At 39.3% G+C, this 288,358-nt stretch overlaps 1 protein-coding gene across 3 annotated transcripts; it reads left to right on the top strand.

Moving 5' to 3' along the window:
* The first annotated feature begins 46,227 nt into the window (after positions 1 to 46,227).
* Positions 46,228 to 249,439, top strand: LOC149237299 (DNA polymerase delta small subunit-like). Of its 3 annotated transcripts, none has more exons than XM_089372619.1 (16): positions 46,228 to 46,381; positions 46,500 to 46,614; positions 106,344 to 106,482; positions 106,566 to 106,695; positions 246,039 to 246,145; positions 246,271 to 246,397; positions 246,612 to 246,725; positions 247,023 to 247,135; positions 247,244 to 247,327; positions 247,464 to 247,532; positions 247,766 to 247,837; positions 248,002 to 248,093; positions 248,200 to 248,327; positions 248,577 to 248,678; positions 248,774 to 248,841; positions 249,156 to 249,439. In XM_089372619.1, exons 3-16 carry the CDS (start codon positions 106,414 to 106,416, stop codon positions 249,216 to 249,218), a joined length of 1,338 nt encoding a protein of 445 aa, XP_089228745.1. In that variant the 5' UTR covers positions 46,228 to 46,381; positions 46,500 to 46,614; positions 106,344 to 106,413; the 3' UTR covers positions 249,219 to 249,439. The 3 variants fall into 3 exon arrangements, with proteins under 3 accessions (XP_089228745.1, XP_089228744.1, XP_089228746.1); XM_089372618.1 differs by having other exon boundaries at positions 247,020 to 247,135; XM_089372620.1 differs by lacking the exons at positions 106,344 to 106,482; positions 106,566 to 106,695 and having other exon boundaries at positions 247,020 to 247,135.
* The last annotated feature ends 38,919 nt before the right edge of the window (positions 249,440 to 288,358 follow it).

The raw sequence follows: 288,358 nt of genomic DNA, 5'->3' as shown, positions 1-288,358 counted from the left end.
ATGAAGTGGCAAAGTTCAAATGAGTGATGAAAAACTTGTTCTAAGCAGGATTTAAGAAAAACCATTTTCTTAAATTGAAAATTTTTAACATTATGCATTTCCACCTTTGACAGTCATCATGCACTCCTGCAGTTTCGTTTTCCTTCAAAGGGACCACCCCACACAACAACATGGACAATGTTTGCGATTTAATATCCCATTCCTCATTTGTATAGGGAGTCACGTTTAGCGCTGACAACACTAAATAAGGACCACACAATTTTTCCATCAAACCACATGAAGAGGTATCTTTTTATTAGTAAATATTATTTTTATATAATTGGTTTATTTTTAAATACGTGAATTGTTTAAATTATATATATATAAAGAGGTTAAATGGTAAATTTCCAAGTAATATCAAGTTTCATGTATAAAATTAAGATTAGATAGCACCTGAAAACAAATGAACTCACTAATGATAACTTTGAGGATGATCATAAGCAAAAACAATTTTCTAAGGTATACTATTTAAATTAAAACCATATTTTAATCCTAAAAATAAGATTAAAAATGATTTTTTATTGGTGAATTTTCTTTTTTTTTAATATAAGGACACATGTTAGTGTTTCGCAGCTTAGAGTATCTTACAAGAGTCGAAATCTTTCCTGTTATTACTCACCAATGGGTCATTTTAAGTGGTGTGGTTTTTCTTGCATAACAAGGATGAATCAACCCATATCTGTGAATAGTAGCTAGATAGGTTTTGGCATCTTTGAAAGCAAAAGATTATGTATGATAATCATTACTTTGTGACAATAATAATGTTAAATATAACTTTTGTTGAAAGTTGTAGTTAGTTCTATTTAATTCATTGGATCTTTGAGGATGTCATTTTGTCTTTAATAACTTAGACCATTTAAAAAAGTATCCAAACCATTAAAATTTCAGATAATTATGTAACAGCCCTAGTGAAAAGTCCATGTTATAAAACTTAAAACAATAACCACGGTTGAATGGGACACTTATTCCAAGCTGAATTTTGAGAAAGACATCTTAGGGGGTGTTCATTTGGTTGTTTATGGCTAAGGAAATTGGTAGAGGCAATGGCTAAGGCTTTGGAAAGGCAAAATGGAATTTTTGGCACAATTATTTATGAAAATAATGGAAATTAGGAGAAAAATGAGGGGAAAGGTCATAGGTTGCATGTGAGGAGGAAAATGAAGAAAATAGAGGCCTCATTCATAAAAAGGCTTTTGAGGATCAGTTGGTAACCTTTTGTCAGTTTAGTTTTGGAGCACTTTCAGTATTCGCTCTCTCTCTCATACTCTTGGACACTTAGAGTTTTCTTGGAGCACTTTAGAATTAGAGCAAGAAAGGCATAGGAGGAAAGAGGAAGCAAAGATAAAGTGGGGAAAGGTAGGATCAAGTAGCTACAACAGGCTCCATTGCAGGTATCGACTTGCATGTGTATTTTCCTTACTAGATTTGCAATGCATGGCATTGCATGCGTTCTTTTCTATCATGGTATGGGTTTTTCCAAGTGTAATAGTGTTTTTCAGCCTAGCCTTTCCATTTCCGGATAGGCATGGTGTGATAGGGTTCTCATGTTTGGTTGAGTTGTATTTCCAGATGGATTCGAATCTGAGTGAGGTGGATCTCCGAAATGATAGGGCACATGGCCTAGTAACCCCTGAACCGGATTGTGGGTTGTCGTAAATCCGAATTTTGTGTTGCCTTGAATGGCCTAGGAATCCTTGTTGGTGAATGGAAAGGTATACGGTAAATCTTAGAGGTGGTTTTCTCTCCGTTGGAACTAATAATCCCGGGTTTGGTATATGCGGTAAAGACTGGAGAGAGGGTCTCGGTTTAGGGCCTAGTGATCTGGGTTTGGGATATGCAGTAAAGACTAGAGAGAGGGTCTCGGTTTAGGGCTAGTGATCCGGGTTTGGATTGCAGTAAATCCTGAGAGACTAGGAGATAAGAAAATTCCTCACAGTGTAGGTGGAGAAATCCGGTGGAATCCATGTCTGTTTGGCCTAGTGATCGAGTGGAGATCATGGTAAAGCCTGTTATGTTGTGTTCATTGTGTTGGCTTAGTGATCCAGGATGAATTACGATAAAGCCTGGTTTTTATTGACGAGGGTGAGGTGGTTTAGCCTTGATATGCCCTGGTTGAGTTCTTTTGATTTGAGTCCCACATTCATGCTTGGAATATGGCACGAGGGTGAATGGTTGAAGAGAGATTTGGATCAACCATCTATGGTCGAGTGGAACATGGTAGTCCCATCTCCGGTTGGTTCGTTGCATTGATTAATGAGAAATTCATTCTGTTGATTTTCATGTGAAAATGTACTGATGTACATATGGATTCTAATGGATGATATGTTTATGGTATTTTTGTTCCTAATATGTTGGTTATATGTACATTTTGTGATAGCAACTATGTATGACTCTCAACATGTTTTTACTTGTAATTGAATGGATATGGTATCTACTACCTAATAAGTGATAAGGAAGCAAATGGCATGAGGGAACAATGGTTCTGTAACGATCCTGGTGAAAAATTCATGTAATAAAAGTTAAAAACAATAACCACAGATGAATGGGACGCGTATTCCAAGCTGAATGTTGGGCAAGGCATCCTAGGGGTGTTCATTTGGTTGTATATGGCTGAGGAAATTGGCAAAGGCAATGGCTAAGGCTTTGGAAAGGAAAATTGGCATTTTTGGCACAATTATTTTTAAAATAATGGAAATTAGGAGAAAAAGGAGTTGAAAGGTCACAAGTTGCATGTGAGGAGGAAAATGAAGGAAAATAATGGAAAATGAAGAAAATAGAGGCCTCATTCATAAAAAGGCTTCCTAGGATCAGTTGGTAACCTTTTGTCAGATCAACCTTTTGTCAATTTAGTGTTGGAATTCTTTCATTATTCTCTCTCTCTCATACTCTTGGACACTTAGAGTTTTCTTGGAGCACTTTGGCATTGGAGAAAGAAATGAAAAGAAGGCAAGAGGAAGCAAAGATCAAGCAAGGAAAGGCATGATCAAGCAGCTACAACAGTCTTCATTGCAGGTATCGACTTGCACGTGTATTTTCCTTCCTAGATTTGGCATGCATGGGATTACATGTGTTTCTTTTCTACTATGGCATGGGTTTTGCTAGGTGTGAAAGTGTTTTCAACCTAGCCTTTCCATTTCTTGATAGCTTTGATGATATGGGTTCTCTCATATGGTTTGTGTGGGATGGCTGAATTGGATTCGAAGTCAAGTGGGATGGATCTCTGAATTGATAAACACATGGTGGTAGTGGTCCCTGAACCAGACTGAGGATGCACGAAGTCGTTGGCCTAGTGGCCCTTGAATTAGACTGTGGGTTGCAGCAAAGCCAGATTGTATGCCTCAGTGGGCCTAGGAATCCTTGCCGGTGAATGGTGAGATATATGGTAAATCCAAGAGGTGAATTTTCTCTCGGTTGGGCCTAGTGATTCCAGGATGGAATGCACGGTAAATCCTAGAGAGTATGTTTCAGTGTAGGGCCTAGTGATCCCTGGATCGGTTTGCGGATGCACGGTAAAGCCCAAGAGAATAGGAGGCACTCAAATTCCTCACGGTGTAGGCAGAGAACTTCGGTGGCATCCACATTAATTAGCAATTTTGATGTGTTCTGTGAGTCCTACATTCGTGCTTGGAATATGGCACGAGGGTGATTAGCTGAAGAGATACTTGCCTCAGCCAATCTATGGTCGGGTGGAACATGGTAGCACCATCTCCAGTTGGTTCATTGCATTGATTAATGATAAATTCATTGCTTTGATTTTCATGTGTAAATGTACTAGTGTATATTTGGATTATGATGGCTGATATGTTTATTGTATTTATGTTCCTATTATTCTGGTTATATGTACATTTTATGGTAGCAACTATGTTTGGGTCTCATCATGTTTTTACTTGTATTTGAATGGATATTGTATCTATGACCTAATAAGTGATAAGGCAGCAAAAGACATAAGGAAACAATGGTTCATGGTGATTCTCAAATAAGTATGAGATCCATACACTTAATTCTGTTGTTTACACCTCTAGGTTACATGTCTATGATATGTTTGATGAAATGCCTGTCATGGCTAGTAGGGGTCTGGTTAAGGTCTTGATCAACTATTTACTTTGACAGCATTGTTTCCCTATACTTTACTTGATTATGAGTTTTCATCCCATTCTGGGCAATGGCCTGGGCTCTGGACCTGAAAAAGTGGCTTAAATCCTGTGGTCGCTAGCATAGAACTAGCAAGTTTGGTCCACATTCGCTAGCATGTAAGCCTATGAGAGCGACTATGGCCTAAGAGGTCCAAAACAACAGTGGGACCCAGGGACAGGTTGTCTGAGTGGCTGACTTATCTGCTGAGGGTTATGTTGATGATGTTGGATGATTATGAGTGATGTTATGTCGATTCCACTTCCTTAAGTTCACCTAGGAGGTCGAACCTGATCATAGTAGCCTCTCGTCTCATGCTTACCCCGGTTGGCATGGTTACTTGGGTGGATGTGGGAGGAGGGTGTTACAAAGTGGTATCAGAGCATGGTTCAACTCTCAAACTGGATGGGTTGAATGTGTTAGTCATGCATGCATGTCAGTTGCATGTGTGTCTCTTACGCTTACATACTTATTACATTTGATTGATGTTGGATTAGGGTTGTAGTATGGTTATCATGGAGAATTTGATGTTGATTTCATGAAGAGTATTTGACATGAGTATGTGACTGACTGTATATGGTTATTTTTCACTTACATGTTGATTTATGGAGCCTACTTACATCCTTGTATATTTGGTTACATTCTTGAATATTTGGATTACATGTATCAGTCTTGTAGGTTGATTGCAAGAACTATTCGATTATGTTTGACTACATGCGTTTATACGTATTTGTATTTGGCTAGGCATTGCTTATGCATATTGTTGATTGCATGTAGAAATGTGTATAATGGAGTAATGGTTGTTGTCATGCATGAGGTCATAGCATGCATTACTGATATGGCCTTGCATTCATGACTAGACCCTAGTTAGAGTGATGTTTATATGTTGATACATTTACTTGTGTGTGTCGATATGATGTTATGATTATGTTATACATGTATCACATTGATTTGGTGATCTTGCAAACAAGGTATCCTCTCGGAGCTATACTGAGGTATGTTGGTTCATTGTGATTTGGTTTATTTGACATATTATGCATTGCATAAAGAAAGAGATCAAATGGCTAGCAAAGTGGTAGACTACGTAGAATCTCCCTATGCATCGGTGAGCAACGTGGTGTGGGGCATACTTTTGATTTGGTCAATACATTGATAAGTTCGAAGGAAGAGATAAGTAGTTGTAAGGCAGATAATGATCAGATCATACAGGCACAAGAGAAGCAAGCAGAGGTCAATGTTATACTCCTTTAGAGTTTGTCAAAACTGCAGCTACAAGGGTCTCTTAGAATCATCCATGCACATGAGGATGGGACTAATGGAGCATATGGAAGTAGATCTCCTGGTAGACATGGGTCGGATAGATATGACATAGTGAGAGATGGCAGGTTGTTGGACACTCTAGAAAGGAGGGGCGATGAGTACAGGTATTATTCTAGTTCTAGTTATGATAGACATAATAATCGTCATCACTATCATGCTTACAGGAGGAATGATGGGGGGTACTTACCAGATGAATTCAAGAAAGAAAAACCACCTACTTTTGATGGAGATGTGAAGAAGACAGAAGATGTAGAGGCTTGGGTACTTGGTATGAACAAATTATTTGAGGTGCATGAGTACACAGATAACATGAAGGTCCCAATAGCTATCTTCATCTTGAAAGGTAAAGCAGACATCTGGTGGGAAGATGTTAAGTGGGTTAGATTCATCAAGACAAATGACTTTAGTTGGCAGAATTCAAGAGGCTTTTCAGGAAGAAGTACTTGTTAGAAAGGTACTATGATAGTAAGGCAAAAGAATTCTATGAGTTAAAGATGGGATCAATGATAGACGAAGAGTATACGACCAAGTTTCTGGAGCTATTGAGGTATGTACCATATATTTCTGATGAGAAGGCTAAAGTTCAGAGATTTGTTAGTGGTTTTCCATTATCATTTAGAGATCAGATTGAGTATGATGAGCCTCGGTCACTTGAGGAAGTTATTGGGAAACTGAAACATGGGTATGAGCAATCAAAGCGTATGAATGAATCTCAGCATGGATGGAAGGGAAAAGATAAAGGTCGAGGTAAATCGCAGCTTAAGAGGATAAGGCCTCAACATGTAGAGGGGAAAGAAAATGTGGCACCACAAAATATATTTAATGTGACTAGATAGGGACATGGGTCACAGCAACAACGACATAGAGGTGAGGGCACTGGTCAGTTGGAGTGTTGGACATGTGGTGAAGAACACCTTAGGAGAGATTGTCCGCAGTATGAGGGTGGAAGGCCTAAGATATACAGTGCATAGGAGGCATAGACTGTTGGGGATGTTGGTCAAAGTATTCCACATATCTATGTAGAAGTGGACAACGGGTAAACAAAACACTAGGCATCTATCATTTAGATGGACAGTAAGCTTTTTGATCAAGTTATTTCTATTTTGATTAACCCTGGATCTAATTATAGCTGTGTTAGTCCTGACTTAGTGGATAAGTGTGGTTTGAATAAGGAGTTTCATGTAGAGTCTTGGTTAGTGCATTTGGCTACAGGTACAAAGAAACGAGTGCATCATTGGGTAAGAGCTTGCACATTTGATTTAAATGGTATTCCTACAACAACACATTTGAATTTGTTACCATTGGGATCATACAATATGTTGTTGGGAATGGATTGGTTGTATCTACATAGAATTAAGATTGACTGCTATGTGTTGGGATGGGGACCCCCAGGTCTACTTTTTGTCTAAGTTTTGAGTCAATTTTGATATAATATTGTAAAGTCTCCGTATGAGGATCGGAGTGCATAGAACATTAAGAGTCAAAGGGGATTTTGGGAAGGTCAAAGCCCCTTATTTTGTAAAGGGATCGGATGTTTTGATTTCCGCCCATGGTTTGCGGACCATGGTAATGTAATGTCAAAGCTATAAAAGGAAGTCATCTAGGAGTCATTAGTAAGTTCTTATGAAGTGTCTGAATAAGATTTTGAGTATGTAATTTTGTATTCTGGCGAAGGGGAAGGCTCCTGCAGCTAAGTGCGTGGAGACCTTGGCAAGTTCGCAGCTAAGTGTGCGGGCCCCTGCAGTTGTGTGCGCAGGGTCAGAAGAAGTGAAATTATTGAAAATTTGAAGTAATAAAGCATATTTGAAGCAAATATGTGAATTCTCTATATATTTATATATTTTTGTGTTTTATGCTCGGTTATGATTCAACTCTCTGTAATATTGTCTTAAGTGCATCGCCAAGGTTCAGATCTACTTTTGCATGTTAACTTATGCATGTTAGAACACTTAGGTGAAGCTCATAGATCTAATTAAGTAGAAATTGCTTTAAGCCTGTGATTCTGAAGATAAGGGTTCACGAAGGTCGAATTGGGCACTAGATTAAGGAAATGCCTCGCTGCTACATCACATAACCTCCCGGATGCGGAAACCTAGTCATAGCATCCCCCAATACTGCCTCAGGTGAGATTGCAGTCTGTTCTAAGTGAACTGTTGCCGAAAGGGTCGGTAGTGTAGGGTTTTATTGGTTAGCATAGCTAACTTTGAACCTGGGTCTAAGCCCCCTCAAGCCAACAAATGGTTTTGTTGCCGGGACTAGGATTTATCTAAGGGATGTGTGATGTGGCATCCGTGGATACCAACTACGAAAGAAATTGAGAAGTGGATAGATCAGAAGTTACACAAGTTTGCAGCTCAGGAAAATCAGAATCCGTGTTGGTCAAAAGAGAGGTGGTTACAGAGATATCTCTATACAAAAGAGCATGAAATCTTTTTTCGCATAATTTGCTAAAGAATTGCACGAGTGGCTTTCAAAGTTAGCAAACAACAAACCTACTTGGAAACACAATGATCCTATTGTGTGGACTCCTGAACTGATCAAGCATCTTGAAGAGTCTAATTATAAGGTTACAAGGGTTGTCGACTATTGGATCGATAGTATTTTGGGCGGTTTCATCATTGAATTTGCAATTGACACATATGTATCTTATAGCAAAGTTGAATGCCGATTCTTTAAGGGTCTGAGAGGTAAGTACCTGAGATTGCTAAAAACTTGGATTAAAATGTTGTTGTGCGAAAAGGGTGTTATGCCTTTGAATTAATGTTTAAAAGAGGTCATAACAGATCTACACGAAATGGAAAAATATTTAGAGCTCATTGTGACAAATATACTAAGGGCGTGTACAACCCATTACAAGTGTTGTTCTTGATGGCAACTCACTCACAGGTCAATTCAGTTTTGGTAAAAGGCAACTCACAGTACAGCAGGTATATTCAGAGGTAACAGGGCAGTCGTACAGAAGAACAAGAAGATGGAACTAAGGTCTACTGATCAGAATAAAGAAGGTAAAGGAAAAGGTTGATGTAAAGCAGTCTAAGAAGTATACGCAGGTCCACTTAATCAAAACAACGTTGGTCCACAGGACAAAAAGAGCATATACGTATACACGCACTCCCACTGGAAGAAAAGTGCGTACATGTTGGAAAACCAAGGTTTTTGGTCTGAGGTATTTGGTCCAAGGTATTGACCCTAGGTATTTGGTCCAAGGCATTGGTCCTAAGTGGTTTTGGTCCGAGGTATTGATAAAGGATCTAAGTATATAAGGAGGAGAAGATCAAAGGGCTAAGGGGAGAAGGAATGAATATCTTATGAAGTGTTAGATAAAAGAAAATGTACAAATGTATGGGTTTCTAAGGAATTCTTCTATCTAAAGTATATTTTATGTTTCAGGGGCTATGTTTGTGATTTGATCTGAAATACTTTGTGCACCTTGAATTCAATACTGGATCAAGATCATGAGACCTGAAATGACTTATTATTGAATTATCTCATATTGGTTGGGCTAGATCTGATTATGTACACCTATTTTATTCCTTAAATATCGTGATCTGGGTTTGTCTGAAGTCCGGAAGTGTAGCGAAGTTATGAAGTAAGCATTTGCATATCTGTACGCTGGTTCACTTTGGTGAAGGTGTGTATACACGTTGGTTCAACTCTTCTAAGTAGCGTATGCAAAAGAAAAGCTTGATGTTCAAGGATGACTGATCTATCGGATCAGTGCTGTTATTTTACTATTGTCTGTAAATGAGGTCTTCTTAGATCTAAATGTAAAACTGAATGAATAAGGAGTTTGATATTTGATTGACTGATTGTATAAGTGAGAAGGGTGATCTCTGTTGCTTCCTATGTAAAGCTCTGTAAATAGACAGTAGATGGTCAGTATATTGCTGGTTGGCATAAACTTGATTCAAAAGTTTAATGTTTCAGTAGTTTTGAAGGTATACGCAGTTTTGATTATAGGAAGTAGTGTATACACGCAGGTTGGGTTCAGTAAAGTAGCGTGTACATTTTGATGCATGATTTCTGAGGTTGCAGCTGATTCCTGGGTTTAGCACAGTGTTCTGGTCGAATTGATCCGAGTATACACGCAGGTTGGGTTCAGTAAAGTAGCGTGTACATTTTGATGCATGATTTCTGAGGTTGCAGCTGATTCCTGGGTTTAGCACAGTGTTCTGGTCGAATTGATCTGGTTGTTGGTTGATTCAGTTTGAGTTTCAAAGTTTCTGATGGGTCCAGTATGAAAATTTGATGAAATGAGGCCTTCATGTGTATTTTTTTGTACCAGGAGCATCCACTCTGAAAATTTATGAAACGTGGTCCCTGGAGGAAGAGAGAAGGACGTAGCCTTCTATAGGCCGGCGCCTACGTACTAGTAATCACATTGGCTAGTACAAGAGCTAGGGGGTTGCAGCTCCCTTCTAGTAGAAGCTGGAAATGAGAGAAGGTTGTAGCCTTCTGCAGGTGGGTGCCTACGTACTGGTATGAGTCTGCACCAGTACAAGATTGTAAATAAAATTTATTATTATTAAAAAGAAGACAGAGACAACAGCAGCAGGTGATTTTCACCCACATTGGGTTTCAACCTTAAAGCTTGGTGTTCATGTATGTTGCTTATGTGTGATGTTTTATTTTGTTTTACTGCACTGTTTAATAAGTTATTGTTGTACTGGTTAAAGATCAACACATGATAAATTGTCTAAATCACAAGTTCTCTGGGTATACGCTGGTTTCTCTAATCACAGTTGCGTGTACATGCTAGTTCACTTCACAGAAGTAGCGTATATAAATCAGTTTTGGAAATAAAATTATTGATCTGATAATACTGATTCACCCCCCTCTTAGTATTATTTCCAACAATTGGAATCAGAGTAGGTCCTTCAGAAGAAGCTTGATCGCTTGAAGGTAGATCTTTCAAGATGAATAATCATGAAGGCATGGGATCCATGAGACCACCAATCTTCAATGGGAGCAACTTAGTATATTGGAAAATAAGAACCAAAGCCTATCTACAATCGCTTGGAGCAAATGTTTTGGAAATTGTGGAAGGAGGATATCAATTCCCAACAACAATTCCTAGAGACTCTCCAAGTAAGAAGCTATACAAAACTAATGCCAAAGCAGTCAACACATTATTGGGAAGTCTGTCAGAATCAGAATTTGTCAAATTCATGCAGCTCAAGATAGCCAAAGAGATATGGGACAAAATCATGCAGAGCTACGAAGGAGACTCTCAGGTAAAACGTGCTAAGCTTCAAACTCTCAGAATTCAGTATGAAACTCTTAAGATGCATAGTGATGAGAGTATTGCTAGTTATTTTTTATGCATAGATGAGATTGTTAATAGTATGAAGAATCTGGGTGAAGAGATAAAGGAAGTTACTTTAGTTGAGAAAATTTTGAGATCCTTGTCTTCTAAATTTGAGTCAAAAGTGTCTGCCATAGAAGAAAAACAGGATCTTCAGACTATCATTGTGACTCAACTTCATGGAATCCTAACTGCCTTTGAAATGAGAAAAGGAGGTCCATCAGATATGAGAGAAGCCACATTTAAAGCATCAACAAAAGGAAAATAAAAGGAAGAGCACCATGAATCAGGACACATTTTAGAAGAAGAAGATGAGGTAAATTTTGTCAAGAAGCTTCAACAGGGTTCCGGAAGATTCAGAGGTAAGCTACCTTTCAAATGCTTTGCTTGTGGTAGAGTTGGTCACTATGCTGCCAAATGTCCTCATAAAGATAAATATGAAAAAGGGAAGGAATATGCAAAAGGCAATAGAAAATAGGTTGTGAATAGAAGGAGTTACTATACGCATGAAGATAGTGATGGTTTATCTAATAGTGATGAAGATGAAACTGAACAAGATTATAGACTTCTCATGGCCTATGACAATGATGACTTTTTGGATGCATTAGAAGAGGAAGATTTTCTTGAAGAAATCACTAAACTCAAAATCTGTCTAGAAGAAAAGAATATGATCATAGATACTTTGACACACCAACTTGCTGAAAGGGAAAAACACAATGAAAATCTAGAATGTGAAATTGTGGGTCTAAGAAAAGATCTTGAGAAGACAAAATCTCTCAATCTTAGATTTGCTAAAGGATCAAAAACTTTAAATGAAATTATCAAAGTTCAACGTTCTCCTCTGATAAAGACAGGTCTTAGATATACTAAAGAATCATCTCAACCACAAAAGTTGTCAATCTCCACCAGAAGTTATCTTGATGCAGCAAATACGAGTGAACAGTATGTCAATCGTCAGCAAAGGCCTAAAACTACTCATTAGGTAAATCATACTCAATTTACTCCAAGGATAAATATCAGTAGAAGCCACAACCAACAGGTAAACAATGTCAAAAGATTCTATGATCGCAAAAACTTCTTTAATGGGCAATGTTTTTCATGTCATAACTTTGGACACAAGGTTGCTTAATGTGTTGCTTACAAAACTATCATGACTAGAGAAGCACAAAATCAAAAAAGTACAACAGGAATCAAGAAAAGTTCCTATAATAACTTTTCTCCTCTTGAAAATGAAATAGAATGCTCGATTTGTAACAACTTTGGTCAGGAAGAATCTGAATGTAGGAGCAAATTTCGGCCAACATATGGAGAAGGAAAGAATCTCAATTAGAAATATGTGGTATAGCTTTGTATGCAGAAGGACAAGAAAATAAGTGGTACATAGACAGTGGATGCTCCAAACACAAGATAGGTGATAAAGAGAAACTTCATTCATATAACGCTTTAGAAAAGGAAAAGAATGTCTCATTTGGAAATGACACTCCAGCTGTCCTTAAAGGTAAAGGTTTTGTTTTCTTGAAAGAAAAGGTTAAAGGTGGAAATGTCATGTATGTAGATGGTTTATAGCATACCCTATTAAGTGTCAGTTAAATGTGTGATCAAGGAAATGAAGTGGTGTTTCGATCAAACAGATGTGTCGTTCGTGAACTTGATACAGGAAAGACTGTGATCAAAAGTACAAGAACTCCAAACAACTTATACATACTCAAATGAGGACAACAACAATGCTATCTAAGAAAAACAGATGAAAACTGGCTGTGGCATAGAAGATTGGGACATCTAAGCTTTTCTCAAATAAGAAAAGCATGCAGGCTCAAGGCAGTTCGTGATCTTCCAGATATCAACATCCCAGAAAATACCATATGCAAACCATGTCAAATCGGTAAGCAAACCAGAGTTCACTTCATTGAAAAGGAAGGGTCGGAAAGTAAGCCTCTTAAACTCATCCATACTGATTTATGTGGACCAACAAGGAAAAAGTCACCTCGTGGAGAAGAATACTTTATTTTGTTTATTGATGATTTTTCCAAGATGTGTTGGATAGGTCTTCTAAAACATAAAGATGAAGCATTTGAAAAGTTTAAAACCTTCAAAGCTTTAGTTGAAAATGAATCAGATTGAAAAATCAAATGTCTCAGATCTGATCGAGGGGAAGAATTCATATCAGATGAATTATTTGACTTTTGTGAACAACACGGAATAAAAAGGTAATTCTCCCCCGCAAGAACTCCTCAACAAAATGGTGTGGTAGAAAGGATGAATAGAACAGTTCAACAAATGGCTCGAGCTATGCTAGATGAATCTGGAACTCCTGCAACATTCTGGGGTGAAGCTACATTTGTTGTTGTGACTATTCTCAATAAAGAAAATGTTCGGGTAGATAGCAATTAAACTCCACATGAACTTTGGTATGGTAAGCCTCCTATTGTAAAACACTTCAGAGTTTTTGGAAGCAAATGTTTTATCAAAAGGATTGATGAAAAACTTGGAAAGTTTGAATCTAGAGCAAACGAAGGCATTCTTCTTGGTTATTCTTCCAGAGGTAAAGGATACAAATGTTATAATAAAAGACTTCGAAAAATTGTTGAAAGCATTGATGATGTAGTTGATGAAGCATGCAGAAATCCGGAACATATGAAATCAACTGAGGAACATGACAATGAGGAAGATGGTGAATGCTTTCCTGTATCAAATCAAAATGATATTGAAGAAGAAACCAATGAAGCATCAGAAGAAGATACAACAGACAGGGAAAATACTCCATCCAAGTATGTTCAGAAGAATCATCCAGAATCTCAAATTCTAGGAGAAAAAGGGTCTGGAGTACAGACAAGAAGAACTCTTACAGGGACCTCAAGTTATCTCGCATTACTCTCCTCCATAGAACCTAAGAATGTACATGAAGCATGCAAAGATGAATGTTGGGTAAAGGCCATGGATGAAGAACTTGAGCAAATTGAAAATAATGATACTTGGGAATTAGTTCCTAGACATCATGATAAAATTATTATAGGAACAAAATGGATATTTCAGAACAAGCTTAATGCAAATGGAGAAGTTACTAGAAACAAGGCCAGACTTGTTTGTAAAGGGTATGCTCAACAAGAAGGTATAGATTTTGAAGAAACTTTTGCACCTGTTGCCAGACTTGAAAGCATAAGGATGTTTCTTACTCTTTCTAGTTTTCAGAAATTCAAAGTATATCAAATGGATATAAAATCAGCCTTCCGTAATGGAGATTTAGAAGAAGAAGTTTATATTGAACAACTAGAAGGATTCATTCTTGGAAATGATGCAAAATTCATATGCAAGCTCAAAAAGTCTCCCTACGGTTTGAAACAGGCTCCAAGGGCTTGGTATTATTGCCTTGACAAATATCTACAACAACAAGGCTTTACAAAAGGTTCTATAGATAGCAATTTATACACAAAGATTGAAAATGATAAATTGCTAATTATTGTTGTTTATGTTGATGATATCATTTTTGGTAGCAATGAAGAATCCATGAGTCAGAATTTTGCTTCAGTAGTGTAGCAAGAATTTGAAATGTCCTTACTTGGTGAACTTACTTATTTTCTTGGTCTACAAGTTAAGCAAACAAAAGATGGTATCTTTATTTCACAAACCAAATATCTCAAGCAGATCTTGAAGAAGCACAAAATGGAAGATTCTAAACCAGTATGTACTCCAATGGTAACAGGATGCAGTCTTAGATCTAATGATGAATCACTAGCAGTAAACCAACCAACTTACAGATCTATGATTGGAAGTATGTTTTATCTAACAGGTACCAGACTTGACATCATGCACGCAGTAGGAATTGTTGGAAGGTTCCAAGCAAATCCAAAGTAATCACATCTCCAGGTAGTCAAAAGAATTTTCAAATATCTTCAAGGAACTCAAGACTTTGGACTATGGTATTCTAAAGATATAAACCTTACTCTTCATGCATATACAGATGCAGATTGGGCAGGAAGTGTTGATGATTGAAAGAGCACTAGTGGAGGTGCATTCTATATGGGTTCTCGATTAGTGTCTTGGTTCAGCAAGAAACAAAGTTCAATTTCTTTATCTATAGTTGAAGCAGAATATGTGGTTGCTGCATCTTGCTACACACAACTACTTTGGATGATGCAAACTTTGCAAGACATTTAGATCACATGTACTCCACCCATCTCCATTATATGTGATAATACAAGTGCCATTAGTGTTTCAAAAAATGCAGTCATGCACTCCAAGACCAAGCACATACCCATCAAGTACCATTTTTTACAAGAACAAGTGTTTGAACAAAAGGTCAAATTGGAGTATGTTCCCTCCAAAGAACAGGTTGCTGATATATTCATTAAACCACTTCCCATAGAAACATTTGAATATCTCAGACAAAAGCTGGGAGTAGTTGCTGCATCATCCTGCTGTTAAATCCAGTTTGTTAGAGGAAGGTTATTATATGTGGATTTCATGAAGTATAGTAGCGTATACACTCAAGTTTCTGTGGCTAAAGGAGCGTATATGTTTTTTCTAACAGAAAAATAGTGGGTCAAACTCTGATATGGGTGCTCTGTCTGATGTTGATGGTTACAGTCTGATGATATGCTTTCTTCATTGATTTTTATCTGACTGACAAAGATACCTTGATGAATGACTTGTTGAAAATGCACAGGTAGCATAGGTTCAGGGGGAGCGTTAGCCTTCACAAGCATTCTACATTGTTGACATTATGGTTGCTGAGTCCAGCTATGGCTTCAGATATTTATACCATTTGTTGTTTAAGTCATGTAAAGGTCTAGGATGTGATATGACTTCTCATATATTTGAATGAGTTCTATTGGACAAATGATGTAATTTGTATCCCCACTTAGCATGGGATGGATGATGTAATATTTATTGTATTTCTGTCATGTATAAACAATTGGTATATCCCCACTTGGTTGGGTGATTGATGCATATATGAGTCATTGGTCATAAGGAGGTCATACTCACTTAGTTGAGTTATATAGTCATGTTATTCTTTTGAATTATATCTCTGTAGACTCGACATGTACTTAGGGGGAGCATGGACAGCATAATGTACATCAAAGGAGGAAAGTTGTTTGGTCCGACCTTTTCCCTTGATGTCAAAGGGGGAGAGTATTTTTGTGTTGCATGTTATCTCTAACAGTTTCTACAACTTGCAGTAATCAACACCATCATGGTTGCCATCAAGTCCAAAGGGGGAGATTGTTGGCATTATGATACAAGTGTTGTTCTTGATGGAAACTCACTCACAGGTCAATTTAGTTTTGGTAAAAGGCAACTCACAGTATAACATGTATATTCAGAGGTAACAAGGCAGTGGTACAGAAGAACAGGAAGATGGAACTAAGGTCTACTAATCAGAATAAAGAAGGTAAATGAAAAGGTTGATGTAAAGCAATTTAAGAAGTATATGCAGGTCCACTTAGTCAAAACAACGTATACATGCTGGTCCACAGAACAAAAAGAGCGTATATGTATACACGCACTCCCACAGGAGGAAAAGTGTGTACATGTTGGAAAACCAAGGTTTTTGGTCCGAGGTATTTGGTCTGAGGTATTTGGTCCAAGGTAATTGGTCCAAGGTATTTGGTCCGAGGTATTGAACCTAGGTATTTGGTCCAAGGTATTGGTCCTAAGTGGTTTTGGTCCGAGGTATTGATAAAGGATCTAAATATATAAGGAGGAGAAGATCAAAGGGCTAAGGGGATAAGGAATGAATATCTTATGAAGTGTTAGATAAAAGAAATGTGCAAGTGTATGGGTTTTTAAGGAATACTTCTATCTGAAGTATATTTTATGTTTCAGGGTTTTGTTTGTGATTTGATTTGAAATACTTTGTGCACCTTGAATTCAATATTAGATCAGGATCATGAGACCTGAAATGACTTATTATTGAATGATCTCATATTAGTTGGGCTAGATCTAATTATGTACACCTGTTTTATTCCTTAAATATCGTGATCTGGGTTTGTCTGAAGTCCGGAAGTGCAATGAATTTATGAAGTAAGTATTTGCAAATCTGTACGCTGGTTCACTTTGGTGAAGGTGCGTATACACGCTGGTTTGGCTCTTCCAAGTAGTGTATGCAAAAGAAAAGCCTGATGTTCAAGGATGACTGATCTATCAGCTCAGTGCTGTTGTTTTACTGTTGTCTGTCAATGAGGTCTTCTTAGATCTGAATGTAAAACTGAATGAATAAGGAGTTGATATCTGATCGACTTATTGTATAAGTGAGAAAGGTGATCTCTTCTGCTGTCTGTGTAAATCTCTGTAAATAGACAGTAGATGGTTAGTATATTGTTGGTTGGCACAGACTTGATTCTGAAGTTTACTATTTCGGTAGTTTTGAAGGTATACGCAGGTTTTATTACAGGAAGTAGCTTATACACGCAGGTTGGGTTTAGTAAAGTAGCGTGTGTTAGACTCCGTCTTGTCTAGTCAAATGTGAGATTGATTCTTCTTCAAAACCCTGTTTTGAAGAAGAAATCATTAATATGTAATTTGTCATGATGTTCCAAAGCTCTACAGTTCTTCAAATGACAGCGTTTCCCGCATTTCTAGCTCCACTCAACAATCGGCTTCAAATTCATTTATGTTTTGATAATATAACAGTTTGAAGAAAAAAAACATGGTATCTTACAAGTGGCTCAGTCGAAATTTCTCAGTTTCCTCCAATGTAGCTAAAAGGTTGCTTCAGGAATTTTTGGAAAGACATGGGGATGGTCTTGAAATTATATATACCATTTATGGGTGATCAAAAGTGGAACTTGGGTGTTACTCCGTACAGCTTGTCCCAAAAGCTAAACTTGAAGAAGCAAAGGCCGACATTAGAGATTCTTCAATGCGTATCTACAGTGTGCAATCTGGCCTTCCTATGGATCCTGCACATCTATGGAGTGCAGAGTTTGTCCAGGCAGAAGAGCTCTTTAACCAGCCTTCAGGGGATAACAATTGTCTCAGGGATAATCGCTTTAGTGCAGTATCATATTCCTTGATGAAACGCAACATAAATGGAACAAATGCACGCATTGGTCTTCCTGCCCCTGGAACACATCAAATATCAGCTTTAGGAGTCAAAGTAAATGGACTTACTAAATAGGAGACTTTGACTCAGCAAGTAAATATATCATCTATTTCACAAAAGTCAGTTTCACAAATAAGAAGAATTCAGTCAAAGGGTGGCAAAGGTGATGGGTCAGATGACAATGGAGAAGTTATAGCAACTTTAGACTCACGAATGGGATTAGAATCTCCATTGCTGTGGTTGCGGGCAGATTCGGAGATGGAGTACTTGGCACAGATATAAATCCATCAACCTGTGCAGATGTGGACAAGTCAATTGGAAAAGGACAAGGATGTTGTTGCACAACTACAAGCAATTGCAACGTTGTGTAGTTTTCCACGATTGTCATGTTCAATTGTTAATGTTTTGAACAACTGCCTTATTGTTTCAAAGGTGTTTTGGAGAGTGAGGATTGAGTCAGCATTTGCTTTAGCAAAAACAGCTACAGAGGAAACTGACTGGGCTGGCCTCATGCATTTAATTAAGTTCTACAAAAGTCAGCGCTTTGATCCAGATATTGAACTTCCAAGGCCAAACGACTATCATGATTTTTCTGAGTACTTTGTTCTTGAGGTAATGATGTAAGGCAGTTCCAAGTGCAATTGCTATTGTGAGGGGCAGAGATGGAAAAAGTCCACCAGAAGCAATTGATTTTATTTTGCAGTTGTTAAAGTATAACGACAATAGTGGAAATTCATACTCAGATGTATATTGGCTGGCAGCACTTGTGGACTCGATAGGCAAGATCGAATTTGGGCAACAGAGTATTCAAGCGTTACTGCCACTCTTAAAGCGAATAAACTCTCTCTTGCAATTTGACAGATTGATGCCAAGCCACAATGGAGTCTTAACCATCAGTTGCATTCGTACTTTGACACAAATTGCATTGAAATTGTCGCACTTTGTACCCATGGGACGCTTAGAAGAACTTATAAAACCATTCCAAGACGTTCAAAGCACGCCATGGCAAATTCGTTTGGAAACAATTAAGACCCTTGCAGGCCGATCTGCGACTCTTTTTGGTGTCGCAAAGCCGAAGATGCTTATCATCTCATAAAAAGCCATGATGTTGAAATGCTCGAGGAACAGAAGGCAAAGTCGGGTTCAACGAAGATACAGTTTTCAAGGTGTCAAGAAGCTAATGTTGACCAAGTTCGTGTGAGTTCTGAGGCATTAAATTCTTTAGAGGCTGTAAAGGAAATGGATACTACAGTAAGTGGCAGCTTGACCCATATTTTAGCAATTTCCGTAAAGTGGCAAAACGTATCTCCAGGAATTTGGGGAGCAGTTGCAAAGTGGCATACAAGATTCAATTGCCTATATATTCAGTAAATGGGATTGACACCTGTAATGCCACCTCCTCATCAGATTCAGCAGATTCGAGTAGAAGGAGCGCTATTCTATCTTTAGAAGCACTGATTGTTTTTTTTTAGTTTTATTTATTAATAATGATAAAAACAAATTCCTGGTCTTGGGGTCGATTTGTTTTCCCCCAGCGGAGTTTATTTGACATATTAAAAAAAAAGCAAAGTGAGGGAGAGAGGGGAGAGATCTGAGCGCTGGTGGAGGTGTGTGTGTAACAGAGCTTTCTTGTACAGTCCTCGACAGAGTTTTTAATGAAATTACACAGCTCTGGCTTCTGAGATTCCTGTGGTGTGAAAGTTAGCATAAGTTTTTCTTCTGTTTCATATGTAACCTGTTATGTTTCATTTCACTTCATGATCATTTCCAATTGAACAAATGAAGAGTTTAGGTAGAATTCATAATGTTTTATGCTCTGCCTATAAGTTTGTTAATATTCAATGTTTTCCTCTGTTTGACAAGGATTCATCCTCTATGCCCTTGTCAGCTCCTCAGCAGTCTTGCCATTCCATTTAATCTCAATTTGATGTTAAATTTCTTGCCTACCTTGCTTCAGGAGATAATCTGTGCTTTTTATTATTTTTCTCTGTTCACGTTGTTTTCTTTGCCCCATGCAGCCCAGAAAAACCCCATCATTTGATTAAAAACCCCTTTTTATCAATTTACTAGCCTAAAATCAGTGTTTCCTTATTGGTTATCTCGCCCGTTGAAGATCTTTACCGAGATAGACCGGAGAGAGCCCTCTCCTGCCCCGTAGGGCTAGCTACGAGGCTAAGTGGTTTGATGTTGCCTTGAAGTTTACCTTTCTCAGCCTGAGGTGAAATTTCAAGCGCTAACATATTGGCGACCATACTGGGGAGAACATTCGACTTGTTGATTGTCTTGTCCCAGTACATGAAATCAAATTGCAGATCTGATGCTGATGGTGGACAGCAGTCAGATACATATGCAGGCTGAACCATTCACCTGGCGACTTCAATTCGATCCAGACATTCCAGTGCTTGCTGATCCCTTCATGCAATGGTAGGGTATGTGGCAAACCTTACCCTGTGTGAAGCTGTAGAAGGAATAAGAAAGGAGTTAGCAGATACTGAATTTGATGAAGATGTTTTCAGTGCCTTGCTTCATTTGTTGAAATCTCCAAAGTTCCCTTGGTTCAAAACTAAATTTTGTGAGTTAATTGTTGAAAGAATCGAAAAGGAGATTCAAGATTTAGATGAGCAAATCCAGTCATATGATTTCCAAGACCCTAAAAAGTTCTTGGAAATCCTTCCTCCTTCGCAACAAGAAATAACAGACTTGCCTACAGATGTTTACATTGACAGTGTGCAGCTGGAAGTATGTATTGCAGAGTTGGGGCAGCCAACAGAGTCTGGCTTCCGTGATCCTATTGCGGCATACATGGACATGTTTTTCAGTTTGATTGACAGATCGGGCTGTCTTGTACGTGACCAGGCTCAATACGTGCATGAAGGGCTGCCAGCAATTACATCGGTGTCCTGGTGGAAGCATTCTCAAGCGGCGACATCATTCTCAGGTTTACTTGAATGGTTAATCTGGCATTTCAGTATTACCTGATCTATTGTTTGTACAGTAGAGTAGGGTAGATTTTGTAAATAAATAAGCAGCCAAAAGGGCAGTATTTTGAGTTTTATTACAGTTTAATGTGAAGTTTGTCGAGTCAGTGTTTCAATCAATTCAATCAGTTTCCAGTTAATAAGTTGAGTCTTCAGTTGTGTTGATTTGTTGAAATGATGACTCCATTGCCCAATGCATGGAGGCACTGTCTGCTCTCCCAAAGTTTTGCGGTTCTTGGCACCTCCACGAAGCGGCAGCTGCCATCCCAAGTGGAGCCAATGTTAGACTCCGTCTTGTCTAGTCAAATGTGAGATTGATTCTTCTTCAAAACCCTGTTTTGAAGAAGAAATCATTAATATGTAATTTGTCATGATGTTCCAAAGCTCTACAGTTCTTCAAATGACAGTGTTTCCCGCATTTCTAGCTCCACTCAACAATCGGCTTCAAATTCATTTATGTTTTGATAATATAACAGTTTGAAGAAAACAAACATGGTATCTTACAAGTGGCTCAGTCGAAATTTCTCAGTTTCCTCCAATGTAGCTAAAAGGTTGCTTCAGGAATTTGTGGAAAGACATGGGGATGGTCTTGAAATTATATATACCATTTCTGGGTGATCAAAAGTGGAACTTGGGTGTTACTCTGTACAGCTTGTCCCAAAAGCTAAGCTTGAAGAAGCAAAGGCCGACATTAGAGATTCTTCAATGCGTATCTACAGTGTGCAATCTGGCCTTCCTATGGATCCTGCACATCTATGGAGTGCAGAGTTTGTCCAGGCAGAAGAGCTCTTTAACCAGCCTTCATGGAATAACAATTGTCTCAGGGATAATCGCTTTAGTGCAGTATCATATTCCTTAATGAAACGCAACATAAATGGAACAAATGCACGCATTGGTCTTCCTGCCCCTGGAACACATCAAGTATCAGCTTTAGGAGTCAAAGTAAATGGACTTACTAAACAAGAGACTTTGACTCAGCAAGTAAATATATCATCTATTTCACAAAAGTCAGTTTCACAAATAAGAAGAATTCAGTCAAAGGGTGGCAAAGGTGACGGGTCAGATGACAATGGAGAAGTTATAGCAACTTTAGACTCACGAATGGGATTAGAATCTCCATTGCTGTGGTTGCGGGCAGATCCGGAGATGGAGTACTTGGCACAGATACAAATCCATCAACCTGTGCAGATGTGGATAAGTCAATTGGAAAAGGACAAGGATGTTGTTGCACAACTACAAGCAATTGCAACGTTGTGTAGTTTTCCACGATTGTCATGTTCAATTGTTAATGTTTTGAACAACTGCCTTATTGTTTCAAAGGTGTTTTGGAGAGTGAGGATTGAGTCAGCATTTGCTTTAGCAAAAACAGCTACAGAGGAAACTGACTGGGCTGGCCTCATGCATTTAATTAAGTTCTACAAAAGTCGGCGCTTTGATCCAGATATTGAACTTCCAAGGCCAAACGACTATCATGATTTTTCTGAGTACTTTGTTCTTGAGGTAATGATGTAAGGCAGTTCCAAGTGCAATTGCTATTGTGAGGGGCAGAGATGGAAAAAGTCCACCAGAAGCAATTGATTTTATTTTGCAGTTGTTAAAGTATAACGACAATAGTGGAAATTCATACTCAGATGTATATTGGCTGGCAGCACTTGTGGACTCGATAGGCAAGATCGAATTTGGGCAACAGAGTATTCAAGCGTTACTGCCACTCTTAAAGCGAATAAACTCTCTCTTGCAATTTGACAGATTGATGCCAAGCCACAATGGAGTCTTAACCATCAGTTGCATTCGTACTTTGACATAAATTGCGTTGAAATTGTCGCACTTTGTACCCATGGGACGCTTAGAAGAACTTATAAAACCATTCCAAGACGTTCAAAGCACGCCATGGCAAATTTGTTTGGAAACAATTAAGACCCTTGCAGGCCGATCTGCGACTCTTTTTGGTGTCGCAAAGCCGAAGATGCTTATCATCTCAGAAAAAGCCATGATGTTGAAATGCTCGAGGAACAGAAGGCAAAGTCGGGTTCAACGAAGATACGGTTTTCAAGGTGTCAAGAAGCTAATGCTGACCAAGTTCGTGTGAGTTCTGAGGCATTAAATTCTTTAGAGGCTGTAAAGGAAATGGATACTACAGTAAGTGGCAGTTTGACCCATATTTTAGCAATTTCCGTAAAGTGGCAAAACGTATCTCCAGGAATTTGGGGAGCAGTTGCAAAGTGGCATACAAGATTCGATTTCCTATATCTTCAGTAAATGGGATTGACACCTGTAATGCCACCTCCTCATCAGATTCAGCAGATTCGAGTAGAAGGAGCGCTATTCTATCTTTAGAAGCGCTGATTGTTTTTTTTAGTTTTATTTATTAATAATGATAAAAACAAATTCCTGGTCTTGGGGTCGATTTGTTTTCCCCCAGCGGAGTTTATTTGACATATTAAAAAAAAGCAAAGTGAGGGAGAGAGGGGAGAGATCTGAGCGCTGGTGGAGGTGTGTGTGTAACAGAGCTTTCTTGTACAGTCCTCGACATAGTTTTTAATGAAATTACACAGCTCTGGCTTCTGAGATTCCTGTGGTGTGAAAGTTAGCATAAGTTTTTCTTCTGTTTCATATGTAACCTGTTATGTTTCATTTCACTTCATGATCATTTCCAATTGAACAAATGAAGAGTTTAGGTAGAATTCATAATGTTTTATGCTCTGCCTGTAAGTTTGTTAATATTCAATGTTTTCCTCTGTTTGACAAGGATTCATCCTCTATGCCCTTGTCAGCTCCTCAGCAGTCTTTCCATTCCATTTAATCTCAATTTGATGTTAAATTTCTTGCCTACCTTGCCTCAGGAGATAATCTGTGTTTTTTATTATTTTTCTCTGTTCAAGCTGTTTTCTTTGCCCCATGCAGCCCAGAAAAACCCCATCATTTGATTAAAAACCCCTTTTTATCAATTTACTAGCCTAAAATCAGTGTTTCCTTATTGGTTATCTCACCCGTTGAAGATCTTTACCGAGATAGACCGGAGAGAGCCCTCTCCTGCCCCGTAGGGCTAGCTACGAGGCTAAGTGGTTTGATGTTGCCTTGAAGTTTACCTTTCTCAGCCTGAGGTGAAATTTCAAGCGCTAACAGCGTGTACATTCTGATGCATGATTTTTGAGGTTGCAGCTGATTCCTAGGTTCAACATAGTGTTCTGGTGGCATCGATCTGATTGTTCAGATTAACTAATTGTTGGTTGATGCAGTTTGAGTTTCAAAGTTTTTGATGGGTCTAATATGAAAATTTGATGAAACGAGACCTTCATGTGTATTGTTGTGTACTAGAAGCATCCAGTCTAAAAATTTATGAAACATGGTCCCTGGAGGAAGAGATAAAGTTGTAGCCTTCTGTAGGCCGGCGCCTACGTACTAGTAATCACATTGGCTAGTACAAGAGCTAGGGGTTGCAGCTCCCTTCCAGTAGAAGCTGGAAAAGGAGAGAAGGTTGTAGCCTTCTGCAGGGGGGTGCCTACGTACTAGTATGTGTCTGCACTAGTACAAGATTGTAAACATAATTTCTTATTATTAAAAAGAAGACAGAGATGACTTTAGCACGTGGTTTTCACCCACATGGGGTTTCCACCTTAAATCTTGGTGTTCATGTATGTTGCTAACGTGTGATGCTTTATTTTGTTTTACTTGCACTTTTTAATAAGTTATTGATGCACTGGTTAAAGATCAACACGTGATAAATTGTCTAAATCACAGTTCTCTGGATATCGTTGATTTCTCTAATCACAGTTGCATGTACATGCTAGTTCACTTCACAGAAGTAGCGTATATAAATCAGTTTTGAAATAAAATTATTGATCTGATAATACTGATTCACCCCCCTCTTAGTATTATTTCCAACAAAAGGAAGTGCAAGACTATAAACTACTCTATCGAGAAATGGTTTTGTCGAAGAAGGAGGGATGCATGATGTTTAGGGAGATGGTGCAAGTCAAGAAAGTTGCGACAATGTAGCTGCACAATAAGGGAGGATCCAGCATACCCTGCCCAAAATGTGACCGTTGGAAAAGCTACAGTTGATTTGGCCACAATTTTGCTATTAAAGGGAGCAGGGAAATGCATTTAAGGAGCATATATATGAAAATATGTTGCCAAATTTGCCTTTATGAGGAGGATCTGAAGGCATTTGAATTTGAATTTGGCTATAAATATGGCATTCCGCCCTACATTCGGACACTTTGCCTCTTGAAGAAATCTTGTGAGCTTTTGTCCCTAAGTCTGAGTTGAGAGAAGTGTTGCATGTCTGGTGAGGATTAGCATGATGTCAACTGGGAATTTATTGAACGAGATTTAATAAACATCATGATTGCTAACCCTCCTACACACACCACAAATCCTATATTGCCAGGACTGAAGCCCACAACTGCAAGAGCGACAACAGCAGCGGTATAACAGCATAAGCAACAATAGTGAAGAAGCAGAAGAAACCGCAAAAGCCACCGATAAGGCAGTCGCCTAAGAAGGTGACTGCTAAGAAGTGGAGCAAGGAAAAGATGGACAAAGAGAAAAAGAAGAAACCAATGGAACTGGTTGACTTAGAGGAGGAAGAACTTAAGACAAGAGTTGAGGATGTAAGTGTCGATGAGGTTGAACTAATTTCATGGTTACCTCCATGTTTGTCACCGATAAAACTGACTGCTAACATGACCAAAGACCCCGATGCAGTAAAATTTTCCATTTGCACACATTTGCTACTCGAAGATGTGCCCTTTGAAGGAGCGTTGTTGGCGCATGTACCACAACTACGCATGGAAGATTGTGATTTGGCGGACAGGGCCAAATTCCCTCATTTTGATCCGAGTAAATACCTAAAGATGGTATACTATGAGGGGTCCAGGGTAACGCGAGTAGAACCAATGACGTGGGTGGATGGGATTCAGCGCGTCAGTTTACCAAACATGTTGATTATGCCTCATTTTGGGCACAACAACATCAATACGATATGTGCGCACCAGTTGCTGGCTTTGGTGCACGACAGAGCCTTATGGCTCAGGGAGAGGATCCCAATTAACGGTATGTTGATCAGGAGGATCACCGCACTGCCATGTGTAGGAGAAGACCCTGCCAATGCTTTTGTTGGAAAGTCTCAAGAAAAGAATCTCGCATACCAAATGAAAAAATATTTCAATGTCGTCAAGAAGTCGTGAGGGTACGATGTTAGCTCGATTTCGGATAAGGCTATCCCCTTCACCGCGTCCATTATGGCCGATAAAATTATGAGGAAGTGTAAGGCAGACGAGGTGCCAACCCCAGTAATTCAGTTAGCTGCGCAGTGCAGCCAAGGTGTGCAGTTTAATTGGGCATGAAACCTCTGCCAGGAGTTTCTGGATGATTGTGGTGAGGCCCAGGAAGATGGGAAACTCTTCCATTATGCATGGATATTGTTGTTGATTGCTTTGACAGCCTAGAGAACCCTCGACGAGTTGCAGTTCCCTAATGTAGACCCAGACTTGTGTGAAGCTACGAGGTATGCTTCGTTGTGGGTGTTGAAGGATCCAAGTCAGGTGGTAGAGAATAAATTATTTTGGCTGTTGTTTGAGATGGAATTGCGCACTGTGGTCAGCTAGAAGCCATGACTATCACCAATGTTATTTACCCAATATCACGGAGTTGCAAACTTAAAATCATATTTCCACAATGTATACATACATACGAAGAAAGATGCAGAGGGCATATGGTATGAGTTGCCCTATTTGCTCACAGAGCAGGATATTTTTTTCTGCAATCTCTAACTGGTCAGGCATGTGGCTGGACCCCAACAAGAAAGCAAAAGGAGACCAAGCAGGTACCAGCAAAATAAAAGGTACGCCGACGGAAGACCCCAAGAAGGTGGCTCAAAAGGTCACTGTGTACCTTGCGAAGAATACCGCGTAGGAGCTAGAGCGCATAGATGAAGAGGAATTGAACACGGAGCAACCAGGGCAGGGTGGAGCAAATCCTTTTAAGGAGACATAAGATATTGAGTGTCCTTTCATCCTAAGGAAGAGGAAGAAACCCACCATTGGAGGTGCACGCAAGATGCAGAAGTATAACAAGACCTCCAACATTGAATTGATGGTCCTCACTATGGGGGACATCGATAAGATTGGTGACACTATGTGCTCTGTCACTGAGGACATGTGGAGACACATAGAGGATTAGTACAAGTCAATACTGACACTGGTCCAATAGAGCCTCAAAGAGCTACAAGAGCAAGTGAGCGCGATTCAAGCGAGCGTGGTTCAGGCGAGCGAGAATCAAGTGAGAGTGGGAACGAAAAGTGTGAGACCAGCATTACCTTCAACGTTGGTGGTAGCCACAGAGGTTTGCACAGTGCCCATTCCAAGAGGGTCATTACGCTTTATTACTGCAGTGGATCATGCAGCAACACCATATGGGGGGAACTCAGAGGTGAACTTAGCGGCTCTGCCCATTCAAGAATTACATGAACTCCACCAAGGAGTATCAACTGAATTGAAATTCCGAGAAGAGCATACGCTCTTCGTGATCAAAGACATCAAGAGCCACAATGAGAAGTTAGCTGATGACGCTGCCAGGGCCATCCTGGATAGGGACGTAGCTGCTGCGTCCAGGCAGGAGCTAGAGGATGCCATGACCCAGACTTGCATTGAGTTGCCATAGCATATAGACTAAAGCAAATTTTAAAGAGAGCCTCCATAAGCTGGCACTCGTGGTGAAGGAGTCTAAAGCAGATGTTGAAAGGGTCAAGTTTGAGATGCAAATGCAAGTTGCAGAGCTGCACATGAAGCTACAACCAACAACACCTCCAAAAGTTCAAGAGTAGCGCGAGGCTGCTATTAAGGCCGACATGGAAGTATTAGAAGCAATCCTTTTTTATAACACCATGGAGATGTGGGCCTCGCTTCAGGAGGACCCACATATACGAAAGATTAAAGATGGCATTAGGGACAAACAACTGCATTTCGATGAAATAGGGCAACAACGTAGACCTTAGCACATGTGCAACAGTCTACCAGACTCTAGGAAGGGAGGACTATTTAGACTTAGATAGATGAGTTGCGATGCAAGGCATCCATCATTTAAGCAAGAACACAACCTTGGGCGAAAAAGGCTAATCAAATCTCTCATTCTATCGAGAGTAAACTAAAAGGAATGCAACAAACGTAGAGGACCATTGGATTAGCAGTAAATGGGCCAACTACTGAGAAGTTGGTCGAGGAGGTTCAACAAGCCGTCGTGCAGTGCACAACAGAGCTTCAAGCATTGAAGGCAAACTTCAATGGCCTTCAAGCGTGCATCAAGGACGTACCAGCAGAGTGACTTGGGACGAGTCACATCTTTGTGTTGGGGGCTTGTTGGGATGGGGACCCCCAGGTCTAATTTTTGTCTAAGTTTTGAGTCAATTTTGATGTAAGATTGTAAAGTCTCCACATGAGGAGTAGAGTGCGCAGAATGTTAAGAGTCAAAGGGGCTTTTAGGAAGGTCAAAGCCCCTTATTTTGTAAAGGGATGGGATGTTTTGATTTCTTCCGATGGTTCGCAGACCATGGTAATGTAATGTAAAAGCTATAAAATGAATTCATCTTGGAAGCATTAGTAAGCTTTTATGAAGTGTTTGAATAAGATTTTGAGTCTGTAATTCTATATTCTGGCGATGGGGAAGGCTCCTGCAACTGAGTGCGTGAATACCTTGGCAAGTCCACAACTGAGTGTGCGGGCCCCTGTAGTTGTGTGCACATGGTCAGAAGAAGTGTATTTATTGAAGATATGAAGTAATAAAGCATATTTGAAGAAAATTTGTGCGTTCTCTGTATATTTATATGTTTTTGTGTTTTATGCTCAGTTATGATTTGACTCCCTATAATATTTTCTCAAGTGCATCGCCAAGATTCAAATCTATTTTTGTACGTTAACTTACGCATGTTAGAACACTTGGGCGAAGCTCATAGATCTAATTAAGTAGAAATCACTTTAAGCCTGTGATTCTTAATATAAGGGTTTGCGAAGGTCGAAATGGGCCCTAGATTAAGGAAATGCCTCACTGCTACATCACATAACCTCCTAGATGTAGAAACCTCGTTCTAGCATCTCCCAATACTACCTCGGGTGAGACTGCATTCTGCGCTAAGTGGACTGTTGCCGAAAGGGTCGGTAGTATAGGGGTTTTTTGGTTAGCGTAGCTAACTCTGAACTTGGGTCCAAGCCCCCTCAAGCCAACACTATGACAAAGTTATTGAGTGTGTTGATGACAATGGACAACTAAGAGTCTTGTAAGGCAAGAAGAAAGCCACATCATTTAGGATGGTGACAACTATGCAAACAAAGCGTAGCCATAGAAAAGGGTGCATGCTGTTTGTAGTACATATTTATAGTGATAAGTGTAAGGAGGTTGAGGATGCAAATGTGTTGAGTAGATACCCAGTGTTGCAGCAGTTTCAAGATGTATTCCCTTAGGGCATTATAGAGTTTCCACCTCAGAGGGAGCTAGACTTTTCTAGTGAGTTAGTGCCAAGGATAGCTCTAACATCAAAAGCACCTTACAGGATGAGCACACCTGAGTTGGTTAAGTTAAAATTGTAGCTGAAGGAAATGTTGGACAAGGGATACATTAGGCCAAGTGTATCATCTTGGGGTGCGCCGATATTGTTTGAGAGGAAGAAAGATGGTACTCTCAGACTATGCATTGACTATAAGCAATTGAGCAAAGTGACTATCAAGAACAGGTACCCTTTGACTTATTCAATCAGCTAAAGGGAGCAACAATGTTCTCAAAGATTGACTTGAGATCTGGATACCATCAGGTAAGCATCAAAGAGGAGGACATGTACAAGACTATGTTGAGGACCAGATACGAGCATTATGAGTCTGTTGTTGTTACATTTGGCTTAACTAATGCTCCAGCTACATTCATGTGTTTGATGAATAGTGTGTTGCGTCCATATTTGGATAAATTTGTTATTGTGTTCATTGATGATATACTGGTATATTCTCAAAAAGAGGAAGAGCATGTTGAGCATTTAATAGCAGTGTTGAGGTTGTTAAGGGAGCATCAGTTGTATGCTAAGCTCAACAAGTGTAGTTTCTTTCAAACTAAGGTGCACTACTTGGGACATGTTGTCTCCAAGGAAGGCATTGTAGTAGATCTAGAGAAGATAAGGGCCATCATGGAGTGGTTAGCTCCTAAGAATGTGGACGAGGTGAGATCTTTCGTGGGTTTGGACAGATATTACAGGAGGTTCATCAGGAACTTCTCACAAATTTCTTATCCCATTACATCATTGCAAAGGAAAGGTAAGAAGTTCGAATGGACAGAGGAGTGTGAGGCTAGCTTTGAGTAGCTTAAACAGTTGTTGACACATGCACCAATATTACAGAGGGCTTGGTGGAGTCCTTATGCAGGATGGACAGGTGGTATGTTACGAGTCCCAAAAACTAAACAAGCATGAGCAAAACTACCTGACACATGATCTTGAGTTAGCAGCGATCATACATGCATTGAAGATGTGGAGGCACTATCTTCTTGGCAGGCGATTTGTGCTTATGAGTGATCACATTAGGTTGAGGTATTTGTTTGACCAACCAAATCTGAATGCTAGGCAAGCTAGATGGTTGGCCACGATCAACGAGTTTGATTTCGAGATCAAGTACATCAAAGGTAAAGAGAACATGGTGGCAGATGCTCTTAGTAGATGGGTACAGGTACATCACTTGGTAGCTATGAGCTCCTATGGGACAGACTTACAGGATAGGATCTTGCAGGCAAGACAATAGGATGTTAGGTATATGGAGATTGTGCACAGGTTGCAGCAGGGTGATGGTACAGGTACAGGTACATGTGCATGTACATGTACATGTAGTGGTACAGGTACAAGTGCAGGTGCACAGGACATGTACTATTGTCTTACAATAGATGGATTGGTCAGGTTTCGAGATAAGATATATGTACTAGATAACAGTGAGCTCAAGAAGGTGATCTTGAGGGAGTTTCATGCGAAACCATATTTAGGTCACCCAGGTTATCAGAAGACATTGACTACAGTGAAGAGATATTATTATTGGCCAAACTTGAAGAGGGATGTAGCAGAGTTTGTGGCTAGATGTTTTGACTTTCAACGAGTGAAAGCAGAGTGTAAACATCCAGGTGGACTGCCACATCTGATTGCGATTCCATGATGGAAATGGGAGGTCATTTCCATGGACTTCATCATAGGGTTGTCGAAGATAGTAAAGCAACATGATTCCATCATGGTCATTATGGACAGGTTAACAAAGGTTGCACACTTCATTCCAATGAAGTCTATGTTCTCAGCTAGTGATGTGGCATATGTGTTCATCAGAGATGTGGTTAGACTACATGGTGTTCCAAAGAATATTGTGTCAGACAGGGATGTGAATTTCACTTCCAGGTTTGGGAAGCAGTTATTTGCGGGTTTGGGCATAGAGATTGCCTTCAACACAACTTATCATCCGCAGACAGATGGATAGACATAGAGGGTCAACAAGACATTAGAGGACATGTTGAGGATGTATGTGTTGCATCAGCAGAGGAAGTGGGAAGAGTATCTCCCTTTGGTAGAGTTCCAATACAAAAAGAGTTATCAGGAGTCATTGAGGATGAGTCCTTTTAAGGCATTGTATGGGCGGAGTTGTATCACTCCCATTAGTTAGAGTGATACAATTAGCAGAGTATTGATTGGACCATATATGTTGGCAGACATATAACAGGAGATGCAGGTGATCAAGAAGAATATAAAGGCAACACAGGATAAGCATAAGAGTTATGTAGATAGGAATAGGTTCTTCAAGGAGTTCCAAGTTGGGGAACCAGTGTACTTGCGCATCAAACTGAAGAAGAGCTCCTTGCAGATTGGATCATGTGCCAAGATGGCACCATGGTTTTATGGACCCTTTAGTATCATTAATAGGATTAGGCTAGTAGCCTATCGATTATCACTACCTCTGACAGTGAAATTCCATGATGTTTTCCATGTATCATTGCTTAAGAAGTATGTGTAAGGATATTGATCATGTGATTCATTGGTCTGTATTGCAGGTGGAACCAGATGGAGAATTCCAGTCGGAGCCTCAGTGTATATTGTAGAAAAAGGTGCTCATGCTCCGAAACTGAGTAATCAAGCAAGTCAAAGTGCAATGGAAGCACTTTAGGCCCGATGAAGCTACATGGGAGATGGTGGATCAGATGCAGGCTATGTATCCTTCCTTGTTTATCGGTTGAGGCAAAGCAACTTGATATGGTGGTTTGGTACTTGCTTATGGTGGTTTGGTATTTGCTCATGGTGGTTTGGTATTTGCTTTATGATGGCTTCGTATTTTCTTTATGATGGTTTGATATATGCTATATGATGTTTTGATATATGCTTAGACATGGTGTTTAGTATATGTTTTGATATATGTTTTGGTATATGATCTGGCACATGTTTTGGTATCTAAATTTATGGTGATGTTTCTATATGTACCCATGTGTATGGATGTAAATACCGTAATGAGCTATGTTATAAGTAGAATTTCCTGTAGATTCATAAACTCATGCAATTTACTAAAGCACAGGACAATAATATACTTCTACTTTCAACCAGCGGAAGGCAATAGATCGATGAAAACAATATGAACAAGAAGAAGATAAATCAATGGCACATAACACAATAGGTATCCGAGGAAAGCCTCAGTTGAAAACCCCCACTATCTCTATTGCATTAAATCAGAAATCCAAGATTAATATACAATGTTTGTTCTCACAACAACAATCCCAGCACTCAGTATGATCAATCTCCCTACTCACAAGCAAGAACAAGCCAATCTCTAGCCTCTTCTGTTGCTCTCCAAGCCTTGATTCCTTGCGATGTTCCTTTGCGAATTAACCCATATTTAATGTGGGAAATCCTTCCTCAAAACTATGCAATCCATTAGGTCCTCTTCCTAATTGCATGCATGATATTTACAACTCAGTAAATCATACAACTGATAGTACATTGTCACTGCACTCTAGTCTCATCTGGGTCTTTCTCTGAACTGACATGCATGAGTTTCTCATGAGGGAATATTTAGTTAACTGGAGTGACACTTGTGGATGCACCTATGCACCAACTAACTATTAATCCTCTATTAGTTCTATAAACAATTTGGAACTAATTTAACTAAACATGACTCAGTAAACTGAGTTATCTAATTACAACTCATAATTAAACTCATCTTGGGCCCCTAATACTTAGGGAGAACATATACATGACTTCCAAAAGACTTCCAACTCGAAATTCGTAAGTTAACTAAGTCAATTTAACTTAGTTAACTATTACAAGTTGCTATGTGAAAAGAATTACAATTTTAATTCACAATTTAATTCGAGGGCAAATCAAACTGGAATTTATGGATTCTATTTTTAACATTTCTTGTTGCTATTTTCAACGCTCCCTCTCAACAAGAAAGGAATTCAACTCGATCCCGATCTTGAACCTTTGGAATGTTCTGCATGCAACACTTCTCTTTAGTGTTGTTGCTCCAACAACTCCAGCAAAAAAAAAGAAGAAAAAAAAGACATCCAACTTGAATCAGTATGATGCATCTCTCATCAAAGTCTCTAACTACTATTGCCTTTGTCGACTGAAAACTCTGCGTTTTTGCTGACTCTGCCTTTTTGCATTGTTGTCAACCCTTCTCTGCACTCTTCAGTATCTGATTGCTCTAGCCTCTGTCACTCTAATCTATGAATGCATCAATCACAACTGATTCCTCCAGCTACTATTTACTTTGGGTTCCCGTAGCAAGGTACGATCCATGAGATAAAACCTCTCAATGGACCCTTCCCAATTGCGGCTCTCTTGGGACTATCAATTCACATCACCCCACCTCACACCTGGGTGTATGGCTGCATGTGCTCCCTCTGCCCACTTGGCTCAAAATTCCCCTCTTGGAGGTCTCTACATGAGTGGATGCCTCCACTCGGTCTCCTCTCAGCTTCTCTAATTGTGGCTACTCCACAATTTTATGAGACTGCTTCTTCTCTACTTGAGTGGAATTCTCCACTTGGTCTCCTCTCAGCAGCTCTAGTTGTGGTTGCTCCACAACTTCCTGAAGCTGCTTCAGAGGCTTCTTTTGGGGTTGCATGTTGAGAGGTAATTTACTCTCCCTCTCAACCACTAAGTCTCTAACATTTTCCTTGATCCTCAAGGCCTTGCATGCATATTGTACCTCAAGAGCACACAAGTTCATGACCCGTGCACTGATCTGTTTCACCTGTCCCGTGGCGATGTGTCTAAGGAAAACCTTTCCCTTACTAAAAACCACATCATAGCCACGATCTTCCAATACTGCGATTGAAACTTGATTCTTCTTTTGTCGTGGAACATACATCACAAATGTGATCCTGAGAGGGGAGCCAAAATCCCTCTAAAAGGTAACCGTATCGATCCCGGTAGCTCTATACCTCTTGTCATCTCCATACTTTATGCTCTACTTGAGGTCTTTCTCCTAAAAATCACTAAAGAGATCTTTGTTCCTCGTCATATGGAACGAGGCACCACTATCAAGATACCACACACCTCTCATGACAGTGTTGGCCACACATGCAATGAGAGTGAAATCAAGTTCGAATTATGAAGCTAGAGCTTCACCTACTGCAGGCTCCTTCTTGCTTGCTTTCTTCTGTGGGAAATTCATAGCATAGTGCCCATGCTCCCGACAATGAGAACACTTGACTTTCGACAAGTCAATCTTCTTGATGCTCGCCTCACCTTGGGACTTATTTCCCTTGGCCTTCTTTGCCTTACTCGCTAAGGAAAAATCCTCTTCCACTTCCTTGGAAGATGTCCCAACCCTGGTGTTTCATCAAAACTCCTCTTGTACCAAATCCAACCATAGTCGTTCCCAATCTGTCAACTTCTCCCTCCCATTAACAGAGTCTTGATAACTATGCCAACTCTTGGGAAGTCCTAGAATATCTAGGCTCACCATATCATCCTCGACAATAATGATTCCAACACTTCCAAGTTCATCCCAACAATGAGTGAACTTGGTCAAGTAATTTGGAATTGAGTCGCCCGCCTCCATCTTGATTTTTCGAAGTTTATCTTTCAGTGCCAACTTCCTATGGTCACTACTGTTTTGGAAAAGGTCTGTCAATGCTTTCCACATAGCATACGGAGTCTCCTTCCCATGAATAACCGAGGCAATGTGGTCTTGAACTCCCTCAAGGATTATCCGCCTCGCGCTCGCCACACACTTCTTCCATTCAACCAGATCTTTTACATCCGATGCTGGTGGCTTAGGAATGTCTTGATCAATGAATTCCTTCAAGCCATTATCCTTCAACACGACCTCCATCCTGTCCTTCTAGGCTATGTAATTTGAGTTTCTGTTCAAGGCATACTCGAGCCGTAAACCGTAGAATGCCATCTGTCGATCCTGAAGTATGTATTACAAATTCAAATTTCACCTGTATCCCTGAACTCAAAAACTTCGAAATCTCTTCTACTGTATTATAATCAGCTCCGATACCATGTAGAATTTCCTGTAGATTCACAAGCTCATGTAATTTACTAAAGCACAGGACAAGAATATACTTCTACTTTCAACCAACGAAAGCCAATAGATCAATGAAAACAATATGAATAAGAAGAAGATAAATCAATGGCGCATAACACAATAAGTATTAGGGGAAAGCCTCAATTGAAAACCCCCACTATCTGTATTGCATTAAATATGAAATCCAAGATGATAATACAATGCTTATTTCAAAAGAACAATCCCAACACTCAGTATGATTAATCTCCCTGCTCATAAGCAAGCTCAAGCCAATCTCTAGCCTCTTCTGCTGCTCTCCAAGCCCCTCATTCCTTGCGTTGTTACTTTGATAATTAACCCATATTTAATGTGGGAAATCCTTCCTCAAAACTGTGCAATCCATTAGGTCCTCTTCTTGATTTCATGCATGATATTTACAACTCAGTAAATCATACAACTGATAGTACACTGTCCCTGCACTCTAGTCTCAACTAGGTCTTTCTCTAAACTGACATGCATGAGTTTCTCACGAGGGAATCGAGTTAACTGGAGTGGCACTTGTGGATGCACCAATGCACCAACTGATTGCTAATCCTCATATTAGTTCTACAAACAATTTGGAACTAATTTAATTGAACATAACTCGGTAAACTAGGTTATCTAATTACAACTCATAATTAAACTCATCCTGGACCCCTAAGACTTAGGGAGAACATATACATGACTTCCAAAAGACTTCGAACTCGAAATTCCTAAATTAACTAAGTCAACTTAACTTAGTTAACTTTTACAAGTTGCTATGACAAAAAAATTACAATTTTAATTGACAGTTTAATTCAAGGACAAATTAAATTGGAATTTATAGATTCTATTTTTAACATTCCCTCTTGCTATTTTCAACATTATAAAGCTCCACTATGAGGTATGGGTGTCATGTTATTATGCTATCATGTGGTTATGTTATCATGATGTTATGATGTTATATGAGTGTGCACTCAACAGGATGATCATTGTAAATACCGTAATGCGCTGTATTATAAAGCTCCACTATGTGGTATGTTATCATGTTGTCATGATGTTTTGTTTTGAGTAGATTTTTCATTGTAAATACTACATTGAGCTATGTTATAAAGCTCCATGAGCAGTATGTCTTCTTTCAATGAGTTGCTGAGGTATATGTGTGATTGAACACCGAGGACAGTGTCCCCAAGGGGGATGGTTCTGTAACAACCCTGGTGAAAATCCCATGTAATAAAAGTTAAAAACAATAACCATGGATGAATGGGACACTTATTCCAAGATGAATGTTGGGTAAAACATCCTGGGGGGTGTTCATTTGGTTGTTTATGGCTAAGGAAATTGGCAAAGGTGATGGCTAAGGCTTTGGAACAACAAAATGGCATTTTTGGCACAATTATTTACGAAAACAATGGAAATTAGGAGAAAAAAGAGGTGAAAGGTCACAAGTTGCATGTGAGGAGGAAAATGAAGGAAAATAATGGAAAATTAAGAAAATAGAGGCCTCATTCATAAAAAGGATTCTAAGGATCAATTGGTAACCACTTTCATTATTCTCTCTCTCTCTCTCATACTCTTGGACACTTAGAGTTTTCATGGAGCACTTTGACCTTGGAGCAAGAAAGGGAAAGAAGGCAAGAGGAAGCAAAGATCAAGCAGGGAAAGGCAGGATCAAGCAACTACAACAAGCTTCATTGCAGGTATTGAATTTCATGTGTATTTTCCTTGCTATATTTTGCATGCATGGCATTGCATGTCGTTCTCTTCTATCATGGCATGGGTTTTACCAGGTGTAATAATGTTTTTCAACCTAGCCTTGCCATTTTCGGATAACCATGGTGTGATGGGGTTCTCATGTTTGGTTGAGCTGGATTGCTAGATGGATTCAAAGATGAGTGAGATGGATCTTCGAAATGATAGAGCACATGGCCTAGTCACCCTTGAACTGGACTGTGGGTTGCAGTAAAGCCAGATTTTGTGTTGCCTGAGATGGCCTAGGAAGCCTTATTGGTGAATGGCATGATATACGATGAAGCTTATAGGTGGTTTGCTCTCTGTTGGGCCCAGTAATCCCGGGTTTGGGATATGTGATAAAGCCTGGAGAGTGGGTCTTGGTTTAGGGCCCAGTGGTCTGGGTTTGGATTGCGGTAAAGCTTGAGAGACTAGGAGACATGAAAATTCCTCACGGTGTAGTTGGAGAAATCTAGTGGCATCCATGCTTGTTTGGCCTAGTGATCAGGTGGAGATCACGGTAAAGCCTATTATGATGTGTTCATTGTGTTGGCCTAGTGATCTACGATGGATTATGGTAAAGCCTGTTTTCTACTAATGAGGATGAGGTGGTTTAGCTTGGGTATGCCCTGGTTGAGTTCTTTTGATTTAAGTCCCACATTCATGCTTGGAATATGGCACAGGGGTGAATGGTTGAAGAGAGATTTGGCTCAGCTATTCTATGGTCAGGTGGAACGTGGTAGTCCCATCTCTGGTTGGTTCATTGCATTGATTAATGAGAAATTCATTCCCTTAATTTTCATGTGAAAATGTATTGATGTATATATGGATTCTGATGACTGATATGTTTATGGTATTTATGTTCCTATTATGCTAGTTGTATGTACATTTTGTGACAACAACTATGTATGGCTCTCAGCATGTTTTTACTTGTAATTGAATTGATATGGTATCTATGACCTGATAAGCGATGTAGACACCTGTAGGCTACTAGTTGACAATATGTTTGATGAAATGCCTGTCATGGCTAGGAGGGGTCTGGTTAAAGTCTTGATCAACTTGTCACTTTTGCATCATTGTTTCCATGTACTTTACTTGATTATGAGCTTTCATTCCATTCTAGGTAGTGGCCTGGGCTCTGGGCCTGAAAAAGTGGCTTAAATCCTAGGGTTGCTGGCACAGAACTGGCAACTTTAGTCCACAGTCACTTGCAGGCAGGCCTATGAGAGTGACTTTAGGTCTCTGGTCACTCCCTTGCCCATAGCATGAGAGCGACTATGGCCTAAGAGGTCCAGAACAACAATGGGACCCAGGGACAAGCTGTCTGAGTGGCTGACTTGTCTTCTAAGGGTTATGTTGATGATGTTGGATGACTGTGTGTGATGTTCCGTCGATTCCACTTCCTTAAGGTCACCTAGGAGGTCGAATCTGATCATAGTAGCCTCTCGTCTCATGTTTATACCGATTGACATGGTTACTTGGGTGGATGTGGGAGGAGGGTGTTACAAATTAAATATATAAAAACAAGAAATTAATATATATATATATATATATATATATATATATATATATATATATATATATATATATATATTATATATATATATATATATATATATAGGGTCCATGATCCCCAAAGATAGGCTACATACACAAAATATTGTTCCAAAAGATCCACCTAAAAAAATCACATTCTGTTGACTCAAACGCAAAACTTAATTATGATAATATCGAGAGAATTCGAACCTATAACTTTTCATTAACATAAACACTTAACTAATATATACTGTCAATACAAAAAATTAATATAACACTGTGTTTTAATTTTTAATATATATATATATATATATATATATATATATATATATATATAAACTATTAATAACTTTAATTTTTATTTTTTAATAAAAATTAAAATTCATCACAATGCAAATTCCATGTCTAACCTAACTTACTACTTTTTTAATAAGAATATAAAAATCATTTCTCTTAGTCACTTGATTATTTTTTCCCATTGATAAAAATAAATGTGACTAATATTATAAATAAATTAAATAAATTTATTAATTATTATATTTAGATATGTTATTTAAAATATAATATCAATAATAAACCTAATTTTAAATTATTTTTTTCTTAATAACAATTATAATTCTATAAATTTAATTATGTTAAGGGATTTTCAAAGTTTTATAAATCGTACCTAATATAATAGTTGCAACCAATATTTTAAAGTTATTAATATTTCATAAATTTTGGCTTTGGTTTAAAAAAATCTTATTAATTTTTTTATTTTTATTTTTTTTGTTTCAGTTAAAAAATAAAATCTATATAAAAATGGAAATTTGTTTATAATTTTTTAATATTTAAATGCTATAAGCTTATATTTGGCTCCAATTTAAACTCTAAACCCTGACTTATATGCTGCCTTATACACGTACAAGACTATATATATATATATATACATAAACTTCAAATATAGACCCCAAATTTCAACTATTAATTATGATATATTTTAAATAAATTTTATAATAATATTTATTGATTTATAACTTATAGATTTTAACATTTTATTTGTAAAACAACTTCATTTACACTTACAATAATAATTTTATGCATATAATTAATACAAAAATAATTTATTTCTCATTGCATTTAACATAACAAATAAAAAAAAAAAATTAATACTCAATATCATAATCTACTCATAAAAATATATTAAAAAATTTAATAGTAATAATATTTATTTTTTTACGATGAGATGAAAATTAGCTTATGCTAAAACTAAGTTCAAAGTCCTTTTTTCACTGCCCTCCGCCTCCCCGAGCTTTGCAAGCTGTTCGTGCTCTCACGAGCTGGTTGGCCATGCTAGGGATGCGCCCCTCTGCGCCCCTCTGGCATGGATGAGTTGGGCTCGTCCCAGGCTCCCCTATCAGTCTTTCGTCCTCCCCCAAAGCTGAAGATGTCGCATTCAAGACTCTTCTGGCTTCGCTGCCAGCCAAGAAGAAACCGAATGCTTCGAAGTTTGTTAAAAAACTGGAAAACATTCCGGAGGTCTCCCTTCCTCCGGAAGGGCCGATCAAGGTTGCTCTGTTGCTCGCTGAAAGGGCCCTGGTAGGTCAGTTCACTGGCCTTTGGCCTTCTCCCAAAGCCACAGAAGCCTGGGTCTGCAGAAACTGGAGACCATTAATCAAGAAAAGTGTCACCTCGTATTTTCTAGGGCGAGGTTATTTCCTGTTCGAGTTTATCTCAAAAGAAGACAAGGATCTAATCTTCAGGAACGGGCCCTATTTTATGGGTCCTCAAGGTCTCTATTTTAATAGATGGAATCCCAATTTTGATCCAGCTGAAGATGTTCCGTCAGCGATTCCAGTGTGGGTAAGTCTTCTGAATCTTCTTGTGCATTGCTGGAATTGGGACTCCCTTCAACATAGAGGCAATGCGTTGGGCAAATTCATAGATCGCACAAACACTAAGGATCAATATGACTACGCTCGGATCTGTGTCGAAGTAGATCTAGAAGTGGGACTGCTGGAGGCTATAAAGATAAATGTAGGAAGCTGGACTCACATGCAAAAACTTGACTATGAGCAGCTTCCTTTCAAGTGCCGCAAGTGCCAGGAATACAGACATTTTGCCAAGAACTGCACAAAAAATGAAGAGGCGGTGCAAGGAAAGGAAGAAGGATGGAAGTAGGTCAAAAGGTCAAGGGCTAACCCTAAACTCTCAAACCCTCCTGGAGCTACAAAAGGAAAAGGGCTGCAACCTTCTTCTAGTGGCCAACCAAAGGCACAAGAGAATGCGTTCACCCCTCTTTCCTCTACCTCAATCGAAATGCATGAAACAGAATAGCAGCAGAAGGAGGCAAATGAGAAAGAGATCCTTGAAAATTCCAGGCAAGGTGAGAGCACAACAATAAGCCCTAAGGAAAAGGCTACAGATATGGAAGAGGAAGACCTAGATTCGGAAGAATTTGAGGAGGAAGGAGAAATAGAAGACTCCCAAATATTGTCCCACAGATTGACAAGAGGAAGGAAAACTGATCGAGAAAAAAGAGAGTGAGAAACATATAAAGACAAACTCCAAGGCAGCCAACGAACATTGGAGAAGCTACTAGCAAAGACACCGAAGATTACAAGAAGTCATGGACAAGGGCCCAAAGGGGCCACCCATTCTCAGAAAGGTAAATAATGAATATTGTCTCCTGGAATTGCAGGGGGTTGGGGAGCAAGCAAAAAGAAGAAGCAATGAGAAGTTTGATTAGAATAGAAACCCCAGATATCCTTCTGATCCAGGAGACTAAGTTGGAGGAGAAGAGCTTCCTCCAAGTAAGCAGGAACCTATGGAGAAAAAGTGGAGGGCAGGTTGTCTCAGCTCGAGGTGCATCGGGAGGGCTGGGAGCTCTCTGGAATGAAGACAAGTTGGAATTGGTCAATGGAAAGCAGAATACACACTGGCAGCTTATGCAACTCATAAGCCGAGAAACAAGGGAGGCCTTTAGCCTCTTTAATGTGTATGTGCCGGTAAACGCAGGGGAAAAGAAGTAGTGTTGGGACTCAATCAAACTCATGGCTGAGGAAGAAACATTGAGAAATATTATTATCGCAGGGGATCTGAATATAACCCTAAGCTCCTCTGAGAAGAGAGGTGGCAGCATAGTAAGAGACCCAGCGAGGGAATGGGTGGAGGATATCATGCAAGATTGGGATCTGCTCGACATCAAACCTCTGAAAGGTAAGTATACTTGGTCAAATAAAAGAATTGGCCCTGGCCATATTGCTGCGAGATTAGATAGATTTCTTATTCAAAGTTCCTATCTACTCCTTGGTTTAGAAGCTAGGATGCTCATCTTGCCATGCAGTATTTCGAATCATAAACCCATAAAGCTGGAACTCTCAGCACATAGAAATTTTGGGCCCTTTCCTTTTCGATTCAGTGCTCTATGGATAAGGTATCCATACTTTATGGATAAGGTTAAAGAGAGTTGGAATCGGCCTGTCACAGGGTCCCCTTTCTTTGTTTGGGAAGAAAAATTAAGAAGAGTAAAGGCTGCATTGAAAAGCTGGGCTAAAACTCTTCCAAATCTAGCTGATGAAAGGAGGATGGCCCATGCCTCCCTCAAGAAGCACCAACTGCAAATGGAAGAGGAGGAACCCACGGAGGAATCGACAATCATAGAAGGAAATCTGCAACAAAAATTCCACAAAGTTTGTCTGCAAGAGGAAGAATATTGGAGGCAGAAAGCCCGTAGCCTGTGGTTGAAAGCGGGAGACATGAATACCTCCTTCTTCCACAAACAGGCCTAAGCTAGAAGGTCCTTCAACACAATTTCTAAAATAAAAGAAGATCGAGTTACCCATAAGGACTTTACAAGCATCAAAGGGGTTGCCTTCTCCCACTTTGAGAACCTATATAGTGAAGTCGAGGGAATGAGCCAGGACACTATGTTCTTGGATGTTGTCCCCTCCAAGATCTCTTCAAATATGAATCAACAACTGGAAGCTAAAGTCACCAGAAAAGAGATAAAGGTTGCGCTCTATGAAATGGAGCTGGACAAAGCCCGGGTCTGGATGGCTTCACTGCCATATTCATTCAAGTTTGTTGGCAAATAGTGAAGAAGGATCTGCACATAATGGTATCCAAATCTCAGTGCTGCCAGAAAATTGGAGGAAGCACGAATTCTGCCTTTCTCGCCCTCATTCCAAAGGAGAAGGGAGCCAACACCTTTAACAGGTTTCGTCCGATTTCGTTATGCAATATTGGCTACAAGCTCATAACAAAAGTGATTGCCAATAGATTGAAGGTCCTCTTGCCCTCCATCATTCCTAAAAACCAAGGGGGGTTCATTCAGGGCCGGCAAATCGTGGACAACATAATCCTTGTGCAAGAGGCGATTCATTCTAGCCTGCAGCGGAAAGAAAAAGGTATGGTGATCAAGCTGGACCTTGCTAATGCGTTTGACCGAGTTTGTCACAAGTTTCTCTTTGGCGTGATGCACAAGTTTGGGTTTGGTCAGGAGTTTATCAGATGGGTCTGGGCTTGCATCTCTGAGCCCTGGATTGCCCCTCTGGTGAATGGAAGAGCAATGAAGTTCTTTAAAGCCTCTAGAGGGTTGCACCAGGGCTGTCCTCTTTCTCCTCTTCTTTTTGTTTTGCAAGCTTCAGTTCTGAGTTTTTATTTAGAAAAGTGCCAGATAGACTAAGAAATTATGGGTCTTAGGATCGCTCGAGGTGTCAAGGATATCAACCATTCATTGTTTGCTGATGATTCTCTTTTGTTGGGTGCTGCCTCCATATACTCTGCCTCCATATTCAAAAAAGTGTTGGAATATTTATGTGGGACTTCGTGTAGCGAACTAAATGAAGGAAAATGCTATTTTTATGGCTGGAATATCTCCAACATCGAGCTCTCCTCAATTTCCAGATGTATGGGTTTCGCTGGCTCTGCCTCTTAGAACCCCTTCATCTATTTGGGCCTTCCTATCTTCCAAAAGGGGCACTCCAGTAAAGATTGGCTTCCAATGGTCGAGAAATTAAAAAAAAAAATCAGTCTTGGGGCTTCTCATGGTTGAACCTTGTAGGGAAAATGGTGCTTATTAAGTCTGTCCTATCTAGCCTGCCCATCTTCTAATTCTTGGCCATGGTGGCTCCCTATAGCATCCTCAAGAAGATGGAGGAATGGATTTGAAGGTTCTTCTGGAAAGGAGGCAAGCAAAATGACAAAAAGATCCCTCTTGTCAGTTGGAACAAAGCTGCCAAACCTCTGCTAGAAGGAGGTTTGAATTTCAAGGACTTGAGGACTCAAAATATTGCTATGGGGGCTAAGATTTTGTGGAGACAAATAGCTCCGAAACCGGGCTGGGCCCAAAAGGCGTTATGGAAGAAATATTTCAGGGGTCAAAGGCTATGAAGCTTGGATGACCTCACCCACACCAGCAAAGGCTCTCAAATTCACAGATTTTGCATGCAGGCCTTACCACTGATACAAAAGCATTCCTATTGGATCCCGGGCAATGGCAAGCTCATTAATATTTGGACTGATAAAATCATGAGCGAAGAACCTTTGGGTGAAGTCCAAGAGCTCTCTAAGCTTCGAAGCTCGACATTAAACATTGGCATCAAAACTTTGTGGGATATTTCTAGCTGGAAGGATAATTCGTGGGTAGGCTGGAAGAAGCCTTAAACGCCAGATGCTCTAGATTAGGTGTGGTCATTCCTGCTGACTAAGCTGAAAGGAATGAGCCCGATGAGCATCAAGAAACATGACAAGAGAGGTTGGGGCTCTCTAACTGGTTCTTTTACTGTTGCACAAGGCTATGCACAACTCAGGAGAATTCCCCACATCCCTTACTGCCCAGCGACTTGGCGAGGACTCTAAAGGCAGAAATGTGTGCCATAAATCGATCTTTTTCAACTGGCTGTTGTGCCACAACAACATTTTAACTGAGGATAGATTGAAAAATAAAGGCTTCCTGGGCCCTTCCAGATGTAATTTTTGTCTGGAAAATGAGGAAAATGCCACTCATTTATTGATTGAATGCAGGTTTGCCAAGAGCATTTAGGCTGATGCATTTTCCTCATGGGGATCCTCTGTTCGTCTGCCAAACTCGATTGCTGGATACTTTGCTGATTGGGCTCATCTCTATCCCGGAAAAGTACCCAATAACAACTGGTTCAAGGCAGCTTGGATGGTTTATCCAAAATTCATTTTCTGGCAAATATGGATTGAGCACAACCACAAAATTTTTGAAGAAAAAGCGCAGAAGGGTAACCTTGTTTTGTCAAAAGCCAACAACCTACTCAAGGAATTTCTCGGTGAGAAATTTGAGAAGCTGGGAAAAAATAACTTAAATCCTCAAGAACTGGTGTGGGGGAGCAAGCTCGGCCTTCAGTTTTATGAGGAGGAGAGACTTCCAATCTATGAAAAACTGGCAGATCAGGCTTGCTGAGGGCGACTTCCGCATTTGGCTCCATAATTGTGACAGTTCTTCCTTGTTTTTTGATGGGGCCGCCAAAGGCAATCCGGGAATTGCTGGGGCTGGGGGTGTCATTAGGAATGTGAATGGCTGCATAGAGAACAGGTATGCCTGGGGCCTGGGCCACAGTACAAACATGCAAGTTGAGGCCATGGCTTTATTGTAGGGTCTTAAGCATTTACAGGTTCTTGGTATTGAGAAAGCCAATATTCTTGGTGACTCCCAATCCTTGATTCGAATTCTTGTGGATAACACGTCCCCGAGGGACTTTCGGCTAGCAAGAGTGGTTGCTAGAATAAGGAAGCTAGTTGGTTCCTTTCTTCAGGTGAATTTTTTCCACATTCTTCGGCAGAATAATAAGGAAGCGGATGCGGAAGCCAACAAAGCAGTCCTCCTTCCTGCAGGCACCCAGATAAGAGACGGGGTTGAAGATTGGGATCCAATCCCTTAATTCTGTTTCTCATGTATTACTGTCTTTTACTTCAGCAGTTTGTCTGTATTCACAAGCATGGGGAAATTAGGGAAATAGGCTTGACTAACGGAGCTAAGAAGAATCAAAATATTAAGGTTAGGAAGTCAGTTTTTCTACATGTTGAGGATAGCCGGTTCATGGGCTTCCTAAATGTAACCGGCCAGCTTTAGACTTCTTTTAATACAAACTATATCCGTTTTTGTTAAAAAAAAATATTTTTTTTATGATAACTTTTGCTAAGTTTTTAGATAGAAACAAACACTTATTTATTTATAATTATTTTTACAACCTACATATATCTGGACATTATAATATTACTTGAAAACAATGTATCAAAGTTTCACAAAACCATTTAATATTTTTTACAAAGAATCAATGTTTGGTTTTTTTTTATAAGTATACAATGTGAATGAGTTTATTCCATAATTATATAAAATCTTTCCCTTTAATTTAATAAATTAATAAATTTATTTTTTAACATTAAATTTCAAATACTTCCGTAAATTAAAAATAAAATAACATTATTAAATTAAATATTTTGTTAGTATCAAAAACTAAAATACCCACACTAGCAATTACTCATTGCAACACTGGTGTTGGCGCATATTTCGAAATATTGTGTTTTTTATTTTTATTATTTCAATATTAAATAAAATTACAACTTTAAAGTTACACAAACATTCGTCAAGTCTGTCGGAGCTTTGGCGGGACGGTTTTATTTGTAACCTGGCCTACCATTTCCATTTTACCTCTCGCGAAGGCGTTTGAAATATTCGGTCTCAGGGTTTTGACAGCCAATTTTATGTGTAATGTTCCGAATCTGTTGTAACCAACCATTCATCGCTTAGGTAAGGCACTGCTCCCAGCCTGTCATTTTCATTCCAGGCCATGAACTGTAAACTGCACTGAATCAATAGCAGTTCATTTGTGCCCTTTTGGGGGATTTACCTCTCTTTATGTTTCTAGATATTTGCAGTGGGGAGGGGATTAAAGATTTTGTTCAAGCTTGCAAGCTTTTTTTCTTATCAACGTTGGCACTATTACTTTCTTCCTTCTGAAGGCTTTGCAAAAGAATTTGGAGGTAAGCTACCATTTTCGCCTATTTTACCGCATATCGCGATTAGTAACAAACATGGAAGCAAAGATCAGAACATCGATAACATGTTACGCAAGAAACTACGATTAAGATGCACTCGAGTTAGACAGTAGTGCTGTAAAACCCATCAATTTGTACTAATTTAAGAAAACGAATTTATTGAGAATGTGGAATTGTTTATTTTCAAAATCAATAATTTGACGATGTTGGAATTATTTAGTGGACTGGTAATAGTAACTTAGCTCTATGTCCACAACGAGTGAGAGAAGATGAAAAGAACCAAAATAAGAGTAACTTACATAATCTGTGAATGATGGAAAAGAACGATAGCCTTATGTAGTGAATGATATGTGCAAAAGTGGACAAAGATGGGAAATGCTCAACAAAACTCCAAGAATGTTCAGACATGGGAAATTGAGTCCTTTAAATAGAGAATGATCGTCTTTCGTTTACCACATTACAATTCTAAGCTGACTTCATATCACATCCGAAGAGATATATTATCATAGAATCACATATTCTTTAGATGGAATAATTACTATAGGCTGTAGCATGGGGTCTGTCTCTGCCCTTGGGGATGTGTCCCTTGTGTTTCACCGTCCTCTAGGATTGCTTGGCTGGGGAGGATAGTTAGACTATCTTGGACACACAATCACTTGGTTGAGAGAATATCTCAATCACATACCAATCTAGGAACATTTAGATATAACAATCGTAAGGAATAGGTACAGACTCTTGTAGATAGAATGAATCACAACCGAGACAAGTAGGAATTACAATTTCAATGTCACCCCCTTAATGACTACTTGTCTCGATCTCAATTTGCAAAGTCTAGTTGTGGTCGAACATAACAAATTATATGTCGACATCCATATAAAGGAGCAACCATCCACCAGAATGCATGGGTGCCAACCGTTGCAACTGCCAGTCTACTAGGATGCCCTTCGCATACATGGTTTTGTCAACCATTATAACTGCATACATGTACCTGTACCTGCAAATCCCCCTCCATCATCATCATGGGTTTTATTGGATTACCCATAACCATGCTCTGGGTTTTATTGGATTACCCTCAACCATGCCAACAAGGGCTCTTAGCCACCAAGGCTCAACTCAGCCACCAAGGCTCAACACAACCACCAAGGCTCAACTTTGCCACCAAGGCACTCAATTCAGCCACGAAGGCTCAACACAGCCATGGAGGCTCAACTCTGCCACCAAGGCACTCAATTCAGCCATGAAGGCTCAACACAGACCCAACTTAACCTGGCCCAGGGTTTTCTCGGCTGACCCTAAACCATGCCTACAAGAATCCCTGTCCACTTCACTCTCACACGTGGTTTCTGGCTTACCACAAACCAACACTGCAAAGTGGTTTCCAACTTACCACAAACCTGCAATTACAAAGTGGTTTTAAGATTACCACAAACTTTATGGGGGTACACATGCCTCATCAGGCTTACATTACACACTCCAACTCTTGGAGTTACCAGGTACATACTTTACAAAGACCACTACAAAACATCCTAGACTTGCTTATTAATAAATGTATGTGACACATAATACACCATGATCATGAGTCTATTCCACAAACTCACACAAACTTTAACTTAGTTGTCCATCATCCTTTAATCGCTAAGTTGCTCCTTTCCCTCATCTTTTGAAATTGTTCACATCTTGGGCATCTTTGTCTTTGTCAATTAAATCTTGGAACTCCATGCTTAACCTGTCATTTGTTAGAGTTGCGAATTCTAACAAAATAACTTTACCTAAATTGAGTTAGCTAGGCTCAATAATTTTATCCATGATTCCAAGACATAAAAAATAAACTTTCAGATTAACAAAACATTAAATTTCTCTATCTCTGCCCACAGATGACTTTAAACCACTATTTGAAAAACAATTACACCACTGATCCAAAACATTGGAAAGATTGTGCCACACGACAAACAATCGCCTCTTATTTTCTCTCTAGGATTACCATCATAAAACATGTCTAGAAAAAAACGCCTTTTCCTGTGGTGAGAAGACTGCAGACATAAGTTGTTGGAACACCATGGGAGTCCATCGCTTCACTGCACAACAATTCTCGAATGCTGCTGCTCAATTGAATAAACAACAGAATTTAGAAATAGAGTTACTGTACCATGTGCCTCCCAACTCGAAGGTGCGGCAAGAAAATCCTTGACCTATGGATCCAGAGGCTTCCTAATCTTTCTCAGCTTCTCAACATCGACGATATTGCGACCATCGAATACGAAGGTGGGTAAGACTGTAAACCTCGTCATTCTCCTCCTCAACATCCAAAGCCCAAGGAGACAATGAATCCTAATCGTGTTGGACAAGAAAGACAAAAGGATGAGCGGAAGTATAAATGTGCATCATGTTCACCAGAGATGAGCAAGTGAACCGCACTGCGAGCTGAAGCTCACCCATTTTCTTCACACCAGACGGATGCAAAACCAACAAAGGATAAGCATGAGTATAAACTCGATCAGTTTCAAGAGTCGAGAACCAAATACGTACCTTGCCAATCTTGGCATCCTTGAAATCCTTGTCATTACTGCGCCTGCCATGCAGATGACAATTATCGAAAACTCCAACTGTGATCATAGTGCATGGATCGAAAACCTCCCCTATATACTGTGCTTTCCATTTAGGAATAAAGCTATTGATAATGGTCTTGGTCCTAACCCACTTCTGCCCATTACATTATTAACCGAATTGACCACGTTCTTGAATCTTGAAGAAGGGACCTTGAGCACTCTTCGGCCACGAACGACTGTTACTGCTACCCTCCCGTTTTCAAACTCATCGGTACAAACAACGCAGTGTGACTCAATACACAGATGCTTCTCTGTAATCTTCACCGTCGGCATCGTGTCAACGACGCTCCTAAAGGCAGGCGGAGGCTTGCACCTGCCACCGTTAGGAAATTGCTGACTCAGGTGCTCCATAACTTCATCCAGCTTATACACACAGTTCCGCGGATGAAAAACTCAATGCCACCATCCACAGGTCTACGCAACGAAAGCATATGATTGGACGAGGGCATCAGAGGCAGCGAGATTAGCTCGCGGCGCTACTGTATCCTCCCGTGGGATGATTCCGTATCACACGGCATGTGCAGATGGCTCATCAAGGCTTGCACAACTTCCACCATCTGTCAAGTGCAGCCGAGATTCGACAAACAAGAAGATGGACAGACAAAAACTAAAAACAATAGCCAAGGCCCCAGGTCCTTACGGGCTTTGATACCAACTTAAAATTCAATAATGCACACTAAATTGTATATTCATATCAAATAAGGTTACATATAAATACATTTAGTATTATCTCAAGATAGGTAGACTATCTTGGACACATAATCACTTGGTTGAGAGAATATCTCAACCACACACCAATCTAGGAACATCTAGATATAACAACCCTAAGGAATAGGAACAAACTCTTGTGGATAGAATGAATCACAACTAAGACAAGTAGGAAATACAATTTCCAAGTGTTCTTAGGGACATCCCCTGCAAATTTAGGGCATCTTTGCGTGGCAAGGACATCTAAACGTTGCTTGATGGATGTGGGGATGTTTGGACACACCCTGACTCAATTGGTGCTAGGTGGCACCATAAAAAATAAACACACTTAGTGATTTGACATTTGGACTATGACATATATTATCTAGGTAGTTGGTGCTAGAAAACCATGTGGTATGCTTGATAATTGCTGAAAATGGCATCAACAATTTTGACTCTTGGAATTGTTATTTTTATTTTTATATTTCTATCTCAAGCAACTAGAAGATTTAGAAAAATATGTTTTTTCATCACTATATTAAAAGTTACATAATTTAAGCCCTAGTTATAACTTTCAGGCAGATTAAACCAAAGTAAAATTACAGAAGTCATCTTAGAATTTTTAATGCAATCTTAACTTTTTTACTTTTCTTTGATCATTTGGCGACTGGAATATTTCCTTCTAAATGTTGTCAAACAAAACTCCTTTGATCTTAACTCTTTAAATTTTTAACTTAATTTGTTAGATAGAAGCTTTCCTTCCCAACATTGTCAAATAAAACTCCTTTATTCATTGTGTTGCTCATTGACTCCATTAACGCTGGAATTAATTGGCCTCAATGAGGGTGACAACCCTCCAAACCTAGGGGGTCTTTAGGTTGGAGTGCCCTCTTTTTCTTTACGCTTTTTCTCATTGTTGAGAAATCTATAGGGCAATGATTAGAGTGATATCTCTTTTCTTGATAACTGCTTGTGATCTCTTTTTACTTTTTTCTTACTTATTAGCTTCTTTACTTATTATTATGTTTGTATATCATCAAATAGCTACCAAAACAAGAAGAACAATAGTACACAAGAACACAGAATGTAGGCTGCAAGCCAGGGCCAAAACCTCTCCACTTGAGAGGAAAACCCACAAATCTCTTCTCTTCTTATAGATTCTTCAATTGACGAATTCCATGACCTCTAGACTAAGATCAATACCCTCCAAGACCAAGTCCAACCCTTTCGGATGATGTGCTTCCTTTGTCCAAGTCAAACCCAGTCAAATCTCTTCCAGCAACACAACTTCGACCCCCAGCTTCAGAATTTCGGCCTCTATTGCAAGTCTGAAATTTTCGGCCCTCCCAGCAGCAGCTACTGCCACACGTGTGAGCTTATTCTGGTTTCCCAAGGCTTCTTCAGAGCTTTGCTTGGCTTTCTTCTTCTTCTGGTGCTTGAGGATGGCCTAATGTGACCTTCGCTGACCTTCTTTCTCTTCCTTCTTCAAGATTGAACCTGCAGCAGAAAAAGCCTAGACCAGCAACAAAAACCCTAGCCTTCCTTTGCACGTGTGAGAGAGAAATAGCCTAGAAACAAGTCTTCTTTGTCCTCTTCCTTCTTTGTTGCCTTCTTCCTCTTCTTCCTTCGCTTGAATGAGTGAGTGATGAATGAATTCCAAGGAGGTCGAGTTCCCTCCTTTATATCAGCTTCTCAAGGTGGACGTGGCTCCTCAATTTAGGCAGATTTTCCAACTGCCTGGCCGACTTGGACTTGAAGGGTATTTTGACACTTTTAATGACAAAAAATAATTTTCTTTACAAGTTACAATGTGCCCGATGGGGTCTTCAACTTATGACAATGACTCTTTTGGCTTCAGACCTAGGACAAACCCTAGAAGCACTCAATGGGTGCTTGACCTCTAAAATAAAAGATCTTGAGCATGAAACCCATGCTCCAAAAATAATAATAATAATTTTTCTTTCATTTTACAATATACAAGAATCAAAAGTACATTTCATATTTATGAAGACCGAACCTAGTTACACATTTTTCAACACTCCCTCTTAACTAGGGAGGTATTCATAAATGGTACATGGACATTCTCAATCTGAAGAGATCTCATAAGAAGAGTCAGATTGGTAACCCATCTGTTTAGCATCATACCAACCAACATTGTCATATAGCAAGGCCTTGACTAACAACTCTATCTCTCCACAAGATCAAAGCACAATGCTGGCGAGACCAATTATTGATAGACACCATCATCATTGTACCTCTCGGAACATACCTCACCCGGGTTCTCTCAGAGTATGTTTGTTAATTTTAGTTAACAATGGTATGTTCTATGCTTAGCACAATTTACTTCTATTTTCCTTAGTAGCCCAATAACAATTTCGAATTTCCAATAACAATCACAATAATCACATTGACAGTAAAAGCAAATAGAACATGAAACAAAATACAGAAGACAAGCCAAGACAAGAGGACACCAGATTTGGCGGATGCCAGGGAAAAACCCCAATGTGGGGAAAACCCTTTGATCAATTCTTCTTCTTATTAAATCGAAAGTTCAACAAAGAGAGTACAAAAGTCAAATTGATTTGCCCAATACAAAGTCAAAACAATCTTGTAAATTTTTGCAGTCAAACTTTAGCCCTAACCAGAAAGTCAACGTTGGTCAAAACAACAACAAATCGTCCCCAAAGCAACTCGGTCTTCCTCAGTCAAACTCGACCTGATCAGGAGGATGAATTCAACCCAAAACAGCTTGGTCAAACTTAGTCAAAGGAGAGAGAAAACTGTTGTATTTTTTTGCGGTTAAACAACAGCCAACCCTGAAGTCAACACAGGTCAAACAACCCATATTTTTTTGGTTTTTGTGCCCAGCAATGTGGTCTAGAAAAATCGAACCTTTGACCCTCAAAACATAGTCAAACTTGGTCAGCAACCCCTCGGTCAACGCTAGTCAAACCTGTCTCTGAAGTTTGAAATTTCGCGCTGTAATTCTACCCAGAAAATCTGTCCTCCTTGTCACACGTGTGAGAGAGAGAGGCCGCCCAATAACTGTACGAACCAATTTGATGAAGAGAGAGAAGAATGTGTGAGTGATGAATGTTCCAAATGAGGTGTGAGGTCTCTTGTATTTACATAATTCGTTGTGGGTGAAGAGACAACCATTGGGCTTCTTGAACCTACATGATGATGAGGTCGACCTGAACAATTTGCACATGTGTGGGCATAAATTCAAAATCACACTTTTGCTTGTCCGAATGAGATGATCTTTATATCAGTCTTTGACCTCTCGAAAAGAGGAATCCAATGCAACCATCATCTCCATCAAATGTGCTGTCTCAAGGTGGAATTTGGCCATAGTTTCCAATTTTAACACTCCCCCTCAACTAGGGAGAATTCCACTTGCCAATCCATCTGTCATCATCATGCCATCCTGTCGTCATGCGCCATCTCTGTCATCTCATCTCTGCTTTGCTGAACCCTGAGGTAATAATGAAGAAGAATCGATTTAGAGTGAGTCACAAGACCTTACCACTCTCTACTGACAAAAGTTAGTCTCGAGGTAAAACCTCAAATGATCCTAGATCAAGTTGTTGAACACCATGCATCCTAAACATAGGGAGTACGTTAGTACATGATGCGTCCATCGGTAGTGATATGGTCCCTATCCACATTTCTTAACTCATTGGCCAGATGAGAGGTACTTCCCATGAGTCCCAAACTACATGGGTAGGATGTATGTTGGGGCATCAACAGGAGAAGGTGAACCACTCATCCTGCTCATATGCCATAGGAGAAGGTGAACCACTCATCCTATGCATATGTCAATCGTAGGGGAAGGTGAACCACTCACCCTACACACGTGTCTAGTAGGGGAAGGTGAACCACTCACCCTACACACGTCACCATGGGGTATCACAGGGGAAGGTGAACCACTTACCCTGTACACAACGCATCACATAGGGGAAGGTGAACCACTCACCCTACAGTCGCTCATAGCTCCAAAAAGTACCCCAAGCCCCCAGGAGCTCCCAAAGCTCAGTGTCCAACTCAAGCGAGACCCTCATGGGAGGGTCTTTCCACGACTCCAAGTCTCTCTCGGAAGGTTACGATTTGACCTTCCCCAAAGGCTTCGTGTGGATATTTGCGACCTGCTCATCAGTCCTGATGTGTTGGAGCCTTATTGCTCCTCGTTGTACCATATCCCAGATAAAGTGGCACCTGATATCAATATGCTTGGAGCGGTTGCGGAACACGGGATTCTTTGAAAGGCGAACGCCACTTTGGTTGTCGCAGAAGATCACGATGGTATTCAACACGTGCTCAAATAGCTCATTGAAGAGTTTCCTCAACCAAACAACTTCACAACAGGGCATACTAGCTGCAATGTATTCGGCCTCGACGATGCTTAGTGCAACCGATTTCTGCTTCCTGCTTGTCCATGAAATTGAAGCCGACCCCAATGAGAAGCAACATCCATACGTGCTCTTATGATCCACCACACTGCCAGCCCAGTCAGCATATGAATATCCATGCAGCCTCAAATTCTCGGCAATGTATCTCAGTCCATAATAGATTGTGACCCAGATATATCTCAAGATATTCTTAGCAACAATCCAATGTATGTGATGAGGCTCAACCATAAATTGACTCAAGGTGTTCACAACGAAGCATATGTTGGGATGCGAGTTTACCAAGAACATCAGGGCCCACAAGTTGCCTATATTCAGAAGGATTTGCCAATTTGGGCCCAACAACACTTCCACATAACTTCTTGAAGTTGAGTTCCATTGGAGTAGACACGGTCTTGCAATCCACCATCCCACATCTCTCAAACAACTTCACAATGTATTTTCCTTGAGAAAGGAAAGCCTCACCTGAATTTTGCTAGGCCTACGGGCCTAAGAAGTAGTGCATCAGTCCTAGGTTCTTCATCTCGAACTTGGAAGCCAACTCTCTTACATTGATAAATGAGAGGGTCTGCACCTGTCAGAAAGAGATCATCCCCATAAAGGACTAGAATGAGAGGCCTATTATTTCAACCTTGAAATATAGGTTAGGGTTAACATCGCTTCTTGTAAATCCCAGCTTCATAAGATAGTTATCAATCCTCTCATACCAAGCCCTGGGGGCTTGCTTCAACCCATAGAGGGCTTTCTTCAATCTGCATACGTGTGTCATTTGATCCTGTACTTCGAACCCCTCCGATTGTTCCAAGTAGACTTCCTCCTTAATCGAGCCATGCAAGAAAGCAGTCTTAACATCCATTTGGTGTAGGCTCCATCCTTGAGAGGCAACAAGAGCAATAATCGAACAGATAGTGGTATATCAGGCAATTGGTGCAAATATCTTATCATAGTCCACCCCTTCCTTTTGAGAAAAGCCTCGAACAACGAACTTGGCCTTGTATTTTTCAACACTCCCATCAACTCCATGTTTGATTTTGTAAAGCCATTTAGAAGTGACCACAGACTTGTCCTTGGGTCTAGGAACCACATCCCAGACATCATTCTTCATGATGGATTCGTACTCCTCATTCATCGCATCCTTCCATACTTGGTGTTTCACGGCTTCTTCGAATGTACAAGGCTCAGATTGAACAATAGTACTCATAGCAACAAGGTACCCTTGATACTTGGTGGACTTATTACTTTCACGAAATGTCCCTCTTGGAGCAATATGATTTTCAGCATCTTCGAGAGTGTCTTTGAGCCACAACGGTCTTTTCCTTGAGGTAGAGGGATCACTAGGAGGTGGATCAATGGGATCCATCAGACCTTCAACATCGGGCATAGGCTCATCGGATGAAGGTTCTTCCTGCTTTCATGTAGCACCATCATTTTATTTTCTTGGAAGGGGGAGATCTTTGGCTTTCCCAAGAGCAGTGTCTTCATCAAATGTGACATCATGGCTTACTTCCACATCTCGTTGACCAGGCACATAGATTCTATATGCCTTTGAGTTTTCACTATAGCCCACAAAAGTTCCTTTCTTCCTGCATGCTCCCAACTTGTTTCTCTTCTCTTTAGGCACATGAAAATACACGGGACAACCAAATATCATAAAATGAGAAACATCAGGATTCTTACCAGTGAAAACTTCTTCGGGTGTCTTAAAATTCAATGCTTGATGTGGACACATGTTTTGAACATATACGACAGTATTTGCAGCTTCTCCGCATACGAATTTTAGTAGACCTAGATAATGAAGCATGGCACGGGTGGCTTCCATGATCGTTCGATTCTTTCTTTTAACAACTCCATTTTGCTCAGGAGTGTATGCAACGATTGTCTCCCTCTTAATCCCAAGTTCTCTACAATAGTCACTGAATTCATTTGATTCATATTCGGTCCCATTGTTGGTCCTCAATATTTTGATATTCTTCCCTGTTTGATTTGCCACCAAGGCCTTGAAAGCACATAACCATTTGAATACTTCATCCTTCTTCAAGAAATAGATCCATGTTTGGCGAGAGAAGTCATTCACAAAGATAGCATAATATAAGTATCCTCCTAATGATGTTACGGGCAACATACCAAATAGGTTAGAATGGACTAGTTGAAGAATATCAGAAGTTTGACTTTCACTTGAGGGGAATGGTCCCCTTGTAAGTTTCCCAGTTGCACAACCCTGACAAACACCTTCATGATTCATGTTGAAATCGGGCATACCCGCAGCCATCTTCCTTACACCAGGTAAGGCTTTGTAATGAAGGTGGGCAAATCTCTAGTGCCATAATTTGGATTGAAGATTAGTGTCGCAAGACATGGCTCCCAAAGGACTTCGTTCAACTTGATAAAGACCATCAACCCTAAAGCCAAGAGTAAATGCATCTTTAGGCTTTTTTGCCAAAGACATACCTTTCCATCAATGAATGCTACCTTGAAGCCTTTATCTTCCATCGTAGAAAGAGATACCAGGTTCTTCTTCAAATCGGGCACATACAATACTTCTTGTAGATGAATGGTTTGACCTTGATTCAAGTGAAGAGTACCCCCTTGATTCAAGTGAAGAGTGACGGTACTTATTCCTTTCATGGGATGGGTGGCATTATCTCCAAGTATGATTTACAAGTTAGTCTTCTTTTCAAGCAAATTTGAGAGTTTGTACCCAGTGAAGTGCCTTGAGGCTCCACTATCAATCAACCAATGATCCAATGTATCCGGAGGAGAAGCAGTAGATAAAGCGGAAATAAGATAAAATTCATTTTGTTTTTTCTACAACATTACTTTACTCATACTTGTAATTTCTTGATCTTTTGGGAGGACGACCATTTCCATATCGAGCAGCAAGAGCATTCCTCTTTTTTTTATTGTTGAACTTGTTGTTCCTTTGATTGCCATTGCCTTTGTAGTTGTTGTGGTTGTTGTTGTCATCATCCCTTGGTGTATCCTTCTTGTGAGGACACTCTCTAGCATAGTGGCCAAACCTGTTGCAATTGTAGCATCTTCCTTTTCTTCCTTCTTTGAATCCCGACTTAGACTCTTGACGTTGTCTCCTTGGACCAACATTGTTCTTCCTTTTAGCATGAGTGGAGAAACCAGTAGGATCATTTCCATTTGAAGGCTTATCTCTCTCCATCATCCTTATTTCTTCTTGAGTGCATCTAGTCAATAATTCATCAAAACCCGTAATCCTATCATTGTTGGGGATGGTGGTGTTAAACACATCCCATGCTCTTGTAAGACCTCCAAGTGAAATAAGAGTGAGCTCCTTGTCACCAACAACTTCTCCAATAGATAGAAGATCATTCTTGATTTCAGTAATCCTCATGAAGTAGGATTGAGTAGACTCGCCTCTATCCGTCTTGATGTCTTTCAACTTGTTCTTGAGAAAGAGGACTTGATTTGCATTGTTTACTTTGAACATCTAAACCAGCTTATTATACATCTCATTAGATGTTTCCAAATCAGAAATATAGGCAACCGAATGCTTTTGAATAGAGTCTACAATAATTTTCTTAGCTTTGACCTCATCTTGATTGTACTTTGTTTTGCAGCAGCAGGTGCATTTGAAGGAGGCTCCACCACTCTTCCCTTTACATAGTCCATAGCATCATTATCTCCCAAAGTCAAATCCAAAGTCATCTTCCATGCATGATAGTCGGATTTGTTCTTGAGCTTGTCCTTGGATTTGAAGTATGATGTAGTTGTCATTGAAGCTAGACCAATATTCTTGTCCAACAATTTTCCTTAGTGATTGCTTTTCTCACTCTCGCTTGGGCTTTGTCTTCACTTGGCCTCTGATACCATGCTAATTTTAGTTAACAATGGTATGTTTTATGCTTAGCACAATTTACTTCAATGTTCCTTAGTAGCTGAATAACAATTTCAAATTTCCAATAGCAATCACAACAATCACATTGACAGTAAAATCAGATAGAACATGAAACAAAATGCAAAAGACAAGCCAAGACAAGAGGACACCAGATTTGGCAGATGCCAAGGAAAAGCCTCAATGTGGGGAAAACCCTTTGATCAATTCTTCTTATTATTAAATCGAAAGTTCAACAGAGGGAGAGTACAAAAGTCAAATTGACTTGCCCAATACAAAGTCAAAACAATCCTATAAATTTTTGTAGTAAAACTTCAGCACTAACCAGAAAGTCAACGCTGGTCAAAATAACAACAAATCATCCCCAGAGCAACTCGGTCTTCCTCAGTGAAACTCGGCTTGATCAGGAGGATGAATTTAGCCCAAAACAACTTGGTCAAACTCAGTCAAAGGAGAGAGAAAATTGTTGTAATTTTCTGCGGTCAAACAACAATCAACCCTGAAGTCAACGCAGGTCAAACAACCCAGAATTTCTCGGTTTTTGTGCCCAACAATGCGGCATAGAAAAATTGAACCTCTGACCCTCAAAAACGCTGTAAAACTTGGTCAACAACCCCTCGGTCAATGCTGGTCATTTGAAGTCTGGAATTTCGGCCTTTAATTCTGCCTAGAAAATTTGTCCTCCTTGCCACACGTGTGAGAGAGAGGCGTTGCCCAATAGCTGTACGACCCAATTTGATGAAAAGAGAGAAGAATGTGTGAGTGATGAATGTGCCAAATGAGGTGTGAGGTCTCTTGTATTTATATAATTCGTTGTGGGTGAAGAGACACAACCATTGGGCTTCTTGAGCCTGTTACCGCTCAAACTAGCAGGAGACCTAAAGGGGATCCCTAAAGGGCAAATACTAGACCAAGGGCAACAAATGGAGACTCAGACCACTGTTGCTGACTGTCGCCTCAACGAAGGCTCCCTTCTTTTTACAGACTTTCACTGATGGGAGGAGACCCGGTATATTATGGAGTCACCAATGAAGGATAAATCAATGAGTGGATGTGGAGTGACCCAAATGGTACCTTTCTAGAAGAGGTTGAATGATGGAGCTTGCTTGCCTTTTAAGCAAGGTACAATGCCTTCTAGGAGAGGAATGGGAGGATTTGAGGGCTAGGTTTACCGTTTAAGGGATATGATTTGTGAAAGAGTTTCCCAATCCTTAAAATCCTTATTGAAATTGGTATCCCAGATGGTTCTTGAAAAATTGTCTTTTCAAAGGAACAGGGCCATACGGGACCACACGGGACCAAGTGAATCCAACCTAGGTTAGGAGGTAAAATTCTAGCAACCAATGATGTTATTAACCTAGACAAGGTGGGAGAAAGGATCAAAGAAAGAATACTCACTCAGATGCGTTGAATTGGTCCTACGAGGCACTAGCCTTGGGGATACAAGGGCAAAGTTTGATCTTGGAGCTAGGGCTTGGCTTTTCTCACAACTCCATCGCCGGAATGGCTTCAAAATTGGAGGAGGTCTTGAGGAGACACCAACGCAGGAGTAGCTAGGAGATCAAACTTTTTGGAGGGCTACATTATTGGGAAAATGATGCCCTAGGTGACCCAACTTGGCTAGACCTAGGGAAAGATGAAAAGAGTTGATTTTAGGTGACCACCTCTTGGTAGATCAATGCCTTAGTCTTGGGAGAATGGAGTATATGATAAATATGAATGAGGACTTCTGATTCTTAGTCAAGGAGGCCTTAAGACTACTTCGCTAACCTTCTAGGTCAAAGAGAAACAATCTTGCAACTTTTATACTTCGATGTGCAAAAGGTGATGACTTATCAAGTTGAATTCGTTGATAGAATTATCCTTAGGAGATTTCATTCAAATTACATGGCCCATACGTTGAGAGATGCTATATAGAGACAAAATTCCACAATTTAAGTAGTAAATGCATGCAACAATTAGCCCTAAAAATAGTGAAAATCCTAGTCCAATGGATATGAAAAAGTAAAACAAGAGTAGCATTAAAAGCACGTACTTACATGTAATAGAATATATCCAACCATCCACAATTTGACAATAGAGAAGCTCCAAGATAAGATAAACCAAATCCACATATCAAAATTCATCCATAAAGCTCCAATTCATCTTCCAAGAAAAAGTGTGAAATTCTCAAGAGAGAGAAGAGATCCAATCCAAAGTAATGATGAGAAAATGAACTCATCTCACTTGTATTTGTACACTAATGAGGAGTTCAAATTAGTTTCCTTGGCCTACATAAGCCTCAAAAATAAAATAATGTGCTAATATTCTAACTTTTGGTGACAAGCCCACCAAACTAGCTCACAAATTAAAGAATATGCCTCTTAAGTGGTCAATTGATGAATAATACATGTTGTAGAGCCCTCTAAGAGGCTTGATGAGGTCCATGGGTGTCATAATGAAGAGTAGGACCCTCAAAAGTGATGGACAAGGGGTTGGCCCCTTATTCTCCAAACAATAAACTTGTGGTGCTCCCACTGGGTGTGGGGGCACAATAATAACCTCATGGGTCTCCAAATGAGTCTAAGATGCTTGTAGATTGTCTACAAGGGCTGTGATGATGGTGTATGGAATGCCATATCATCCTACAAGTCCTGGGTCGGCTGCCAAGTGCATGGTACATCTATGGGGCTGGCTGGGCAAAGGTGAACCAGGTGCATCTTCCTCGTCCAATGGGAGTATCTCGATCATATCTGACCATCCTCGGGGATCCATGGAGTGTTGTCTATTGCTGTGGAGGCCCATGGCCCTCAACACACACCCTACATGTGCCAATGTAGCCCTCTAGAGGATTAGGATTCCGTATAGGGAGATCAAACCCAAGATGGAGACCATCTGTAATCTTGCATAAGATCCAATGCATCACCTAGCCTTTCAGTACAACAAGTCATTAGAGAAATCTAGTAAATAAGCTTACCAACCATGGAGTACAAGTGGAGACTTCATAATGGCCCCCCCTTCCATAATGGGCTTTGGGATGTGCCGTTGTATCCTAACTCCAAAAGGGTTAATGTTGGCTTATTGGGGCCTGATCCAGGTTCAGAGTTAAGTTAGCCAAACAAATCCCAGTACTACTTGGCCCTTTCGGCAACAGTGCGCGGACTGAGGTCTCACCCGAAGTAGTATGGGAGAGTGCTAGAACCAAGTTTCTGCACCCTGGAGATGTCTAATGAGTTCAAGTGGTCCGCGGTTTGACCCTGCGCGTAAGTCTCTTCGCGCACTTTCCCGTACCTCACAGCCTGAGATGCTGCCTTTGCGTAGCCCTACTCAGGGGCTGATCGCTGCGCTTTTGCGTTATTACCCAAGACTTTACTAGTATTCCAATGTTAGTTGATTATCTTAGCCTACTTGCATGCTTTAAGTTATACTTAACAACATAAACCATTCATCCAGGAGCTCGCAGTAAATAAACAGTATAATTGCAAATCAAACATGCATTAACCCAAGAACAGATACATAGAATTATGATAAAACTTCTCTTTATTAATTCCTTCCTCGGTTATAGACTCGACTCCGCCTTGTGCACTCAACTGCAGGGGTCCACGCACTCAGCTGCAGGGGTCCGTGCACTCAGCTACAGGGGTCCGCGCACTCAGTTGCGGACTACTAGGTCTCTGCGCACTCAGCTGCAGAGCCTTCTCCTACACTACGACCCAAGGACACACTTTACACTTACGACTCAATCACTTAGACTTCTTATTCCTCTCTACCGTTCATTATTGTCTTTTACACTTAGACCCTCACTCTATTTATACAATCCCATGTTCCATGGACCATGGGTAGGTCGACATTACATTACAAAACTAGGGCGGACAACCCTGTGACTCTATCATACTTTCGCGCCCCGCACCCGCAATTCGCGGAGCTTTACAACAAAATTCGGTCAAAACTTGGGCTTTGAGCCCCAAAACATGCCTTGGGGGGATTCCATGCCCAACAGGCCCCCAACACAAACATCGTGACTCGCCCTCGAGTCACTCTGTTGGCGCGACGATCTTTGCGCGGAGTCCCTCCAACTGTTCTCGAACTGCATGGAGGTTAGCAGCGCACTGAGCTGCTGCTTGCTGGATTTGTTGCATACGCTGTTCCAAGACCTTTGTGTCTGGGGTGCTTCTTTGCATCAATGTGTGCATCCCCTGTATGTTCGCGAGCTTGCCTTCGATGTCTGCCGTGATGGTGAAGGCCTCGTCGATCCAAGGCTGGACGCGCGCTTTGAGAATTACCTCCTTGTGTCGCGCCGCGTCCACCTACTCCTTGAGTGCTTTAGCCTGCTGCATCTGTGCAAGCCTCTGGGTGAGAACCATTGTCTGCACAGTTCCTCGGACACTGTCATACTATTGTTGGAGTTCTCGCGCCTCTGTCTCTAAGCGCTGGATGTTGGGGTCCTCCTACAGAGTTGTGAGGACCTCAAGTGATTCTTCCAACATGCTGGTGCAGTCTCGCACTGCACCTCTGATTTCCTCCAATCCTGCTGTGATAGCGCTAGCATGCTGTTCCCTGACTTCCGGGGGAGTGGATGGCTGCGCAGTAACTGCAGCTCGGCGATCTGAAGATTCAGCTCCAGCTGAAACTTTGTCGTTTCTTCCCTGGCCTCGCGGACTCCAACTGCTAACCTGGTTCTTAATCAACAAATTCAGGGGCTTAATCAACGCTCGGCTCACAATACTTAGGGCTCGGCTCACAATACTTAGGGCTCTGCTCAATCGCTCAATTCACAAATGACCAAATGTTGTTTGTTGGGCAGCCCTTTGTTTTTTATAGTGTTTTTGAATTCGAATTCGATCGTTCCCCCCAATTCCGATTCATTAATGCTTTTTTGGCGGTAGATTTTCCCAAATCTTGCCCATAGATCGCGTCTTAAATGCGTGCCGCCTGCTCCATTTGGCCTCAAGTCGAGCATCCCATCGTGAATAGTGACTTCAACGGTCACTTTCTAGCCAACCCGCGCAGCAGTGCAGCCCCCCGTGCGCGGTCGCGGACCTTGTGACTCTCTGCTTCTACGCGCATCTCCAATATCGCGCAACTCCCGGGCAGAATAGTTTATAGTCCCACGCTCCCTTCCAACTGCCTGGAGCGCTAAGATTGTCCTTCCTTGGGCTAGTCTGGTGGTCTCACTACTCGTGTAGAGTTCCATCTTGTCCTTCGTCATGGTTCCTGGAGAATCCTCACCTTTTATTGTTATGGTCAGCATCACGCACTTCACCATTTGTAAAGTGCTACCCTGGTCACTATACTTAGCAATATGCGGTCCAAGCCAAGGCATCAGACTAATCAATTCACGATGATAGTTTTCAAACTTGTCAGTATGATCGTACGCACCTTGCCTTACCATCCTAGTTTTTTCGGCGAGAAACTCTTCCTTTATCTTGTCCTCCAGCTTTTTGACTTCCGTGTCCACCAGCGCGCTTTTCTTTCATAACCGTATCTTGTCTTCTTCAGGGTCTTGGAGTCTAAGGTTTCCCTGTTGGATTTCTTCCTCAAGTCGCATGCGTTCTGTTTCTTGCGGCTGTGTGATTCCTTCTTTCCGGGCTTCGCAAACCATCGTATCTACAGGTGCTACTATTCATGGACTAGGCTTCGCATGCTCCATAGGGACTACAACATCTGTTTCATACTTCAGCTTTGGAAGTGCCCGCGCAGTTAGGGTTTCGCACATGGTCCTATAAGCCCATAGAACTACTGGTACGCGCAGGTCCCAGTCAGTTCGCTTCACACGGTGGATCGCGTTCAGTACTTCGCACACTTTGTCAAAGGCTTCCACGCGGATAATCTTCGGTGCGCTTGGCCTTATCATACTTCTTGGTCGTCTTTCGCGCCATCGGCTTGCTCGCTCCTGCTTGTTGGTCGTGCTTCCTATCGCGAGGACGGTGTGCGTTCGTGCAAGTTGCGCACCATACGCCTGTACCCATCTGGAAAGGTGGGCGTGTGGGCTGCTTCGTCTGTATTGCTCGGCCTTTATCCGCATCTGAGGCTTCCGAAATCGTAGGCGCATCATCCTTCTGCATTCCCACCGGTCCTCAAAATTCTACTGGTGCGTACCCCACCACCTTGCGGACGTAGTGCGCAGTGCCCATTTCAGAGCGTCGAAACGCTGTTGTTTCGATACTTCTCTTTCAAATTTGTTCAGGAAATCATCCACCTCTGTCAACCCGTCATACATAGGCAGATCTCTTGCCTCTGTTGTCATGCAGCGCAACGACCTTGTCATCATGGTGTAGTTGAGCGTGGTTACCTCATGTAACCGGTTCTGCCATCGTTCTATCTCTTCATTCGAATTTGAGGTGCAGGAGCTTTCGCGCTCCCACGAAATCCTGCCACCCATTGTTGGATTCACCTAGTTCTGCTCTTGCATGGTTATCTTGTAGATACAGTCTAGATCGTCGCCGCTCCCGTAGTCACGCACTGGCTCTATGTAGCGCGATCCTTTCGCAGGGTCTAAAGGTACCACTACACGTAATGACTTTTTCTCAAAAATCATCTTACACTTTATATTTATCACTCCATTCATGTCAGTGGCCTAATCTATTCCCAGTAGCGCGGGATAGGGATTTGCTGTCATCGACAATCTCTATCACTTCGAAATCTGCAAGCGCGCTAGCACCTTTGATATCTACCGTTATTCCCTGCAATCTCCCCACAGGTAGGATCTTTTACTGGTTCGCCATTCACAATTGAATAGGAGACCATTGCAACGCGGGCCTGCCCATGTGCTCCCATGTCTGCTTTGGCAGGACGTTCGCGTCCGATCCTAGATCCAAAATCACTTGATCCATTTCATATTCCCCGATCTGCGCGGTCAATTTCATCTTTCTTTCTGTTCGCATTGTGTGCTTCCCGAGCTTTTGGACTACGCGCGGTTCTCCTGGCGCGGTCCCAACACATCTAATGATGAGTTCTTGTAGCCCCTTCATAGCCTTGCTGTCGTGCAATAGCTTCATGCATGTCTCCAGAAAGGTAGTGAGCATTGATGGGTCCATTTCTGGTTCCAGTTTGTCTTTACTACCTAAAGTGGAGGCCTTCGCGAAGCTCTTCTTAGCTTCCATGAATGTCTCCTTAGCGTGCTCCAAATCAAATTTTGGTTCCTTTGTTGGAGCTTTGCGAACCCAGGCACTCTCTTCGGGCTACTTGCCCTTGTCATCCCCCGTTGTAATGCTGCTTCGGAGCACAATATTTACATTCGGGTCTTCCTCGTGCGGCTCAGACCTCATCATTTGCAGGTTTTGAGTCAGGGAAGGTTGGAGTGTTCCTTTATCGCGCAACCTCACTATCAGCGTGGGACAGTCCTCTGTTTCATGATCAAACTGGGTACAATATAAGCATGATGGTCTCATCGGATTTGTACAATCGCGGGCATAATGCCCTGGCCCTCCACAATTGTAACAAATCAGCTGTCCACGACCTCTTCTTGGTCCCATTCCACCTCGACCTCATCTGTGCCCCTGAAATCCAGTGCGCGCCATCCCTGCATTTTGATCGAGGGCTCGCGTTTCAGTCTGAACTCTGTAGGTGGGAGTCCGATCCATCATTAGTTCGTAATTTCTACAAGTACACTCATTGTGGCCTACTGACCTATTGAAATTATAGAACAATTGCTAGGAACTCTGCGTATACTTCTGTAATAGATGGCAGTTATCTGTAGCATGCTTCCCTCCTATTTGACAAATCGCGCACCATAATGCAGGTGCCGTGCTTGGTCCTGCTTGTGCCTCTGGTCTCAATGGCATTGGCCCTCCTCTTGCCAGGTAGTTCACAAAGATTGGACAATGGTCCTTGTCATGTCCCTGGCCTTTGCACTTTACGCACCATACCTCCTCGCGCGCTTTTGGGCGAGTTGTCCTGTCTTGTTTCAAACTCTGCATCTCAAGACACAAGTTTTTCAACTGCGCGTGGATCTGTTGGACTCCCAGGTTAGGATCTTGTATCGGGGTCTTGTGCAGTCTCATTGCGATTTCCAAGGCCTCGGCCTGAGTGGATAGCTTCTGCTGTGACAACGCGTTTTTTAGATGCGGCGTTAGCGATGCTACAAACCATGCGCGGTGTTGCCCATTCGTCAAGGTCATGTTGGTTTCACGAATCATACCTTCAGTCTCTGATCCTGCTCCCAGGGGGTCTCGCCTGGAAGCATAACGATTTTCTTAAATCCAATAATCGATTGAGTCTCTGATTTTGGCCTGCTAAATTCCCTGTTTAGCGCAGCTTGGACATCCGCAATCCCTGCTTTTGGATTGTCATTGGAATGCTTAATGTACCACGTCATTGCGTGATCTTGCAAAGCGCTGACCAGCGTTGCTTTCTTTATGTTGTCATCCGTGACTCCCTGCGCTTCCCATACAACCTTTACCACGAACCAAAACTCGTATGGATCCTCATTCCCTACTCCTTTGAACACCGGCAATTTTATTGCGCTTGCCATATTGAATTGTGGTTGCAGCGGCGGTGGTGTGGGCGAAGACGGGGGTGAAGATGGTGAGACTAGCAGTGGTGTAGGTGGAAGTAGTATGTGTGGAATTCGCTGCCTTATCAAACTGATCGCACTCCTTGGTGAGACCTTCGCGAGCTCTTCCTCGCTTTCTCGCGGAGGTGAAATCAAGGGGCTAGTTTCTAGTTCTGCGCTACCTTCATTTCTGTAGATCCTCCCACTTCGCGTAGCCCCAAACATCAATTTATTCGCATAACCCGCTTTTCACACAGTAGTATCTTAATCCAAGTGTTCAAAGATTTTACGTACTTACCTCGTGGTCTTTTGAGGAAGCGTTGTTCTGCCTCGCTATAGCTGACTGAAGTATCTACCGCGAACTCGGTGATAAATGCTCCGATGATTCGATCGAGCTAGTGATCCACATCGCGCGCGATCTTATCTTCTGATGCTTCTAGTCTGTGCACCAACTCTGGAGTCCACACAATAGGTTTGTCGAGCCTACACCTTCCCTGACTGTCTGCTAGCTTCGCGATTCACTCGTACAACTCAGAGGGGAAGGACGGAAATAAAATTCGTGGATTTTCGTATATAAGTAGCAATCTAACCACTCTTCCTTAGATAATCACGGATTCCTGTTTTCTTGCGCTGCGAACTCGTGAATCTTCCTGTCCAACCACTCTTCAATTCATTTCTTTGTCAGATTCCAACGATACGACATTAGACATCTTTTATGTAGATCCCGGTCTCGACAACAGAACCATTTGTTGGCTTATTGGGGCCTGACCCAGGTTTAGAGTTAAGTTAGCCAAACAAATACCGGTACTACTGGCCCTTTTGGCAACAGTCCGCGGAGCACGAACTGATGTCTCCCCCGACGTAGTATGGGGGGTGCTAGAACCAGGTTTCCGCACCCTGGAGATGTCTGATGAGTTCAAGTGGTCCGCGGTTCTACCCTGCACGTAAGTCGCTTCGCGCACTTTCCCGTACTTCGCAACTTGAGATGCTGCCTTCACGCAACCCTACTCAGGGGCTGATCGCTGTGCTTCTGCGTTATTACCCAAGACTTTATTGGTATTCCAATGTTAGTTGATTATCTTAGCCTAGTTGCATGCTTTAAGTTATACTTAACAACATAAACCATTCATCCAGGAGCATGCAATAAATAAACAATATAATTGCAAATTATATCAAACATGCATTAACCCAAGAACAAATACACAGAATTATGATAAAACTTCTCTTTATTAATTCCTTCCTTAGTTACAGACTCGAATCTGCCCTGCGCACTCAGCTGCAGGGGTCCTTGCGCTCAGCTGCGGACTACTAGGCCTCTGTGCACTCAGCTGCAGAGCCTTCTCCTACACTACGACCCAAGGACACACTTCACACTTACGACTCAATCACTTAGACTTCTTATTCCTCTCTACCATTCATTATTGTCTTTTACACTTAGAGCCTTGCTCTATTTATACAATCCCATGGTTCGCGGACCATGGGTAGGCCGACATTACATTACAAAACTAGGGCGGACAACCCTGTGACTCTATCATACTTTCGTGCCCTGCGCCCGCAATTCACGGAGCTTTACAACAAAATTTGGTCAAAACTTGGGCTCTGAGCCCCAAAACATGCCTTGGGGGAATTCCATGCCCAACAGTTAACCAAGTATCCTATTAGGTGGTTTCTACTTCTAAAGGGGATATTATGTTCAAGGTACATCTTTCAAAAGGTGGTGGCATGTCATAGATAAGTGAATGAAGTAGGGGATGAGAAGGGGTAGCCCTGGGCCACATGCTGGGGTACAAGGGTAGCTAATAAAAGGGAAACCCATACTTGGGTTTATAATGTATAGGAAGGAGCAATCATGGTACATGAGGTGCCCCGACCTTGATTTTTTTCACCATTTTTTATATGCCTTTTGCCTTTTTATGATTTTCTTTGATTAATTGCTCGAGGCTCAAGGGGTAAGAGCATGATGCATAAGATATAGCAGTGAATACCCCCTTTCAAGGTAGGGTGGTTCATTGCTCACCAGGGGTTGGGACAATCATGGGTTCCTATATGATGAAGGAGGCTAATAGAACCTGTAGGAACTAGGGTGATGGCCATGATGATGGGGCAGAGCTCATGTATTGGCTTTTGCCCATGTGCTAAATGTGTTTGTCTCTACCATTTTTTGCATTTTGTGGTACATTTTCTTGTTGAATGTGGCCAAATATGCTTTTATCTTTTTCTTTAGCTGCATCAACTTTCGGGCATCATTCTAGGCTTGACCCAAAGTGTGGGCAAGGGAAAGGGTCAAGCTAACCATATGTGGACCCAATGGAGGAATGTGGACCTAGGTGGGAGAAATGATGAATGGGGTAATAATGAGTGGAAAGAGGGTAATATAAGTGGATAAGGGAGTGGGACCACACAACTAAAATCGAGGTTTCCCTTGAAATATGATCCCTAAAGCCAAATGGTCAGTATAAGAGTTCCCACGGGACTAGAATGCAAGGTTGATATCCAAAAGGGGTCTAAGGGACAAGGGCATAGACCTAACCCACTCTTTTCGCCAAATCCCCCCATTAATCCATGCCTAGAAGTGTACATGATATACAAACTACAATACTCAATTACCAAATGACAAGGCATACCTTTAGGTTTAGGAGGCCCACCTTCAAACATACGATCATGGCAGATGGGCGAGGGACCACATGGCTGGCTTAGGTGGCGGAGAAAGGCACAATGAGGTAGTTGGTGGCTGTCGGCTGAGAACTATCTTGGACAATTTTTTTCTCCTAGGGATATCACCCACAAAATAGTGGGTAACATCTGACTCCAACTGGGACGTGATCTCTCTCGAGGTGGGCGAAGCTACTCGAATGGGAGGTCACGAGAACTCCAACAATCTCTTGGTTACTATAGACTTGTCACCTGCACATATAATAAATGGAAAAACACAGGGCAACATGCTTTCGCGACGTCTCATGATCGCACATGCTATATGTTAGGCCATAAATTCAACATAAAATAAAATATGCAAATATACATCTATCTACCATGAGAAATATCATATGACGCTAGTTCTAATGCGGAAATCATCATGTAATGCGTTTTACTCTACCATGCATATAATACAATGTCAAGTCTTTGGGAAGGAGGTGATACGACTTAATTTGACTGGCTCAGGCCAAAGTTCATTGTTAAGTTTGGCAATGTAGTAATCATCATCCCCAACCTTTCCATGAATCTTGACAGGTATGGGATCTTTATCAACCAAGACTAGATCCCCAACCTTATATTATTTCTTAGGCTTCCACTTTTTGCTTGTTTGAGAGGTTGGCCGCTTGAGGATACAGACTTCTTCAGTAGGGAGAAAAGGGGAAGGTTTCTCGATCTCTCATGTCTCATAGTATGGTCTAGGCTTGATCACATGAGGTAAGTAAGTAGGCTCCCTATAAAGGATAAAAGGGGTGCCATCGGATTGCGGGATGGTTGTGTATGATAGGTCCATTTGAACATGCCCCCCTACGGTAGCTCTCCATTTCCTAGATAATAGCATCCCCCACACGTCAGGACTATCAATAACAATAACATCCATGAGGAGGGATATATCGGGATTCCTAGCTAAAAAAACCTTAAGATCTTTGATGATACCTTCCACTTCCACAGGTTTGGAATTATAACCACACACCTTCTTGTATGGTCGAGTGATGCTGAGACCCAATTGCCTCATAACAATCAAAGGCATGATATTCGCGGAAGCCCCTGACTCTAACGTACAATTGTGTAAGATGAGGTCATTGATAGCCAAAGTAAGCAAGAAAGGTTCATGCCTAGGGTTTTGGTCAGGAATATGAATGTTTTGCAATTCTTTAGGTAATTTTTCCTCTTGAATCCCTAGGGACTTCTTCAGTTGTTGTTGTTGCTCAGGAAGCTTAACAATCTCCTTTAGAGGAACATGTATAGTCATCTTTCCTACGACAACCCCTATGTCGGTGTCAAGTTTAATTTCTTTCCCCTTTTCCTTCTTCTTGATGTATTCTTTCCTTGGAGGATCCTTTTTCGGATTGGCCTTCCTTTGTTGGGGATCCTTCTTGGGAGGAATTTTGGGGATGGATTCTTTGAGAGGGGCTTGCTTAGGTGATGGATCTTCCTTAGGTGGTTCCTTAGGAGGTGAGGGGTCTTTGCCCTTTTCCTTTCGGGAATATTGGACCCCTTTGAATCTTCCCTGGCTATTAGAGTTAAGAATGGATTCTTCCTTTTCTTCTTTAAGGGTGACCTCACTAATGGGAGGATGTGTGTATGATCCCCCCAGCAAAATGTTGAAGATGTCAGATTCCACAAGGTTGGCTTGCTCATCAGTTTGTTCATCCTCACTTTCCTCATCCTTAGATGAAGTCTGGCTCAACGACATTAGTTGGTGTTAAGTTATGGTATGTTCTATGCTTATAAGTTATAACAGTTTACTTCTTTTTCTTATTATATTCCACCGATTAGCAATCACATGTACATAAAGTAAAGTGCAGATAGAACATTAAACGATCAACAGAAAACAAGCTAAGACAAGAGACACAAGATGTGGCGGCTAGCCAGGGACAAACCCCACAATGTGTGGGGAAACCCTTTGATCAAATCTTTTTTTATCTTCAATAATTCAGTGGAGAGAAATAGTACAATAAATCTGATTCATATCAACAGTAGCAAACCCTAGATCAGCAGCATCAACATTAACGGCTTCATTATCAAACTAGGGCAGACGATATCTCACAAACTGACTGTCGGATTGACTTCATTCCACCACCAAAAGTTTCGGCTTCTAGAGGAGGTTCAGATGAACCTACAACGCAGTTCAGATGAGGAGATCTTCTAGGCCACGCAAGTCAATCTTTACTTCTGCAGTTGCAGCTTCAGTTTCAGTAGTTTCCGGCTTCAAACTAGGGCAGTCGATATCTTGCAAACCGTTCGTCGGATTGACTTCATTCCACCACCAAAAGTTGCGGCTTTCAAAGGAGATTCAAATGAACCTACAGCACAGTTCCAAAGAGGAGATCTTCTAGGCCACGCAAGTCAATCTTTACTTCTGCAGTTGCAGCTTCAGTTTCAGCAGTTTCCGGCTTCAAACGAGGGCAGTCGATATCTTGCAAACCGTTCGTCGGATTGACTTCATTCCACCACCAAAAGTTGCGGCTTTCAAAGGAGATTCAGATGAACCTACAGCGCAGTTCCAAAGAGGAGATCTTCTAGGCCACGCAAGTCAATCTTTACTTCTGCAGTTGCAGCTTCAGTTTCAGCAGTTTCCGGCTTCAAATGTGTGAGGGAGAGAGACCCATTTCAGCGCAGTAGAGAAGAGACTCATGTCTGCGCAGTAGAGAGAGAGAGATGTGATGAGAGTGAGTGAGTCTAAATGAGAAAAAGTCCTCTTATATTTATACACAACGTTGGTGGGTGAATAGATGCGACTGTTGGGCTTCTGAGCCTACATGAGTTGTAGGTCGGCTTGATAATAATTCCATAATCAAAATAAATTCATATCTCCATGAATACTTATCGGAATTGGATGATATTTATATCAATCCTACACCTCTCGACGAGAGGAATCTAATAAAAATATTATCAGCCATGAATAAGATGACCCACATGAAGTTTTGCCTTGGTTGCCAATTTTAACACTCCCTCTCAACCATGGAGAACTTCATCTGCAATCTGTCTATCGGTCGTTACTATTCATCCATCAAATGCACTGCCCTGTATAGCCTGACCCTTGCCCTGCTCTGCTCTATTCTGCCTGTTCTGCTTTGTCTTGTTCTGCCTGCACTGATCTGTATTGTTTTGCTCTGTTCTGCTCTGCTCTTGCATTGTTCTGTTCTGCTCTGCTTTTGTCCGAATTATGAAGAATAAGAAATGATCGAAGATGTATCATACTGACTCAAAGTCAGTCTCAGAGTATGTACCACTGGTCCCAGACCAGTCTCAACCAACCCAAAGTCAGCGTCATAGTGAGTACAACTCCAATGGTCCCAGACCAATATCATCCTCCACTGACTCAAAGTCAGTCTCAGAGTATGTACCACTGATCCCAGACCAGTCTCAACCGACCCGAAGTCAGCGTCATAGTATGGTACAACTCCTACCACTGGTCCCAGACCAGTATCATTGATCCCAGATCAATGGAGGTCATCCTAGCGTAGGGAGTACGGTAGTTATAATGATGTGTCCATCGGTACTACTATGGTCCCTAACTTCATTTCCCTGCTCATTGATCAGATGAGAGGTACTTCCCATGAGTCCCAGACTGCATGGGTAGGATGCCTCGACAGGAGAACTAATCAATCCTGTCCTCACAGGAGAACACATCAATCTTGCTACAATCACCATGGAGAACACATCAATCCAGGCCGCCATGGAGAACACATCAATCCAGGCCTCACAGGAGAACACATCAATCCTGATACAATCGCCATGGAGAACACATCAATCCAAGCCTCACAGGAGAACTAATCATCCTGCTACACAGGAGAGCGAATCATCCTGTTCCACAAGAGAGCGAATCATCTTGTCCCACAAGAGAGCGAATCATCTTGTTCCAGTGCGCACCACCAGGGGAGGGTGAGTCACCCCGTGGTCGTATGTTGCTCCAGTAAGAACCACAAGCCCTCAGAGCTCCCAGAGCTCAATGTATGCAACATGCAGGACCCTTGTACAAGGGTTTCTTGATGACTCCAAGTCGTTTGGGAAAATCACAAATTAGATCTTTCCTCAGGGCTTTGACAAGGTGTATCAACCTGTACATCATCTTAATGCGATGGAGCCTCCTTGCTCATCAACTTACCATATCCCAGATGATGTCTATCTGCTGGAGCAATCGACGAATACGAGATTCCTCAATAATCGAATCCCACCTCTGGCTGTTATAGAGAATCACAATGGTATCCAATGTAAGTCCAAACAGCTCACTGAAGAGCTTTCGCAACCAGACTACCTCACACGAGGTTATGCTAGCAACAATATATCCTGCTTCGGCGGTGCTCAAAGCCACCGACTTCTGCTTCCTGCTCATCCAGGATATCGAAGCAGATCCTAAGGTGAAACAGTACCCGGAAGTGCTCTTATTGCCCACCACACTGCCTGCCCAATCAACATCAGTATATCCAAGTAGTCTCACATCTCTGGCAGTGTATCTTAATCCATGAGAGATTGTGTCCTGAAGACATCTCAGAAGATTCCTGGCATCAATCCAGTGAGGCTCAACCAAATATGAGCTCACAATGCTAACTGCAAAACATATGTTCGGACGGAGGTTCACCAAGAACATCAATGCGAATGAGTTTTTGAAACTCAGAGGCATTTCCCAAGTCTGGTCCGACATCACTACCATATAACTTCTAAAAGTTAAGATCCTCGAGGTAGTCACAGGCTTGCAGTCCATCATACCGAATCTTTCCAATATCTTCACCACATATTTTCCTTGAGATAAAGAAGTTTCTCCTGGCTTCTGCCGCACTTCAAGTCCTAGGAAGTAGTGCATCAGTCCTAGGTCCTTCATTTCAAATTCAGAAGTCAGCTCCCTCTTACATTTGTGAATGAGAGGGTCTGCACCTGTTAGAAGGAGGTCATCCACATACAACACCAGTATGAGAGGCTTGTCATCTTCAACCTTAAAGTAAAGGTTAGAATCGGCTTCACTCCTAATGAATCCCAACTTCATCAAGTAGCTATCGATCCTCTCATACCATGCTCGGGGTGCTTCCTTCAGCCCATAGAGAGCCTTCTTCAACTTGCATACATGAGATTTTCGATCATAAATCTCAAATCCTTCGGGTTGCTCCACGTAGACCTCTTCTTTGATCGAGCCATGCAAGAACGCAGTCTTGACATCCATCTGATGTAGGTTCCATCCTTGTGAAGCCACAAGGGCTATGATCAAGCGAATGGTCGTATATCTGGCAACAGGTGCAAATATCATAGTCTATACCTTCCTTCTGGGATAAACCACGAGCAACAAAATGAACCTTATACTTTTCCATACTTCCATTTGCTGCATGCTTTATCTTGTAAAGCCATTTTGAAGTAACAATTGTCTTGTCCAGGGTCTGGGAACTACTTCCCATACATCATTCTCCATAATAGACTCATATTCTATGATCATAGCATCCTTCCATAGTTAATGCTTGACAACATCTGAGAATGATGAAGGCTCATTTTGTATGATCGTGCTCATGATGGTCAGGTATCCCTGATACTTGTTAAGTTTCTTACTTTGATGGAAGGTTCCTCAGGGTGCAGCATGTCCTTCAGCATCATCAAGTATCCCCCTAAGCCATGAAGGCCTCTTCCTAGAAGAGGAAGGCTCATGTGGATGAGGATCAATCGGATCCATGGGTTCTTCTACATCAGGCATTGATTCATCATCCTTTTCTTTCGGTTCCCTGGTGTCGGCTTCTTGAGAGCTCCTCAAAGTCGGAAGATTGTTCACCTTGCTGAGAGCCATATCTTCGTCAAAGGTGACATCATGACTAATTACGACTTCCCTTTGACCGGCTACATAGATTCTATAGCCTTTAGCATTTTCACCATAGCCCATGAAAATTCCCTTCTTTCCAGATGCACCCAATTTATTTCTTTTCTCTTTCGGCACATGAAAATATACAGGGCTTCCAAAAATTTTAAAATGAGAAACATCAGGTTTCTTACCGGTGAATTTTTCTTCAGGAGTCTTGGAACCCAATGCTTGATGAGGGCATCGATTTTTGTACATATACGGCAGTGTTTGTAGTTTTAGCCCATAGAAACTTCGGAAGTCTTTAATCATGTAGCATGGCCTGGACAACTTCCACAATTGTGCGGTTCTTCCTTCCCACCACTCCATTCTACTTAGGGGTATGTGGTGTAGTAGTCTCCCTCTTAATGCCAACCTCAGGTATGCCTGAGTGAACCAACTGTAATATATCAGAGGTCTTGCTTTGGCTTGAGGGGAATGGTCCCCTTTTGAGATTTCCTTCGGCACATCCCGGACATACACCTTCTTTCTCTACTTGGAATTCGGGCATCCCTGTTACCATCTTTCTTACATCAGGTAGAGCTTTGTAATGAAGGTGGGCAAACCTCCGATGCCAAAGTTCGGACTGAAGAGTTATGTCACAAGACATGACACCTAGCGGACTTCCATCGACCTGATATAATGAATCAACACTAAACCCAAGAGTAAAGGCATCTTTAACATTATTTTTCCATATACATACCTTGCCATTGCTAAAGGTTACCTTGTAGCCTCTGTCTTCCATTGCCAAGATGGACACTAGGTTCTTTTTGAGGTCAGGTGCATTTAATACATCCTAGAATTTCTAGCCTTGTTGAATGCTTGTCCTCTTCCTTGATTCCCAGCTCTCCTCTTACCTTTGCTGTTGAATTTGTCATTCCTTTGATTGCCATCAGAGGGATTTCGAGTTGCACCACTGCATACTGTACCATGCTTCTCTAATCATGATTATCATCATGCTGCCCATGTCCATGATTTTATCCATCATAATGCTGCTCAAACTAGTGTGCATCATCATCATGCTATCCTATATGTCCATGATCTCATGTTGCCCTTTATGTCCATGATCTCATTCATCATGATGCTTATGATCTCATACATAGTGACTTGCTTTATCGCAGATGTAACATCGTCCTTTTCTTCCACCCTTAAATCTAGCCTTTCTTTTCGATTTAGACCCAGAATTATTTCTTTTCTTAGCATGAGAAGAAAAAGCAGCAGGAGGACCTTTAGGCAAGGGCATTTCCTGCTCTTCTACCCTTGTTTGTTCTTGAATGCATCTAGCCATTAATTCCTCGAAACTAGGAATTACATTATTGTTCAGAAGAGTAGTCCTGAACACATACCATTCAGATGGTAATCCTCCGAGAGTTGTGAGTGCCATTTCTCTATCAGTAATGGTTTCCCCAATAGATAGGAGATCGTTCTTGATCTCGGTGATTCTTAAGAAGTATGCTTGCATACTTTCATCTTTACCCTTCTTGATTTCCCTCAACTTATTTCTAAGAAACAAAACTTGATTTGCATCATTAACTTTAAATAAACTCACCAGTCTGTCGTAGATTTCCTTGGAGGTGTCTAGATCGGAGATGTAGGCCACCAAGCGCTTGTCGATAAAGTCCCGGATGATCTTCTTTGATTTGACTTCTCCATTTTTCCATTTGTTCCAGGCAGCAGCAGATGCATTTGATGAAGGCTCAACAATATTGCCTCTTACTTGGTCCAGCACTCCTTGATCTTCAAGGGTTAGATCGATAGACATCTTCCATCCGTGATAGTCAGCTTTCTCACGGAGCTTGTCTTCGGTAGGAAAGAGTGTTGAGGACCCCATAGTTCTTTTATGATAGCCTTGCCAATCTTCTCTTCAATGATTGCTCTTGCTCTTGCTCGAGCTTTGTCTTCACCTCAGCTTTGATACCATGTTAAGTTATGGTATGTTCTATGCTTATAACAGTTTACTTCTTTTTCTTATTATATTCCACCGATTAGCAATCACATGTACATAAAGTAAAGTGCAGATAGAACATTAAAGGATCGACAGAAAACAAGCCAAGACAAGAGACACAAGATGTGGCGGCTAGCCAGGGACAAACCCCACAATGTGTGGGGAAACCCTTTGATCAAATCTTCTTTTATCTTCAATAATTCAGCAGAGAGAAATAGTACAATAAATCTGATTCATATCAGCAGTAGCAAACCCTAGATCAGCAGCATCAGCATTAGCGGCTTCATTATCAAACTAGGGCAGACGATATCTCACAAACTGACCGTCGGATTGACTTCATTACACCACCAAAAGTTTCGGCTTCTAGAGGAGGTTCAGATGAACCTACACCACAGTTCAGATGAGGAGATCTTCTAGGCCACGCAAGTCAATCTTTACTTCTGCAGTTGCAGCTTCAGTTTCAGTAGTTTCCGGCTTCAAACTAGGGCAGTCGATATCTTGCAAACCGTTCGTCGGATTGACTTCATTCCACCACCAAAAGTTGCGGCTTTCAAAGGAGATTCAAATGAACCTACAACGCAGTTCCAAAGAGGAGATCTTCTAGGCCACGCAAGTCAATCTTTACTTCTGCAGTTGCAGCTTCAGTTTCAGCAGTTTCCGGCTTCAAACGAGGGCAGTCGATATCTTGCAAACCGTTCGTCGGATTGACTTCATTCCACCACCAAAAGTTGCGGCTTTCAAAGGAGATTCAGATGAACCTACAGCGCAGTTCCAAAGAGGAGATCTTCTAGGCCACGCAAGTCAATCTTTACTTCTGCAGTTGCAGCTTCAGTTTCAACAGTTTCCGGCTTCAAATGTGTGAGAGAGAGAGAGACCCATTTCAGTGCAGTAGAGAAGAGACTCATATCTGCGCAGTAGAGAGAGAGAGATGTGATGAGAGTGAGTGAGTCTAAACGAGGAAATGTCCTCTTATATTTATACACAACGTTGGTGGGTGAATAGATGCGACTGTTGGGCTTCTGACCCTACATGAGTTGTAGGTCGGCTTGATAATAATTCCATAATCAAAATAAATTCATATCTCCATGAATACTTATCGGAATTGGATGATATTTATATCAATCCTACACCTCTCGACGAGAGGAATCTAATAAAAATATTATCAGCCATGAATAAGATGACCCACATGAAGTTTTGCCTTGGTTGCCAATTTTAACAGTTGGAGCCAAAGTGTTTGGGATTTGAGAAGAGCTTGGCCTATCTTCTTCACTTTGCTTTTTGGGAAAAGGCTTTCCTTTAGGGATATAACTTGATTTTTGGGCCCTTTCTAAGGTGGTGATTTTGTTCATGATAACCCTGTCACGTGCATTGGCTTCTTCACTGAACTTTTCCATCCTTTTGAGAATGGCAAGGAGGGTTTCCTCATGTTGATCTTTGGACTTCTCCTTCTTGATTTCAACTTTAGCTCTAGGGTGGTCATTGATGTCAACCTTTGAGATTCACATGTTTTCTTCAACTTCCATTGCCATTTCTTTAGCCTCAGCCAAAGTGGAAGGTTTCTTATCCCTTAACACATAGGTGAGGTGGCCACCCACCGCCTTTATGAATTTATCAAGGATGTTGTCTTTAGATGGCTTCAAATGATCAGGTATATCTTTGACTACTCTATCAAACTTTTGAATGAACTCCCGCACATCCTCACTTCCCTTGGTTATTTGGTAGACTTTTTCAATGTGGAAGGTTCCTTGGGCATTACATGACCACCTCTTCATGAATAGGTCTTCAAATTCATCAGAGTCTTGTATGCATGCATGGGGAAGGCTAATGTACCAATCTCTAGCTTGTCCCTCAAGTGATAAGGCAAAGAGCATCATGACCCTATCTTCATCAAAGATCATTCGGGGGGGACATTTGCTAATAGAATTCTTCAATAAAACCATGGGCAATCCAAGTAGCATCCCCTTTGAATTTGGGTAACCATTGGTTATATTTTTCAGGTAGTGGCTTGGGATCATTACTCAATTTCAAAGGGGCAAAGACACTAACCAAGTGTCTTTCACTCTTGGTCATCTTGGGTTGATCTTTTTTGGGGTCAATGTTTGAACTAGATGGCATCTTTGGAGATGGATCACTGGCCTTCTCAAATTCAGGGGAAAAAGTGGTTCCAACAGGTGATGGAGTTCGCTCTCCCCTTTTTGCAGTAGCCCTAGTTAAAGGAGGAATGTTGTTGCCTTCAAGTAAACTAGGGGATGGGACAATGAGTGGAGTTGCCATAGGAATGTTTTATAAATGTTGTCAATGAATCAATTCCTCAATGATTCACTAGGGAGGTAGACTTGCTTCCTCCCCGACAACGGCGCGAAAATGTTACCGCTCAAACTAGCAGGGGACCTAAAGGGGATCCCTAAAGGGCAAATGCTAGACCAAGGGCAACAAATGGAGACTTAGCTTATTGTCACCTTAGTTAAGGCTTCCTACTATTTACGGACTTTCACTGATGGGAGGAGACCCGGTATATTATGGAGTCACTAATGAAGGATAAAACGATGAGTGGATGTGGAGTGACCCAATTGATTCCTTTCTAGAAGAGGTTGAAGGATGGGGCTTGCTTGCCTTTTAAGTAAGGTACAATGCCTTCTAGGAGAGGAATGGGAGGATTTGAGGGTTAGGTTTAGGGGATATGATTTGTGAAAGAGTTTCCCAATCCCCAAAATCCTTATTGAAATTGGTATCCCGGATGGTTCTTGAAAAATTGTCTTTTCAAAGGAACATGACCACACAGGACCAAGTGGACCCAACCTAGGTTAGGAGGTAAGAGTTTAGCAACCAATGATGTTCTTAACCTAGACAAGGTGGGAGAAAGGATCAAAGAAAGAATACTCCAGTCCAGATAGAATTCAAGACACACTCTAATGAATTTTGCACCAAGCCCTAGAGAGGCCTCCTTATCCTTAAAGGGATGAAGAAAAAGAGGGGAGAAAAAGTGAAAAGAAAGATGATTTGTTGAGTTGAGAGTGATCACCAAGGATTTAGGACCATTGCCTAGTTATTGGGAGAATTAAAGTCAAAATGATATTGGTTTGGGAACTTCACTCTTCAAGGAGACCTAGAAGCAACTTCACTAGCCCTAATGGAGGCAACTACACAGCTGGTCTAGATATTTATACTTCGATGGCAAAATTTAATGGAGCTCCAAGGGTGCAAGATACAATATAACCTCTAAGAACATTCATTCATTCATTATCCATGAGTAACACATACAAAATTTCCAATAGCTTCAATGTTCTAACAAAATTTCATTAATTAGGGCACATTAAAGACCATAAGACAATATTGCGTGCATTAGACATTCATTAGAGTAGAAATATAACATTAAATAACACTTATGAGACAATGAAGAATATATTTATCCATCAAAATGCCAACAAGAAGCTCCAAGAGAGAGCGTGAAATTTTTCCAAATGTCAAAATGCATTTAATCCATCCAAATCTCTCCACAAATTGTAGGCCGAAAATCTCTAATGAGCTAGCCGAAATCCAAGTGATATCATTTTCAAATGAGAGAAATGCTCTTTTATTTACACAAGACTAATGAGTTTGAATTTCTAAAGAAGAAGCCCCGTAGTTTCAAATGAGGTAACAAACCCTTGGTCTCAAGCCAACCAAAATAGCTTTAACATTAATATTATTTTATTTCTCCTTTAGCCCATGCGAAGTGCTCTCCAATGCTAGCGTTAAGGTGTTATGTGCTTAGGATGAGGGTGAGGGTCTCAAACGTGATGAATAAGGGGGGGATACCCTCCAAATGCTACAAAACATCTCCAAACCCTTGTTTGGGCTCTATGGGCTTCAAATGGGTTTCCACATGGCTCAAGGTCAAGTCGATGCTCCATCAACAAGGGCTAGAAGATGACACATGCCCTCCCATGTCTCCCTGGGAAAGACAAGACCTCCTCTGGGCCCCAGATCTACTGTTGTGTAGCCGGCTGGGCAATGTGGTCCAAGTGCATCATCATTTCTGTATAATTGGAGCACGAACAAGCAATGTGGTGGTGCTGAAGAAGCCCATGGTGTGGCAATCAATGCTCTGCATGGCAGGAAGCCTATAGCTCTCAACACTAACCCTACAAGTGCCATTATGACCTTCTTGGGGGCTTGGATCCCATATATGGAGATCAAGTCCAAGAAGAAAACCTGTCTGCAATCCTGTATAAGATCTGATGCGTCTCCTCACCTTCTTGTACAATAATTCATTAGTGAAATTGAGTAAATAAGCTTGCTAGTCAAGGGCAAAAGTGGACATTTCATAGTGGCATGCCCTTCCAAATGAGCTTTAAACATGTACCATTGTTTCCTTCCTTGAGAAGAAAGGTTAACGAAGGACCCTATTAGGTGGTTTCAACCTCCAAGGGAATAACAAGGCCATGGTACATCCATCAAATGGCAGGTGTCATGTGAAATAATGATGGGATGGAGTAGGGGCAAGAGGGAGGCTCCGAGCCACATGCCATGGTACAAGGGTAGCTATGATGAAGGAGGCCCACACCTTGGGTGTATGAATATAGGAGGGAACAATCGTGTTATATAAGTTACCCCAACCTTTGTTTTTCCACCCTTCTTCATATGCCTTTTGCTTTTTATTGATTTTTCTTTATTTTACTGCTTGGGGCTCGAGGGGATGAGAGCATGATGTGTAAGATGTAGTATTGATTACTCTTTTAAGTTGGGTCAGTTTATTGCCCACCAGGGGTTGGGACAATCATAGGTTTCTTAATGATGCAAGGGGCACTTATAGGGGCCCCAGGAACCAAGGTGATGGCCATAATGATAGGGGTTAGAGCTCATGTTTGGATTTTGCTCACGCACTAAATTTAATTGTCCCAGCCATATTTTGCATTTTGTGGTACATTTCTTGTTGTATGTGGCCATGCTATGCTTTTATCTTTCTTTTTATTAGCTGCATCAACCTCTGGGGCATCATTCCAGGGGCAACACAAGGTGTGGGCAAGGGGAAGGGGTGGCTAACACCTTGTGGACCCAATGGAAAAATGTGGACCAAGATGGGAAAAATGTGAAAAAAGCTTGTAATGAGCGGAGGGGAGTGAAATATATGGTATTGGGAAGCATGACCACGAAACCAAAATCATGGTTTCACATGTGGTTCCATTCCTAAAGCCAATAGCCAGTAAAGGAGATCCCACGGGACTAGGATACAAGATTAACCCCAAGGTTAGGTCAGTTAAAAGAGTATAGTCAAAGTCTATTCTTTTTGTCGAATTCCCCACCAATCCATAGCCAAATGTGCCCAAGAAAAGCAAGCATAGACACCCAATTACATAATGAAATATCATACCTTCGGAGTTGGATGGCCCACCTTCAAACATACGATCATATAGATGACCGAGGGCACACAATGGCTGGCTTAGGTGACAAAGAATGATAGCACATCGAGCTATCTCGTGGCTGCAATGGGCTGCTGGCTGTCAGCTGAAGACAAATCTAGGAGAAAATTTCTCCTATAGGGGTCACCCATTAGTGTTGGCTAGTAGTCCCTTCACAACAAAACCTTTTGGCCGAGACATGAAGACATTTTCTTTCAAGTCTTCATTCAAGAAAGTTGTCTTCACATCCATTTGATGAACTTTCCATCCATTCTGAGTTGCCAAGGAAAAGAGAGTTTGGATGTCGGCCCTTTTTGCTGTGGGGGCAAAAGTCTCTTCATAATCAACACGTTTTTTTTGTGCAATTCCTTTTGCCTTGAACCTTTCTTTGTGGTTGTCAAGTGAACCATCTGATTTGTATTTTTTCTTGTAGACCCACTTGCAATGAATTAGTTTGCTTCCAAATGGAGGGTCCACCAACTTCCATGTTCCATTCTTTATGAGAGCATCATACTCCTTCTGCATTGCTTCTTTCCATTCATCATGATAAGAAACTTCTTTAAAGGAAGTTGGTTCAAATTTAGTAGATAAATTCAATTCACAATCATATGAAACATCCATATCATCAATTGATTCAGAGTTATCTACATCCCTTCCCTCTTGTCTAGTGGAACTTCTGGTTCTTGTCTTTCCGACATCATTAGGATGAACACATTCAAGTGCTTTGGTGAGGTATTTTGGGGGATCTTTCTGAGATGGTCCATGTTGCTTTGCTGATTGAGATGGGGCTGCATCAAGATTTAGTCTTCCAATCCTCTCAATCACATCGCTAAAAGGGTCTTCTTGATATGAATAAGTGTCGAAACTTCATGAGGGGGAGACAATGCTTCAGAAGGAGATTCCATAGTTGATCCAAGATAGGGATCCCCCCTTCAAGATGTGGAATCTCATATCAAATTCGTGATAAGTTTTGGCATGATTGAATGAGAATCTATCTAAAGTTGTTTCTCAACAATGTTTTTACTCTTGGAAGATTCAAGGAAAATCACATCTCTAGACAAAACAAATTTCTTATTTCAAAAACCCTAGCTCAACAAGGTCACATGCCGACCTTGTAGCTCCCATAAAACATAAATATCTCCACACATGTAAGCTGAAGTGATGTAATCGCTGATGTCATGCTAGCGGATTGTCCTTATAGGGCTTGTGTTGGGGGCCTTGAATGACATGACAAGTGTAAAGGCCCTCTAAAATTATGCTTTAAGGGTTGGCCCTTAGATCTCCAACAAAATCTCTTGTAGGCCCTAGTTTTGGATGGGGTCCAAAAATGGGTGTCATGGGTCTCTTGGTGGTGTGAATGCTTGATTTTGCTCCAACGTTGAGGGCATTGAAGATGGTGCTAGCCCTCCCATGTCTCAAGGCATGAAACAAACTTCATTTGGGCCCTGGATCAACTTCCCGACCTGTAGTACTTCTAAGACGGCTGGGGGTATGTCGGTCCAGGTGCATCGTCTTATAAATGATATAGGGCAAAGTGCAGGATCTCTGTGGGTGCTTAAGGTTCCCATGGATGTGAATGATGCTCTACAATTGTCTGGAGTCCCATTGCTCTCAATGTATCACCTGTGGGTGTCAATATGTCCCTTTTGAGGACCTGGACCCCAGTTAAGTTGCTTAAACCTATAGATGGAACCACCTTCCATATACACACAATATTAAGTCCTACAACTTTCACCATTAGGTACATTAAGCATTATTGCATCTAAGTGAATCGAGCTTGAAAGAAATGGGCACATTAGCACTTCATATAAGGCTTCTCTTCCAAAATTGGGGCTTGTTGTCACTCAGATTGTACAAGCATCGTGACAACGACTCTGGGTGGGGGTTGTCACTCTAATCCCCACCCACTACATTCTAGCTGTCTCCCAACAACAGGCTATGGTGGGTAGTCCCTATGGAAATGTGAAGGTGAAGGCAAGTTGGCAACCAACTAGCCCGGGAGACACAGTTGAGTGGCTTAGCTACTTGGTTAAATTTAGCAAGATCTTAAGGATTAGATTAAATTTAAATATGAGACTAGTGCCTTATGGAGTCAAAACTCTTGCTTATTATTAAATTAAGACCAAGTAACTAGATGGACAATTGTTGCTTAAATGTTTCACTAACCTATATGAGATGCAAGTCCTAAGATCTAAGTGTAATGCAAGGATCTTGGTTACTTTTAAGTTATATGCCTAGTCTAAATGGAACCTTCCTCTTAACTATTTTGAGACCAGTCTTTAGAGTAGGTTGTGGGATGGAAGCCAACGGGAAGCAAGCAGAGGCTTTGTTAATGATACCTTCCCTTGTGTTCCAACCACCCAGTGCTTCTGGTGCTGCAGAGACTGTGGCTCTGACGACTGCAAGGTCATTGTGTTAACCACTAAAAATGTGTTGAATCCCTCAATCTAGGTGAGAAAGGGTGGCCCTAGAAGTCTATCAACCAAACTTATGCTTGGAGGTAAATTATTAATGCAACTAGGCCTAGAATGCTTATGCAAAAGTTATGAGTGAATTCTTGGTTTAAGATTGGTTTAATGTTAAAGCCCCTAAAGTTGTGATTAACCTTCAATGACAAGAGTACTTATCAAATAAATGTAAAGACAATCTTATTACCAAGAGTGTGCCAATTATTAAGTGCCAATGTCAAATCCATAAGATTAACAATTTGCTAATGATTAAGATGCTAATTACTCAAGATACTTCAATGATGATTATAAACAATCAATTATAATGCCAAGATTATTCTCTCTAGACAATGCCAATATTGAAATATGCTCAAGAATAAAACTTAAGATGCCAATTGCTTAAGATAGACAGTAAGATTACCAAAGTTTCTTAAGATTGTGAGAGAGCACAAGATTATGAGCTTAACTTAGAGCAATTATCCAACAAATTTCTCAATAATGCTTCAACCAAAATGCCAATTAGATCTTAATGCCCAAAGCTAAGAGATGCTCAATTAATTCTCAATATGCCAATGCTTAAGATAGACAACACAATGTGTTTAGCAATTATCAATGATTCCTTAGCAATGTTCAATTAGATGCTTAAGCCAATTAGATAAATGGAACTTCAATGCTCAAAGTAGCTTAAGCAATTCAACAAGATTAGAGCTTGAAGTGTGAGTCGTTACTTAGTGCAAAATTAACGATTCCTTGGAGACTATGGATGAGCTTACAAGTAAACAAACAAACGTTAGCCTTCAAAAAACCAATGCTAAGAAAATCTTCTTCTCAATGGCACTTAGCAACATTAATGGGATGAGCACTAATTAGATTTTAGGACAACAACAAATAAACCAAGAAATTACCAAGCATATGAAACTGGGTATGACCAATAAGTTGCCTAATGGCTTACCAATTGATAAAATAACTTTGCCAATGTAAAGTAATGAACTTTTAGCCCTCTTAAGATGTGTTATTCAGAAAATATCAGATCTGATTATACTAGTTATGCAGAGATATTCCAGCAAGCTAACAAGTAGATCTAAGCTCAAAATTCAATGCACAAGTAGCCAAAACACTAACACAATTTTACTATGAAATTATTAGTGTGTTTAGACCTAAGTTGCATGATACGGGGAAATGGGTACGAGTTTCCAAAATGGGTACAGGTACGAAATGCGACCCCCCCAAATTTTGGAAACGAGGAAACGCAATATATATATATATATATATATATATTTTAGGACATTTAAGAAATATTTGCAATTATAAAGCATACATGATACATTCTAATTTATTACATTATGATTAAATTGTCCAATGTCAATGCATAAACTATAAGTCTCTAAATTTACATCACATTTACTCATGAATGATCACATAATGAAAATAGCAATATCCAAAATCAGCCATGAGAAATTTCTAATTTTTTGTCTTGTGCTTGATTGGGAGTCTCCTCCTGCATAGTTGAATGACCTTAGTGCTCTTGATTAAATACAAGTTCTACACCCTAGTACCCTTGGTGCTCTTGATTATTGGGAGTCTCCCCTGCATAGAGGGCTTGGTCCTCTTGATTAAATACAAGTTCCATATCCTAATACATGACAAAATCCAATGGAAACATTGTAATCCCCCCAATCTCGAAATCCTGAAAAACAGACAAGTCTGCTGGATTTTGAGTGTGATCTGAGATTCTACTTTCTCCATATGAAATCCAATGAGGGCAAAACCATTCTCAAACATCCTAAGTTATTTCATGGTAATGTTAAAAATTTAAGTAAAATGATGAAAATGAAAGATAGAGGAGAATGTCACTTTTACTTTAAGAATTTAACATTACCATGAATTGCATATCAACACTAGGGCCATAGGCTTGAACATTAGGCTGCCCCACTAAAAAAAATTCGTTTCCAATCTTCAATAGCTCCCTCTATCACTCTTGAATTGGCAAGGAGTGAAAATAAAAAATTAAAAACGAAAAATCTAAAAAAAAACTGGAAAAAAAGTCACTTTATCGTTGAAACATGGCTATACGACCTGGAAACACGTTTTAGGCCGTACTGGTCCACGTTTCCCCACATGAAACATGGCAGTACGACCTGAAACACGTTTCTAGGTCGTACCAAACGTGTTTTCGCGTTTCCGTCTTGTTTCAGCCCAGAAACGCCCTTAGGGACCAATGTTTCCTGCAACATAGGTTTAGACTATTTAGAGGTGATTTTTAAGGCATTTAATCATGAATTTCACTACTGTTATGAATGATTAAGAGAGTTGTAGCAAAACAGTGACAAAGTAAGGGTTTAGAGAGCAAACCCTAGGCCCAAGGCCTTGAAGCACACTTGCCCAAGTTTCCAAAAATTTCTTCAAAGCACTTGGCATTTGAAAACACCAACTTTGAGCAAATTTCTTCTTGCAAAACCCACCAATCCTCAGTCCAAAAATTTTAGAAATGGGAAGAGGGCAAATGAGGGCAAGGAAGAAGGCCAAAAGGGAAGGAAATGAGGGGAAAGAGGCCTTAGAGGCCTAGTGACTTAAGGTATGAGCCCTAAAGGGATGCCGTGAACCCCACAAGGGCCATGGCCTAGGATGAGAAGGAGGCCAAGGGCCAGGGAGAGACCCTAAGGGCCTATGACCTAGGGTTCTAAGGCCAAGAAGGTGTGCTGCAAGCCATCAGAGGGTTGCGGCTAGGGAGAAGAGGGGAAAGGGAGGAGAGAGAGGGCCGAAGAGGAGAGGAGGGAGAGCGGAAGGAGGAGGAGAGGCTGCGGAGGAGGGCCGAGGAGGGGAGGCCGAGAGGGAAGGAGGGCTGAGGAGGCAAGCCAAGACACTCTAAGGGTTAGACAACTGCCTTAGAGGAGGCTGCAGCCCTTGAGGGAGCTACGACTAGCCTTGAGAAGACCCCAAGTGTTGATGCTGAGGCTGAAAGGGGCCACGCTAGGCCTAGGAGGCCTGAAGATACCAAAACCCTTGCGAGAAAAATTATTTGCTTCAAATCTTCAATAGTGCTCAATTTCACTACAAAATCTTCAATGTCTAGCCCTGCAAAAAATGTTAGAAGCTAGATCTTACCCTCAAGGGTCTAGATCCAGTGCTAATCCAACTCTTGTCACTTGATCTCACCTGCACAGATGAAAGTAAAAATACTCAAAATCCCAATATATATATACAAAAATTCAAAATTAATTCAAACCGCAGAAAAACCAACTGCAAAACCAAGATTAGAAAAATAAAATAAATTACGAGTTTATTATACAAATTATATTTTAAAATATACATGTAAAATGCTTGATTTTTTTTGGGATTTTATAAATATTTAGCAGTGGCTAATGTATTTTGAAATATAAATAATAAATCACAGCCTTAGCGAAGTTAGAACACCATAAAAATAATCAGAGTCCAAACATTGTTAACTTCTATCCAAAGTTAGTGAACTTGGAGTCCAAGGGTCGGGGAACCTGCAAACACTATATATTTTTGAAGAACAAATCGTTAGAACACTCAGTGAATTAGATCACATAAGATAAGCCCACAACCTACCAATATAATGTTCCTATCACCTACAATGAAATAATGATTAAAATATTTATAAAGCACAATATAGGAATGCCCGTACCCAATACGTACCACAAATCATCAAATTAAAGACACCATGAACTGCACCCCAAAGTCTTTATTATGATTATTGCAATGTTCCTAGCGGGACAATAATTTACATCGGCTTTTCAGAGTTACATAAGCCAAAACTAGATGGCTTGAGACACAAATGACTCTCAATTTATAGATAAACCTTTCAAGTGGAAAATAACGGCTAGTTGGCTTGATCCCCGTCAAAATAATATCAGCCGCCGAAAAATATTTGATCATTTTTTAATCTCCACCATTGAAAATATTTAATTTTGAGGAATTTTTGAATTTATCATTTAACCCATTTTTTATTAGCGCAAAATTAATTATTTGAGCTAATTTTCTCAAAAAAGTTAATTTTGACTTGACCAACAAGGCCCAAGGGTCCAATTTTTCTTGAAATTTCCAATATTCTATTGGTGGAGGACCTCCAAAATTAATTTCTTTGATACCTACGAATTTTTCCACTTGGAGAATTTAATTTCTCTAAGATTCTAAATTTGGCTCTAATTAATTACTTTTCTGGCTTAGGATTAATTTAATTTTGGCCAGAAAAATTAATTAGTTGACACTTGAGGGGATTAAATATTGTTTCCACCCTCTAATAATTTAGACATGGTGTCTAAGTATGAGGGACCATGCACTAAAATATTTTTTACATAAGATTTACAATTTCAACCCTCAAAAGGGGAACACTCGTTCGGTATAGACCCTCAAATTACACACCAAATTTCGCGACACAACATGATCTAGTAGACCAAGCGACTTGTAATAAAATAATTTAGTCAATTAACTTAATTTTTTCCCAAATATCTTTTACATAAGACTCGACTAGAAAACTATGACTCACCTAAGACTTTGACGACAAATTTCACCTAGATTTGGGGTGAGGTTGGAGGGAAAAACTCTGCCGACCATTCGTGTTTAGAAACACAGATGAATTAGTGAGATGAAAAACCTCATAGGATGAAATTTTCACCAAAATAATAGGGTTACCTAGGTTGTTACATACATACATGGTCTTACTAGCATCATTTACATTATAAATTTGTAGAATGGGTTTACAATGACACAATATGTTGATGGCTGATGATCTTGATCCTTTGAAAAAATTGGTACATCTGCTTCCTCGAAACTTTGACAAAATGAGTGCAACAAGGCCTTAGTCACGTAATGGTGTTACCTCACTAGGTAGAAGTGGTTAACAAACAATCCTATTAGGTGTTCTCAACCCCCAAGGGGATGCGACATGTCCTTGGTCCACCCTTCATTGATAGGTGCCATGTGAATAATGTTGGAATAGAGGGGAAAAGATTATGGCCAAGTTCCAAGGTCAAAGGGACCAATTGTGATGGAGTACCTCATCTTGGGTGTATAGATGTGAGGAGGGAGAAATTATGGATGCATGAGTTACCTCAACCTTTACTTCTCCACCTATTTAAATGCCTTTTGCTTTTTCTTGATTTTTCTTTGTATTATTATTTGTAGCTCAAGGAATGAGAGCTTACTTTGTATGATGTATAATAGTTATTACCCCCATAAGAATGGGGCACTTCATTGCCCATCAAGGGTTGGGACATGCAAGGGTTCCTTGTCTTCTATGAGATAGGGAAACATTGGCTAAGGAGTTGGGTGATGGCCATATGAAGGAGGTAAAGCTCACGCTTGGCTTTTGCCCACGTACTAATTTGTAAGTCCCGACCATCTTTTGCATTTTGATTTTTCTTTTGTTTTTCTTGTGGCCATATGAGCCATCATATGCTCTTTCTGTTTCTTTTAGTTGCATTAACCTCCCAGGGTACATTTCCAGGCCTTAGCTAAGTATGAGGACATGTGGGTGCCAAATCCTATAGAACCAATGGTCAGTTGAACTTGAAGAAGGGAGGTGGAATTTGAGCTCATATTGTAAGATGGAAGTGGTAAGTATGGAATAGGGAGAGATGGGGTTACGCTATCTCAATCATGGCTTCCCAAGTAGTGCCCCTTCCTAAAGCCATGGGCCGTTAGGGGAGGTCCCACTGGACTAGGATTGAATACTAACCTCTATTTAAGGTGAGGGAACAAGACGATGGCCAAGACTCTTCTTTTTCCCAAGTTACCCATAATCCATGTCAAAATGCCCAAATACAAACACGCATAAGCATTCCAATGCAAAATGAATAAAGTAACATTTGATCAAAAGCCCACCCTCCAACATGTGCTCTTGAAAATGGGCGAGGAGACATATGGTTGATGCATGTGGCAAAGATATGAATTACATGTCACATTGGCTACAAGGTGTTTATTAGGTGTTGTTGGTTGTTGGCTAGAAGAGATGAATAGGAGAAAAAATTCTCCTAGGGGTCACCCACTTTTGGTGGGTTACAGGCATCATGAAGTGTTGCGCTCGCTCTTGTGCTTGGGTTTCTCTCTCTCTGTCTCACTTGCTGTTGTAGCATTTTTTGGTTTTGATAAGATAGAATATTTGAAAAAATGTTAAGTTAGGATATGGACATAACAATAGTAAATAAAATGTTTTTGAAAAGAAAATATCTTGATGATGATGTCCATATCAAAGAAAATGCTAGGTTAAATGTCCTAAAAAATCAAGACAGAAAGAAAATGTTAGGTTAGAGAAAAAGAAAACAAATAAATTCTGAAAGTGAGCAAGTCTAAATGCCACTACTATGTTTTTGCAAAATAATGGTTGTGTGCAGCTTGTCTTAAATGCCACAACCCATGACAGTCAAAAAGTTTAATCTTGACTGCTTCATGTTTTAAATTTGATAGATCTGGCCAAACTGTTTAATCGTGGTAGATCAGTAGTTAGGTAGAGAATAATAAGGTGCTCATCAGTTTAATTTGAGCCCTTGGAGGTTATAAGGGTAGATTTAGATAGCTTGCTTTTGTAAAATAAAAAGAAAGGAAAAATGTTTGCTAGCTTAAATGCACCCATTAAGTGAAGAAAAAATGATAGGATAAACAAAGGGTAAGTAGAAGAAAGGTTGCAGAAATTTGATTATTCATTGGACAAAATGTACATTTATGATGTTTTACTATATGTTTCTATGTCCACGAGGCAATTACACAAAGCAAATGAAGGTCTACAAGATCAATTAATTAACTTCCATCATTCCATTTCATCTCTATATTTACTAATTTTCCCTTCCTACCTTCATACATTCATATTCATTCATTTTCCATAAAAATCCCTTTTCCTAAGGTCAAAACCCTTTCTACCTAGGAAAAGTGAAATCCCCATGTAAAATCCCTTTTTACCATGATAAATCCCCTTTTACCCGAAAAACCCACAAAAATATGTTTTACCCCAAGTATTATGCATATATGAAAAGCAAATAACTCATAAAAAACATTATACTTAGTAATTTCCCCTTTCCGCGTGTATTTCCCCTTTTCCACTCATTTTTCATATTAACACTAACCTATAGTATTAAACCCCTAAAATTCCATTTTCCCGTATATATTAACTCCCTTTATTAAATAACCCGAAACCTTAGTTTTATTATAAAACTATGTATTTTCATAACATTTCGCATATTGGCGGATCGTACACTTTTAACGTGCATCCACTCTCTTCCGATTGCGATATGTGATACACAATAGACCCGGACCCGATGCAATATATATTACAGTTCATGCCATATTGCATCCACCTCCATCGCAAGTCCCGGCTAATAGCAATACCCTTTGCCATTGCGATCTTCGATTGCGATTGGAACCTAAACTCGATCACATATCATGCATGATTTATTCCTACGTTGCGGCCGACCCTTATCGCATTCCTTTGTGATTGGCCTTTCCTTTGCTAAACTGCGATTGCGATATGCGATTAGCCCAGACCCGATATCATTATCCGCCCAAATTCATATTATTTCAAGTCTGCCATATCTGTTTTGCAAATAATTTCTTTGTTAAATCTTTTTTTATGATTTAAACGAAGAAATAACTAAACCTCCATTTAACTACTAAATATCAGTTTTAAGCCATAATAAAGCCATTGCCGCCATAGTTAGTCGTTGGGACCCTCTGTACTGCTCTTTCGCTCCACCACCGTCTGATCTAAGGCATTCAAATGCAACAATTCACAACGATTTCGGGTTGGCTCTCTGTATGGGCATTACCCACCCGAAAAGCGGTATTCCACCGTCCTCCTTTGCTACGTGTCATGCTCAGATTGCATCGAGTGAACCCTTTCTAAAACCACCCACGCCTTATAAGTGGTGCGATGAAAACCACCTCCCGCATAACGACAAAATGGCCACTGTTCACCTTGCGCCATAATTCAAAAAATGAATTGTTTTTCCGTTTAAAGGCAAAAAACGCCACTTTGCTCTGTTTTGCCTGTTTTACACAGCGAAGCCTCCATAAGCCTCTGCGACCCATAAAACCATCATTTTACCTTTCGATACGCTATGGACTCCTTCCAATAGCCTTTCAAGCTCTACAAAGCCATTGAAAACCTTCTCTGTCACCTGTATTTCTCTTAATAGTTTCTTTGTTTTGCAGGTAAAAACCTCTGTTTCAGGCTTACAAAGAAAAAGCCTGCACATAGTTGAAGACAAATATGACAATTGTATCAAATTACTTTACCATGTGACACAAATCTAGAAGGATTTACTGTTGAAAAACACAATAAAAACCTGAAAAGCACTGTAAAGGTAAAAAGAAACAGTAAAGGTTATTCAGCAGGGTTAAAGGATATTCACAGAGTTTAAAGAGTATTAGATGAAAGATTAAATGAAGGAATCAACCAGCGTGAAGGATATAAACAATAAAGCAGCTTAAAGGGCAAAATATCAAACAACGAAAGCCAACACAACCTGAATAAAAGGGACAACAAGAAGCAGTTTAATAGCTGCCCCTATCTTCTTGCATGAAGATTTTTCCTTTCCTAGAATAAATCTCAATTAGTTTTTGGTTATTTTTTAGTTTCATTATTGTATAAATAACTCTCTTTTCGAGTTATTATGGGTTCGAAGTTTAAGATTCATTGTTCATTGCTTGTTAAGTCTTGACTGTTAATTCTACTTTGAACCTGGTTGCACCTTTGAATGAAGCATTTCTAGACACTTGATGTACTCAGTTTTTCTGGAACCTTAATACAAAGCAGAGGATTCTGAATTTGGTTTTACATAGTTTGTGTTATCCTGTAGGTTTTTCCAGTTATCAATCATTATGTTTTTCTTCATATGCTTATGACTTATAGAGATATCTAGGTAGGAACAATTGTGTCTCAGTTTATTCCTATAAGCTCGTGAAGTGATCATCTATTAAGAGAATGGATTAATGAACTGTCTGTTTAGCTAATCCCCTTTAATCAGTAAATCATCAGCATCTTGTGTAAGCTTAAGTATACTGCCTTGAACCTTTGGAACGTAGTTTAGAAGGTTTTCCTACTTATGATTGTTCTGTTTTATAGTTTGGAAACTGTGATAATCATATTATTTGCTGTCTTCTTCTCACCACTATTTTGATCTATATCACTGTGTAAAGTCATATAGCAACCCTTTGCTGAGATATTAATATAACCCAAAGGATTAATTACTTCAATTCTACATCTGTCTTCATTCATTAGTCTTCTAAAACTAAAACCAAAAACCCCAAAACAATTATTTTAGATGCTCTGGCATTGGTAGCTGACCTACTACTATCTCAGAGGGGCAACATTAGACTGGCGTCGTTGCCGGGGATTCAATTTCATTTAAGTTTCCCTTGGGACAACGATATTCATTCATTCTTTTCCTTTAAAGGTGATTAAAGGTTTAGAAAAGTTAAAATCATTCACCTAGGCGACTCCACACTCCCAAGCTGGCACCTTTTAAACATCCCAGATCTCGTTTAGAAGCTAACATAGTTAGTCCTCTGTCAGTTCCTGAAAGGCTTCTGAGAAAAGCCAGTTCTAAAAGGGGACACCATCCATCTTCTTCTTCCTCTTTAGTCCTACAGACTGAAGAATTAGAATCATTTGACCCCTATAGTAATATCCCATCTGATCCTGATTACTCCCATTTATCACCTAGGGTTGCTGAACTTCTAAATAGAGGAATTGATTTTAAGTCAGCCTACCTTATTCATTCATTAGAATCTCATCCAATACCCACACTACCACCAGGATCACCTAAAATTGAATCTGAGTTGGGTGTTGATCTACCAGAATATAAACCCACATATTTCATATCCCCTACCACCTATCCATTTCCTTCCATTTTTGACTGACCTGAAGCTTCTTCTTCTAAACAATCTGAGGAAACCTTCTCTATATATACCAATCCTCTTTTTGAAACAAAAGAAGGTATTCCTTTACAGGTCCCAAAGCTAGTTCTTAAGACTCCTTTGAAGTCTTTCAGGAGATCTCCTCCTCCTTCACCTCCAACTAGTTTATCTACCCCTAAATCACCATCTTCTTCCTCTACTTCTTCTTCATCCTCTACATCCACACAAACACCTCATACTCCACCTGGACAACCTCATATACCTCAAGCACCTCATACACCACCTACTGTCATGGCTTTCCGACCTATTATACAGGCTAGATATGCTTGCCTTAGTCTTACCTAATAACCTTGATGCATTCCCAACTGGATACTTAAAATACCCTCCCAAGTACAATGGAGAAACTGGTCCCTCAGCTGAGGACCACCTTCAAGCTTTCCTAGACTTTGCATACAACATGAATATTGAACAAGAAAATGTTTATATGAGGTTGTTTGTACAGTCACTTGAAGGAATTGTGAGGATTTGGTTGAGGCAGTTATCAACAACTTCCATTAGAAATTGGGAAGAGCTTACAATCATATTTAAAAATCAATGGGGTGTGAAAAAGGATCCTCTTTACTTCCTCACAGAATTTGAAGAGCTTAAAAGGAACTTCGGCGAACCAGTATTAGATTTTATCAAAAGATTCAATAAACTCTATCACAAAATGCTTGCTGATTGTAAGCCCCTTGTAGCAGCAGCTAAGTCTAGATTTTCTAAAGCTTTTGATGATGACTTTGCTATTATGTTGCAAGAGAGAACTTCAAGAACTCTTGAAGATATGCAAACAAACGCTATAGAAGTAGAGGCAAATAGGGCAGCCTCAACTTCTTTAAAACTTAAGGAAGAAAAGGCCCAAAGAAAACTCAAATCTGTTCAAGAAGCCTCTAGTTCCTCTAAGACTAAATCAGAAGATTAAAAAATAGATGAAATAACATCTCTTCTTAGAAACCTATCAAATAGGATTTCAAAGATTGAGACCCAACCTAGAACAATACAACAAATAGTTGCTAGACCCCAAAATCAAAATCAAGGTCAGTATAAAAGAAATCCACCACTACAAATTCTTCAGAGACCTAGTAATGATCAACAGGTTCCTACTCCTCTACTGATAGATGACCAACAACCTGATGATAATACTATGACAATTACTGAAGATATTTATAGTATGGATTCTTCTTCCAATCAAACAACCATCATTCCTATCTCACAACAAAATCAGGTTCAAGAAGATCAGGAATCTTCACAAGTCTTAAATATCATGCTTTCTCTGAATTTTTAATTACAAATTAAACAAGAGGTATGATCTTAGGCCTAGACTTGGTCCTGGGAGACCTTCAAAGGAAACTCCAGTAATTGAACCACGTACCAAAACTACTGAAGCTGAAACAATTCTTATTAAGCCCTTAGATTAGTCAATTGATACTACCCAAGCTGGTAAAAACATTTTGACTACATTTAATGTTGAAAAAGAATTAGAGAGGGTTAAAATCCCAATTTCACTGTCAGAACTTTCTAAAAACCCTCGTTACAAAAACCAAGTCACAAAATGGATACAAAATACTTTGGTTGATGCTGAAGGTGATGTCATAAGTTTGCAAGATGAAAAACCAACAGTTGTTTTTGGCCCTAGTTCAGACATGATAGATGAGATAGTGCCTCCCTTCTATGTAACTCTTAAAACAAATGATTCCATGTTGTATAAATGTATGCTTGATTAAGGAGATGACACAACCTTATGTCAAAATCTATCATGGATCATTTGAAACTCAACATAACTAGATCCTACCATGACCTGTACACCTTTGATTCTAAAAAGGTGCCCTATTTGGGATTGATCAAGGATCTAGTGGTTACCCTTGCTCAGATTCTAGTGAAAAATGTAGTACTTGATATTGTTGTCACAGATATCCCTCCCAAGTTTGGAATGCTCCTTTCTAGGTTTTGCTGTGCCAAATTAGGGGGGACTCTGCAGATGGATATGTCATATGCTATTATTCTTGTTTATGGAGGAAAGCAATTAAGATTATATAGAGAGGTAAGATTTGTACATACTGTTTGTAAAACTGACCAGCCAAAGAACCATCCAATTTATGCAATAGATCAAGACTTTGGTTGTTTTCAACTCACTTCAAACCAACATAAAACTCAAGTTAAAATTGAAGAGGTAGTTGGAAGTCTTGAACCAAACCAAACTGATATTTGGAAAATGTTCTTTGATGGCTCTTGCACAAAAGATGGGGCAGGAGCTAGAGTAGTTCTAATTTCCCTGAAAAAGAAAACATAACCCAATCATGTAAATTAGATTTTGAAGTTACCAATAATGTTGCTGAATATGAAGCTTTCCTTTTAGGATTGCAATTAGCCAAAAGCTTAAAATTTCAAAACTTAAGTGTTTTTACTGATTCAAAACTTATTATTAAGCAAGTAAGAAATGCTTGCCAGACCAAGCACCCTAGACTTAGGTCCTACCGAAATGAAATATGGGATTCAGTTGAAAACTTCTTTGATGCTTTTAATTTGACTCATATTCCTAGAGATCATAATATTCATGTAGATGCCTTAGTTGTCTCTGCTAGTTCTTTTAAAATTCCTGATCATACTGATTTACTCTATCAGATACAAGTCAAATATAGGCCATCTATCCCAGATGATCTGAAACATTGGCAAATTTTTGAAGATGATGAACAGTTGAAATCATTTCTGCAGGTAATAGACGATTTTTCATTTCTACAAATTGATGAAGATAGAATTGAAATAAATGAAAATGCAGATGGAAATGATACTTCAGATTTTAAAACCCAAATTGCTAATCATGACATTATTCAATTATCAAATAATTTTATTCCAAAAGGACTCATTCCTTTAGAAAGATTGTTTGATCAAAATGATGTCCTCCGAAACCTTCAGTCCATTTCATCAGGAGATGACATAGAAGAGATTAACATTGGACTAATGAAGATATCAAAAACATCAAAATATGTGCATCTCTAGACCTTGAGATCAAAGCTCAATATCTTAAGTTATTGCAAAATAATAAGGATGTTTTTGCTTGGACTTATGCTGATCTAAAGACTTATGATACTTCATTAATACAGCATAAGATTCCTTTGAAGCCAGAAGCAAAACCTTATCAATAGAAACTTAGAAGGATAAATCCAGCCCTTCTACCAACTGTAGAAAGGGAGATTAAGAAAATGCTAGATGCTCAGATCATCCACCTTCTTACATATTTTAATTGGGTTGCATATCTAGTTCTTGTTAGAAATAAAAATGGAGAAATGAGACTGTGTGTGGGTTTTAGAAATTTGAACAAAGCATCATTAAAAGATAATTGTCCTTTGCCCAAAATGGATTAGTTACTTCAAATGGTTTCAGGAGCACAAAGACTTTCTATGCTTGATGGTTTTTCAGGTTACAATCAGGTAAATGTTGATACAACAGACAGAGAGAAGACAAACTTTACTACACCCTGGGGTACATTCATGTACGCTAGGATGCCATTTGGCTTAACCAATGCTGGAGCAACATTTCAGAGAGCTATGGACATAGATTTTGTGGGCCAGGTAAATAAATTTGTGGTTATTTATCTTGACGACATAACTATTTTTTCTAAATTTGATCAAAAACATCTAAAGCACTTGATGAAGGTTTTTGACAAGTGTAGAAAATTTGAAATATCATTGAACCCTAAGAAGTCCTTGTTTGCTGTCAAAGAAGGAAAACTGTTGGGCCATATAATTTCAAATGAGGGAGTAGTAATTGATCCCAAACGAGTATCTGCCATTGAAACATTGACCTTACCTAGAAACAAGAAGGAGATTCAAGCTTTTCTAGGCAAGATTAATTTTCTAAGGAGGTTTATTCCCAATTATGCAGAGATTGTTAAAGATATAACTGACATGCTCCGGAAGGACCATGAAGTCAAATGGACTCCCACTTCTAGGCATGCATTTGAACAAATAAAAAGGGCTATCTCTGAAGCTCCCACCTTAGCCAGTGCTGATTATACTAAGCCATTTATTATTTTCTCTTTTGCCTCTGAAACAACCCTTGCTGCCGTTCTATTACAGAAAAATGAAGATTCCCATGACCAACCCATAGCCTTTTTCAGCAAGGTTATGAGAAATGCTAAGCTTAAGTATTACATCATTGAGAAGCAAGCCTATGCCCTCATTCAAGCGCTGAAATCATTCAGGATGTATGTCTTACATTCACCTATTACTGCTTATGTCCCTAATAGTGCTGTGAAAATTGTCCTAACCCAACCAGACACTGATGGGAAAAAAGTTAGATGGATCACTCAAATTCTGGAGTTTGATCTAACTATCAAGACTACCAAGCTAGTAAAAGGTCGAGGATTAGCCAAGCTTCTAGCTGGATCCAACTGCAAAGTACTTGGAATCAATTATGTTTTAAAAATACAAGGGAAGAATACACAAGAACCTTCTGTCCTTGCAGAAGGGGAGAATCCACAAGAATCTCTACCTTCAGAGCAGATCAGTCCTATACACATTGATGAAAAATTCTTGTTGTCAAACTGGTATCACGATATTGTAAATTTCTTGATCCATTTTGAGTGTCCAGCATCATTCTCCAAAAGCCAGTGTAAAACCCTTAAGTTAAAATCAGTCAAGTACTGCATTATAAATGCAATTTTATACTGTAAAGATCCACTGAATATTTTGTTATTATGTTTAACAGAATCAGAAACTGAAGGAATCATTGATCAGTTTCATACAGGATTTTGTGGGGGACATTATGCTTGGAGAGCAACAACATACAAGATTCTAAGCGGAGGATTTTATTGGCCCACATTGTACTTACAAGTAGGGGCAAAGGTCAAAGGTTGTGTTCTTTGTCAAATGTTTGCTGGTAAACAAAAATTAGCAGCTCTTCCACTCGTTCCATGAATAGTTTTAGCACCTTTTGCTCAATGGGGATTAGATTTTGTTGGAGAGATTCACCCCACTTCAAGTAATCAACATAGATGGATCCTCACTGCAACAGACTACTTCACTAAATTGGTGGAAGCAATTCCAGTCAGGAATGCTACTGATTCAGTAGTAATTAAGTTTATTGAGGAGAATATCTTAGCTAGATTTGGTTGCCCAACTCAAATTGTCACTGATAATGCAACAACTTTTTCTAGTGTTAAATTGGTTGACTTTTGCCAGAAATATCAAATTCTGTTACATCATTCAACTCCATACTACCCTCAAGGTAATGGCCTTGCAGAGTCATCCAATAAAAGCCTGGTAAAGGTAATAAAAAAGACTCTAGTGATCATAAGAAGAGTTGGGATTCACATTTTATTTATGCAGTATGGGCAAACAAAATTACTCCAAAGAGATTAACTGGCAAATCTCCATTTCAGTTAGTCTATGGGAAAGATGCAATTTTCCCTACCAATTTGGCCTTCCCTGTTTTAAAATTCCTGCGGGATTCAACAGATGAACCTGATGATTTTTCAAGAAGAATAAATCAGATTATTGAACCTAATGAAAACAGAGATGAAGTTCAATACAAATTGCAGAAATATCAGAATAAAATGAAGGTTTTGTTTGACAGAAGAGCCAGGGAAAGGGACTTTAAGGAAGGTGATCTAGTTCTAAGATGGGATTCCATTAGAAAAGAGAAAGGAAAGCATGGAAAATTTGACAATCTATGGTTTGGACCTTTAGCAATTGCTGAACTGAAGGGTAACAACACTTTTGTGTTGCAGAATCTTGAGGGGCTATATTCCACTTATCCTGTAAATGGAAGGTTTCTTAAACATTACATTAAGTACTAAGAAGTTAAAATAGCTTTCATTGTAAATACTCCAGTTTTCTTTTACTTTTCAAGATGTTAGTGTGATTTTCTTACAGCAAGGACTCCATAGCCCGAGGAGAAGGCACATGGATCTGCAGGTTCTTTGCATTCTACAGGAGAAAGCAGTCCCCAGTTGGAGCCAATATTGTAGCATTTTTTGGTTTTGATAAGATAGAATATTTGAAAAAATGTTAAGTTAGGATATGGACATAACAATAGTAAATAAAATGTTTTTGAAAAGAAAATATCTTGATGATGATGTCCATATCAAAGAAAATGCTAGGTTAGATGTCCTAAAAAATCAAAACAAAAAGAAAATGTTAGGTTAGAAAGAAAAGAAAACAAACAAACTCTAAAAGTGAGCAAGTCTAAATGCCATTACTTTGTTTCTGCAAAATAATGGTTGTGTGCAGCTTGTCTTAAATGCCACAACCCATGACAGTAAAAAAGTTTAATCTTGACTGCTTCATGCTTTAAATTTGATGTTATAGTTAGAGGATAAAGATTTGGCCAAACTGTTTAATTATGGCAGATTAGTAGTTAGGTAGAGAATAATAAGGTGCTCATCAGTTTAATCTGAGCCCTTGGAGGTTATAAAGGTAGATTTAGATAGTTTGCTTTTGTAAATAAAAAGAAAGGAAAAGGGTTTGCTAGCTTAAATGCATCCTTTAAGTGAAGAAAAAATGATAGGATAAGCAAAGGGTAAGTAGAAGAAAGGTTGCAGAAGTTTGATTATTCATTGGACAAAATGTACATTTATCATGTTTTACTATATGTTTCTATATCCATGAGGCAATTACACAAAGCAAATGAAGGTCTACAAGATCAATTAATTAACTTCCATCATTCCTTTTCATCCCTATATTTACTAATTTCCTCTTCCTACCTTCATACATTCATATTCATTTATTTTCCATAAAAACCCCTTTTCCTAAGGTCAAAACCCTTTTTACCTAGGAAAAGTGAAAACCCCATGTAAAATCCCTTTTTACCATGATAAATCCCCTTTTACCCGAAAAACCCACAAAAATATGTTTTACCCTAAGTATTGTGCATATATGAAAAGCAAATAACTCATAAAAAGCATTATACTTAGTAATTTCCCCTTTCCGCGTGTATTTCCCCTTTTCCACTTATTTTTCATATTAACACTAACCTATAGTATTAAACCTCTAAAATTCCATTTTCCCGTATATATTAACTCCCTTTATTAAATAACTCAAAACCTTAGTTTTATTATAAAACTATGTATTTTCATAACATTTCGCATATTGGCAGATCGTACACTTTTAACGTGCATCCACTCTCCTTCGATTGCGATATGCGATACACAATAGACTCGGACCCGACACAATACAATTCATGCCATATCGCATCCGCCTCCATCGCAAGTCCCGGTTAATAGCAATACCCTCCGCCATTGCGATCTCCGATTGCGAATGGAACCCGGACCCGATCACATATCATGCATGATTTATCCCTACATCACGTCCGGCCCTTATCACATTCCTTTGCGATGGGCCTTTCCTTCGCTAAACTGTGATTGCGATATGTGATTAGCCCGGACCCGATATCATTATCCACTCGAATTCATATTATTTCAAGTCCGCCATATTTGTTTTGCAAATAATTTCTTTGTTAAATCGTTTTTTATGATTTAAACGAAGAAATAACTAAACCTCCATTTAACCGCTAAATCTCAGTTTTAAGACATAATAAAGCCATTGCCGGCATAATTAGTCATTGGGACCCTCTGTATTGCTCCTTCGCTCCACCAACGTCCGATCTAAGGCATTCAAATCCAACGACTCACAACGATTTCGGGTTGGCTCTCTTTATAGGCATTACCCACCCGAAAAGCGATATTCCACCATCCTCTTTTGCTACGTGCTATGCTCAGATTGCATCGGGTGAACCCTTTCTAAAACCGCTCGCGCTTTATAAGCGGTGCGATGAAAACCACCTCCCGCATAACGACAAAATGGCCATTGTTCACCTTGCGCCATAATTCAAAAAATGAACTGTTTTTTTGTTTAAAAGCAAAAAACGCCACTTTGCTCTGTTTTGCCTGTTTTACACAACGAAGCCTCCATAAGCCTTTGTGACCCATAAAACTATCATTTTACCTTTCGATACGCTATGGACTCCTTCCAATAGCCTTTCAAGCTCTATAAAGCCATTGAAGGCCTTCTCTATCACCTGTATTTTTCTTAACAGTTTCTGTGTTTTGCAAGTAAAAACCTCTGTTTCAGGCTTACAAAGAAAAAGCCTGCACATAGTTTGAAGACAACAATGAAGATCATATCAAATTACTTTACCATGTGACACAAATCTAGAAGGATTTACTGTTGAAAAACACAATAAAAACCTGAAAAGCACTGTAAAGGTAAAAAGAAACAGTAAAGGTTATTCAACAGGGTTAAAGGATATTCACAGAGTTTAAAGAGTATCAGATGAAAGATTAAATGAAGGAATCAACCAGTGTGAAGGATATAAACGATAAAGCAGCTTAAAGGGCGAAATATCAAACAACAAAGCTAGCACAACCTGAATAAAAGGGACAGCAAGAAGCAATTCAATAGCTGCCCCTATCTTCTTGCATGAAGATTTTTCCTTTCATAGAGTAAATCTCAATCAGTTTTAGGATATTTTTTAGTTTCATTATTGTATAAATAACTCTCTTTTCGAGTTATTATGGGTTCGAAGTTCAAGATTCATCGTTCATTGCTTGTTAAGTCTTGACTGATAATTCTACTTTGAACCTGGTTGCACCTTTGAAGTAAGCATTTCTAGACACTTGATGTACTTAGTTTTTCTGGAACCTTAATACAAAACAGAAGATTCTGAATTTGGTTTTACACAGTTTGTGTTATCCTGTAATTTTTCCAGTTATCAATCATTATGTTTTTCTTCATATGCTTATGACTTATAGAGATATCTAGGTAGGAACAATTGTGTCTCAATTTATTCCTATAAGCTCTTGAAGTGATCATCTATTAAGAGAATGGATTAATGAACTGTCTGTTTAGCTAATCCCCTCTAATCAGTAAATCATCAGCATCTTGTGTAAGCTTAAGTATACTACCTTGAACCTTTGGAACGTAGTTTAGAAGGTTTTCCCACTTATGATTGTTCTGTTTTATAGTCTGGAAACTGTGATAATCATATTATTTGCTGTCTTCTTCTCACCACTATTTTGATCTATATCACTGTGTAAAGTCTTATAGCAGCCCTCTGCTGAGATATTAATATAACCCAAAGGATTAATTACTTCAATTCTACATCTGTCTTCATTCATTGGTCTTCCAAAACTAAAACCAAAAACCCCAAAACAATTATTTTAGATGCTCTGGCATTGGTAGCTGACCTACTACTATCTCAAAGGTACAACACTTGCTATTGGGTTGTTTTCTTCTTGAGTTGTGCTCTTCTTGTGTGACATCTCTCCAAGTGTTACATTGCCCTTGTGCTGTTTTATGTTTCTCTTTATTGCAAAATTTGGGATTTTGTTGGTTTCGTTTTATTCTTCAGTTTCTGTTGTGAATCTCAACTAGTATAAAGGTGAAAGAATAAATTGAAAGATTCTTTAGAGCATTTCACACAATGTTCCTAGGAGATGCGTCCCTTTGGATGGGGGGATGTTTGGGGTAATGTTTCCCCACGCACCCCTTTTGTGGAAACTCAGGGAAACAAAGGGGGAAATTTCCCCAATATGGGGGGATGCATTTCCCCAAAAGCAGTGCTTCTGGGCAGCCCCCCTCAAAATTTTTTCTGCACACCCCCTAAACTTTACCTAAAAACAATAATTTATGAGCGGGGAGCCTAATTTTTAACCCTACGATCCTACTAATGCTATGTAATTAATGGTAATGTTAAATTATTAAAGTCATCCATTTACTTAAATTTTTAACATTAGCGTTAATTGTTTTAGAAAGTTTGAGAGTGGTTCCAACCTCACTGGATTTCAATGGAGAAAGTAGAATTTTGGATCCCACTCAAAATTCAACAGGCGTAACAATTTTCAGGATTTGGGGATTGCAACGTTTCCATTGGATTCTATCATGTATGAGGGTATGGAACTAGCATTTAATCAAGAGCACCAATTCCTCTATGTACCTTGATGTTGGTGGCATTCATTGTTGAACTCCTCTGTCATGACCCTAGTAAAAATGTACCCATCACTCAAACAAAATCTCTGCTTGACATGTTATGCTTTTCTATCTCATTTTAATGTTTAGAGGGTGATGTTGATGATGATGATCCCAATACAGACAATGATTTTGATGATATTTAGGTATTTGTTGTAGCATGAATTTTTTTGGGCTATAGAGGCCATCTAGAGCCTCTTTGTTGATGTATTTTTTAGTTCAAAGATGGATTGCATATGGTGTTATTTTGGTTATATGCACCCTTGGTATATAGATAAGAAAGTTTACATATTTGTGTATAATGGTTTGGATTCATAAGGGTGCTCATGAATATTCATGTATTTTTTGGTTGACCATTATTTTGGTCTGGTTTTTTTTCCAATTCCCGATTTGGGGGTCGACTGTTTTGATGACGACTCTGGTTTTGATAACATTGCTTCATTGTCGACTATTCATTTTCAGTTTTCACTTTTGAGTCTTGAATCTAAATACTGATGACCTCAAATTGAGTCTTTGACTCATCATCCTTTACTATTTTTGAGTTTAAGTAATTTCAATTTACTATTCCAGTATTCAGACTTAATATTTACTATTTTGCTTAGTACTAATCAGATTCTAGAGTAATGAATGATGAATATAAATCAATGTAGACTCTAAAATGATGAACTTAAATCAATGTATACAATATTTTACTATTTCTATTTCATTGAATCATTTATGATGTATGAATCAATGTATTTCATTATTGAATATATATATATATATATATATAAACTTTCCCTTGCCCCCCCGGAATTTCCCTAAAATTTGGAGGTTCTCCCACACATACCTTTGTGCATCTCCTTGTTTCCGTGTCCCTCATCCTAGAAACTTGGTGGAACATTGATTTCACATAGGCGTTTTAAGAAAACATCTTTGTTCTAAGTTGAATGCAATTTGAAAAATATAAAGCTATCTACTTAGGAAGAAGTACCAGAAACTCAATTTTAGATTTGACAATTTTATGTTTAGTTTGCTTAAGCAATTAAATACTGTGGAGCCTAGTTCTATTGAAGGTGCTTTTGGGCAAAGAGCATGTTGCTGTTAGAGACCATAAATCATCTGTCCTTTTTTTGAAACCTCATAAGTTGCTCCTGCAATTGAGGCTCTTATTTGAAATTCCCTGTTCTTTCGAGGGCAACATCCTTTTTATGTTTTTCAAATTTTGTTGAAGTGTTCAAAGCAAAGCGTACTTGTTTCTTATAATATTCTTGAGCAGAACTTACTTCCATATCGTCTAACTTTTGCTCTATTTAGTTTAATTATTTTTCTTACGGTGGGGAATGAGATCTTGTCCCTCAATGTACACATACATAGAATAATATTATGTACCTTTAGAGTCCCATTATCCACTCTTTTCGCTATGAGTGGATGTTTAGATAATCTTTTCTTATTTTTTTGATTTTCTAAACAGGAGTTTAAGCAACTATTAAGTAGGATACTAGGACATTCTGAATAACATTTCTGCATCATTTTTTCTAGCTCATTGGCTTTTGTCAGACGGCAAGATTTGGACATTATATATTAGCATTTGTATCCTGGTCCAAAAAATATGGTATCCATGGAGATAGACACAGATTCTCATCAACTTGAGAGGGAACAAGCTGATTACAAATGCCAGGTTTGTCATTGGACTTTGTATCATTTTCTGATTTCTCGCGTCCTATCTATAGATGCAATTTTTTTTTGCTGCTATTTTGGCAGGATGAAAGATATATGCTAAAGATGCAGAAGTACAGAGGGCAACAGTACAGCCAGCTATACTATTTCCGTCTTCACAAGTTCCGAGAGATTCTAAACAGTCTTGTTAAAAGACAGTGGCCAAATTTGCCAGGTAAGAGAATGTTTAAATGTTCAGACATGGTTTTGTAATGTCTACAAATCCTATGGACTCTTATAAGAGGAATATTGGCTGAAACGTTTTTGAACCTTGATAAAAGCATGTTTGCATGTTTACAAAGTAACTATTTTGTTCTCAGGGCTTTTGATATATATGTAGTAAGTACTGCATATCTTATGGATTTTGTTTTTTCAACCCTCTAGAATGTATTCAAGAAGATTGATGTTCTTGTCATTTGCAAATCAACAATATTAATTGTCTTCCTTGGTAAGATATTATATTTTTCTCTTGTTCTTTGGATAAACTCATACATATAAATTCATTGCTTACCATGGACATCAAAATTCTTTAAATCCGAGATCTGGATAATTTTTCTTGAAAGTGTTGAATTTTCTACAAGATGCATAGTAGAGACCAATCTTTTGATCTGATAATACTACGTAATGATCTTCAAACAATTTATCTCATGCCACTGATATCATTGAGCAATTATACACAGAAAATCTCAACAGTAAATACATTGGAAACAGTAAAGATTATAAAGAGACAACCATGCACAATAGAGACAATATTTTTACCCGGGGAAAACCCAAACGTGGGAGAAAACCCAACAACTTTTCTTAGGAGAAATTATTCTTCAGCAAGGTTTACAAATCAATAATTTGTTGAGAAATTTGTGCCAATACCCAAGTCAAAATATCAGACAAATATGGTCAAACTACAGCAAGTCAAGGCTGGTCAAACTGTCCAAAATAGTTAGAAGTCAACTTTGGTTAAACTGCCCAAAATCTGTAGTCAAACCAGCCTGGTCAAACTTGGACTAGTGGTTAAATTGGGCCTTGCGGCTCCTGTGGTTGACTCTGGTCAAATTTGACCTCCTGCAGCTTGCTCAACTGTGGTCAAACTTGACCTGTTGCAGCTCGGTCAACAATGGTCAAACTTGACCTCTTGCAGCTCGGTCAACTGTGGTCAAACTCGACCTCCTGTAGCTCGGTCAACTGTAAACAAACTCGGCCCAAAATAGACTCTGCAGCTCGTTCAAATGTGGTCAAACCGCCCTCGTGCAACTCGGTCAAACTCTAGTCAACTCAGCCTCTTTCTATCACACGTGCGACTGCTTTAGGAGAGAGGAGATATGATGAATGACTTGAGCAAATGAAGTGTCACATCATTTATATATATTAATTGAATGGGTGTGAATTTGCTCAAGGGACACACACTTTCATGGTGTGGCTGACTTATCCTTTTGAGCCTACATGATGCTCCAAATTTTTTTTTTTTTTTTTTTAATTTCTCTTAGGTTGACTTGGAGATTTCCTTAGCAAGGGGGGGGTACCTCTTGATGCTAACAAAAAGTCAACACTCTCGCTTAGTGAGGGAGATATTCTCCTTGGCTGCAACATGTTTCCCATTAGTTGAAATTTCTCCAACACAAGAAAAGTTCATGAGCTTGCTATGTTGATGCATATCTATAGATAACTCCATTCTGGAGTATGTAATTTAACTCCTCACGTGCACATCTATAGATTACTCCATCCTAGAGTAGGAAATGTGAGTATACTGGGCCATACACCCCTGGCTGAATCTGCATGGCCAAACCAACTCCTTCTGGGTTCTTAGGTGAATTTCTTCTATCTCCTCTGGTCAAATCAACATGATCTAATCGAGTCTTTTAGCTCCTCAAGAGAAGATCATCTATCTCCTTTGGTCAAATCATCATGACCCAACCAAGTTCTTCTGGCTTCTCAGGAGAATATTTTCCTTTGGGCCATTCACCCCTGGCCAAATCAGCATGGCCCAGCCAAAGTCCTTTATGGTTTCTCAAGTGAATTAGATCAATCTCCTCTAGTCAAATCAACATGACCTAGCCAAAGTCCTTTATGGCTTCTCAGGAGAAGTTCTATCCAATCTGCAATTGCCCTGGGCCATTCACCTCTGGTCAAATGACCCAACCATGTCCTTTTGGCTTCTTAGGTGAATGTATCCATCTCCCTTGATCAAATTAGCATGACCCAACTGAGTTTTGGCATTTTAGGAGATGGTTTGCCCAATCTTAGAAAAACATCGATTCTCCCTCTCAATGAGGGAGACATTCTACATCACAACAAGCTTGTCTCTGAAATATACAAACTTCGCTCTAGATAGAGCCTTGGTGAGAATGTACACAATTTGCTTGTCTACGAATATGTACTGGAGCTTCACTGCTCCCATGTCTTGAATGAAGTGACTTGCTCAAATTGTATCGCAAGAAGCTTTCAAAGCCACACTGCTTCACGACTTGTGACATTGGCTATGATATACTTATCCTTTGTTGTACTGAGTGCGACAAAAGTCTGCTTCTTTCTAACCAGTATATCATAGCTGATCCCAAGCGGAAGCAATACCCAGATGTGCTCTTTTTGTCCTTTGCACTCCCAGCCCATTTTGAATTTGTATATCTCTGCAACCTCACTTCACCACCTAAGACATATCTCAAACCATATCCAACTATACCATGCAAGTACCTCAACACATTCTTTGCTACAACCTAATGTATATGCCTCGACTCAAATATATACTGGCTCAAGGTGTTTATTGAAAAGCAAATATTCGGCTTGGTGTTAACCAGGGACATCAAGGATCTAATCAACTGCGTGTACATCATGGGATCCACCAAATCTAAATTTGAAGCAAAATCATTCAACTTCTTCAGATTAGAAACCATAGGAGTAGCCATATACTTGCAATATATCATACTGAGTCTCCTCAAAATTTGGATGATATTCCTTCCTTGTCTGAGGAAGATCTCATCAGGTCTTTGTCACACCTCCAATCCCAAGAAACAATGCATCAGGCCAAGATCCTTCATCTCAAATTTTGAGGTCAACTCCCTCTATCAGCGAAGCAAATCCTTTTGCCATTGTTTCTTCATTTGTCACATAAGCAAGTCCTTCTGCCACTGTCGCTCTCTTTGTCACGTAAGCAAGTCCTACTGTCTGACATGGTCCCTTCTATTGAAAATGTAGCTAGTGTCGGTCTTCATAATTGTATTTGTCAAAAGAAAGAAAAAGGAATTTTATTATAAAAGAAATTGTCTTATTAAAACATGGGTTTCATGCTTGGGTCACTGGTTTTCAGGTCAAAGCCTCCATTGTAGGCTTCTAGGGTTTATGTCAAGAGTCCTAGTCTTTGTCATCATGTAGAAGACCCTTCTTGCGCTTCATCTATCAAGAAAGAAATTTATTTTAATGTAAAATAGGTCTTTTAGGTCTCCTCCACCAAGGTGGCCTCAAGAAGGACAAGTTGACCTCATCAAGGGAATTCAACCTCACAGATTCACTATATAAAGAAAGCAACTCGACCTCATTTGGAGCACATTCACAACAAGTTCAATCTGCAGATGCTGGAGAAGAAAAAGGGTGTGAAATTCAAGGAAGGAGGAGGAACGAATAACAAAGGAGAAGGAAGTCTTTGTCAAGCAAAAGAAATTGAATATTCTCTCTCTTTGTCTAACACATGTTGCTGAAAGGGCTGAAATTGTAGTATTGAAGTTGGGCCGAAATTTTGAAGTAGCTGGGTCGAAATTTTGTCTTTGATGCAGTATTAATGCAATATTGTTGTAGGTGATCCTTGGAGTCTGGAAGGATTGTTTTAGGGCTGACTTGGTGGAGTGAGAAGAGTCTTTTGTAAGGTCTAAGGTCTTGGTCTATCTCAATTTGATTAATGGATTGTTTGACTAGGTTTTCCCCTAGAGAGGGGTTTTAGCCCTGACTGAGTGCCTACATCTGGTGTAATTGATCTTCATGTTTTGTTTTGATGATTGCTTGATGACACAAAGATAAAAGAAGAACATAACGAGAAGATAATAAGACTACAAGATTATCACAAGTAATTATCAATATAAGATAATCTTTTTGCCTTTTTGATTTTCAAATATGGTATCAGAGCTAAGGTGAAGAAGGAAGGAAAAACAACAACTTGAAGGTCTATTGAAAGAAGGGTTAAGGAGGAAGGAACAAAAGAAGGTCATTAAGAAAATGATCATATAATAAGAGAGGCCTACTGTTGTATCTCCCAAAGACAGCCTTGGATTGCTTCAAGAACAATGCCGGGGCACATCTAAAATGGTGTGTCTCAAATGATTCATAGGATATTGGAGACCACACTTATGATCTATAGATACATATATACATAGGAAATAGATTGGTTCATTAATCCAAAGAAATAAAACATGGATTTCTGGTACTTCTTCACACGTTCAGATCTCAGAAATAAGCATAAAAATAGTGGAGGCTAAGAGCTTCAAGGTCTTATAGCTAATAATCTTTTGCAGAGTGTGTGAGAGAGGAAAAGAGAGAAGAGTAACTCATCACATAGAGCATAAGGCTTCAATACTTCTATATTTAACACACAAAGCTTGAGACATTAAGGATTTCTATGCTTATTTGGGCTACAAGCAAAAATAATGAATGAAGGGGGAGTTGAGAGCTATGATTCATGTGCTGCGAATTTAAAGATCTAATCTCAATATTCCTCACATGCATATACATAAACAATGTTCAGACAAATGAATATGTGAAACAGTTACAGGCATTTGCATTAACATATAGATACTAATGAATCTGTGAAGGAGCTTGAAACACATCTAGCAACAATAATTACATGAATTCAGGGAAGAAGCATGGACATAAAAATGAGTTAAACAAAGGGGAACACATACTGTAATCCTTTGAAGAGGGAATCACCACTGTTTTCTTGATATTCTGAAAAGATCTGTATTACAAAGGAGATACAGTTTAAAATATAACATGCAGTGTTTTCTCAAGAATTTCTGAACCTCAATTAAGTCTTTCTTTCCCCAATTTATTAGAGGGGAGCAAGGAGCTACATTACAACAAAAATATCTATCTCTAGACTCAATTGTCAAGTCAACTAGCTGTATCAGTCCTGAACGGCTCTGTGGCCCAAAAAAGATATTACAGAAAAATAAATGCCTCCTTGAAGGGAAGGCGTGTTATAATAACACAACTCAGTCAATAACCGGACAGACAAGTAAATGTAAGTCTTTGTGCCCCATCCTGTGATTGCATCGGCCTCGGGCTGTAGTTTGTTCACGGTATGACCCTTTGTGTTGCTCGACTGACCCTGTCGCTTCTGCCTTTACTGCTGAGGTGCCTTGATATGTTGAAATGGGGGTTGGGTCGTTTGTGGGTGCTTGCTGTTGCAGTCCCGTGTAGTGTAGAGGGACGAGGCTCCATACTGAGCCTTTAACCTTTCTAAGTCCCTGGTACCTCCCCATTGCTTCGCTATGCTCCATTAAGGTCCCTAGCTGTCGGCTCATCTGCCCATTAAAACTCTGTACTGTGCTTATCAGTGCATTGATGTGGTAGGTGAGAAGCATTCCATGAAATGGCACAAGCGTAGGCTTTTTCTCTGAAACAGGTGAAAGCAGGCATTTTCGATTTCCCCTTAGCCCCCTTCATCATAGTCCCTTTTATATGGCTTTCTTTATATAACCGAGGGCATGGACCAAGCGCTTAGCCCTACGGGCGCTAAGGCTCTCAACTGTCGCGTGGGGGAGCCTTTTCCTTTATAACTTGAAATGCCATTGTTTGCCCTTTGCACCACACTGGTCGATATCCCGAATGTGAAATCCCTATACAATAAAACACATAACCTATCACATCCGAGGGGTCCCTTTCCTTATTGCAATCGTAGCCGGGGAGGAAACACAGCGGAAGAGAAGATTTACATTACGCGATTGCTGATCACCGATTGCGATGAACCTGTTGATGTCGTCATTGCCACATGTTTCCCTGTGAGTGCTGACATTTGGCATCCAGAAATAGTCCCATAGGACCCCTAAAAATGCTAAAAAAGAGTGACACGTGTTCACCCGCCACGTCATTCTCTGTACGCGCTACGTCACTGGTGACGTCAGTTGCCATGTTAGCTCGGTGGACCAATCAGAAGTCGCCAAGTGGTCCCTAGAGGAGAGAGAAAGTGGCCTGCCCGACCCTGTTTTTGCAGGCATTTCCTTTGTATTTGAAATTCGGCCCTCCCCCAGCGATTTTGTTCTATATCGCAATATTGACGATTTTCAACAATTTGTGACTACAACCTTCGCCGATTGTTGATCACCGATGCCACGTGGAAGAGAGAGAAAGGGGAGGCCCAACCCTCGTTTTGTCGGTCTTTTCCTTTGTAAACTGTTTTCTCGGCCCCCCGATGATGTTACACAAAAATCGCAAATCGGTGGTTTGCAGGTCTTTAAAGTTTTTAGAATTCGCTGATATGCCAAACTACGGGACTGCCATCATGCGAGGTCGCTGGGATGCGGGATTGCGCTACGTGGAGGAGAGAGCAAAGGGGAGGCCCAACCCCTGTTTTCCCATGATTTTCTTTGTTAACACTTTCCAGCCCCTCACTGGCGGTGCAACATAATATCGCAATATCAACCCCCCGCATGTTTTGGAGTATGCCGTAACTGATGGACTACTGGGACTGCGATACGCCGATTATGTGATAAAAATTGTGCCCGGACCCTCGATTGTCGATATGTGATATCGGCGATCAGCGGATCACAGCTCCTTCCAGCATCAGTGCTCCTAACCTGCCTGGACCCATCGACGTCGATATGCGATTGGGATCGGCCCTCCGGACCTCTGACTGCGATTTGCCTCCACACTTAGTCATTTTCTGGGTTTGTTTGGCTTTTCCAAGGTAGACTTCAAAATTCCTTAACTTCTGCTCTAGGAGTCCATTTTCGGACTTCCATATACCATTGGAAAGCTCTTTCCGAGCACTACACAATGTAGAGGGTCTAATTTGGCTCTGATAGCTTCTGTGGCCTTGGACAGAGGCTCCAAACTTCACTGCTCTTGGGCAACCTTGGTCAATTGAAACCCACAATGCAGTGTGACAACATTGGCTCCAACTGGAGACAGTACCTTGCTGGCAAGGTGCCGAGGACTTGCAGACCAGTAGCCTTTCCTTCCATTGGGCATGGAGTCATTCTTAAACAAAATATAATTCTGTAACAAAGAACTTTTTGACAATAAATTGAAAAACTCAAATAAAAATTTCAACGCGTACCGGATATTTACAATGAGCAAGAGATAGATATCTCTAATTTTGAAAATAAAATTTTTGGAATTGACCATTTACAGGCAGTTCTAGCAGTCTACCATCCAAGTTTTCAAGCATGTAAGTGTTGTTTCCCCTCTCTTCTGCAATCTTGTAGGGGCCCAACCACAATGGATCAAATTTCCCATGCTTGCCTTTGTCTTCTCGCTCGACATCCCATCTGAGCACTAAATCTCCTTGCTAAAGAGGTCTGTCCTTAGCCTTCTTGTCAAACAGAGATTTCATCCTTTGTTGATAGTTTAACAGTTTGGTCCCCAACTGCTCTTTGTTCTCGTGAAGCTCCACCAATTGATTTATTCTTCTAGTCAAGGCGCTAGGCTCTTCCTCGGCTTCTTGCAACAACTTAGCTATTGGCATCACTAATTGGATAGGGAAGACGACATCCTTGCCATATACTAGCTCAAAAGGGGATTTCCCAGTGGATCTTTTGGGTGTTACACGGTTAGCCCACAGAGCAAACTTTAGTTGAGAGTCCCAGTTCCTTTGATTTTCAGTGATGGTCTTCTTTAGAACTCTCACCACAGTTTTATTAGAAGACTCGACCAAGCCATTCCCTTGAGGGTAGTATGTAGTGGAGTGTCTAATAATGATGTTGAATTTGTGGTAGAAGTTGGTGAACTTGGCAGATTTGAAGACCTGTGCATTATCAGTGATGATTTTAAAAGGACACCCAAAGCGGGACAATATGTTCTCCTCCATGAATTTTATCACCATTGAATCAGTAGCATTCCTAGCTGGGATCATTGTTTTAAAAAACGGTCGTTTCGATACCGAAACGGCCGAGTTGATCCGAGCCGATACCCTCAGCCATGACTCGGCCTTTGAAACGGTACGTTTGGCCGAGTCAGCCATGACTCGGCCGAGTCATGGCTGACTCGGCCAACTCGGCCGTTTCCGTTATGACTCGGCCGAGTCACAAAAAGCCGGCCCAGAACACGTTAAACAACGATTTAATATTTTTTTAATGGATTTTTAAGGTGATTTCTGATTGGTTTGGACTCCAAGGTGTTATATGAATTTGCTAAATGTCATTTGGGGTCCATTTCCCCCTCCCAAACCCTATTTAACACACTCAAGTGCTCTCATTCTCTCACAACAATCTTATGCATTTGAGTGAGAGTCTTCTTTGAGAGTTAGTGAGCAGTTCTTGAGCTTGTTTTTGGAGCAGCAGTGAGGAGTATTGGAGGAGCATTGTAGTTGGAGTGAGGAGCTTCTTGGGCAGCCATTTGGAGCAGCATTGAGGAGCTGATTCTTGGAGCAAGCTTGAGGAGGCAGTTTGTGCCTGGAGGTATTTTTTTTCACCTCTATAAATCTGTTTTTGCTTAGTAAATTTTAGGTGCATATCTAGAAAGCTTAGAGAGTGTTTTTTGTCAAATAAATGAACATTGAATCAATGTTTTTTTTTTCATTTTCAGATTGTTTGCTTTCATTTCCTAGTCAAAAAATGGCACCTAGAGCAAGAGATCTTGCTTGGGCATATGTTGAAATGGTTGATAGTCAAATGCAATGCAAATTTTGCCATAGGAAAATTAAGGAAGGTCCTGGGGGCATTAATAGGTTGAAACAACACTTGGCAGGGATTAGAGGCCAAATTACCCCATGTACCTCACCAGAAATTGGGGAGATTAGGAAGCATTTGTTGGCCGGCTTTGAGAAATTTAAAGAAGATAAGGCTAGGCAAAGCGGCATACAGGATGAAATTAGGAGGAAGAGGGAGATACAAAAAATGATGGCTACCAACCCCCATTATGATTTTGAGGGTTCTTCCTCTATCCCTCAAACTGATACATCCAACCCTTTCCGATATGTTCCTCCCTCTTTTGGTTCTGTTCAAGATAAGGGAAAGGGTAGAATGAATTTGAAAAAGGGTGATGTGACTATCAAAAGTTGTTTCACTCCCTCCTCTCCATCAGATGCACATGGTCCTGAAGTTAGTAAAACTCAAATGCAGCCCACTTTAGATGACCATTGGAAGAAAGAATTGAGGGAGACTGCTTGTGAGTACATAGCTAGATGGTGGTATGATGCTGATATCCCCTTTAATGCTGCTCGTTCACCATATTATGAGCCTATGTTTGATGCCATACATGCTGCTGGAAAAGGCTTCAAAGGCCCTACTATGCATGAGCTAAGGGGGTTTCGTTTGCAGAAAGAAATTCAATCCATTAATGAGTATTTGCAAGAGTTCAAGGACTCATGGGCAAGAACAGGGTGTACCATCATGTCAGATGGATGGACTGATCAAAGAAATCGTACCATCATAAACTTTCTTGTCTTCTGCCCACAGGGAACCATGTTTTTAAAATCAGTTGATGCATCTGATAAGGTAAAAGATGGCCACTTGTTGTTTCAGCTATTGGATCAGGTTGTTGAGGAGGTGGGGGTGGCTAATGTTGTTCAAATCATCACAGATAATGCCTCTAACTATGTTCTTGCTGGTAAACTGTTAGAGGAAAAACACAAGACCATCTTTTGGACCCCATGCGCTGCACATTGCATAGACCTCATGCTTGAGGATATTGGAAAATTAGATTGGGTAAAAAACACTATAGATCATGCCAAAAGCATAACAAAATTTATCTACAATCATACATTGATTTTGAGCCTCATGAGGAATTACACTGGGGGCAAGGATATTATTAGGCCTGCCATCACTAGATTTGCTACACATTTTTTGACATTGCAATCTATGCTTTCCCAACATAGAAACTTGCAAAAGATGTTTTCCAGTGGTGAATGGAATCAAAGCAATTGGTCTAACAAACCGGAAGGCAAAGAATTGAAAAGGAAAGTCTATGAAGAAATTTTTTGGAGAAAGGCAGCAGAGATTGTGAAGCTTGCTGAGCCACTAGTTAAGGTGTTGCAGTTGGTGGATGGGGAAAGGTTGGCTATGGGCTTCATTTATGAGGCTATGGATCAAGCAAAGGAGCAAATAAAGACGGTATACAAGGATAGAGTGGCAAAGTATGGGCCCATTTGGGCAATCATTGATGAAAGATGGAACAATCAACTCCATCGCCCTATACATGCAGCTGAGTATTTTTTGAACCCACGATATCATTATAAAGCTAAGGAGTCAGGAGCTTTGAGGGGGGAGGTCAGAGATGGACTGATTGATTGCATTGATCGCATGATCCCATTGGAGTCTGATCAGCTGAAGATACACCGACAAGCCAATATCTTCAGCAATGCATCATGTACCTTTGGGAAGAACCTAGCAAAGATTGCAAGAGAAGCAGATGAGCCAGGTACACAAAAATTTCAATTTTCAAATTCTTAATAGTTTTACTTTTTTTTTTTAAAGTTTGTTAAATCGTTTATAATTTGAAAGTTAGATATAATTTGTAATTTTGTTGAGCTAACTCATTACACTCCTATGTTTTTTGCAGCACAATGGTGGGAGGCCTTTGGTGGCCATTGTCCTGAATTGCAAAGGTTTGCAATTCGTATTTTGAGTCAAACTTGCAGTGGATCTGGGTGTGAGCGCAATTGGTCTGTCTTTGAGAGGATTCACACAAAGAAGAGAAACCGTTTGGATAAAAAACGGTTAAATGACCTAGTTTATGTCCAATACAACCTTCGGCTCAGACGAAACCATTTGCTGAACAAAAGACCTGATTTAGATCCCATTGTGTTGGAAGACATTGATCCAACATTAGATTGGGTAGTGGAGAGTCGTCTAGCAGAGTTTGATCCCGATGAGGATCTTGATTTAGATTTAGATTTCGAGACATCAGTTGAACTTGAACATGCTGTTCAACTTCAGCCTGTTCAGTTGAATGCAGATCCAAATCCACCAGCCTCAGTCTCACAGCCAGCATGGACTCCAGTTGTAGGTGCTTCCTTTGCTCAGCCACGACAGAAGCGCAGCCGCATATCTACTCTATCTCAGCTTGCATCTGCTGCAGTTGCACAGCCTGCTAGTGGTACCACTTCTACAGTTGCAGTTGGAGATGATGATGATGAGGAGGAGCCATGGGGCCCCCTGTCTGACTCTGATGATGATGATCCAGAGATTGATCGACATGATCTTGGCTCCTCTGGCAGTAGCTACTAGCCAGTAGTACTAGTACTGGAGTCTGGTCACCGTCACAGTTTACTTTTGTTGTAGAGGCCATTTCTAGCCTCCTTGGTTATGTGTTTTTTGTTTTGAGTCTTTGATTATGTATGACAGGTGACTATGTATTGCCACTGGGTACCATTTTGATATAATGGATTGGTTCATGAGCCTACTTTGATCATATGTTGTCTTCCATCTATATTATAATGCTGTGTGTTTGGAAACATGAATGAAAATCTTTAAAATTATGTTTAAAATCTTTAAAATTATGTTTTTTTATGAAAAAAATAAATATTTAATGTATTTTTTACAACGACCGAGTCATTGAAATCGAGCCGGCTGAGTCATTACCGTTTCAGAGTCGAAGTCGGAGTCGATCCTCGGCCGAGTCGGAGTCGGAGTCGGAGTTTTAAAACTATGGCTGGGATAGCCTCTACCCACTTGGTAAAATAGTCGGTGGCTATTAAAATCCACTTGTGTTGGCCACTAGAAGGTGGGTTCATTTCTCCAATGAAGTCCAATCCCCATTGTTTAAAGGGTTCCTCTACATGCACAGGAATTAGGGGGAGAGCAGTAAACTTCTATCTTTCAGCGAACCACTGGCATTTTTGGCATGATCTGACTTGAGAATATACATCTCCAAACAACGTGGGCTAGTAAAATCCTGCCTTGAGGATTTTGTGTGCTGTTGCCTTCCAACTGTAGTGTCCTCCACTCCCCCATGGAAAACCTTAATCACTTCACGGGTTTCTCCCTTAACCACACATAGTAGCAACACCCCCACCGGGTCCTTCCAATAGAGCAATCCATTAGATATAATGTATTTCTGTGCCTGCAATCTCAGATTCCGGTATTTAGATCTATCCAGTCCCAATGGGCATCTTAGGAATAAGAGGTAATGAACAATGTTCTTATACCTGGGCAATCCCTCATATTTGGAATAGATCTTCTACTCAGCCGTTTTGATTCTGCTCTGTTCATCCTCTGGGTTGCCCTCCTCTGTGATCAGGCTTATTCCTAGAGCTTGGTAGTTGGATTCAGACAAAATCTTGGCCAACCCCTGGCCTTTGATGAGCTTGGTAGGCTTGATTTCCAGCTCATATTCCTGTATTTTAGCTATCCATCTGCCCCTCTTCCCTTTGTTGTCTCCCTGCACCAGAATGTCTTTGACTGCAGTTGTTGGGACAAACGTTGTGATTTTGGATTGCAACACATACATACGAAAACGACTTCAGCGCCTTGACCAGTGCATAAGCCTGTTTCTCCAATATATCATACTTCAGCTCAACGTCCCTCAAGACTTGGCTAAAAAAGGCAATAGGCTGCTCGTAACCATCTTTATTTTTCTGTAACAACACAACAACAATGGTATGTGGAGAGGCGAAAGAAAAGATGTAGAAGGGCATTGAATAATCGGGGCTGACTAGCACTGGGGCCTCAGCCAAAGCTTCCTTGATCCTAGTGAAAGAATCACGGGGGACGGAGCTCCACTTAACTTCATTCTCCTTCTTGAGCATATCTGTGATACCTTTAACTATCTCAGCGTAGTTGGGTACGAACCGCCTTAAGAAATTTATCCTCCCCAAAAAGGCTTGGACTTCTTTCTTGTTTCTGGGCAAGGGAATGAGGCTGATGGCTTTGACTCGTTCCGGATCAATCTTCACCCCTTCCTGCGCTACTATGTGACCAAGTAACTTCCCCTCATTCAGGGCGAACTGAGATTTCTTCGGATTCAGAGAGAGGCCATACCTTCTGCACTTCTCGAAAGCGAGCTTTAAATGGAGGATATGCTCTTCATTAGTCTTAGAAAAGACGGTGATGTCGTCCAAGTAAACTACCACAAATTTATCTTGCTTGCCCATGAAAGCTATGTCCATAGCTCTTTGGAATGTGGTTCCTGCATTTATCAACCCAAATGGCATGCGGGCGTACATGAAGGTCCCCCACGGGGTGGTGAAAGCAGTCTTTTTCTGGTCCTCAAGGTGGATCGCCACTTGGTTATATCTTGAGAATCCGTCCATCATGGACATTCTAGCCGCACCCACTACCTTCTGCAATATATTATCCAATCCATCTTGGGCAGAGGTAGTTGTGTTTTAGGGACGCCCGGTTTAAATTTCGGAAGTCCACGCACAACCTTATCTCTCCGTTTTTCTTCCGGATAGGGACCAAATTAGCCACCCACACAGAGTATCTTATAGGGACTATGATTTTGGCCTACAACAGCTTCCTTACCTCCTTTTCATTGGAGGGGAGTAAGAGTTTGTTTATTTGTCTGAGTTTTCGTTTACATGGCTTTATCCCACTCTTCAGAGGAATCTTATGTTGAATAATATTTGTGTCAAACGATTTCAAATCATCATAAGACCAAGCAAATACATATTTGTAAGTTTTGAACAGATCTAAATACCTCTGTCTGTATTGCGGGGGACTCCTTTGGACAACTTGATCGTCTGGGGTTCCTCCTTTGATCTGATGTTGCAGTCTTCGACTTGCTCATCCTTCTCTAGGGCCATTGGTTTGGACGCTATGTCATCTTTATTGAAAATTCTTTCTAGTGGAACAAGTCCACGAGGGATGGTGTTCCCTTTTAGTTGCAATTTTTTTTGCCTAGCCACTATGTCTTTCCACAGAGTGGCTTCTTGTTCTGCTTCTTCTTCTTGATCGATGGTGGAGTGGGAAAACTCCCCAACGACTTCTATGAATCTTTTTACTTGCTCGTCATCTTCGAATACCTGCTAGTGTTTGACATTATCAAGTATTGAAGGCCTGTGTTTGACTTCTATCTCATATCTGAGGAGTGGATTTTATGGGGGCCTGAAAGTGCTTGCAACTACCGCAAGAGAGTCAGCCATCCTGTTTTCTTCCCTGGGCAGAAACTGGATGTTAAACGCCAGGAAGAAATTGTCGATTAAGTCCCACACTTCATTTCGGTACGTCCTTAGCCTGGGGTGTTTGGCTTGGCATTGGTCTCAGATCTGCTTCACGACCAGCTCAGAATCTCCATAGACTGATAGGCATTCAATGTTCATATTTATTACTGTTTGTAACCCCAGGAGCAGTGCTTCGTACTCCGCTACATTGTTGGTTGCCTCAAATTCGAGCTTGAAAGAGAGGGGTATCATGCTGCCTTCCGGAGATACCAACAATGTTCCAACTCCGTTCCCATCTTTTGAGTTTGCTCCATCAAAGTATAACTTCCATACCTCATTTTCATTTAAATGTTGGTATTTCAACTGCCTTTTCAAGTGTATTGATGCTTCTTCTAAGAGGTTCTCATCTTCTTCTAAGAATAGGTAGGAGATGTCACTGTCTTTCCCATGCACTGGGGAGTTCTCTGAGCCTTTAGCTGGGGTCATGGTTTTCACAAACCGGGATTCTCTGTACAACCTTCTTTGCTCACCTCCAAAAGTGGGAATGGTGGCATAAGTAAGATCTAGCTTGATAGAGCCACCCACCTTGGAACCCCAAGATCTGGATAAGAGCATTCCAAAGCGAGGAGGTATGTTTGCCACCACTATATCCATGACCACACTCTTCACCGGGATCTGAGCCAAGTTTACCACCAGATCCTTTATCATGCCTAAGCACTTGACTCTCTTGGAGTCAAAGGAGTACAAGTCTTTGTATGGTCTGGTGATCTCCAAACCCAACTGTTCCATTACTGATAATGGCATGAGGTTGTGTGAAGCTCCTAAATCCAGCATGCAGTTATGCAGCAAAAGGTTATGGATCACCAAAGTCACATAAAAAGGTGCAGTAGAGGGATCCAACTCTTCCACATGCGGCCCAAAAACAACCATTGGCCTTTCCTCCTAGAGGTTTAAACTATCATGGGATGGTGCTGAGCCGGTTGGCTGCATGAATTGGGAGACTTGAGCTTTGTAATGAGGTTGCTTTAAGACCTCAGTCAAAGGAACATGAATTTTTAACTTTTCCAACTCCTTCTGGAGATTGAACGTATGTTGGGTCTTTTTGCATCTCCATGCTCTGTTCTTTCTCCCTTCCTGCTCGCAGTTGTCATCGGAACATGTGCCTCTTTTTCTGTGTGTCCCTTAGGACCTGTTGACCACTACCGTTCAACTGCCCATAGCAGTACACCCCCTTTTCTTTGCAAAAAGGGTAGCGCTTGATCGACATGTCCGTGCCATTCTACAGTCATCAACAGCTTGATCAATTTATGTTGTAAACCCAGTCTGCATGTATAAATTGTAAATAATCTTAGCAGATATGAGTCATGTCTGTAAATTGCCTAGGTGGACCTAATTTTCTAAGTGATAATCTACGTTTCGGAAGGTTTTTCGTCTCACCGATCCATGATCGGCAGAGTTTTCCTTCAGCCTAACCCCAAAGCCGGGATGGATTTTGTCATTAGAATCTTAGGAGAATCCTAGTGTTTTAATCTGCTAGATTATAGTTGTGTCGCAGAACTGGGTGGTTTATGAGGGTCTATGTCAAATGGGTTTCCCCCCTTGGGATGTAAAGTTGTAAAAGTCATGATGTAAAGTGTCTTGAGGGTTAAGAAATGTTTTAATTCCCTCATAAGTCCTAAGTCCTAGGTCCTAGGTGATTTTCCCAAAAGCTAAGTTCAAGGATCCATTTAAAAATAATTAAAAAAAAAAATTAAAAAATTAAAAAAAATATATATATATATATAAATAAATAAATAAATAAAAAAATAAAAAATAAAAAATATATATAAATAAAGTAAAAAACCTAAAAATAATAAAATAATAATATTTTGAGTAAATAAATGCAGAATTTCAATTTTTTAATACATTAAAAATTCGACGGATGAGATCAAGAGATATCTTGATCCTCATCGACGGTCGAGATCATTTTGACGTGGATCACTTGAACTAGCTGTTGGGAACTTTTCCTTTAAATAGGGTGTTAGGGGTCATTTGAGATCATTGGATCTTGGAGTCTTGTGCTGAAGAAGCTCTCTTGTAATCTGTTTCTGGTGCTAATAAAGAAAGACTTTGGGGTTAAAATCTTGCTGGTGTTACTCTCTGGAAGTGCTGTGAGCTATTTTATTTTCTGCATATTTTGATTTTCAGCCATTAGTAACAGCTTATTATAGAGTGTTGTTGAGCACAGGTATCTTGTTCACTTGCTAGGGTTTGAATGGTATTAGGTTTTCTGAAGTAATGGCAGGTATCTCCATTGCTTTTTGAGACCTAGTATTGTTTTTTCTCTCTTTATTGATGGTTGAAGTGAGCTGTGCAGGAAACCTTTATTGAAGAAGATCAGCGGGCGTTTGGGGAAGTTCTCGGCTGAACCAGCCAACTCCCGCAAGCATTTTCTTGCAGAGCCCAGCTAGTTTTGATCCTGGGTTTATCATTCAGTTTATTTTTCTGAATTGCATGAGAGATTTTCTGAAGTTCTTCATAGTAAAATCTGAAATTTTCGATAATATTACTGCTGATTACTGATAGATCTGGCTGTTTAAGAGTCAAAAGCTGTAAATTGCTTAGTTGATCTGGGGTTTCAATTTTGTTTTATACATATATTATATTAGGGTTTTCTTTTCTTCTGCAGGTTACAGGTGCTTTTGGAGCAGAGAAATTCAGATATAAATTTCGTGGAGAGCTTCATTGGTTTCTGGGCAATCTGCTTGCTGTTGCTTGTTTTCTTCAAATTTTTTTGGAAAAAATTCGAATTTTGGACCTGCACTACACTGCCTTCTCTGCGTGTTATCTGCAGCTGCAACTACGTTTCACTTCCTTTCCCTCACGCAGCAAGTTGTTTATCCTCCACGCAGTGCCATTTGCTCTGTCCACAATATTTTCTTATCTCTGCAAGTCCAGTCTTTCACGCTGAGCATATCCTGCCTATATACCTGCACAGAAAAATGAGTTCCTCTTGCCTCCTGCGTGAAGTTTTCTCCCATCGCTCACCTGCACATCAAGCCTGCAACGATACACCACACGTCAGAGCATTCAGCCATCGAGCATTGCTAGAAACTGCAAAACCCTGACCGTTCTCTCATCCCTCACGTGAAGCTTGCAAATCATCTGAATCCTTCATCTCCTGCGGATATTCTCGCTCTGCTCGCGTTCCATTCAGTGCTAAAACCCTGCGTAAATTCGATTTTTGCAACCCTCGAATCCTTTACACGCCCACGCAGTCACCTACGCAGTCATATTTCTTGCCTTTGTGCTATCGAGCTTCTGCGGACCTGCATATACGACGTGGGTAACGATTGGGTCTTTGTTTTATGCGCTGGTTAGATTTTCGTTCATTTTAGATTCGAACCTCAGTCATTTTTTGGTTAGATTTCGATTTTAAATCAGAGTTTAGATTTATTTTGGTTCAGCAGTTAGTTTCATTTAGATTTATTTTCATTGTTTTAGCTTTAGTTTTATGACATACGTTAGCATAGTTTAAGTTTTAAATTTATTAAATTTTAGATTTGGGTTTAGCATTAGATTTTTTCAAACTGATTTAACCTTGTTTGAATTTAGTTTTAAAAAAACAAAAAAATAAAAATAAAATAAAAATAAAAAATAGTTTCAATTTTTCATTTTTATGTGTTAGATTAGAGTTAAGTTTTATTTTAGGATTCAAATTTAGTCTTTTTTTTTTGTTTTGTTATAGTTTAGATTTTATTAAAAATTCATAAAAAATTATAAAAAATAAAAATCATAAAGAGTTTAAAAAGGGTTTGGGATTTTGGCTTTAGATTAGATTTAGGTTTTATTTAAATTTTAGATTTAATTCAATAAAAATAAATAACAAAAAATCCATAAAGTTTTCGTTAGCTTTTAGTTATGGTTTTATTTTTTTAGTTTAGATTTAGATTTAAGATTAGTTTTATTTTTTTTATTCTTTAGTTTTGAATCTTTATAAAAAATGTCAAAATCATTTTTCTTGTTTTAAAATTAGATTTATTTCATTTAGAATTTATTATTATTATTTTTTTTAAGGTATAAAATCATAAAAAAAAGAGAAAAATATAAAAAGGCAAAAAAAAAGGATTTTTCTTTTCTTTTAGTTTAGATCTTAATATTTAGATTTTTTTAAAGTTTCATTTAGTCTTTAATTTTTTTATTGAAAAATATAAAAATATTTTGGGAAAAGTTTTGCCAATTTCAGTCTTGGCTCGGGAATTTATCACGTTTTATTTTTTTCATGCTGAGATTAAAATTTTGATGTGGAATTAATGTGATCATGAGTGTGATATCTGGTTAACGTTTAAAATTTCGTGGTTGTGTATCGAACTCTATCTTTCGAAGTTTTGAATTGCTGGAGTATCATTTAAGCATTTTCTCGCATTAAAAATAAATCTTTGTTTGAGTTATTTGATGATAAATGATTGCTCCACATGGTTTATATTTCTGCAGCATCTGATAATAAATCGTTTAAACATTAACTCCACAAGGCACTGGTCTTTTAACTTAACAAAATCAATTTAGTGCTTGTTTCTTCGTGTCTCCCAACCCAACTGGTTCACAGTTGGTTTTCATCATCTCATAGGGTCTACCCCCCTTAGCCGCGGGAGACAGGCTTAAACGGAGAGATCGGGGATCAGGGTGACAGCCCCCGGTCTGAGCGTTGTCGTGACAATCTGTGCGACAACATTTTTTGGCGCCGTTGCCGGGGATAGAGTTTTTCTGTCCTTGGTTCTTTCATTTCGAGCTTTTTCGTGTTTCACTTCTTGTTCAGGTGGCGACTCCACTTCATATATTATCTTCAAGAGTGTATACTAGAAGACATCCAAGCAGTCTGTGCAATCCTACTCCTGATCCTGAAAAGGTCCTCAGGGTACGATTACACAAACTCTCTTCTCGTACACTTCTTGTTAACCTTGGACAAGAAGCCCTCTCTGATATTCATTTGCTTTTTAAAGGTCAAGTTAGGCACAACATCATGGATATGTATGCCCCTTGCAATTTTTCTAGCATTCCAGGGTATCCCAATGTTATTCCATCAGTTGGGATAGATAAATTGCCTAATTTTCAGGGAGATAATGCTATTAGTGCAAATTCGCACCTAAGAGACTTTAGTACATGGATGGCTAAATATGCAAGGTCTCCTAATTTCGATCATGAAGATGTTAGAATGACTCTTTTCATTTTAACCTTGGGGGGTGATGCTCATGAATGGTTTACTGAAAAACCCCAGAATTCATTTGATTCATTAGAATCGATCATTAATGCATTTAAAGAAAAATATGGAGATAAGAGAGAAGGAAGACACCTCGTAAAAGCTATTAGCCTAATAAAAAAGAGAGAGGATGAAACTGTTGAAGAATTTAATAAAAGGTTTAATGGTATTGTTAGAGAATTACCTCAAGACTATAAACCTACAGAAAAAACTCTCCAAGATTTTTATATTGATGCCTTTAGTGCTGAGCCATCTTATGAATTAAGGCGTGCTAAACTTAATGATTATAGAGATTGCCAAGCCTTAGCTATAGAGCTTGAAAAGGACAAGGCCGCATCTGGGAAGTCTGAGATCCCAGGCTTCGATAGGGCTGCTACGAAACTAAAGGAACCTAAAGGGAAAGCAGTTCAAGAACCTGAAAGTGAGCTTGTTCTCAAATTGCTTCAAAAAATTGAAACTATGGAAATTAATCATAATAAGGAGATAACCACTTTGCAGAATAGGTTGATCCAAATGGAAAGAGCGCAAACGCAGAATTTTCAACCTCGAAATAATAATAATAGAAATAACAATTGGCAAAGGAAGGGTCAATCTAGTGAGCAGAGACCTCCTAATCTGCTAAGTAATTTGGTTGATAATGCTCCTCCTTACTGCCGGGTTTGTGATGCTCTTCATGAAGAGGCCACTTGTCCCATCGTCAGAAGAATTTTATATAATGGAATGTTTGGAACAGGTGATCAAATAAATGTAGTAGGCAGCAAGTTTCCTTTGTCTATGGATGATTAGATAGAGGTCAAGGAAAAGAGTCGTGATGTTGTGAATCCTTCATCAGCTTTTAGTATAAATAACCTTGAAAATGAAGATGATATTTTGGATAGGTTATATGGTGAAAAACCCTCTCCCGAACAAATCTTGGAAATTGCTAGAGATAAGGGTTTGACCTATCAGAGAAGGGATAAAGATCAAAGCGGGAATCAAATTCCCCCTTGAACTTTTAACCCTGGTGTAAACTCTGGTATAGATGTCGATTTGGGAAGTTGGTTTAACAATGCAAAAATCTGGGTTCCTGTCTTCGAGATTGCTAAAATCCCTTCCCAAAGAGACAAGTTACTAAAAGCGATTCAAGGTCCTCAAGTCAATACTTCTCAACAGAAGACTCGGGAAGTTGACTATCATGATGCTCCCATATATCTGCAAAGCTTAGATGCTGATAACAAAGATCACCAGCCTTTCTTTATCACCTTATTAGTTAATGGGTATAAATTGAATAATTGCATGTTGGATTCTGGTGCATCAGCTTGTGTAATGACTAAAAGGGTCATGGAACAGCTTAACTTAAGAGTTTCTAGACCCTACTATAACATATGCGCCATGGATTCTAAGAAAATCGAAGTACATGGTTTAATCAAAGATTTGCAAGTTCATCTTTCAGTTTACCCAGACATCATGGTTGTCATGGATATTGTTGTTGTGGATGTGCTTGATGCCTGGGGTATGCTGTTATCTAGAAAGTGGGCCTCTGATCTAGGAGGAAGTATTCAAATGAATTGGTCATATGCTATGATTCCTTCTCCTAGGGGTAATGGTTTTGTAAGACTAAATAGAGAGCCCGAAAGAAAATTTCATGTTGAAGATCCTAAGAGACCTCACAACGAAATAATCAAAGAGCAATCTGACATTGGGAACTATGCCATCATGTCTAATTTTATAATTCCTCCCGATGATAAGATTAGGGATCTCAAAGGTAAAGTTTGGTATATGTACTTCGATGGTGCAGCGTCTAGGCATGGTAAAGGTGCTGGAATAGTGCTTAAATCTCCCCTTGGTCACATTTTCAAGTTTGCCTATCGATTAGAATTTGAAGCAACCAACAATGTCGCTGAATATGAGGCTATATTGTTGGGGCTTGAGTTGGCCAAGTCTTTGAAGGTTAAATTGCTTAGCATTAAGGGGGATTCTGATTTAGTTATCATGCAGCTTAAAAATAAATTCACATGCAGAAATCAAAGATTAAGAAATTATCGAAATGCTGTGTGGGATACTATGGAGCATTTTGATGCCCTTGACCTCGAGGCAATTTCAAGAGAGCAAAATAGTTTGGCAGATGAACTTGCCGTAGCTGCTACTACTTTCCAGTTATCTGATGAGTTAATTAAAGATAAGATCAAAATGGAAGTAATATTCAGACCATCTGTTCCAGATAACTCAGAGCATTGGCAGGTCTTCAATGATGAAAAGCAAGTCATTCGTTTTCTTAATAGTTTGGATGAGTTTGAGGATTTCCGGATAGTTTCTGAGGAGGAAGGATCTTTAAATCATGAGCATATCATAAATCCTACTCCTAGGAATGTGGTTGCCTTAGAGCAACATTTTGATAGGCATGATGCCACGAAGCTGAGAGAAGAAAACAAGATGGACCCAGGCGAATATCTCGAGATAAACATTGGTACTTCTGAAAACCCAAAGATCATTAAAATTGGTAGAGGTACTAGTGTGGAGGAAAGAAAAAGGTTAACTGATTTACTTCGCGAATATCGAGATATTTTAGCTTTTTCTTATGACGAATTAAAGGGCTATAGGGAAGATGTCATGGAACATACTATCCCCTTAAAGGATGAAAATGCTAAACCCTTTCGTCAGAAACTTAGGCAAATTAATCCTAAATTAGCCCCCTTGGTTCAGAAAGAACTTGCGAAAATGCTTGCAGCAGGGATTATCGCTCAAACAAGGCATTCGACATGGTGTTCGAATCTGGTGATTGTTAGGAAAAAGAATGGTACGATAAGGCTGTGTGTCGATTTTCGAAACCTCAATCTAGCATGCAAGAAAGATAATTACCCTTTGCCAAACATGGAGACTTTATTGCAAAGAGTAACCGGTTCTGGAATGATGTCGCTGCTAGATGGTTTTTCTGGGTACAATCAGGTATGGGTTAAGAAGGAAGATCGTCATAAAACCACGTTCACCACACCATGGGGTACCTTTGAATACATCAGAATGCCTTTTGGATTAACAAATGCTGGGGCTACATTCCAAAGGGCTATGGATTATGCCTTCAAAGGGTTAATCGAGAAATTTATTGAAATTTACCAAGATGATCTTACTGTTTTCTCTAAAGATGGTACCAGTCATGTAAATCATCTTAGGCAGGTTTTCGATAGATATAGAGAATACGGGATTTCTTTGAATCCAGCTAAGTCTATTTTTGGAGTAACGGAAGGGAAATTACTCGGCCATATCATTTCTAAGGAAGGAATCAAAATTGATCCTGAAAGAATTGAAGCAATCCAAAAGATTCCTCTCCCTCATAATCTTAAATCCCTTCAGTCTTTCCTCGGAAAGATAAATTTTATTAGAAGGTTTATTCCAAATTACGCAGAAATAGCTAAGCCTATTCAAAATCTTCTAAAGAAATATGCAAAATTTGTTTGGCAAGAAGATGGCAAAAAGGCTTTCTAAGAAATCAAATGTGCTATCGCAAGAGCTCCTGTCTTAGTTAGTCCCGATTATTCCAAGGATTTCATGATTTTTTCTTTCGCTTCCGAAGATACCATTGCTGGTGTCCTGCTTCAAAAGAATAAAGAGGGTCACGAGCAGCCTATTGCTTTCATGAGTAGAGCACTTCAAAATTCCGAATTGAAGTACAATACCATGGAAAAGCAGGCTTATGCCCTGGTCAAGTCTCTTAAGCACTTTAAAACTTATGTGGGTTATTCTAAAATCATTGCTTTCGTCCCACACTCTGCTGTTAAGGATATATTAACTCAAACTGATTGCTTAGGGACTCGCGCTAGGTGGGTTACTAAAATACAAGAGTATGATTTAGAAATCAAACCCACCAAGCTGGTCAAAGGCCAAGGTTTAGCTCAGATGTTAACTGAAGGTAACGAAAAGACTCTTGGATTGTTCTGTCTTAGCGATCTATCTTCGCCAGAACCGCAAAGATTAGCAGAGCATGAGTGGTACAAGGACATAGTTTTTTACTTGATGAATCTTGCATGTCCTAACCATTTAGTTGCTCATAAGAGAAGGGCTCTTAGACTAAAAGCCACTAAGTATTGCCTTATGAAGGATGGCCTTGGGTGGAGAAATCCTGAGGGCATAGTGCTTAGGTGTGTTGACGACGTTGAGTCCAAGAATATAATCTCTGAGTTTCATTCAGGATTTTGTGGTGGTCATTAAGCTGCTAGAACTACCGCCCACAAAATCCCGAGAGCTGGCTATTATTGGCCTTCAATCTTTTCTGATGTGCACAAGTTTGTTAGAGCTTGTCAAGCCTGTCAACTATTCACTGGGAAACAGAAGCTTGCTGCCTTGCCCCTACAACCTGTCATTATAGAGGCACCTTTTCAGCATTGGGGTCTGGACTTCATAGGGAAGTTCCATGAAAATTCTAGCAATGGCTACTCATGGATTTTGACTGCAACGGATTATTTCACTAAATGGGTTGAAGCCATTCCTGCTAAGAATGCCACTGAAAAGGTTATTATGGATTTCATTGAAAATAACATCATTACTAGATTTGGTGTCCCCGCTAAGATCACTACTGACAATGCCAAAGCTTTTAGTTCTTTATAGTTTTCATCTTTTTGTTTCAAGTATGGCATTGTCTTATCTCATTCGTCAAATTACTATCCTCAGGGTAATGGTCTGGCTGAATCAAGTAACAAGAATCTCATAACCATTATCAAGAAGATAGTAGGAGATAATAAGAGATCATGGGACAGCAAAATCAAGTATGCTTTATGGGCAGATAGAATCACTAAGAAGAAAGCTACTAGTAAATCTCCCTTTGAATTAGTTTATGGCTTGGATGTAACTTTACCTATGCACCTCAAATTGCCAACTTATCAGCTCCTCCAGAATTTTTCTACTAATAAAGATGTTGTTCAGAATAGAATAGATCAGATTGTGGAGTTAGATGAAGCTCGTAGGACAACTTTTGATGCTATATGTAAAAATCAATCTAACATTAAGAAAAGCTTTGATAAATTCTCTCGATCTAGATCTTTGCAGGTGGGAGATATGGTATTGCTTTGGGACCGCAAGAATGAGAAACCAGGAAAACATAAGAAGTTTGACAGTTTGTGGCTGGGACCTTACATCATTCGAGATATAGCTGGACCAAACTCATTCCACTTGAGTAGACTGGATGGCGAACCACTTGATCTACCAGCGAATGGTCAAATGCTCAAGCTGTTCTTCAAAGATGATATTTGATGCCATAGGGCATCCTTTGTATTGTATTTCTATCCCTACTCCTTGTCATTTCAGCATTTCATTTCTGTTTTAGATTAGATTTACTTTTCATAGTTAAAGAGCTTCTATCTTTTATGTGCTTAAATGTTATATGATGATTTTTGAATGGACGCTACTTATTTCTGTTGTGTGTTGCGTGGATGCAGATTCTGGATTCTCACATTCCTACAGTGCAGCAACGTGTCCCCAAGTAGAGCCGGATGTTGACCACTACCAGTCAACTGCCCCTGGCAGTACACCCCCTTTTCTTTGCAAAAAGAGTAGCGCTTGATCGACATGTCCGTGCCATTCTACAGTCATCGACAGCTTGATCAATTTATGTTGTAAACCCAGTCTGCATGTATAAATTGTAAATAATCTTAGCAGATATGAGTCATGTCTGTAAATTGCCTAGGTGGACCTAATTTTCTAAGTGATAGTCTACGTTCCGGAAGGTTTTTCGTCTCACCGATCCATGATCGGCAGAGTTTTCCTTCAGCCTAACCCCAAAGTCGGGATGGATTTTGTCATTAGAATCTTAGGAGAATCCTAGTGTTTAATCCTGCTAGATTATAGTTGTGTCGCAGAATTGGGTGGTTTATGAGGGTCTATGTCAAATGGGTTTCCCCCCTTGGGATGTAAAGTTGTAAAAGTCATGATGTAAAGTGTCTGGAGGGTTAGGAAATGTTTTAATTCCCTCATAAGTCCTAAGTCCTAGGTCCTAGGTGATTTTCCCAAAAGCTAAGTTCAAGGATCCATTTAAAAATAATTAAAAAAAAAAAATTAAAAAATTAAAAATATATATATATATATATATATATGTATATATATATAAATAAATGAAAAAATAAAAAAATAAAAAATATATATAAATAAAGTAAAAAACCTAAAAATAATAAAATAATAATATTTTGAGTAAATAAATGCAGAATTTCAATTTTTTAATACATTAAAAATTCGACGGATGAGATCAAGAGATATCTTGATCCTCATCGACGGTGGAGATCATTTTGACGTGGATCACTTGAACTAGCTGTTGGGAACTTTTCCTTTAAATAGGGTGTTAGGTGTCATTTGAGATCATTGGATCTTGGAGTCTTGTGCTGAAGCAGCTCTCTTGTAATCTGTTTCTGGTGCTAGTAAAGAAAGACTTTGGGGTTAAAATCTTGCTGGTGTTACTCTCTGGAAGTGCTGTGAGCTATTTTGTTTTCTGCATATTTTTGATTTTCAGCCATTACTAACAGCTTATTATAGAGTATTGTTGAGCACAGGTATCTTGTTCACTTGCTAGGGTTTGAATGGTATTAGGTTTTTTGAAGTAATGGCAGGTATCTCCATTGCTTTTTGAGACCTAGTATTATTTTTTCTCTCTTTGTTGATGGTTGAAGTGAGCTGTGCAGGAAACCTTTATTGAAGAAGATCAGCAGGCGTTTGGGGAAGTTCTCGGCTGAACCAGCCAACTCCCGCAAGCATTTTCTTGCAGAGCCCAGCTAGTTTTGATCCTGGGTTTATCATTCAGTTTATTTTTCTGAATTGCATGAGAGATTTTATGAAGTTCTTCATAGTAAAATCTGAAATTTTCGATAATATTACTGCTGATTCTGATAGATCTGGGGTTTCAATTTTGTTTTATACATATATTATACTAGGGTTTTCTTTTCTTCTGCAGGTTACAGGTGCTTTGGAGCAGAGAAATTCAGATATAAATTTCGTGGAAAGCTTCATTGGTTTCTGGGCAATTTGCTCGCTGTTGCTTGTTTTCTTCAAATTTTTTTGGAAAAAATTCGAATTTTGGACCTGCACTACACTGCCTTCTCTGCGTGTTATCTCCAACTGCAACTACGTTTCACTTCCTTTCCCTCACGCAACAAGTTGTTTATCCTCCACGCAATGCCATTTGCTCTGTCCACAATATTTTCTTATCTCTGCAAGTCCAGTCTTTCACGCTGAGCATATCTCGCCTATATACCTGCACAGAAAAACGAGTTCCTCTTGCCTCCTGCGTGAAGTTTTCTGCCATCACTCACCTGCACATCAAGCCTGCAACGATACACCACACGTCAGAGCATTCAGCCATCGAGCATTGCTGGAAACTGCAAAACCCTGACCGTCCTCTCATCCCTCACGTGAAGCCTGCAATTCATCTGAATCCTTCATCTCCCGCGGATATTCTCGCTCTGCTCGCGTTCCATTCAGTGCTAAAACCCTGCGTAAATTCCATTTCTGCAACCCTCGATTCCTTTACACGCCCACGCAGTCACCTACGCAGTCATATTTCTTGCCTTTGTGCTATCGAGCTTCTGCGGACCTGCATATACGACGTGGGTAACGATTGGGTCTTTGTTTTACGCGCTGGTTAGATTTTCGTTCATTTTAGATTCGAACCTCAGTCATTTTTTTGGTTAGTTTTCGATTTTAAATCAGAGTTTTATTTTGGTTCAGCATTTAGTTTCATTTAGATTTATTTTTCGTTGTTTTAGCTTTAGTTTTATGATATACGTTAGCATAGTTTAAGTTTTAAATTTATTAAATTTTAGATTGGGTTTAGCATTAGAATTTTTTCAAACAGATTTAACCTTGTTTGAATTTAGTTTTAAAAAAACAAAAAAATAAAAATAAAATAAAAATAAAAAATAGTTTCAATTTTTCATTTTTATGTGTTAGATTAGAGTTAAGTTTTATTTTAGGATTCAAATTTAGTCTTTTTTTTGTTTTGTTATAGTTTAGATTTTATTAAAAATTCATAAAAAATTATAAAAAATAAAAATCATAAAGAGTTTCAAAAGGGTTTGGGATTTTGGCTTTAGATTAGATTTAGGTTTTCTTTAAATTTTAGATTTAATTCAATAAAAATAAATAACAAAAAATCCATAAAGTTTTCGTTAGCTTTTAGTTATGGTTTTATTTTTTTAGTTTAGATTTAGATTTAAGATTAGTTTTATTTTTTTTATTCTTTAGTTTTGAATCTTTATAAAAAATGTCAAAATCATTTTTCTTGTTTTAAAATTAGATTTATTTCATTTAGAATTTATTATTATTATTTTTTTAAGGTATAAAATCATAAAAAAAAGAGAAAAATATAAAAAGGCAAAAAAAAAAGGATTTTTCTTTTCTTTTAGTTTAGATCTTAATATTTAGATTTTTTTAAAGTTTCATTTAGTCTTTAATTCTTTTATTGAAAAATATAAAAATATTTTGGGAAAATTTTTGCCAATTTCAGTCTTGGCTCGGGAATTTATCACGTTTTATTTTTTTCATGCTGAGATTAAAATTTTGATGTGGAATTAATGTGATCATAAGTGTGATATATGGTTAACGTCTAAAATTTCGTGGTTGTGTATCGAACTCTATCTTTAGAAGTTTTGAGCTGCTGGTGTATCATTTAAGCATTTTCTCGCATTTAAAAATAAATCTTTGTTTGAGTTATTTGATGATAAATGATTGCTCCACATGGTTTATATTTCTGCAGCATCTGACAATAAACCGTTTAAACATTAATTCCACAAGGCATTGGTCTTTTAACTTAACAAAATCAATTTCGTGCTTGTTTCTTCGTGTCTCCCAACCCAACTGGTTCACAGTTGGTTTTCATCATCTCATAGGGTCTACCCCCCTTAGCCGCGGGAGACAGGCTTAAACGGAGAGATCAGAGATCAAGGTGACAACCCCCGGTCTGAGCGTTGTCGTGACAATTTGTGCGACAACAGGACCATTGCTCTCTTTATTTGCCGAGACTCCTGTCTTGGGTGGGTCAGGATGTAACTTACCCTTCCCTTTGTCTGAGGCTAGAAGAACCACTTGGGGAGCAGTTTCCCCTTGCTGTTCTGGTTCTCTCGTCCTCTTCTTCGAAGATCTTAGATTATACTTACGTTGTGGCTGTGTTTACATGAACTTTGCAAACTGGCTGCAATAATAATCCATATCTTCTTCCTCTGCTGTTTCTTCTCTGTGATGACTGGCCTCCTGGTGAGCCATATTCTCACGTTCCTCTTCAGCAACATTAGCATATATATTGCCTTGCATCTTCTGAGTATTCGACGATTGTTCGTCGGGACTATCTTCCAAGTATAAGGGGTGAGGTATCTGATCTAGCTGCTCCTCTCTTTCCCTTGGAAGTAGTTGTCGTGGAGGCCTTCTATATTGTTGGTTATAGCCCCAATTGTTGACTTGAGCATTTCGCCTGGAGAGGTTCTTGTCCTCGATTTCGAGCTTCCCAACCTTTTGTGATAAACTCTTGATGAGTTTATCTAGATCATCCCACTTTGGGTCTTGATGATTCCCCAAATCGACCAAAGGAGGATGCCTCTTCTTTTCCTCTTTTGGGTTTAGCAGGTTCTTGCTTTGCTCTCGACTTCCCTGTCGAGGCCAGATTTGATTCCACTTCGAGAGCATTGATCTAAAGTTGGTCCAAAGTGGTAGATTTCCTTTCTCTCAGGGTAAAACCAACATCAGAGTCAAAGGCTCCCAAGAAAACCACTCGAGCTGCAGTTGGGGGAGGCTTTATGTTAGCTGGTAGGTTATTGAATTGCTTATTGAATCTTTTGATAAATTCTGTAGTATCCTCCTTCGGCTTTTTCCTTATTGCATTGAACTCAGTAAGGAGGTACTCATGGTTCCTCTTTTCTCCCCATTTCTGGGTGAAAGAGTTTTCAAGTTGCTCCCATGTAGTGATGGAGGCATTAGGCAAGGATTTGAACCATTTTCTAGCCTCTCCATCGAGGGATTGTACAAACAATCTCATAACCACATCCAACTGTTCCACATTTATGTTCTTGGCAAAAGCACTGAAGGTTTCAATGTGACTGTGTCGTGTTATCATCTTCCCCATTGAACCTAGGTAGATGCTTTAGGTAGTCTTGGGGCATTGCACTCAGAGGTTGAGGAAGGTCAAGAGGTGCATATTTATTGAGCAAAAAGCCTGGGAGAGCCATTTGGACTAGTGGAGGGAGATTCAAATTTGCTTGAGGGACTGGGGTTAAGACCACAGGGGTTGTAGGGGAAGGAGGGTATGTTAGGGCCTTAGGAGTAAGTCCTGAATACTGAGCAGCAACAGGCTGAGAACTGGAAGAGGGAACTTCGAAGGTTGGTGAGATGGTAGCACAGTCTAGGGGAGTTTTCTCTTTCCAGACTTTCTTAAAAATCAAATTTTCAGGGTCAGATACAAATGGAGCTTTCTGCTGGGATGTATTTGAGCGAGTATGAGGCCTTTTAAAAGCCAGGGTTATGAATGATAATGAGAGGGGTGTGGAGTCGCCAAGGTGATATGAACACAATCATAACAGACTTTGATCACCTATTCAAAGAGTGTTTCAGCTTGTCATATCCCAAGGGAAAGAATCCTTCAATAAGCTCCCCGACAACGGTGCCAAAAGATGTTGTATCTCCCAGAGACAACCTTGGATTGCTTCAAGACTAGTGCCTGGGCACATCTAAAATGGTGTGTCTCAAATGATTTACAGGATACTGGAGACAACACTTATGATCTATAGATACATATATACATAGGAAATAGATTGGTTCATTAATCCAAAGAAATAAAACATGGATTTCTGGTACTTCTTCACACGTTTAGATCTTAGAAATAAGCATAAAAATAATGGAGGTCGAGAGCTTCAAGGTCTTACAGCTAATAATCTTTTGCAGAGTGTGTGAGAGAAGAAAAGGGAGAAGAGTAACTCATCACATAGAGCATAAGGCTTCAAGACTTCTATATTTAACACACAGAGCTTGAGACATTAAGGATTTCTATGCTTATTTGGGCTACAAGCAGAAATAATGAATGAAGGGGGAGCTGAGAGCTATGATTCATGTGCTGTGGATTTAAAGATCTAATCTCAATATTCCTCATAGGCATATACATAAACAATGTTCAGACAAATGAATCTGTGAAACAGTTACAGGCATTTGCATTAACATATAGATACTAATGAATCTGTGAAGGAGCTTGAAACACATCTAGCAACAATAATTACATGAATTTAGGGAAGAAGCATGGACATAAAAATGAGTTAAACAAAGGGGAACACATACTGTAATCCTTTGAAGAGGGAATCACCACTGTTTCCTTGATATTCTAAAAATATCTGTATTACAAAGGAGATACAGTTTAAAATATAACATGCAGTGTTTTCTCTAGAATTTCTGAACCTTAATTAAGTCTTGCTTTCCCCTATTTATCAGAGGGGAGCAAGGAGCTACATTACAACAAAAATATCTATCTCTAGACTCAATTGTCAAGTCGACTAGCTGTATCAGTCCTGAACGGCTTTGTGGCCCAAAAAGATATTACAGAAAAATAAATGCCTCCTTGAAGGGAAGGCGTGTTATAATAACACAACTCAGTCAATAACCAGACAGACAAGTAAATGTAAGTCTTTGTGCCCCATCCTGTGATCGCATTGGCCTTGTACTGTAGTTTGTTCACGGTATGGCCCTTTGTGTTGCTCGATTGACCCCGTCGCTTCTGCCTTTACTGCTGAGGTGCCTTGATCTGTTGAAATGGGGGTTGGGTCATCTGTGGGTGCTTGTTGTTGCAGTCTCGTGTTGTGTAGAGGGACGAGGCTCCATACTGAGCCTTTAACCTTTCTGAGTCCCTGGTACCTCCCCCTTGCTTTGCCATGCTCCATTAAGGTCCCTAGCTGCCGGCTCATCTGCCCATTAAAACTCTGTACTGCGCTTATCAGTGCATTGATGTGGTAGGTGAGAAGCATTCCATGAAACGACATAGGCGTAGATTTTTTCTCTGAAACAGGTGAAAGCATGCATTTTCGATTTCCCCTTAGCCCCCTTCATCATAGTCGCTTTTATATGGCTTTCTTTATACAACCGAGGGCCTGAACCAAGCGCTTCGCCCTATGGGTGCTAAGGCTCTCAACTGTCACGTGGGGGAGCCTTTTTCCTTATAACTTGAAATGCCATTGTTTGCCATTTGCACCACATTGGCCGATATCCTAGACGCGAAATCCCTATACAATAAAACACATAACTCATCGCATCCACGGGGTCCCTTTCCTTATCGCAATCGCAGTTGAGGAGGAAACACAACGGAGGAGAAGCTTTACATTGCGCGATCGCCGATTGCGATGAACTTGCTGATGTCGTCACTGCCACGTGTCTCCTTGTGAGTGGTGACATGTGGCATCCGAAAACAGCCCCATAGGACCCCTAAAAATGCCAAAAATGAGTGACACGTGTCCACCCACCACGTCATTCTCTATATGCGCTATGCCGCTGGTGATGTCACTTGCCATGTCACCTCGGTGACCCAATCAGAGGCTGCCAAGTGGCCCCATGGAGGAGAGAGAAAGTGGCCCGCCTAACCTTGTTTGTGCAGGCATTTCCTTTGTATTTGAAATTTGGCCCTCCCTGACGATTTTGTTCTATATCGCAATATCAACAATTTTCAACAATTTGTGACTACAACCTCCGCCGATTGCCGATGCCACGTGGAAGAGAGAGAAAGGGGAGGCCTGACCCTCGTTTTGTCGACCTTTTCCTTTGTAAATTGTTTTCTCGGCCCCCGGATGACGTTACACAAAAATCGCAAATTGGCAGTTTGCAGGTCTTTAAAGTTTTGTTAACCCGCCGATATGTCGAATTGCGGGACTGTTGTGATGTGGGGTCGTCGGGATGCGGGATTGCGCCACGTGGAGGAGAGAGAAAAGGGGAGGCTTGACCCCTGTTTTCCCATGATTTTCTTTGTTAACACTTTCCATCCCCTCCCCGATGGTGCAACATAATATCGCAGTATTGACCTGCTGCATGTTTTGGAGTATGTCGTAACTGATGGACTGTGGGACTGCGATACGTCGATTATGCGATAAAAATTGTGCCCGGACACATCGACTGCCGATATGCGATAAAAGCTGTGCTCGGACCCGCTGACTGCCAATATGTGATAAAAGCTATGCCCGGACCCGTTGATCGCCGATATGCGATATCGACGATTGATGGATCACTGCTCCTTCCAGCATCAGTGCTCCTAACCCGCTTGGACCCGCCAACGCCGATATGCGATTGTGATCAGCCCTCCAGACCTCCGACTGCGATTTGCCTCCACACTTAGTCATTTTCTGGGTTTGCTTGGCTTTTCCAAGGTAGACTTCAAAATGCCTTAACTTCTGCTCTAGGAGTCCATTTTTGGACTTCCATATACTGTTGGAAAGCTCTTTCCGAGCACTACGCAATGGAGAGGGTCTGATTTGGCTCTGATAGCTTCTGTGGCCTAGGACAGAGGCTCCAAACTTCACTGCTCTTGGGCAACCTTGGCCAATTGAAACCCACAATGCAGTGAGTGACAACACCTACTAGCTATAAAGACTATGTCAACCACAATGAAGACAAAAAACAAGCTAGAAGGAGCCTCCAACTATAGGGCATGGAAGAAGAGGATAGATCTTATTCTCGCTAAGCATAAAGTTTTGGATCTTGTTCAAGGAAAAGTTAAGAAACCTATAGATGATGCAAAAAAGGAGAAGTTCAAGGAAACTGACATCTTGGCCATGAATCTAATAGTAGATTGAGTGAAGGACAATCTAATCCCATGCATATCAAATATAGACTTTGCTCAAGAAATGTATGAAGCCCTCTCCAAGTTATTTACCATCAAGAACATTGGTCAGTTGACTAATCTCAAGAATGAACTAAGGACAATAAAGATGACAAAAGATGATACTGTGTCATCATATTTTGTAAGGATATCTAGAATAAGAGATGAACTCTAGGCGATTGATGAAGTTGTACTAGAGAAAGAACTCGTGATCGCTGCTCTACTAGGTCTACCAAATTCTTGGAGTGCTTTTGCATCAGGAATTAGTAGTTGGAAAGATACTCCGACCTTTGAACAAATGTGGAATGCATGCAGTCAAGAAGAAGCCCACATCTCATTAGTAAATAAACAAAAGGAGGATGAAGAAGAGAACACTTCAAATGCCTACTCTGCTCATCACAAGAAGAAGGGAACATACAAGAAGTTCAAAGGACCAAAGAAAAAGGTTGATCTATCAAAGATTGAGTGCTAGAATTGTCACAAATTGGGACATTACAAAACTCAATGTCTTGAGAATCCAAGGAATAAGAAGAAAGAAAGAGAACATGCAAATGTTGCCGATGAAGCTCCACCTAAAAAGAACAAGACTGAAGAATCCGAAGTCAAAGACTTATACTATTAAGGCTTCTCTCTCATATCCTTCTAAATCTACTATTCTAAGTTTTGTAATGTTTTATGTTTTGGTTTTTAGGATTCATAGATCTAATATGTCTTGAAGTTGTTTTGATAAGTTGTAGGTATCCCTAAAAAATATTCGATTAAGAGGGAACCTTCACGATTTTACCAAAAGATAAGTATATTGTTTTTTGTTTTATCTTTCATATTTGGTTTCCTCCTCACATTGAGATTTGTTTGAATTATATAATAATAACTTTCTCTTTATATTTTCCTTTGTAGTAAATCTTGCAAAATACACAGAGGATATAGAGGAAACTTCAAAGGAAAGTTTTGAGTCATGAAAGAAGCTCTATTACAAAGAAAGCCCTTCAGAATGATACTCTACAAGGTTTGTTAAAGAACAACTCAAGGTATGCCATAAACTGCAAGCTTTGTTACAAGGTTCTCTCCATACAAAAGGTATGAACATTCTCTTTTGAAATTTGCTTTACATTACTGGCATCATTATGTCTAAGGTTTTGAATCTTAAAGATTCTTGTTAGGGTGAATTAGATTGAATCTACACTCATTATACTATCTCTTGTCATTTAATCATTCTCGTGAAACCCTAACCCTTAAGGTTCACTGTAAAACCCTAGCCTCTTGTTGCTAAGGGTATGTCGATGTTAAATAATGAAACCCTAGTCCTTTAGGGTTTGCTGTTAATGTCTAAGTTATATAATGAAACCCTATATTTTTAGGGTTTGGTAAATCAGGGTTTATAAACAAAACACTTGTAATAGTTATAGTAAGATCCTAGGAATGAAACCCTAGGTGTATATTTGTCTATTTGATCAAAACTCTAGCTTGGTCAAAATTGTTCGATGTATTGATCTTGGTTTTACTTAGTAGATATTGATGTGAAACACTAGTGCGTCCTAGATATGTATATGAAAGTATGCTAATTTAATTGTTCATACTCATGTTTTAGTTTGTGAAATCTAAGGTTTGTAACAAAACCCTAGTAGAGATTGATATTTTAGGATTTGATGATTTTGTTTTCAATTATTGATATGATTTAGCTTTGATGATAAAATCTAGGGTTTGCAACAAACCCTAGTAAAGTCTGACATGTAATTCTAAAAGCATATTGTTGAAACCTTAGATGTATAATACTATGATTGGATTGTTATTTGATTGAATCTAAGGTTTTGTGTCTCGAAGATGAGTCTAGAGTTTATGACAAAACCCTAGCAAGAAGTTGAAGTCTAGTATGTAAAAAGATGTGACCCTTGCTAATTATGAACCTAACTAGGTTTAGGTATTTGACGTCCAAAGCTTGAATGTTTTGATGCTTCCATTATAATGACATGAGTTTATTGACTTCATGCTTCTGTATGTTTGTATTTGGTTGTACTTGCTATTAATGTTTTGCAGGTACATAATCTTCAAGATGTTGAAGATATTCATATTGATGAGCATGATGATAATCAAAGTTGACCTTGATGCCATGAGAAAGAAACGAAGCCTTGAAAGGATGAAATTTCTCCGATATTATAAAAGAAGGAAGCTGTTGATCTCCTTAAGTTGAGAGGGAGCATGGTTAGAAGAAAAGGTATATCTACCCAGTTAAGAGGGAGGGCATATTATGACAGTGATAATGAATAACTTGTAGAAAGAATGAAACTGAAGTACTACAAATGGATTTACGTGATTCATGATGTTACAAAGAAAAGAATTGAGAAGTATTGAGGAAGGCTTCCAACAAGCTGTATCTGGATAACTTGATGTTGATATGAGTAGCATCTTGACGACCTCGAAGGTTTGTTTTTACTTGTATATATGTTTGAAGGTTTATTACTAATTGGGGTTGTAAATGTACAGGATCTCTTTATAAAAAGGTTGAACATTTGAAGCATGCCCAAATTCCTACTGCAGCAACTGATTACGTTTCTTCTATTTGTTAATTACTGAACAAAATTATTTACTATTTCCTACAATAAACACCGAAACTAATACACTGCAACCTTCACCATTTAAAATAAAATGCGGAAACAAGGAACTGAACAAGAAAGAGATACACAACGCATATACACAGTTATTTTTGGACAAATGTCCCAGGAAAAACCCAATGCAGGAAAACTGGTGCAACAACTGAGGGTTTTATTATTATGCAGTAGTTCTGAATACAATATTTGGATGCCTTCCTGGCTATCCAGTACAGAGAATATCATTAACAGAGAGGTAAGTGAGATTACCTCACACTATCACTGGAGATTCTGTCTGATCCAACCACTAAATGAACAACCTCTAGCTGCCTCTGCGTAGTCTCTACGCAATCCTTGCTTAGGCCTTGCGTCACAGCTACTGGGGTCTGCATCACTTCTCCCGGCTGATCGATTTGCCTCTGAGACTTTGATTTCTGCCCTCTCGGTCACACACCCCGACTTCTAGCTCTGAAAATCGATTCTCCAACAAATTTACAGATCCCCTCTGGGCTTCTGCGATGCCTCTGCGTGGCCCTACATCAACCTCTCTGGCTCTGCGTTGCCTTTGCTGGATCTCTCTCTGCCTTCTCTGCTGAGTATTCCCGGATCAGGAGTAATATCCAACTGAAACTATCCCTACCTCTCACTGCAAAATATCACTTCGAAATTCTTTCCGGCAGCTGCTCTGCTTCAGAAAATCAATCTTTTGATCTTCACTTGATGTTTTCACTAAGTGCTCCTCAAGCCTCTTCTTATATCTTTTTGTTGGAAAACCAATGACCCAGATTAACTTTTAATCAATGGCTTAGATCATTTGGCTTGATCCTCGTCTTTTTCTAGAAGTTTCACCCACAGTGAGATTAATACCCTTTAATTATTTTAATTTCCTAAGTTTAGACTTAGGTACCCATTAAAAATAATTAATTATTCTAATAAAACTGTCTCTGGGTGGAATTTCCCAAAATGATTTTTGGGTATTGGAGAATGCATGTGTCTAAGCCTCCCTGCAAATTTTGAGACTTAGAGCACATTTGATGCTACCAGAAATCAACACGCCCTCTTAGCGAGGAATGTGCTCTAGCAATGCACCCTGCTGAAGCATCATTATGTTCTGTAACATCTCCTTCTGCGCTGCTGATGTTTGACATCTTGTCCACCAACTACTTCGCAAATGCTGCATCTGTACTGCTGCTGACCCCGCAACTGTCAACATTGCATCCGTACTGCAACTCCCTCTCAATTTTGCATTCGTGCTACCGCTGGCACTACCATTGCCAATACTGCATCTGCACTGCAACTTTCTCCAAGTGTTGTTGCTATTGCATCAGTGACGAAAAATCATCCCAAATTACTAAACTGGTGTTCATTATGATGCATCTCGTTGCTGGAGTTCTGACCACTGCTAGTCTCTAACCTGACCCTTTGAAGCCTCTGCGCTGTTGTTGACCTCTGCTCTGTGCCAACTGCACTACTGTCAACTCTAGCTCTGTGCTGCTCAATCCCTAGCGCTCCTAGCCACTGCGACTGTCGCTCCGACACTCCTCTGCACCAACTGACCTGGTCCATCCTATTACTACTGATCTGGGCTCTCATAGCAAGGTATTGATCTGAGAGGTGGACTCCTCAAGGATCCTTCCCAACTGCAGTCCTTTCGAACTACAACTCTAAATCTCCCCACCTCCCTCTTGGAGATGTATGTGCTGTCATGGCAAACTCCTTCTCCTCGATCTTCGTGGATGTAACCTTCGGATCACGCTTCTCATCTTTGTCCTTCTTCCTGAGAGGACACTGTGTTGCGTAGTGACCGAACTCACCACACCTGAAGCATTTAATCTTCGAGACGTCCTTCTTTTGCCTCGCTGCTCTTGCTGCCTCTTGGATGCGAGCGCTGGATTCTCTTCCTTCTCCTTGGGCTTCGACCCACTGCTACTGCTTCGGTCAAGTTTACACTTGACCAAGTCTCTCCTCAACTCCTCTTGCTAAAGAGCTGCCCACATTCTTTCCCAGTCCGGCAAGTTCTCCCTGCTGAGGATGCTTTGGACAAATAATTGCCACTCCTCTGAAACTGAGTTGAGGGCCATTCTTACCATCTCGGAAGACTGAGGTGTAGACCCCACAGTTGCTAGCTCATCTCGGGTCCCCTGAAGCTTTGCAAGGAATGGATCAATGCGTTCCCCCTTCGGCTTCTGCGTGGACCTCATCTTCAGCTCTAGGTACACCTTCCGCTGCTCGAAAGATCCTTGATACAATGTCGACAGTGCATCCCGCATCTCTTTGGCAGTTCCTCTGCTAGCAATGTGACAAACCACATGATCCTTCACTCTGTCGAGGTTCATTCTCTTTGTCTTCACCATTTCTTCCTTGTACTTCTTGAGTAGATCTGGATCTGTGGGCACAACTACCACATTGTCGACGTAGGTCTTGAGAAAGTGTTCATCCAGAAGGCATGACATCCTTGCCTTCCAGATCACATAGTTGGATGCACCATCCAACCGATCTTGATCTCTCAACCCACTGGCTGCCATCTCTAGCAATCGAAAAATTCGAATAGCCTCCTCTCTCCTGCTGCTACTCAACAAATGAGAATTTGAATTCCTTGGCTAGGAATTCTCTGAGGAAGAAATTCCCTCAAGTGTCTCTTCTTTCTTTTGACGTCTTTCTGCCCAACAACTGCCTGTAGAAAACTGCGTCACACCAGGAACCCCTCTTTGCTGAAGCTTTTGCTACACTACTCCCTCTGCCGTTGACAAATCTTGATCTAGAAATCCTACCTCTCTGTCAACTCACTCAGAGAGAGATTTACCACGAAAATCTTGCCTTCTTGGCCTGAATTGCATAATCCCTTTGGGGATTTGATTTGTTGCCTATGCAACACTTCGACTTCCCTTCTTCCTTCAGTGCTAGGCTCTTTCGACATTGCTCTCTTGTTTCACGTGCAACTCCGATACCATGTGAAAATTTGGATGGCCAAATTCCTATTGCGACAACTGATTATGTTTCTTCTATTTGTTAATTATTGAACAAAATTATTCACTGTTTCCTACAGTAAACACTGAGACTAATACACTGTAGCCTTCACCATTTAAAATAAAATGCGGAAACAAGGAACTGAACAAGAAAGAGATACACAACACATCGACACAATTATTTTTGGACAGATGTCCCTGGAAAAATCCAGCGGGAAAACCAGTGCAACAATTGAGGGTTTTATTATTATGCAGTAGTTTTGAATACAATCTCTAGATGCCTTCCTGGCTATCTAGTACAAAGAATATCACTGACAGAGAGATAAGTGAGATTACCTCACACTATCACTGGAAATCCTGTCTGATCCAGCCATTGAATGAACAATCCTTGGTTGCCTCTGTGCAGTCTCTATGCAATCCCTGTGTAGGCTTTGTGTCACAATTACTGGGGTCTACGTCACTCCTCCCGGTTGATCGATTTGCCTCTGAGACTTTGACTTCTGCCCTCCCGGTCTCACACCCCGACTTCTAGCTCTGAAAATCGATTCTCCAGCAAATTTACGGATCCCCTCTAGGTTTTTGTGCTGTCTCTGCGTGGCCCTGCGTCAGCCTCTCTGGTTCTGCATTGCCTCTGCTGGATGTCTCTCTGCATTCTCTGTTGAGTATTCCCGGATCAACAGTAATCTCCAATTGGAACTATCCCTGCCCCTCACTACAAAAGATCACTTAGAAATTATTTCTGACAGCTGCTTTGCTTCAGAAAATCGATCTTCTGATCTTCACTCGATGTTTGCTCCAAGTGCCCCTCAAGCCTCATCTTATATCATTCTGTTGGACAACCAACGATCCAAATTAACTTCTAATCAATGGCTTAGATCATTTTGGCTTGATCTTCATCTTCTTCTAGAATTTTCACCCATAGTTTAGATTAATACCCTTTAATTCTTTTAATTTCCTAAGTTTAGACTTAGGGACCCATTAAAAATAACTAATTATTTTAATAAAATTGTCTTCGGGTGGAATTTCCCAAAACGATTTTTGGGTATTGGAGAATGCATGTGTCTAAGCCTCCCTGCAAATTTTGAGACTTAGAGCACATCCGATGCTATCATAAATCAACAAAGGAGAGATAAAGCATCTTGTAGCAACAAGATGCTTGGGAGGACATCTCGCTGACCTATGTGTTGATGTCTAGAATCTAGATCCCGAAGTAGGGAGGGTGATGTTATCACATTTTTCTTTATGAAAAGTTTTTAAGAAAACGCTGACAATTTTTGTGTCAACGTCTTTCATTTGTAATAAATCGGGAAATCGTTGTCAGTGAGATTATCAACTTATTGATGGTTTTGCAGTTTTTTTTCAGAACAATGCGCTGACAATGTGGTTATCAACATTTCGGGTTTAGTTGAGAGGCCGACTATCAGTGCCAAAATATTTTTCAAAATTTGATTTTTCAAATTGCGCTGACCATGCCAACAACGGAAATGATAATTTTTGGAAACGTGCCATGTCCAGCTCAAAAGAGTAAGTACTTGTTAAATCAATGTTTTACAACTCGGACTCGGACTCCGACTCGGCTGAGGATCGACTCCGACTCCGACTCCGACTCGGTAATGACTCGGCCGGCTCGATTTCAATGACTCGGTCGTTGTAAAAAATACATTAAATATTTATTTTTTTTATAAAAAAACATAATTTTAAATATTGATGGGGATGGACAATTATTCTGGTGCTGGGCAAGCAGCAAGCAGGAAGGGGATGAGTCATTAGGAAATTAATATAATTGTATATATGAATTGTCGATGAAGTTAAGAGGAAGAGGACTGATACTTTTAGTCTTCATTAATATCTTGATAGTGTAATCAGGCCTTGGTCTCCAATAAATGGGTGTGAACTATAAACTATAAAGATAAACTTCAGTTCTTTATCAGTGTCTCCCCGAACCTTGGAATTCTAATCCAAATTGCATCAATATCATTTGTTGCAGAGTGCATGGAAAGATGCATCAAGGCAGTATTTGAGTGCAGCATGTAATTGAAATGGTTCCTTCGATATTTACCAAAATTTATTGAACGATAAAAGAATTCCAATCTCTTGAGGTGACATATAGATAAAAGTTTCAAACAGACTTTTCCTAGTGCTCACTACTGAAATATGAGTCAAATAGGCAAGAAATACACTTCACTGTCATCATGCTGAGCCAAGCAGTGAACAGAGTCACAGGCATTGATAGTATCCACTCATTTCTTAAAGGGAGGCAATTAGAAAACGAGTAATCAAATCACCTTAAGGAATAATGAGGATCTGAATTTCAATATGTAATTGTAGTGGTTCTTATTGCCCTCAATATAATATTGGTGGTAATACAAACATTTTATGTACAGACTTTAAGCTTCTTTCAAATCTGAGGTGTAATTTATCAAGATCTTATGTCTCAACTCTCATAATCCTGAAATATTGTCTCAAAAATCACAAAAAAATCAATAAAATCACAAAAAAATGAATAAATTTCATGTTTTACGCTGCCCAGCTGTAGTTTCATTGACTCGGCCGAGTCAATACATGACCCGGCCGGGTTGACCGAGTCAACTATGACTCGGTCAACCGAGCCGGGTTGCTGGCCGGGTCAGAGATTTTGGTAATGGCTCGGTTCGAAACGGCCGTTTCGGAGTTGACTCGGCCGGGTTGTAAAACAATGTGTTAAATCAATGTTTTCGGTCGCCATAGGATATGGTTAATTCAATAATCATCCTGACTGTAATTATTAACCTAACATTGTAATTATTCACCTCGCTGTTAAGTCATTTCACTGTTAGTAATTTTTATCATTAGCTTTGAAATTGGTTACGCTTGGCAAGATTGCATCCGAGTTTTCCACAGAAATCCAAGATCAAATCCTAGTAAGTTTCCTTCGTTTGAGCACACAATAAAATGGGAAAAAGCGACAAGGCTAATAGAACCGAGCCTAAGATGCTTGACCTTTTGATAATCTATCTCGACATCCAGTAGCAATTTAAGCAGGCAGGGTGGGATGAATTCTTCCACCGATGCACAAACTATCACGATGCCATAGCTCGTGCGTTTGCTCAATGTTTCGATGTCTATCGGGTGGAAATCGACAGACTCTCTTTCCCAGTTACGAAGGAGCTAATAGTACAGGCTATGACCCCACCTGCAAATGGAGGAAGGGTATTCAGAAGCCATGTCCTTACTGAGATTGATGTCCCATTTTTCTTGAAGACAGAGTTCAAAGACAAAAATTGGAAGATAGGGGTGCAAATATCATGGTTGGAGGATAAATGGCACAGCCTGCTTCGCATTACTCAGCAGTATTTCACATGTGAAGGACGTTTCAACCGGGTAAATCTCTATCATTTTCATTTCCTAGCACATTTAGTTGGTCAAGTTAGGATGAACACTTGTTTCTATTTACTGGAGAGTTTAAAACATATGGCTGCTCGTTTTAGAGCTAGAACTGAACCTTCTCCTCATTTTGTCTACCATAAAGCTTTGATCAAATTGTTGATTGAAAACCAATTGGCCAAAGCAGGGAGAACTTGGAGTCATTTCTTATTTTGGGGAGGTTTTCAACCTCAACCCCCTAAAGCTCGAAGAGGAAGGAAGAAAGGTACTAAACAGGGGAGGAAGACTCATGTAGGAGCTCCCACTGAGCCAACCCCTAGCCAAAAAGACACAGATATCCCTTCATCATCCTCTGGTCCTAAAATCCCTAAAGTTTATCAAAGGAGAAGTGCCAGGCTCAAGAAATTAGACCCTGCATCCCCTGAAAATTTACCCTCTGCTATCAGTTCTCCTCAGGTTGTAAGTTCGCCCTTTGAAGCATCCCCTGTAGACAAGAATTTACTAGAAAATATTAAAGGCAAGGAAATTGAAATTGAGAGTCAAGTTGAAGAAACTCCATTGTTTGAAACTTTTAAAGGAGGCAAAAGACCCCATACAAGGCCAACAAACAAATTAAGGTTTAAAATAAAGTTGAGAAGCAATCCAGAATTGGCCAAGGAGGTAATTGACGTAGACAACATGCCATTAAAGGACCTTATAATCAACAGAAAAAAGACTGCAGGTTCTAAAAAGAACAAAGATAAAGCAACCAAGGGGAATACTTTGAAGATCAGACTTTGTGTATATTATTTTGATATTAATATAACTTGCTGCAAGCGGTATTACAACATTTCAAAGATTCATGTGTTGAAGGTTCCTAGTCAATTTCTTATGGTGTTTTTCCTTTTTCTTTGTCAAAGCTTGAATCCATTGATCTTTAGTAACTTGAATAAAGGGTATGAAACATAATTCTTTGTAAATGCTCTGTTTTAGGCTATTCGAATTTCCTATATGTTTTTCAACTTCAATGTCAATTGCATAATTCACATTGTTGCTCTGTCTTTTGATGTTTACTTCTACTTTCTCCTACCATCTCTCATTAATGATTTGTCTAAGAAACCTGCAACTATCTTGCCTCTGTTAGAATGATTTGTATGGCATGTAGCTAGTGTCTTTGTATCAGAGACTCCATGCCCAATGGTATTATTTTTCACATATCCCAACCAAACTTCATTTTTTGATAAATCTGGCCACAAAACTCAATTGCAAAACCTACTACTATAGTGATCTAGAGTAGTTGAGTTTTAGGGAGAGATCCCTCTCTAGGTTGAAGGGTGTTAAATTGGCAACTAGGGCCAAACTCCATGTGGGTTAGCTTATTTCTGGCAGCTGATATTTTTATTGGATCCCTCTCGTCGAGAGGTGTAGGATTGATCCAAAGATCATCTGATTCCGATAAGTATTTATGGAGATATGAATTTATTTTGTTTATGTAATTATTATCAAGCCGACCAGCACTTATGTAGGCTCTAGAAGCCCAACCGACGTGTCTATTCAACCTCTACATTTTTAGTATAAATAAGAGAGGATTTGATGTCATTTAGAACACATTCTCCATGGGAACTCCTCCTCTCCACGTCTTGGGTTTTTGGAGAAGGAGGAGAACCAAAAAGATACGCACATTCTTCATGTGCTCTCCTCCCCACATCTTGGGTTTTTGTAAAAGGGGAGACACTAATGAAGGATGCCCTAAGACGTTGCCCTAATGGATTTGTCATAACAACGCAGGATCTGGAAGCGTGGTTTAAGGATCTATATGCAGTCGTGAAGGAATAAAATACGTTGATCTAGCTGCAGTCAATAACCATATCATGCAGGCCCTAAATCTGGCAGCGTAGTGGACATATACATACGCAGTCATTCTGGCAGTGCAATGAACATATATACGCACAGTTAATGAAGCCACAATCTTTGGAATGAAGACGCAGTCCATACATATATTACGCACAGTTAATGAAGCCGCAGTCCATACATATACGCACAGTTAATGAAGCTGCAGTCCATACATATATTACGCACAGTTAATGAAGCCGCAGTCCATACATATATACGCACAGTTAATGAAGCCGCAGTCCATACATATACGCATAGTTAATGAAGCCGCAGTCCATACATATACGCACAGTTAATGAAGCTGCAGTCCATACATATATTACGCACAGTTAATGAAGCCGCAGTCCATACATATATACGCACAGTTAATGAGGCCGCAATCTTTGGAATGAAGACGCAGTATCTATATATATATATATATATATACGCACAGTTAATGAAGCCGCAGTCCATATATATATACGCACAGGTATGAAGCCACAGAGGTATCGGGTCAAGGCATGACTAAACGCCACATTCTAGATATGGAACGCAGTCATATATGTCCCCCACAGTTTGGAACACGCAGTCATATCTGAAACCCACTGTTTGGAACGCAGTCATAGAACCTGCAGTTATATATGGAAACGCAGTCACGTATGTAAACGTAGTTAGTCGCAGCCAGGGTATGAAGCCACAGAGGTATCGGGTCAAGGCATGACTAAACGCTGGTATAAAGACTCATATACACAGTTAATGAAGACAGTTACACGCTCATGGAGTTTTGGTCTTCTTGCCTCCTCCCAGTCTTAATGTCTTGGCACACCATTGATGAAGCAAATCCAGGAGGTATTCTTGAAGCAGTATCCTCATAATAGCCAGTAGTGGTTAGGGTTTGATCTAGAAGGACTATGTTCTCTGCATAACTATTATAGCATAGAAGATCACTATATATATATCTTCAATAAGTATATAAGGAATGATCTTCGTCACATGTTCCTATGATCTTGATGGCTCTAATGTATCATGATGATCTCAGCGGAAGGAATGATGAAGTAAAGATGTAGCATGATGGGCAAGTTAAGTAAGGAACAGCATGATGTATGGGCAGTATGATGTAGATCATGGACAACATGATGTATGGGCAGCGTGATCTATGAGATCATGAGCAGCATGATGGTGCTAACGGTAAGGTGCAACAAATGGATGAGATGCAACACGATGATAGGTATCAGTTGAAGTAGAATGTCTTCAACTGATCTCATCATTATAGGAGATGATCTATGCTCAGATCTAGATAAGTCAAAGTGTTGACTTCTGTTGTAAATGTACTCTCTCTCTCTTTCTCTGCTGAACTTTGAAGATAAAAGAAGATTTGATCAAAGGGTTTCCCCACACATTGTGGGGTTTGTCCCTGGCTCGCGCCATATCTTGTGTCCTCTTGCCTTGGCTTGTCTTCTGCGATTTATATTTATGTTCTATCTGCAGTTTATCTTAATGTTGATGTGATTGCTAACTATGAAAATTTAAATAAATTGCTCTAGCATAGAACATACCAAAACTTAACATGGTATCGGAGCTGAGGTGAAGACAATGCCCAAGCAAGAGTGAAATAGCAATCACCGAAGACAGTTGGGACAAGACAGAAGGATCAATGGGTTCCTCAAAATTCACCGAGGGTGAATTCAAAGCAAAGAATGTTATCAGAATGGCGCAGCGGAAGATTTTGATGGTCCATCTTAAGATCACTTCATTGGGAAGTTCGGATCTAAGGGTGGAAGGAAAGGCGGATGCCTTGTTGAAATAAGTTCGGCCGTTATGCGAAGGAGTGTTCGAATGGCATAGACACATCTCTTGATGAAGATAACAATCATTCCTGGGACATCTTCAATGATCAAAAGAATGACTGGTAATGCAGGTCATCAAAGAAATGGTCGACTCTTCCACGAAAGCAAGGAACCCCAAAATCTCTTTTATGTACCTGATCGAACCTGATGTCCATCTCGGAAATGGAAGTCAAAGGTTGCAGGGTGGCACTTATCGATGGAAAGGTATGTGTTTGAAAATAGATCTTTTAAAGATGTTTTTGAGTTCAGGGTTGTATCAAGTTGCAGGAAGTCCACTGGGGACCATGTACATTGACTCAGCTCTAGAGGTCTGTGAGTCAAATGGTGACTAGGATGCCTGAATTCAAAAGGAAGCATGAAGGTACATGTCTGAAATGTACCAAAGGAAAATATTATAAGGGTACCATTCCCCTCATGCAGCAGGTTCACAGGTTTGGAACAACCCGAGGAGTTTGAGAATCATGATCAAGGAATCTCATGTATACAGGTGGAAGAAAGCCCTCTATGGCTTGAAGAAAAACACCTCAGGCATAATATGAGAGGATTGATAGCTGTCTAATGCAGCTGAGATTCACTAGGAGTGAAACCGATCCAAACCATTACTCGAAGGTTGTGGATGATAAACCTCTCGTACCGGCACCTATGTCTGACAGGTGCAGACCCTCTCATTTATAGGAGACAGAGGGAGTTGGATTCTGAATGTGGGAAGATAAGATGCAAGCTTGTGACTGCCTCGAGGATCTTAACTTTCAGAAGTTATATGGTAATGATGTCGGACCAGATTTGGGAAATGCCTCTGAGTTTCATAAACTCATTCGCGTTGATGTTCTTGGAGAACCTCCGTCCGGACATCTGTGTTGCAGTTAGCATGGTGAGCTCATATTTGGTTGAGCCTCACTAGATTGGTGCCAAGAATCTTCTAAGATATCTTCAGGGCACAATCTCTCATGAATTGAGATACACTGCCGGAAATATGAAACCACATGATTATTCGAATGATGAGTGGGTAGGAAGTATGGAGGATCACTAGAGCACTTCTCAGTGCTGTTTGGAATCTGCCTTGATATCCTGGATGAGCAGGAAGCAGAAGTCGGTGACTCTGAGCACCACCAAGGCAGAATACATTGCTGATAGTATGGCCTTCTGTGAGGCAGTCTGGTTGCTGAAGCTCTTCAGTGAGCTGCTTGTACACATGTTGAATACCACTGTGAATCTCTGTGACAACCAGAGATGGGATTCGATTATTGAGGAATCCCGTATTTGACAATTGCTCCAGCAGATAGACATCAATTACTGCCTTATCTGGGATATGGTAAGTCGATGATCAAGGAGGCTCCATCACACTGAGATGATGTACAGGACAGAGCCCTGAGGAAAGATCAAATTTGTGATTTTCCCGAACGACTTGGAGTCGTTGAGAGACCTTTGTAAAAGGGTCTTGCATGCTGCATACATTGAGCTCTAGGAGCTTTGAGGGGCTTGCAGTTCTATTGGAGCAACATACGACCACAGGGTGACTCACCCTCCCCTGGTGGTGCGCACTGAAACAAGATGATTCACTCTCTTGTGGGACAAGATGATTCGCTCTCTTGTGTATCAGGATGATTAGTTCTCCTGTGAGGCCTGGATTGATGTGTTCTCCATGGCAGCCTGGATTGATGTGTTCTCCATGGCGATTGTAGCAGGATTGATGTGTTCTCCTGTGAGGACAGGATTGATTAAGTTCTCCTGTCGAGGCATCTTATCCATGCAGTCTGGGACTCATGGGAAGTACCTCTCATCTGATCAATGAGCAGGGAAATGAAGTTAGGGACCATAGTAGTACCGATGGACGCATCGTTGTATCTACCGTACTCCCTACGCTAGGATGTCCTCCATTGATCTGGGATCAATGATACTGGTCTGGGACTAGTGGTAGGAGTTGTATATACTATGACGCTGACTTTGGGTCGGCTGAGACTGGTCTGGGACCAGTGGTACATACTCCGAGACTGACTTCGTGTCAGTGCAGTACTGGTCTGGGACCAGTGAGAGTGGTACATACTATGACGCTGACTTCAGGTCGGTTGAGACTGGTCTGGGACCAGTGGTACACTCTCTGAGACTGCGATACTGGTCTGGGACCAGTGGTAGGAGTGGTACTTACTATGAAGCTGACTTCGGGTCAGTTGAGACTGGTCTGGGACTAGTGGTATGCACTCTGAGACTGACTTCAGGTCAGTGGAGAATGATATGACTCATTCTCGATCAATTCTTCTTCATAGTTCAGCGGAGATGAGCAGAGCAGAGCCAGCAGAGCAAAGCTAGCAGAGCTGAGCTGAGCAGAGCAGAGCCAGTAGAGCTGAGCAGAGTAGAGCCAGCAGAGCCAGCAGCGTTGAGCAGAGCAGAGCTAGCAGAGCCAGCAGCGCTGAGCAGAGCAGAGCCGAGCCAGCAGAGCTGAGCAGAGCAGAGCAAAGCCAACAGAGTTGAGTAGAGCCAGTAGAGCTAGGCAGAGTAGTGCAAGGCACTAATGGCAGAGATAGTACAGTCGTACATATGGATCAGTGGATGGAGTTCTCCCTAGTTGAGAGGGAGTGTTAAATTGGCAACTAGGGCCAAACTCCATGTGGGTTAGCTTATTTCTGGCAGCTGATATTTTTATTGGATCCCTCTCGTCGAGAGGTGTAGGATTGATCCAAAGATCATCCGATTCCGATAAGTATTTATGGAGATATGAATTTATTTTGTTTATGTAATTATTATCAAGCCGACGAGCACTTATGTAGGCTCTAGAAGCCCAATCGACGTGTCTATTCAACCTCTACATTTTTAGTATAAATAAGAGAGGATTTGATGTCATTTAGAACACATTCTCCATGGGAACTCCTCCTCTCCACGTCTTGGGTTTTTGGAGAAGGAGGAGAACCAAAAAGATACGCACATTCTTCATGTGCTCTCCTCTCCACATCTTGGGTTTTTGGAGAAGGGGAGACACTAATGAAGGATGCCCTAAGATGTTGCCCTAATGGATCTGTCATAACAACGTAGGATCTGGCAGCGTGGTTTAAGGATCTATATGCAGTCGTGAAGGAATAAAATACGTTGACCTAGCCGCAGTCAATAACCATATCATGCAGTCTGGCAGCGTAGTGGACATATACATACGCAGTCATTCTGGCAGTGCATTGAACATATATACGCACAGTTAATGAAGCCACAATCTTTGGAATGAAGACGCAGTCCATACATATATTACGCACAGTTAATGAAGTCGCAGTCCATACATATACGCACAGTTAATGAAGCTGCAGTCCATACATATATTACGCACAGTTAATGAAGCCGCAGTCCATACATATATACGCACAGTTAATGAAGCCGCAGTCCATACATATACGCACAGTTAATGAAGCCGCAGTCCATACATATACGCACAGTTAATGAAGCTGCAGTCCATACATATATTACGCACAGTTAATGAAGCCGCAATCCATACATATATACGCACAGTTAATGAAGTCGCAATCTTTGGAATGAAGACGCAGTCTATATATATATATGCACAGTTAATGAAGCCGCAGTCCATATATATATACGCACAGGTATGAAGCCACAGAGGTATCGGGTCAAGGCATGACTAAACGCCACATTCTAGATATGGAACGCAGTCATATATGTCCCCCACAGTTTGGAACACGCAGTCATATCTGAAACCCACTGTTTGGAACACAGTCATAGACCCTGCAGTTATATATGGAAACGCAGTCACGTATGTAAACGTAGTTAGCCGCAGCCAGGGTATGAAGCCACAGAGGTATCGGGTCAAGGCATGACTAAACGCTGGTATAAAGACTCATATACACAGTTAATGAAGACAGTTACACGCTCATGGAGTTTTGGTCTTCTTGCCTCCTCCCAGTCTTAATGTCTTGGCACACCATTGATGAAGCAAATCCAGGAGGTATTCTTGAAGCAGTATCCTCATAATAGCCAGTAGTGGTTAGGGTTTGATCTAGAAGGACTATGTTCTCTGCATAACTATTATGGCATAGAAGATCACTATATATATATCTTCAATAAGTATATAAGGAATGATCTTCGTCACATGTTCCTATAATGATCTTCGTCACATGTTCTTATGATCTTGATGGCTCTAATGTGAATGTGTATCATGATGATCTCAACGGAAGGAATGATGAAGTAAAGATGTAGCATGATGGGCAAGTTAAGTAAGGAACAGCATGATGTATGGGCAGTATGATGTAGATCATGGACAACATGATGTATGGGCAGCGTGATCTATGAGATCATGAGCAACATGATGGTGCTAACGGTAAGGTGCAACAAATGGATGAGATGCAACACGATGATAGGTATCAGTTGAAGTAGAATGTCTTCAATTGATCTTATCATTATAGGAGATGATCTATGCTCAGATCTAGATAAGTCAAAGTGTTGACTTCTGTTGTAAATGTACTCTCTCTCTCTTTCTCTGCTGAACTTTGAAGATAAAAGAAGATTTGATCAAAGGATTTCCCCACACATTGTGGGGTTTGTCCCTGGCTCGCGCCATATCTTGTGTCCTCTTGCCTTGGCTTGTCTTCTGCGATTTATATTTATGTTCTATCTGCAGTTTATCTTAATGTTGATGTGATTGCTAACTATGAAAATTTAAATAAATTGCTCTAGCATAGAACATACCAAAACTTAACAAAGGGCTAGATTTCAACCTCAAAGAGGTTAGAGGTTACCTTAGAGGTTTTCCCATAGTCGGGTTTCCTCCAAGAGATAATAGGTGGCATTGGTCGTGGAGCTCCGACCTTGGATACGCACCTAGATCCCTGGGTTGGTGTTAGATCTCAAAAGCCCGATGGTACCTAAAGTGGCTAAAGCTTGAGTACACCTTAGTCCCACCCGATTAGAGTACCTTGGTTAGGTATCTAATCTATAGCACTGTGTGTGGTGTAAACTCCTCATAGAGTATATCATTTTGAGATCTCCCATGTGTTGAGAAATCTAGGGCATCAATAGATAAGCGATTTCTCTGTTATGATAATTGCTAGTGAGTGTCTTTTTACTTCTTGATTATTATCTTCTCTTCTTATGTTATTATTGTGTTCTTTTCATCAAGACATTTACCAACTCATGAACAATAAAAGGACAAGAGACACAGTGTATAGGCGGTTAGCCAGGGCCAAAACCTCTCACTCTTTGAGAGGAAAACCCAAACATTTTTTTTTCTTATAGAACCTTCAATTGACGAATACCAAGATCATGACAAAGGACCTTGACACTAGAGCCCTTCCAAGACCAAGTCACAAGCCTCCTCTGATCAACGTTGCTCTTTCTTTTCTCTTCTCGGCTTCCTTCAGATTCTCGACCTCTTCTTGTAGGTTTGCAACCCTTTATCTTCACAATAGAAACCCTAGATCTGATTTGGCTCCTCAAATAGTCTCCTCCTTGAGAGAGACTCTTCTCTCTCTAACTCGACTTCCTTAAGCGAAGACTTCCACCCAAACAAGATCACTTCTAGGTGACTGCAATCTTCGATCCTTCCTTGCCAACTTCAGACCTGCAACCTTCGCACGTGTGAGGGTATACTAGCCCAAAAATAGTCCTCAACGATGACTCTTTCCTTCGCTATCCTTCCTTCTTCCCTCGCTGGCTTTAAGGCTTCTTCCAAGATGATTTGCGCACTTGAGATAGAGACTTGCTTCACCGAATTGATGTCCTCCAAATGAGGCTAAGCACTGCTATTTATAGTGGTTGGTTCATCACTGTTAGGCCGACATGATCCCTTGGAGTAGGCCGACTTCACCTTTCTAGAATTATCCTTTTGTTGTAGGCCGACTTGAGTGAGGGCTAGTGACAAGGTCTTGGAGGGTGACTTACAAAACAAGTTTGACTCTTTACAATGTGTAACATGCCTTCATTACATGACAATGAATCTTTAGACTTTTATGACTAGATGAAAATATCCCTACGGGCTCTTAATGGAGCCTTAACTAAAAATAAAATCTCTTGCTCATGAAACCCATGATGCAAGCATTATAATAATTTTATTTTTCTTCTTCACATCTTTTACATAAAATCACAATTACATGTCAATATGAAGACCGAACCTAGTTACACTTTTCAATACTCCCTTTCAACTAAGGAGGTATTCATAATGGTACTTGGTCATTCTCAATCTGAAGAATTTCTCATAAGAAGAATCAGATTGGTAACCCATTTGTATAGCATCATATCAACCAACATTTTCACATAGCAAGGCCTTGACTAACAACTCTATCTCTCTACAAGATCTGAGCTTAATGCTAGCGAGACCAATGATTTATAGACACTCTCATCATTGTCTCTCCCAGGACATACACCTTGGTTCTCAAGGTGTGTTCCATTAGAACTATTCTTATCTTGGATTCCCAATCCTCAAAAAATATCGGTCCTCTACACTACTCTTATCTTGGATGCCCTATCTCATCCTCAAAGAGCATCGGATGCCAAATGATTACCCAATCCTCCATTCTGTCTTCCTAGGTGAAGACCAAAATGATGTGTCTATCTCTTCCTCTCAATTAGGGAGGACATATTTATACCTATAAAGAAATGTATCCATTTTTGCGGAAGGAATGTACCTACGCTCCCTCTTGGCTTAGGAATTTCCAAATTTCTTCCAAGTAAGAAACTCGCTTTCAGGCTCCCTTTTAATTAGGGACCTACAACAGTTTCTCAGGTGGAGATAAACAACTAGTTGCTTGAAGAGCTCCTTCCTTCGATGTCATGAATTATGGAGTCTTCATCTTTTGGGACTTCTTTATAGGGCACAAACCATCCATCACTTTCATCCACGAGTCAGTCATGTCATCATTCCTTTCATCAGAAAGCAATCCATTAGTCTACATCTGGCCTTGCTTCATGTCATGCTGCCTTCTTCATACTATCTTCTTTGGAAGGATCTTACATCCTTCTACATGGTCCTTGGGGAAGACATCCACAATTCTTCCTTTGGCAGTCTTGCATAAGCCCATCCAGATACTTGTTCAAAAATAAGAAATGAACACTTAAATCACAATTACCTTTGTGATGGTATTTCATCATGACATCTTCCTGTAGGCATCAACATCCTGCATACATGTTGACACATCTCCTAAATATATGCATTATCAAGGGTCTCCATCTTTTCCAAACTTCCATCAGAGTCTTCATATCTTTCTGGGAGATATCATAGTCAAATCTTCTTGGTCTTTCAGATGTTGACTGCCTTTACCATTGTTGCATATTCCATGATCTCTTCCTTCCTTTCTTCACACATTTCATTCCCAGGAGCTTCCAATCAGAGTTCCTCAATTGTAGTCAACCACCTCATACTCCATATGAGGACATATTATGTTGATTTCATCTAGTGAATATGTGACCCATGCATTTGAGGGAGGAGATCCTTTCTTTTGATCATGCTCTTAAGATAGAGCAGTGATCCATGTTACCTGCAACCATATGACATGACTTCCATAATATCAAATGTAAGCATACATACCTCATCTTTTCTTTGGGTCATCCAGACTTCCTACAACAACTTCCTTTGAATGAAGGAGCTTCATTCCCTTGATCTGCTTCATTGTTATGTCATCATACCATCATCCCATGAATTCCACAAGTTTGGAATTCTTGATGAAACACTTGCTTCCCCTCATGATCGGTGAACCTTACAATGAAGATTCCATCAGAGAATCTTGAGGATCTTGCATATCCTATCTTGCAAATGTTACCTTTTGACTAATGTATGATGAGTCTTTTCCTAGATGACTTCTTCCTTTTTCCATAAGTATCACTTGAGCTTTCAATGAGGTTTCCAAGAGCTATATCCTACATAGTTGACTGCCATAGATTTTTGTTCCAGACATCCTTCATGTTGCCTATGTCACGAGCTCTTCTAATGCTTCTACCATGATGCCATTTTCTAATATGATGCATCCTATTTTATTTACAATGCTTTCTATAATTTACACAACTAAAGAGTACTTTTAGTGAAGGAGATTATCTTAGTCATAGTAGAGATCTCTCACTTCCTCCTTCTTAGGCTTCTTCGTCTCAGGTTCTTCCACTTCTTCGGTAATATGGGCTTCTTCCTTATTTCTCTTGTTATTGTCCCTTTTAAGTTTAGGACAATCTCTTCTATAGTGCCCATATTCTTGACATCCATAACACTGAACTTTAGCCATGTTCTTCTTTTTCTTCTGAGGACCAAATTTACCAAACTTTCCTTTTCCTTTTCCTTTTGTCATAGCAACATATGCTTGATTTTGCTCATTTGATCCTACATCAGTTTTTGCCTTCAGTCTGGTTTCTTCGATCTTGCACAATGACCATAGATCTTGGAAAGGAGTGGCTTCTTTCTTCCCATAAATACTTGAAGTGAAGTTGCCCCATTCCTTTGGTAGTGCATTTAATACTACAATGGTCATTTCTTTGTCAACCATTATTTCACCTAGATCTTGAAGTTTGTCTCATATTTATGAAATCCTTGTGAAATATGAGGTTGTTCCTTCTTCCTTTGAGATCTTCAATTTGTAGAGTTCTTGCCTTAGAGAGATAACTTCTCCTGCAGTACTTATGGAAAACAACTCTACCAATTTGTCATATATATCTTTTGAAGTGTCTAATTTTGATACATATGGGATGAGAGAGTCCTTGATGGATTCTATGAGAATCCTTTGGCTTCTCACTTCCCCTTTCATGTATTTGGCTAGTGCTTGAGCATCCTCTTTAGAAGTTTGGGTTATTGACCCCTTGATGTGTTCCATGACTTCATTCTCAATAAGGTTTAGATCTGTTCTTTTCTTCCATGCAAGAAAATTTGAAGCCCCAACTAATTTGTTGCTCTCCTTGCAAAAATACATTTTGATGGATTCAGATGAAGTCATAAATATACTTGTGTAGATGCTGCTTTCTCCACTTGCTTCCTCCTTTAACTTGATGGTGATATAGATAGTAGAAGACTACTCCTTGATAGATTCTTTCTACAAGAGTAATCCTTGATCTCTTTGAGAGAGAGATCACTTTGATGGAGTTCTTCAAAGGTTAAAGCTTTGCTTTAATGAGAGAGAGCTTGCTTCACAAACCCTTTTGAAGATGATGACAATGTTCTTCGATCTAGCCTTCTTTAGTCTTTGAAAAAGCTTCCACTCCTTAGATGATGGATGAGTGATGATCTCGGAAATGCTTCTAGGGTTTTGTTCTTTCTTTCTGCTTCCTCCTTGATGATGATCCAAGACTCTTGCTGAAGTAGATTTCTTCGATCTAGGGTTTTGGTATGATGTAGATCTTGAACTTTCGCTTTGGTATTCTTTGACTCGCTTTGATCCCTTTCTTGAAACTCGATCCTTGTGTGTCTCCTTGATTAGATGCCTCTCCTCGACTTTATCACCTTAGCTCTGATACCATGTTGAGAAATCTAGGGCATCAATAGATAGGTGATTTCTCTATTATGATAATTGCTTGTGAGTGTCTTTTTACTTCTTGATTATGATCTTCTCTTCTTATGTTATTATTGTGTTCTTTTCATCAAGACAATTACCAACTCATGAACAATAAAAGGACAAGAGACACAGTGTATAGGCTGTCAGCCAAGGCCAAAACCTCTCACTCTTTGAGAGGAAAACCCAAACAAAATTTCTTCTTATAGAACCTTCAATTGATGAATACCAAGACCATGACAAAGACCCTTGACACTAGAGCCCTTCCAAGACCAAGTCACAAGCCTCCTCTTCTCCCCTAGATCAATGTTGCTCTTCCTCTTCCTCTTCTTGGCTTCCTTCAGATTCTCGGCCTCTTCTTGTAGGTCTGCAACCCTTTATCTTTACAACAGAAACCCTAGATTTGATTTGGCTCCTCAAATAATCTCCTTCTTGAGAGAGACTCTTCCCTCTCTAACTCGACTTCCTTAAGCGAAGACTTCCACCCAAACAAGATCACTTCTAGGTGATTGCAATCTTTGATCCTTCCTTGCCAACTTCGGACTTGCAACCTTTGCACATGTGAGGGTATACTAGCTCGAAAACAGTTCTCAACGATGACTCTTTCCTTCGTTAACCTTCCTTCTTCCCTCGCTGGCTTTAAGGCTTTTTCCAAGATGATTTGCGCATTTGAGATAGAGACTTGATTCACCAAATTGATGTCCTCCAAATGAGGTTGAGCACTGCTATTTATAGTGGTTGGTTCATCACTGTTAGGCCAACATGATCCCTTGGAGTAGGCTGTCTTTACCTTTCTATAATTATGCTTTTGTTGTAGGCCGACTTGAGTGAGGGTTAGTGACAAGGTCTTGGAGGGTGACTTACAAAACAAGTTTGACTCTTTACAATGTGTAACATGCCTTCATTACATGACAATGACTCTTTAGACTTTTATGACTAGATGACAATATCCCTAAGGGCTGTCAATGGGAGCCTTAACTAAAAATAAAATATCTTGCTCATGAAACCCATGATGTAAGAATTATAATAATTTTATTTTTTTCTTGACATCTTTTACATAAAATCACAATTACATGTCAATATGAAGACCGAACCTAGTTATACTTTTCAACACCATGTACCTCTGTATATATGTACTTATGAATACCTCCCTAGTTAAGAGGGAGTGTTGAAAAATGTAACTAGTGTCGGTCTTCATAATTGTATTTAAAATGCATTTATCAAAAGAAAGAAAAATAATTTTTATTATAAAAGAAATTGACGTATTAAAGCATGGGTTTCATGCTTGGGTCAATGGTTTTTAGGTCAAAGCCTCCATTTTAGGCTTTTAGGGCTTATGTCAAGAGTCCTAGTCTTTGTCATAATGTAAAAGACCCTTCTTGGGCTTCATTTATCAGGAAATAAATTTATTTTAATGTAAAATAGGACTTTTAGGTCTCCTCCACCAAGTCCGCCTCAGGAAGAACAATTCGATTTCATCGAGGGAATTTGACCTCACATATTCACTATATAAATGCAACAACTCGACCTCATTTGGAGCACATTCACAACAAGTTCGATTTGCAGTTGCTGGAGAAGAAAAAGGGTGCAGAATTCAAGGAAGGAGGAAGTAATAGTGAAGGAGAAGAAAGTCTTTGTCAAACAAAAGAAATCAAATTTTCTCTCTCTTTATCTCACACGTGCGAAGTTGCTGGAAAGGCCGAAATTGCAGTATTGAAGCTGGGCCGAAATTCTGAAGTAGTTGGGCCAAAATTCTAAAGTAGCTGGGTTGAAATTCTGTCTTTGATGCAGTATTGTTTCTTGTGATTCTTGGAGTCGGGAAAGACAATTTGAGGGCCGACTTGGTGGAGTGAGAAGAGTCTTTTGTCAAGTCTAAGGTCTTGGTCTATCTCAATTTGATTAATGGAAGAGTTTGACTGGGTTTTCCCCTAGAAAGGTGTTTTAGCTCTGGCTGATGTGAAAATTTCATCTATTGCAGTGATTGGAAATTATTCTCCTAATTGTTAATTTAATTTAACACTTTATTTGCTCATAAAAACAACGAATAATTCTCTAATGCAATTTTCACCATAAAAATACTGCGGAAAATAAAACACTGAAACTGAAAAATTCTAAAACACACACACAAATTTAACACGGCTGTTTTTGGACAATTATCCCTAGAAAAACCCAATGTGGGAAAACCAATGCAACAGATGAGGGTTTTATTATTATTCTTCAGCAACAATTCTGAGTACAATAATTTAGATGCTCTACTGGCAATCTAATATGAGGAAAAATACTGGCAAAATTATTGTGAGAATTTTCTCTCACCCCATAGCTAATTTCTGCCCCCGAAACTGCCTCCCTAGCCACACACAGAACCTTCTGCATCAACCTCTACATAGTACTTGCGCAAAACTTTTGGGAATTTCGGCCTTCCTCTCACTGCCTCTTCTGGAACTAGAATACTTCCTCCTGAAATGCTACTGACCTGCTCTATCACCTACTACTCACTCTCTGGCTCTATTTTCTCTGCTGAGTCTTTGCTACTGAGAACATCAAACTGCTTGGGCAATTGAGTATCTGCATTGGTGTATTCTTCATCACCACATCGATTCTTTCTTATATCTTCTTGTTGGGACTCCAACGACCAAGATTAAATCTTAACCGATGGCTCAGAGCATTTCTTGATCGATCTGTGTGAGTTTCTAGAGAATTCTCACCTCGAATTAATTAATTCTGATTAATTAACCAGTTTTCCTAAGTTTAGACTTAAGAAACATTAAAAAATTGGTTAATAATCTAATTAAGTCATCTCTAGGTGGAATTTCCAGAAATGATTTCTGGGTTTTGGATATCTCATGTATTCTAGCCTCTCCACCAAATTTCGTGGCCAGAACACATCCGATGCTACAAAAACTAACAACTGAGTGCTTACATATGGTGTCATTGATCTTCATGTTTTGTTTTGATGATTGCTTGATGAAACAAAGATAAAAGAACATAACGAGAAGATAATAAAACTACAAGATTATCACAAGTAATCATCAATATAAGAGAATCTTTCTGCCTTTACGATTTTCTAAGACCTTCAAAGAAGTCATACTGCTCCTAGAGACCTGTCTCTAAGCATTTTGTGAATTTCAACCCGTGACATCCTCTTGGAAGGCTGCTCCTTCCACTCTGGTTGATAGTTTGCTCCCTTATAATTAGAAGCTCTTCTGGTCATTTAGCATGATCTTGGATTTCCTAACAATTTATACAATCCTCCCTCTCGAACACCAGTCACTCCTACTGAGTCTATGCTCAACTCTTTAGGTCATATAAAAACTTGACCATCAGGAAATTGGAGCAAAAAATTTCCTCATTGTCCACTCCCTCTTCTGCGAGAACCCTCTTGCCACACTTTTGCTTTATACTTCTTGATGCTGCCATCTGTTGCATGAATAATCTACCTATTTTGTTGAAATTTTGATGTTCTATGTTGTAACAATCACTTATTACAAAACTTATTATGCTGCAATATTAGATAAGCAATTGTAGATAGAACATAAATCAAATGCACAATAAAAGACAACCAAGAATACAACGAGACACAAAATTTAGGTCCACTGACTAGGGCAAAACCCACAAGGGGAAAATCCAACTAAATTCTTCTTTTATTAGAAATCAATTGTTCAGTACAGATACAAAGTACAATGAGATATCAAGAGAATGAGTAAGTTCACCCAAATCTGAACAAGCGGTAGCATGAAGATCACTAGTAGCAGCAATAGATGCACACACTGAATCAACCTTCCTTTCAACTGAATCAACATTGAAACACTGAAACACTGAATCAACCTTGGCTCACTAAGTTCTGCTCTTACTCTCGAAGTCTCTCTCTCACAATCTTCTTCAACTCCCTCCTAACTCTTTCTCAAGTTCGAATTCTTCTTTCACAATGCACAAGTAGTGAGGAGAGAAGGAATGAGGCACATATCGAATCCATGCCATAAAGGAGGAGTAACTCGCATGCCAAGAAGGAGAGTAACATATGCCCATTTAGGAAATGTAACTCATGCCATTAAGGAGGTATGCATGGCTTTGTAACTTATGCTTTAGAGAGAGAGTGTAGCATATACATTAAAGAGTGCGTAAGAGGAATCTTTTATGACATGCTTTTATTGAGTGTAAGAGATTCTTTTATGATGTGCTTTAATTAGTGTAAGAGATTCTTTTATGACGTGCTTTAATGAGTGTAAGAGAATATTATTGAGAGCCATGATTGAGTGACTTGAATTTCCTTTTAATAATAATAATAATGATGACGATTAAGTCGAAATTGAACTATTATGATTGATTAATAATAAGAAGGGATTTTCCGTCAACAATACTTGATTAGCAATTGATGCAAAGTGATTTAGTATCTTAAGGGTTTCTAGTTTTGGAATTTCAATTAAATTCTATTTTTAGAAATTCATCCTTGAGCTGCCAAATTTTCACCATTCCCTCTCAGCTAGGGAGAAATTTCTTTCTGCAATAAAAGATCTCTGCTTTCTTTGCTCATTTCTATTCATCTTTGCTCTGTATCATCTGGAGAATGATGTCTCACTCTAATGAAGAAGAATCATGATAGGGGAGCTCCGGTTACCACCCTATATCCATGGACAATAGGGGAGATTAATCTATCACCCTATATTCGCTTGGGGGGATTGCCACTTGCCAACATATGACAAGGATCTCGCACAACCAAGTCTCATCTCTACTTGGCGGGATCCACTTGTCAACACATGACAAAGATCTCACACATTCAAGGCTCATCACTGCTTGGGAGAATTCACTTGTCAACACATGACAAGGATCTCACACATCCAAGGTTCATCATCCATGACCATGTTGAAATTTTGATGTTCTATGCTGTTACAATCACTTAAAACCAGAACTTCTTTATGCTGCAAAATAAGTTAAGTAATTGTAGATTGAACATAAACCATATAAACCATATGCACAATGGAAGACAACCAAGAACTCAATGAAACATAGCGAATTTAGGTCAATGACCAAGGCAAAATCCACAAGGGGAAAATCCAACTAGATTCTTCTTCTATTAGAAATCAATTGTTCAACAGAGATATAAAGTACAATGAGAGAATGAAGAATTTCACCGAAATCTGAAGAAGATCTCTGATAGCAGTAGCTGATGCAAATACTTAATCACTTTGGTTCTCCAAAATCTGCCCTTGCTCTTCAAGTCTCTCTTTCTCTCTCTCTCAATCTTCCTCTAGACTCTCCAACTCTCTCTTTCTCAAGTTTGAATTCTCCTTTCACAAGCACAAGTAAGTGTATCAAGTGAGGATGACAGGCACAAATATATAGGAAGAGCAAGGAGGTCAAATTCATGAGGGAGTAACTCCTAAACCTTGAGGAGGAGTTACATATGCTAAAATAGGAGTGTAACTTATGCCATAAAAGAGAGGAGTGTAACTTATGCATTTAGGAGAGAAGTTTAACTTATGCATTAAAGAGGTGTAAGATGAATCTTTTTATGATGAGTCATTAAAGTGTGTAAGAGTGTAAGAGGTGCATAAGAGCATTAAAGAGAGAGAGGAATGAATCCATTAAGAGAGAGAGTAACATATGCATTAATTGAGGGGAGTTACATATGACATGATTGAGTCTCATGATTGAAAAATTTAAATTTCTTTTTAATAATTATATAATAATGTCATAAAGAGGATAATATTTATAATAATAATAATAATGTTGATGATTAAGTTAAAAATTAAACAATTGAGATTGATTAAGGACAAGTTAAGTGAATTTCCATCATGTATATATGATTATGAATTAATGGAAGGCAATTTACTATTTTTAGAAAGTCATGGTTGCAAAGATAGACATGACTTTCTATTTTTAGAAAGTCACTTTAGAAAGGTGAGAAATGAAATTCTATTCAAGGAAATTCATCCCATAGTTGTCTATTTTCAACAACCCTCTCTAGGAAGGGTCACATCTGTCAGTCCAAGCTGCTCTTTGAAAACCAAGAACTTCCCTTTCGACAAAGACTTGGTAAGAATGTTGACGATTTGGTCACCAATCGCTATATGATGGAGTCTTATTGCTCCTCTTTGCACCATATCCTGGATATAGTGATATTTGATCTTAATATGCTTGGACTTGTCATGGAACACAAGATTTTTTGCAAGTCGAATCCCACTCTTATTGTCACAATAAATTATTGTTGTGTCCAGAACATGCTCAAACAACTCTCCAAAGAGCTTCCTTAGCCATACTGCCTCACAGCTAGCCATGCTAACAACAATGTACTCAACGTCAACCGTGCTAAGGGTTACATAGTTCTGTTTTTTGCTCATCCAAGATATCATGGCAGATCCTAAGCTGAAGCAACACCTAGATGTGCTTTTTCTATCAGTAGAGTTACCAACCCAATCAACATCTGAGTATCCATGTAGTCTTATATCATCGACAATATATTTCAATCCCAGATTGATGGTCCCATGTAGGTATCTCAGCACATGCTTTGCAGCAATCCAGTGTGCATGAGATGGTTTAATCATATATTGGCTCAGAGTATTGACCACAAAACATATGTCCGGTCTAGTGTTCACTAAGAACATCAATGCCCCAATCAGTTGACGATATTGAAAGATTTGCCAAATCAGGACCTGCAACTTCACCACATAGCTTCTTGAATTTCATCTCCATTGGAATATTCATGGATTTACATTCTGTCATACCAAATCTTTCAAGCAGCTTGACAACATAGTTTCCTTGAGAAAGGAAAATCTCACCAGGTTTTTGCCATACTTCAAGACCAAGAAAATAGTGCGTCGAATGAAGATCTTTCATTTCAAATTCAAAAGCTAACTCTCTTTTATGTTGGAGGATAAGAGGTTCACCACCGGTCAGAAATAAATCATCAACATATAATACCAAAATCAAAGGCATACCTTGGACTTTCTTGAAGTAAATATTTTGATCAACATTACTTGTAGTAAAACCAAGCTTTATGGAGAAGCTATCAATGCGGGCATACCAAGCTCTTGGAACTTGCTTTAAACCATAAAGGGCTTTCTTCAATCTACACACATGAGTTTTCCGATCTTGTAATTCAAAGCCTTGTGGTTGCTCCACAAATACTTCTTCCTTGAGGTAGCCTTGTAGAAAAGCAGTCTTCATATCCATTTGGTGAAGAGACCATCCTTGGCTAGTAGTTAGAGCCACAATAGATTGAATGGTTGTATAACGAGCAACAAGTGCAAAGATTTGATCATAGTCTATTCCCTCTTTCTGAGAGAACTCTTTGGTCACAAATATAGCTTTATATATGTATATATTTATTGCCATCAACACCATGTTTAATTTTATATAGCTATTTAGAAGACAATAGATTTATCTTTTGGTCTTGGAATCACTTCCCATACATCATTATGAATGATGGATTCATATTCTTGAGCCATTGCATCTCTCCACACTTGAACCTTCACAACTTCTTCACAAGTGCATGGGTCAACTTGAATAATGTTGCTAATGGCTACAGCATATCCTTGGAATTGACATGGTTTCTTGCTTTCTCTGAAGGTTCCTCTAGGAGCAACATGTTTATCAACATCTTGAAGGGTGTCACGAAGCCATAAAGGTCTCCTTCTAGCACATGGAGAAGGATCCAAGGAGTCCATGGGATCCATGGGTTCATCAGCGAGATTAGGCTCAAGCTCGAGATCTTCTTGTGCATCCAAGGCATCATTCTATCTTTCAACATTAGCAGGACGAGGAGTGTCTATGACTTTTCAAAGAGTTGCATCTTTATCAAATGTTATATCTATGCTAAACTCTATAGTTCTTTTATCAGGCACATATATTTTATAAGCTTTAGAATTTTCACAATAACCAACAATTATACCTTTCTTACCTGAAGCTTCTAGCTTGGTACTATTTTCCTTTGGCATAAGGCAGTCAAAGATCCTTGAGTGCCCATTTTGTTTTGGGTTATATGATATAGTGGTCTCTTTCTTGATTCTAGCTTCCTTGCAGAAGTCTTGAGCTCTTGTCCACTTCATGTCCACTCAAGTCATGGGATGGCTTGACATCTTCCTCAATCTCGATACAAAGGACTTGGTTCTCACATTCATCAAATGTACCTATTGATCCCAGAACAAGAGCAAGAGAAATAGTATCAAAGTAAATAAACATAATGAAAGTATACCTGGTGATGAGGCAAGTCTTTTTTTTTAGATGTGAGAGTGGCTCCTTCATTATCCTTGCATCAACTTCTTTTTGGAGTTTACTCTTCTTGCACTATTTTGCACCATAATGATCTTTACAATTTGCTTTTCTTGATCGCATCCTCATCAAGAAGTTAGTGAAAGAATGATTCAAATATTCATGCAGGAAAAATAACCAATCATCTATAAAGATAAATCTATACAAGAGCAGTGACACAAAGAAACAACATAAGACTTGAAAATACTTTGGGATTGAAGGACGCTGTTAGCTCCCTCTTGATCCGGCCTCTATAAGTTACCGCTATCTCTAAGTCATATGTTATTGGCAGAAGAAATGCATCTTCTTGATCACCACTTGATAAACTCCATCATGATGGACTCTAATCTTAGGTATTTCGGAAACCATATTTCTCACATGAGGTCATGCTTTATAGTGAAGATGAGTGAACTTTTGGTGCCACAATTTATATTGATGATTACTTTTTATGAATCAATGCATGGATATGTCTTCCATTGATTTTATACAGATATTCAAATATGATATAAGAGGGAAGACATGTAATAATAATTATACATATTGACTTCATTGCCTGCAACGATATTAGTTATAATCCATCTTTGATTGTTGCAAAAGAGGTTAGTTTAAAAAACTATCATTCCATCTTTTGCAAAAGTCATGATTCTTACCTACAACCACTATTGTTAGTAAACTCTAATATCAAAATTACCAAAACCCATAAGATTATGACCTTTCTCATATAATGTGAGAGAGTCAAAATCCCCCTATCTTCAACATTCAATTTCTATCAGTTATTCTTTCATAACCTTTTATGCATTATACTTCTTTTCAAGACAACACTTTCTTGCACATGCATAAACAGAAGTAAAACTACTCTTTACTTTTGCATGCATCAACAAGTACCAAAACCACAACTATTAAACACATGCAACACCTTAATTACTATCTGCAAAATTACTATCATATCTTGGGTTCCTTGAAATCTTGGAAGAACAGTAGTAGTAAAATTTCAACAACAAAATTTCAGCAGTAAAATTTTAGTAGTAAATTTCAACAGTAAGATTTCAGCAGAAAATGAACAACGAGTAGAAGAAACAAGAAGTTATATTTCAGCAGAAAATGGTCTGCAAATTGAGTGGACAACAATTGATATTTCAGCTGAAAATGGGCTGTAAATAAAGTGAACATCAAGAGATATTTTAGCAGAAAATGGGCTGCAAATAGAGTGGACAACAAGAGATATTTCAATAGAAAAAAATGGGTTGGAACAACACTTGTCTTCACCAAAGCTCTGATACCATGTTGAAATTATGATGTTTTATGCTGTAACAATCACTTATTACAAAACTTATTTATGCTGCAATATTAGATAACAATTGTAGATAAAACATAAATCAAATACACAATAGAAGACAACCAAAAATACAATGAGATGCAGAGAATTTAGGTCCAATGATTAGGAAAAACCCACAAGCGGAAAACCCAACCAAATTCTTCTTCTATTAGAAATTAATTGTTCAGCAAAGATACAAAGTACAATGAGGGATCAAGAGAATGAGTAAGTTCACCCAAATCTGAAAAAGTTGAAACATGAAGATCACTGGTAGCAGCAGTGGATGCACACACTGAATCAACCTTCCCTTCCACTGAATCAACACTGAAACACTAAAGCACTGAATCAACCTTGGCTCACCAAGTTCTACTCTTACTCTCCAAGTCTCTCTCTCACAATCTTTTGCAACTCCCTCCTAACTCTTTCTCAAGGTCATATTCTTCTTTTACAATGCACAAGTAGTGAGGAGAGAAAGAATGAGGCACATATATATAGGAGCGAAGAATCCATGCCAGAAAGGAGGAGTAACTCGCATGCCAAAAGGGAGAGTAAGATATGCCCATTTAGGAAATATAACTCATGCCATTAAGGAGGTATGCATGCCTTTGTAACTTATGCTTTTAAGAGAGAGTGTAACATATGCATTAAAGAGTGCATAAGAGGAATCTTTTATGACATGCTTTTATTGAGTGTAAGAGAATATTTTATGACATGCTTTAATGAGTGTAAGAGAGTGTAAGAGCATTAATGAGAGTGTAAGAGGAATATGCCATGCCAATAATGAGAGTGTAAGAGAACATTATTGAGAGCCATGATTGAGTGATTTGAATTTTTTTTTTAATAATAATATAATAGTATCATAAGAATAATAATATTAATGATTAAGTTGATTAATGATAAGAAGGAATTTTCCATCAACAATACTTGATTACCAATTGATGCAAGGTGATTTAGTATCTTGAGACTTTCTAATTTTAGACTTTCTTTTTTAGAAATTCTATTTTTAGAATTTTTAACTTTAGAGATTCTATTTTTAGGCTTTATATTTTTAGAAATTCATCCTTGAGCTGCCAAATTTTCAACATATTCTTCTCTTTTGCAAACTCCATTCAGGCAACAATAGAAGAAAAATCATAAAAAATACAAGGACAAGAGTCTTGTTAGGATATTCCGACACATAGGAAATAGTTAAGTACAACTTGGTCTAGTATAGAGTTAGGTATAGAGTTAGGTAAAGTGTGTTTCTTTACTATGTACATTTTGTAACTTACAATCCGACGGTCACGATATGTAGTGATCCGACGGTTCATTCTCTCCTCGGTATTACCGACACTTGATCTGTGGCTTAACACCCGATTGGTCCATGATCTCTATTTAAAGAGCATGGAGGGTCATTTCTAGGTTAACCGTTCATGAGAGAAGCTTATGTAAATTTTCATTCTTTTATTAATAAATTGCCTGAAGTGGCCGCGTTGGTTCAGGCCGTGGATTGTTTCCCTCTTTGAGGGTTTTAACCACGTCAAAAGTACTGGTGTATTGATCTGCGATCTGTTTGTGAGCGGTGTCCTTTGGTGTTCTGTCTGAGGAACTTACCCTGTAAATTTCTACATGGTATCAGAGCTATTTGAGGGCCACGTCCGTTGGTGATCCAAATCTGAAGCTGGTAGAACTGCATCCGACTACCGTTTCCTAGATCTACTGTTTCTGACTGCTTTCGGGCCGAGAGGACTGCTCTGTTGTTTTGGGAGCATCTGCTCTAGTGAGGAACCCCTTTTGTTTCACGCGAAAAGGTTTCCGGTAGCCCTAGCTGCGTCATTTTTAAGATCTGGAGGTATACAGTGTTTATTTGCAGTTTACAGTTATTTTTTCTCTGTTTATTTTGGTTTTCGGTTTATTTAACTTTTTTTTATTACCGGATCTATACCTTTCATTTCTGCGTATGCTCTTTGCTCTGCGACTCTGTGCGATCTGGGCAAATCAGAAACAGAAAGGAAGGATTTTTCTCATGCGTATGCTCTTTTCCGCTGTGCCTTAGTGTGATCTCGGAAAATAAGAAACATTGAGGAAAATATTTAGTTTCCGGCTAAAGCTAACTTCGAGCCGCAAGGTTCGTTTTTGAAAATATTTAGTTTCCGGCTAAAGCTAACTTCGAGCTGCAAGGTTCGTTTTTTTTGTATGTCCGTGTTGGGTTTTGTGTTTTTTGTTTTGTAGGGAAAAAGAGCTTTCTCAAAGCAAGCACACAACCCAAAGCATCAACCCCCTCTCTCTTTCTCTCTCTCTCTCAAACTTTTTGTATAACTCACTTGGTGCAAAGCTAATTTATGAGAGTAGAGGTCTTGGGTTCAAGTCTCCATTTTGTGGGGGCGGATTTTTCATTTCCGCACATTCCCGCACTTCGTCGGCGACTTCATCAAATTTTCTTCAAAAAGCCATAACTTCTTCATCCGGAAGCCGTTTTCAGAACCGTTTTTTTTGAAACAGCCTAATTTTTCGAGATCTTTCCATTGAAACACTTAGTTTCAACATCTATAGCTTCAACTTTTTTTAAAATGGAAAGTCCATGCCAAGTTATTCCTGACAGCACCAACTACTTCCAATAGTGGTCCTACATTGTGGATTTACTTAGAAGTAAAGGTATTTACAGAATAGCCACATGCCAAGAGACCAAACCGAAAGATAAAGACAAGGCAGCTAAATGGGAAAATAGGCAAGACCAAGCACGTGGGTTGATAGGGATGTCTATTTCTTCAGATCTTAGATTCCATATTGCAGAACTTGATACTCCTGATGAAGCAATGAAACAGATTACTAAAGTCTTTGGAATTAAAAATGAACTTAAAGCTCATCAACTTGAAAATGAATTGCTTACATTGGACCCCAATAATTTTTCTTGCATTGAAAATTTTTTGTCCAAGTTCAAGACCCTTAGACTTCTCTTGGAAGGTGTTAAGGTTAAGAAAGAAGATAGTAGCCTTATCTACTCCATTCTTACTAAGTTGGGACCAGCCTATTATGTGTTTGTTTCCACCTTCCATTCTACAAGAGAAGCCTTCATTTCTCAAGGACAAGTCTACAAGTCCCATTCCTTTGATTCCTTTTGTGATTCTTTAATAAGAGAACAAGAAAAACTCTTACACCTTGGTCTTCTTCATCTTGGAAACTCTTCTAAGAAAGCGTTAGCCGCCCAGCAGCAACCAAATTCAAAGAATCCTAAGAAATCGTATCCTAAAAGGAATGGTCCTAAACCAAACAAGGGTCCTAAGCAATTTCTGCCTCAAAATGAAAAATCATTTCAACAAAATGATAAGACAAATAAAAACAAATGGAAGAAGACTGATAGACATTGCAACTTTTGTAATTGAGATGGCCACTTAGAATCCAAATGCTTTAAGAAGATGGAAGCCTTGGAAGCAGCAATGAAGAAGCATAACATCCATTTGGAGCAATCTTCAACTTCAACTTCATCTTCAGGAATGGCACTTTCTGCATGTGGTTGTCAAGCATCTCGGTCTGGCTATGCACTAAATGTATCTTCTTCTTCTCATTCTCATGAGTGGCTCATTGATTCTGGAGCTTCTTATCACATGGCCAAAAACAAAGCCATGTTTTCTTCTTTAAATGATTGTAACACCAAAATTATATATGTTGGTGATGATAGATCTCTTAGTGTTGTAGGGACTGGAACTGTTCATCTAGACAATGGTCAGTTTAATGATGTATTATGTGTTCCAACCTTATCCTGCAACCTTCTATTTGTATATCAGATAACCCATTCAGGTGAAGGTAAAATCGTTGAATTTTCACCTCACGATGTTGTAATTAAGGACCTAAGAGATCCTAGACAGATTTTAGCTACTGGAATTGTTGATGATTCTAGAAGGTTGTATAAGTTTCACAACTTTGGGTCATCAAATCTTCCCTCAGTATTTGTTGCTCATAATGATGAAGTGAGCAAACTTTGGCATGAGCGATTTGGTCACTTAAACTATCGCTCTCTTCAGAATCTATGTAAAGAAAATATGGTGACAGGTCTTCCAATGGTATCTTGCAGAGATGGTTTTTGTTTCGGATGTGTACTCGGAAAACATCATCGGGATAGTTTTGAAAAACGTGCCTCTTGGCACGCCTCAGCCCCTTTACAGCTCGTGCATAGTGATTTATGTGGTCCACTTCCAGTTGCTTCATTCTCTGGCTACAAGTATTTCTTAACTTTCATTGATGATTTCTCCAGACGCACTTGGGTATACTTCTTAAAACTCAAGAGTGAAGTATTTAACATGTTCTTGGCCTTTAAGGCCTTTGTTGAAAATCAATCTGGACATCAAATTCTTAAGCTAAGATCTGATAATGGTGGAGAATATGTTAAAAACACATTCATCAACTTTTGCACTGAGAATGGAATTCAAATGCAACATACTGTTCCATATACTCCACAACAAAATGGTGTAGCTGAAAGGAAGAATCGCACCTTAAAGGAAATGGCTAATTGTATGCTTCAATCTAAAGGACTTAGTCTTAATTATTGGGCAGAAGCAATTAACTGTGCAAATTACATAATAAATCACACTCCTACTAAGGTTTTAAAGAATATCACTCCAAAAGAAGCATGGAGCTCAATCAAACCAGATGTAAGTCACTTTCGTGTTTTTGGAAGTGAAGCATGGGCCCATATTCCAGATGAGAAACATAAAGCTTTAGAACCTAAGAGTGAAAAATGTATTTTTGTTGGATATTCTGAAGATGTCAAAGGATATAGACTTATTCCACTTAAGTCCAAAAATGTTATCATTAGAAGAGATGTAAAGTTTGCTGAAAATATATTGGCCTGTGAGCCTAGTTCGGCGGATGTGCCACCTCTCCCTATCTCTTCTACTTTTGAAAATATTTCTTCTTCAGATGATGAAAGCGAGGATGAAAATCCTCCCCCACCTTCTCAGGATCCTTGTTCAGCTCCTCAGCTTCCAAAATGGGTCCGTGCTACTCGGGATGCAGCAGGTGATCTTGCCGGTGATCCTACAGATCAGCGACGTACACGTTCTCAATTCGAGAGAGCCTCTTCTTTACTGGCTCAAGCTTTAGTGAATTATGATCCTGACACCTTTGCAGAAGCTTCAGGCCATCCAGATTGGGAAGTAGCTATGAATGAAGAATATCATTCATTATTGGCAAATGATACATGGGATCTTGTTCCTCTACCAAAGGGACGAAAACTTGTTAGATGCAAATGGGTTTACAAAACCAAGTATGGACCAGATGGGAAAGTTGATAAACATAAAGCTTGTCTTATTGCTAAGGGTTTTTCACAAGTTGAAGGCATTGACTATACTGAAACCTTCTCCCTTGTTGCCAAAATGAACTCTATCCGCCTTGTTCTTTCCCTTGCTGCCTCTTTCAAATGGGAAGTCCATCAGATGGATGTTAAATCCGCCTTCTTGCATGGGGACTTGCATGAAGAAATCTATATGGAACAACTTATTGGCTTTATACAAACAGACTCCAGCCTTGTATGTCGGCTTAAGAAATCCCTTTATGGTCTCAAGCAAGCTCCTCGAGCTTGGTATGCCAAAATGGATAACTTTCTTTTAGAAAATGGCTTTTCTAGGTGTCATTCTGACAATACTGTCTACACCAAGAAAGTGGGCAAGTCTCTTATCATTCTTGTTCTTTATGTTGATGATCTTATCCTGACTGGTAATGATCCCAACCTTATAAACCATGTGAAGTCTAGCCTTAAAAGGAAGTTTGAAATGACAGACTTAGGACACTTACATTATTTTCTTGGTCTTCAAGTCTTGCAATCCAAGGAAGGTATTTCCCTTTCCCAATCCAAGTATGCCTATGATATTCTACGCCATTTTCACATGGAAGACTGTAAGCCAGCCCCTTCTCCCTTTCAGTCTGGAGTTAAACTTTCAGTCACTTGTACTTCTCCTGAAGTTGTTGCTACCTTATACCATCAACTTGTAGGAAAACTTTTGTATCTAACCCATACTCGTCCTGACCTTTCCTTTGCTGTTGGCCTTGTTGCTCGGTTTATGCAAAACCCACGTGAAAGTCATTGGACAACAGCTAAAAGAATACTTCGTTATGTTCGAGGTACAGTTCAGTTTGGGATTCATTACAGTGCAGAAGCATCTCCTCTATTGGTTGGTTTCACTGATTCCGATTGGGCTGGTGACCCTGATGATCGGAAGTCTACTGCGGGTTATGTGTTCACTCTTGGTTCAGGACGTATTACATGGGCTTGCAAGAAACAAGGTGCCATTTCTCTTTCTTCAGCAGAAGCAGAGTATCATGGTGCCGTAGAAGCTAGTAAGGAAGCCTTGTGGCTTCATCAGATCCTGTCAGAGCTTGGCTTTCAGTAGCAGCATTCGACTACACTTTGGTGTGATAATCAAAGTGCCATTCAACTATGCAAAGATCCAGTCCAACATCAGCGCAGCAAACACATTGAACTGCACATGCACTTCATCAGAAAGCTCATTCATGACCATGTTCTTGAAGTGCAATATTGTTCAACAGATGATCAAGTTGCAGACATCTTTGCAGAGGCTCTCACAGAGGCGAAGTTCACTAAACTTCGATTTATGGTTGGAGTTCAGGAAGTTGTCACTAAGGGGGGATAGGCTCTAGTGCCTCCTTCCTTCTCCTATTGTGTCATATTTGTAAATCCTTCAATCCTATCCCAAGTTGTTCTTAAGGGGGGATGTTAGGATATTCCGACACATAGGAAATAGTTAAGTACAACTTGGTCTAGTATAGAGTTAGGTAAAGTGTGTTTCTTTACTATGTACATTTTGTAACTTACAATCCGACGGTCACGATATGTAGTGATCCGACGGTTCATTCTCTCCTCGGTATTACCGACACTTGATTCGTGGCTTAACACCCGATTGGTCCATGATCTCTATTTAAAGAGCATGGAGGGTCATTTGTAGGTTAACCGTTCATGAGAGAAGCTTATGTAAATTTTCATTCTTTTATTAATAAATTGCCTGAAGTGGCCGCGTTGTCTCAGGCCGTGGACTGTTTCCCTCTTTGAGGGTTTTAACCACGTCAAAAGTACTGGTGTATTGATCTGCGATCTGTTTGTGAGCGGTGTCCTTTGGTGTTTTGTTTGAGGAACTTACCCTGTAAATTTCTACAAGTCTAACAAAAAAAAAATAACAATATTTAAGGGAGGAAAAATATGAAGTACCTTTCTCTTGATTAAGGAAGAAACTGCTGAGGATTGTCAACTCCCTCTTTGAAAAATTTGTAAGAGAAACTTGGAAACCTGTCATGTGCCTAGAGGCACAACTGCCCACAAACATTACTGGTAGTAAATCCTAAAGGAAGAATTCCTTCGACTTCTTCTGAGGTGGATGCTCATCGTCATCCTCAACATCGACGGTTGATGCATGTTACTTTTTTTTTTCCCTTTTCTTGTATGAGTTGTAAACTTGGAAACCTATCATGTGCCTAGAGGCCCAACTGCCCACAAACATTACTGGTAGTAGACCCTAAAGGAAGGATTCCTTTGACTTCTTCTGAGTTGGATGCTCATCCTCATCCTCAACATCAACAATTGATGCATGCTGCTTTTCTTTCCTTTTTCTTCTATGAACTGTATGTTGAAATATGTAACTAGGTTTGGTCTTCATAATGACATATATAATCATGATTTTATATATTTAATGAAAAGAGAAAAATAAACTTATTATTGTTATTCTTGAGGCATGGGTTTCATGCTCAAGAGAAATTTATTTTTAGGTCAAGCACCCATTGAGTGCTTCTAGGTTTGTGATAAAGTCAATTGAGTCATTGTCATGTATTGAAGACCCATTTGGGCATGTTATATATTGTAAAGAAAATTTATTTGAGTCAAAGTTGAGTCAAAAGACCCTCCAAGACCTCGTCATGGTGCAAAGATCAAGTCAGCCTACATGAAGGGACAAGTCGGACTAAAGATAGCAATTTGTACCCCTCACAATCCTATAAATAAGAAGGAACTCGACCTCATTTGGAGACTTATTCAAGAAAGTTCGATCTTCTCAAGATAAAAGATGGAAAAAGGACAAAAAAGAAGGAGAAGAACTAGATTGAAGTTTTTGGGCCTCTCTCTCTCTCTCGTGTTAGGGTTTGTACATTTGTTGCTCAAAAGAGTTTGTTGTGTAGGTCGAAGTTGCAGAAGAGTTTGCTGGGCAGGTCGAAGTTGCAGAAGAATTTGCTGGGAAGATCGAAGTTCCAGAAGAATCTGCTAAGTAAGTCGAAATCGCATAAGTTGCTGGAAGCAAGGTTTGAATTGGTCTTGGAGGGTCTTGGTCAAGGGTCATAGGTCTTGGAATTCATCAATTGAAGTTTTATAAGAAGAGAAGAATTCTTGGGGGTTTTCCTCTCAGATGGAGAGGTTTTGGCCCTGACTGTTTGCCTACATCTTGTGCCCTATTGTCTCATTGATTTTATTGTTTGGTAGCTGTTTAATGATAAAGAAGACTAATAATAATCAAGTGTAGGAAGAAGCTAATCAAGTTAAGTAAAATACATCACAAGCAGTTATCAAAGTAAGAGAAATCACCTAATCTAGCTGCCCCTAGATTTCTCAACATGGTATCAGAGCTAAGGTGACAAGACAAGGAAAGGCAGCTTAAAGAAGGACACTCAAGGGCCGAAGCACTAGAAAAGCATCTAAGAAGCATCAAGAAGTTCGATCAAGGAAGAAGGAGAAGCGAAGCATCTTAGATATGTTTTTGGGCTATATTCCTCCACACGTGTGAAGATTAGGGCATCATCTTGCAACATAAAATTTTGAAGTATAAGCTACTCCAAGAGAGTCAAAGTTTTGGGGCAAAAGAAGTCTCCCTTGCAAGCCGAATTAATAAGAAGAAGATTCCATCTCAAGCGAAGGAGAAAGGAGACAAATCCATCCATCTTCTAGTCACACATATGAACTAGGGTTTCTGCAGAAGAAGCCGAAATTGCAGTCCTGCAATAACAAGCCGAAAATCTGAAGAAGGGTCGAAATTTGAAGTTGTAAGTTTGACAAGCGTGACTGGAAGGAACTAAGAAGACCTCAAAAACCCTAGCTCATCCATAGAAGAACTACACATTGAAGCATCTAAAAGTCTCTACATTCTAGAGAAGCAGGAAGAAGCGTAATCATCATCATCAAGGAATCAAGGTGATCTCCCTCTCGTTGAAGGATCACTTTTGAAGGAAGACATCTTCTATCATTATGAAAATCAAGAAGGCATCAAGTTGAAGATATTAACATCAAGGAGCATCTTCACTTGACAAGTAAGTATCTTTATATCTATATTTGAATCTATCAAAATGACTTCATTTTGCAAGGAGAGTAACAAATTGGTTGGGTCGTCAAACTTTCTTGCATGGAAGAAGATGATAGATTTGATCCTCATAGAAAATGAAGTTGTTGAGCATGTTAAGGGTTCTGTCACTAAACCTCCAAAGGAAGAAGCTCAAGCTCTAGCAAAATACATGAAATGGGAAATAAGGGCTCAAAGAATCCTTATTGGAAAAGTCAAACGACATCTATGACAAACTGGTGGAATTATTCTCTGTAAGTACTGATGGAGAATTGATATCATTGAGAACCGAGGTCTACAAGATGATGATATCAAAGGAAGAGGGAATAACCTCATTCTTCATGAGGGTATTAGAAATATGAGATCAACTGCAAGAGTTGGGGGAAATCATGAGAAATGACCACCGTGGTACTAAATACACTACTTGATAGATGGGACAACTTCGTAGCAAGCATTTTTTGAAAGAAGGAAGCCACCTCATTCGGTGAATTTTGGTCATTGTAAAATTGAAGTAGTCTGGGTAAAAAGCAAAAAGAGATGTGGGACCAGGTGAATAAGTTCAAGCATTTGTTGCCATGTCTAAAAGAAAAGGGAAGGTTTGAAAAAATTTGGTCCTCAGAAAAAGAAGAAGAAGGATATGTCGAAGATCCAATGTTATGGCTGTCAAGAATATGGGCATCACAAGAGAGATTGTCTGAAATTCAAGAAGGACAACAAGAGGAAAGAAAGAAATAAAGCTCATATCACCAAAGAAGTGGAAGAACCTGATGAGAAGAAATCCAAAGGGATAGATCTTCACTATTGGGGTTCCTCCAATGCATAGCAAGGAGAAGTAGGAGGTGAAAAGACCTCTACCATGGTAGTCAAGATGAGAAGCATTATGACTAAATGCATCTTAGTAGAAGATGGCATCATATTAGAAGCATACCATTAAAACAAGAGCTCATTAGAAAATCTTGAAAGGATAGTTGATGTAGAAGTCTACATGATTGTAGTGTTGAAAAGTGTAACTAGGTTCGGTCTTCATAATGACATGTAATTGTGATTTTTGTAAATGATGTAAAGAAGAAAAATAAAATTATTATTGGCTTGCTTCATGGGTTTCATGAGCAAGAGATTTTATTTTTAGATGGCTCCCATTGAGAGCCTTTAGGAATTGTCAAAAGAGTCAATTTCATGTATGAAGAACCCTTCTTGGGCATGTTACAAATGTATATGAGTCTATAGAATTGTCTAGAAGCCCTCCAAAGACAAGCACAAGTTCTCCCCTTCAAGTCAGCCTCAAGAAGGAGTAGAAATCTCATGTCAACTCCCCTAAATGGAGACACACCTATTCGGTTTCACAAGTCGACTTATTTATGGGACAACCACTATAAATAGGCGTGTAGAGTATTCACATTCCACAAAAAAGTTTGGATATATCTCTGATATTTTCAAGTGGATAGTGGCAGTAATCAAGTTCGAATATCTTTGAATTCAGGTGGCCTAGTGCGGATGTAAGTTCAGACATCTCTGTGATTCGTATAGGAGATTACAGTGACAATAAAAGAAGACAAATTCGGATGACAAGTTGCAGAAAGAACTCAAGGGACAACGGGGATCATTTTAGGGCTAAACAGAAGTTTGGTTTCATGAGATAAGGGTCTCGGTGATACAACAGAGGAACAATGTTTGATAGAGGTATATATACTATAGCTCGGTCCTTTGAAGAAACCACAACTCGGTGCTATTATGGAGACCACTGTGTGGTGCTGTGAAGGAGCTACAGTTCTGAGATCTATCATAGTGTTTCGTTGCTGCTACAATGGTCACATTTTGGTGACATTACATTGACATGTTTCGGTGCCATCTCTAGTATATCTACAGTTCGTTGAGGAGATGATCTCAGTGTTCAGAAGGTCGAAGAGGAAGAGGAGTCAAGAAGAAGAAAAGAGCAGAAGACAGAGAACTAGTGTCTTGGTCTTGGAGTGGCTATTAGGTCAAGGGTCTTGGTCTTGGTATTCGTCATTTGGAATCTCTATCAGAAGAATTTGTGCGCGTTTTCCTCTCAACGAGTGAGAGGTTTTGACCCTGGCTCATAGCCCACATTCTATGTTTCTTGTCTATTTATGTTCATGCATTGGTAGCTGTTTGATGAAGAAGAACATTAATAACTTAAGTGAAGAAGATCCTAATTTAAAGTTGTAAAAATCACTCACAAGCAGTTACTAATTAAAGAGAAATCATCTAACTATTGATGCCTTAGATTTCTCAACATGGTATCGGAGCCAAGTTGACAGTTAAGTAAGGGCATCTAATCAAAGAGACACTTAAGGATGGAGTTTCAAGAATGGCATCAAAGCAAATCGAAGGATATCAAAACGAAATTTCAAAGATCTACATTGAAGAATCAATCCCTAGATCAAAGAAGAAAGTTTACTTCAAAAGAAGTCTTGGGATCATCAATCAAATCAAGGCAACTAGAAGTCTACACCAACAAAAGTTTTGGATCCTCTAAGACATCCAAGAGAAGCATTTCTAGGACTAAGATCACATCATCTTGGAGAAAGTCGAAACCCTAGAAACTTTTCTAATCTGCACTCATTCACCACTGAAGTATTCGAAATATCTTGAAGGCTAGTTATCCAAAGAAGGCTAAAGGCATTGTTATCATCTTCAAAAGGATATAAGGCAAGTTCCCTCTCATTGAAGCAAGGACCCCTTCATTATTCTTAAAGAAGATCATCTGAGGAAGTATCAAGACATCCTCATCAATCACCATCAACAAAGGGAGCTAGATCAAAGGCGTTGTCATCATAAAAGGGGCAATCTCCTTTTATTGAAGAAGGGATTTCATTTGGAAGAAGATCATCCAAAAGGGGCACTAATACATCTTCGTCAACCACCATCAAAGGGATCAAGTTGAAGATTTCATCTTCACTTGTCAAGTAAGTATCTTTTATTCTATAATCTAAATCTGATAAAATGACTTCGTTTTGCAAGGAGATGTATAAGCTAGTTGGGTCATCGAACTTCCTTGCATAGAAAAGGAAGATAGACATAGTCCTCGAAGAAAGTGAAGTCATTGATCATATCAATGGAAAAGTCTCCTCTGAATACATAGAAAGGGATCAAAGGGCTCAAGGGATTTTTATGAAATCAGTCAAAGGTCCCCTCATATAGCAGAATTGGAGACATCAAAGAGATATGTATGATAAGCTGGTAGAACTATTCTCTGAAGATGAGATAATAAAGGTCACATCACTTAGATTTGATCTACACAAATTGAAGGTATCAAAGGATAAAGGGATATCTTCATAAGATCTCAACTGCAAAGATCTGGGAGAGATGATAAGGAGATAATCCTCATTGTTCTAAATGCACTAACTGATGAACAAGGTAACAAATGTCTATGAGGATAAGAAGGCTATCCCATTCAACAACTTATGGTTTCTATGCAAAATAGAAGAAGATAGGTTGAGGGCAAAAAGTATTCAGACATTTGTCAAAAGAAAAGAAGAACATAGCTAAGATTCGATGCTATGAGCATTATAGGAAAGATTGTCCTAAGCTCAAGAAGGGCAATAACAAGGAAGATAGAGAAGAAGTCCATTTCACCGAAGAAGTGGAGGAAGCTGAAAGAGGAAAAACATTAGAAGCAAGAGCTCGTGACATCACCATAGGGAAACATGAAGGACAACTGGAACAAAATCTATGGCAGTCAACTGTGAAGGTTATAGCTCTTGGGAACCTCATTAGAATCTTAAGAAAGGGAAGAAGTCATCCAGGACAAGTCTCATCATACATCAAGTCAAAAGGAAACATCTGTTGGATAGGGATATACAAGATCCTCAAGATTCTCTGATGGAATCCTCATCGGAGGATTCACCGATCTAGAAGGAAGCAAGTGTTTCATCAGGAACTCCAACTTGTGGAATTCATGGGATGATGGTATGATGACATAAGAGATGAAGTAGATCAAGGGATTGAAGCTCTTTTCAATCAAGGAAGCTACTGAAAGAAGCCTAGATGGCCTAAAGGTAAATGAGGTATGTATGCTTGTATTCAATACTATAATGTCATGTCGTATGGTTGCAGGTAACATGGATCACTGCTCTATCTTGAGAAGCATGATCAAAGGAAAATGATCTCCTCCTCTGAAAAGATGCAAGAAGGCATAGGTCACACTAGATGAAATCAACATAATATGTCCTCATATGAAAATGAGGTGGTTGACAGTAATTTAGAGGAACTTTGATTGGAAGTTCCTAGGAATGAAATATGTGAAGAAAGGAAGGAAGAGATCGTGGACTATGCAACCATGGAAAAGGCAATCAACATCTGAGAACTAGAAGATTTGACTAGGAAATCTCCCAGAAAGATATGAAGACTCTAATGGAAGTCTAAAAAAGATGGAGACCCTTGACAATGGATATCTTTGGGAGATATGTCAACATGTATGCAGGATGCTGATGCAAACTGGAAGATGTCATGATGAAAAGACCATCACAAAGGTAATTTTGATTTAAGTGTTCATTTCTTATTTTTGAACAAATATCTGGATGGGTTTATGTAGGTCTGCCAAGGGAAGAACTATGGATGTCTTCCAAGAGGACCATATAGAAGGATGTAAGATCCTTCTGGAAAATATGGTATGAAGGCAACATGACATGAAGTAAGGCCAAATGTAGGTTGATGGATTGTTTTATGATGAAAGGAATGATGACATGACTGACTCATGGATGAAAGTGATGAATGGTCCATGCCCTATGAAGAAATCCGAAAAAGATGAAAACTCCTTGACAAAGAAATTCATGACATCGAAAGGAAGGAGCTCTTCAAGCAACTGTTTGTCTTGTCATCTCCAACTGAGGCATTGCTGCAGGTCCCCAATTAAGAGGGAGCCTGTAAACAAGTTTCTTACTTGGAAGAAATTTGGAAATTCCTAAGCCAAGAGGGATCTTAGGTACATTCCTTCTGTAGGAATGCGTACATTACTTTATTGGAATAGATGTGTCCTCCCTAATTGAGAGGGAGAGATAGACACATCATTTTGGTCTTCATCTGGGAAGACAGAATGGAGGATTGGGTAATCATTTGGCATCTGATGCTCTTTGAGGATGAGATAGGGCATCCAAAATAAGAGTAGTCGTAGAGGACCGATATTCTTTGAGGACTAACTATCCAAGATAAGAATAGTCCAAAAGGTCATACTCGGTGAATATCCGGGTGGAGTATGTACCTTGAGAGACAATGATGATGGTGTCTACAAATCATTAGTCTCGCCAGCATTGAGCTCAGATCTTGTGGAGAGATAGAGCTGTTAGTCAAGGCCTTGCTATGTAACAATGTTGGTTGATATGATGCTATACAGATGGGTTACCAATCTGATTCTTCTTATGAGAAATTCTTCAGATTGAGAATGACCAAGTACCATTATGAATACCTCCCTAGTTAAGAGGGAGTGTTGAAAAGTGTAACTAAGTTTGGTCTTCATAATGACATGTAATTGTGATTTTTGTAAATGATGTAAAGAAGAAAATAAAATTATTATGGGCTTGCTTCATGGGTTTCATAAGCAAAATATTTTATTTTTAGATGGCTCCCATTGAGAGCCTTTAGGAATTGTCAAAAGAGTCAATGTCATTTATGAAGAACCTCTCTTGGGCATGTTACAAATGTATATGAGTCTATAGAATTGTCTAGAAGCCCTCCAAAGACAAGCACAAGTTCTCCTCTTTAAGTTGGCCTCAAGAAGGAGTTGAAATCTCATGTCGGCTCACCTAAATGGAGACACACCTATTCGGTTTCATAGGTCGACTTATTTATGGGACAACCACTATAAATAAGCGTGTAGAGTATTTACATTTCCACAGAAAACTTCGGATATATCTGTGAGATTTTCGGGTGGACAGTGGCAGTAATCAAGTTCGGATATCTCTGAATTCAGGTGGCCTAGTGCAGAGATAAGTTCAGACATCTCTGTGATTCGTATAGGAGATTACAGTGACAAGAAAAGAAGACAAATTCAGATGACAAGTTGCAGAAAGAACTCAAGGGACAACGAGGATCATTTTAGGGCTAAACAAAAGTTCGGTTTCATGAGATAAGGGTCTCGGTGCTACAACAGAGGAACAATGTTTGATAGAGGTATATATACTACGACTCGGTCCTTTGAAGAAACCATAACTCGGTGCTATTATGGAGACCACTATGTGGTGCTATGAAGGAGCTACAGTTCTGAGATCTATCATAGTGTTTCGGTGCTGCTATAGTGGTCACATTTTGGTGACATTACATTGACATGTTTTGGTGCCATCTTTAGTATATCTACAGTTCGTTGAGGAGATGATCTCAGTGTTAAGAAGGTCGAAGAGGAAAAGGAATCAAGAAGAAGTAAAGAGCAGAAGACAGAGAACTAGTGTCTTGGTCTTGGTATTCGTCAATTGGAATCTCTATAAGAAGAATTTGTGCGGGTTTTCCTCTCAAAGAGTGAGAGGTTTTGGCCTTGGCTCATAGCCTACATTCTGTGTCTCTTGTCTATTTATGTTCATGCATTGGTAGCTATTTGATGAAGAAGACCATTAATAACTTAAGTGAAGAAACTCCTAATCTAAAGTTGTAAAAGGCACTCACAAGCAATTACTAATTAAAGAGAAATCACCTAACTATTGATGCCTTAGATTTCTCAACATGTAGTAGTCATCATAGAAAAGGAAGTAGCCCTTGGTAACCTCATTGAAAGCATAAGTAGTACTTATGGGCAAGGAAAAGTCATCTAGCATAGAAATAACTCATCATCTTCATTAGGAAGGAGCTTATGCAGGATGAGGATAATCAAGATCCTTTGTTGGAATCTTCATTGGAAGGTTCACCTCTCTTGGAAGAAGCAAGTGTCTCGCTAAGAATTCCATCTTGTATGGGATTCATGGGATGATGGTATGATGACAAAGGAGTACAATAGGTCAAGATGGTTGAAGTACTTTCAATCAAAGAAGCTGTCGAAGGAAGTCTAGATGACCAAAAATAAGAAATGAGGTATGTATGCATGTATTTTGAGTCATGTCATCATATAGTTGTAGATAGCATGGATGAATGCTCTACCTCATGAGCATGATCAAAGAAAAGGGATATCTTTTGTTGGAAAGATGCATGAAGGCATGGTTCACATATTGACAAGATGAAATCAACATAATATGTCCTCATATGGAATATGAGGTGGTTGACAAAGACAAAGGAACTACAGATGGATGTTCTTGAGGAGAAATATGTGAAGAAAGAAAGAAGAGATCATGAAAGCTGCAACTAAGGTCACAAGGAATCAACATCCAATGAATTTGATGTGACATCTCCATGGGAAAGGTATGAAGACCTTGATAAAGTCTGAAAAGGAAGAAGACCCTTGACATTAAAAGTCTTGGAGATGTGTTTATGAATATGTAGGATGTTGATGTCTCTAGCAACAAATGTCATGATGAAAGGCCATCACAAAAGGTAATTTTGATTTGATGTTCATTTTTGGTTTTTGAATAACATCTGGATAGGTTAATGCTGAGCAATTGGAAAAAGAGCTGTGGATGTCACCTACAACCAGCACTCATGTGGTGGGATGGAAGATCCTAAAGGAAACATGATGTGGAGGAGGTAGCTGTATGAAGGAAATCTAGATTTGGACTATAAAGTCACTTTCCAATAACGGGAAGGATGACATGACTGACTTGAGGAAAGTGATGGATGGCTGATGCCCTACAAAATGAAGGCTCCATAATAATGAAGATAAAATTCATGACATCGAAAGGAGGAGCTCAACAAGCAGCTAAAAGTCCCATGATCTCCACTAAAGAAGAAAGTTGTTGTTGGAAACAAGTCCCTGGTTAAGAGGGAGCTTGGAAGCAAGTCCCTAGTTAAGAGGGAGCTTGGACAAGTCCCTAGATAAGAGGGAGCTTGGGTACATTCCTTTTACAGGAATGGGTACATTCCTTTATAGGAATGAGTATATCCTCCCTAGTTGAGAGGGAGAGATAGACACATCATTCTTGTCTTCACTTTGGGAAGAAAGAATGGAGGATTCAGTAAGCATCTGATATCTGATACTCTTTGAGGATGTGGTAGGGCATCCAAGATAAGAGTAGTCGTAGAGGACCAATATTCTTTGAGGATTGGGAATCCAAGACATGAATAGTCCTAGAAGGACGTACCCTGTAAACACTCTGGTGGGGTATGTTCCTTGAGAGACAATGATGAAGGTATCTATAAATCATTGGTCTCGCCAACATTGTGCTCTGATCTTGTGGAGAGATAGAGCTGTTAGTCAAGGCCTTGCTATGTGACAATGCTAGATGATATGATGCTAAATAGATGAGTTACCAATCCAACTCTTCTTATGAGAATTCTTCAGATTGAGAATGTCCAAGTACCTTGTATGGATTATGAATACCTCCCTAGTTAAGAGGGCGTGTTGGAATATGTAACTAGGTTCTATCTTCATAATGACATATATAATCATGATTTTATGTATTTAATGAAAAGAGAAAAATAAATTCATTATTGTTATTCTTGAGGCATGGGTTTCATGCTCGAGAGAAATTTAATTTTTGGTTTAGCACCCATTGAGTGCTTTTAGGTTTGTCATAAAGTCAATTGAGTCATTGTCATGTATTGAAGATCCATTTGGGCATGTTACATATTGGAAAGAAAATTTATTTGAGTCAAAGTTGAGTCAAAATACCCTCCAAGACCTCGTCATAGTGCAAAGATCAAGTCAGCCTACATGAAGGGACAAGTCGGCTTAAAGATAGCAATTTGTACCCCTCACAAGCCTATAAATAAGAAGGAACTCGACCTCATTTGGAGACTCATTCAAGCAAGTTCAATCTTCTGAAGATAGAAGCTGGAAGAGGACGAAAAAGAAGGAGAAGAACTAGATCGAAGTTTTTGGGCCTCTCTCTTTCTCTCTCGTGTTAGGGTTTCTACATTCGCTGGGTAGGTTGAAGTTGCAGAGGAATTTGTTGGGAAGGTCGAAGTTGCAAAATAGTTTACTGGGCAGGTCGAAGTTGCAAAAGAATTTGCTGGGAAGATTGAAGTTCTAGAAGAATTTGTTGAGTAAGTCGAAATTGCATAAGTTCCTAGAAGCAATGTTTGACTTGGTCTTGGAGGGTCTTGGTCAAGGGTCATAGATCTTGGAATTTGTCAATTGAAGTTCTATAAGAAGATAAATTCTTGGGGTTTTTCCACTCAGATGGAGAGGTTTTGGCCCTGACTGATCGCCTACATCTTATGTCCTATTGTTTCATTGATTTTATTGTTTGGTAGATGTTTGATGATAAGAACACTAATAATAATCAAGTGTAGGAAGAAGCTAATCAAGTTAAGTAAAAATACATCACATGCGGTTATCAAAGTAAGAGAAATCACCTAATCTTTCTGCCCCTGGATTTCTCAACACTGTAAGGGATGGGGTTTCTTCATTCTGTGGATTCATCGAGCTATCTAGCCACACCAATGGCTCATCAACAAGCTAGCGTCGACACCAAGTCATTCTACATGTTATCGAGGAGATAAACTAAGTATGCATCACATAGACTCCACTTGCATCTAGCACTCCAAGTTTTGCTCTAGGGTTTTCTCATCCAAGATTTCAACACAAGTCGTAACCTCTAATTCTTCACTAGGGTTTACAAATCCCTGTGTTGCACAAGTTTTTGGGATAGGGGAACATTAGGAACTTGGGTACGGGTGTCGGGAATAGCTAGAAGTTTCCCCAAAATTTACAAGAAACCACTGATTGAGAAAGGCAAAATATTATATAATGAAAAATTAAAAAATATATAAAAAATAATTATATAATTTAAAATTCTTATATTTTTTAAACTTTTAAATTAACTTTTAATATAATAATATCAAATATATTAATAGTATCCATTTAATAATAATTAAAATTAGTTTAGAACAACATTCAAGATTCGATGAAACATGTTTTATAATTCCTTTAATTAAAACTAATCAAATATGTATACTTATTTTTGTTTTTTAATTATAGTAGGCATTGTTTTTTTAATTTAATAAACATTTTATTTTTATTATAAAAGCGATGCATGTCAACTTCAAATTGAACATAAAAAGAATTACAAATCTTCCTTATATAGTATTTCCTAGAAGAAAGATTGGCAAAACAATTTTTTAAATTTTTATAGTAAATATAAAATAATTTTAATAATAAAAAATTAATTTCCTATTATATAAATTTTAAAATCAAATTATAGAGATTTAAGCAACCATTATATTTTAAAATCAATTTATAGAGATTTAAGCAATGAATAAATTGAGCAATGCAAGGTTTATATATTTATAGAGATTTAAGGAAACAAATAATGCATATATAAATAAGTGGCATGTTGCATTTAAAAATAACCTAATTTAACAACACCATTTACTTTTTTCAACGAAATTGTTAAGTCATGAAATATTCTTGAAAGATTTGATGAGAATGCTTTAAACTTCAGATGGAATCCACTCAATTTTTTAAGTGTTAGCTGCTTCTTTACAAGTACAAGAGTGCGCAAAACTATAGAATGTGAAATGGGACACAGATATATGCATACTACCGATTGATTTCCCGACAACGCATTGTCCAATCTACACTTATAAAATATGAAAATGCTTTCAAGTTCATATGAGATTAGGGAATTCTCCAGTGCCATTACTTTATTATGAAAGCAAGTCCCCAAAAATACCAACAATGAACAAGAATTGCAAGGTTGTTTCACCCTCCATTGGTGTAGTAACCGCACAAAACAAGAATGTGAACGATGGAAAGATGTGTGATCGTTTCCACTTCATGCATGCATTATCTGTTTCCATTTCAGTTTACCCCTTAGATCCAAAGTGTTTACAACCCACAAACACTCCACCCAGAAATGATTTGTACATAAAGTCAGTGGTCCAATTACGACAAGGATAGGGGCACGTTCGGGGTTTATATGTTGCTCAAGGCGCGTGGCCATTCCCAGCTGTGGGAACACTAAAAACACTGCTCCCATTTTCCCATATTAGAGTATTCCATGTGCTCGAAATGTCCCTTCACTCCCATTGTCGTTCCATAGGACAACAAAATGTTTTGCTCCCATTCCAAAGCTCCCGGGAATGCAGGAATCTCTGGGACGAGTTCCTTATAGGCCGAGAGCAGTACCTTTGCAGCTAAGACAAACCCTAAGTCTTTCAACTCTTATACCACACAAGCGTAAAGAATCCACGATGAACACATCAATATTAAAAGAACATACTTTAATGCAGGTATTATGGTAGGCTCTCATCTCGCTTTATATAAAAATAGGTGAGGGATGCTTTCTCCTCAACTCCCTCTGGCTTTGTAGTAACTTCCTTCTAAAGAATTGTAACATTGTCTTCCATCTTGAGACTTGGCACCAATTGACAACAAATAAAAATCTAGTCAAGGTGCCAAACACTTGTCTCTTAGGCTGACTTCAATGGTTGTTCTTTCAACAAATCTTTGAAACCATGTTGAATTTTCGACAGGATGCACAATAGAAACCAATCTTTTGATTTGATAATTACTACCTAATGATCTTCAAACAATTTATTTCATTCTATTGATATCATTGAGCAATTATACACAAAAAATATCAACAGTAAATGCAGTGGAAACAATAAAGATCATAAAGAGACAACGATGCACAATAGAGACAATATTTTTACCCCAGGAAACCCAAACTTGTGAGAAAATCCAACAACTTTTCTTAGGACAAATTATTCTTTAGAAAGGTTTACAAATTAATAATTTGTCTAGAAATCTTTGCCAATAGTAATACCCAAGTCAAAATACCAGACAAATCTGGTCAAACTCTAACAAGTAAAGGATTGTCAATTTATCCAAAATAGTTAGAAGTCAATGCTGGTCAAACTGCCCAAAATCCGCAATCAAACAAGCCTGGTCAAACTCGGACATGTGGTCAGCTCTGCAGTCCTTATGGCTCCTACAGTTGATTGCGGTCAATTCAACCTCCTGTAGCTCGATCAACTGTGGTCAAACTTGACCTCTTGTAGCTTGGTCAATTGTGGTCAAACTCAACCTCTTGCAACTCAGACAATTGCAGTCAAACTTGACCTCCTAAAACTTGGTTAACTGTTTTTAAACTCGGCCCAAAATAGACTTCCTGCAGTTTGGTCAAATGTGGTCAAACTGCCCTATAATCCTATTGCAACTCGGTCAAACTCCAGTCAACTCGACCTCTTTCTATCACACGTGCAACTACCCTAAGATAGAGAAGGTGTGATAAATGAATTGAGCGAAATGAAGTGTCACATCATGTATATATACTGATTGAATGGGTGTGAATTTGCTCAAGGGACACACCCTTTCATGGTGGGTCCGACTTGTCCTTTTAAGCCTACATGATGCTCCAAAATAAAAGAATAATTTTTATTTGATTTCTCTTAGGCCAACTTGGAGATTTCCTTTAGTAAGGCTTGAATACCTCCTGATGCTACATAAAAAATCAACAGAAAGCTCACCTTTGAAGTTCACGAAGTAATCGTGATGAGGGTTACTTTCCAATTGTAAGATGCATTGCAAAAAAAATGAAATAAGCAAGTTACATGTAAGGTAATTTCCTCCCTCTTGTCAGATAATGCTTGGTACTTATAATGCCATACTTATTAGAAAGTTTAGTATCACTTTGCATTAACAGATAAATTAAGATAATTTATAGTTCCATTGGCTCTATCTGGCCACGAATGGTCATTATTGTCTAAATTAAACAAAATTAGCGTAATGTTTAAATTAAATTAAATTAGTCTCATTCAAAATTGTGATATGAATTTTGTTATTATATACTTAATTGTCATATTTAGGACTTAATTAAGCTAGAAAGTAGATATTGGAATTAGATTTGGCATATTATGACTTTAGTTTAGCTTAAGTATCTAATTAGATTATGTTAAATGCAAAACAAAAAGTCTCTCACTCTATGTACTCAAATAAAAAATATATTTTGTGAAAAACTATTAATGCCATTCATATGGTTCTTTCTTTCATTTATAACCTCACAATTTTCTACTGTTGTCATGTACATTATTTAACATGGTATTAGAGCCACGACAAGTATTGACATCTGGTAAATCACAAAGATTGAAAAATTAGGATAGAAGGAATGTGGTAGCACATCAACACATGGAATGAGGCCAAAAGCATGTGGCACACATTTGACCAGATTTGAAGGACAAAGACAATAAGGCACACTGGGCCCAAAGATCCCAACCCAAGGTGCAATAACAATGTACATTTTTGTGATCTGTAGCAACACACATTTTTGGAGCAGCATTGCATTTGCAAACATGTAGCAGACATGCATTTTGAAGAGCAACACAAGAGTTTGTTACCCACCATTTTGTGGGTGATATCCCTATGAGAAACTTTTTCTCCAAGATGGTCCTCAGCTGACAACCCCTTGCAGCCACCAAATAACTCATTGTGCCACTTCTCCACCACCTGAGCTAGCCAACCCCTTGCAGCCACCAAATAACTCATTGTGCCACTTCTCCACCACCTGAGCTAGCCATGTGGTCTCTCACCCATCTGTCATGATTGCATGTTTGAAGGTGGGCCTCCCGAACCTAAAGGTATGCCTTGTCATTTGGTAATTTCGTATTGTAGTTTGCTTACATTGGACACTTATGGGCATGGATTAATGGGGGGATTTGGCGGAAAGAATGGGCTAGGTCCGTGCTCTTGTCCCTTAGACCCCTTTTTGGATATTAACCTTGGATTCCAGCCTTGTTGGATCTATTTTACTAATGGTTTGGCTTTGGGGATGGTATTTCATGGGAAACCTGATTTTGGTTGCGTGGTCCCGCTCCCTTATCCACATACATTTCTCCCTTTCGATTCGTTATTACCCCATTCATCATTTCTCCCACCTGGGTCCACATTCCTCCACTGGGTCCACATAGGGCTAACTGTCCCCTTTTCCTTGCCCACACCTTGGGTCAAGCCTAGAATGATGCCCCGGAGGTTGATGCAGCTAAAGAGAAAAGTAAAAGCACAATTGGCCATATTTAATAGGAAAACGTACAACAAAATGCAAAGATGGCCGGGACAAACACATTTAGCACGTGGGCAAAAGCCAATACATGAGCTCTACCCCATCATCATGGCTATCACCCTGGTTCTTATAGGTTCTATGAGCCTGCTTCATCATATAGGAACCCATGATTGTCGCAACCCCTGGTCAGTGGTGGGCAATGAACCGCCCTATCTTAAAAGGGGGTATCCATTGCTATATCTCACACATCATGCTCATACCCCTTTAGCCTCGAGCAATTAATTAAAGAAAACCATAAAAAGGCGAAAGGCATATAAAGAAGGGTGGAAAAATCAAGTCCGGGGCACCTCATGTACCACGATTGCTTCCTCCTATACTTCATATACCCAGGTGTGGGCTTCCCTTTTATTAGCTACCCTTGTACCCCAGCGTGTGGCCTAGGGTTGCCCCTTCTCACTCCCTATTCCATTCACCTTTTGATCACATGCCACCACCTTTTAAAGGATGTACCTTGGACATATTATCCCCTTTAAAAGTAGAAACCACCTAATGGGATACTTGGTTAACCCCATTTGGAGTTTGGAGACATTAGCACGTGCCAAAGCCCATTATGGAAGGGTAGGCCATTATGAAGTCCCCACCTGTGGTTCATGGTTTGTAAGCTTTTTTACTCGATTTATTTGATGACTTCTTATACTGGAAAGCTAGGGGATGCATTGGATTTTATGCAGGATTGCAGGTGGTTTCCATCTTGGGTTTGGTCTCCCTATACGAGGTCTTAACCCTCTAGAGGGCTACATTGGCACATGTAGGGTGTGTGTTGAGAGCCATGGGCTTTCACAACAATAGACAACACTCTATGGATGTTAGGTCCCTTACATTATTATTGTTATGTCGACTCTAATTATATGGTGACCCCTTAGACTCCTATATATAGAAAGGAGGTCTTGTCATTTGTATCATCCAAAAATTGTTCATTTGTGTAATGTAAAGGAGGTTGCTCCCTCGAAGAGGCTGATTTTGAAGTCACTGATCTATCTTTTCTTTTATTTTGTGAGCTGGTTGCATATTAATGGATCCCTAGAGACTTTCATAGATTGGCTCGAGATCCATTTATTGGACGAGGAAGATGCACCTGGTTCACCTTTTCCCAGCCAGCCCCACAGATGTACCATGCACTTGGCAGCTGACCCAAGACTTGTAGGATGATGTGGCATCACTACATTATCATTTGAGCCCTTGCAAATGATCTACAAGCATCTTCGACTCATTTGGAGACCCATGAGGTTATTATTGTGCCCCCACACCCACTAGGAGCACCACAGGTTTATTGTTTGGAGAATAAGGTGTCACCCCTTTGTCCATCACTTTTGAGGGTCCTATTCTTCATTATGGCACCTACAGAGCTCATCAAGCCTCTTGGAGGGCCCTACGACATGTATTGTTCATCATTTGACCTCTTAAGAGGCTTATAATTTCATTTATGAGCTAGTTTGGTGGGCTTGTCACCAAAAGTTAGGTTATTAGCACATTATTTTATTTTTGGGACTTATGTAGGCCTAAGAGACTAATTCAAACTCTTAATTAGTGTATAAATACAAGTGAGATTAGTTCATTTCTCATCATCACTTTGGATTGGATCTTTCTTCTCTTTAGAGATTTTCACACTATTTCTTGGAGGACGAATTGGACAAAATGGATGAATTTTGATGTTTGGATTTGGTTGATCTTATCTTGGAGCTTCTCTATTGTGAAATTGTTGGTGGTTGGATATGTTCTATTACATGTAAGTACAAGCTTTTAATGCTATTCTTATTTTATTTTGTCATATACATTGGATTTGGGAATTTCGCTATTTTTAGGGCTAATTGCTGCATGCACTTACTGCTTAAATTGTGGAATTTTGTCTCTATATAACATCTCTCAATGTATGGGCCATGTAATTTTGAATGAATTTTCCTAGAGATAATTCTATCATTGAATTCATCTTGATAAGCCATCAATTTTTGCAAGCCGAAGTATAAAGCTGTAAGGTTGCTTCCCCTTGACCTAAAAGACAAGTGATGTAGTCTTAAGGCCTCCTTGACTAAGAAACGAGGTCCTCTTTTATGTTTATCCTAGACTCCATTCTCCCAAGACTAAGGCATATCTACCAAGATGTGGTCACTCAAGAATCAACTCCTCTTCACCTTTTTCTAGGTCTAGCCAAGTTGGGTCACTTAGGGCATCACTTTCTTGACAAAGTAGCCCTCCAAAAAGTTTGATCTCCTAGCCTCTCCTGTGTTGGTGTGTCCTCAAGGCCTCCTCCAATTTTGAAGTCATTCCGACGGTGGAATTTTGAGATAACCCAAGCCCTAGCTCCGAGATCAAACTTTGCCCTAGTATTCCCAAAGGCTAGTGCCTCACAGGATCAATTTGATACTTTTAACTGAAAATTCTTGCTTTGGTCCTTTCCCCTTCCTTGTCTGGGTTAAGAACATCATTGGTCGCTAAATTCTTCCCCCTTAACCTAGGCTGGGTCCACTTGGTCCCGTGTGGTCCCACACCTTTGAAAAATCAAATCTTCAAGAACTATTCAGAAAGTCAAGTTCAATAAGGATTTTAGGATTGGGAAACTCCTTCATAAGGCATATTTCTATAAACCTAACCCTCAAGTCCTCACCTCCTCCTAGAAATCTTCATACCTTGCTTGACAAGCAAGAAAGCTCTATTCTTAAAACCCCTTCTAGGAAAAGGATTATAAGGGTCACTTCATATCCATTGGTTGATTTATCCTTTACAAGTGACCTTCTATATATACCGGGTCTCCTCCCATCAGTGAAAGTTTGTAAAGAGTAGGGAGTCTTAGCTGAGGTGACAGTGGGCTAAGCCTCCATCGTTGCCCTTTGATCTAGCAGTTGCCCTTTAGGAATCCCTTTTATGATCCCTACTAGTTTGAGTGGTAACAATGTTGATTTTTAGGAATCTTCCTTTTCGATAATTACTTCTTAAGATTTCTTCCATTAATCTTTCTTTTATTTGCATTCATCATAAAGCAATTACACAAAAGATCTCAATAGTAGAAACATAAATGAGAATGGAGACAACCAAACACAAGAGACAAGCATTTACCCTGGGAAAACCCACATGGGGGGAAAGCCCAACAACCTTTTCCTTAGAAAAATCATCAAGTTCAACGAAAATACATCAATAAAATACAAGGTCAAATAGAGCAATAATATAGGTAGGTCCCACCTGGTCATGCTTCCCTCTAGCCAAGTCAACAATCTACTCCACAAACTCGTCCTTGATCTGCCTAAATTAGAATTTTGGCTTGCCTATAAATTCGACCTTCTGTCTAGAATATATCCACATGTGTGAGTTGTAGAGAGAGAGAGAGATTTCACATGTGTGAAGTCAAATCAAGAGAGAGAGAGAGATGTAGATGAAATTTGTCCGTCTTCTTGTCCCATTCGTCCTTCTTGTCCCGTTTGTCCTTCTTGTCCTTTGCTCAGATCCCCAAAAATGATCTTCTTGTGAGAGGTCGATACTTGGAAGAGGAGGTCAACCAACTTATTTATAGTCTTCCTGGTTGGCCGAATGGGTGTCCTTTTGGTTGGGCCTACTCAACTAGAGGGGCGCTGACCAAAATTCAATTTCAAAAAAATTTCAAATTTTTCTCTTTTCAAAACTGACATGAAGAACATGTCATATCTTTTTCTTCTTTTGATAGTAACGTGGAGAACATGCTTTATATTTATTACAAATACATCCAGAGTAAAATATTGATTATGCTGAGCAACAATTGCTACAAAATTCAAGACCTCTTAGCTAGGGAGGTATTCATAATGACTATCCAGATGTTCTCATGTTGCAAATTTCTCTAAGAAAAGGTTATAACAATCCAATTACCATAAAATGGTAAAAAAACTTTGACACATGGTAAGTCAACAAAATCAACAAGTTGTCATAATTTGGGTTAGTACCTCAGACCAATGGTATATCCTCACCATAAATCGTGTCAGTACTTTAGAGACATGGTACATCATTTAGCATCAAATAGTCACCATAATTCGGGTCGATACTTGACTTATGACATCCATACTAGTCTTGGTCCACCATCATTCGGGTCAATATCTTTGACACATGGTGAATCTCCAAAGACCACACTCTATCTAAGTAATTCAGGGTCCGATGCTAAATGAAACTGATGCTCTAGTACCATTATTCCTCATTTCGGGTCAAAATACTAGACACAGGAAGAATGGCTATCCTTTACCGGACCATTTTCCCTAATTCAGGTCAATATACTTGACATAGGGAGAATGTCAGTCCATGATGCTATCTCATCAACACTCCCTCTCACTGAGAGAGGCATTCTCAACAAGTCCAAGCTTGTCCTTGAAGTATATATATAGACTTCACCAAGAGACAGAGGCTTTGCCAACAATCTGCTATACTATGGAATAATACGGAAGCTACTCTGCTTCTTTTTGTATCATGTCTTTGTACTGGATCTCATGGTGCTTCAACTGGCCATCATGGTCGTCACCAACCCCTGATCAAGATAGTCTTGCAAGTAGCCTCTGAAGCCATACCACGTCTCAACTTGCCAATCTAGCTACAATATATGCAGCCACTGCAATATTGAGTGCGACAAATGTTTGCTTCCTGCTCATCCAAGAAGTCATAAAGGAGCCCTAATTGAAGCAATTCCTTCTTTATATCTTCAACACTCTTTGCTCGATTTGAATTTGCAACTGTACTTCTCTATTTACTCAAATCATAACTAACTTTTCCATGACCAACTGTACCATATTTGCACCGAAAGGCGCATTCTACAGTCCAATATGACCCCGATGTGTAAGTATGTCACGTCCTCCAAAAATAATAATTTTTTTCTTTACTAATGCCAACCAAAACATTAGCTTGAATCTTAAATTATATATAACTTGAATCTTAATATTATATACAACTTTTTAATCTTATTAATAGACTAAGATTAATTATTAAAATATAACTATATATTATTATATATAATTAGAATTATTTCATGTGTTTAATAATTCCTTTATCATATATGTGAATTTGAATGGATCATAAATTTACTAAAGCCAATACCATCTCTGAAATCAAAGGAACAAGATTAATTCAACACAAAGAATCAAACTACTCCAAAATCTTTTAATATTTCTTTTAATTAAATATTTGTAAAATGAATCTTTAAAGGGAAAAAACCATGTCCTATGGATATATTAAAGTCTTTAAAGATATAAATATTTCCACATCAAAGTTCTAATGTTTGAAAATATTAATTTGATGTAGTTTTATTATAAATTTTGTTATCATGCCATAAAAAACATTATTAAATCTAATATTAATATTATTAAATTTAATAAATTTGGATTAATACAATATTAAATTTAATATGATATTCAATTTGGTATATTATAATATATATTAATATATCATGATATATATTAACTCTAGATATATATTTGGAGGGAAGAATAAAGGTATAAAGTGATAGCGTTGGAGAGATAGAGGGAGTGACAAGAGAGAGATGGAGATAAAATGAAGGAGATGGGAGAGGAGGAATGGAGAGAGAGAGAGAGAGTGAGAGAGGAATGAGAGAGGGAGAGAAGGGTAAGAGATAGAGGGGGAGATGCAGAGATGGAGGGGGGAGAGAGGGGAAAGAGGGACAAGGTTGGAGAGAAGAGAGAGAGCGAGAGAGAAATGGGGGAGAAAGGGAGGTAGGAGAGAAAAGGAGATAGGGGAAGGACTAGAGAGAGGACTTGAGAGAGAGGGGGAGAGAGGTAAGGACGAAGAGGGAGGGACAAATAGATGGAGTTTGACAGGGAGAGAGGGAGTGAAGAAGAAAAACATAGAGAAGGAAAAGTGGAGCGAGAGAGAGAGAGAGAGAAACAAGGGAGAGACGGAGAGAGAGTGTGTATGTTTTGGGGTGAGATAGAGAGACAAAGAAGGATAGATAGAAGGGGGAAGAGAAGGAGAGAGAAGGAGAGAGGGAGGGATATAGTGACAGAGTTGGAGGGTGAAAAGAGAGAGAGAGGGAGGAGAGAGATAGAGGGAGGTGAGAGAGAAAGGGAGAGAGAGGAAGGAAGAGAGAGAGAATGTGAGAGAGAGAAGGAGAGAGGGAGGGAGAGAGAGATGGAGTTGGAGGGTAAGAGAGAGGGAGGTAAGAAGAAATACATAGAGAGAGAAAGGTGGAGAGAGAGAGGGAGTGATAAGGGAGATAGAGAGAGAGGGAGAGAGGAGAGTAGGAGGGAAGAGAGATAGAAGGGGGAGAGAGAGAGAGAGAGTGAATGGGAAGAGAGAGGGAGAGGAAGAGGGAGGGAGATATATATAGATATGGAGAAAGAGTGTGTATGTTTTGGGGGTGATATAGAGAGACAAAGGAGAGGCAGAGGGAGATAGAGATATAGATGGGAGGTGAAGAGAGGGAAGAAGAGAGAGATAGAGAGAGGGAGGGAGAGATATATAGATATGGAGAGAGAGAGTGTGTGTGTTTGGGGGGGGTGAGATAGAGAGACAAAGAAGGAGAGATGGAGGGAGATATAGATATATATGGGGGGCGAAGAGGGAAGAATATTTCTTGCACTAGATGCATTGATTTCATTGTAGATGATTTCTAATCCTATTTGATTGCTTGCACTAGATGCACTGATTTCAGTTTAGATGATTTCTAATCCTATTTGATTGCTTGCTCTAGATGTATTGATTTCAGCGTAGATGTTGATTTCTAATCTTATTTGATTGTTTGCACTAGACACATTGATTTTAGTGTAGATGTTGATTTCAATGTAGATGTTGTTTCCTAATCCTATTTGATTACTTGCATTAGATGGATTAGATGTTGTTAATCTTGAGATTGTAAATTATTAAAAATATTTTTCAAGATTAGATGGATGGGGGATAGAGGGAAGAAGATTTCTTGCACTAGATTAAACAAAGAAACAAATGATTAAAACCACTGTTCAAGATATATTATGTAATATTTGAATTTTGGAGGAACACTACTTAGAATTAATTAGTTGTCAAAAGTTGTGATACCCAAAATGAAATGAAATAGATGTGCAATATCAATCTTCCTGCAAGCTATTGACAAGATTGTCTCCCTTCTTCATCACCAACTAATTACTAATAAACAATTACATACACATAAAAATATAGCACAATAACTGTAACATTCACAAACATTACCATCAAAATCGAAACACATAAACACACAAACCACTAAAAGCATTCAAACATAGACGTACAAACTAGTCAAGGAAAGCAACACAAACCAAAATAAAGAAGAGAATCATATGGTCATGCCAGCAAAGAAAGTATAATGTGAATTTTGAATTTTATCTCAAACATATACATCATAACGATAACCTAAAAATGTGATGTTGTTTCCCTCAACTAGAACCAACTTAGATCCATCTAACACCGGACCTATCATGCGCTGAGAGGGTCCAAATCCCTCGAGGTGAAAACCTTTCCTCAAGTTCTACACACCAAAATGAAGGTTTTCACGTCGAGGGATTTGATCCCTCTCGGCGCATGATAGATCCTGTGTTAGATGGATCTAAGCTAGTGGTACTCCAAACCATGTTGAGCAACACACCTTGGCTCATAAAACTGATCAACTTCCATTCACTAGATCCACCACCATAGCTGCTTTCTTGTCACCTTGACTGGGTGCTCCCTCTCACGCTGAAACATATCTTGTTGTGGTAATTGAAGCTAGTCCCTCTACTACTGTTGCCATTTAGCATATTAGCTATCTAACCTAACAATGTCAATGACAGTCCATCATCTCGAACTCAGAGGTCTACTCCCGCTGAAGCTAAAGCAAGGGTTCTTGAGAAGGCGTTGACTACTCCCTCTAAAGAAAATCAATGCTACTCCCTCTGATGCATGAGTCCTTATGTTTTTGTCAGAGACAAATCATATAAAATCAACCTTGAGTCATCAGTCCAAAATTACCAAGCCTGACATATCTGCTTGTGATCGTATGAAGCTTTCTTCAATCACGAGACTTCTTCTTATGTATCTAAAAGCCCTAAGGTAGTTCTATATACAGTTCTTCCTCCTTAATTACTATATTGAGGGAAATGATCTTTGCATCCATGTGGTGCAATTTTTAAAGCAAAGATAACCACTTTAAGAAAAGTGTACCTCTCAACTTGGAGCAAATGTTTTGTTATGGTCCTCTCCCTCTTTTTGGGAGAACCTTGTTTTCAAATTTCTCTTTGTACTTGTCTATGCTGCCATCTGTTGCACGCTATATCTTGTAGATCCATTTGGAATTCATTATTGACTTCTCTTTGGCACAATCAAGGCATACTTTAAACTTTGCTGATCTATTAGCTTCCTTTGAGCTCAACTTTCATCTAGTATATTATCTCTCAACAAAACTCATGATTATAAGAAAGTCCTCTTGTCACATACTTTGCTTTGTTCTTCTACTTCTTCCATTTGTTACCAAAGCCTTGGCCACCTTCACTATGTACCTACAATGCTCATTAGGAGGTCATGGAAGAACGATTACAACCCAACAAAAGAAACAAAGACGAGAGACTAATAGTAAAACAACAACACTTAATAATCAAAGAAGAGATATAAAGTACTTATCTTTTGAGGATTATAAGGAAATGTCAGCTCCCTCTTGATCTTTAGTCTTCTTGCATCCATCTTGCAAATCAACCTCATCCTCATCATCAATATGATGTGATTCCTTCCTTGCATGTGCTAGGGTTTTCTTCTTTCAACGGAAACGTCTAATCCTAGGGTTTTGTCCATGAACCCTAGGGCTTTCTTATCTAATCCCTTTTTTCTTACTAGGGTTTACAAACCCTAGATATCCAAATGTCAAAACCCTAGAATCAATATGCCCTTTTCACATGTGATGAAATCCATCATTGTCATCAATCAATCAAGTTTTGTCTAATGATTATCCTTGGTTATTCCAAAACAAGTAACTTGGTTTCCTCAAACTCATTGTAGCAACAACTTCATTTCAATAGATTCCATCATTTAGGGATGAGCATTATATTCAACATCCAAATACCCATTGTCCAATCATACTTGATTATTGCTTCAACATTACCAATTCAACTATCAAGTTCTGCAAATTACTCATCTTCCTTGAGAGAACTTTTTGATCTCAACCTTTAAAAGATAATTCAACATCTTCTTCATTATAAGCTTGTCATATCCAATGAGCTTCTTCTAACAAGCTATACATCTTCCAAGATTTCACTCATTAGTGCAATATTGTCCTGCTTTTGAATATAATACAATGTTTCCAAAGGAAGAACAAAACCCTAAAACTTTAATATATGCCACTTCAGAGTTTCAAATATTCTTTTAAGGGTCATTCCTTATATTGGTGACATGCTTGTGAAGTTACCCAATGCATATATTTTGGTATAGGGCTTTCTTCAAGTCTTATCAAGCTATTGTTCCATAATTATCTTGTCTTGCATCATATCTCATTCAATGCGGACATATCCATGTAGTTCTAGCATCTTAGACTTTGCACCTCCAGATTATACGTAGTTGTCCATAAAGGATTCTTTAAGGATCCCTATATGTTTTGTAAGGTAACAATTCTAGGACATTGACCCATACTTTGATTAAGGAGCACTTTCTATTGTATTTTGCACAAACAAATTTTTATCTTTCAAGATATACTGAGATCAATTTTACTTCATGATCTCAAAAGAGATTATTGTTAGCAAATACATACCTTGTGTTCCAAGCATTGAACCGTAGAATTCTAGCTTTGCTGGTTTGTGTTCCTGTTATCGCACAAACTAGCAGGCCTTGTGGAGAGGCAAATGATAGAGGGCACAACAACACTTGGAACAAAGGCCCACTATCACCATAGGCTAAGTCCCCTCCCGTTCTCGGATTTTCACCGACGGAAGGAGTCCTAGTATTCCTCACATGTGATAGATGTGTTTCTATGATAGGTTTGAAGTGAGGGAAGGTGGCTCATTCAACGGAAAGGTTCAATAAATGTGTGAGCTTTGGGAGAAGCTAGTACGACTTTCCACAAAAAACCCCTTGAAAAGAAAGCTACACAAAGCCTAGGGTTGAAATATCTAGCGAGATATGAGTTCAGCCAAGGTCAAGGTAGACAAGAGAAAAGGCAATTTATGATCTACTCCAACGAGTATTGCTGCACAATTTTTGTCAAAGTTCCAAGGAAGCGAAAGTACCAATTTTTTCAACAGGATCAAATCATCTATCAACAATTTATGTGTCATTATAAACCCATTCTGCAAGTTATGTAATGTAAATGATGCTAGTAAGACTGTAAGTGTATGTAACAACGTAGGTAAGCCTATTATTTTGGCGAAAGTTTCATCCTAGGAGGTTTTTCGTCTCACTAATTCATTTATGTTTCTAAACATAGATGGTCAACAAAGTTTTTCCCTCCGACTTCACCCCAAAGCTAGGGTGGAATTCTTCATCAAAGTCTTAGGTGAGTCTTAGTGTTCTAGTTGAGTCTTATGTAAAAGTGATTTGGGAATAATTTAAGCTAATTGGCTAAATTATTTTATTACAAATCACTTGGCCTACTAGATCATATTGTGTCACAGAATTGGGTATGTAATTTGAGGGTTTAAGTCGAACGGGTATTCCCCTTTTGAGGGTTGAATTGTAAAAAATCTTATGTAAAAAATATTTTAATGCATGGTCCCTCATACTTAGACACCATGGTTAAAATATTAGAGGGTGGAAAAAACATTAAATCCCTTCAAGTGTCAATTAATTAATTTTTCTGGCAAAAATAATTAAATCCTAAGCCAGAAAATTAATTAATTAGAGTCAAATTAAAATGTCTTAGGAAAATTAAATTCTCCAAGTGGAAAAATTCATGGGTTTTAAAAGAATTAATTTTTGGAGGTCCTTCACCAAGGGAATATTGGATATTTCAAGAAAAATTGGACCTTTGGACCTTGGTGGTTAAGTCAAAGTCAAAATTTTGAAGAAATTAGCTCAAAATAATTAATTTTGAGCTAATAAAAATGGAATTAAATGATAAATTCGAAAATTCCTCAAAAATAAAAATTCAACAGCTAAGATTAAAAGATGATCAAGTATTTTTCGACGACCGAGATTATTTTGACAAGGATCAAACAAACTAGCCATTATTTTTCCACTTGGAGGATTTATCTATAAATTAGAGAGTCATTTGAGTCTCTAGCCATCTGATTTCTGGCTAAGAAATTGCTGCTGAAGCATTGATGTAACACTATTGTCCCATTGGGAACTTTTATTTCTATCATAATAAAGACTTTGGGGTGCAATTCAAGGTGTTCCATGTTCGTTGATTTGTGGTATGTATTGACTACGAGCTTTCCTATGTTGTGCTGGTAAATGATAAGATTTGTTTTTCATTAGATGGAGATAAAGTCATTCTATTGATAGTTTTGGGTTAATCTTAGATGATTTGATTCGCCATATGATTAACGAATTTTCTTGAGATAAATACATAGTGTTTGCAGGTACTTCAGTCCTTGGTCTCCAAGTTCACAAACTGTGGGCAGGAACCAACTTTGCTTGGATCTCAAATATTTATGTGGTGGATTTAATCTTCGCTAAGGCTATAGTGTGCATTGGGTTTCTAAAGTATATTTTAGCCATTTATCAAAGAAAATATCCATAAAAAATTTATTTCTCAAAAAAATTATTTTTTCAAAACCCTTGTATATTTGTATATTTGTAAAATAATTTTGTAAATTACTTTTTTGCTAATTGGGGTTTTGAGATTTTGTATATATTTGGGGTTTTGGGTGTTTTATTTCCATTTTTGCAAGTGAAGTCAAGAGAAGAAGCTGGAATAGAGCTAGATCTAGGCCCTTGAGGGTAAGATCTAGTCTCTAGAAATTTTTGCAGGGCCAACCATTGGAAAATTTGCAGCAAAATTCAGATTTGAAAGGAGAATTTTTTTTTGAAGCTGGGGTTTTGAGTTTTATCCCCCTTGGGTCCAAATCCGACGTCTCCAAGGCTAGTGCTCTCTTCCTCTTGCCCTGCGTCAGCCCATTCTGCCCCTGCATTTGATTTTTAGGACTCTCTGAGGCTAACTGTGAGGCCTAGAAGCCTCAACCTCCTCTTATCCCCTCCGCGTCTTGGTTTTAGGGGCTTCTAGCCCTAGCCGTGAGGCTTAGGGCCTTCGGCCCCCCTTCTTCCCCTCGGTTTCTCTAAGGCCGCAACCCTAACGGGCTTCTCAACCCTTCGTTTAGCCAAGTGATAACCCTCTAGGGCTTTCCGTGGGCCTCCTTAGGCCTTGTTACCCACCATTTTGTGGGTGATATCCCTAGGAGATTTTTTTTTCTCCAAGATGGTCCTCAGACGGCAGCCAACAACCCCTTGCAGCCACCGGCTAGCTCATTGTGCCATTTTCTCCGCCCCTGAGCCAACCATGTGGTCCCTCGTCCATCTGCCATGATCGTATGTTTGAATGTGGGCCTCCTAAATCTAAATGTATGCCTTGTCATTTGGAAACTGAATATTGTAGTTTGCTTATCATGGAAACTTATAGGCATGGATTAATGGGAGGATTCAGTGGAAAGAATGGGATATGTCTATGCTTTTGTTCCCTAGACCCCTTTTAGGAATTATCCTTGGATTCTAGTCCTGTGGGATCTCTTTTACTGACCATTTGGTTCCAAGGATGGTATTTCACGAGAAACCTCGCTTTTGGCTTGCATGATCCTGCAACCTTATCCACTTATATTACCCTCTTTCCATTCATTATTACCCCGTTCATCATTTTTCCCCCTGGGTCCACATTCCTCCATTGGGTCCTCATCAAGTTAGCTTGCCCTTTCCCCTTGCCTACACCTTGGGTCATGGCCTGTAATGAAGCTCGAAGGTTGTTGCACCTGAAAAGAAAGATAAAAGCATATTTGGCCACATTCAACAAGAAAATGTACCAAAAAATGCTAAAGATAGCCGGGACAAATACATTAAGCACATGGGCAAAACTTAAAAGCCAATACATGAGCTCTACCCCATCATCATGGCCATCACTCTGGTTCTTACAGGTTCTATGAGCCTTCTTCATCATATAGGAGCCCATGATTGTCCCAACCCTTGGTGGGCGATGAATTGCCCCACCTTGAAAAGGGGAATTCACTGCTATATCTTATACATCATGCTCTAACCCCTTGAGCCCCAAGCAGTTAATCAAAGAGAATCCTAAAAAGGCAAAAAGCATAAAAAGAAGGGTGGAAAAATCAAGGTTGGGGCACCTCATGTACAACGATTGCTTCCTCCTATACATTATAAACCGAAGTGTGGGCTTCCCTGTTATTAACTACCCATGTACCCAACATGTGACCCAAGGTTGTCACTTTTCATCCCCCACGTCATTCACCTATCTGTCACATGTCACCACCTTTTGAAGGATGTACCTTGAACATATTATCCCCTTTAGAAGTAGAAACCAACTAATAGGTTACTTGGTTAACCCCATTCAGAGTTTAGGAGACATTGGCACGTCCCAAAGCCCATTATGGAAGGGCAAACGATTATGAAGTCCACCCTGTGGTCCATGATTTGGTAAGCTCGTTTACTCGATTTCTGTAATGACTTGTTGTACTAGAAGGCTAGGGGATGCATTGGACCTTATGCAGGATTGCAGATGGTTTCCATCTTGGGTTTGGTCTCTTTATACGGGGTCCTAATCCTCCAAAGGGCTACATTGGCACATGTGGAGTGAGCGTTGAGAGCCATGGGCCTCCACAACAACAGATTGCACTCCATGGATCCCCACAACCATTCAGAGATTGGTCGTGGTTCACTTATTGGATGAGGAGGATGCACTTGATGCATCTTGCCCAACTGGTCCCATATCTACACCATACACTTGGCAGATGAACCAGGACTTGTATGAGGATGTGGCATCACCTACACCATCATCCTAGCCCTTGCAGGTGATCTACAGACATCTTCGATTTGTTTGGAGACCCATGAGGACACTTGTGTGCCCCCACATGTCATTTGGAGCACCACATGTTATTACAAGAGGCCAACCCCTTGTCCATTGCTTTTGAGGGTCTTTTATTCATTGTGGCACCCATGGACCTCATTAGGCCTCTTAAAGGGCCCTACGACATGCCTAGATTATTATTTGACCTCTTGAGAGGCATCCGTTTTCATTCACGAGCTAGTTTGGCGGGCTTGTCATGAAAAGTTGAATTATTAGAACACTATTTTATTTTTGGAGCTTATGTAAGCGAAGGAGGCTTTTTCGAACTCCTAATTTGTGTGTAAATATAAGTGAGATGAGTTCATTTGCTCATCATCACTTTGGTTTGGATCTCTTATCTCTCTTGAGCTTTTTGCACTTTTTCAAGAGGATGAATTGGAGCTTTATGGATGAGTTTTGATGTGTGGATATTGGTTTATCTTCTCTTGGAGCTTCTCTCTTGTCAATTGTGAATGGCTGGATATACTTTGTTGCATGTAAGTACATGCTTTTTAATGTTATTCTTTTTTACTTTGTCATATACGTTGGACTGGGATTTTCGCTGTTCTAGGGCTAATTGCTGCATGCATTTACTACTTAAAATTGTGGAATTTGTCTCTATTATAGCATCTCTCAATGTATGGGCAATGTAATATGAACAAAATCTCCTAGGGGTATTTCTATCCAAGAATTTGACCTTGATAAGCCATTTCCTTTGCGCATCAAAGTATAAAAGCTACAAGGTTGCTTCTTCTTGACCTAGAAGGCTAGTGAAGTAATCTTGAGGCATCCTTAACTGGGAACCAAGAAATCCTACTTGTAGTCATCATAGACTCCATTCTGCCAAAGATTAAGGTGATCTACTAAGGGTGATCACTAAAAATCATATTCTTTCACCTCCTTCCATGTCTAGCCAAGTTGGGATACCTAGGGCATCAATTTCCTGACAAGGTAGCCCTCCAAAAAGTTCAATCTCTTAGGGTCTCCTGTGCCGGCCTTTCCTCAAGCTCTCGTCCAATTTTGAAGCCATTCCGACAATGGAGTTGGGATAAAATCCAAGCCCTAGCTCCGGGATCAAACCTTGCCCTACTATCCCCAAGGCTAGTACCTCATAGGGTGAAAACAACATCTTCAAGTGAAAATTCTTTCTTTGATCCTTTCCCCACCTTCTCTAGGGTAAGAATATCATTGGTTTCTACATTCTTTCCTCATACCCTAGACTGGGTCCACTTGGCCTCGTGTGGTCCCGTTCCTTTGAAAGATCATTCTTCAAGAACCATCCGAGATACCAATTCCAACAAGGATTTTAGGGACTAGAGAAATCCTTCACAAGTCTTATCTCATAAACCTAACCGTCAAATCCTCTCTTCCTTTCCCTAGAATACATAGTACCTTGCTTAGAAAGCAAGCAAGTTCCATCCTTCAAACTCTTCTGGGAAGGGGTTTATTTGGGTCACTCATATCCACTCATTGACTTATCCTTCATTGGTGACTCTATACATACCAAGTCTCCTCCCATCGGTGAAAGTTCGTAAATAGAAGAGAGCCTTAGCTGAGGTGACAGTGGGCTAAGTCTCCATTTGTTGCCCTTGGCCTAGCATTTGCCCTTTAGGGATCCCCCTTAGGTCCCCTGCTAGTTTGAGCGGTAACAGGTCCCTTCCTTGAGTCGCTAGGCCTCCAAGGCCTTTTCCAGCCTTCCTTGACCCTCTTCTTAGCTCCTCTTAGCCTTAGTTTGCCCTAAATCCATATCTGAATTTTCTGAACTGAATACTTGGTGGTTTTGTTGGTTCTTGGCTTTCAAGAAATCTATTTTTTCAGGTGGCAACTTCATCCCAAAGTTTCAACAAATTTGGATCAAAGGATCTTCAAGGCCTTAGGCCCAGGGTTTGCTCTCTAAACCTTATTTTTTTATTGTTTTGCTACTGTTGTAAATTTTATATTATAACAGTGATATAAGTGCCCTAAATCTTCTTCTAATTGGTCAAAATAACCTAAAATTTGCAAAATTAAATTTTTTAAGATTTTGGCCACTTGGGCATCTAGGATCTGGCCTAGATCTAAAATTTTTCTCACTGAAATTTTCTGCGTAAATTACTGAATCAGATCTGTAATTTTCTGAATCATACACCTAAAAAGGCTCAAAAACTAGATTTTTCAGTTTGGTAATTTTCTGCCAAGTTTTGGGCTTGAAGTAGCACTTGTTGTAGCACCATTAACTCACTGATTTGCTGATTTGCTTACTGCTGTAAGAAGGTATATCAGATCTGATATAATTCTGAAATTTGCATCATAAGAGGTCTAAGAATCTAACTTTTCTGTTTGGCAAGCTAATTCTTAAATTTTGGGCATATTGTGGCACTAATAACTCACTGCTGTCATAAGTTTCTCACTGCTGTCACACTTTCTTACTGCTGTAATAAGTGGATCAGATCTGAAAATTTTCTGAATATTACATCCTAAAGTGGGCTAAATTCATAAATTTACATTGGCTAATCATTGGAAATTTTTATGTTTCATATGCTTGGTAAATTTCATGATTTAAAGTGATTTTCTTACTGTTGTCATAAGACTAATAAGTGCTGGAATTTCTGAAGTGTTACTGCTGATTTGGATATTTGAGATCTAACATTTGCTTGTCTTGTTTTAAGTTACAAGAATTTTTGAATTTTACACTTAAAGCACTCATACACTTAAGCTCTAAATTGTTGTTCTTGTTAAGCTATTTTGGGATCTGAAATCTATTTCACATTGTGATATTGGCATAAGAACTTTTTGAATAAATTTTATTGGCAGCGTGTAATCACTGGCTAACTGACAATTGGGTAATTTGTTCTAAGTATCTTGTGGATTGATTCATTGGCACTTGTATCTTTAAGCACTTTTCTTGTTTTAAGATTGTCTTCTAATTATTGTTAAGTACTATTGTCATAAAGAGTAATCATAACTTAAGTACTTAAACACTTAAACAATCTTAACTCAAGTAACTTCACTCATAATCGTTGCATAAGCATTCTAGTCTTAGCTTTGCACTTAATAACTTACCTCCAAGCATAAGCTTGGTTGATAGACTCCTAGGACAACCCTCTCTCATCTAGCTTGAGGGATTCAACCCTTCTTAGTGGTTAACACAATGACCTTGCAGTTGTTAGAGCCACAGTCTTTGCAGTGTCGAAGGCACTGGGTGGTTGGAACACAGGGGGAGGTATCGTTAATCAGGACACTGCTTGCTTCCCGTTGGCTTCCATCTCACAACCTACTCAGAAGACTGTTTTTCAAAACGGTTAAGGGAATGGTTCAACTTAGATTAGGGATTTAATCTAAATTAACCAACATCCTTGCATCACACCTAGTTCCTATGAGTTGCATCTTCATATAGGTTAGTTCATTGATCCGAATTGGATCCATGAAGAACTGTCAAAGAACCATGATTGTATTAGGTCGGGAAAAATCACTAAGAATTCCAAAACAGCGATCAAAAACACTTTGAACCAGTGGCAATGGCATCCAGCGTGGAATGACGAGGACCTCGGTCAAAGCGCGCTGACCAAGGCCCATGGAGACTGCGCGAGAGGCCGAATTAGCCCCTGGGATCCCCGGATCTGGAAACGGAGGTGGATTTTAATGCGCATCGCTGGGCGAATAGGGCCGAAATGGAGGAAGCCTGAGCACTCGGTCGCATTGGGAGCTGGAGAACCGCGGGCGGAAAAGGTAAAAGTGCTAAAAGTACAAAGGTGGGACCCGCGCTCTGGAAATCGACGGTTTTGATCGGGGTGCCCTTAAACGGTAAGAGGTTTTGGACGAGAGCGGAGCAATTCCATTCATCGATCGACGCGTGGCAGGCGGAGGTGAGAGAAAACCGCCGTTGATCGTGCGCTATCGGTCGAGCAAGTCAACCGCGCGAAGCGTGCGTATGGCGTCGGATCTGGAGGCCCCAGATCGGACGGCTGCGATTGCGCCCGATGGAGGAAACGGAACCAACGAAGGATTACACCACATTTTAGAAGGATTTGGAATCCGTTTGACCGCCACGGTGGAGGAAGAATGCATCCACGACGTAACTAAAGAAACAAATTGATGAAGCAGGCTGGCGCCGTTTAGAGGAGGACATGTGGCCACTCCCTGCGAGCTGATGATGACGCCAAACAGGGAACTCCAAGCGCAGCTGCAGAAGGTGAATCGATAGAGGTGGAAGAGGAACCGAACAGTCTTGGAACGAATGGTTAAAAGCCATGAATAGTCAATCAATTAATCAGTCACTCAGTCAGAGAGAGGGACAGAGAACCCCGAGAGACAGAGAAAGGAACCAGAATCCCGAGAGAAGGATGGAATACACAGAGAAAGAAGACAGTAAAGCATAGCAGAAGAGGACAGAGGGCCGAGCTGACCAGAGGCAACGTCGAGCACTAGAGAGCTTGAAGATTCAAGCCATCCCAAAGAGGATCTGTCCGGGCTGAGCACCACATTGGGCTCTCCCCTGTAGACCAGAAGGTCACAGAGTTGGTAGGAAGAAGAAGTCTGTGTACTCAAGTGGCTTGGGGAATCCAAGAACCACCCTGCCAAGCAAAACCACTTCAGGAGAACTCACATTGAGTCCTTGTATTGTAATTCTTTGCTTAAAGACATAATAAAACAAGGCCACCACTGAAAGCTGGACCGGAGATGTAGCCCTGGAGAATAGGGTGAACTCCTTATTAAATTTCTTGTGTCTTTGTGTTTGCTTACTGTATTTCTCTGCTGTCTTTCCATTTAAATTGTCTGTGTATTAGCAATCTAATCGATCTGTTGCTTAAATAACACAGAACACACACCAGCACGAGTCTGTAATACCTTTGTTCAATAAATCTTAAACTGATGTCACTCATAGGGTGAATATCAGATCATTCATCATATAGACTACAGTTGTCAATCCGGTTACTTGGCTATAATTTCTAATAAGCAAGAAGTTTTGACTCCATCAAGCATTGGTCTCAATATTAAATCTAATCAAATCCTTAATCTTGCTAAATTCTACCAAGTAGCTAGGCCACTCAACTGTGTCTCTTGAACAAGTTGGTTCCCAACTTGTTTTCTTTCACCCCATTTCCATAGGGACTACCCCCCATAGCTTGTTGTTGGGAGACAACTAGAACGGAGTGGGTGGGGATCAGAGTGATAACCCCCGCCCTGAGCAGTTGTCGCGGTGCCTGTACAATCCGAGCGACAACATTTTTTGGCACCGTTTTTGGGGACAAGTTTCTTGTTGCTGGGGTTTACGACAATTTCTCATAATCTTCTAATCATCTTCCATATTTCCATTAATCCCGCCAACGCCACACTTTTTGGCTCCCTTCTTGCATCATTCTTCATCTTCTCATCACCTTATCTTTTGTTCTATCACTAATCTTCTCATCTTGTTCATTCACACCATTAGCACTTGGACATTTAGGTTGGTTTCCTGTTTGGGTGGCAACTCCACTTTTTCATCCATTCACAAGAACGTACTCTAGAAAAAATCCTGGTAGCTTGGTTAACCCTGCTCTTGACCCTGAAAAGGTTCTAAGATCCCGGTTAAACAAATTACATTCTAGAGATCGTTTAAATTTTCTCGGACAAGAAGCTCTCCTTGATCTCCATTTGCTTTTCATCAACCATCCTATAAATCAAGACATCATGGGTGACTTCTACAGGCCTTGCAACTTCACCAACATTTAGGGATATCCGCATGAAAGTCACATAAAGAAGTTCAACTGCTTTATCCAAAGATTTTCTCATGCTACTACTGCTTATAATCACGAGGATGTTCGAATGAAATTATTTGTGCTTTCTCTAGAAGATGATGCTCTCAATTAGTTTCAAGACAAAGCTGACAATGCCTTCGACTCTTTGAGATCCCTTCTTGATGCATTTAGAGATAAGTATGGAGATAAGAGGGAAGGAAAGTATTTGGTTAAAGAATTCAACACTATTAATAGAAGAGAAAACGAAATAGTTGAAGAGTTTAACCAAAGATTTAATAAGCTATTAAGGGACATGACTCAAAACTACAACCCTCCTGACAAGACAATTTTGGAACAATATCTTGAGGCTTACCTTGTAGAGATGCAGTATGAGATAAGACGTGCTCATCCCAACACTTTAGCTATTGCCTAAAGCACAACTGAGGAATTGGAAAAGGACAAAAAAGCCTCAGGAAAGTTGGAAATCCCTTGTTTTGAAAGAGTCCAATTCAAGTCTAAGGGGAAAGAAGTTAAAGAAGAAGAATCTAAGATAGTTAAAGAATTGACTCGATTAATGAAAGAAATGAAGGTTGAACATGCCAGATAGATGGGTGAGATGCAAAATCAATTAATACAAATGAAAAGGTCCTGAACTTAGAGTATGCCACCTAGAAATAATAATAACAACATGGGTAACAACCAGTGTTGCACACATCGCGATAAAATCGCGATAAAATCGTAAAATCGCGATTTTTTAATTTTGCCGATTCAAAGCGCGATTTTTATCGAAAAAATCGCCCCTTTTTTTTATAGCGATTTTTATCGAAAAAATCGCGATTTTTTGAAAAAATCGGGAAAAAATCGGAAAAATCGGGAAAAAATCGGAAAAATCGGGAAAAAATCGGAAAAAAGCGGGAAAAAATCGTTTGGCACAAAAATATTCATTTTTTTTCAATTTTTTTTCAATTTGTGCCAAACGATTTTTTCCCGCTTTTTTCCGATTTTTTCCCGATTTTAACGATTTTTTCCGCTTTTTTCCCGGCGCCGATTAAATCCCGATCGCGATGTGTGCAACACTGGTAACAACACAATCCATGGCCGAGAAGAAATCCACCAAATGATCAAAGGCCTCCTACACCACTTGAGTCTACTAATATGATTGATGAGCTTGTTCCTTTTTGCAGACCTTGTGAGAGTTTCCATGAAGAGAGTACATGTGCCTTTGCTAGAAGAATCTTGGAGGAAAGTAGAAACCAACAAGATCATAACGCAAGTCAAGATAACTCCAAGGAAAGTCGATGTGCTGACATGATATCTTCAACTTTCACCATCAATACCTTCAATGAAGAGAAAGACCCCATTACTCAAGCATACGGTGAGAAGCCATCTCAGGAGAAGATTCTTGAGCTTGCAAAAAGTAAAGGTTATACCAGGAGAGGTAAGGATCAGAGCCAAAATAGACAAGTTCCATCCGAAAGGTATAAGTCGGGATTAAAGGTAGATTGGGCAGCATGGATCAATAACATTAAGATGTCAGTTCCAGTCTTAGAATTGCTGAAGATTCCATCACAAAGAGCTTCATTCTTTAAAGCCTTAGGCATTGCTCAACAAGAAAGATTTGATACTCAACCTAAAGATGAAGAAATCAAGTTAAAGGACTTAAATTGCTATATGACTAATGAAGACCATCAACCTTTCTTCCTGACATTGGACATAAATGATCATTTGCTCCATAATTGCATGCTTGACTCTGGTGCATCTACAAATGTTATGACTAAGAAAGTTATGGAACAGTTAAACTTAAGAATCTCAAAAACTAAATCGAAATGGTTACAAGCCAACCATGATAGCTGAAAAACTAAATCGAAATGCCCTCTTAAGCTCACGTCATGCATGTGTGGAGGCCTAGAGGGGCAGCGTTGAGGCCTCACGTGCTAAGAATGAGAGAGGGGGTCAAAAAAATGTTGATGAAGAGGGGGATTCCCTCCATATGCTGCAAAACATCTCCAAACCCATATTTGGGCTTTGTGGGCTCCAAATGGGTCTCATGGGTCTCCAAGTGGCTCAAAATCAAGTCAATGCTCCATCAATGAAGGCTAGAAGATGACACATGCCCTCCCATGTCTCGATAGGAAAGATATAAGACATAACCTCCCCTGTGTTGGAAAATTCAAAGTGTCAGCTTATTAAATATTATTTTTCTTAACTTTAATATTTGCTTGTGAACTTAGTTAATCTTCTTCTGTTCTTTAGTTAGATCTTATCATCAAACAAATATCAAGAACGAAACAATAACAACATAGGACACAAAAATCAGGCTATTAGCCAGGGAAAGCCCTTCCAAGGGGAAGACCCAGTAAACTCTTCTCTTCTTATAGAATCTGCTTCAAGATGAGACACAAAGACCCAAACCCTAGATCAAGTCCTTCTCTTAGTACCAAGTTAGCCCTCCAACAAATCTTTCCCTGATTCTGCAACAACCAACCTCAATATTGCAATTTCGACTTGCCAGCTTCAATACTCCAACTCGTATTTCTATTTTGACCCTACAATTTTGACCTTGCAGGTTTATGGAAACTCTAATCTAGTCTCCTCCTGAGACCTACCTAGAGCAAGATAACTCTTCCGAGGTCAACGAGGTCAAGGTAGGGATTTCTTCCTTCCAGCTACAAGATTCTGCACTTTGTCCTCTGATAACTCAGCCCTGCAACTTCAACCTCCTTCTGCAACACCAAAAACCCTAGACCTTCATACATGCGAGTGAGATAGAGCCCCAAAACACGATATTTTGTCCTTTTTTCTTCTCCTAGACCTTCACTCTTCTTTTCTGCTTTTCCTAGCTTTAGATCAAACTTCTTTCTTGTTAGATCGAACTTGTGGATGAGTGAGTGCTAAATGAGGTCGAATTGCTTCTTTATATAGACATCCCAGGGGGTCGAATTCCAGGCCAACTTGTAACTGCGAGGGCCGACTTGTAATTTTGGAGCTTCCAGGACTTTCGAGACTCAAAGATAATTCTTTTTACAAGTATATTTTACCCGAAAGGGTCTTATAAACATGATGTTAACTCCTTTGGCTCATGACAATAAATCCTAAGACCTAACAAACCCTAGAAGGACGAAGAACATGCTTTTACGTAGAAGACTATCAATAAATGTGAAGTGTAAAACTTCTCGATACACAAAATATATATATATTTATTAATAATTGAATTGACGGATGATGAATGTTTACAATGGGGTTCCTGGCTTATATACTGCCATGGGCACCCTTTGGGGAAAGGGCATGATCTTATGATCGTGCCCTTTCGTCTAATTAAACCTAAAATTAAATACTAACTAATTTTTTACATAACATTGCCTTCCTCTCGAAAGAATGCTTTGTCCTCAAAGCATACGTAACGACGGATGTTGTTGACAAAATGCTTTATTCTCCCAAGAAGCGTCTTCTTCGGGTAAGTCCTTCCACTTGATCAGATATTCCAAGATGATCAAAGTCCCACACTTTAAAAGGTCTTGGATTAATCTCTCAATTTCCGTTTTTTGGTGATGTGGATATCGGTATGGCTTGATGTTGACAGGGTTTGATCCTGCCTTGACTTCTATCGTATGCTCAGTTTCTCTATTAGGCGACATCTTCATAGGTAGGTCTTGAAATACTTTTTCATGCTTTCGAATTAGATCTTGTATCTCTGGTGACTCTTCACTAGTCATATTTGCAGATAACATTTCTAATTGGTGACATTGTACGACATAAGTGGGTGCTCCTTTTTGACTCAGCTTCATCATCTGAGATGATGATAAACTTGATTTTCTGGTGCTTGGAATTCGTGTAATTTGTACTTCTGACCTCCCCATTTGAATTTTATAAATTGTACTTGATGGTTGGCGGCATAAGTACCTAAAGTCCGTAGCCATTGGATACCTAAGACTACATCTACTCCTCCTAACGATACTGTGAAGAACGGAGACTCTAAATTAAAGTCTTGAATCTGCAATTTGACCTTATGGCATTTCCCCACCTTATCAATCTTCTTACCGTTAGCTACCATCACTTTCATATTTGGTAAGGGAAATGAAAAAATATTGAGTCTCTTTGCCACGGTTGCATCTAAAAAGTTGTGTGTGCTACCAGAGTCGATGAGAACCACTACGTTGTTCTTCTTTATGTGTCCTTTTAACTTTAAGGTCTGAGGTTGTGATATACCTGTCATAACTGATAATGACACTTGCGGAATACTTTCGTCATCTAATTCTGGTGAGAATTCTGGGGCATCTTTTGTTTCTTCTATGTCAGAATCTTCACTGTTTGAATCATTGGTTGCTTTACAATTATATAGGTTTTTTGGTTTTTTTCCTTCAGCACATCTATGTTTGGGGTCCCACTTCTCACCACAACGTTTACATTTACCCTCTTTTATCCTTTGCATTTCCACATTAGATTTCTCATCTTCACGACGATGTGGTGGAACATATCTCGTATTATTTGAGTCCATATACTGGGGTATCCTTCGTCTTGAATATGTTTTTTCCGCTTTTGACCAAAATATTGGTTCGAATTTCTTTTTGGCTGTTTTTGCTTTTCGTCTTGCTACTTCTATTGATGTAATGTCATGCATCTCAAGTTCTGCTTGTAAATGGGTTTTGAGTCCCGAGACGTATGACTGAGTTAGACGAGATTCTAATAACCCAGGTACTTATGTTACTAAGTTCTCCCATTCTTGAGTGTATTCGTCCACACTTCCTTTTTGTCGTAATTTGATGAGTTTTGAAAAGAACTCTTCTTCCTTTACACCTTGGAATCTTTTAAAGAATGCATCCTTAAATTTTCTCCAGCTAATGACGTGTGTTGTCTTTTTCCACCACATATACCAATTATATGCTTCCCCTTCCATTTTCATGGATGCGTGCCTGAGCTTTTCATCATCATCATTGATGTCATATATCTCAAAGTATTCTTCTGCTTAATTTATCCATGCAACATTGTTCTTTTTTGTTTCTGTCAAATTTAGGCATCTCGACTTTTGCCCTTCGCTGGTATGTTGTTAATGGTTGAGCGAAAAAGGGGTGTTGATTGGTAAAGGTATCCTAGAGTTGCTTGTTTGTAAGAGTTGTGTTACTCACTTCTTGGTGGGGTGTCGCTGATTTTTTTGGGGATTCAACTTTTTCATGAGAGTCTGTTGACTTTGTTGAATCTGATGAGTTGTGCTCTTGATTCTCTTCATTTTCTTGTAGTAGTTGTGCGGGTGTACAATTCATCTTTTTACACAGAAGTTTCAGCAATGTTAAGGACTCTCTGAGATCTGATTTTGTTTGGACACGATTATTTTCCATCTTTATTTCTATTCGATTTGTCGTATCTTGAAGTTTTTTGATATTGTCAGCCTACTCCACAAGCTTGATCTGGAAATCATCTAATCTTTTATTGACCTCGTCGTGGTTGTTATTTATCTTATGCTCCGCGTCCAACAATTTTTTTTGGAAATCCGCCATTGTCATTGTCGACATTGAGCGGGTTTGTGGGGGCATGTATTTATCTGCCAGCTAAAATATATATATATATAAAACTTTTCATTAATTAAAATAAATTTAACTAATTAAATTAACTTTTATATATATATATATATATATATATATATATATAACTTTTAATTAATTAAAATAAATTTAATTAATTAAACTAACTTTTATATATATATAACTTATAACTTATAATTAAATTATGTATCATATATAACATACATATATAATTATATTATATATTATATATATTATACATAAATTAACATTATATATATATATATATATATATATTTCAGGTTATAAATATATATTTTACGTTATATATAAATCAACGTTATATATATATATATATATTTGACGTTATATATAAATTTATATATCTACCGTCACGTCTGCTGGTGGGGGGTCACCTCCCGTTGACCGTTCAAAAACAAACCTCAAGCGGATATCACCGCAACACTTATTCCCATTAACTGCAGATCCACCACACGGGATATTCCACGACGCAGGTTTTCGGCGACGGTTCAGCGTATCAACCGCATGTCACCGCAGAATTAGTCCGTGGAGTTTATGCCACGTCCGGACAACCAGCGACTGGTCAGAACATGCACATCCACGAAAACGTAGCTGTTGTTTAGCCGCAGAGCATCGTAACAACACCTCCACGTAGTACAAGGATAGTCCACACGCACCGCTTTTTTTCTTTTTTTGAAAGCCCGTAGGGCCTGATGGCCAGCAGAACTTGTGGGTGTCACCAGTTCGTGTTGGCTCTGATACCAGATGAAGTGTAAAACTTCTCGATACACAGAAAATATATATAAATATTTATTAATAATTGAATTGAAACATGATGAATGTTTACAATGGGGGTTCCTGGCTTATATACCACCATGGGCACCCTTTGGGGAAAGGGCATGATCTCATGATCGTGCCCTTTCGTCTAATTAAATAACAAATTAAATACTAACTAATTTTTTACATAACAAAATGTTAGAAAATCAGAAAGGCAAACATATTTTCCTGTTATTGATAATTACTTGTGATGTTTCTTATTATTACGATTCTTTATATCTTCTTTCTTTTAGTTCATCAAGCAATTACCAAAGTAGCAATGCATGAAACAATAGACACCAGATATATGCACTATGCCAGGGAAAAACCCCCCCTCGAGGGGAAAACCCAGCGAAGAAATTCTTCCTTTCAATAGTATTCTTTGAGACTCTTCACCCTAGACCAAGACAAGACCTTCCCTCCACACCAAGTCAGCCTCCCAGAATTTCGACCTCTTTCCAACAACTTCGACTAGGCAACAACTTCCGGCAACAGACAAAATTGGATGATTTCGATCTCCCAATCAAGAGGACGATACAGAGAAAGAGAAACACCAAAATTTCGATTTTCCTTCTCTCCTTAGACTTCCCCAAACTCACATTTACTTCGGCTTCCCGACAACAGACTTCACACCTTTTCCCAGCTACAAGAGAACTTCGCACTTCTTCCCAGCTACAAGAGAATTTCGCACTTCTTCCCAGCGACAAGGGAACTTCACACTTCTTCATAGCGACAAGAGAACTTCGCACTTCTTCCCAGCAACAAGAGAATTAGAACTTGTGTGTGAGAATGATGATCCAAATGAATTCGATGAGCTTGCATTTATAGGCTCCATGTGAGGTCGAATAGGGTCCTTAGGCCGACTTGATCTTCTTCTAGGCCGACATGGTGTGGAGGTTACATAAATCATATTTGACTCAATACTTAACCTTTTTACATGATTCAAAATCCCAAGAAGGGTCTCTTTAAAAGTACAATGACTCTATTGACTCAGAATAAATCCCAGAAATCATCAATGGGGACTTTGACCTAAAACAAGGTGACCCAAGCATGAAACCCATGCTTTAATAAGTCACAATAATAATAATAAAAATTCTTTTCTTTATTCTTTTAACAAGTAGATTACATAATGACTCAAGTACATTAATGAAGATCAAACATAGTCACATTTTCCAACACTCCCTCTTAACTAGGGAGGTATTCAAAATGTACAGATAAAATGGAAGATCTCAAGCTATATGAACCATGAAGAACTTTAGGCACCGCAATGCCATGGACTGGATTCCTGACCAGGGCAATCTACCCAAGTGGTCTCTCAACAATTTAGGCACTGCAATACCATGGACTAGATTTTAGACCAAGGCAATCTATCCAAGTGGGATTAAGATGGACTCAAGCTTTCAGCCTCTCTAGGTACCATCAGGCTTACTTGCTAACCACCAACCCAAAAATCCAGGTGTGTAACCAAAACAGAGCTCAATAACCAACACCACCTTTCCAACTTTGGGACCCAGACATCAACACAAAGTGTCGGCCAGATGTCTTTCAAGCAATGCTTCACTCACAAAGCCTCAACACCACTTGATCCAACAGAACAAGGATGACCAATCTCTCCCAATCAAACTGATTAGTAACCTATGCTATCAAAACCTTCGAGAGATTTACGTGTACAAGCACAACCCCAATCAATAGTATACTTTCACATATACACAAATACAAACCTCCGGGGTTTTTCAGACAACTTGATGTTGCTTCTCAACTTTTCATAGTAGGACTATCAACCGAATCTCTGACAGAAGATTCCTCAATCATGCAGTTTCCTTTCCTACTTCCCATGTAGCAACATATCCTTCAAAATTCATTCTTCAATTAAAACCAAGCTATGCCCTCCCTCTCAACCAGGAAGCATCTCTTCATCCAGACTCCCTCTTAATCATAGGGAGATCTCTCTTGTTCATGCTTCCGCAGGGAGACCAACTTCTTCTTTTTGTCATCGAAGAATCTTTCATGGCTTCCAACCATTTCATCAGAGTTATTATCATCCTCATCATGCTTGTCACATCGAGCATCTTCACCAAGTTGAAGATTGTTTACCTGCACAACTTAGATAGCAAGTACAACCAAATCTATAGAAGCATGATGTTAGCCATATCAGAATCACAGAAACATTTCATCTCTATACATATAAGATACCCAAATTCAATTACAAACAAGAGACATATACTCTTCATCATCTTGCTAGGGACTTTGTTATAAACCCTAGACTACTTCATAATAACTTTCATTCCATCTAGGGTTTCAATGTGTCTTCCAAAGGTATGACATACCTTACTACAACATATAACAAACCCTAGAAACAATTCAGACAAATATAAAGCATCCAACAGCGTTTCAAAATTCATATGTCAGAGTTCTCACTAGGGTTTCATACAAATCCTAGATTTCATACAAAAGAATCAATCAAAGTCAATCACTGCTTAGTCATTATCATGACCAACTTCCACTAGGGTTAGTTCCAACCCCTAGATTTTCAATCAACCATCAATCACAAATAAAAACTCAGATTCAACAATCATACACAAATCTCAAATTATCATATTGTCATCATACATCAGATATTTCTACTTCTGCTAAGGTTCAACTCCAAAACCCTAGAATTCCATTTTCACAATCTGAACAATCATTACATAAATAGATCTCGGATTGTTATATCAGACATACTATACAATTTAACTACTACTAGGTTTTAGCTACAAAAGCCCTAGATTTTCAAATATCATCATCCTAGAATCTCAGTCGAGGACTTCCATTAAATCCTAAGACTTATGACCATCGATAATAAGGTCAACACACATATCTAGGAATTCATAATCATTCATAAGCATATCATATGTCTAACAATATTAATACGTCTGACCTAGACCAAGCTAGGGTTTCAGTCAAAATGACATATCTATATATGCCTAGATTTCATCATCACGCAAATAAATTCCATATCATGTGTTAGTCAAACCCAACTTCACAAAAATATCAAATAAGAGTTAGATATACAAACTAGGGTTTGATTAGACAAACACACACATACCAAGGAAATCATTTCTAAGACAATGTAAGGTCATTGCTCACACATTCCACCAAACCCTAATGGGCTATGGTTTCAACATAGCAAAACCAACATTACCAAAACTTCAAAGGTTCGAGATTTTAGACCTTACCATTCAACCCTAACAAGTTAGCTTTTCATGATCATACCAAAACCCCAAACATGACATCATCAATAAAAACTTCAAATAACATTTCACAATATCTTTAAGCAACTTAGGGTTTCAGACATTCATATCAGCATACCCTTCAGTTAGGGTTTTCCAGAACTTGTCTAGGGTTCTACAAAATCAGTTAAGAATATGAGTGGGGTGGGTAGATTTATCAAGTGATGAATCACCCAAAGCAAGAATCACTATGATTCAATATAGCTAGACATAACAATGTTAGTAATAGATTATCAAATGAATATTCCTTTCAATCAATGTATTTAAAGCAAGGTTGCACAAAACGAGGAAACGGGTACGAGTTTCCGAAACAGGAAGCGATAGGAAATGCGACCTCCCCAAATTTTGGAAACGGGGAAACGCGAATATATATATATATATATATATATATCTATATATATATATATATATTAATTAGGACATTTAAGAAATATGTGCAATCATAAAGCATATATGATACATTCTAATTTATTACATTATGATAAAACTGTCAATTGTCTATGCATAAACTATAAGTATCTAAATTTGCATCACATTTACTCATGAATAATCACATAATGAAAATAGAAATATCCAAAATCAGCCAAGAAATTTCTAATTTCTTGTCTCGTGCTTGATTGGGAGTCTCCTCCTACATAGTCGAACAACCTTAATGCTCTTGATTAAATACAAGTTTCATACCCTAGTACCCTACATTCTCTTGATTATTGGGAGTCTCCCCTGCATAGAGGGCTTGGTTCTCTTGATTAAATACAAGTTCCATACCCTAGTACATGATAAAATCCAATGGAAACATTGCAATCCCTCCAATCCTGAAATCCTGAAAAACAGATAAGTCTGCTGGATTTTGAGTGAGATCTAAAATTCTACTTTCTCCATATGAAATCCAATTAGGGCGAAACCACTCTCAAACATCCTGAGTCATTTCATGGTAATGTTAAAAATTTAAGTAAAAGGATGAAAATGAAAAATTTAACATTACGATGAACTGCATATCAACACTAGGGCAAAAGTTCACTTTTATAACTTTAGACAGGCATCTGGAAGCAACTAGAAGTCACTAGGCTAACGTAAGAATAGATTAGAAAACAAATAAAATAAAATAAAACACAAGTAAATGCTGAAACGTGGGTCATACTGGCCACGTTTCAGTTTCGTGAAACGTGGCAGTACGACCTGAAACGCGTTTCAGGGCCGTACCAAACGCGTTTCAGCGTTTCGTACCCGTTTCCGTACGGAAACACCCTTCTGCCCCACGTTTCCTGCAACATAGATTTAAAGCATACCTTTGTTCCTTGACCAACCTTGTCTCGAGAGATCCTCTTTCATGCTCCTTGCATATGTTTTTCCTAATCAAGACAATAGGAGAATGGTGATTAGTATTTTAATATAGTCAAAACCAAATGAATATGTGAAACCAAAAACTGAGAGGAAATGAGATACTTATCTTAGGTAGTTGTTGGGGGCTCCCTCCAAAGCTTGAGGGATACCTACAAACTTGTAAAAACAATACAAAACGTCTTTTAAAAAATATGTTAAAAACCTATAAATTCTAAAACATATAAAACAAGATATATAAAGCTTCAATCAAAGGACTTAGTAGTGTAAGTCCCTAATGTCAGATTCTTCAGGCTTGACTTTCTTTGAGTCTCCTTCTTCAGCAAAGTTGGCTTGATCCCTTCCTTTCTTCTTATTCTTTGGATTGTCAGGACAATCGCTCTTGTAGTGACTCTTCTTATGACATTGATAACACTCTATCTTGGACATGTCAACTTTCTTCCTTGGTCCCTTTGATCTCTTTCCTTTATGTTGAGCAACGTAAACATTTGATACTCCTTCAGGATTCGCAACCATTGAGATCCTTAGTTCTTCTTGACTGCAGGGAGTCCATAGTTCTTCAAAAGTGGGAGCTATTTTCCAACTGTTGAGACCTACAACAAATGCACCCCAAGATGGTGGCAATCCTAATAGAGCAATGATCACTAGTTTTTTGTTTGGAACAATTTCATCAATGGCCAAGAGATCATCTGTGCGCCTAGCTATCTTCACAAAGAAGGTTGCCACAATGTCTTCTTTAGTCATCTTCGTAGTCCTTAGCTCATTCTTCAAACTTGCTACTTGACCAATTTTCTTAATAGCAAATAACTTCGTCAAGGCTTCATACAGTCCTTGAGCATGATCGATGTTAGCTATGAATGGGACAAGGTTACCCTTTATTCCTTCTACCATCAGAGTCACGACCACCAATTCTAATTCCCTGTATTTTACTTTGTCAACATCACTAGAATACTCTGTAGGCTTCTTTACTTTTCCTCTTACCAAGTCCAGTACCTTGTTCTTTGCAAGGATTAGGTCAATCCTCTTCTTCTAGGACATGAAGTTAGAGGCCCCTTCAAGTTTGTTCTCTCCCTTGATTGTGTTAGACATCTTCCTTGAATATAGTAGACTCTTTCCCTGAGATACTCTTTCCTTGAGATAGTACCTTTGAATGGTTCCTTGATCAAGTGCTTGAGACTGCCTTTTACTTCCTTCTTCACCAAAGCTCTGATCCCATGCTAGAAAATTAGAAAGGCAGAAATATTTTCTTGTTCTTGATAATTACTTTTGATGTTTCTTATTATTACGGTTATTCATATCTTCTTTCTTTTAGTTCATCAAGCAATTACCAAAGTAGCAGCACATAAAACAATAGACACCAGATGTAGGCATTATGCCAAGGCAAAACCCCCCTCGAGGGGAAAACCCAGTCAAGGAATTCTTCTTTTCAATAGTATTCTTTGAGACACTTCACCCTAGACCAAGACAAGACCTTCCCTCCACACCAAGTCAGTTTCCCAGAATTTCGACCTCTTTCCAACAACTTCAACTAGGTAGCAACTTCCGACAACAGACAAACTTGGAAGACTTCAATCTCCCAATCAAGAGCACGAAACAAAGAAAGAGAAGCACCAAAATTTCGATTTTCCTTCTCTCCTTAGACTTCCCCAAACTCGCATTCAATTTAGCTTCCCGACAATAGACTTCGCACCTTTTCTCAGCTACAAGAGAACTTCACACTTCTTCCCAGCTACAAGAGAATTCGAACTTGTGTGTGAGAATGATGCTCCAAATGAATTCGATGAGCTTGCTTTTATAGGCTCCATGTGAGGTCGAATAGGGTCCTTAGGCCGACTTGATCTTTTTCTAGGCCGACATGGTGTAGAGGTTACATAAATCATATTTGACTCGATATTTAACCTTTTTACATGATTCAAAAGCCCAAGCAGGGCCTCTTTAAAAGTACAATGACTCTATTGACTTAGAATAAATCCTAGAAGTCCTCAATGAGGACTTTGACCTAAAATAAGGTGACCCAAGCATGAAACCCATACTTTAATAAGTCACAATAATAATAATAATAAATATTTTCTTTATTCTTTTGACAAGTACATTACATAATGACTCAAGTACATTAATGAAGACCGAACATAGTTACATTTTCCAACAATAAAGAGGATGAAACCCATGCTTTAATAATAATAATTTTTTCTTTTCTTCTCTTGTTTGTTACATGGGATACATATTGAAATGAGTACAACAACAATTATGAAGGCCGAAACTAGTTGCATTTTCAATGCTTTGGGCCCTGGATCAACTGCCAAGTGTCAAGTGCAATGTGTAGCCAACTGGGCAATGTGGTCCAAGTGCATCATCATCTCTGAATAACTGGGGCGCGAGCAAGCAAATGTTGGTGCTGAAAAAGCCCATGGTGTGGCAATCAATGCTCTACATTGATGGAGGTCCATGGCTCTCAACGCTCACCCTACAAATGCCATTGTGATCCTCTAGAGGGCTTGGATCTCATATAGGGAGGCCAAGTCCAAGATGAAAACCCGCCTACAATTTTGTATAAGATCCAATGTGTCTCCTCACCTTCCAATCAGTGTTATGAGGATCGAACTAGATCGGTCGATTTAGAGCGTCTCGACCATTTTGAGACAAAAACCGTTGACTTAAACCTTTTTTTTCCGCTTTGGTACAGTAAAGCCACGTACAATGCAGTAAGTGGGGCCTGTTTTGCTTTTTTTCTTTGAATGTTTGTCTTAGTTGGGCACTAGCCCATAATAGGTGCCTAATGTTCAGGCATATGGCCCTATTATTGCTATTAATTTCATGGTAATGTTTAAAAGTGATCATCCTTTTATTTAAATTTTTAACATTACCATGAAATGACTCAGGATGTTTGAGTGTGGTTTTGACTTCACTGGATTTCATATGGAGAAAGTAGAATTCTAGATCTCACTCAAAATCTAGTAGATTGAACAATTTTACAGGATTTCAGGATTGGGGGGATTGCAACGCTCCATTGGATTTTCTCATGTACAAGGTCATGGAACTAGTATTTAATCAAGAGCACTAAGCCCTCTATGTACCTTGATGTTAGTGGCATTAGTTGTTGAACTCCTCTATCATGACCTTACTAAAAAATATGCATCACTCAAACAAAATCTTGACTTGACATGGTATGATTTTTCTATCTTATTTTAATGGAGGGTGATATTGATGACAAAGATCCCAATATAGGCAATGATTTTGATGATATGTATGTATTTGTTGTAGCATAATTTTTTTGGATACTAGAGGCCATGTGGAGCTTGTTTGCTGATGTATTTTCGGTTTAAAGATGAATTGCACTTGGTGCTATTTTGGTTATGTGCACCCTTACATGCTATATAAGTGAGAACTTTTGCTTATTTGTGTATAAATGGTTTGGATTCATATGGATGCGCATGAATATATATGTTTTTTTTTTTTTTTTTTTTTTTTTAAAATTTGAATACTTTGTGTTTTTGGTTGACCGGTTTTTTGGTCCGGGTTTTTTACCGGTTTCTGTACGGTTCTGATTGGTTCCCGGTCCGGGGGGTCTACTGGTTCAATGGCTGGTCCGTTTTTGATAACTATGCTTCCAATACAATGATTCATTAGTGCAATTGAGTAAATAAGCTCGTTAATCAAGGGCAAAAGTGGACACTTCATAGTGGGTTTCCTTTCCAAATTCAGGGCTTTAGACATGCACCAATGTTATCAGAACCAAATCGGTGATTGAACTGAAAAACCTTGTGGACTGGAATCGGTAAAAAACCGAAAGAAACCGATTTACCAAAAACACATAAAATTTTCATATTTTAAAGAAAAACATATATATTCATGTGCATCCGTATGAATCCAAACTATTTATACACAAATATGCAAAAGTTCTCATTTATATAGTAGATAAGGGTGCACATAACCAAAATAACATTGGGTGCAATCCATCCCTAAACTGAAAATACATCAACAAATAGGCTCCAGATGGCCTTTAGCATTCAAAAAACAATATGCTACAACAAATACGTACATATCATCAAATTCATTGTCTATATTGGGATCATTGTCATCAATATAACCTTCTAAGAATTAAAATAAGATAGAAAAAACGTAGCATGTCAAGTCAAGATTTTGTTTGACTGATGGGTACATTTTTAGTAGAGTCATGATTAGAGGAGTTCGACAACCAACAACACTAACATCAAAGTGCGTAGAGGGATTGATGATCTTTATTAAATACTAGTTCCTTACTCATGTACATGACAAAATCCAATGGAAATGTTGCAATCCCTGCAATCCTGAAAGCCTAAAAAATTGTTAAGTCTACTAGATTTTGTGTGAAATCTAAAATTCTACTTTCTCGATATGAAATCCAACAAGGTTGGAACCACTTACAAGCATTCTGAGTCATTTCATGGTAATGTTAAAAATTTAAGTAAATGGATGGAAATGAAAGATTAAGGAGAATTTAACATTACCATGAAATGCATAGCAATACTAAGAATATAGGATTGAATATTACGTGGAGGGCCATAGGCTTGAATATTAGGTTGGCCTAGGGGAGAATTAAAAGTGGGCCAACCAAATGAAAAAACCAAAAAATAAAAAGAAGGCAATTTTCTTATGCTGCACATGGAGCTAGATATTGACTACTCAAATATACATTTGAGGATTAGTCAACTACCCCATAAGTAGAGTATATTTTTGAGCATTCCATCATGGTCAAAAAGTCAGAATTTTCAGAATTCAAAAGAGTGAAAGGAACTCTACTTGAATGGTTCATGAGGCACAATACTTGCTAAGGTTTTGCAAATGGGTTAGCAAGCTAAGTGGGCTTGATTGTGGGGGAAAACTCCATAGTTAAGCGTGCTTGAGCTAGAGGCGATCTGGGATGGGTGGCCTCTCGGGAAGTCCTGGTTACTGGGTGCAAGCCCTGGAAGTGATGATTGATGCTATGTGATTTATTTCATTAGTTTCAATCCCACTTCTTCACCCTTGTGACCATCACCTGATGCAATGAGTGCTAAGTGGAATTCAAAAGAGTGAAGGGAACTCTACTTGAATGGTGCATGAGGCACAATACTTGCTAAGGTTTTGCAAATGGGGTAGCAAGCTAAGTGGGCTTGATTGTGGGGAAAACTCCATAATTAAGAGCGCTTGAGCCAGAGGCGATCTGGGATGAGTGACCTCCTGGGAAGTCTTGGTTACCGGGTGTAAGCCCCGGAAGTGATTATTGATGCTATGTGATTTATTTCACTAGTTTCAATCCCACCTTTTCACCCCCGTGAGCATCACCCAATGCAATGAGTGCTAAGTGGAATTCAAAAGAGTGAAGGGAACTCTACTTGAATGGTTCATGAGGCACAATATTAGCTAAGGTTTTGCAAATGGGGTAGCAATCTAAGTGGGCTTGATTGTGGGGAAAACTCCATAGTTAAGCGCGCTTGAGCCAGAGGCGATCTGGGATGGGTGACCTCTCGGGAAGTCTTGGTTACCGGGTGCAAGCCCCGGAAGTGATGATTGATGCTATGTGATTTATTTCACTAGTTTCAATCCCACCTCTTCACCCCTGTGAGCATCACTTGATGCAATGAGTGCTACGTGGAATTCAAAATAGTGAAGGGCACTCTACTTGAATGGTTCATGAGGCACAATACTTGCTAAGGTTTTGCAAATGGGGTAGCAATCTAAGTGGGCTTGATTGTGGGTAAAACTCCATAGTTAAGCGTGCTTGAGCCAGAGGCGATTTGGGATGGGTGACCTCCCGGGAAGTCCTGGTTACCAAGTGCAAGCCCCCGGAACTGATGAGTGATGCTATGTGATTTATTTCACTAGTTTCAATCCCACTTATTCACCCCTGTGAGCATCACCCGATGCAATGAGTGCTAAGTGGAATTCAAAAGAGTGAAGGGAGGTCTACTGGAATGGTTCATGAGGTGCAATACTTGCTAAGGTTTTGCAAATGGGGTAGCAAGCTAAGTGGGCTTGATTGTGTGGAAAACTCCATAGTTAAGCGCACTTGAGCCACAAACGATCTGGGATGGGTGACCTCCCAGGAAGTCCTGGTTACTGGGTGCAAGCCCCGGAAGTGATGATTGATGCTATGTTATTTATTTCACTAGTTTCAATCTCACTTCTTCACCCCTGTGAGCATCACCCGATTATGATTACATCATGAGAAATTAATCAATTACGATTACATCTCATGGAAATGGTCATAAATGAATGACTTACTTTAACGCAGTTGAATCCCAAAAATGATATCTAATATAATGCACTGTGAAAACCACTCAATACTTAAATTCAAAAGAGTGAAGGGAACTCTACTTGAATGGTTCATGAGGCACAATACTTGCTAAGGTTTTGCAGATGGGGTAGCAAGTTAAGTGGGTTTGATTGTGGGGAAAACTCCATAGTTAAGCGCGCTTGAGCCAGAGGCGATCTGGGATGGGTAACCTCTCGGAAAGTCCTGGTTACCGGGTGCAAGCCCTGGAAGTGATGATTGATGCTATGTGATTTATTTCACTAGTTTCAATCCCACTTCTTCACCCCTGTGAGCATCACCCGATGCAATGAGTGCTAAGTGGACTATTCAAAAATCATGAGAAATTAATTAGTTACGATTACATCTCATGGAAACGGTCATAGATGAATGACTTGCTTTAACGCAGTTGAATCCCAAAAATGATATCTAATATAATGCACTGCTAAAACCCCTGAATACTTAAATTCAAAAGAGTGAAGGGAACTCTACTTGAATGGTTCATGAGGCACAATACTTGCTAAGGTTTTGCAAATGGGGTAGCAATCTAAGTGGGCTTGATTGTGGGGAAAACTCCATAGTTAAGCGCGCTTGATCCAGAGGCGATCTAGGATGGGTGACCTCCCGGGAAGTCTTGGTTACCGGGTGCAAACCCGGGAAGTGATGATCGATGCTATGTGATTTATTTCACTAGTTTCAATCCCACTTCTTCACCCCTGTGAGCGTCACTCGATGCAATGAGTGCTAAGTGGACTATTCAAAAATCATGAGAAATTAAACAGTTACGATTACATCTCATGGAAATGGTCATAGATGAATGACTTACTTTAACGCAGTTGAATCCCAAAAATGATATCTAATATAATGCACTACGAAAACCCTTCAATACTTAATATCATTCAACTTCTAGTTATCAATTGTATTCCAAAATTTGCAACCCTGTGGGATGATGTAAAAATGATTATAGTATGATAAAATGGAAGCCATGTAACACCCCTAGGTAGCTTGAGATTTTTTACTAGAGAGTTTTCACTCTAGGGAGTTTTTTCCCTTAGCTAATTATTTGTGTTTATCAACACTAAATAATTGGTTAAGTTTTTCTCCCACATATCCCCCAAAGCTAGAGTGAGGCTTGATGGTAAAGTCTTAGGTGAGTCCTAGTGTATAAAGTCGATGTAAAATGCCATACTAGATCATGTCTAAAGTTTCGTAGAATTTGGTTGTGTCTAGGGGTCAGTTTTTAATTGTCAAAATTCCCCCGCTGAACGAGATTTTTATGTAATATTTGATGTAAAATGTAAAAAGTGTTGTCTATAGAAGTTGTAGGGGGTATGAGTACTCAAAATTACACCTCAACACCTCAACTTTCTATCTAGACACACTTTGAGGGTGGAAAAATATGTCTATACCCCTCTAGAGTCATATTTTCTAATTTTTGGCAAATAGTTAAGCCAAAAATGATCCAAAAAAGAAAATGAGAGAAAATAAAAATTCTCTCCAAGTGAAAAACTAATTAAAAATGGATGTGGACTTTCCCAATAAAGGGATCAAATTAAAAAATCACGGAATCTCCACAAATCATGCAAAGAAAACTCCCACAAGAAATTTGTTGGTCTAGAAAGGAATTAATTTCCCATAAAATTGATTTTTCAAGAAAAATGGTCTGTGGAAAATATTTTGAATTAAAATTTTTCGAGGAGAAAAATTATGAAAAATATTTTTTGGTTCGGGATCAAACCTTTGGTCAATCCAACTCATTCTTCAAGGCAAATCAAACTCCATCTTAGAGATTTGCGTAGGCAATCAAGGGTTTGAATTTTCTGAGGATGGATCTAGCCATTTTTATTGTGGGATCAAGTCAAATATGTGCAACTCTCGGGACCTAGCTATTTTCACTTGGAGAGGGATCTAGATATCTCATTTTTTCTATTTAAGGAACCTCTAAACTCTTCATATGATTGTTGTAATCAAGCTGCCGACTCAGTGAAGCTCTGTACTTTATATTTATGAATAAAAAGGAAGTCTTTGGGGTTAATTCTGTGAAAATTTCACCACTGAAACCCTATTGTAGCAACTGGAAATTATTCTTCTAATTGTTATAAATTTAACAATTTATTTGCTATGACAAATACTAAATAAATCACACTGCAACCTTCATAAATAAAACTGTGGAAAAATAATAGCACTGAAACCTAAGAAATTCTATAACACACAAAATAATTTTAACATCGTTATTTTTTGGATAGTTGTCCTCGGAAAAACCTATTGCGGAAAAACCAGTGCAACAGATGAAGGTTTTATTATTATTCTGTAGCAGCGAATCTGAGTACAATAATTTTGATGCCACTCTGTCAAACCAATCCGAGAGAATCACTGGAAAAATTCTTGTGAGGATTTTTCCTCACCTCATAGCTAATTTTAGCTCCCGAAACTATCCCTTCAGGTAATTTGCACATCCTTCTGCGTCGCCTCTGCGAAATGCTTGCGTAGGCCTTGCTGCTGCTGCCTCCCGAAATTCCTGAAATTTACAGCTCTGCTTCTCTATAGCTTTGGAATTGATTCACTAGTCCTCTTGATCAAAATCCCGACCACCAACTACTGAATTGACTACTCCTCCAGCTAGAACGAATTGCTCTGCTGCTGCTACCTGCGCAGTCGCTCTTGGCAAACTTGCACTCCCTCAATCTGACTCTTTTGACACTGGAAACCTCCACCGGAATACTGCCTCACTCCTGTGCCACCTGCTACTTGGTCTCTAGCTCGAAATCCTCTTTTTGAATCACGTTGCTGTTGGAAAATTGATCTGCCTAGATCACTGAGTGTCTGCACTAGTGTATTCTCCATCTACCCATCGACTTCTTCTTATAATCCTCTATTGGACCTCCAACGACCAAGATTAAAACTTAATCAAGGGCCCAGATAATTCCCTGTCGATCCATGTGAGTTTCTAGATGATTCACACCTTATCTCAATTAATTATGATTAATTAACCCCTTTTCCTAAGTTTAGACTTAGGAAATAATTAAAAATAGGCTAATAATCTAATTGAGACACTTCTAGGTGGAATTTCTAGAAACGATTTTTGGGTTATGGAGAACTCCTGTGTTTTAGCCTCTCCACAAAGTTTCGAGACTAGAACACCTCCGATGCTATAGAAACTAACACTCCCTCTTAGCGAGGAAGGTGTTCTCTCTAGTGCTGCACACTTTGCCACAACACTCTGTCTCTGTACCACCCTCTGTCACGTTGCTGATGTCTGGCCACTGCCCACCAACCACTGCACAACTTTGATGTTACATCTGTGCTGCTGCTGACACTTCCATACTGTTGCCAACCTTGCACCTGCACTGCAACTCTGCCTCAACTATTGCTTTTGCTACTACAACTACTGCAACTGAGAAGCATCCAAAATATTCTGTCCTTGCTACTGAAACGGGTGCTCCACCATACCCATTTGTTCTCTGAAATAAATGAACTTAACTCTCCCTAAAGCTTTCGTGAGTATATCTGCAACTTGCTCATATGTGGGAACATACTGTAGTTGGACTGCTCCACGTTGCACACAATCTCTGATGAAATGACACCGAATATCTATGTGTTTCGACCTGTCATGAAACATTGGATTCTCAGAGAGCTTGACGCAACTATAATTATCACAGTAGATGCTGGTCGCCACCATCCTTTGCCTGAACAAGCTTACTAGTAGTTTCTGAAGCTAAATAGCTTCGCACGTGGTTGTGCTTGCTGCCATATACTCTGCTTCCACAGAGCTCAGTGCTACTGACTTCTGCTTCTTGTTTCACCAAGAAACCATCCCTGATCCAATGCTGAAGCAGTACCCAGAGGTACTTTTCCTGTCCACTGAACTGCTTGCTCAATCTGCATCTGTGAACCCACATAGTCTGACATCATCCTGTCGGATATATCTCAACCGTACTTGATTGTACCACACACATACCTCAAAATGTGCCTCACCCCTGTCTAATGTACCCTCTTTGGTTCCACCATAAATTGACTAAGCGTATTGACCACGAAGTAGATATCTGGTCTAGTTTTGACCAGATACATGAGAGAACTGATGAGCTGTCTATACAAGGTGGGGTCAACATCCTTGTTGTCTAACACATCTATCTTTTTCTAGTTGGTCATCATGAGCGTAGTCATGGGTCTACAATATTGCATTCTGAAGCTCTTCAGAATATCTGTAGCATATCTCCTTTGACCAAGGAAGATCTCCTGGTCCTTCTGCCACACTTCCAATCCTAGGAAATAGTGCATTAATCCCAAGTCCTTCATATCAAACTCTGTTGCTAGGTTCCTCTTGCAGTCCTCTATGAGCCTTGATGATCTTTTCAGGAAGAGATCATCCACATACAATACTAGGATGAGTGGCTCATCATCTACCATCAAGTAGTAAAGGTTGGGATCTGCGTCACTCTTGACGAATCCCATCTGCTGCAAGTAGCTATCAATCCGACCATACCATGCCTTGGGAGCCTGCTTGAGTTCGTATAGATCTTTCCTTAGTCTCTACACATGAGTGTGCCTCTCATGAGTCTTGAAGCCCTTTTGCTATTTTATGTACACCTCTTCCTCAATCACCCTGTTCAAGAATGATGTCTTGACATCCATCTGGTGAATCTGCCACCCCATCTCTGCTACTGGGATATAAGGCAACTGGGGCGAAGGTCTCCTCATAATCTATTCCTTCTTTCTGCGCATACCCCTTTGCCACGAACCTAGCCTTGTACTTCTCCATGCTGTTGTCTACAACATACTTGATCTTGTAGATCCAACGAGAACCTACAATTGACCTATCCTCAGGCCTTGGCAACACTTCCCAAACATCATTTTTCATGATGGAGATGTACACCTCTACCATGGCATCTATCCACACCTGATGCTTTGCGGCCTCCTGAAAGTTGGAAGGTTCTGCAACTTGAGCCACCAGTCCTTGGTATCTGTCAGGCTGCCAACACTCTCTCTTGTTCGTCGTAGGAGCTACAATGAACTCTGCATCTCTCAATGTCTAACAAAATTCTTTGTTGGTTCGACCACTAGTGGTGGGGGGTTCAACGAGCTCCTCCTCATCCTACCTTTGCTACTTCGCCTACTGAGAACTCACTAGATCCCCTGCACCTGATGAAATGCTAGTACTGATCAATATACTGGATCCCTGTGACTGTCCTACTGGGTACCCCTCTTGCTGGACTAATGGAGCTTTTGCTGGTTGACTTTGATCACCTGCATGCATCTCAAGAGATCTCTTGAAAGCTCTGTTCTCCATGAACTTTACATCCCGTCTTACTACAATCTTCCCATTGCTAGGAATGTATATATCCTATATGCCTTTGAGGTTTTGCTATACCTAACAAGGAACCCCTTCTCTGCAGTCTGATCTAATTTGTTGCGCTTCTCATCTTGCACATGGCAATAAGCAATGCTGCTGAAGATCCTGAAGTGACTAACGTCTGGCTTCTTCCTTGTGAAGACTCCTCTTGGCGTTTTCTTCCCCAAGGCTCTATGAGGAGTCTTGTTCTGAATATACATTGCTGTGTTACATGCCTTTGCCCAAAGAAACCTTGGCAAATCCTCGTCATATAACATTACTTTTTCAACCACAATTATGGTTCTGTTTTTCCGTTCTGTTACCCCGCGTTGCTCTAGATTGTATGGAGTTGTCCGCTTTCTTCTAATGCCTTCCTTTGCACAAAAATTTGTGAAGTCTTTATCAATATACTCCTCACCATTATCTGCGCGAAGCACCTGAATCTTCTTCCTTAAACTCCCTGAAACGATTGAAGGCCTCATCTTTGGTCTTCAAGAAGTAGATCCAGGTTTTCCTGGAATGGTCATCAATAAAAGTGATGAAATATTCGGCCCCACTGAGAGCTCTAGTGGACATTGGGCCAAAAATATCAGTGTATGAGTCCTAACACGACATTTGCTTTGTTGTCACTTCTAAGGAATGCTGCTTTAGCATATTTCCGAAGCACACACCCTTTGCACACATCATTGTGTTCCATGCTAAGTTTTGGAACCCCTGTTACCGTTTCCTTAAGCATCTTGAGTGCTCCATGATGTAAATGTCCCATTCTCCTATGCCATAGCTCATTCAGTTCCTTCCCACTGCTACTATCACTGCCTATCAGTGCCATTGGAGAATCAAGTTGCAATCTGTATAACCAGTTACTTCAAGTTCTAATCTATCTCACCCTCTTCCAGCTTGGGTGTTTGACAAACAACTTATTCCCTACAAAGTGGACATCATATCCCTTATCCTGTAGTTGGGATACTGAAATTAGGTTCATACTCAATCTTGGCACATGTAACACATATGTAGCGTTGGTGCTTGCTCCTGATTCCCTCTGAAAATCGATGGTACCTCTCCCCACTGGAGTACGCTTTGTTTTGTTTCCCATCGTAATTTGGAAATCCATTTGCTCCTTATTGTAGCTAGAGAAATATTCTCTAACTCTTGTGATGTGAGTTGATGCTCCACTGTCTATATACAAGACACCCTGTGAGGTTGAGCTTGATAAGCAAGAAAATTCGTCCTCCAATCTAGAAGACAGTTTTGAAGTTCCCTGAATATCAAATTGATCCATGGCCACATCGAAGAATTCTGGGTATATTTTAGTGTGCTATTTCTCTTCCACCCGACACTGATTCTGCTACTAAACCCTTTGCGCCCAAACAAGGAATCTGCTCAGCGAAAATCTAAGCTGCTGTTGCTCCCTTTGCTTGCCGAAATCGTTCAACTGGCAAGTCAATTTTTTTTGCCAATCTGCACTGAAAAATCGATTTGCCCAACAATTCGAATTCCCTGGCTTAAGCCCTATGCAACCTCCAGAAATTCGTCCTGCTGCTTCCTTTGAACAAGGAATTTTTGCCTGTGCTACTGAGCTTCCTCGTCTAATCAACTTGGCTTAGATACCATGTGAAAATTTCACCACTGAAATCCTCTTGCAGCAACTGGACATTATTCTTCTAATTGTTAATAAATTTAACAATTTATTTGCTACGACAAATACTGAATAAATCACACTGCAACCTTCACAAATAAAATTGCAGAAAAATAATAGTGCTGGAAATTGAGAAATTCTAGCACACAATAATTTTAACATCGTTAGTTTTTGGACAATTGTCCCCGAAAAAACCCAAAGCGAGAAAACCGATGCAACAGATGAGGGTTTAATTATTATTATTATTCTTTAGCAACAAATCTGAGTACAATAATTTGGATGCCAAAATGTCAAACTAATTTGAGAGAATCACTGGAAAAATTCTTGTGAGGATTTTTCCTCACCCCATAGTTGATTTTAGCTCCCGAAACTGGCCCTTCAACAATTCACACTTCCTTCTACATCAGCCTTTGCGCAGTGGTTGCGTAGGCTTTGCTGCTCCTGCCTCCATAAATTCACGAAATCTATAGCTCTGCTTCTCTCTGGCTTTGGAACTGATTCATTGGTCCTCTTGATCAAAATCTCGTTGCCAACTACTGAATTGACTGCTCCTCCAGCTAGATTGAACTACTTTGTTGTTGTTGCCTGCACAATTCTTGCACAGTTCCTTTGGGAAAACTCAGACTCCCTCAACTGACTCTTCCGGCACTGGAAACCTCCTCCAGAACACTGCCTCAATCCTCTGCCACTCGCTACTCAATCTCTGGCACAATATCCTCTTGCCAAATCACTCTGTTTTTGGAAAATTGACCTACCTAGATCACTAAGTGTCTGCATTGGTGTATTCTCCATCTACCCATTGACTTCCTTTTATAATCCTCTGTTGGACCTCCAATGACCAAGATTAAAACTTAATCAAAGGCCTAGATAATTCCCTGTCGATCCATGTGAGTTTCTAGATAATTCACACCTTATCTCAATTAATTCTAATTAATTAACCCCTTTTCCTAAGTTCAGACTTGGGAAATATTTAAAAATAGGCTAATAATCTAATTGAGACACATCTAGGTGGAATTTCTAGAAATGATTTCCGAGTTATGGAGAAATCCTGTGTTTTAGCCTCTCCACAAAGTTTCGAGACTAGAACACCTCGGATGCTGCAAAAAATAACAAATTCATAGTGTTGTTTCCCTTCTATATTATATGGTAATTTTTTGTTTTTTGTTTTTTTTTGTTCTCTCTGAATTTCTTCTTATTGCTCTACTGGTTTTAAATCTAAATTATTGTTATTTTACTAGCCAATTTGTGGATTTACTATTTGCACAGGTATCTTGCATTAGTATTTGAGTTTAGAGAAGCATTTTGAATTAATCGATCTAGCGGGTATCCCTAGATATTTTGTTTCATTGTGTTATCTCACTCCTCGTGTTCTAACAATTTTATCTTAAGTGTGTAGAGATCATTCTATTTTTCAGATCTTGGGCATTAAGGGACGTTTTTGGTTGAACCAACCAACTCCCAAGACATAGAAGTGGAAGAGCCTACTTTGGTTGCTATCAAAGGCTTATCGAACGAAATTTTGCAGGGGCTTCTTAGTGCTTGTGAAAAAATTATTTATTTGATCTATTCTCTCTATATTGTGTTTTAATTGAATTAGATTTGGCTACTTAGAGCTTGTATTTTAAAACCCAAGAGCGGAGTTGTACTCACTCTTTGGGCTTGTAGATCTATAAGTTTTGTATATTTTTTTTAACCCTTGTATATAATTTTGTTCATCTTGTATATATTTCTTTGTTTTCTTGCAAATTTGAAAAAAGAGTTTGGGTTTGGCTTGGGTATATTTTCTTACGCTTGTATATAGTTTTGTTCATCTTGTACATATTTCTTAGTTTTCTTGCAGATCTAAAAAAGGAGCAAGGGTTTGGCTTGGATATTTTTTTGAAAACATTTTCTTGCAAGTGGATCAAACCCTCTCCTATCTCCTAGACAACTAGGGTTTCTAGTAGATCTAACTTTTTTTTGGAGGCTGTTTTCACTCTTGAAACCAAGATCGAAATTTTTTAGTGAGACGATCTTCATTTTGAGGCTTTTCTGCCCTAGTCGGAAGCAAAAGGAGCCTCCTCATTCTTCTAGAGCAAAATCCTTTGAAGGGTTTGAAAATAAAACAATTTTTTTTGAGAAACCATGGTTTGATTTGGAGAAGGCTTGGGAAAAATTTCATATATATTTTTTATGGAAGTCGTCTTCATTTTTGGATGTTCTTTTCTTGGCCGCTGGATTTAGAAGAACCTCCTCATTTTTATGTGAATTTCCCTCTATGTTTTGCAGCTGAACTGAAAATTTTTTGGAAGGGGAAAATGTTTTCAATTTTTTTTAGGAGAATTTCAAAATCAATCCATCACCAGAGGCTTGGAAATTTCAGATCGATTTTTGGGAACCGTTTTATTATTTGCAACAGGATTGATTTCTTTAGGAGAGTTGTCTGGCATTTTGAGCGAGAAACCTTTGGGAAGGAAAGCGAATTATTTGTGGAGGAGAAGTCAATCCTCGACTTGCAAAATATTCAGATCTAATTTGGCTAAAGGCTGTCTTCATTTTCCCTTGGACATATAGCTTATTGAAGGAATTTCATTTTTATCAAGGGAAAAGTTGAAAACTAATTTCATTTTTGGGAAATTTTTTCCATTTTAATTTTTGTAAAATCATTATTAAATTTTTCCCTTATTGTTACTTTGAGGAAGGGGTATTTAAATTTCTATTTGTAAACCCTCCTTAAAGGTTTTAAAACCCTCACCCTTGTCTAAAGGGGTTTTCTTTGTAATTTTAATAAAATAATTTTTTCCTAGAGGGAGCTTGGGGATTTCCTCCATGGTATCCCACCTCCTATTTTAGTAGGAGGATCTTTATTTTATTAACTTGTTCATTTTGCATTTAATAATTCATAGCATCTAATTGTTAGATTTAGACCTCATATCCTGTGCTAATATAGCTTTTGAATCACTTATTTTTGCCTTGATCTAACTATATAGTGGTTTCATTAGCTATTTAATTTAATTTGCACTTCAATAATTTGATCTAGTTTGCATTTGAGAAGTTCTTGTCTTGATCTTATTTGCATCCTAGTTGAGATAACCTTTCAGATGTTTAGATCTAACTGTCATTTCTTTAATTCACATTACTTCATTGAGTAATTTTTATTTTCTTCATTGATCATTGTTATAAGCTAATCTCATTATAATTTTGTGCTCAAAGTGCTTATAATAATATTTATCATAAGTGGATTGGTATATTGATAAATCTTAAGACATTTCACTTTTTGAAGCATCTTGTTTTAATTGTATCCCATTGAAGCATTGTGTTAACTTTCATTTCTCATTTGCATTTAGATTCAGTTTCCATCTTATAAAATTTACCTCCAAGCATAAGCTTGGTTGATAGAAATTTTAGGACTTCCTTAGCTTTCATTCAATTTTATAAATTGGAGTTTGGAGCAAAGGTCAAAACATGTGACCTCACAGTTCTCTTATGGCCGATCCCTTGTAGGAACGAAGGCACGTGGGTTGTCAAGGAGCCTAGGCGAGTATCGTTAATGATAGACTAAGCGCCTCCTCATCCTAGCCTTCTTGCAGTTCACCTCAGTCCTTACCGAGTCTTGAGAAATTGAGGGGAAGTCTCACCTTAGATTAAGCATATATTAAAATTTACCAACATCAATTGATCTCACACACTCACATAACATTCTCTCATCTTTGCATTGGTTATGGTGTCATTTAGATTGTGAGCCATTTCTTCCTACTTGCAAGCATCTCATTTCCTTTTTTATTTTATTGCTCATGTAATTGTCCTTTATTGTCATATCTTGTTTGAACATCTTTTTAAGGTACAAATTTTATCTACCTTGCAAGTTTTACTTTCATTTATTGCTCATCTCTCTAAATTGCACATTAATCTCCTGTGAGTTTTAATTTACTAACACTTGCCTTGCAGGATTGCCTATATTGTAACTTGAAGGATCCTTTTCATTCGCAAGCATCATAATTTATCTTTGAGCATTATCTAAAGACACTGGTCTCTCATATTTCATCTTGCTGGGTGTCTTGTTGATTTCATTGAATCCATCTCATTGATATTTACATGCTCATTATTATTAATACTTGCTAATTAATCTTGAAATTCAAGTTATAATTGAATGGTGATTGTCTTTCCCTTTATGTCCTAGGCCTTGTTATCATTAACACGTTTCCTTTAGTATCATCTTCATGGACCACCCCCATCAGCTTAAATAGGAGAGAGCTTAAACGAAGAGAGTTGGGAATAGGTGACAACCCCTCCTTGAGCGTTGTGCCTTAAAGACTACATCATGTGGGGTTAAAGACTTTTCCCACATTTAGGTTTACATCTTAGGCGACAACAACTCCCATTCCCTAAAATGCTATATATAGATAGGATGTATATAACAAACACTCTCGAGATGCTTGGAAAATGATGCTCTTCATGTTCCATATTCCCTAAAATGCTTTTGCTTCACTTTGCACTCTAGCAACATTGACCAAAGCCATCCACTGATTTTCAAAATCATGTTTTGATTTTCCTAAACCATGTGCACAGGAGGAGGGTGACTTGGTGAAGTGTGCAAAGGGCCAAGTAGGTGGAGCGCTTCAGATGCATGATAGGTCAAAGGTCTTGAAACCTTCAACAACTTCCCAAAAATGGAAGTGTGCTTCTGCAATGTGCAATCATCCAATTATGTGGGATAAAATCAGCCCCTTCATATTCTCTTGTTCCATGGTGGTTAAGTCTTATTGAAACCCATGCAAGTGGATAGATCCAATGAATATAAACTGTTGAGAAAAATGGTACCAAGGAAGTGTTTCCTAGGCATTTATCCTTTTGGCCTAGGAAGACACATTAATATCCTTTTTGTCATGTGACATTGTGTTTTATTAATGTTATGAGGTAAAGTCAATTTATGAGGTGGTACATGTGCTAGGTATTTTATAATAAAGTCACTTTATGTTTTAAATGTGACTTTAGGAGAAAAAGTACTAACTGCCTTTTATTATTATAGTCACTTTATATTTTAATGTGGACTTTATGAGAGAAAAAATGCACAAGGTACAAAACATGCTAAAGTGGCTAGGGGTTCTTTAAGTGAGGGGGACAACATGAGAAAAGGGGTCAAGAGAGAGAAATGATCTCTACCCTTGATCTAATGAGCTGAGATCTAATCTCAGTGATTAGATCTCTAAGGTTAGGTTTCCCCTCATTTAGAGAAGACAAAAGGAAAAGGCAAAGAGTATTCTCATTATTCTCATGAGACATGAGGAGAGGAGAGAAATGAGAGCAAGGAGGACAAGTTTGTAGGTCTAAGGAAGAGTTTGAAGGGCTGAGAAAAACGAAATCAAACAGCATAGTGAACCCCGAATTTTCAGGAGCAGACTGGCATGCATCCCAAAATTTCGGGCTGTGTTTTTGAGCCGAGTTACTTGGGTTTCCATGCTGAGTTTAAGCTGGAAAGTAGTACTGGACTAGGGCTGAGTTTTCAGTGTGTTACCAGGCTGAGTTATAGTGAGTTACCAGGCCAAGAAAGAGCTGAGAGAGCGTGAAAACTGAGGCCTTTCTCTGCTCAGTTTTCTGGGTTTGACAGTGAGAAGTTCGAGGCTCCATCAGCACTTATTTCAAGGCATCTCAGCGAGTTTTTCAAGGCTGTGTGAGGGCAGAAATTCTGGGTTTAAAATCTGCTCTTCTAACTCAGAGAACAAAGCACTGTTGGGTGGTTTCTATGCACAGAAATCAATGCATTATCAGTCAGAGTTTATGACTGTGAGGAGGCTCAGATTTCAGTGTAACTTGGCAGTGTCTTCTTCAAGCTCAAAAGGGAAATAAGTTGACTTTAAAGTTTATCTCTGTTGTAAATAAATATTTTCCCTAATAGCAATCTAAAAACTCCTTGAAGACTGGTTTTCCCTTGTGGGTTTTTACAGGATCTTAGACCAAAATTATTATGGTCATTTTCTGAGTGTGCTTGCTTGTATATTTTCTCCCATATCAGTGGAAAAGTGAAAAAGAGTAGAATAGTCTTTTGTTTCAAGTTGAATTCAAATTTAATTTTTATATCAGTCATATATCATGATGGGGTTTGGGCATTAAACCTTTGCAAAAACTTGAAACTGGGTTGGGGCTACAGCAAACACATTTTCTACATAACCTTATCCACTCATTATTGTTATGTTTGACCAAATCAATCCAATGAATTCCAATACCAAGAAGATGTCGCCTCCACTCAAGCAAATAGTGCAACCAGCCTCAACATGTGTGCATCAAGGCAAGAACTCCATGTAGGGGTTAATATTCCTGTTTTACATCATATTTCACCCATCCAAGTATGAACACGACCCCCATGAGCTAGGGAACTCACACCAAGAGCATCCAATCCCATCACAATAGCCACTAAAATGTCTAGAACCATGTGAAAAGGGATAATTGCACCAAGAGATTCATAAGAGAGTAATGTCAACAATTCAAAGATGCAAACCGTAGGTAATATGACAGCTAATTTGCTAAGGTGCTCCACCTAAATGAAAATAAAAGTCTCATATCATAATCTTGTGAACCCTAGATAACCATGGCAAGACTCTCTTAAATATAATCAGCAAACCAAGGTGCAATGATTAACACTTGGAACTTAGGGAGACTTTTTGTTAATGGGTTCCCAATCCGTAATATGCATCAACGGTTAAACAGATGTAACAACCCTTAATGAAACTCGAAACATGTCAACAATGCCAAGACCATAATCCCAAGAAGCATCTCACCAAGAGCCTATTATTGTGCTGATCCATCAACAAAGATATGCAACTATGAAAAGAGAACCAAACCATGACAATCAATCACAAAGGAGAAATAAGTCTCCCAATCAAGATACTCAAGCAGCCCAATGGAAGTACCATTCTCTTGGAGTTATCATCCTGCAAATCCCTGTGATGTGTGATGAAAATTACACATGCAATCCTCATGCTATGTGAGGTATAACAGGGCCCACATAAGTGCTTAGGCCAACCATCACCACCTACAATGTAATAAGATAGTGTTGGCTATGTTAGCTCTTAAGTCATAACCTAGTGATACAATTAATGAGGGGGCTTAGTTGTAAATGACCACAAGATTGCTATCATTTCAACATAGGGAGCAACAATTTCCCAACAAAAATGATAATGTAGATGCAAAATTTCATCTTGAATAAAATTCAATTCTCCAGCAAAGAAAATAAAAATCCCCAGCACATTAGAGAATATGGTGGCACTATATGAAAACATATGTTGGTTTTTATCTGAGTCAACGGACATTGGGTATATTTCACAATTTTTCTAAATTTGATGATTTTCTTGAGGGAAAAAGTGGCGGCTAAGTTACATATTATTGGGATATTTTGCCAAGTTTGTTGACATCTGGATTTGTATGCTTTTCTGCTTCTACACAGTGTGTACTATTTTAGGGCTTGAAGATGGTAAGGAATGTGTTATAGTTGGAACTATGTACAAACAAATGCAATTGAAGCCTTCAATTATTGATGAATATTCTAAGGAGGTAGGGCACTAAAAATGAATCAAGGTATTATCTATTTTCATTCGTGTATTTGGGCCTTAAGAAGAGTTTTGCTATTAGAGAATGTCTTGGGATTTTCTGTACATGGTGCAACTTTCTATTTGCAGAGATCTATTACTCCTATAGCACAACCGCATAATTTCATGCACCCAGATGATTATCTGATTTTGGAAGATGATAGTGGAAGGGTTAAATTGGCAGGGAATATGCTTTCTCCATCCACGTATGTTACAGGTAGGTAAATTTAAACTAGATAAGCTTTTTTTAGCATGGTTTTTGGAAAACACCGTACATTGAATTAGAGAGGTATTATCATATAAGAAAGGTCATTATCAAATATGTCGATCCAGATTTTACCATGGGACTGACATTCCAACAGCAAAACAACATTTTCTGTGTGTTTTATCTTTCGTGATTCATCACAGATTAATGTTAAATGTTATTTCAGGTGTTGTAGTTGCTCTTCATGGTAAGGAATCCACTGATGGTGACTTTTATGTGCAAAGCATTGTTGAAGCTGGCCTATCACCACAGCGCTCTCTTCATTCTGGTTACAATTTAAGTATTGACTTGAACTACTCGGAAAGCATCATCCTTTATCAATGCTTACAAATGATTTACTTACTGAAAGCTGGGTTCTTGAAGCATTAATTATTTGTCTATTATGCATTATTTTTTGTGAAAATTCTTGGATTTGTTGGTGTTTTATCCAATGTTGATGTAGTTTGGAGTGACATGTTGTTTTTGGTTCTCTAAACATTTATTCATTTTTAATATCCTTAAAATATGTTAGTGTGCCATGTGTCATTTATTTTTTGATACTGGACTCATATAATTTATGTTTTTTCTTCTGTAGAAGACAATAAATATATTGTTCTTGTCTCTGGGCTTATGGTTGGTAGTAGCCAGTCTAATCCTCTCCAACTTCAGCTTCTTGTTGATTATTTGACTGGCCATTCAGGAGATGAACAGGTGTGTCAATTTTCTTTTTCTTCAGAGGTCATGATGCAGGTTTTTTTACATCATACTACTTACATTGTCTTTAGAAAAACATAGGTTATGGTGTATGTCTTGTGACAGGAGCAAAGTCTGGCCTCTCAAATTGTGCGTGTCATTATTGCTGGAGATTCAGTTGATATGCAACGGAGTCTTTTGTCAGGTCAGGTAATAATCTTCTTATTTAAGAGTTAGGAATCTGGTATGTTTTGCTAACTAAATTAATATTACACCCCGGTTGACTCTGTATCTATTTGATGAATCTGGCATCTGCTCTAGTTTCTAAATAGTGTATGGTTTGCAGCCCCTTGGATCGAAGGATCAAGCTAGACTTACTGAACCCATCAAGGAACTGGACCTTGCATTGACACAGGTCCTTAGCTATGTTTTTCTGTTTGCTTCTTTCTTTTTCAGTGACAACCTCAACCAGAAAATCCTTTCCTGAATATGCACTTACCTGATACAGCAGTGTGAAATTGAGTAAATTTTGTGCTCAATTATTTTTGACAACACTGTTCTTACCAAAATTTTTGAGTTTCGAACGTTTTGTTTTCCATTTATAGTTTTGCATAGTTTAATAAATGTATCTTTGACTCTTCTTTGTAGATTGCAGCAGCTATGCCTTTTGATATAATGCCAGGGCCAAATGATCCAGCAAATTTCTCTTTGCCGCAGCAGGTGTTTATGCTTGTTTTTACCTGCAGTGAATGGTTGGTTCTTATTTAGAGTATTGTTCTTGAAAACCTTGTAATGTTAGCATGCTAATATTATATAAATTTAGTTGATTGTTTGGATGGAGAATTGGTCTTTTGTTGCATTTGTTGATGTGGTTCATCTATTAGCCTTTGCACAAATGTTTGTTCTCTGGAGCATCAACATACAATACATTTGTTTCTGCAACAAATCCTCACCAGTTTGAAGTTGATGGAGTTTGGTAAGAGGTTGAACAAAAGACACTTTAGGGAAATCATTTTGTTATTGACTTTTATTTAAGATATCTTGATTGATTGGAGTCACTGAGTTGATGATATCCTTTGCAGCTTCCTTGGCACTTCTGGCCAGAACATAGACGATTTAGAAAAATATTCTGATGCCAAGGAAAAACTTGATTTCATGGAAAGGACACTGAAATGGAGACATTTGGCACCTACTTCTCCAGATACTCTTGGTAAAGATCAACCGATATAAGTGATGAACTTATCTGAAATATAACTTTTGCTTTGTTGTTCCTTGAGGTTTGCAGTTTAGGGTCAACTAAACGAGTTTTGATCAGGGATTATAAATTTTGGATGTGGGATCCTACTATATCTGGTAAGCCAGATATGTATAGTCCAAATTAGAGACCTGTACTTATTCTGTAAAATACGAATTTATATTCTGATTGATCTGCACAAATATCCATGGTGTATTTTTGCAGGATGTTATCCATTTACAGACAGGGACCCTTTTGTCATTGATGATTGTCCACATGTTTATTTCTGTGGGAATCAGAAAAAGTATGCTTCCCGTTTACTTAAAGGTAGCCTTCTGTTACCCGTGGTTAAAAATTATTATCTGCCCCGTTTTCTAGATAATCTATGTACAATGCTTAATTTATTCTGTCATCTTGCACAGGTTCTGAGGGCCAGGTGGTAAGACTTGTATGTATTCCTAGATTCTGTGAGACGGGATCTGCTGTTGTGGTATGTGGCACCTTTAAATGAAACACTCAGTTATTCATGTTTTCATTTTTCTTGATTTATATCTTTGCCATATTTCTTCATTATAATTGAATGAGCTTAATTTTGAAATAGAGACATTCTCACTTAGTTGCTTTCCATTTGCAAGAATGTAGCATAATCTAGCTTTTTTCTCCATGAAATTTCAGATTTTGAGAGCATTGTGCTTTCTTTAATGACTACACTTTTTTAGGTGGCTAGACTGTTTCTCCATTTGAGGACCCAAAGCTGTTCTTAAAGACATACATATTTCCAAATGATTGTGGTTTTTGATGCAGGTCAATATCAGAACTCTTGAATGCCATCTATTGACACTTTCCACATCATCTTTGGTTGGATGACTTACAAGTGAGGAGATCCAAGAGAAGCTTTATGTTGTGATGACCAAAGAACCTGGAAAATATTTCATGGACATTTATGTGCTGTTCATGATTAAATATAAATGCTGATATTGAGTTAGGTTCACATCAATAGTTTTAAGTATATATGTCAGGTTTGCGTTGTCCTCTTATGCTTTAGTTTCTTGTTTGCAAATTTATTAAGATTTTGTTCTTTGATTACATCACTGGCAAACTGATGATTTTAAAATGGTATTCTTTGAGCACATAACATCAAATATAAAATTTGCACAGTTTTATGTCTGCAAGCTGCCAAGTACTTTCTTTAGGTACAGAAGTATAGATTGGAAGTTGGCATTTCTTGTGTGAAAAGTTCCTAACCAAGTATCGGTAATGGTTAGATATATACCCTTTCATACGAAGTCAATTAGTAGTAATAAGGTGTGGCTAGAGAGAGATTGTGGTTACAGTTTTGATGGCTTTGTTAAAAATATGAAACTGCGGTCAAATTCCACTTTGGACAGCTCACCTGATAGAGATAATGATTGCATTGAATTCCTCTTTTTGAGAGGACCAAAATCGACCTGAAAATCACTCAAATCAGATAAAGGAAAGTGTACTTATGAAGAAAAGTGCACATGTGCACATTTGATAAGGTCGGCCCTAAAGCAAAGTGGACCACCTTGATAGGCTATTAATACAAGTGCCCTCTACCTCATTTGGACACAATGAGGAGACACTCTTCTATCTTGGTTTTTGGCTTGCACAGGTCTGAGACTTGTCCACAGAGGATCAGGGTCGCTCTGAGGTGAAATTGCAGGATCCGAGGCTCACATCTTTGATTTAGGTTTTGGGCCCCAGTCGCAGGCATAGAACATGAAGGATTCAACTGTAGTCGTATGCACATAAGCTTATACGTGCGAATGGGGCCTTCCAGTTGCACGGACAACTCTCCATCCATGTGACTGGGGGTTTAGGATTTCCACAGTCCAGATCTGAGCCCAGTCGCTCGCATGAGACCCCCTCTGTGCGATCGAGATCTAAATATGAAATCTGTCTTCCGAAGATTTCGCTCAGTGACTGCAGGGTTCGGCAATCGATTGCATACAATGACAATTCATTACAATTTTTAGAATCAAAGTTTTGAGCATATACATTGTTGGGTTCATTTCATGGATGTTGTAGTTGTTTTGCTGGTTAGTTGCATAGATGAAGATATGGATCATTGTACTATCTTTTGTTTGATCATTTGATGACAATCTAAGAAGAATAATTTGCAAGGGTTTTCCCCATAGTGGGTTTTGCCATGGTTTCGACCAATCCTGGTGTCTCTATGTGTGCATGCTTTTCTTCTATTGTTCCTTCATGTTCTGCTGCGTTAATGATGATGCTATTGTTCTTTCTACATAGTTGCATATGTTGCTTAATAATGATGTATATCTGAATAATGTTATGATGTTATGGGGTGAACTTGATATATTAATGAAGAAATGCAATTATCAAAGCAAAGAACAATATAGCCCTATGGAAAATTAACATGGTATCAAAGCTGGGTTGAAGAAAGTCATGGAGATCACCCCCATGGAGACACCTTTGATGGAAGCAAGATAAGATGGATGAGACCTAAAAAAATTATAGGTTTGAAGAAAACCTTAGGCAATTTGTGTATTAGGGTTTGATGAATATTATGAGGCTATGGTTTGAGAGAAACCCTGGTTTGTGGAAAAGATATGAGATAGGAAATCTAGCATGGTTAATGTGAAGATGCTCAAGCACTTGTGACAGATTTGATGAGGCCCTAGATAGGATAGTCTCTAGTAGGCCTGGTTGTTGATAAAGTTGGTTGAAATATTGAAGGCAACATTGTTATATGGACAATGGATAGTGATGGCTCTTGAAGGTTGGTTCAAGAGGGAGAGGATCACCTCTCATTGAAGATAAGTATCTCTTGACTTATGATGCTCCTTTATGTCTTTACTTTTTTTTAGACTTATAGATCTGATTATTGTTTTGATCATTACTTATACTTCTTGCATGTATATCTAACCTCCTTGATGAGATGTAATAAGAGGATTCTTCTTGAGGATCATTTGAGATGCATGAAATAAAAGCTAGAGCTGGAAAATGTAAGGAGGCACCTGATGAAAAGATGACTAAGTGCTACATGCTACCTATGTCAAATAAAAGGATGCACATGTATTTGAATACTACAAGGTATGCATGGTATATTGTTTCAATGTTATGGCAAGGTAAGCCCTAAGGTATGATGAGAATGTCTCCTCAAATGGTTCATGCATGCATATGAAAGTGATTTGAATTCATGATTCTTATGATGAAATGGTGCATTTGATGTTGGACAAGTATCTTACTTAATGAACCTCTTGATTCTACGAGGCTACTTAATATTGATCTTTGATATATTGGTATACTTTATCATCTATTATTTTTGGATATCTTGATTCCATAAAAGGCTAGCACCTTGATTCTAGTAGATGGTAACTTGGTACTATTGATATTATTTGTGAAAAGCATAATAGCCATGATGATAGAAGTGTAACAATAAGATTGATATTCATGATCTTTTGTTGACCATGGTTATGTTTTGATGTGCTTAGTGATTGTGGCATATGGTAAAATTGAATGCCCTAACTTATTGGATTGAGTTATGTGACAAAGAAGTAATGTTGTGATCATGATTCTTGAAATATGCTCCTATTAGCTATTTGACACTAACCCTTGATGAAAGATTGATGTCATGATGTCATAGCTGATGCTAACATATATGACCATGATGAATATGTGGATATAGTCTAACTTTATGATCTAATAGATTTGCTGATGCATGATAGTATTATAGACAGGTTGATGGCATGAATGAAGATGACTGAAGTGGATTCCCATTCAGAGGGGAAACCTCTCCATAAGATCCCTTCTCCTATTATCATTATATACTCTTTACTGATAAAGTATGATTTATGGGCATGAATAAGACAAACATCTGACATTGTTGATCTGCAGCAAATTTCTGATCTAAGGAGAGAGAGTTTTCCCTTGCTCTAAGCCTCAGTCGCACAGAAGCAGGCTCACAGGTGCGACTGTAGCCTCTCAGTTGCATGGAAGTGAGTTCAAGGGTGTGACTTGAATCTCTTAGCCGCCTATAGAGAAGGCCTATGGGTGCGACTATGCCTGCTGGACACCAAAATGAAGTTCACCTGAAGGATGTCAATCCTACAGATGTGGAGTAGACATCAGAAAGATCTGAGTTAGAAAGTTTGAATGTTTTCTATAATATGAATATATATACTGAACTTGTGTTTGCAAGTGACCAGGGCATGCATACAGATATGTCATTATGTTTAAAGTTTTTGCTACAAGAGTTTGACATGATTTGCTGATTGATATAGATGAGCATTGTTTGGAGTTTTGACACGATTCTTGATAATGACTTAGAAATTTGACTTGATGTTGAGATATGTTCTGAACTATAGATCTTTCTATGATAGCAAATTTGGGATTTGACCTGATGACTAATGATTTGATTTGATAATTGATGATTTTCCTTGATGATAATGATATATGAACTTCCAATGACTAATATTGGTATTTGATAATGGTTTTGTATTGGCCTCCTTGTTCTTAGCACATTGGTTGAAAATTGACAATTGTGATTCAGTATGAAGTAACCTCACGATAAATGGATGGAACTTGCATGACTTATTCTTGGTGTATGCATTTGCATCTAGTGACTTATATTATGGGCATACTATTTGGCATTTGGATGAAGTTTGGGTTGATAACTTGTTGGCACGATAATAGATGAAGTCATGACTTGATGAGAGCTCTACCTGTCACTTGGTCTAAAGAGTCTGATACTGTGATATTGTGATGACTTTGATATTAGTTTTGATCTGACTTCTAAACTTTGATCAACTGGCTTAGTTGATTTGATTGTACAATATTGATTTATGTGAGGTTGAACATATTGGTTTGGAAAAGTGTTATGTTTGCAGAGAGCTTTGAATAAAACTAGCTCCCCGATCTAGATACGTCTGCATTGATTGTTATCTGGTGAAGCCAAGAAGATGTGTTGATCCAAACCTCTACTTCAAGAAGTGTTCCGAGGTATGACTTTGGTTTTGGTTTTGGTTTTAACACTGATGATCTACTATTGACAGGTAACGAGTTTCTGATGATTTAAGTAAGAGGGAGATGGCTTTTGAAGCTCAAAATGATGAATCATGGCATGATGAATCGATTTTTGAAGTTGGAAAAGATAATCTATCTTGTGAAAGTATTGGAAAGTGGAAATGCAAATCCTTGGACACTCCGATTGAATTTCAAGAAGTTGTGAAGAGATATTGTTAAACTTGACTTGACAACTGACAGTTGATTGAAGCATTGATGTTCCGTTTTGAACATCCATCTGTATATATACATGATGTGCATAGAACCTGAGTCGATTCATGATTGAGTTGCTTCATTCACATTGAATTGCTGCCTAACATCCTTAAAATTACTTGCATGAGACGATCCTCCTGTGATATGTGATTACTTGGGTGTACTGATGATATGTGATTATTAATGAGATGAGCAGATTTGGATGCTGCTTTAGTATAAGATCTGCCATGATATCTTGGATGAGCGGTCTGTAGCACGATCGAGGTTGAGTATGATATTGCTAGCGTGGCTAACTATGTGGCAGGATGAAGAAGCTCCTTGGAAAGCTGTCTGAGCATGATATGGATATGACATGGATACATTATGATGACAAAAAGTGGGAATTGATTGGAAGAGAATCCCACATATAGATGGGATTGAGATACCTTCATATATTGAGTTAGTGTTGTTGTACGAAACAAGCTCAAGCTTGTGGTTGACACCTCCTTGAGAGGGAGGATGACTATGGTATCCTTTTTGTGATATATATGATTATTTATGTTCTAATATGATATTTGATTTGATGTCCTATATGAACAGGAGACAACTACTATTGAGACATGATGATTACCAGATATGAGCACGATGATATGTTTCTAATCTACAAAGAGCAAGACTGATTGAGAACACTGAGCCAACTCTTCCTCCCTTGTTTGAGCTCCCAGGGTGTGGAATTGAGATAGAGGGCTCATAGGGTTGAGGGAACTCTGGACAATAGGGTATCACCCCTATCTGTTACCCATAGGGTTGGAGTAGTAGCTCACCCTATCATGGTCTTTGCAGAGTATACCCTAGTTGGCATCTTACTAATAAGCAGGGATTGTTGGGATTGCCCCTCCCTGCCTGGGCAACAAGTTGAGGAGGCTTGGAGGCATGTGATCCTTATCTCTTGGTAAGTCGGGTATCTCGTCCAAGCTCGAATTATGATGCAGGTGTTCTACCACATGACTATTGAGGGTCATTGTTGGGAAGATCAGTAGGCAATAGGATGGGTTGAGTAGTAGCTCCCTTATATCACCTATTGCTCGATATGGGGTCGTAGTAGTAGCTCCCCCATGATATTTCGGGTTGAGTAGTAGCTCCTCGATGTGGTTCCAGGTTGAGATGTGCTTCCTGATGATATGCTCTCCTATGTTGATGCGGGTCATAGATCTGACTCCCCACCGATATTTTTGGGTAGTAGCCCGCTAGCAGAGATTTTGGGTAGTAGCCTGCTGACAAAGATTTTGGGTAGTAGCTCGATGAGTAGAGGGTGGCAGCTTAGGCTGCCTTTCGATGACAAATTCTTCTGGTAGATTGGATAATATTCAATGTATGAGTGTGGATAATCAAGAGATAAGTAGGAATGAGCCCGAGATGAATCAAGATGATCAACGATGATACGAAATTATGAGATGCTTGAGTTTGGATATGTTTTGACGTCAGAATACACATGACATAACGCAGGTGGAATTCTCCATAGTTGAGAGGGAGTGTTAATAATATGCAACTGCGGTCAAATTCCACTTTGGACAACTCGATAGAGATAATGATTGCATTGAATTCCTCTTTTCGAGAGGACCAAAACCGACCTAAAGATCACTCAAATCGGCTAAGGGAAAGTGTACTTATGATGAAAAGCCCACATGTGCACATTTGATAAGGCCGACCTTAAAGCAAAGTGGACCACCTTGAAAGGCAATAAATACAAGTGCTCTCTACCTCATTTGGACACAATGAGGAGACACTCTTTATCTTGGTTTTTGGCTCGCACAGGTCTGAGGCTTGTTTGCGCAGGATCAAGCTCTCTCTGAGGTGAAATTGCAGGGTCCGAGGCTCACATCTCTAATTTAGGGTTTTGGGCCCTAGTTGCAGGCACATAACAGGAAGGATTCAGTTGTAGTCGAATGCATAGAAGCTCATCCGTGCGACTGAAGCCTTCTGAGTCACACGAACAACTCTCCATCCATGCGATTGGGGATTTAGGGTTTTTGCAATCTAGATCTGATCTGAGTCACTTGCATGTCAGGTTTAAGGGAATGACTGGGAAAGCTATAGTCGCTTGCATGACACCTTCATGCGACCGACATCTAAAAGATGAAATCTCTGTCTTTTGAAGATTTTGCTCAGTGACCGCAGGGTTCGAAAGTTGACTGCAAATAGTGACAATTCATTACAGTATTCAGAATCAAAGTTTTGAGCATATACATTGTTGGGTTCATTTCATGGATATTGTAGTTGTTTTGTTGGTTGCGTAGATGAAGATATGGATCATTGTACTCTCTTTTGTTGGATCATTTGATGATAACCTAAGAAGAAGAATTTGCAAGCCCTAGTCTCTGACCAATTCTGGTGTCTTTATGTGTGCATGCTTTTCTACTATTGTTTCTTTTTGTTCCGCTGCATTAATGATGATGATATTGTTCTTTCTACATAGTTGCATATGCTGCTTAATAATGATGTATATCTGAATAATGTTATGATGTTATGGGGTGAACTTGATCTATTAATGAAGAAATGCAATTATCAAAGCAAAGAACAATATAGCCCTATGAAAAATTAACAGGCTTGTTGCTGAAATTTATGGAATCAACAATTGTTTACCAAGGAGTGAAGAAAATTGGAAATAATATTTGCTAATCTTACAATTGGATTGACTACTGGGGCCAATGCATGTGCTATTTGGATATGAAATTGCCTACCTTTGCTAGGTTGAAGACACAATTTTTTATTTAACTTTTTCTTTTTAAGTGTCAATGGTGAGTATTTTTTGTCCTTGCATGTTGGAGGATGCTCTGCCATTATGTTCAAGTCATCTCTCAACATGTTTGGTGCCACAACTTGACACATAATAGCCAAAGTGACAACAAATTCGTGAACAAGAAATCATATAAACTTTTGTATGGAATAACTTTAGTATTGGCAATAGTGCAGAACACAAAATCTAAAAATATTACCTTTATTTTTTTTGAAAATTATTAGATATTTCCTGGAGTATGGCCTAAAACTGTATAATATATTTCCTATAGTATGGGCTACAACTACGTTTCATGGGCTAATATCCTATTTTCTGTGGATGTAAGAAAATAGGTTAACTACCAACTAGTTGTTTTAGGTGGTTGTATTTTGTTTGCACACAATGATGTAGCTACACATTTGGGTTTTGACATTATATCAATAGAAGCTAGGCTAGTAGCCTCAAGTTTTGCAGGCTTTTCTTGCTTTGGAGAAATAAATGATCTCTTGAAGAATGTTATACCAAGCAACCAAAGATACACAAGTCCCCTCTTGCTATGTAACGATATATGGCATATGTGCTTTGTCTACAACTTGTTTATTGATATCTTTCCTAACCATATCATTCTTCGTTGAAATTTATATGACTAACTTGGATCTAAAAGCACAAACATTTGCCAAGTTCAATGCAATATTCATCTCATGAAAAGTTGTTGAGAGCTCAATTTGTGGGAGTATTTATGTTGTCAAAATTGTTTTCTTTTGGCTTACTCCAACAATGTTTACACCGTGATTGGGGATGCTTCATTAGTTTTGGGGTACATGATATATGTTTATTTCTCTGATAGATTGAGATGGATTGGTGCATGGGAGATGGTCTGTGATGGATTTGTAAAGTGGAGACAACTTGTTGAGTGATTGCTTGACCTTAGGTGGGTGCTTGCTTGACCTTCTTGTTAAGGGTGCTAGAGTTCTTTTGCTTGCTATGTGGATTCCTTGCATTATGGACACATGGAGAGATTCACTTGCTTGGAGAATGCACTACTTAGGAGGAGTGTTGTGCATCTTGGAGAAGGGCATCAAGCCCTAGATGACATAGGGTAGGTTGGATTCGTAGATGGAGACTTGGAGTTATCTTGGGGACAACTGGGCTACAACTATGTTCTTGCAAGGGAAACTGACCTAGTGAATTATATGACATAGGAGTGTTGAAATTTGTGTAGGCTTGGGATGGATAGGTGTGGATGCACTTGATGTAGGTACACCATCTTGGAGCTAATATTATGTATGACATCATGTTGGAGCATGACATATGTATCCTTCTTGGTGCTATATATTATGTATGACATCATGTAGCTTATTTTGGTGAGCTTCATGTGTATATTATTATATATATATATATATATATATATATGAGAGAGTCCTCATTCATACTTTATGTTGCTTATTTTTATTCAGCCTTATAGAAATGTGATCTATTAGAGGAGCACACTAATATTCTCTCTTTTTCTTCTTCTTTTGTACTCTCTCTCTCTCTCTTGGAGTCGCTAGAATTTTACATCTTCTTAGAGTCTAGGGTTAGGGTTTGTTCCTTAAAGGTTTGAGATTAGGATTTTGTGATAAAAACCTAGTGTATATTTGTTGGAGAAGAAGAAGACAGAGAAGATGACAACTTGCCTTTGAGGACTTCTTAAAGTGATTCTTGCATGTTTAAGCTCCTTGGTTAAGCTAGGGTTTTTCTTTGGTTTTTTCTAGCTGTTGTTTTGTAGAGCTAGTGGTTCACACTAGATGATTGAGAAGGCTATAATATGTACTTGAATTTCATCTTGAACATATTAATGATGTTTTTAGTTGATTTATAGATTGTTGGGGATATTCCATTGGAACAATTTCTCACAATAGATTTGATAATTTTTTTTGTTTGTTTGTCAAGTTGTGTGTGATCCTTCAGGCTTGACCTTTGGCTCGAGGAGCCGCGACCCTGGGGCATCTAAGCCGTCAAAGTCACCCAAGGATCACACCCGATCTGGGCCACACCAGCCCTTAGTTGACTGAACTTTTTAGCATGTCTCCTCCCCTAGCATAGGGAACAACCACCCCCCGTGAGGTTTGATCCTGGGTTGCCTTGCTGATGAGGCCCATCCTCAACCGGTTGTGCTAGTGGGACTTGATAACAGATCTGATAAAATTACTGAAATATTTATTGTTAAATTTTCCTTAGATTCTTTAGTTAGTTGATTTTTTGCTTAATTAATTAAATTAATTGAAATGCGAGAAATAAAAAATAGAAAGAAAACTACACAATCCACAATAAACACAAATATTTGCCGGAGGAAATCCTTATGGGATAAAGCCCAACTAGAAGGTGAGGCTACTCTGCTCTCTTTCTATATGGAAAATGCACAAGTACAAAGTAAGAGGTACTCCCTATGGAGTTACTTGAGACCTATGGCCTGTATGGCTACTACAGAATCTTAACCCTTTCTGTTTTTACTCTTTAACTTCCCACTCCTAGTTTCTCTGCTCAACTTTGGAACAAAATACAATAGCCTAGAATGGAACCCCTACTCCTAGTGGCCTGTTATTTAACATAGTTCGATAGCCAACTATGGGTAAGATTTGACTCCCTCAACCTTTAGCTATCATTGTGGGTTTGAACCTTCTAGATTCCTTCAATGCCCACATGTGGCTAGCTCCATATGCATTAGTAAGCGAGGTTGATGTGGTATCCACTTTTACCATGGTGGTTAACATAGTTGGTCAACTTGTAGGAGACATAAATTTTACTTACAAATTTTGTTTAACATGATTCTTGAATTGTTGCAATTGTCTTTGAGTGTTGAATAACTTTAGGGGGTTTGGCACAAGTGAGATCTTTTGGTCAACATAAAAATTTATTTAATGCCTCAAAATGGCTCTAGAAGATTTCAAACACCAATTCTCATATTGAGACCCACTGGTAAAAATGACCTCGCAAGCTCATTCCTTCAATTTTTGCACCTTGAAAGTATCAAGATAGATGGAAAATAATATATGATCCATTCATGATCATAACTCCCCATTTAGGGAGGATTTTGGTCCCCAAAGGCTTTACTGAATGAGGTGAGGAATTTTTTCCTCTACCTTCTCTTTGGAGTACAATTTTCCTTTACATGGAAGTCATCCTTTCAACCTAATCTGCTAAATGTCATGTTGTCCCTATCTTGTAGTTTTGGACCTCTTCTCCAAAACTATCATCTACCAACTCTGCCTGAGCATCTAGTGCTAATTCCTCTATAGAAAGTATGACCGACCCCTCCTCATGGTTCAACATGGAAGGCTTATGGAGTTTGAGATTCTCCACATTCATGACTGACTAAATGTGTATGCATGGGGGTAGATTGAGTTTGTAGGCATTATCTTCCACCTTTTCCAATATATTGAAAGGACTATACCGTAGAGACTTGATTTTCTTACCAGGACCTTGTAGTTTTTCCTTGTTCAACTGTAGCCATATTTTGTCTCCCACTATGAATGACTTCTCCTTTGTTTGTTGATTGTGCGTGGGCTTGCATTTTTCTTGTGACTTCTTTAACATCTTGCAAATGAATTTTCCTAATCTTCTCAACAACTTTTCTTTTCGCTCTTAATGCATCTTTTGTGAGGTCCTCCCTCACTCCTTGTTTCCCATATGCAACATCCAAGGGTGACGGTGGCAAATATCCAAAGCAAGTTTCAAAAGGTGACTTACCAGTATAAGTGTGGATTGCTTTGTTTTTGTTTGTTTGTTTGTTTGTCAAGTTATCTGTGATCCTCTAGGCTTGACCTATGGCTTAAGGAGCTATGACCTTGGGGCATATAATCTGTCAAAGTCACCCGGGGATCGCACTCGGCGTGGGTGACGACAACCCTTATGTTGACTGGATTTTTAAGCATATCTCCCCCCCTAGCACAGGGCACAACCACCCCCCATGAGGTTTGATCTTGGGTCGCCTTGCTAATGAGGCCCATCCTCAACCGGTTGTGCTAGTGGGACTTGACAAAAGTGTGGATTGTTTTGTTATAAAAGTGCTTTATATAGATTAGATTCTCATTCTAGGTCTTTGTATGCTTTTGATTGTAACATCTCAAAAGTTGCACCAATGTCCTATTGATTACTAGTTTCCCATTTGTCTGGGGATGGAAATATATATACCTCTTCAACTCTGTGTCCATCTTCTCCCACAATGTAGTCCAAAATGCGTTGAGAAATATATTTTCCTTGTATGAAATGATACTAGTTGGTGTCCCAAGGTGAACCCAGACTTATTCAAGGAACAAGTTTGTTGCCTCTTTCCCTTTGATGGTCTTTTTAGAGGGCATAAGAATGAACATTTTGTTGCACTTGTCAACTACCACAAATAGGCAGTCGTGTCTTTTCTTGGTTGTGCGTAAACCTCCCACAAAATCCATGGAAATGCTTTCCCAAGGACCAGTGGGTACATGTAAGGGATGGTATAAACCCTATTTCTTGTTACCAGGCTTGTTGGTACGACAAAGCATATGGCCTCTAATGTACCTTGCCACAACTTCTTGCATTTTGGGCTCCACATACCTCTGTAAGTTGTGATCTCTATTCCCATCACTAAAATGTGTTGCAACCTTGGAGCTGTGATAATCTCTGAGAAGTTGTTGTTGCTCACCTTAGGACCAATGTTAGGACCACTTGCCTAAACTATGGACCTTAGGATTGTTACCGCTCAAACTAGCAGTGGGCCTAAAAGGGACTCATAAAGGGACAACTACTAGATCAAGGGCAACAACGAAGACTTAGCCCACTGTCACCTCAACTAAGACTCCCTACTCTTTATGGACTTTCACCGATGGGAGGAGACCCAGTATATGGAAAGTCACTTGTGAAGGATGAATCAACAAATGGATGTGAAGTGACTTTAATGATCCTTTTCCTAGAAGGAGGTCAAGAATGGAGCTTGCTTGCTCTTTAAGCAAGGTACGAAGCTTTCTAGGAGGAGGTGAGGATTTAAGGGCTAGGTTGAGGGGATATGACTTGTAAAGGAGTTTCCCAATCCCTAAAATCCTTATTGAACTTGGTATCCCAAGTGGTTCTTGAAGACTTGACTTTTCAAAGGTACGGGACCACACGGGACCAAGTAGACCCAACTTAGGTTAAGGGAAGGGAGCTTAGCAACTAATGATGATCTTAACCAATACAAGGAAGGGGAAAGGACCAAAACAAGAATTTCCACTTATCCTATGAAGTATTAGCCTAGGGAACATTAAGGCAAAGTTTGATGTCAGAGATAGGGCTTGGGATATCTCACAATCCCACCATCGAAATTTCTTCAAAATTGGAGGAGGCTTTGAGGACACATCATCACAATAGAGGCTAGGATATCAAATTTTTTCTTTGGCTACTTTGTTGGGAAAGTGATGCCTTATGTGACCCAACTTGGCTAGACCTAGAAGAGAAAGGGAAAGGCAAAGAAAAATGGTTCTTCGAGTGACCACCTATTGGTAAACCAGTGCCTAATCCCTTAGGGAGAATGGAGTCTAGGAGAATAATGAGCAAGGACTTCGTTTCTCAGTCAAGGAGGCCTCAAGGACTACTTTGCTTGGCCTTTAGGGCAAGAAGAAGTGACCTCAAAGCTTTATACTTCACTTTTCAAAAAGAGATGGCTTATCAAGTTAAATTCAATGGTAAAATTATCCCTAGGAGATTTCATTCAACATACATGGCCCAGACATTGAGAGATGCTATATAGAAACAATAATTCCACAATTTCATAATTATGCAATGCAACAATTAGCCCTAGCATAGTGAAAATCCCTTTCCAATGCATATGACAAAGTAAAACAAGAATAGTATTAAATGTGTGTACTTACATGTAAGAACATATCCAACCATCAACAATTTGATAATAAAGAAGCTCCAAGATAAGATAACCCAATCCAAACATCAAAATTCATCCATGCTTCAATTCATCCTCCAAGAAAGAAGTGTGAAATTCTCAAGAGAGAAGAATGATCCAATCCAAAGTGATGATACAAATGAATTCATGTCTCTCCTATTTATACACTCATTAGGAGTTCGAATTACCTAATTTGAGCCTACATTAGCCCATCAACTAAAATAATGTGCAAATAACTATCTATTGGTGACAAGCCCACCAAACTAGCTCATAAACAAAATAATAAACCTCCTAAGAGGTCGAATTTCAATAATGGATGTCGTTGGGCTCTCTAAGAGGCCCAATGAAGTCCATAGGTGCCAAAATGATGAGTTGGACTTCCAAAAGTAATGGACAAGGTGTTGGTCCCTTGTTCTCCACATAATAAACCTTTGGTGCTCCCAATGGATGTGAGGGCATATAAGTGACCTCATGGGTCTCCAAGTAGTCGAAGATGCCTATAAACCATTTGTAAGGGCTTAATGATGCCACATCAACATACAAGTCTTGGGTCATCTGCCAAGTGCATGGTACATTTGTGGGGATGATGGGTAAAGGTGAACCAGGTGCATATTCCTCGTCCAATAGGTGAATCTCAAGCAATCTCTGAACATCTCTGGGGTCCATGGGGTGCTGTCTACTGCTGTGGATGCCCATGGCTCTCAACACACACCCTACATGTGCCAATGTAGCCCTCTGGAGGGTTAGGACCCCTTATAGGGAGACCAAAACTAAGATGGAGACCACTTGCAATCTTGCATAAGATCCAATATGCCCCTAGTCTTCCAGTACAACAAGTCATCAAGGAAATAGAGTAAAAGGGCTTACAAACGATGGACCACAAGTAGGGTCTTCATAACGGCCCGCCCTTCCATAATGGGCTTTGGCAAGTGCTAATGTATCCAAGTTCCAAATGGGTTTAACCAATTATCCCATTAGGTGGTTTCTACTTCTAAAGGGGATAATTTGTCCAAGGTACATCCTTCAAAATGTGGTGGCATGTGGTAGAGGGATGAATGGAGTAGGGAGCGAAAAGGGGTAGCCCTGCGCCATATGCTGGGTTACAAGGGTAGCTAGTAAAAGGGAAGCCCACACTTGGGTATATAATGTATAGGAGGGAGCAATCATGGTACATGAGGTGCCTCGACCTTGATTTTTCCACCCTTCTTCATATGCTTTTTTCCTTTTCGAGATTTTTTCTTTAAATAACTACTCGGGGTTCAAGGGGTAAGAACATGATGTGTGAGATATAATAGTGGATACCCCTTTTAAGTTAGGGCGGTTCATTGCCCACCAGGGTTTGGGACAATCATGGGTTCCTAAATGATAAAGGAGGCTCATCTAGGGCTTGTAGGAACCAGGGTGATGGCCATGAAGATGGGGTAGAGCTCATGTATTGGCTTTTGCCCACGTGCTAAATGTGTTTGTCTAGGCCATCTTTTGCGTTTTGTGGTACATTTCTTATTGAATGTAGCCAATTTTGCTTTTACTTTTCTTTTTAGCTGCATCAACCTCCGGGGCATCATTTTAGGCCTAACCCAAGGTGTGGGCAAGGGGAAGGGAAAAACTGACCTTATGTAGACCCAATGGAGGGATGTGGACCTATGTGGGAGAAATGATGAATGGGGTCATAATGAGTGGCAAAGGGGAATGTATGGTGGATGAGGGAGCGAGACCACACAACCAAAATCAAGGTTTCCCATGAAGTATCATCGCTAAAGCCAAAAGGGTCAGTAAAAGAGATCCCACTAGACTAGAATCCAAGATTAACATCCAAAAAGGGTCTAGGGGACAAGAGCTCAAAACTAGCCCATTTCCACCGAATCCCCCCATTAATCCATGCCTATAAGTGTCCATGATAAGCAAACTACAATACTCAATTACCAAATGACAAGGCATACCTTTAGGTTCGGGAGGCACATCTTCAAACATATGATCATGGCAGATGGGTGAGGGACCACATGGCTAGATCAGGTGGCAGAGAAATGGCACAACGAGTTGGTTGGTGGTTGCTGGCTATCGACTGAGGACCATCTTGAAGAATTTTTTTTTTCTCCTAGGGATATCACCCACAAAATGGTGGGTAACAAGGACCACTTGCTCTCTTTAGTCTTTCCTTTGTTTTCTTGCTTTTATCTCCCATGATTGTTTTAGTTCAATCCTGCATTTGCTTTGCCCTTTTGGTATCGTTTCCTTGTTTTGTCTTCTCTTTTCTTTTATGTTTTACTCAATAAGACTTTGCATGAAAGATATTCCTTTTGGCTCGAAAGGCAATGTGGCAAAGATTGAAAAGGGAAATTGGGACAACGAACAACGCTTCATTAGGGAATTTTGAGGTTTAAAATGGGCCTCCTAAGAAAAATGTACAACCAAAATAAACTTTATAAGAACTAATAGGATTCAAGATGATGATGTCAACCATGGGAGATGATTCACCATTTTTGAAGTAAAAAAGTAAAAAGATTAAAAAATAATAAATTAGTAAAACTATTTTTTCAACTCTTATTTTCAACTTATACCCCTAAGGCTTTACTCAAATTTTGAGTGGGAGTAATTGTTGGATGTAAAATTTAGTTCTTCATCCAAGGAGTACCCATGTTGCATATTTTTGATGGACCCTGCTATATGAAATAACGTGATTGCAATCTCGTTTTTCATGTACTTCTCATGTTTTGTGTAGTAGGGTCCATCAAAAGTATGCAATGTGGGTACTCCTTGGATGAGGAATCAAATTTTGCATCCAACGAGTGTTGACACTCGAAATCTGAGTAAACCCATAGGAAGATAAGTTGAAAATACGAGTTGAATTTTTTTTTTTTTTTTTTTCGCTCTAAAATTTGATGATGTAATCTAATATTATTTTATTATTTCCACTATTATTTTATAATTTCCTTTGGAGGCCCATTTTAGATCTCAAAATTCCCTTAATGTGGCTAATCTGTCATCCTCTTCTTTGTCTTGGTTTATATATCTTTAAAGTCAATGATGTCTGAATGGAAAATATGATCTATTTGAAAGGAAAGCTTGTAACAGAACAATGACACCCGTATCTGTTTTAGGATTTTCATTCCTTAACTTGGGATGGTAATTGAGGTGTTCTACATGCCAATCCAATTGAGTAGAGAAGGAAAAGGGGAAAATCAATAGCGAGCAAATCAATATCAAAGGTATATATAATTATCTTTGAAGGAACAACCTCTTTTGCTCTCAATAAGTCGGGATCCCTCTTTTGCCCCTAGTAAAATAATAAGTGCCTAAGCACATTTAAATAAATAATAAATAAAGGGTGAAAGAAACACTTCCTATGCACAGAGGTGGAGCAAACAACTTCGTCATGGTACTGAACATGTTCGCTGGCAGTGAAGTGATACTCGTGTTCCTGTAGTGACTATGCCAGGGTATTGAATAGGCCTGCCGGCAACAGAGCAATACCAAAGATGAAAACTAAGACTGATCATTTTAAACTCACAACTATATATTACCCTTCTCCTAAATCAAAACAATTGTTATCTAGCAAGCTTTGTGAATGTGTTTAAACGAGGAAAGGAATAGAGGAGACAATATCTATAATTAGGTCAAATAGGGAAGCCAAGGTGATCCACACAATGAACCAATACTTCTTGAAAGACTGAGACCTTGCATTTAAAGGATGAAACCTGAACAAAGAAGCTGGAGTTCTACCAGTGTGTTGCCAAGTGTTAACATTGCAATCAAGACCCTCCAAAATTTTGCTTACACCTGAATTTTGGAGCTTGCTCAGGATTTTGCGAATTTCGCCAAATGGTCACTTCATGGTTGGTCAATGCTTTGTTAAGTGTTTAAGTATTCTTCTCAGATTCCAAGAGTCAAAGTCACTTGCTCACACATGCTCAATGAATTCACAAACACACATCTTTCTATGCAAGCTTAGATAGGCATTACACAACTCTTGAAAATAAGTCTTGCGTAATCACTATTGACAGTGACTACGCAATCCATATGCACAATGTATTGCACAACCCATGCCGACAGTCAGTGCGCACTTTCCATTGACAATCTCCCTCTCATTTTGGTTGTAATTGTACTTCTATTTTGATGAGTTTTCCCAATTGTCGCTTTTGCGCACCTTTGCTTTCACAAGTGTCGCTTTCACTTTTGCGATTGTTGTTTTTGCCTTCTTTCACTTTATCAAGTGTCATTTTTATGTTATCTTTGCTCTGGCATGTGTTGCTCTCACTTTATTCAGCTTTTGCAAGTGTCATTTTTACTTTTTCTTACTGTCGCAAGTGTCGCTTTTAGATGTTTTTACTCCTGCATGTGTCACATTTTTGTACATCACTAGAGGCAACTCTAGCACACCCTTCTCTATTAGATGGTCCTACATACCATAATAATATGCGCTAGACACATTCTTACAACTTCGTGCATTTTCTTGTCGCAATCGACCCTTGTGTCGCAACTTGTATTCTAAGTGTCACAATTTAGGGTTTCAATTGTCACACTTAGAAATAAGTGTCGCATTGTTGTCGTTTCAAGGTGTGATATTTGTTCATGAGTCTTGTGAATTCCCTTGACTTGTATTAATGACATTCATGTGTGTGATCCATGTTTGAGTCTTGTTTAGATGCTTTTCCCTTTCTTACTCTATTGGTCCCACACTTAGCCATTTTGGAGCTCTTCTTGGTCCTACTGCCCAGTGCAAGTTGTGAATACATGAACCCTCTTGTCAGGTGATGAGCACAACCTATCCATGAGCCTCATTGATGAGATATTTCCCTTCCAGACTTGTGCACTGAGTCCTCTTTAAGGTCAGCTCTTATGATTGCACATTGAGAACCTTCAAAGCATGGTCACCTAACCCTTCTTGCTTGTATTGACTCACTACACTGAGTTTTGAGCATTCGACCTTGTATAATGCATGGAGTATTTCTAGTGGCCCTCTGCAAAAGAAAACTATGCTATATGAGGTATCTTCCCTCTCACAGTGCATTAAGCCTCTTCTTAGGCAAAGTGTCTTTCCTTCTGTTGCCTGCCTTAGCCAACTGCACAATTTCCTCTTCCATTGAGCCTTCTTGAGCGCAGGGCGCATTTCTAGTGGACAGAAAACCACTGTAGAAACAAACTGCACTAACATAGGGCACATGTCACATTTCTAGTAGAAAATCAACCACTGCAGAAGCAAATTGTGTTATCCTAGAAGCCTCCCTCTCAAGTACAACACATGGCACAGTTACAGTTTTTGAGCCTTGTAATTGTCATCTATTTCCATTAGAATCTTGAGTTTTGATGCTAATTTCTTGTCTTTTTCTTTATATTTATGCTTCATCATCTAGTGAAGTTCAAGTTTTAAAAGAATTAAGATTGTTCTCATAATATCATTTGAAATAAAGCTATTCTATCTATAAAATGCATCGCTAACATGTTTGTTGGAGGCTTTATTATAAACAGGGGTTATGGGAGCATGTCAAAGTTCGTTGGAAGCTGATGGCATTTGAAGAGCATATGTGGCAGATTCAAGCGAGGGTGATTTTAAATTAAGAAGTTAGTTGTAGACAACATTCTCAGCTTCTTCACCAGAAGATATTGAATTATCCTTATTCCATATGTTTTCTGTTGTAATTGCCTTGTTTTGTATTATGAAAATGAAAGGAGTTTTCCTTGTGTGGGTAATGAAGAAGTATTGTAATTTTGAAGATAGAACAACGACTGAGCTTGGGTTGTAATTATTCAGATAATTTAATGTGAAGATCTTCTTTTGATTAATTCCAGTTTGTCAGTTATTTTGTTGATCTAAATTTCTATTAGACATTTTGACTCTTGGTGGTTCGGCCCGCTTCTTGAACGAGGCACTGTCTCTAATTTGTATCATTAGTTTAGTAGATTTTCTAGTTATCTGCTCTTAGTAGATTGATTGGTATGGTTCTTTGTATTTCGTTGAATTAGAGCATTAAGAATGATTCTATCATGTTTGATTGCCTTTCAAGAAATGATATTTATTTAAGCTGTTTCCTTAGTTATTGTTGTTATTTCAATTATTGTTTTCAGAAGTCTGATTGTTATTTCAATAGGCATAGAATTATTTCATGAAAGATCAGAGCAATGCTATCTGTACATTAAATTCCTACATGTTTTTTTATTTAGAATCTCAATTGTGTGGTTGATCATAGTTTTTTCAAGTATGGATTGATTATTTCAGGTGTTGATTTCTATCATTACATTGGAAGATAGATCATTTTAGGACCAATGTTAGCCTCTAGCAGTGTCGTACATAGATTTTTCCAATTACCTTGAGATAAAAAGATGAGTCCTCGAGTTAATATTAATGATGATACTTGATTATTATTTTAAAACAATTTAGGAACTTGTTGTCACCTTTTGAAAAGAAAGTTCTAGCTGTACAAAGAGGTTGCTGTGCTTTAAAAATTGGAGATTAAAGGAGGAAGAACAAGCCCAGTTTAAATTATTTGGGAGAAATTTCCATATTCTCGAAAAACTAGTTCTTTCAGAAACCCCATTTTTCCTTTGTTTTTTAAAACTCTAGTCGGAAGCCCTTTGTGTACCCAACTGTAGCCGTGTTTCCCATTCCCCTTTGAAATGTTCTAAAAACACTAAGAAATCATGCCTAAACCTTTTTTAAGCATTGGGACCCACAAACCATAATCGCTATCGGCCCCTTCCCTTTTTGTGATACATATCTGCCCGTCACCACTCCTTCTCGCCGATTGCGATAATTCTTTCCCTCCCCGATTGCGATATCGTAATCGGGGATCGCACAAGTCAAAGTCCCTCCTCTGCCGAAGTCCTTTCTAGCTTGCGATTGCGATGTACGAGAACCCTCCCAGATGCGATATTTTATGTAGCATGCCTTATTGAAATTTCACGTCTGGACAATCGACGATCACTATGAAATGTGGTAAAAGGGCCCTCTCTTGTATTACGATTGCGATACCAACATGCTTGGATCAACGACCCTGATTGAATCGGCCTGGATCAACGACCCAGATTGAATCGACCTGGATCAATGACCCAGGTCAACGAGCATTAAGACGTCTATTTCGCTTCCGCTCAGTGGGACGACGAGGGTATTTTTCGGCATATATCCAACAGCACGACCACCAAACAGGGAAAATAGAGGTAATACTATGTAATGGCCAATTGCGATATCCCGGGTGGGCCCAATCCCGCATATCGGCGATCACAATTGTCAAGGGGAGGCACTCCCGTCCCGTAAGGACCTTTAATGGAAAACCCCGATGCGATAGCTCTGTGATGAAGTAACACAAAGCTTTAAAGGCATGGTGGGTCGGCAATTGAGGCATTTAAGAAAGGAGGTGCAACATTCAAAATCGACATGGGTTGACCCATAAAGGCCCCTTGTGACACGAAACCAGGGTTGACGAATACAAAGTAAATGAAGACATGGAAGGTCAGGAGGACTTGATGATCCAGCATGGTGCTCCACGCAGAGGGAAGACGAAGTACCGCCCAGGTGTCCTCTGTGTCTGTACTGTGGCATTAAATTGATAGATGACCGCTCCTAGTTTTGAAGAACGAACGACCCGAGCAGTAAAGGTAGAAGTGACGAGAATCGACTGAGGGACACAGGTGGCCAGACCGTGAGCAAGCAACCACCTGAGAAAAGGCAATCACAGGGATGGGCATGGAGATATTTTGTTGGCATTCTCATCTGATTGATTGACTTGTTTTGTATTCTTGTAATGTGTCGCCATTTAATGAAGCAATTAATCTTATGTATTCATTTTTGGGCCACAGAGCCATCCCAAGTCGAGACAATTGAGGCTCGGCTGAGTATTTTGTTGTAATTACTATTCAATGCTCCCCCTCTCCAGATAAATAGTGGGAAGCAACACTTCACACAGGTTCAGAATCCTAAAGAAAGAACTACATGTTATTTTCAGACTGTATGACTTTATGATATGGATCTTTCAGAATATTAAGGAAATGGTGGTGATTCCTCCTTCAAGTACTACAATATGTTATCCCTTTGTTAAATTCCATTATGTTCATGTTTCCTCTCTGAATTCATGTAATCGTAGCTGCTAGAAATGTTTCATACTTTCTTACAAATTCATTTGTATTGACTTGTTAATGCATGTGCCTGTATGGATTGTTGAGATTATATCTTTAAAATTGCGCTCCATGAATCATCACACCCAATCTCTCTTTCGTCCATTATGTCTACCTGTAACTCAAATAAGTGTAGAAATTCTTGATGCTTCAAGCTCTATGTGATAAGTGTAGAATTCTTGACGCTTCAAGCTCTATGTGATGAGTTACTCCTTCTCCTTATCCTCTCTCATTGCTCTGTCAAAGCTTATTAAATTGTAGGTCCTTGAACTACTCGGCCTCCACTATTTTATGCATATATTTCTGTGAGTTGTATATGTGAAGAAGTACCAGAAATACATGGCTTATGCCTTTAGATGAATGAACCAACCCATGCTGTTTAATATATATATATATAATATATGTGATGTCTCCAGTTTCCTGAGAATCATATGAGACACACAGAATCTAGATGTGCCCAAGCACTGGTCTTGTAAGCAATTTGAGGATGTCTCTTGGAGCGACAACATCTTTTGGCGCTGTTGCCAGGGAACGTATTGAAGGATTTTTCCCTCGGGATGTGACAAGTTAAGCACTATTTGTGTAGGCGATAAAAGACGTTCTGATTGCATCCTCATCACCTTGGCGACTCCACAAATCCCATTATCATTTATCATCCTGGATTTTAGAAAGCCTCACACTCGCTCAGATACCTCTCAGCAGAAAACCCCATCTGTATCTGACCCAGAGAAATTAATTTTCAGGAGAGTTTGGAAGGAGAAAACTCCTACTACCTATGCTACTGTCTCATCATTCTTTGAAGCCTCCTCGTCCAACTTGCAACTCGCTGTCATTCACTGCTAAGAATTTACTCCTAAGATCCTTACATACCCTGCTCTCAGTCTAGCCACTCCAACCACTATGGTTTTAGCCTAAGTCCCTCCGGTAAATGTCAACCCCCCTCCATTATAATTCAGATGGCTGTTCCGGGTTTCTTACTGAATAAATATGCCCCTCTTGATTTAGCTCAACCTCTAAGTGCTATGCCTTAGGACTACCCAAAGATTTTGCCTAGGTTCAATGGGAGGATGAAAACACTACATAGAGACACATTGAAACCTTCTATGCTTTTGCTGAGATTCTAAATGTAGAACAACTTGATGTGGTCCTGACACTTTGCACAATCCCTTGATGGAGAAGCCAGAAAATGGTTTAAAGCCCTACCTAATGCCTCCATCACTACGTGGGAGGAACTCAAAAACTCTTTCACACAAAAGTGGGGTGAAAAGAGAAATGATGAGTATGTCCTCACATATTTTTGAAGATTCTTCGGCGAAAATCACATAGAGAAACTTCTGTCGACGCGTTTCGAACCAACCAGTGTGGTTCATCGTCAGGACAAGTTGAATGAGCAGATCTCGCTATGCACTTTAAATAGATAGGGCAGAATATCCAATGACTCAAATTTCTGGATAAGTTAACGACTAGAAAGACAACAGCTTGATTTGACCGGATAACAGCTAGTTTGACTATGATAAGGGGTATTATATATATATATATATATATATATATATATATATATATATATTTAAAAGAAAATTCGGTTATTAATATATAATAGAATAAATAAACTAATAAATATATAATAAAATAAGTAAATTAATATATTATAATAAGTAAATCATAAAATAAAATAATTTCAAATATATTAATAAATCTAAATTAATTTAAAATTGTTAGAAATATATAATAGAATAAGTAACTTAATATATTATACTAAGTAAATCATAAAACGATTAATTTCAAATATATTAATTAATCTAAAATTGTTAGAACCTTAGATTCAAAATCTTTCATAAAAAGATTAGCAACCACAGGGGATAGGGGTGAGCCCATGGCAACCCCACAAGTTTGCTCAAAGAACTCACCTTCAAAACTGATAAAGGTTGAGGTGAGGCAGATCTCAACTAACCGAGCGGTATCAGGATCAGTTAGATGGTTGATCACATCCATGGCCTCATTTATAGGGATGCAAGTGTAGAGGGAAACAACATCAAAACTAACCAAAATGTCTCCAGGGTCCAGCTTGATGTCCTTGAGCTCCTCAATAAAGAAATCCGAGTTCGAAGTGTTCTAAGGAGGGAATGACAAGGTTACATGCTAGTGTAGGAATTTACAGGGTAAGTTCCTCAGACAAAACACCAAAGGACACCGCTTACAAACAGATCACAGATCAATACACCAGTATTTTGACGTGGTTAAAACCCTCAAAGAGGGAAACAATCCATGGCCTGAGCCAACGCGGCCACTTCAGGCAATTTATTAATAAAATAATGAAAATTTACATATGCTTCTCTCATAGACTGATTACCCTACAAATGACCCTCCATGCTCTTTAAATAGAGATCATGGACCAATCAGGTGTTAAGCCACAGATCAAGTGTCGGTAATACCGAGGATAGAATGAACCGTCGGATCACTAAATATCGTGACCGTCAGATCACTACATATCGTGACCGTCGGATTGTAAGTTACAAAATGTACATAGTAAAGAAACACACTTTACCTAACTCTATACCTAACTCTATACTAGACCAAGTTGTACTTAACTATTTCCTATGTGTCGGAATATCCTAACATCCTCCCTTAAGAACAACTTGGGATAGGATTGAAGGATTTATAAATATGACACAATAAGAGAAGGAAGGAGGCACTAGAGCCTATCCCCCCTTAGTGACAACTTCCTGAACTCCAACCATAAATCGAAGTTTAGTGAACTTCACCTCTGTGAGAGCCTTTGTAAAGATGTCTGCAACTTGATCATCTGTTGAACAATATTGCACTTCAAGAACATGGTCATGAATGAGATTTCTGATGAAGTGCATGTGCAGTTCAATGTGTTTGCTGCGCTGATGTTGGACTGGATCTTTGCATAGTTGAATGGCACTTTGATTATCACACCAGAGTGTAGTCGTATGCTGCTGCTGAAAGCCAAACTCTGACAGGATCTGACGAAGCCACAAAGCTTCCTTACTAGCTTCTACGACACCACGATACTCTGCTTCTGTTGAAGAAAGAGAAATGGCACCTTGTTTCTTGCAAGCCCATGTAATAGGTCCTGAACCAAGAGTGAACACATAACCTGCAGTAGACTTCCGATCATCAGGGTCACCAGCCCAATCGGAATCAATGAAACCAACCAATAGAGGAGATGCTTCGGCACTGTAATGAATCCCAAACTGAACTGTACCTCGAACATAACGAAGTATTCTTTTAGCTGCTTTCCAATGACTTTCACGTGGGTTTTGCATAAACTGAGCAACAAGGCCAACATCAAAGGAAAGGTCAGGACAAGTATGGGTGAGATACAAAACTTCCTTTTAAGGCTAGACTTCACATGGTTTATAAGGTTGAAATCATTACCAGTCAGGATAAGATCATCAACATAAAGAACAAGAATGATAAGAGACTTGCCCACTTTCTTGGTGTAGACAGTATTGTCAGAATGACACCTAGAAAAGCCATTTTCTAAAAGAAAGTTATCCATTTTGGCATACCAAGCTCGAGGAGCTTGCTTGAGACCATAAAGAGATTTCTTAAGCCGACATACAAGGCTGGAGTCTGTTTGTATAAAGCCAATAGGTTGTTCCATATAGATTTCTTCATGCAAGTCCCCATGCAAGAAGGCGGATTTAACATCCATCTGATGGACTTCCCATTTGAAAGAAGCAGCAAGGGAAAGAACAAGGCAGATAAAGTTCATTTTGGCAACAGGGGAGAAGGTTTCAGTGTAGTCAATGCCTTCAACTTGTGAAAAACCCTTAGCAACAAGACGAGCTTTATGTTTATCAACTTTCCCATCTGGTCCAAACTTGGTTCTGAAAACCCATTTGCATCTAACAAGTTTTCGTCCCTTTGGTAGAGGAACAAGATCCCATGTATCATTTGCCAATAATGAATGATATTCTTCATTCATAGCTGCTTCCCAATCTGGATGGCCTGAAGCTTCTGCATAGGTGTCAGGATCATAATTCACTGAAGCTTGAGCCAGTAAAGAAGAGGCTCTCTCGAACTGAGAACGTGTACGTCGTTGATCTGTAGGATCATCGGCAAGATCACCTGCTGCATCCCGAGTAGCACGAACCCATTTTGGAAGCTGAGGAGCTGAAGGAGGATCTTGAGAAGGTGGGGGAGGATTTTCATCCTCGCTTTCATCATCTGAAGAAGAAATATTTTCAAAAGTAGAAGAGATAGGGAGAGGTGGCACATCCGCCGAACTAGGCTCGCAGGCCGATATATTTTCAGCAAACTTTACATCTCTTCTAATGATAACATTTTTGGACTTAAGTGGAATAAGTCTATATCCTTTGACATCTTCAGAATATCCAACAAAAATACATTTTTTCACTCTTAGGTTCTAAAGCTTTATGTTTCTCATCTGGAATATGGGCCCATGCTTCACTTCCAAAAACACGAAAGTGACTTACATCTGGTTTGATTGAGCTCCATGCTTCTTCTGGAGTGATATTCTTTAAAACCTTAGTAGGAGTGCGATTTATTATGTAATTTGCACAGTTAATTGCTTCTGCCCAATAATTAAGACTAAGTCCTTTAGATTGAAGCATACAATTAGCCATTTCCTTTAAGGTGCGATTCTTCCTTTCAGCTACACCATTTTGTTGTGGAGTATACGGAACATTATGTTGCATTTGAATTCCATTCTCAGTGCAAAAGTTGATGAATGTGTTTTTAACATATTCTCCGCCATTATCAGATCTTAACTTAAGAATTTGATGTCTAGATTGTTTTTCAACAAAGGCCTTAAAGGCCAAGAACATGTTAAATACTTCACTCTTGAGTTTTAAGAAGTATACTCAAGTGCGTCTGGAGAAATCATCAATGAAAGTTAAGAAATACTTGTAGCCAGAGAATGAAGCAACTGGAAGTGGACCACATAAATCACTATGCACGAGCTGTAAAGGGGCTGAGGCCTGCCAAGAGGCACATTTTTCAAAACTGTCTCGATGATGTTTTCCGAGTACACATCCGGAACAAACACCATCTCTGCATGATACCATTGGAAGACCTGTCACCATATTTTCTTTACATAGATTCTGAAGAGAGCGATAGTTTAAGTGACCAAATTGCTCATGCCAAAGTTTGCTCACTTCATCATTATGAACAACAAATATTGAGGGAAGATTTGATGACCCAATGTTGTGAAACTTATACAACCTTGTAGAATCATCAGTAATGCCAGTAGCTAAAATCTGTCTAGGATCTCTTAGGTCCTTAATTACAACATCGTGAGGTGAAACAACGATTTTACCTTCACCTGAATGGGTTATCTGATATACAGATAGAAGGTTGCAGGATAAGGTTGGAACACATAATACATCATTAAACTGACCATTGTCTATATGAACAGTTCCAGTCCCTACAACACTAAGAGATCTATCATCACCAACATATATATTTTTGGTGTTACAATCATTTAAAAAAGAAAACATGGCTTTGTTTTTGGCCATGTGATAAGAAGCTCCAGAATCAATAAGCCACTCATGAGAATGAGAAGAAGAAGATACATTTAGTGCATAGCCAGACCGAGATGCTTGACAACCACATGCAGAAAGTGCCATTCCTGAAGATGAAGTTGAAGTTGAAGAGTGCTCCAAATGGATGTTATGCTTCTTCATTGCTGCTTCCAAGGCTTCCATCTTCTTAAAGGATTTGGATTCTAAGTGGCCATCTCGATTACAAAAGTTGCAATGTCTATCAGTCTTCTTCCCTTTGTTTTTATTTGTCTTATCATTTTGTTGAAATGATTTTTCATTTTGAGGCTGAAATTGCTTAGGACCCTTGTTTGGTTTAGGACCATTATTTTTAGGATACAACTTCTTAGGATTCTTTGGATTTGGTTGCTGCTGGGCGGCTAACGCTTTCTTAGAAGAGTTTCCAAGATGAAGAAGACCAAGGTGTAAGAGTTTTTCTTGTTCTCTTAGTAAAGAATCATAAAAGGAATCAAAGGAAGGGGACTTGTAGGTTTGTCCTTGAGAAATGAACGCTTCTCTTGTAGAATGGAAGTGGAAACAAACACAGAATAGGCTGGTCCCAACTTAGTAAGAATGGAGTAGATAAGGCTACTATCTTCTTTCTTAACCTTAACACCTTCCAAGAGAAGTCTAAGGGTCTTGAACTTGGACAAAAAATCTTCAATGCAAGAAAAATTATTGGGGTCCAATGTAAGAAATTCATTTTCAAGTTGATGGGCTTTAAGTTCATTTTTAATTCCAAAGACTTTAGTAATCTGTTTCATTGCTTCATTAGGAGTATCAAGTTCTGCAATATGGAATCTAAGATCTGGAGAAATAGACATCCCTATCAACCCACGTGCTTGGTCTTGCCTATTTTCCCATTTAGCTGCCTTGTCTTCATCTTTCGGTTTGGTCTCTTGGCCTGTGGCTATTCTGTAAAGACCTTTACTTCTAAGTAAATCCACAATGTAGGACCACCATTGGAAGTAGTTGGTGCTGTCAAGAATAACTTGGCATGGACTTTCCATTTTTAAAAAAACTGAAGCTATAGATGCTAAAACTAAGTGAACCAATGGAAAGATTTCGAAAAATTAGGCTGTTTCAAAAAAAGGGTTCTGAAAACGGCTTCCGGATGAAGAAGTTATGGCTTTTTGAAAAAAAATTGATGAAGTCGCAGATGAAGTGCGGGAATGTGCGGAAATAAAAAATCCGCCCCCACAAAATGGAGACTTGAACCCAAGACATCTACTCTCATAAACTAGCTTTGCACCAAGTGAGCTATACAAAAAGTTAGAGAGAGAGAGAGAGAGAGAGAGAGAGAGAGGCTTGATGCTTTGGGTTGCGTGCTTGCTTTGAGAAAGCTCTTTTTCCCTACAAAACAAAAAAACACAAAACCCAACACGGAAATACAAAAAAAACGAACCTTGCGGCTCGAAGTTAGCTTTACCCGTAAACTAAATATTTTTCTCAATGTTTCTGATTTTTCGAGATCACACTAAGGCGCAGCGGAAAAGAGCATACGCATGAGAAAAAATCCTTCCTTTCTGTTTCTGATTTTCCTGGATTGCACAGAGTCGCGGGGCAAATAGCATACGTAGAAATGAAAGGTATAGATCCGGTAATAAAAAAAAGCTAAATAAACCGAAACCGAAATAAACAGAGAGAAAATAACTGTAAATTGCAAATAAACACTGTATACCTCCAGATCTTAAAAATGACGTAGCTAGAGCTACCGGAAACCTTTTCGCGTGAAACGAAAGGGGTTCCTCACTGGAACAGATGCTCCCAACACAACAGAGCAGTCCTCTCGGCCCGAAAGCAGTCAAAAACAGTGGATCTAGGAAACGGTAGTCGGATGCAGTTCTACCAGCTTCAGATTTGGATCACCAACGGACGCGGCCCTCAAATAGCTCTGATACCATGTAGGAATTTATAGGGTAAGTTCCTCAGACAGAACACCAAAGGACATTGTTCACAAACAGATCACAGATCAATACACCAGTATTTTGACGTGGTTAAAACCCTCAAAGAGGGAAACAGTCCACGGCCTGAGCCAACGCGGCCACTTCAGACAATTTATTAATAAAAGAATGAAAATTTACATATGCTTCTCTCATAGACGGATTACCCTATAAATGACCCTCCATGCTCTTTAAATAGAGATCATGGACCAATCAGGTGTTAAGCCACGGATCAAGTGTCGGTAATACCGAGGAGAGAATGAACCGTCAGATCACTACATATCGTGACCGTCGGATTGTAAGTTACAAAATGTACATAGTAAAGAAATACACTTTACCTAACTCTATACCTAACTCTATACTAGAGCAAGTTGTACTTAACTATTTCCTATGTGTCGGAATATCCTAACAGCTAGGCAGTGCCAAGGCATGCTAGAGTTTCAGGGCATGTCAGAGAGTGGTAGGCTGTGCTAGGGAGTGCAAAGCATGCCAAGAAATGTATGGGATGCTAACACACGCCACATAGGGCTAATAGATTGTTAGACATGCCATGTGCTATGGCATGTCAAGATGTAAACTGTGTTTCTTAGTTGTTTTGTGGCCATGGTTGGACGTGAGCCTTGAATTGGTAACTTATTAAGTGGGATGAATTGAGATTGGACATGAGAAGCCTAAGATGTGTTATAGGCAGTTCTTAGGTGAACAATGCATATTCTAATTGTAGTAACTATAACTTGGTTAAGTTGTTGTAGTTGGGGCAGGACTTGGTTGGGTTCTGACCAAGTCTAAAAAAAAGTAAGGGTATTTGTGAGGGCATGATAGCTAAGGAGTGTTAGGACATGCCAAGGAATGAAAAGGTGTGCTAGCACATGGAAGACAATGTCAATGGATGGTGAGGAGTATTAGGGAGAGTCAAGGGAACACAAGGGAGAACTAGGTCAAAATGCTTGGAAATGAACAAATAAGAGTGTGTTCCAAGGAGGGCCAGTGAATTCTAGGTGTCCCAAGAATGAAGTGTTTTAGGAGAAGTTCATAATAGGACTTGCAGGAGGCAAGCCTATGGTTGTGATAAGGTGTGGACAAATCAATTTCAGAGAAAGGGAGACTTTTGTTTGGGCACAATATTGTTTTGCTAATGAATTGGTTGGGTTCCCAAGTCACAAAAAAAGTAAGGTTATTTGTGAGGGTGTTAGTATCAGCTAGTTCAATCTATCACCAGTGATCAAATATGATCTTACAAGGTGTTGTTAGGGTGTCAAGTCAAATTTTTGTCATTTCAGTGAGTCTTCAAATAAAAATTTGGTCACTGGCTAGTGTGTCTAGGGCTATTTCCACTCTCTCAAGAATTTCATATGCCGATCACTTTCATCGCTCAGTTGAGTCCACCATCATGAAAACATCATTAATATCACTTCAGTCGCATCGTCATGGTCTCCATTCAGCTCAGTGTCACCATTAGGTCATTAGGGTTAAGGTCACAAAATCAGTGATTTCGTGTATAAATCCGACAAATTGGGAGTAGCAATAGGTAAATTTGTTCAATAACACTTGATTTCAAATGTAATTTATGTTTTTAGATGTAATAATGTTACTAAGGTTCTAAATTTACAAGAAGAGGTCCTAAGGCTACAAAACTAAAAAAGAAAGTGAATTGGTGAGGTGGGCCATCCTGCCTCATTAATCACTTAGACACCAAAATCAAATTATAAAAGCACATGGAGGAGCTCATTCACACTCATTTGCACTTGTCTACCATCCTAGCATCAAGATCCTCCCTCTCCTTTGCAAAAAATTGTGATTCCATATTCCTCACTGGCAAAAATTGACTCTCGTTGTGCACAGAGAGCCTTCGCTACACACTTGGACAACACATTACACACAGGAAGCCTTCGTTGTGCATGGGGCAGAGTTGTCCAAAATTGTTGTTTGACCACCAAAATTCATTTTTCAAAGCTCCTCTTCAATCATTTCATCCTCCAAGCTCTATAACAAGTAATTTTAATCATTTTCATGCCCTCCTTTGCCTCATATGTCAAGAAAATGATCAAATACTTCTTCTTCTAGGGTTTACATTATTTCCATGGTTTTGATCCTCAAATGATGAGTTGCTGCCCTAAACCCTATATTCCTTGTCCCTACACCTCTGTTTGCAGCTAATACACCATTTCCATCCATCACAAAGCCTTATCCCCTCATTTTCTATCATTTTCCTCTAAACCCTAATCTACCCTATCTCTTTCTAGGATAGGCCTATGTTTTGGCCTTTTCCACCCCCTCCCCTCACTCATTTCCCAAAATTCCCTCCCCCCTACTCACTGACATCATCCCCTACCCTCCTAAATTTCCTTACAAATTTAGGCAACTCCTAAGTCCATCATACCACCTCATTCCCTCACAACATCAAATTTCATTTTTTTGCTTGCCTTTCACCTAGGGATTGAAGTATGGATCCTAACTCATCACCATCAGAGAAGAGGAAGTACAACAAGGGGGGAAAGATACTGAGGTTTGAGACCTCTAATTGCAATGAAATCACCTCCTCCCCATTTGTTATGAAATGCTTTGAATATGTCAATTGTTTAGGGTTTTGTCAAAGAATGTTGGAAGTAGGTTACTAAGAGCATCTCACAGGTATATTGGCCCTCACCTTGAAGGAAGACAAGATCACCATTGCAGGGACTGATTTCATGTTTTTAGTGGATGCCATCTCTCCAGCTACATGCATACCAAACCATGGTGAAAATTGGTTCAAAGGCATGAACCTAGACCTAGAAGAGTACAAACCCTACTTGAAATCACAATACAAAGGAGCTCACTCACATGTTTTCCCATTCATATACTTGTTGGAGAGATATGCACCATTGATGAAGGTTGTCGTGCATTTATTCACATGTGAGGGCATATTTTCTAGGCTATATCAATACCACATAAGACTGCTCATGCACTTTACAACTGCCAAGTCTCTAAATTTGTCCAGCTACTTGTAAAGGAGCCTAACCAAAATGTCTGAAATGGTGAAATTGAAAGTCAAAGTGCATTATCCCAGCCTCTTTCACCATAGCCTGATAAAGGTTATAGTACTCCATCAATTGAAAGAGAAGAACATGACATGGGACACCTTCATTGAGGCAGCCTTGAAAACACATATAACCACTTCACCAAGCTAGCACCAAACCATGTCAGTACAACCCATGGAGGTGGGATCATCAAGCAAACATGATGAGGTTTCCAAGGCACCTAGGCCTGAGGTGACCAAGACATATCAGAGAGGCAGAAGCCTTGTGTTTTCTCCTCATATTGAGGAAGGGGCCAAGTCTACTACGTCAGCAGAACAAGGATCACAATCACATCATGAGGCTTCCTTGCATGATGAGGAGCCCATTGAGCATGACTTTGACCTAGTTGAATTAGAGGCACATGATAATAATCAAACCCTGCAACAAGTCATCAAAGAGAAGGATTCTCAGATCATGGAGCTCAAGGAAAATTTGGAACATTTCATTCCTTGAGCAAGAAAACAGTGAACTTAAGGCAAAACAACTAGTCATGGAGAAAGAGCAATTCAAAGCAAAGAAACAAGAGATGAAAGGAAAGTCAGTGGTGGACCATAAAGACATTGAGCAGCATGAAGGACATGTGGCAAGGAAGAGACCAAGGACAATGGGTCTTAGGAAGGCACTTCAGAGGGAAAGAGAACAAAAGCCACCAATGGAAGAATTGACCTTTGAAGATAGGATTGCCATGGAAATAAATGAGGACAAGGAGTTTTGGCTTGACAAATTAAATTGCCACCTTGAGAAACTCCTTCACAAGGCCAAAAGGGATAACAAGTTTCAAAAGAAAATGGCCATCCATTATTACACAAGGAATCAGGTTGCCAAGGTCAAAATCAAGTAGTTGAAGGAAAAACTCAAGGAAACCCTAACCAGACAAGAGGAGAAGGGTAAGTTAGATTTACTTGCTGATGCATCCATGATTGCATAACATACCTCATTAGGCATCTTTGGAAAAATTTTGGGAGGATTTGGAGAAAATTTTGTGTTTTGGTGCAGACTAGTGCAGACTTGCAATTTTTGGGCAATTTTTTGTTTAGGAACGCAGCGAGCTCACGCTGCGCTTCTTCCTCAAGGCTCCAAATGATGGAAACTCAGAATTTTTGGAAAGCTTATGACCCCCTCTCAAAACCCATTTTCCCACTTTCCTGGTTTGGGGCTTAGTTTTTGAGAAATTTGCAAAAAAGAGGCCAAAAATCACCTTTCTGCCCCTCTTTTTCCATTTTGCTGCGCACCTGGAGACATCTTGGGAGAATGGCCATATATTAGCCAAAAATGGGTCATTTTGAGTGCACAAATACTCTAAAGACATCTACACTCTCCCAGATTTCCATAAAGGCTTTAGATCTGGATTTGGACTTCATAAAGGCAATCAAAAATGGCCTCCAATAGCTCGCTGCACACCTGTAAATTTCTGAGATGTTTGTAAAATTTTCACTGTGTAATTTTTTGTAATTCCTAGTTTGACTTTGGTAAAAGTCAAAAGGGTGAAGTAGATGAATGTGAGGGGTAAAATTAAATGTAAATAATGGGTGGTTAGTCTTTGTAAGTTGTTTTGATGTAAATTTTACCTCATTTATGAGAGAGGTTGGAGTCAAAGTTAATTGTAGAAGTTGTTTTTAACTTACCTAGACTTTAGGGTTTGGTTAGAAAACCTCATGGAACAGTTCCTAGAGTCATGGATTCGACCCCTGAGAGTGGGGAGATGTTGTTTTGGTCTTTATGTATCAGTTTTTGAGTGATAGAATGGGTTGGATTTCAGAGGAGAGAACTATTGTAGCTTGTACTTGGACCTTTTCTGGAAATCAAAGGACACAATTTGCAACTATTATCTAGGAATTCACATGCAGTAAGTTTGTGATGTTTTTTTTTCTCTGTTATAGCTTTATATGAAATATATTCATCTTCTATTTCTAGTCATCAATTCTTCAATGGTTTTCCTTACTATTTATTAACAAATTCTTTGCGTAAAGCTCTATTTTGTTGGAAAAATCATTATCATGTGTTACTCTCTTTCTTGCTTAATGAATTCATGTTTCATGCTCATTAAGACCTTTTGCTTCTTCTAAACACTACACTACATCGACAAACCCTAAGGTCCATCACAAAAGTAATTCTACCTTGCTCCTTTATATCTTTATTATTTTAACCCTTTGATCCTCTGACCTAGCTACCTGGTTTTTCTCCCTTATCCAGCAACAAAACCCTACATTTTCCAAAACCCACTTGAGCCTAGCTATACAGCCTTAAATCCTTTACATTCCAATCATCTCTTGGCTGTGATTTCATAGAGAGAGCCTTCTCTGGTTTGGTAGAACTAGCTACCAAATTAAAATCTTGGTCTGTGGTTACCTTTGTTGATCTGCTCATCAGCTTGGGAAATTGTGGAGGATAATAGAGGGCATGACAACTAGGGAGTGCCAAGGTGTTCTAGTGAATGTAAGGTTCCAAAGTCATGGAAAAATGTAATTCTAGTTGTGAGGTCATGACTACCAAGGTGTGTAAGGGAATGCTAGGGCATGCTAACATGCGCCAGATAGTACGAAGACATGTCAAACAAGCTAAGATGTGCCAAGTGCTAAGACATGCCAAGATGTACAAGGGTGTGACAATGCATGCCAGGGACTATCAAGAAAACATAAGGGAGGAACAAGTTAAACTACAAGGAAATGAGCACATAATAGGGTTAATAAGTCATCAATTTACCTTTTCCATGAGGGGCATGCTAGGCACACCAACACTAGGTGCCAATAGGTTCCAAGTGCCAAGTGTCAATGCATTCTAAGTGCCAAATATTCCTTCGTTTCTTCTCATCTAGTTTCCAATAATTGATCTCAAATAACTTTAATATTAAACCATGCCAAAGCATACCAAGTCATCTCAACACATGCCAAACATGCTAAGACTTTCCAAGTGCCTGCAACACGTGCCAAGTGCCAATGTGCGTCAGGGAGTGTGATGCATGTGTTGGAAATACTGAGAGGGGGGTGAATCAATATTTTCTTTCAATTGTTATTATAACCAGTTAGATTCTTCGCAATTTTAATCAGAGAACCATATAAGAATAATTTTATTGAATATAAAAAAAAATAGATACAATTTATGATAAATATTCCCAAGCACCAACTTGGTTTTGATGAGGCTCCGACCTCTAGGGCTTTGACCCTATCTAATCCAAGGCACCTACCTTGTGTTTAGGAGCACCGACTCCAAGGACACCAATCCTATTGTCTTTCTTTAATAGGGAATATGAAAAGTTCTTACTTGTCTGACCATGACATAATTCTTCACTGTGTCGTCCTCAATTCCGGGCTTCACCTAATTGTCTTTGTTGATGATAGAGTTCTTCACCATCTAAAGAAGGATTATGGAAAAATACGTGGGAAGTCAACGTGGGACCGGTTGCTGTTCAATTGATGTTCAATTACTGTTCAATTGTTGTTCAATCGCTGTTTAGTTGTTGTCCAGTTGCTATTCAATTGTTGTTCAGTTGTTATTCAATTGCTGTTCAATTGTTGTTCAATTGTTATTCAATTGTTGTTCAATTGCTGTTCAATTGCTGTTCAGTCACTGTTCAATTACTTTTCAATTGCTGAAGTCTACGCAGTATGTAATTGCAAGAGATAAATCACTGTCCCGAGATTATAGAGTGAGACTACTATGCCACGAGATCAACTTCCATAGGTCTGAGCAAAACAAGCCTCCACAAGGTTTAAGTAACTGAGCCTCCACAATCAACGAACCTCCACGACGTTTTCACGCATCAGATCACAAGAACTCAGTCTTTGTGACAAGCCACACTTTTCAAGAGAAATGAATTCTTGAGCTCGGATTTACTGTCATAGATCTTCAAGGTTTTTATCACAACAGACTTGGGTCCTATCCACCACAGCGAACTCGAATTTTTCCTTCACCTAGATCCCTTTCGCATTTCTTGCTTCGTTGATCCGAAAATGAAAAATGCACTCGAATGATCACATGTCTTGTAGACCATTCTGAAATATTTCCTCCACCCTCTGTGATCCCATACATGTATCTGCGATGGTGATGCACCCTCAGCAAAATTCCAAACCACATGCTGTCATAAATCACGCTGTCTCAGAAACTTCATCCACAGGTTGTCTGAGATTTTTCACGCTCACTGTAATTAGTTGACCCAGAAATATGCGTTCACTGTATTTTATCCAGAAATTACGTTTACCTAGAAATATGCTTTTATCCGCAGGCTGTTCGAGATATGCATTTACAGTATTTCTTCATTTAAGTTCACAAGATGTGAACACGTTTTCCTACTTTTTTATCTGCTTTTCTTCTGTTTTCTTCTTCGTATCACTTATCCTTTTTCCCAAAATCAAATCACATATATATGTAAATAGAAATCATGATTTTTTTTTATTTGGCCGACTGATCGCTGGAATGGGGGCCAACATGTGTTTTTTGGTGAATACGATATATAATTTGTTGAATGTAATGTAGTGGTGGATTTTTGCTGACATGAGTTGTGTGGGGACCATAACAGATTTCCATCTTGACCAATGCCATATTGACATCAATGAAAACCTCGATTAACAGCATGCTATGAAGTGGCAGAGCATATCGAAGAGTGCTAAGGTGTGCTAGAGAGTGCCAATGAATGTTGAGGAGTGTTAGGGAGTACTAGGACAACACAAGGGAGCACTAGGTCAAAATGCATGGAAGTGAATGAATATGAGGGTGTGTCAGGGAGTGTTAATGAGTGTTAGCTGTCATGCCAAGGAGGGAGTGACAAGGTATGCTAAGCATGGGTAAGGCATGCCAGGGAATATCAGGGAATGTCAAGAAGTGCTAGAGTGTGCTAGGTAGTTCTGGGGTGTGCTAACATATGCCAAATAGTGCCAAGGCATGCCAGGTGCTAAGACATGCTAGGATGTGCAGGGTGCCAGAGTATGCCAATATGTGTCAAGGAGTTTCAAGGCAACAAAAGGAATAACCAAGCTAAAATGCAAGGAAATGAACACATAAGAGGGTTAATAAGTTAGGACTTTATCTTTTTCAAAAGGGGCATGCTAGGCACACTAATAATATGTTCCAATACTCCCAGATGCGGGTGTTTAATTGGTATGATGGTACAAAGGTGGCGTTTCACATGGGCAGGTGTCAGCCCATGCACACCACGAGGTACCTTGCAGAACGAGTGAGCTGGTCTCACGCAAGGTTTTTAATGCGGTTCTTTTACTCCTCCATCCGCCTCCTGGTAAATTGTGCAATGGCGCTTCAAAATCTTTGTGCTCCCGCGGCCTCCTCGCATTCCTCTACGGTCTCTTGGCATTCCTCTGCGGCCTCTTCACATTCCTCTGTAGCCTCTTCGCACTCCTCTGCGGTGCTGTTGGTAGCTCAGGGGAATTCACTCTCAGTGCCCAATTCCGTCTCTGTTTCAGGCTTGAGAGTGTTTCATAGGCAATGCGCTCAAGTTCAAAGGGCTCACGTTCTGGTTAGTCACTCCCCTCCGTGTATTTGCGCGCTTGTTAATCCTCTGTATATTGCAATGCCGAGAGAGCGTCCTAGAATGGGAAGCAGACGTGGAGGCTCCCGTGGACGTGCCACCACTCAGAGGTCTGCCCCCATCTCCCTCTCTTCCTCGGTCGAGTTGGCACCTGAGCAAAACCGCCCTCATGTTGCCAGAGCTGGAAGAGGCAGAGGTCACGGGCGTGGAAGGATGGTGGAATGTGAGCATGCGGCGCATCCAACAGTCCGTTATTGTATCCCCTGCACTCTTGCCAATTCCACTTTCTTAGTTTCTGTTACTATAGAAAATTGTGAAAATCTCAGCGGCCAGGTAGCAGCACATCCGGCAATTCTGCCAGAACAAGGGATAGCGCCTCTAATTGATATTCAATGCCCGGTCATGGGAAGCTCCTCCTTGGCGACTCAAGCTGCCCCTGCTGGTCCAAGCGAGCCTGCTCAGGGAGTCCCAACCGGCTTGGTGGTCCTTCGCTCAGACTCGGAAGACTCTTTGCAATTTGGGTGCAGGGTAGTGGAGGAACCCTACACTATGGATGATGACTGATCTTGTATGGCATTCTGCTCTCGGCAGCCTAAAAAGTAGGCGCATTACTCTGTTTTTGAAACTCGCAATTCTGCCTGTGTCAGGTCATAGTATGTGTCTATATGTCTCTGTGTCGACTGTTTGGGTCTGTATGTCTGAAAGTCCTTGTTTAGCGCTGTACAACAACGCAATGGTTGTTTGTCTCAGCTTGTCCCTGTTTCGCAATGTTTCGAGTCTTAGGAGAAGACGCAACAGAAGGAAGTCCACCGATTTTGGAATGTGTTCATCTGGGCTAATTGTCAATCTCATGGCAAGATTTTCAAGGCTATGGCCTTGTTGTAACTTTTTGAATCTTTTTGTATAATAATAGAAGTAGACAGATTGAGAAAAAAAAATAATATGTTCCAATACATGCCAAGTGCCAATGTGTGCCAAGTGCCAATGTGTGCCAAGTGCTAATGTTTGTCAATGCAATATGCCAAGGTGTTCCAGGGCATGTTAGGGAATACAGGGCATGCCAACACATGATAGGGGAGTTATATGCTATACTAGGGCATGTCAACATGTGCTTGGGCATCTTACTCATGGGAATATGTTCTAGGTACAAAGATGTTCCAAGACATGCAAGGTGCCAAGGACTGTTAGTGTACTGTTCCAAAACATGTTAAGGTGTGCCATGAGTGTTGAGGAGTGCTAGGTCTCTCTCATTAATAGAATTTACAAAGCTTGATTATGTATTAAATAATATAGTTCCTACACACACTAGTGGAACTTTATTTAAAGGAAATTTGCTAGATTATAAACCTAATAGAGATGAATCATGCGTTGACTCATAGGAAAACTATATTTTTATGACTTGAGGGAAATTATATACACTAATTACTTCTTAACTATTTGACTGACTATTATAACCACTATGACCTTAGATACATAATGAAAAAGACTCCACAACAATGGTTTTAAATCGTTATCTTTTTAGAAAAAATATAGTAACAGGTACATTGTCATCAAAAACTCATTGGAATGATCAATGATAACGAACATTTTTTGACTGTCACCAAAAGTAACGAAAAAGAGCATTGGTGAGGGTAAAAAAAGATCGTCATTAGAAGTGTTACCAAAGAGAGAATTAGTGATGGGCCTTTAACGATCCTCACCAAAGAGAGAATTAGCGACGGGCCTTTAACGACCCTCATCAAAAGTGTCATTGAAAATGAATTTGGTGACAAACCTTAAAGGACCATCACTATATACACTTACAACAACGATTTATTAAAGACCGTCACCATATGAGACATTGGTGATGGACCTTAAAGGTTCGTCACAGGCATGAAGCGTCATAAAAAACTCATTGGAATGATCAATGATGACGAACATTTATTGACCGTCACCAAAAGTAACCAAAAAGATCATTGGAGACGGTCAATAAAAGAACGTCACTAGAA

Source organism: Pinus tabuliformis, chromosome 8 (assembly GCF_031772625.1).
Source record: "Pinus tabuliformis cultivar Carrire ecotype Pingquan chromosome 8, CPIR1, whole genome shotgun sequence".
Classification (NCBI taxonomy): Eukaryota; Viridiplantae; Streptophyta; class Pinopsida; order Pinales; family Pinaceae; genus Pinus; species Pinus tabuliformis.
Note: the sequence above shows the minus strand (reverse complement) of the source record. Positions and strands in the feature narration are given on the sequence as shown.

Excerpts from the sequence above, each read along its gene's own strand:
- LOC149237299 (XM_089372618.1), top strand. The coding sequence starts at position 106,414 with ATGGTATCCATGGAGATAGACACAGATTCTCATCAACTTGAGAGGGAA. Across the intron at positions 246,146-246,270 it reads TTGATGAATATTCTAAGGAG|AGATCTATTACTCCTATAGC; the intron begins GTAGGGCACTAA and ends TTCTATTTGCAG. Across the intron at positions 246,726-247,019 it reads TCATTCTGGTTACAATTTAA|AAGACAATAAATATATTGTT; the intron begins GTATTGACTTGA and ends TTTCTTCTGTAG.